Here is a 214,959-nt window from a genome sequence, read left to right as displayed (position 1 = left end):
GAACGTGCCCAGAACTCATCTCACTGTTACGGTGACTCCCTATTAGAGACTGAATGTTTGTGTCTCCCCCACCAAAATCAAATGTTGAAGCCCCAGTGGCCAGTGTGATGGTACTGGGAGGTAAGGCCTTGGGAGGTAATTAGGTTTCACTGAGGTCATGAAGGGACTTCCCAGGTGGTGCTAGTGGTCAAGAACCTGCCAGCCAATGCAGGAGACGTGAATTCTATCCCTGGGTCAGGAAGATCCCCGAAGGAGGGCATGGCAACCCACTCCAGTATTCTTGCCTGGAGAATCCCATGAACAGAGGAGCCTGGTGGGCTACAGTCAATAGTGTCACAAAGAGTCGGACATGACTGAAGCAACTCAGCACAGAGGCCATGAGGGTAGGACCCTCACAAGGCAATCAGTGTCCTTCTAAGAAGACAGGAAAGCGCTCTCACTTCCTCTCTCTCTGTCTCTCTTTGCCATGTGAAAAGGCAACCATCTCCAAGCTAGGAAGAAGGGCTTTGCTAGGATTCTAACATGCCAGCACCTTGATCCTGGACTTCCCAGTCTCCAAATCAGTGAGACATAAATATCTTTCCTTTAAGCCACCCAGTATATGGTATTTTGTTATCACAGTCTGAGCTAAGACCCTTCTCATCCACAAAATGTGGCTTGTGCTATGACAATCAGCAAAGTGACCATCAAATCTGCAGAGTGCAGTTTGGCAAGAAAAATATTTTATGGGTCAAAATTTTTCTCCAAAACATAGAGCTGGCTCACAAAAATCCATCACTCAGCTTGGCAAGCCCTAAACTCCCTGACTCTCTTCATGGAAAAGCCCATTTCAAGCTATCCCAAGAGAGGCAGGTGACATCAAGCTCCTTCTCTGTTACCCAAACCTGGCTGCACCAAAAACTGTGGGCAGAGAAATGGAGCAGAAACACTCTTTCCTGTTCTCCCATCTGCTCTTCCATGGACGGGAGGGACTCCCCAGCAGGCACCAGGGGGTCAGGAAAGGCTGCACTTCTCAGTCACTCGGGCTTGGGCTGGAATCTCTGCTCCACCACCAACTCATCGTATGACCTTGAGCAGATTTTATCAAAGCTCTCTGAGACACAGACTCTTCGTTAATGAGGAGGTGGTAACGATTCCTGCTTCCCGGGAAGTTTCAGATGAATAAGATACCTACGTCAGCACACCTAGAGCCCAGCAGCCAGCCAGCTTCCTTCCCAGGGCTCCTCCCTCCTGGCCTCTCTCAACAGGGATTAGAAGTTCCCAGAATCGCGGCAGCATCTCAGCCTGTATTATCACCCCTCACTCTTTCCCAGGCTACATCTGAATGACTCAGGGTTTGAGGCTTTGTGGCAGAAATCTAGTGGCAGAACTAAGAACCTTGATAGCTAGCCTCCCCGCAAGGAGGAAGAACCTAAAGTTCATGGTGGGGCAATCAAGAAGATTGGAAAAGACCCAGATGCTGGGAAAGATTGAAGGCAGGAGTAGAAGGGGACGACAGAGGATGAGATGGTTGGATGGCATCACCGACTCAATGAACATGAGCTTAGGCTCCAGGAGTTGGTGATGGACAGGGAGTCCTCGAGAACAGTAGTCTATGAGGTTGCAAGCAGTCGGACATGACTGAACTGACCTGAATCAAGAAGATGCGCTGGCCTCCGTCTACCTGAGGTTTCGTTCTGGAGAAAGTAGCATGAACGTATGCTACACTGAGGGGAGCAAGAGTTGACCAAAGCAACTGACAACAACAAAAAAGCCTCAAGCTTTTTTTTTTCTAGCTTCAAAACAGAAAGTTAAATATAGGTGAATCATTTCTGCAAATTAGAGCTTAAAGATAGTACTTTGCTTTCTCCCCACTGAGACTGTTGAGAAGTGTGGGCCCGTGGTATCAGCTTCATGCTGGAAATAAACCTGACCTAATCTATTCATAACCCAGCTCTGAATCTCTTCCCCTCAGAACTTTCAGCAATAAAATAGTAATAATAATAAAACCAGGGAGAGAAGGGTGAAGCAATTCAACTTATTTCATTATCTTGGATTTTACACGTCTTGTTTGCTAGCTTGATAAGGGATGCTATAATCTTTTACGATATCAACATCCTTTTTTATTGCACTAGATGGTAGGGGAATTGCCCCCAAATTAATAAAAACCATATGCTGGATTTTGATTAGAGATCACTTTGGAATAATGGTTGATCTGGCTTGGGAATGAGAATAAGCTTCCCTCCCTCCTTTTCTTTTTTAATCACATGCCTTTCACAGCCCCTCTTGCCTCCTTCCCACCCCCACTTTTGCTTTTATCTGCAAAACCAGGGTAATGAAAAGGTCTTATAAATCTCTGGTGTATATATTTGTTACCAAAAATTTCTCTGGAACCTGAGCTATCGGTCTATCCAATGCTGTCCTATCTCTATCACACTGGGGATAGTAATAGTGGCCCTTCACGGTTATGTCTGATATATGTGATGAGACTGGTCCTCTGAGCATGTGATGTATGCCACTGGCAGGGACCCATTCATTCCTCAAATCTCTAGAGAAAATGGGAAAATTCTGTTGCATTAAGAACAAACATCCCTGGTTAACATAATTTATCCTCCAAGCAATAGGAAGTCTCCCATTTTGCCAGCATTTTAGAGGCTGTTCTCAATCTGACGATGCTTCTTTTCATCAACATGAGTAACTGGAAACTAAAAATAGCCAAGATGGTCCATATTTGAAAATTCATTTCTTTATTCTCTACTTCAGAGTATAGGACAACTATGGAATACATAAAGATAACTGGGAAACCTGTTAAAACTGATGGATCCAAGGTCTGTTTCTAAAAATGTAGTTTCATGAGGTTTGAAGTAGGACCCAGGTATCTGCGTTTTTAACATGTACAGAAGGTAATTCTGACATAGATGGTCTACAGACCACCCATGAAGAAACACTGTCCTTACAGGGACCTTCGAAATATCTTAGTTGTATTGAAGAGCTTTGGAATAAAAATGCACTAGGTATAAACCCTAGCTTTGCCATTTACTAACTCTATTATATTGGTTACATATTTAGCTAACTACTCTTAGACTCAGTTTTCTCTTCAAGAGAATAAAGATAGTAATACTTATATCATAGTGTTGTTGTAAGGATTAAGTGAAATACTATATAAACAATGCTGAGCACTGGGCCTGGTGACTATAAGCATTCTGCACAGAGTTATTCCCAGGAAAAATACTTCAAAGGGAGCCATCAAAGAGTTAGTACTGTCTTATTGATAAGTTGATTTTCTACCACAAAAACTATGGAAATAAATCAAGAGGAATATTGGTCTTGGAAAGACTAGTGGTAGAGATTTGAAAAAAGTTCAGGTTAACAAATTATAAAAGAATAACAGTAAAAATGTGAAAGGTAAATGGAGGTGTATAAACTTCACAACTGTCTTCAGTTGTAAGCTGGATAGTTGTATCATATTAGATAGAAGTGTAGTTTTAATTTGGAGATTACATGTGATTTGAGGAGTCATGTATTCATGCCAAGTTGACAAGAAGTAAACTATGATATTATAATAACTTTTTAATGCATCAACTTGGTTCAGCTACAGTCCCTAATTAGCTCAATCAAATGCTAATCTAAGGGCTGCTGTATAGTGATTTTATAATAATTATTAAAGTCCCTAATCAGTTGAACTTAATTAGGAAGTGTCCTGGTGGGCCTGGATTAATCAGTTGCTGCTAAGTCACTTCAGTCGTGTCCGACTCTGTGGGACCCCATAGATGGCAGCCCCTCAGGCTCCTCTGTCCCTGAGAGTCTCCAGGCAAGAATATTGGAATGGGTTGCCATTTCCTTCTCCAGTGTATGCATGCATGCTAAGTCGCTTCAGTCGTGTCCAACTCTTTGCAACCCCATGGACTGTAGCCTGCCAAGTTCCTCCATCCATGGAATTCTTCAGGCAAGAATACTGTCATGAGTTGCCATTTCCTTCTCCAGGAGATCTTCTCAACCCAGGGGTTGAACCTAGGTCTCCTGCATTGCAGGCAGACTCTTTACCATCTGAGCCACAAGGGAAGCTTGTACTAAATCTCTATCTCTATAGCTACACACATAACACATCAATATACCTACACATATAGTCCATACATCTAAGTCAATCCATATAAATAAAATCTGTCCTTCTATCTATCTCCTTCTACCTATCATCTACTGGCTCTGTTTCTCTGGATGGACCTGCCCAATACAACTCTTTGCCAGGTTCATGTTACAGAAATTGGATCTAAAGTAGAATTAAATTATATGACTTGTAAATAGAAACCCCTCCTCATCACCTTGCCAATGTCTAACAGAAGAGATGAGAAATGTCTCTTTCTCCTTTTAAGTGCTTAATTTTTTTTTTTTTTCCAATGGTTTTACAGAACAACAGCTGGGAATTCTGTGATAAGTACTAAGGAAATAATAAGTGTCTTGATTTTTTTTTTTTTTTTATCTCTCTCTCTCTCAGTAATCCAAAGAGATTTGCAGATTTTATCCTAATACAACTCTGGAAATATCTTCATCAGTGTGTTAAGGGCAGTTGTGATTAGTCTCATCTTAGAGATAAAGAAACTAGAGAGGAGAGAAGGGACCAGCCTTTCTCAAGTTGACTCAGCAAGTCCACAGGTGAGACCCAACAAACCAGGGAAATTAACTGCCAAACTTCCAAACCTTGCTTGCCACCTGATTTGTGAAGGTAAGTTAAAAAAGAAAGAAAGGGAGGGAGGGAGGGAGGGGGGAGAAAGAGGATAAAAAAGTACCTCACTTTGTTTGAGGAAGCAATGTTAGAAGTCACTCATAGACAAAGGATTTTAAAGAGAGAAGTCCAACAAGCTATCATTAAAATGTATTTTGGAGGAATGCAGTTGCTCAAAAGAGAAATTTCCAGTGCATTGTGGAGTTTTCTTTAAAGTGTTAACATCTTATGACAATTATGCTTCCATTTGTTTTTCCTAAACTGGATAGGGAAAGACATCTGAAAGGGCATACACCAAAACGTTGAGAATAAATTATAGGTGAACTTATCTTGATTTTGCTTCTGCCTTTTCTCAGTTTCTCTATTGAATATATATGTGTCACTTGTATTTTTTTTTAAAGAGTTGTTAAACAAATGTTCTATTTTCTTGTGATGCTTATTGCTCTATTGAGATTCAAAGAAAGAGCAATTGGACATTGGGACCGAATCCTTCAGGTGCTCAGTGGGCCCAAGCCTCAGCTGTGAGAGTGACAGATGCCAGTGCCTGGGTTCCCCACACCCCCCCACCCCCAGACCTGCTGATTGAAGAGGGCTGGAAAAAGCCTCAGAATCTACAGCTCTAACAAGCTCTCAAGGTGATTCTTTTATAACCAATCCAGGGACACCTTGAAAAACACTCTGATACGCCTTACTCCTTCTCGAGAAGACATCTCTTCCACAGGTTACAAAATGCTCAGTGTATTGAATATGGATAAATGTGGGAAAACCAAGTGCCACCTGGGTCTGCCTCCACATAACTGAAAGCATTTTTAACAGCTCTGAATAAAACATGCCCTCACAGCTGCGGCCTCGGGCCCCAACTCCTCACTTCTGTACCTCTACGTTTGGGCCAAGCACATTTTGCCATCCAAAGAGTGGTCCACAGCCAGTCTTATGACAGCAGCATTACCTGGGAGCTTGTTAGAAAGGCAGAATATCCAATGGCACCCTAGACCTACAGAGTCAGAACCTACATTTTAACAGAATTTCAGAAGTATTGGAGGAAGACCTAGAGCCGCTGGAAATGAGGGCCACCGTCCCCAGACTCTCCAGACTGCCCCCTACTCAGACCCCGGGGACAGACTCTAAACAAGCACAGCAAATCCTCCTCCACCATAAAAGTGCACTTCTGCAGGAACCTGACCTCGGTCTGGGGTTTGGAGGCCTGGTCAAGGGCATCCTTCCTGTGTTAGATGTGCTTGTTGTCTTTGTCTCAGACCAGCCGGCTTCCTCCGATGGCCTCCCTCACCCAACCAGCCTAGGAACTGAAGGACGCTCTTGGGAGTGAGGTCCTGTGACTAAGCAGCCTCCGTCCATTCATTTCCTTAGCCCCCTCCTTCCCGCCTTTTAGAAAAACTCAGACAGTTTAAGTCATCCTTACCATCATATTAATAAACGTGGCAGTGTGAGGGCAGAAACACAGGAAAAGACCAAGACCAGAAGGAAAAACAAAAGCCACCACCACACACGAATACAGCACACACAGAGACTAGTCTCTGCAAAGCCGGATATTTCTCTTTCTTGCCTAGCAGGATATGGCATCTCCGGCAATTTTTTTTCCTCCTATTTGTGCTCTTTTCTCTTTTCCTTTTTAAATAGACACATTTCAAATGTCAGTGGGTGATAGTAGGGCCAAGTCAAATTGGATTCAGGAGACCAAATAGCAAAAGGGTTTGATCTCTGCAGCTGCGTCTTCAAGGGAGGCTCCAGGAGAGGGACCAGTGGGGGTGAGCGGCCCATAAGCTCAAGTGGACATTCATTGTGCTAACTGGGGCTCCCTCTCAGTTTAACCTTTATTTACAGACTGGAACTTGAAAAGAAAAGTACTCTTTCCCCCTCTTCCCCTCCACCCCTCCCCCTATCCCCAGAGGGGATGGAAAAGAATCAAGGCAGAGGTTAAGTGATGGAGACAATGAAAAAGGAGGGAGCCCTTATCTAAAATCTGAGTGACTGACAGTGAGAGGCAGCTCTCTGGCCAGTTTTCTTTTTTTTTTTTTTACACCTTCCTCCAGAAATCCCATGAGAGAGACTTAGTTATATTGGTCCCCACCTTTCCGAGTCAGCTAAATGGAAAATCAGACTCCAAACATGTCCCTACCCCCAAAGGGGCCAGAGCTAATCAGTATCCTCTCAGAGGGACTGCACGTCCAGGGACATCTCATATTTTAGGCAAGTAATTCAGACTTACTTTCCTAATGCTTTACTGAATCTTGTCATCACAGCAGCCAAGTAAAAATTATATCTGTGTGCCGTGTGGAGCTGTAAATCCTGAGGCCGCATTCTCAGTCATTCCATATTTCAAGACAGGGAAGCTTATTTCTACAAGGCCGTTAATAACTGAAGTGACTGGGTAAGGAAGGGAAAAGTTTGTGTCTACCGTTGGCACCCCCACAGATCCGTCCTGGGGACAGGAGGGGAGCTTGTGGGGCACCCTATTTTCATGGAACTTGCAGCTGGAACTGTTCTATGATCCAGCAGAATGTCCAGGGAAGGAGGCCCCAGTACCCCTGTCTGAATGGAGACAGGAGGTGCTTCTTTGTTTTCTAGGAGAGACTGAATGGCCTTCCAGTTTTAAAATAACCCTAGGAATCACTGAGGTTTGCCCGAGGGCAGTTGGAGCTTGAGGACGGGAAGTGGACCACCAGGCCAGAGCATGTAACGAGGATGGAGTTGAAGACACTAGCATCTGGAGAAAAGGCTAAGACTTCTTGGGTAGGTTATTGAGTAAGGCCAGGTGAGCCCGGCCAGACACCGGACAGAAAGGAACGTCCGATGTGACCCAGGTGAGCCTTTCCCAGATCCCATAGGAAAACTGGAACCGAAGATGAGCTCTCCCATGGTCAGTCCCCCAGGCCCCCCATCCCCATGATTCACAGTGCTGAAGCCTCAGAATGGCCCAATCCTCCCAAACAGGAGAGGATAAGAAAGAAGACAAAAGGAGGGAAATGAAGGAAGGGATGGGGGTGGGGAGGGCGGAGAAGACAGAGAAGCAGCAGGGGAAAATAAAGGGAAAAAAATCTATTTAACTTGGGGCTTTCCAGCTTTATTAAAGTATGAAGTCATTTTCCCCTCATCATTTCTGTTATCATTACATTGAATTATGTGGGGTTCACATGAGTGTCCCTAAGGGACCCTATTTGGGGAATTAATTCTACATCTTATCAACATTTTTTCTTTTATTCTAAAAAGTATAAAAACCATAGTGGAATATATCAATTTATTTGAAGCAGGATCTGCCTGCTTGTGTGTGTATCTTTAGGTCACTTAGCTCATATTCTCACAACGTGTTAGATTTTCCCATATCAACTGCTCAGTTAAATATCAAGTACTGACCAGTTTGGGTTACTCAGGTGGCCCTAGTGGTAAAGAACCCACGTGCCAATGCAGGATACGTGAGAGACTTGGGTTCCATCTCTAGGTCGGGAAGATCCCCTGGAGAAGGGCAACCCACTCCAGTATTCTTGCCTGGAGAATCCCATGGACAGAGGAGCCTGGTGGGCTTAGGGTCGCAAAGAGTTGGACACAGGTGAAGTGCCTTAGCACGCATGCGTGACCAGTTTACGTTAGAGTGTGAAACACATAATTCACATGAAGGCATAATGCATATTAATTAATGTTTCCGCATGCTCCTTTCATTCTGTGTGTGGGTTCTTTTCAGGGTTAAGTATTTAACTAATTAAAGCCTTCTGTACTGACCAGAGGCGTTCGCCTTGAAATGTTTGCTTCGTCAGGGATAGCAGACCTGGCAGCTCCGGCGGAGTGTCTCTCCCTCTCAAGCTGTGTGACCTTTGACAAGTCCATTAGCCTCTCTGGGCCTCAACTCCTTCAGTGGTAGGATGAGAGTATTGAACCAGATAATCTCTGAGGCCTATTCAGTGTCAACATTTATATTTCAAACCCTCCTCATAGCAAACCTCACTAACCATTACTGCCTCTCTATGATCTAAATATTAGACTTGTAAAATGTGAACCGATTTAATTTACTAAAAGCCTTTAATCAAGACCAAAACCTTTTACTTAAACAATTAGAAAACAATTAGCTGGGGAAATAGAAACAATTTTAATTTGCTAAATGGGCTTCCTCCCTCCTAATAGATATGGATAAGACCCTAACTAATTCTCTGACCACATGGAAACCACACGGGCATCGCGGAGGCTGTGGGCAGAGGCGTGGGCTGGCTCGATTTTCTATTAGGGAAGTGAAAGGCGCTCGCATTAACCTCGGTCTTCTTGCTGTGATTCATGTTTAAACATACGCCTAACGTTTGTGGGCCTGAGTGCTCCCTAATCATTGATCTGTCCTGATGCTTAAGTGCAGACGGATCTTGCGCAAGCCCGAGACCACGCGCACCTTTGTCAAGTCTCTCAAACCAACATTAATTGCCGTGCCTCTTCTCAAGACCAAACCCGTCCAACATGCTTCCAAGCACATTGCCATACCCAACGAGAGCTCCTTAATTAATGAAATGCGAGAGCATCTGGCCCCAGATTCCAGTAAATTTCAGCTAGAAAACTGTTTGATTGCATAGTGCTCAAAGGGATCAATCAATAGGCAACCCTTCCATTTTCACCACCACGCAATCGCAGTAATAGAGACCACACTTCATAAACTCCTCTTATTTAACAGAAGGTAATTTCTCCTTCCACTCATAACACAAAATGGAGCAGTCTCCATTTTAGAAGTTAATTCAGGCTAGTTCTTCTCATTTTTTTTGTTCCTTTACCCTCATCCTCTTTGAAATACACTTAATCTTGGGCAAGTCATTCCGTCCCTCTCAGCCTCCGTTTTCCATTTAGAAAGCACAGCAAGGATTGCACCATCTCCATTTTAGAAGCTCTTTTAGTTTTTATTTTGTTTTCCCTTACCCTCTCAAAATACACATCTTTTGTTATTTTGGGCAAGTTTCTCACCACTCTGTGCCTTAGTTTTCTCTGTGGTAGAATGAGGAGATAGATGCTCTGTGGTCCCTCCAGCTCTATAGAGCAGAGGATGATGGAGTGATTTCTCACGCAAACATGGGGAGCTAGGGAACCAGCTTGTTCTTTTGTCTCTCTCTTTTTACATTACTTTTCTGCTCATTTCTAACTTCTATGTTCTCCTCTCCTTTTTTCCTCCTCCCTGGCCTACATCTCAGATTCGGTCCAAGGAGGGCTAAAAGGGTTGACTTGGAGTCAAGAACACTCACATGTGAAAAGCAGCTCTATAATTCACCAGGCATACGGCCTGAAGGAGATCTCTGAGGCCCTTTGAACCAGTTTCCAAGTTCATAAAATGTAACGATCACAGGAGCACCTATCTCACAGAACTGTAGGAAGGATTCAGTGGCTGAGCTCATGTGAAGTAGTTAAAACAGTGTCTGGTTCCATAAATGGTGGCTTCTGTCATTCAGTTTGGACTAGATAGTTGGATTGGCTATTGTGAAGTCAATTTGCATGAGCAGGAAGATAGGAAAACTTCTGGTTGAGAGGAGGTTTGAGGGAGCGTGGGAAGGGGGGGAGGGGGGGGAGGGGGTCCCTGGCGTGGGAAGGCCACCCAAGTGTCTGTGTCAGGAGTTAGCCCCTTAGTCAACCTCACAGAGGCCTGTGGAAAGAGAGGATGCAGCCAGTAATGGAACGTGAGGGCACACATGGCTCCTCTGAGACAAAGCATGACCCAGAGTGAGCAAGAAGCCTTCTTGACACTTCTATCTAGAACACACAATCGCTTGGTGCAGTGAGGCCGAAAGAGAACCCAACAGACCCTGGACATCACCAGGATGGGAACTTGAGGAGCTCCCTGAGACAGAGCATGACCCAAGTGAGAAGTCTTCCTGACACTTCTATACAGACCATGAAATTGCACCTGTGCCATGAGTCCTCAAGAGAAGCCAACAGACCCTGGACATCACCAGGATGGGAACTTGAGGGGCACCTTGAGAGAATTCCATCAGGACAGATATCAGCTTTCCCTTGGGGGACACCAGCCCCCTGGGTGATCCTGAGGAGTTACATAAGCTGGGATATCACGGAAGCAGAAGCTGCATGTACACGAGCCAAGGGTGAGAGGAAGGGAGATACCCCTTGATGTCTCTCTGCTTTTCAGGGAGGGCAATTTTGCATAGGACAGAAGTCCTCACATGCAGATAAGGGAACATGGGTCAGTGAAACTGGGACCCACAGGCGTGTGTGCCTCCATGAGGACAGGAGAATGTCCAGTAGCACTCGTATAAGACGGTGGCTGTTCCTGAGGCAGATGTACTCAGCACATGAGCTGCATACCAACTGTAGCCTCCACTACCAGAACCACCACTCCCACCTTTTCTGAACCAACCTTCAGGATACCTGATGGAAATGACAGCGTGATCACTGATAAAGCCAACTGAAAAACGTGACTTGAAACTGCAGCCAAGGACTTCCCAGGTGGTACAGAAGATAAGAATCCGCCTGCCAAGGCAGGGAATATGGGTTCAATCCCTGCTCCATGAAGACTGCACCCGCCCCAGGCAACTAAAGCGCACGCGCTGCAGTTACTGAAGCCTGCACACCTAGAGCCCGTGTTCCGCAAGGAGAGAAACCACAACAGTGAGAAGCCTCTCCGCAACTAGACAAAGCTGGCACGCCACACCCAAAGCCCAGCACAGCACTCCCCCGTTCCAAAAAAAGAAAGAAACTGCAGCCATTTCCACTAAACTTTCACCCCTGCTGGGTGCAGAAAGTGATGGGCAACCTACCTGACTGGTCTCCTCTAGGGAGAACCCTCATCTCTGGGTGAGAACAGAGACATTAGGGGTCTTCCTGTAGATAAGCACATCTAAAGGTGGAGGGGTTGAGCTGGGCATACCTGGGTCCTTCTCCCAAAGTTACCAAGTCAGGGAATGGAGAGATGCCCAGAGTGTTACTTGAAACTTTCTCCACATAGAAACACAAAAGTGGGGAGATGCAGTTTCCATCTTAACTACCTCACCTGGGGTCACAAACTCAAATACATTCCCATAGTGTGGCTATGTGAACGTAAGAGTGTAAGGAGATCCGGAGCAGCAGGGGGCACATGTAGGGTCTGGGAGAAGAGGGGGCAGGGCCAGAGGTTGTGTTCAGAGAGCAGGAGCACCCACCGTCCCACCCAAGGTAGTATCCCTACTCATCTCTGGCCAGTTATAGGACCAGCAACAGGCTGGACTTCTGAACTAGGATTCTTTTTTAAACAATGAATTTTCCTGATAGTTAAATGATGACACAGAATTCAGCCTCACATGGTCCATCTGAGAGCTGCCAGCTTGTGGCCTACTTTATAGTAATAAGGTAATGACCTGGGAAAGGATGAATTTCAGGAAAAATGGAAAACCAAACCTGAAGGCATTTGCTCTCTCTAGTAAGAGCAGAAGAGAAAGGAGGGCTATTTCCTCAACAATAAACAGGAGGAGCCAGTCACTGGGGCCCCAAAATACGGTCTCACTGGTACTCCCAAGGCTGGAGCATCTGAGAGATTGCTTTGTGGCCCCATTGGGAGGATTGTAGCCCTTGATCCACAAATATGGGAGGATGAAAGGCTCCCATCCAGGAAAAGGGAGATCCTGCCAGAATCCGCCTTGTTCTCCAAGACCACGCCCTCTACTGTTTTCAGTCCTTAGAGAGGCAAACCCGGCCGCCAAGTGAGTCACCCAGTCTGGGAGGACGACTTTCTTTCTTCCGTCCCCGCTTCCCTTTGGCTCCCTTCCCCTCAGTAATTGTTTCCAGGGCCGGCGCTGGGGGCAGACACCATCCAAAAGGCCGGCTCTGTTCCTCCCTCCCCCTCGTGAATGGGCCTCACAGGCTGCCCTGTGTTGCTAGAGCCCATTCATCTGGAACTAGCTGTTCACAGCCCCAGCTAAAAAGGCCTTTCATCCACTCATTATCCCTCCACCAAAACCTCAAACGGGAGGAGACTTCAAAGTATGAGGGCCAAGCTTGATTTCCAGTCTGCGGCAGCTCTCCCGCAAGCAAAGACAGCGGGGAAAGGCAGCCCCACTGGCCACAGGCTCTACCTGGTCCGGCAGAGTTTTCATCTGTCCCTAGTAACAACCGGTCGGCTGGGTCCCTTCCCCTTCTGGACCCTTCCATTGTTGTGTCTCTTAGAGAAACAAAGGCTTCAGAGGAAGGCTCTCCCACAGTTCTGAGCCACCCCCTTGCTCTGGCAGCACAAGCTGACATGTTCCACCTTGGGGTGCCCAGTGAGTTGTGTCTTGAACAAGAGGCCCCTGGCACGGCTCCTGGATTTCTCCTTCTTATCCTGCTCTTCTTCCTCTGATTTCATTCCTGATCAGAACCATATTTCTAAAATGAGGCCCTGAACAGCAAGTGGAATGGCAAAGTGGCCATTTCCTCACCGTGATTTTAAAGGTCATGCCAAAGTCAACTAGTCTTTTTTTTCTAGTTATTATTAAACTGAGGTTGGGATGTACTTTTGTAATTTATGGATCTTTGAGCACTTGTTGTACAGGCCTCAAGTTCCAACAGACCCAAACCTAAACCTAGGCTTCTTCCTTTCTGACCATTGCCACCTCATTTTCTTGAGTGAGAAACACCCAAGCTGGTTGGGCAATATTCCTAAACAGAAACAAACATTCTTAGTCTGCAATCGCCTATACCAAACATTAATGAAAAGTCTTGTGAAGCTTTGAGCAGGGGCCTACAAGATGTCCACTGACTGACCTTAGGCCTGGTGGAATCTTCAGCAACCAATATCTGACCTGTTTGGTAAACTGAGACTTGAAGGTAGCCAGTCACTTAACAGAAATTTACTATGTGCTTCATGAGCCGACTAGAACACAGACTTTCGACTTCTTTGGTATACTTGTCCCTATGCTGAACCCACACCACCCCCCATCCTAAATCTAGCCCTTAGAATTTCTACTTGGGAATACCCACTGACCTTGAATTATATGGCCTCCCTTGCCACAGAACAGTTACTATATACTTCTAGCACAAGCTAAAAATGCCCCAGGTCCTGAGGACATTCAGCACTATTATTCTCTACCCAGGCTTCAACCACCAGTGCTTCTCTATTTAAAGGCAGCGGTTCTGTCCCCAGGAGTCTAGCCAGGCTCACAGTGAAGGGAAGGTCCTCATGTCCCCATCTACTTATATTGCCTTTTCTCTCACACCAGTTTGGATGATTTGACTTGAGGAGACAACTCTAGCAAAAGGGGTGAGAATTCAACCCTCAGCTCTAAGACTTAAATTGACAAGAGTGCCTCGTGCATTTCATGAGCTGGCAGTCAGTCCCCTTCAGCTTTTCAGCGAGTACGTCCAAGCCAGTCTAAACCATTGTTTGATAAGTTTAGAGCTTAGATTTATGAGTAGGAGGGACTAGAGTCTATGTTCTCAAATGGTATGGGAATTGAGTGTTCAGCTCAGAGGTGGGTCTGGGAGGAACACTCAAAATCACCAGATATACACTGCACAATATTGTGATAATTTTATTCAAAGACTTATTCTTGGAAAAGCAGTTCATTAATAGAGATATTGCAGGTTTAGAATGCAAGATGCTTCATGAGTTGTTAAGCTAGAATTTGAGTATTGACCAAAAAAAAAAAAAAAAAAAAAAAAATTACAGGCCAATACCACATCAACAAAAAAGACAAAAAACACATGATCATCTCAATAGATGCAGAAAAAGCACTTGACAAAAATTCAACATCCACTCATGGTAAAAATTCTTACCAAAGTAGATATAGTGTAGTAGTGCTAGTCACTCAGTTGTGTCCAGTGGACTGCAGCCCACCAGGCTCCTCTGTCCATGGAATTCTCCAGGCAAGAATACTGAAGTGGGTTGCCATTTCCTTCTCCAAAAGTAGGTATAGTGGGAACATATCTCAATATAGTAAGGCTATTTATGATGTACAGAAATCAGTTGCATTTCTTTACACTAACAACAAAATATCAAAAAGGGGATATAAAAAAATACCTATTAAAATTGTGCCCCTCAAAATAAAGTACTTAGGGAATAAACTTGACCAAGCAGGTGTAAGTGATATGCTAAGAACTATAAAACATTAATAAAGGAAACTGAAGATAATTCAAAGAAATGGAGAGATATCCCATGCTCTTGGATTGGAAAAATTAATGTAATGTTGTTAAACTGTTCACAATACTCAAAGCAATCTACAGATTTAATGTAACCCCCATAAAATTACCCGTGTCATTTTTCATAGAACTAGAACAAATAATCCTAAAATTTATACAGAATCATAAAAGACCCAGAAGTGCCAAAGCAATCCTGAAGAAAAAGAACGAAGGAGGAATAATCCTGTCGGACTTCAGACAATACTGCAAAGGTACATCTATCAAAATATACTGGTATTGGCACAAAAACAGGCACATGGATCAATGGAACAGAATAGAGAGCCCAGAAATAAACCTGTACACCTATGGTTAGTTATTCTTCAACAAATGAGGCAAGAATACACAATGAGAAAAAACAGTCATTTTGGAAGTGGTGTTGGAAAATTTGGACAGTCATATGTAAGTCAATGAGGTTAGAACACACCTTCTCACCATACATAAAAGTAAATTCAAAATGGTTTAAAGCCTTAAACATAAGACATGACACCATAAAACTCCTAGAAGAGATCTAGGCAAAACATTCTCACATAAATTGTATTGATACCAATGTTTTCTTAGGTCTCCCAAGGCCAAAAGAAAAGAAAAAAAAAACCCAAAACAAATGAGATCTAATTAAATGCACAGCAAAGCAAGCCATAAAGAAAATGGAAAGGTAACCTACAGACTGAGAGAAAATATTTGCAAAGGATGCAATCGACAACGGCTTAATTTCCAAAATAAGTAAACAGCTCAAGCAGCTCAATTATCACAAAAAAAATCAAAAAATGGACAGAAGATCTAAATAAACATTTCTCTAATAAAAACATACAGATGGTTGGAAAGTACATGAAAGCATTGCTAATTATTAGAGAAATGCAAATCTAAACCACAATGAGGTATACCTCACACTGATCAGAATGGCCATCATTAAAAACTCTACAAATAACAAATGCTGGAGAGAAAGTGGAGAAATGGGAAGACTCTTTCACTGTTGGTGGGAATGTAAGCTGGTATAACCCCTATGGAAAACACTATAGAGGCTCCTCAGGAAACTAAAAATAGAATTACTATATGGGCATATGTCCAGACAAAACTATAGTTCAAAAGGATACATGCATCCCTATGCTCATAGCAGTGCTATTCATAATATCCAAGACATGGAAACAATCTTTAGGTAGTTCATATGTCCATCAACAGATGAATAGATAAAATATGGTACCTATATACAATGCAATATTACTCAGCCATAAAAAAGAATCAAATAATGCCATTTACAGCAACATGGATGTAACTAGACATTACCATACTAAGTGAAGTCAGTCAGAAAGAGAGACAAATGCCTCATGATGTCATTTATATGTGGAACTAAAGTACGGCACAGATGAACCTATCTATAAAAAAAAAAAAAAAAAAACAGACTTAGGAACATAGCGAACAGACTCAAGGTTGGCAAGGGGGAAGGGGCTGGGGGAGGGATGGAATGGGAGGTTGAGTTTAGCAAATGTAAGTTTTATATACAGCATGAATAAACAACAAGGTCCTATTGTATAGCTCAGGGAACTATATTCAATACCCTGTGATAAACTATAACAGAAAACTATATTAAAAAATAGAATGTGTATAATGCATAACCGAATCACTTTGCTCTTCAGTGAAAATGAACAAAACCTTGTAAATAAACTATACTTCCATTAAAATAAGTAATTCTCTAATTAAAAAAAATAATAATTTGTGTCTTGAAAGATGTTTCCTGCTTGGGGCAAAAGATTCAAGAAAAGCACTTGGACCCCGAAGGCCCACTCAGCTAGTTCGCTTTGCCCCAGGGTTAGAAGTCTGGGAAAACTTGATAATCGGGTTGATCACAGAAACCTGTTCCAGCTCTCGGATTCTAAAAGTACCTCCTCCTTTTCTTTCCTGGGGCACTTATTCTTTTCAGAGGTGAGACAAAGACATTCCCTTAGGTGAAAACTGCTTCTCCCCACGTTCATGTGGTACCATCCAAACAAAGAACCACCCTGAGAACTGTGCATTCAAGGACAAATGAAGCCCTGGGTGGGGAGTCGCCAAGATCGCTGGAACCAGGGCTTCTGCTCACCATCATCTGACATCACTTTACGAGGAGCGACCGCTTCTAGTTGTGTGCCCCCTTAATCTTGGCTGTATCTCCACTCCCTCATCAGCAGAAAGGGGATAATGATAATAGAAAGCACCTCTTTTGGTTGTTAGAGGATTGCCTGAATTTGTACCAAGTACTGGGAGAAGTGCCTGGCATACATCAAGCTTTATAAAAGTGTTTTGATGACTAAGCAAAAGTTAGTTTGGATCTGCTTCTTTCTCAAGATAGTTTAAAATTTTTAGTTCCAATAAAAAGCCTACCCTTACTTACTGCTCCCACAAGAATTTCTGCAGCAATTATTATATGGATGAATGGTAAGACAGGGTTCTTATTGCCTGTCACCATCAACACTTTTTCCTCTCCTTACAGGGTGGGGAATTTGCATATTATCTTGCGCTAGTTACTCTAAGCAAGGCTGGCCTTATTAGCAAAAGAAAGATGTGTTTGACATATAGATGTTTGTGATAGGCTTGAATAATGACCTCTGAAAGATGTCCACATCCTAATCCCCAGAACCTGTGAATATGTAACGTTATATGGTAAATGTGATGAAGTTAAGGAATTTGAGATGGGGAGATTATCCTGGATTATCCTGGTGGGCCCAGTGTAATCATCAGCATCTTTATACAAAAAAGGCAGGAGGTCAGAGAGGAGAGATGCAGCATTGCTGACCTTGAAGATGAAGGGAGGGACCACAAATCAAAGATTGGTGGCAGGCTTTAGAAGCTGTCAAATGCCAGGAAACAAATTCTCCCCTGAAGTCTTTAGAAGGAACGAAGCCTGATTTTAGACTTCTGACCTCCAGAACTAGAAGATAATAAATTTGTGTTGCTTTAATATACTAACTTTGCATTTATTTGTTATTGTAACAACTGGGAAATAATACAGTGTACCAAACATTTTTTTCCAGAAGGAACCTGGAAAGTTCAGAGGCCTTGACCTTGCAGCAAGGTGTCCAGAGTGAAGTGTAGCAAAAGAGGCAAAAGAACTCAAGACAATTTTTTTTTTTTTTTTTAAAGAATGATTTGGCATCATCCTCTGGACTCTGTTTCATGATCAACTAAGAACAAGCTCATTTACCATCTGGTCACGAATTGTACCTGCAGGTATTTCCAAACATAGCAGGAAAATTTTTCCTTAAAACATACTTGAAAAGTTCTCATTTTTTTTGTTGTGCCATTTTTCCCATTGTCGACTGTTGCCTAAATCTTTTCTTTACATTTTTACTTATTTATATAATAGCACTGACAATCACACATCAGTGCTATCTCGTGCTATCTTGTCCCTCATGACAATGAATTTCCAAAGGGCCAACATCAAGTATTATTCTTGTTCTGACCTCCCCCACCCCCCATCCCATCATGCCTAGACCATTTATTGAGCTCTTATTGCTAGAGCTGTGCAGACACTTCCATTTACATTACTTCCCATAATCTCCACTATAAACTCAAGTGCTTTGTCCAGGGCCCTACAAATACTAAAGTGAGAGAACCCTAGCTCCAAGCTCTTTCCAAACCATCATACTGAATTATAGCAAATGAGAGCACTGGAGTGCTCTCTGATTGGAGCCTTAGCTCTTTCACTTATTGCCAGATGTGCCAATCTCGTCATCATTTGAGTGTCTGTTGTGTGTGTGTGCTAAATCACTTCAGTTGTGTCCAAATCTTTGCAACCCCATGGACCACAGCACACGAGGCTCCTCTGTCTATGGGATTCTGCAGGCAAGAATACTGGAGTGGGTTGTCATGCCCTCCTTCAGGGTTGGGTTGCTGTTACTTCATCTCTAAAACCTACCCTGTAGGCATTTCAAGTTCCTTCTGGAGGCACATCAGAGGTGCTGGAGACACATCAGAGCTGGTTCCCACATTGCCCCAAGGCAGCAACAGGTGTCTGAGGATGGCTGATGGAGCAAAGCTCTGAAGGGTACTCTACCTTTTACACAGTGAAGCCCAGTTCTGGTCCTCCTTCCCTGCCTTCTCCAAAAGGAGCCATTATCCAGCTAGAGATGTTGGAGATTACTTTCTCCCTGGAAGCATCACTACATCACCTACCCCAGTTTCCATGACTTTCATTTGGTGCAAATGCTGTTTCTCCCTCCCTCCACCTCCCAACCAGGATCTCGCTGCCAGAGACACATTCAGCAACAACTTAGAGAGCCTCACTGGAGGCAGGCAGAAAGCTCATGCCGTATCTGACCCTTTCCTTCACCATAGTTCCGGACACTTATCCAGGCACTGAAGGAAATTTGAAAATGAAAGGGCTATGAGACCTTCTTGTCTTAGATGAGGGAGAGGGTCCCTGTGCCAGAGAAACGGACATGCCAGCAGTTTCCACTACTTCTCCAACCCAAGGGTGAGGGAGAAAGAAAGCAGACCAGAGCAACCCCCAACCTCAATTCCAGGAACCAGGAAAGAGTCTCAGCCACCTACCAAATTATCTAAAACATAATTCAGGAAAGACCAGCCAGGATGGCAGAGGAGAAAGACCTGACCTCACCTCCTCTCAGAGGCACATCAAAAATCACAACGCAGAACAGCCATTGGAAAAAAAAAAAAAAAAAAAAAGACCAGAATTACCAGAAGAGATCTTTTACAACTGAAAACCTAAGGAAGAAACCACGAGACACAGAGGGGGATAGACTTGAGAAATAATCAAGTCCCATTGCTGACTGGGGGGTGGCGACCCACAGCTGGAGAGTAATTATGTTGCAGAGATTTTCCCACAGGAGTGAGGGTTCCGAGCCCCACGTCACACTCCCCAGCCCAGGACTCCTGCCCCGAGAAGACGAGCCCCCCAGAGCATCTGACTCTGAAGGCCAGTGTGGCCTGATTCCAGGAACCCCACAGGACTGGGGGAAATGGAGACTTCACTTTTAAGGGTGCGCACAAGCTCTCACACGCACTGGGACCCAGGACAAAATTAGCAATTTGATAGCAGCGCGTCCTACCTGCTGGCCTTGAAGCGTCTCCCGGAGAGGCGAGGGCAGCCGCGGCTCCCGCTGGGGCGCTGGCGGCAGCCACGTTTGGGAGCTCCTTCTTCAACAGGGACGCCGGCAGGTGCCGAGTGCGCTCCTCCTCCTTGCTCATCAGCTCCAAATTAGCACCGAGACCTGGACTCGCTTAACAGCCTGTAGGCGCGGGTGCTGGGATGCCTCAGGCCAAAGAGCTATCTGCGTAGGGACACAGCCCCAGCACCCAGCCGACGGGGTGTCTAAAGACCTCCTGAGTCCGCAGTGTCCTCTAGACCCCTGCCCATCAGAGGGCCCAGGACCAGCTCCATGCCCCCAGGGGGCCAGCACCAGTCCCAGAAGCCCTTGCATTCCCGCTCTGCCCACTGGCGGCCCAACAAGATTCAAGTAACCCTGGACCCCACACCCAGCTGTGTCAGGACCTGCCCCTCTCCACCAACGATCTGACACCAGTCCTGGGATCCCTGGGCCCTGCAGCCAGACTCCAGTACCTAGCTCTGGCTGCCAGCAGTCTGACGCTAACCTCAAGACCTGGCTTCACCCTCCTTGCTCATTAGTGAAAAATTAGCGCCAAGACCTGGCCCTGCTCAACAGCCTGCAGCTGCAGGTCCTGGGATGTCTTAGGCCAGACAACTAACTGGGTGGGGATATAGCCGAGGGTGTTGTGTAGGGCAACAGCCCCAGGGTCTTCAGGACGGACTCCACCCACAGGGAGCCAGCACTAGCTCTGGGCCCCCTAGGGTTCTTCAAGCAGTCACCTCGTGACCAGGCCCCACAAACAGCAGCCAGCAGCATCTTCACAGGCAGGGCCTGGCAACCAACTGAGCTAGGAACCAACTATGCCTACGGAGCACCCACACAGTCAGCCCACACAACAGAAGGCCCACCCAGCCCTCTTAGGCAAATTCCTAGAGCGTACAGTTTGAGTGGTGAGAGGGGAGTACAATGCTGGCATGCACAGGCCATCTCCTACAGAAGACCACTTCTCCAAGGCCAAGAAACACAACTAATCTACCACATACATAGCACCTTAGACAAAATACAGCAGCAGAGGAACATGTTCCAGATGAAGCAATAAGACAAAACCCCAGAAGAAAAAGTGCAGTGGAGATAGGCAATCTACCCAAAGAGTTCAGAGCAATGACTATAAAGATGATTGAAAAACTTGGTTGAGGGGGGTGGGGCAAATGGATGTACAGTTAGACATTTTTAACTAAGAGAAAATATAAAGAACAACCAAACAAAGATGAATACAATAACAGAAATGAAAAATGCACTAGAAGGAATCCACAGTAGATGAAATGATACAGAAGAGGTTCAGTGAGTGGGAAGACAGAATAGTGGAGATCCCTGCCACAAAACAGAAAAAAGAAAAAGAAATTTTTTTAAAGAGGACAGTCTAAGAGACCTCTGAGACAACATGAAGTGCACTAATATTTGCATTATAGGGATACCAGGAGAAGAGAGAGAGAAAGGGCCTGAGAAAATATTTGAAAAGAGTAGCTGAAAGCATCCCTAACCTGGGGATGGAAACTTTCATCCAAGTCCAGGAAGCAGAGTCCCAAACAGGATTAACCCAAGGAGGAACACACCAAGATACATTGTGATTTTAAAATGACAAAAATTAAAGCGGGAATATTAAAAGCGGCAAGCAAAAAAGCAACAGCTCCCATAAAGCTATCAGCTGATTTCTCAGCAGAAAGTCTGCAGGCCAGAAGGAAGTGGGACAATACATTTAAAATGATGAAAAGGAAAACTCGACAACCAAGAATACTCCACCCATCAAGGCTCTCTTTTAGATCTGATGGAAAGATCAAAAGCTTTACAGACATAATTCAGGATTTTAAATTGTTTAGCTCTCTGGACATTGTAATATGAAATTCTTTGGCTTACTTTTTTGGACATTTTACTCTGAAACACATTCTCAGTTCTTATTACATGTGAATTAAAATAGAAGATTGCCTCTACTATATCAGGCAGGTGATCCGTAGCTACTCATGAGTTTTACAAGGGCTGGCTGTAATCCCTTGGTTACAACTGCTGTAGCAGGAACAATGCTGTCTGGCTCAGTGTTTCCCAGTGCTTGCCACATGTAGAATCACTTGGGAAGACTAAATCAATGCCCCGATCCCACCCTGACTAGGCAAATCAGAATCTCTGAGTCCAGACATGGGTGCATTAAAAAAAATTCCTCCACTGGTATTAATGGTCAGCCAGGATTGGAATTTCTGGTGAGGAGCTCAGAAGGTTGCATTTGCAATCAGAAAGGTTCGCATTATTCCTCACTCGTGGTATAAAGAAAGACAGGTCACCTGAGCATTCTTCACCTTAGTTTATTTACTTGGAGGTCAATAAAAAGAGCAGCACTTCCCAATTTTTTTTTCATGTCATGGAACACAAAGAAAATAAAAATATGTCTGAGAGCATCCCAGGAACTCCTGGAAAAGGAAATGGCTATCCACTCTAGTATTCTTGCCTGGAAAATCCCATGGACAGAGGAGCCTGGTGGGCTACAGTCCATGGGGTTGCAAAGAGTCAGACATAACTTAGTCTAAACACTAACAACAGTCCCAGGAACTCCAGGAGCCAATAGACAAATGAAGTGTGTGTGTGTGTGTGTGTGTGTGTGTGTGTGTGTGTGTGTGTGTAAGTCACTCAGCCATGTCTGATTCTTTGCAATCCCATGGACTGTAGCCCACCAGGCTCCTTTGTTCATGGAATCCTCCAGGCAAGGGTACTGGAGTGGGTAGCCATTCCCTTCTTTAGGGGATCTTCCTGACCGAGGGATCAAACCTGTGTCTCCTGCATTGCAGGCAGATTCTTTACAGTCTGAGCCACTAGGGAATGAAGGAAGGTGACTTTCTTGAGTCCTTCGACTCTCTCAAGGGCTGAAGGGATCAATAGACCGAGTACCTACCACACTCTGTCTGCTTCAAGGCAGGCCCTTTGGAAGGCTTTGCAGAGAAGAGGAAGTCTGAGAGATTTTTACCGAGTCATCCTACCATAGACTGTTCGAGCTAAAAGGAAACCTAAAAAAATATTCTGTTCTAACTCCTTTATTTCAAAGAGGGGGAAACTGAGGCTAGAGAGGTGGGATGACTCACTCAAAGGGTGTACCAGGTCTGTATGAAGGATTGCCTTTGGTCAAATCAAGCCCCTGGCCAGGAGTGCTATCCCCTCCCTTTGATCAGAGGCCAGCCACTAAACAATGCTTCCATGTCTTGTCAGGGTATCTGACTTACATCACCCTAGTTGATTCATCACATTGATTCATCGGCCCCACGCTTTCCTTGCAGCCCAGGAGGCCGGCTGAGAGACAACTGTCTTAAAACACAGGTTCCTGTGCAGAATGACAGCAAGCAAGTTTCTACGCTCTTTTCCTTTTCAATCTGAAAAGCTGCAGTCAATGAATGTGTGCAGAATTAAAGGCAGGAGTACAGGGGTATAATCGGAGAGCCACTCAAGACTGACAAGTCCATGGTTCAGCATGTTGAAATCATTTGTCTAGCTGGAGGACTGTCTTCCCCCTTCAGGTTTATTTCAGTTGCAGAAGGGTTGATGCTTGCGAGAGCTGTTTGAGTCCTGACACTTGAGCTGCTTCTGCGCAACTGATTTCTAACAAACCCTTGATTCTGGAAACACTGGTTGCCTGGTTTACATGTGACTCAGAACTCCCTGCCCCCACTCACCCTCTCAATTCCATTTCCCCATGCTGAGTGGAGATGAAAACCCAGAATGCAAAATAGAAAATGTGCTGGTGACAAAGAAAGGCCAAGAAGCCACTGGTTACACGGGCTTGGAAGCGGAAGCCAGGTGCTTCTCTCCAGTATGACTGCAGACTGTCTTTGAAACAGATGTCACCCGCTCCTTCGCCATTCTCTTCGCGAAAGGGAGGCGCCGAGCTCCAGAATGGGAGACAATAGGCATTAATATCCATCGGAATGACAGCTGTTTATGACTCGCTTTGCTCAGGACACGTGTCCCCCAAGCAAAATGATTAGCGCTCCGGCAGAATACAATATTTGTGGGTAATCAAAAGCGAATGGCGAATCGTTTGGGCTAATGGGAAGCAAGGTCCCCATCAGCCTTTCTGGAAGTTCTCACCAAGAATAAATAATAAAGTGAGCTCCTAGCAGGAGCCTCCTTCCTACTCATAACATAGTGGATTTGTTTAATGTGTCCTGGGAAAACTTACCTAGCTCACCAGGGTGTTATGAGGATTAATTAATGTTTATAAAGTGCTTGGAATTCCACTGAAGAAATGTACCTTGTCGATGCAAATTATTATCATTCTATAGTACCTTTCATTCCAGAATCTCAAAGTGCTTCCCCAACAATTAATTAAGCCTCACGACAACCCTGTGAGAGAGGAGAGCATCCTTCTGCCCTTACCAATACAGCAGAGTTTCTGCACCTGAGTCGCAGAGTCTAATGTTCCAGTCGCCCTCCAGGAGGGAGAGAGACCCCATTAGCAAGCATCCCTAAGTGCTTCATAATACATGAGCTGCTAACAATGCGAGGCAAAGCACTATACCCGATTCTAATGGCCATAAGGACTTGTTTAATTTTGTTTGGTCCCTAATTGTCTGGGCTGCTTGTTTGTTTTTTTTTTTCTCCCTCCCTTGTAAAGCAATAAGGTACTTGTCAGATGAGAGCCCAATTAGCAGCTGTAATAAGTTACAGTGTTCTGACTGTACCATCTAATCCTATTCCTTAGCATCTGCAATTCTAGTAACAGGTTGTACCCCTCTCCCACCGTGTATAGCCCAGAAGTTGACTTATCCTTTGCAAAAATTTTAGTGGTATTATTAACAGGATGGAAGGTTAGATGCCACGTTAGCCATCTAGAACCTACAGGCTCGTCTAACACGTGAACATCTAAAGCATGTACTGTAATTCCTTTTTCATTACAAGTGCAGTAATTCATATGCTCAAATCTCTTGTATTGGCTCCTTTTAAAAGGAACCTGGAAATCGAGTGAACATGTGTAGCATTCCAGTGAGTGCTGGAGACAAATCAAGCCTGCAGAGCCCTCACCAAAAGTGTTTTAAAACAGAACTTCTGGCATCAGATCTGGACAGGTTTTAAGTCAGGAATTTCCTCAGGAGGCCAACATTCTAGTCATGAAAACCTGGGAGGAAAATCATGATTTCCACCTCTAATCCAATCTAAGGGGTTGATTTGCTGTGTGATCTCAGAAGCATTCCCAAAGCTTGCATAAAACTCCCTCTTCTCTGATGTTCAGTTCAGAGTTGGAAGACCTGGGTTCTCAGATGAGTTGACCACTTATCAGTTATGTTACCCTGGACAAGCCACTAACCTCCCCAGGCCCCATTTCCTCATCTGTAAAATGCGAATAATTATGTCTGTTTATGTACTCTTCATGTTGTTGTATGGATGAGCTCTTTTTATGTGAAAGTGCTCTGTAAACCATGAAAAGTGCACAAATGTAAGTGGCTGCTAAGAGCAGGGAAGTCTTCATAAGAATATCACAGCTATGTGATGACAAACTTGTTCATAACCATAAATCATACAGACATAGGTATAGCATACTTACTGTTATCCATGCTAAGCAGCCCTGATAAGGGAAATTGAAGAGTTCTAAGACTTGAAATCCTTGGGTATTGTCAGAAGGATTGTAGCAGTTACGGTTCTGTTGATCTAGCTTCTTCCCCACTCCACCACACCAACCACCCTTACCTCCTACTCTCTTAATTCTGTTGAGGATTCCTTCCCTACACTGTGTAGTCATACCAACACTTTCATGAAAGGAGTCTTATCCACACCCTGCTAGGAAAGTGATACAGGCTGGTCAATCAGAATACTCCAGCCTCTGGCCTAAGACATGAACATCAGCTCAGGCATGGCTAATTGGAGCCTTTTCAATGATTGACACTGAGATGTTAGGAGAGAGGAGTCCTATTTCCACTGAGATTGCAAAGCTGGAAGAATGTGGGTTGCCTGCCACTTGAACAAAGCCTGTTTGGGAACGTCACAAAGCAGAAACACATTGATGCAAGAGAGCAACATTCTACATAGTATATGTGTGTACTGTGAGGCAATGACAATGCTTTGACCTCGTCAGCTGGATCCTAGAGCTATCTGTGCCCAAGTGCATAGGGAGACTCCTGGCTTCCTGATTGTATGAACCAACAAATTCCCATGTACCTAGGTTAGTTTAGGTTGCACACCTGTTCCTTGTCAGACTAAGTCTTGATTAATTCAGGCACAAACTTACCAATAAAGAATGGACAAGACTTATCAGTTTACCCTCGGAAGGAAGGTGAACCTCATAACCCCAACCTCCATGATAGGTTGAAGCAGGTGCTTTGTGAATTCACAGCACTTACAGAGTAGACAGAAAGGTAATTTTTAAATGACAGTTTTTAAAGAGAATGTAAAGTTGGGCATCTTCAGAAGTTTGGCGATCTTATAATTTAACCCCGATTGTCAAACAGTAACAATTCTCCTGATAGTAGTTCTGTTTGGACCTCCCTGTCTCTTCTGCTCTTACCCCATCAGAAGTCTCCATTCTCTCTGCACTGCCGTCTGCATCATATTATTCTCAATAGGGTTTGGTGCTGTCTTGTGACTAGATTGAAAGCTCTCTGGGGACAGGGTTGGAGCCCCTAAATACATAGCACACTGCCTAACAGGATTTTGCATATACTAAGTTGATATTATATGATATGCCCCAACCAGTAACACTGAAGAAGCTGAAGTTGAATGGTCCTATGAAGACCTTTTAGAACTAACACCCAAAAAAGATGTCCTTTTTATTATAGGGGACTGGAATGCAAAAGTAGGAAGTCAGGAAACACCTGGAGTAACAGGCAAATTTGGCCTTGGAGTACAGAATGAAGCAGGGCAAAGGCTAACAGAGTTTTGACAAGAGAACACACTGATCATAGCAAACACCCTCTTCCAACAACACAAGAGAAGACTCTACACATGGACATCACCAGATGGCCAACACGGAAATCAGACTGATTATATTCTTTGCAGCCAAAGATGGAGAAGCTCTATACAGTCAGCAAAAACAAGACCGGGAGCTGACTGTGGCTCAGATCGTGAATTCCTTATTGCCAGATTCAGACTGAAATTGAAGAAAGTAGGGAAAACCATTAGACCATTCAGGTAAGATGTAAATCAAATCCCTTATGATTATACAGTGGAATTGAGAAACATGTTTAAGGGACTAGATCTGATAGACAGAGTGCCTGATGAACTGTGGATGGAGGTTCGTGACATTGTACAGGAGACAGGGAGCAAGACCATCCCCAAGAAAAAGAAATGCAAAAAAGCAAAATGGCTGCCTGAGGAGGGCTTACAAACAGCTGTGAAAAGAAAAGAAGCGAAAAGCAAAGGAGAAAAGGAAAGATATACCCGTTTGAATGCAGAGTCAAGAATAGCAAGGAGAGATAAGAAAGCCTTCCTCACTGATCAGTACAAAGAAACAGAGGAAGATAATAGAATGGGAAAGACTAGAGATCTCTTCAAGAAAATTAGAGATATCAAGGGAACATTTCATGCAAAGATGGGCACAATAAAGGACAGAAATGGTATGGACCTAACAGAAGCAGAAGATATTAAGAACAGGTGGCAAGAATACACAGAAGAACTGTATAAAAAAGATCTTCACAACTCAGCTAATCACGATGGTGTGATCACTCACCTAGAGCCAGATATGCTGGAATGTGAAGTCAAGTGGACCTTAGGAAGCACTACTACGAACAAAGCTAGTGGAGGTGATGGAATCCAGTTGAGCTATTTCAAATCCTAAAAGATGATGCTGTGAAAGTGCTGCACTCAATATGCCAGCAACTTTTGAAAATTCAGCAGTGGCTACAGGACTGGAAAAGTCAGTTTTCATTCCAATCCCAAAGAAAGGCAATGCCACAGAATGCTCAAACTACCGCACAGTTGCACTCATCTCACACACTAGTAAAGTAATGCTCAAAATTCTCCAAGCCAGGCTTCAGCTATATGTGAACCGTGAACTTCCAGATGTTCAAGCTGGATTTAGAAAAGGCAGAGGAACCAGAGATCAAATTGCCAACATCCGCGGGATCATTGAAAAAGCAAGAGAGTTCCAAAAAAACATCCATTTCTGTTTTATTGACTATGCCAAAGCCATTGACTGTGTGGATCACAATAAACTGTGGAAAATTCTGAAAGAGATGGGAATACCAGACCACCTGGCCTGCCTCCTGAGAAATCTGTATGCAGTTCAGGAAGCAACAGTTAGAACTGGACATGGAACAACAAACTGATTCCAAATAGGAAAAGGAGTACGTCAAGACTGTATATTGTCATCCTGCTTATTTAACTTTTATGCAGAGTACATCATGAAAAACACTGGGCTGGATGAAGCACAAGCTGGAATCAAGATTGCTGGCAGAACTATCAATAACCTCAGATATGCAGATGACACCACCCTTATGGCAGAAAATGAAGAACTAAAGAGCCTCTTGATGAAAGTGAAAGAGGAGAGTGGAAAAAGTAGGCTTAAAGCCCAAAATTCAGAAAACTATGATCATGGCATCTGGTCCCATCACTTCATGGGAAATAGATAGGGAAACAGTGAAAACAGTGGCTGACTTTATTTTGGGGGGGCTCCAAAACCATTGCAGATGGTGACTGCAGCCATGAAATTAAAAGACGCTTACTCCTTGGAAGGAAAGTTATGACCAATCTAGACAGCATATTAAAAAGCAGAGACATTATTTTGCCAACAAAGGCCCATCTAGTCAAGGCTATGGTTTTTCCAGTGGTCATGTATGGTTGTGAGAGTTGGACTGTAAAGAAAGCTGAACGCCGAAGAATTGATGCTTTTGAACTGTGGTGTTGGAGAAGACTCTTTGAGAGTCCCTTGGACTGCAAGGAGATCCAACCAGTCTATCCTAATGGAGATCAGTCCTGGGTGTTCTTTGGAAGGACTAATGTTAAAGCTGAGACTTCAATACTTTGGCCACCTGATGCGAAGAGCTGACTCATTTGAAAAGACCCTGATGCTGGGAGGGATTGAGGGCAGGAGGAGAAGCGGACGACAGGGGATGAGATGGTTGAATGGCATCACCGACTCAATGGAGATGAGTTTGGGTGAACTTTGGGAGTTGGTGACGGACAGGGAGGCCTGGCATGTTGCAGTCCATGGGGTCCCAAAGAGTCAGACACGACTGAGCAACTGAACTGAACTAAACTGAAGTTGATATTGGCTGTTACCTACTGCTCACTAGGTTTAAGGGCAAGTTAAGGCACAAAAGAATGACTTGTTTATTCTAAGATCAACCTGATTAGTTATACCAGTCAGACTATTAAGATGTAACTGGTGTGTATGTGTCGGTGTGTGTGTGTGTAACTCACAGGCTTTTTAGTGACTGGATTGGAATCTATGTATACAAGGGTACATGGTTATACGCTCTGTCTCTGATTCTAGATGGCCTGAGTTTGAATCCTCACACACACCTTTATTGTTTGGGGCTAATTATCGCCCCTGTATCCCCCTCCTTGGGCTCCCCAGGTGGCTAGTGGCAAAGAACACTCCTGCCAATGCAGGAGACATAAGAGATGCAGGTTTGATCCTTTGGTTGGGAAGATCCCTTGGAGGAAGGCATGGAAACCCCCTCCAGTTATCTTGCCTGGAGAGTCTCATGGACAGAGGTGCTTGGAGGGTCACAGGGTCTCAAAGAGTCAGACATGACTGAAGTTACTTAGCTCACATGCATCCCTCTCCTTATCCATAAAAATAGGCAAAAAATAAATCCACCTCATTATTGTGAGAATTAAATTGATTTGCACCAGTAATCTGGTCAGAACAGTGCCCAGGTCATAGCAAATATTTAGTAACTGTAAGCTAGTATGAAGAGTGCATATCTGGCCTGTAATATTCATTCATTTGTGGGAAGGTATGTGGCTCAGATGGTAAAGCGTCTGCCTACAATGCGGGAAACCCAGGTTCGATTCCTGGGTCGGGAGGATCCCCTGGAGAAGGAAATGGCAACCCACTCCAGTACTCTTGCCTGGAAAATCCCATGAACAGAAGACCCTGGTAGGCTACAGTCCATGGGGTTGCAAAGAGTTGGACACGACTGAGCGACTTCACTTTCATGCGTGGATACAGAATCGATCAGTGCCTCACTACTACATAGGGAGCACTGAACAGTTCTTGTGATGTTTTGCCTGTGAACTCAGGTGCTTGTTCTCCACACTGAATCACTATTCTGTGGGGCTGGGCGGCAGGTGGTATGCTTGACAACCTACAATGGTGCGTCACCACCACTGCGAGTCACAGATGGCGTCTGAGACGCAGTCCTGGGAACCAGCGAGAGGAGACCCATCAGGTTTCAGTTAAGAATCACAGAGCTCTTCTCTCTGTACTCGTCCGTATTTTTCTGGCTTGTTACCTTCACAGACATTTCTTTTTCTTTATCATGTCCCAATGGTAAGTTTTCACTCTATTTTTGGACACACGCTTTTACTTCTTCGCCAATTTCCCTCCCCACTAGCACTGATCTGATCTTCATTTGCATCCCCTTGCCCGCGTGAGAGAAACAATTGTGCATGAGTGAAACAATTGTGCATGAGTGTCAAGCAGATGAAGTGATTCACAGGGAAAGTTTATGTGTCCTTGGAGGCCTCCCACAAGGTAACTGCTGACCCCCATGCATCCCATTCATAGAGCTTCGAAATTTGTTCAGCTTGCTAACAAGTCAGAGGGTGTTTAGAGAGGAGGGATGAGTCAAATGGGGACCATGAACAGATGGAAAAGAGCCAGTTGTTATGCTCCAAGTGCATCTCCCACATTGGAACACGCGCATCAAAGCCTGGCGGTATATACTGCATGCGAGGCACCCACGTAGGATAAAACTGGGTTAATTTACTACCAAGCGCGCTGTTTCTCCATTGCATAATCACAAATGTGCCCCCAAAGAGGCAGTGTTGGAATGTAAGCCAGGGCAAGGAGCCAGCCAGACAGGAGTTCCTGTCCTCATCAGACAGCTTCTTCCACTTTGCTGCCAGTCCTCTGGGGCCATTCCGTCTGTGATGGGGACACACCTGGATGCCACTCATGTCTGTTGACTTGTCTTCGGTGTACCAGGCTGATGATGTGTGTGTGTGTTGCCAGCCAGATCCCAGAGCAAGTTGGTGACCTATAAAGGGTAAGTGACCTGGTGCCTTTGAGTGTGGAAGTGACTCCCAGCTTCCCCCACCCTACTGCTGCCTCTTGTCTTGTGAAAATTGCTGCTCTGAAAACAGAACTCAGTGTCCCTTGAGAAGGGATTGGAAAGGCCAGCCCTCCTCGCATTTTCCTCCAAGGCCTTACCATTAAATCTCCCGCAAGCTTGAGGAACAGATTGTCAGAGGCCCATTTAGCAGGCCCCAAACACCTCAGTTGCCTCTACTGGGTGAGGAAATTGCATTCAGGGAAAGATGCATCTCAAGAAAGTTGGCTACAGAATGGGTTTCTATAAAGAGAATTCCATTTTCTTCCGGCTTCCATTACAAAATTGGAAAATTTGTCACACTGGGGGAAAAAGTCTCTCAGGAGACTAAAATGAACATTTTGGGTGAAAAAAAATGACCATAAACCCACAGCAATGGCACTTCTCTCATTGCAATGAACCAGGAACTGCTGAGAACCACCTAACGGTTCACTTTTCTTTGAATCATTTCCAGCATTTTGTTGGCACTCATGAACCTCACCCACACACACTGTCAATCTTTTTCCCTCCTCGCCCAAATATATGAGAACTGTCCCCATGACTGAAGGTCCCATTTCCGTGTTCTTGCACCTCTCAAAACTTGGACTGTTCATTCAGTTAGTCTGAATTAGCCTGAATCTGGCATTAGGCTGCAGCATAAGATTTTATTCATTCATTCACTTATTTATACCCTGCTTCATTCCTGTAAATAATTTGATATAACTTACAGGGATAAAGATTATGACATGGTATGTTTGCATTTCAGATTTACTTCTACTTGTTTGCCCTCATTAAGTCAATTTTGACATTTTAATGTCACAAGTTACAGCATTATATAATAAATATTAACCTATTTGAGTTGAAAGAGTTTGAGGGGGTATGTAGCCCTACCTCTCTCCCAACATAGCTTCTGCCACATCCTAACCAAGGAAATGGAGAGATATTTCTACTTCCTCTCTGTAAGAGATGACTATCGTCTGTCACTGTAAGGCTTCCACGGAAAGTCCTCACTTAGGACATGAAGCTTGGTGGGCTTCCTCATGAGTGAAGAAAAGCTTGAGTCTATCTGGAAAACTCTGGCACAAATAACCCATTTCCTTTCCCCCTGCCACCACCAGATGAGAGCATTTATTTTTCCCTCAGTGGTGACACCTGAAGCATTTCTGACTTCAGTTTTTCTTTCTTTTTAATAGAGATTCCTGGAAAAGCAAGTCTTTGCTCTCTGAACCCAAGCTCCAACCCCCTCCCACCACCACCTGACAAAAGCTGTTTCTCTCATTGTCATCCACTCTCTGACTCAGTGGAATTTCCTGAACTACGTCCACAGAATCCCCCTTCCCCAAACTTCCCCTTTTCTGGATCAGTTCCCCCAGTTATTTCTGCTTTAAAGGCTTTGTAATGGTGAGTAAGTCACCGGGGTCCTTCTCTTGGCCCCACGAGGAGTAATCACAGGTCGCCTTTGGGGAGGGGACAGGAACATTGATCTGACAGCTGAGCTGCTGGGTTGGTAGCCAGACACATCTCCTGATCTCCCCACCCATGTCGTGGGGTCAGGCCACCTCCTTCTACAAGAACACATTCTCCCTCAGAAGTGGCTTAAAGCCCCTTGCTACACTGTTTCGGGATCACAGGGCACATCCTCACGAGGTCCAGTGGATTTATAGAGTCTGTGCTCACCAGATTCTGCTGTTGAGACCCCAAGATCTCCATGACTTCGAGTGCAAAGGTCTGTGTCCCCCTCAGAGCACGTGTCAGCGCCAGTCATCTGCGGCTCAGCTCTGCTCCTGCGCCCTCTTCATGCTGGGATCCAGGCTTATGGGCAGCCCTCGGCAGGCACATGCCCTTCTTGCTCATGGCAGAGGCAAAGGGCAGTGGCCAAAGCTGACATTGGCTCTCCAAGTGTCTGCTTGCAGGTGACACAGGTCACTTGCCCTCACTTCTCAGCAGCCAAAGCACATTCATGGCTGAGTCTGGGGTGGAGTCATGTCAAAGGGATGGAGGTGTAACCACACTGGTTAGAAGGCGCTGCACACCACAGACCGAAGAGGGATGTACAACACTTTTCCTGCAAATGAGGTGAATAACTGGGACAATCATACAGTCCATCATGGTGCCATTAAAGTTTGGGGCAGGCTCCCACAGAGGAGCTAACTTGTTTATTCCAACTAAAAAGTATCACAGAGTTTTGCTTTACAGCTTTTGGAGGCATCAGCTCATTATGCCTTCAAGCAGTATTGAGTGTCCTTCACAGAATCTCTTGTCCTTTCTTTACCCCACACTCTTCACTCCCTCCCTCCTCACCACACACACACACACACACATGCACACACACACACACACAAACACACATACAAACATACACACACGTCTGGGTCTTCTTGACTCACCCCAGTTCCCTCCCTCCCCTTCACTCCCAGGCTGCAGTCCTTCCCAAAGCTGCCTCCTGTACCTGGAAAATTTTTAGGGGTACAAAGTACAGATGCTTTTGCCTGGTCCCATTTCTCTGTTGGTTGAGGTAAGAGAGCCTCAGGTCCTTCTGCTGAAAGAAGGAAGGAAGGACCTACCATGGCCTAGCCATTAGGAGACAGCTTGCTGTTCTTTGCACCCTCTTTCTGAGTGTCTTTAGTTATGGTCATTTCAATAAATCAGGTATCTCCTCTTTCAATAAATCAGGTATCTCCTGCTGCAAGAGTTCATCTTCTGCCAATGGGTTTCCCTGAGTTTATACATGAGACTCATATTCTTCCCACTCCAGTATTTTTGCCTGGAGAAACCCAGGAATGGAGGAGCCTGGTGGGCTGCCATCTATGGGGTCACACAGAGTCGGACACGACTGATGTGACTTAGCAGCATAATCTTCCTGCTAGTAAAGCTTTTGTACCTTTTTAGACTAAAAGGATATCTGTCCCCTTCACAACTTTGGTTACATATAAATTATGTTAACTTATCCTTGAGAGCTGTGCCCAGTATTGCACTTTTAAGATTTCTCAGCATGTCAGTGCTTATATGTGTGCATGGGCTTTTTTTTTTTTTTTTTTTTGCTTTTTTTTTTGTTGTTGATCATTTGCTTTCAGCAGTAAGTGAAATCCCTTCTGCCTTGATCAACTGGAGCCCAATGCTGGGAACCATCAACCAACAGCCCAATGCTGTTGACCTGCCTCACCCCTACAGCAGCATCACACTTTCTCCTCTCTGCCAAGAGTGCAACTATTTTCTTATACTCTTCTGGACCTCCCTCCTACCCAGAAGTTGCCAGATACAGTTGAACATCTTCAGATTCCTGAGCCCACGGGAGCTTCTCTCAGCATTGCACCATTCCTTGTCATTCACCCAGATCCTCCCATCACTGGTTAAGTCCCCACATATTTTAGGCAAATAGCCCGGGGTTGTAACCACCCTCTCATGCTTCTAAATCATCTCCAAAACAGTGCAGATGTCCACCAGCACTTTCATTTTTCAGTTTGCCAAATTTTCTTTCTAAAGTTATCTAAAGAACTCCAGCCTGAACACTGCTTACATCACCCAGTCTCCCCTGAGGCAGAGTCCCCCAGACTCAGAGTGGAAAGCAACCTTGAGACTGACCCAGATCAAGAACCTAGCTCTACTCAGGTATGCAGTTGGCTTGATTTCCATCCAGAAAGGTCACGACCTTTGACCTTCATGATGTGTGCATCCCTGCCCCTACGCCTATTCCTGCTGCTTTGGGACAAAAAGTGCTAATCTATAAATTGCCAGACTTATAAAGAATGGATGACCATTTGATATCATGTAAAGCTAACTGCTTCGTGAAAGAACGTTTGTGGAGAAAGGGTTGTTGATACAAGTGTTCAGTGAGTGAAGGCTTCATGGACTCAGGGAGAAGGAAGGCGAATCTTTGAGGGAGACCAATCTATTCCAATCCCCCTGTTTTACAGAGGAAGACGAAGATACCCAAAGCACCAAGTAAAATTGCATGCAAGGCTGATGAATGACTGAAAGTAGACTATTTATCCATTAAAGCAGCACTTTCTGTTTTACCATGCCCCCTCCTTGGGCTAATTTTTTTTCAGTGATTTCTTTTCAGCCACAACAAAAAGGTATTTGAGGTATTTCTATTTTTGAGAACGTTACATGGGCTATATGTTGTCACCTTGCTTATTTAACTTGTATGCAGAGTACATCATGCAAAATGCCAGACTGGATGAAGCACAAGCTGGAATCAAGATTGCAGGGAGAAATATCAATAACCTCAGACATGCAGATGATACCACCCTTATGGCAGAAAGCAAAGAGGAACTAAAGAGCCTCTTGATGAAAGTGAAAGGGGAGAGTGAAAAAGTTGGATTAAAACTTAACATTCAAAAAGCTATGATTGTGGTCATTTCGCATGATGTGGTCTCATCATTTCATGGAAACTAGATGGGGAAACAATGGAAACACCAACAGAGTTTATGTTTTGGGGCTCAAAAATCACTGCAGATGGTGACCACAGCCTTGAAATTAAAAGACACTTGCTCCTTGGAAGAAAAGCTGACAAAAGCAGAGAGATCACTTTGCCAACAAAAGTCCATATAGTCAAAGCTATGGTTTTTCCAGTAGTCATGTATGGATGTGAGAGTTGGACCATAAGGAAAGCTGTACACTGAAGACTTAATGCTTTTAAACTGTGGTGTTGGAGAAGACTCTTGAGAGTCCCTTGGACTACAAGGAGATCAAACCAGTCCATACTAAAGGAAACCAGTCCTGAATATTCACTGGAAGGACTAATGCTGAAGCTGAAGCTCCAATACTTTGGCCACCTCATGAGAAGAACTGACTCATTGGAAAAGGCCCTGATGCTGGGAGAGACTGAAGGCAGGAGGAAAAGGGAATGGCAGAGGATGAGATGGGTGGATGGCATCACCAACTTGATGGACATGAGTCTGAGCAAGCTCCAAGAGTTGGTGATGGACAGGGAAGCCTGACATGCTATATTCCATGGGGTCACAAAGAGCTGGACATGATTGAGTGGCTGAACTGAACTGAACATGATGAATAGTGGCTACTTGTTCCCACTTAGACAGGTGTTGGTTTATTTAACATAGTTTCCATCAGAACTAGTAGGAAAAACATCCAGTGGTTCTTTTCACCCAAGCACACCTGTCTGCTTGTTCCTAGAGTGATCTATCATGCCAACAACAGAAGTTGTCACTCGGTGGGCATGTGTGTCTTACTATCCATGGCTACCAGGTCTGGATCTTTCCTTGTCTTGCTCAAATCTTACTCTGTGTCATATATAGACTGAAGGACAAGTTATCTCTTCTCATGACCCCAACTAGGGAGCAATTAGGTGCATTCATTTCAGTTCAGTCGCTCAGTCATGTCCAATTCTTTGTGACCCCATGGACTGCAGCATGCCAGGCTTCTCTGTCCATCATCAACTCCTGGAGCATGATCAAACTCATGTCCATTGAATCGGTAATGCCATCCAACCATCTCATCCCCTTTTGTCCCCTTCTCCTCCTGCCTTCAATCTTTCTCAGTATTAGGGTCTTTTCCAATGAGTCAGTTCTTCTCATGAGATGGTCAAAGTATTGGCGCTTCAGCTTCAGCATCAGTCCTTCCAATGAATATTCAGGACTGATTACCTTTAGGATGAACTGGTTTGATTCCTTGCAATCCAAGGGACTCTCAAGAGTCTTCTCCAACACCACAGTTCAAAAGCATTAATTCTTCAGTGCTCAGCTTTCCTTAAGGTCCAACTCTCACATCCATACATAACTACTGGAAAAACCATAGCTTTGACTATATGGACTTTTGTTGGCAAAGTGATCTCTCTGCTTTTGTCAGCTTTTCTTCCAATGAGCAAGTGTCTTTTAATTTCAAGGCTGCGGTCTCCATCTGCAGTGATTTTGGAGCCCCCCCAAATAAAGTCTCTCACTTTTTCCATTGTCTCTCCATCTATTTGCCATGAAGTGATGGGACTGGATGCCATGATCTTAGATTTCTGAATGCTGAGCTTTAATCCAGCTTTTTCACTCTCCTCTTTTACTTTCATCAAGAGGCTCTTTAGTTCCTCTTCACTTCATCCAGTCAGGCATTTCGCATGATGTACTCTGCATGTAAATTAAATAAACAAGGTGACAATATACAGCCTTGATGTACACCAATTAGATGCATTGGCGCTTAGTAAATGCTATTGCATGGTGACATATTTTTACTACAGTGGTGGTAATTGTTTTGTTTTTTTTTTTTTTAAATCAACATCCTGGTGACAGACCCCAGTTTGGCCAACTGGTGCTGATTTTTGGTATGTTGCAATATTTCTTTTGGAATCTATTCCCAAGTTCTTCTACAGGCATGTGAGTAAACAGACCATGTGGAGAGAGATGCGAAGAGCTGGCACTTGGACTCTGAGTGTTGCCCTGTGGTGAAAGTACAGAGCTTGGTGTCAGAAGTTTAGAGTTTAATTTCCTGCTCAGCCAACAAGTATTTTTGTGATAAATAGACGGGTGTGCTATACCCATAGGCAGAAAGACTGTCTACACAGCTCTGGTGCAGGGGGATCTGTTTATTTTGCAATTAGCAAAAAGGTAAATGGTCTTGTCTGAAACGTTTAGGAAGGATCCCAGACTTGACAGTCCTTCCACGGCCTGTCAGTGTTTTCTTCCTCTTTCAACAACCCTCCTGCTACCACATTTTAAGAGAGTTTGAGAATTATTTTTTCTTATCAAATCTAACAAATATCACAAAAGCATTTGCTCACATTAACTTTTTAAAATTGTTTTCCTTGAATCTGGGATTTCTCTGAATATATTCCCCTTGAACAAAAAGGATCAAGATACAGAAGCAATGGTAACAGCATTTCTGATGAAATCGCCCAGGTGAGTATTTTAAAAATAGCAGTAGAAGAGGGTTTGATTCCTTCCCATCATAATGTTGCAAAAGAGTCTAAATACAGCTTTGCATTTGTTTAACTGAAAGCTGCCATTTCTCCATGTCGGTTGGGTGTTACATCTCAAAATGATGAGCACAGTTAACTTCAGCTACTGTCATTGCTAAAATGATTCTATGAAAGATTCTACAAAGAGAAACTCTGTAAAAACTGGAATTACATAGAGAAATATTTGGGATGGGTTTGCATTTGATATGACTTACATTTGGTAAAAACAAGAAATGTGAACATATTGAATTTTCCCTACCTGGGAAAATTTGTCGTTAATTGCTGTTGTTCAGTTGCTGTCTTATCCAACTCTTTGTGACCCCATGGACTGCAGCATGCCAGGCTTCCCTGTCCTCACTATTTCCTGGAGTTTGCTCAAACTCATGTCCATTGAGTCAGTGATGCCATCCAACCATCTCATCCCCTTCTCCTCCTGCACTCAATCTTTCCCAGCATTAGGGTCTTTTCTAATGAGTAGGCTCTTCCCATCAGGCGGCCAAAATATTGAAGATTCAGCAGCAGTCCCTCCAGTGAATATTCAGGGTTGATTTCTTTTAGGATTGACTGGTCTAAACTCCTTGTTGTCCAAGGGACTCTCAAGAGTCTTCTCCAGCACCAGTTTGAAAGCATCAGTTCTTCTGCACTCGACCTTCTTTATGGTCCAAATCTCACATCCATACATGACTATTGGAAAAACCATAGCTTTGACTATATTGGACCTTTGTTGGCAAAGTGAGGTCTCTGCTTTTTAATATGCTCTGTGGGTTTGTCATAGCTTATCTTCCAAAGAGCAAGTGTCTTTTAATTTTGTGACTGTAGTAACCATCTACAGTGATTTTGGGGCCCAAGAAAATAAAATCTGTCACTGTTTCCACTTTTTTTAATTTGTCATTAATAATGAGAGTAATAGCAACAACAATAACAATACAAATAAAGATTACCATAAGATAATGCAAAGGCTTTCCATGATTTTTACACATTTTGATCTAAGCAGTAGTAGTTTCAGAACCAATTCCAAACAAATAGTTTCAGGTCAATCTACACTTATTGAGTTGGTCAACACTGGGACCCTTACTCACTTAAAAAATATAGACTTCCTTCAATTTAGTGTCTTCTTTTAGATTGTTCATAATATAATTTGATTCACAAAAATGTGATTTCCTATGAGCTAGCTCAAGAGCACATTTTTGCATGAGTCAAGTTGCCCCATGATGGAAACACAGCCCCATGGCCGTTGTGTTGACCTGCACTGGGTAAGCAGCTGCAGTGTGACTGGGATGCCTGGATGCTGGCATTTCTTCTTGGTACATGTGTGTCTGCTCTGCTTCAGGAAGGCAGGAGGGGATGGATACAGAACATTGAGTGTAGAAATCCTAAACTCTGAGTCAATTTGCCTAGCCACAGATTTTCAGGTAATTAGGTAAATGGACTTGAAAATTAACTCATGGGCATGTGTAATGGGCCCTAAGCGGATCTGTTGGTGCTTTCCTTTCTTAAGGATGATTTATTGTTGATTCCTCAATGGGATTGCCTCGGTCTGGTTCTCCCATCCCAAAGGATGTCAACTAGGGTTCTAGGCAAGGAAGGATGGAAGACGTGGGTCATCAATTTCTAATCAAATGCATAATCTTAAAAATTATTCTGAGATAGAAAAGCATACTACTTAAGCCACAACTAAGTGGGGGGGGGAGGGATCTGTGTTAAAGTAAGTTTACTGCTGCATTGAAAAAGGTGACTTAAATGAAGACTCACAAGACTAGTTTTAGGAAGGCAGAATTATCTGAATCCCCAGTGACAAAAAAATAGAAAAACTTCCTCACTAATTCTTTTCTTTCTTTAAACATTCTAAAGGTTTATTGAATTACAGTTGAATTATTGAATTACAGTTATAAGTAAGAAGAAGGCAGTTTGCCCTACTTGGGAGAAGAACTTGTTAAGTTCTTTAAAAAAAAAAATAACAGAGTTTCTGAGAATTCCAAAAAAAGGCAATTCCTAGCACCATAAGCAGAGAAGGCAATGGCAACACACTCCAGTACTCTTGCCTGGAAAATCTCGTGGACGGAGGAGCCTGGTAGGCTGTGGTCAATGGGGTCGCTAAGAGTTGGACATGACTGAGCGACTTCACTTTCACTTTTCACTTTCATGCATTGGAGAAGGAAATGGCCACCCACTCCACTGTTCTTGCCTGGAGAATCCCAGGGACGGGGGAGCCTGGTGGGCTGCCATCTATGGAGTCACACAGAGTCAGACACGACTGAAGTGACTTAGCAGCAGCAGCACCATTAAGAGCTATGTAATTTTGAATTTGGTTCACAAGGTTGGCATTTTGGAAAAATATAATACATTATGTTGATACTTTGTTAAGTTATTTGGTAAATCATGCTGCTGTATTTAAGACCTAGTGCCTAAATGTCACACTTCCATTAATTCAAAAAGCATTTATCTAGCATCATTTATATGCCTGAAACTGGGTTAAACACTGGGATTCTCTGATGAACAATACTACTATTTATTCGACAAGTAAAATCAAGCAAGAACTCTGTTCCATCGGAGCCTTGCTATAAAAATTGAACAGAATCACAGAATTTGAGAGCTTGAAAATATGTTAGAGATCACCTAATCCACTGAAACCCACAGAAAGTAATATATTTTTACATGTGACCCAGAACACATGTGTGTGTTTATGTGTGTAGGAAATATATACATAAATGGAAGCAGCTTTCATGAAACAATATACACTCTTATTTTATTCTGATCTATTGCATTTTTAAAATGTTGATCACAAATTTCTAAGCTGATTTCATAACCCACTAATGGATCTCAACCTGAACTTTGAAAAGCATCAGTGTAGCAAAACTTATCTTAAAGATGAGCAATTAAGCCTAAGTTAGGTTATTAGCCAATGAATAGTCTTGGTTAATGGAAAGACTAACTTAGATTCCCTGTCCAATATTTACTTTTCTCTATCATGTTATCTTACTTTGTTTTTCTCTTAGAACTCCCTATCATCACCTGAAATGACCTTGCTCCTTGTTGACTTGGGTGTTATCTGTCTTCCCTAGTAGGAAGTAAAGACCCTGAGAATAGTCGCCTTCACTAATGGAGGTATATGGTCCATAATGGTCACCATTATTCCAACCATGCAGGGTTCAGCATATAGTACCTGTTCAATAAATATATTTTGACTCCATGAAGGCTCTAAACTGGACCCTGCTTTAGATTCACCTGAATATTTGTTAAAGTCATTATTTTGGAATAATAACATGTTCTAATAAGTGAGGAAATAGAATCACAGAGAAGTGAAATTATTTGACATAAAGCATACACACGGCATCAACAAAAAAGCAAGAACCAGAAACTAGGTCTCCTGACCCACTTCAGAGCCCTCAGTTTCCTCTGACATGTCTGTCAACCTACATTGCTAATCCAATTATTAAGTTTATTAGACTGACTTGCCCTCAAACACTCCTCACCCCCAAAGTGCAACTTTTCCATTTTCTAAGGGCTAAGGGAGCTCAGTGTTGGAGAAGATGAGGTCTGTGAAAATACTGTCAGTCGGGTATAGCAACAGGAAAACATGCTTCCAAATGTGTTGAAAGGTCAAAAATTACATTTCCTTCTTCTAAATTATGATCAAATCAAATGGGAAATCAAATGCAAAGTGTTTTTACATCCTAGATCCTAGCCAAATTCTAACAAAGAGACAAACTTGCTTTGTCATTTTAACTTTGGGGGGGGGGGGGGGCGGGGCTTATGTAAAGGGAAGCAAATTGCTTCTGGTCAGAGAGCTTTTTATTTGGCCAAGTTTCCAGTATGACTTTTCAAACTTGTTAGAAACTAAACTCCAGGACTCCATGTCAAAGAAAAACAGTATGAGAGAGAGAGAGGGCTGAAGAGAGCTTCTGACTTCAGGCTACAGACGAAAGCCCAACAACCACTGCAAAACAACCACTTTTGAAATAATCATTTTGCAACTCACCCCAACACATCATGCTCCACTGGCCGCTTGACAAAGCCCAGCTTCATCTGGCACAGGGTTAAGGGGCTCCCCGTGGCAAGCGCACGCCAGGCTTTCTCAGAATTACCCCAGCAACCCCCAAGTGTCCCCTGTCCGTCCTGGGTCTTCAGTAAAGCCAAGAGTCTAACATCAGAGGTCAGTGATCGAGAACAAGTGTCTTTCATCCTAAAAGGAAAGTTTCCACTGGATTTTAGTGAGTGACATCGGGTGTAGAGTTTGGGACAGCCTGGGAATACCTTGTCCTCTGAATCAGACTCAGCAAGTAATAAATACAGGATGCCAGGCACTCCATTCTTTATCCAGTGACCCTAGACCAGGGTTGTGACAAGTTTTTGTTACCTATCTTAATGTTGGGGAGGGGAAGTTTGGAGATGAAATGAAAAGTGATCAAATTTATTGTGCTCTAGAATCAACTTTCCATTTCATATTATCCTAGCATAAACATTGCCCCTGCATTCCAATCACAATGAAAAACATCGGGGTACAGAACTCCCAAGAGGGCTGGTTTCTGCCTAATGTACCCAGAGGGAAGAGCCTAGAAAACATTAAAGCGGTAGCTAGGAGCTTTAATGAAGTTAACCTGCTGAAACCAGGGCAGGTTTGCCTGAACTACACCTGAAAGCACTCTGATTATGGCATTGGCTTCAAAAGAAACGTGGTCCCTCATTTCTGAGCTCTGCTGCGTTAAGAAAGAGAATGGCACCTTTATACTCACGCTAATTTCGCTGCCTCGCTGAGAGCTGAAAGCATGATGAGGATGGAAGGGAAGCGGGATGGCCCTCCCACCCCATTCCCCACATCACAAGTCCAAATGGGCAAGGGGTGGGGCTCTGTACCCTTAAGTTTCGAACTGGTCGGAAGAATGGAAAGTCCGCCATGAAAGATGCCTTCCGGTTCAGATAAAGATAACCTTCCGCTTTCTGCTCAAGTTGAGCTAAGCTGGTTCTACAGGTTGGCTTAAAAGAACTTTTTTTTTTTTTTTCCAAATAATTCCTAGCCTTTATAAATTTCCCATCTCTCAACACATAAACTCCCTTTAGCTTTTTAATATTGCAACTTCCTTTTATTTTGTGATGTTTTGAATTTGTTAATTTCGGCTTTCTTTTCCCTTTTTCTCTTCTGCTGACCTCTCGCCTAGATTCCTTTCCTTTCACATATCTTCCTCTTGGATTTTAGCGCTGCATTTTCTCCCATTGTTTCCTTTTCTGGTCACAGCTGCCCCCTAATGGTTTTCAAGATCATTACTGCTTAGGGCTAGGAGAGAGAGGGGAGGGAAAAGGGCTGGAAAAAGGAAGCTGAAGAAAAATATAAAATACGTTTTTGCTTTAAACTTGGAACATAGTCTCAGTATCTCTGGAAGGATACCCAAAACCCGTATCAATGGGGAGATGAGTTGGAAAGGTGAACTGCAAAACTGGGAGACATTCAATGAAACTGAAGTTTCCATTGAACACTTTTGCTTGGAATTTTTAAAATGATGTCCATTTATTACTTACTCTCTTTATTAAATTTAGAAAATAAATAGAATTCAAGTCTGGAGATGGAAAAGGAGACAGCCTCTACAATTTATCTTGGTGCCTGCAGAAAGCAAGCGTCAATCCAAGATCCTCCCCATCCAGAAACTCAGTTGATTGGCAGCTCAGTAAACTGCGTAGGAGTAAATACGAAGGAAGAGAGTGGGAACAAATGACTCTGGTGGGTGTGAATTAACCCACTCCGGAGCATCCTCAATAGCCAAAGGTCAGCTCCCTGACTCTTGCCTTTCCATCGGAGCTTTCACAGTCAAATTAGCAATTATTGCCATCACAGTACAACAGTGTGGATGTCTAATCGAGGCACGAGGCACGGTAAGTCGCAGGTTGGGCTTCCTGGGTGACTCAGCAGTAAAGGATCCACCTGCAAGTGAAGGAGCTGTGGGTTCGATCCCTGGGTCAGGAAGGTCCCCAGGAGAAGGAAATGGCTCCCCACTCCAGTCTTCTTGCCTGGAAAATTCCATGGACAGAGGAGCCCGGCAGTCACTAAAAGATCCGGACACGACTTAGCAAGTAAACAACAACAAAGTTATAGGTTACAAATCTGAAAGCAGCAGTAAATAACAACAACAAAACCCCTTACAAATCAGTGGGGGTTTGAGCGGATATATACGCATGTGAAGGAAGGAAAAGGAATACACCTCATGGATGGAAGATACACATTTCCAGGAATTTTAGTCTATGAGTTTAGTGAGAGAATGGGAATCTGCAGCTTAAAATAAAATTTTCCTGAATGGTAAAAATTTCATATCATAATCCCCAAATTTCCCATCACATCATCTATAAATGCCATGAAGTTACAAATAAGTTCTTGGCCTAATCGTCAAATGGAATCTGTTTTGTTTTTTTTTAGGAACTAGGAAAGGTCTTTGTCCAAAAATCCAAGAATATCTCTTCTGAAAGCTCTACCAAGATGCCTAACATGCTTACTATTACTTACGCCTTGGGAAAAGGTACCAAATGAAACAGGCTTCCCAGGTGGCTCAGTGGGAAAGAACTCCCCACCAGCATAGGAGACATAAGAGACACCAGTTCAATTCCTGGGTCTGTCAGGAAGATCCCCTGGAGAAGGGCATTGCAACCCACTTCAGTATTCTTGCCTGGAGAATCCTGTGGACAGAGGAGCCTGGCAGGCTATGGTCCATAGAGTTGCAAAGAGTCGGACTCGACTGAAGCAACTTAGCATGCACGCACCCAATGAAATGTTGGGTAAATATTTTATATAACATCTTGTAGAAAAACCCAAATGAACTTTTTGGCCCAACTCAATACTGTGAAAATGGAATAGCCAGTTAAGCCTCATCCATGCATTTATATTTTCTTGGGGGATAAAGGATTATCAGTTTTAATAGCTGATCATGTCTCTGAAATTAAGACTAAAACCAGCTTTAAATTCACAAATGTGGATGGAGTCCTTGAAGATCCCAAGCCAAAAAAAAAAAAAAAAACTGAAAAAGGGTGAATGTCATGGAAGAATGTTGATTTGAATGACTTTTCCTCCTACATGTGAGGAAATTGGTTCCAAACTGGCTATCAGACTTTTCAAGGACACCAAAGGCCAGTGGAGGACGGAAGTCCATCTGCCCTAACCTCAGGTTTCTGCTGCCCTAACCTGCTTCTTACCACTGAGGGCTTGAGTCGAGGCCAAGAGCCCAGAGCACTGTGAAAGGCCTGGTTCCTGGTCACTGCTCTGGAAAAACTGTCCAAGAGAGCAGAGAAGGGGCACAGGGCGATGGAGAGCAATATAAGCCAGCCCTTTTCTTCCTCCACAGGTAGAAACCAAACATTTTCAAATGTTCCCTCTGCTGCTACTGGGATTCCCTTTTGGGTGAACAAGTGAGGGAGCCTCGGAGACTAACAAAGGGGTGAATTTCTAAGGCTTCTATGGGAAATGTTCAGCTCTGGTCTTTTGATTATCTAAACCTGAGCGGTTGCATTTGTTTAATAGCCTTAACATCAAGCGGAATCTTTTTTTTTTTTTTTTTTTTTTGAGGGACTAGGAAATTAAAATTTTTAAATAAAATACAATTTAAAATTCTATTGTCAGTCACAATAGGCATATTTTAAATGCCTAATGTTGTTTTCAGTCACTCAGTCATGTCTGACTCTTTGTGACGCTGTGAACTGCAGCATGCCAGGCTTCCCTGTCCTTCACCATCTCTTGTAGCTTGCTCAAACACGTCCGTTGAGTCGGTGATGCCATCCAACCATTTCATCCTCTGTCATCCCCTTCTCCTCCTGCCTTCAAACTTTCCTAGTATCACGGTCTTTTCCAATGAGTCAGTTTTTCGCATCAGGTGGGTAAAGTACTGGAGTTTCAGCTTCAGCGTCAGTCCTTCCAATGAATATTCAGGACTGATTTTCCTTAGGATTAACTGGTTTGATCTCCTTGCAGGCAAGGGACTCTCAAGAGTCTTCTCCAACACCACAGTTCAAAAGCATCGATTCTTGGCGCTCAGCCTTCTTTATGGTCCAGCTCTCACATCCATACATGACCACTGGAAAAACCATAGCTTTGACTAGACGGACCTTTGCTGGCAATGTCTCTGCATTTTAATATGCTGTCTAGGTTGGTCATAGCTTTTCTTCCAAGGAGCAAGAGTCTTTTAATTTCAAGGCTGCAGTCACCATCTGCAGTGATTTTGGAGCCCAAGAAAATAAAGTCTGTCACTGTTTGCAGTTTCCCCATCTATGCCATGAAGTGCCTGACAGCCACGTGTAAAGCACTGACACCTCTTTCAGTGCAGAAGGTTGTACTGGAGAACACGGCTTTTATAAAAATATTTGCCTGTGCCAGATCTTAGTTGCAGCATGCTGGATCTTGGATCTTCACTGTGGCATGTGGGACCTTTAGTTGAGGCATGTGGGATCTAGTTCCCAGACCAGGGATTGAACCCATGCCCCCTGCATTGGGAGTGCAGCGTCTTAGTCACTGGACTACCAAGGAAGAGCCTGGAGAATGCTGCTTTAAAGTGAAGGACGGATGGAGTCCTTTTCGAGAATGATGCCTCACATGTATAAAAATTAATGTATCAGAGGGAGAGTAGACCCATGCTTAAACCACAAAGACGAGCGAGAGCGATATGACTTCTTTAGTTTTCTTTGCCAAAGATTCTGGAGATGTTTGAATGAATTTTGCACATTTCACTTGTTTTTTTTTTTCTTTTTTTCATTCATAAGTCTCCCTTCTACATGATCTAGTGTCTGTGTCTGAGAAAGAGATGAGAGACACATACAATAGAGTGAAGATCTCAGTGCTTTATGGAAATCTGTGAGGATTCTGGAAACACACCAAAATAATATCAAATAATAACTACACGGTAGCAATCAAATGTATTGAATAAAGAAGAATGTTGATTGTTTAAAGAGTGAGTAGTGAAAAAAAAAAAAAAAAAAAAAACAACTTATTGACCAGAAACCCAGACTTCAGCTTCAAACAAAAGGGAGACTAAAAAATGAAGACCTATTACATTTCAACTGAAGCTTTGCCTCTGAGACAGATGCAGCTAAACATTAACTAGGGCAGTGTGGTGAATTACAGATTAAGACTCAATTATGTCTCCCATCTCCGCCTTCTGGGGTGAGAGCTTGTCGATGTCAGGGCTCAGATAAGGGGAAGCACCGTGTGACAGGTGGCATCTACTCTGGAAGCTTGAAACTTCTGGAACTCTTAGATCCTGTGTTCCCAGGAGACAGGACCCCAATGTCTTACTTGCCTGCACACCTCCTGCAGAGTCATGCTTCCATGAGCATTTAATAAGCACAATACGATGAACACAGATGGAAAACTATACCTGAAAGTAAACCTCTAGTAACAACCAATAGTTCGGTGGGTGGGTGGTGAAAGGGCTGGATCCAGCTCCATAAACCCCACCAGCTGGCACTTTAAATATGTTTTTACAAATCTCTTGCACCCATGAGGTAAGGTTTGGTGTTTTCAAAAGGCTCTTTGCTATTGCTACTAAATAAATGTCATAAGGCAAAGCTGGAAATACCACCACTCTGGCATTTTTAAGGAATATGTTCTTGGGGACTTTCCCCAGAAACTTGAATCATCTGCTTCCTATCTAAAAAGTGCCTGGAGAGGAAATGTGAAGAAATAAATACCTGCCCAGGTTCTTCGATGGAAGTGCACATAACTAAGATATGTGCAAACACAGTGTCTCAGAACAGAGCTCCTCAATTCCAGTCTGATGAACATTTATGTAGAATCACCCAAAACGTGGGTTAAACAAGCAGATTCCCAGATGCAAGGAATCTGATCAGCAGGAAGATGGTGCCCAGGGACATGAATTTTTTAACACCAACCCTAGGTGATTCGGATGTAAACCTGGGTTGGGACTGTTGAACAGGAAACACCCATCTCTCCTCAGGGGTGTGGCTAGCCTACAGCTTTCTCTTCCAATCTTTTACAAACCTGTTTTTTTTTTTTCCCCACATCCCTTCCTGTCAAAGGAACGGAATGTGGGATGGGATTATCTATTATTATTTCACAATTAAGGATAATGCTGTAAAAGGTCCTGGGTGAGTCAGTGATTCTACCAAGAATCTCGACTTCACTAGTTAGCTGTTTTCTAGTCAGTTTTGTGTTTCTGTTAACCAGTGCATTGTTTCTGTAAATGCCACTAGTCTTTAGTAGGCAAGTTTCTTTAGTAGGCAACCTCCAGGATCTAATGCCTGATGACCTGAGGTGGAGCTGATGTAATAATAGAAATAGTGTACAATAAAGGTAATGCACTTGAATCATCCTGGAACCAACCCCTCCTCTCAGTCCTTGGAAAAACTGTCTTTCATGAAACCAGTCCCTGGTGCCAAAAAAGTTGGAGACTGATGCTCTATGGGACTCACAAGAGTGAAAGATGTGGACTCACAAAATAATGAAAATTATGGTGCCTGGCTCACCCCTGCACCTCTGGCCAAAACCAAACCAACTGCAGCCAAACCCCTGAGATTCCAGTCCAGACAAAAACTGGGGCTGGCAGGACTGAGCCAGTCCTAGTCTGGAGAATTTCCCTAAAGATTGGATTTCAGAGGGCACTGGTAGGATTTGTTTTTTGTTCCTAAGAGTCCTAGGAAGTCCTGAATTAAAGCAATTCTGAGTCCTCCCTGAGTCCATGGGCTCTTGTTCACAGTAGATTGGTGAGATCTGGTCTCATCCTGAATCTCCCCTGGCCTGATAAGGAGCTGTGGGCTCCTGGAAGTCTCATAAAAGCACCACCAGAAGAGCTACTGCAGGTAGTTACAATTATTTATTGAGTGCTGCCCCCTAGAGGATTAAAAATGGTCTGGCTGCGCTGGGAGTCCCCAGGGCTCTGAACCAAACACTCACCCTCTCTACCCAGCTGAAGGAAGTCAGGACTTGACTCAAGTGGACTGATAGAAGTCTTGGAACACTCTTTCTGAGGACTCCCAGAAAGTGAGTTGGCCCCTTCTTAATAATGCCTCTGTAAAATTAAAATCCATGACTGGAAATCAAGTCCAGGAAGAGAACATTGAAACTGACCCTTCTCTCTGCCATACCAGACCCTCAAAGCAGCCTCATGGGGAGCTTCAGCCCTGAGACCCTAAGAGCAGAAGTCCAGAATTTCATTCTTACGGTTTCCCAATGGGCTTCGGTTTACTTTTACTTTCTGTCTCCCCTTCATCTGAGCTCTGGCTATAATGTTCTCAGAAACAGAATTCTTCCCTGTTGAGCACTTGCTAGGTTGGTTGTTAGGGGGACATGATTCTAAAGGACTCTCTTTATTGGCCTCTGTCACTGTAGGTAATGTCCCTGAGTAACTTGTCAATGACAGAAGCTGAGATCTCAAATTGAGGTTCAAACTCCAGACTGCCTCTTTACTCCATTAAACACCGGGGGAGCAGTGGTCTTTCTTTACAACTGACATTTAAACAGGAAAAACAATAGTAAATTTGGAGTTTTCAATAATACGGATGTGCTCTCAAGGCCAGGAAGAAAGGAGGGAAAGAAGGAAGGGGAGAGGAGGAAAAAAAATGAAAGGAATGAGAGGTGGTCTTTGGGCCAGTCTGGGAATATGCACATTGGAAGAACTCACCAGGCCTCGGTTAAATGCCCTTTCAAGCCAGGCGTCTAAGATTAACAGTGTGATATGCAGCCTGTGGATTTACACGGCACCGGCACCGTAAAGTCCTTGCTCGGCTTGGCGCAACTATTTGCAAATGACTTCTGATTCAATTTTGTTTTGGTTATCTCAGTGTAAATAACAGTTAAGTGGGAGTTACAGATTCTTCAGACACTAAAAGTGATAAACAAAGCTAATGGCAAGTCCAGATAAGGAGGAAAACCACCCAGAAGAATCCACCAGCACAGGCAAAGAAATAAATGGAATAGTCAGATGTGTGTGTTTCTTGTCACCAAAACTTTATTTTTCTTAATCTGCGGAGTGGCAGAAAAGGTATACGCAGAGTGTTTAGACTGTTTCTGTTTGAGTCTTTATGATACTGTAGTAATAGGTGCCCAGTGAAGCAAGACAGTTTGGAACCCACAAAGACATCCTTCGAAACAAAAATACAAGTGTTTTCCCAACTGTTAGCTCGAGGCTCCCTCTAAACAGTTTTCACGCCTCCATTTAAAAAATAGTTGGCATAATGCTGTTTTCTTTCTCTCGGTGGTGTGACCACGTTTCCACGGGGAAAATGTGAAGAGAAGTAGTTTCTGTAGCATTTTGAGAAGAAGTCTTCCTACCTGGACATTTTTGTGGAGGGTTGGCGGAATCCAATTTAATTACCTGAAAATTTGCTTTGAAGAACGTCTTTCCTCTTCTGATAGTTACAAGTTAGGAACACAGGGAAAACTAAATCCTCACGCACAGAGGAGTCTGTTTGGGACACAACAAAGGATCTGAGTAGTAAACGCAAGGAGTGTTTGGGGTTTTATTCAGCCAGGGCTGAGCGTGTGTGTCGCCGCCACGCACTGCTGCCTGTGCGAACGCATGGCTGAGCTGCGCCGGGTTCCCTGCTCCCAACACCGTGCGCCAACTCCTCTTGTAACGCCATTGCGCGTGGCATTGTGCTGGGCTCTACGTGTGTGGCACCGGAGTCGGGGAATCGGGGGCGGGGGGACAAGAATTTCCTCCGTTTCCCGCGGAGTCTCCCTCGGACGGGGGCCAAGCGACCAAGGGCAGCGCGCCCGGGAGGTGCCCGGGGGCGCTCCTTCTGCAGGGCATTACGCACGGGCGGCCTGGCGAAACCCGGCCGCGGTGGTGCCAGGGTGGGCGGGAGGTGCTGCGTGGAAGATGGGTGGCTTGAGGGGGGAGCTGCCTTAACTTTGATCCGTCCGCTGCCGGAGGAAAACCGCCGCCGCCCCGCCCGAGCTGGGTGCCGCGGCACTCGCCTCTGCGCCGCGCGTCTCCGCGGCTGCCTCTTTAATCAGGAACACAGAAGGGGCGGGCCCTGAGCCGGCGCGTAATCGGATAGCTCTGCCGCGGCTCTGACATCCACATGCTGCTCGGCCTGAAAAGGCAGCGGGGGGAGCCGGAGGGGAAGCAGAGAACGCGAGCTAGGCACCAGCCCGCAGCCCGCCCCCAGCACATCCTCAGACGCGCAGACACTCTGCCGGGCGCTGGGCGAGGTGGAGGTGAGGGCGGGCGCGGGCGAACTCGGAGAGGGGCTCGCTCACTCCCAGGCGATCCCAGCCGCCGCCGCCGCCGCACCACCAGCAGCCACAGCAGCCGCAGCCGCAGCAGCAGCAGCTTCCTTCCTCAGACTCCCCTCGCGAGGCTGGCCAAGCGGGTGTAGCCGTTAGGGGAGGCTCCTGCTAGGGGAACCCGGCGAGGGCGAGAGCTGGGCGGCCGCCTCGCGCTCGGGCCGTCCGGCGGTCTGTGCCTCCGCCCGCGTGCCGGTCCCCAGTGCGGAGGGATGTATGTCAGTGTACGCCTCTGAGATCACACAGCTGCCTGGGGCCGTGTGATGCCCAAGGCAAGTCCTGGCTTGTATTTTTATTCTTTTTTTATTTTATTTTATTTTTTACGCTTGGCTAACGGGAAATACTCGGGAATGTTGTAGGATAAAGGAAATGATACTTTGAGGAACTGGAGAGGACATAGATGCGTTTTGTTTTTAAGAGAGGAAACCCATCCTCTCTTCCCGGCTTGCTCCCTCTTTGCTGATTTCAAGAGCTACCCTCCTCCTGGTGAGGTGGGGACCCAGCAAGAAGAAAGGTGACGACAGGCCGCCGGGACTCAGGAGCGAAACACTGACCGGTAGGAACCTTTGCAGAGGACACTAAGGAAGAACACAAGCGAGCGAAAAACACAAAGACTTATCATTAAACAAGAAATCTACAAAAACAGCTCTGGAGAAAGCCTTCTCCAAAATGGATATGTTTCCTCTCACCTGGATTTTCCTAGCTCTCTACTTTTCAGGACATGAAGTGAGAGGCCAAGCAGGTAAGCCCCCCGAAAGTTGTTTTTTTTTATTATTGTTATTCATTTCAGCATGCCTTTACCTTTAAAAACAACTGCTAACGCAGGGGGCCACACGCAATGGCAAGAGAAGGAGGATCGCTCAATACTGAATAATTTAGAGAGAGATCCCAGTCGGCCCTCCCTATACCACCACTGCTGCTAAAACCCAACTTTTCTTTCCTGCTAGGAGTATGTGACTGTGTGTGTGTTTTGAAACATAGACAGAATTTGGCGGTGTTCAGATGTCACATATGGACTGAATCAAAGGTTTAAAAATACTACAAAGCCTTTGCATTACAGTTTTGGGGGATTTTTTCCCCCTGTCTTGAAGCAGAACACATCTCCCATGAGTTTCTTCAACCTAGCCAGCGAAATATAAATCATTTGCATTCCCTCCACTTAGCTACATTGAGCAATGTTAACTGAAGGGCTTGGGAAATACAAGAATCTAGTTTGGGTTTTCCAATGCTGTGGCTTCTTTGCAGAGTGTGTGGATGAGCCTCCGAATCATTGGGCTCAGGCTGATGGAGCAAGTTGTCTCCTGGCTGGGCGCTGCTGCCAACCAAGGCGGTTGGTCGCCCAGTTCTCTTTCCTGCCTCCATATATTTTCTGGGGGAAGTATATCATATGTTCTTTTTAAAAACTAGTATTAGATAAAACAAACTGCCTGGCCCTCAAAGGTCTCTCACTCTTGTGAAGTGGTTAGAAACTTTTGGGTAGAATTTGTTCTCAACCACTGCCAAAAAGGGTGTGTGGAGAGACTGCAGAGATAGCACTGCAAGGCCCAGAAGGGTCTGGGGCAAGTATTTGGGGGGGGTGGAGAGGGGAGGGAGTGGAGGCTGGCCAGGGGCACTGCTCTTTCTGAGAAGGGCTCTCTGGTTCCAGAAAATCCAGTGGGGCACGTTCTTGCTTCCCCACACCACTTTCCGGGCTGAGCCTCTCTCCCCTCTGACAAGAGTCTCTGGAATCTGACAAAACTCTTAAAAGCTGCTACAGGTGATGGAGAGTGGGGAAAGCATCCCTGGAGGAAATGGAGAAAAGAGAGAGGAGAAAAACGCTTCCTGGAGTGCCCTTACCCGGAGGCACGTCGAAGGCTCCCACCGCAGCGGTAGCGCGAGCCCCTGGCAGCCTCCCGGGTCCTCCCCATCACAGCGGGTTAGGGGATCCTGCGGGAGCCGGGGACTCAGATTCTCACTCCCCAACACAGGCACGAGCCCCACTTGAAGCGTGGCTGTTTATTTGAGGGAAAGAAAGATACGTGAACGCCCTTACTCTCCAGACCCACACGTTTGCTGTTTTCTTCTCTGCCATTAATGGTCTTCAGAGCAGCCGCAAATCGTATCAGAGAGATGGGTGCAGGTCCCACTTGGGGAAATTTCCTGTGGCTTTCAGTTCTCCGTTCTCTTAATTCTAAATTCCCAGCTTGAGGCGAAATTAAATTACCTCCCACAGACCTGAAAGCGGCATAAATTATGGATGTTTGTGTGATTCGCTGTGTGTGTGTGTGTGTGTGTGTCCGCGTGCGCGCGCGGCGAGGATGCCCACGGTACATTATGTATTCAGGCACGGACTCCGGTAGGCCCGGGTGCGCGAGTGCGCGCACACTGGCGTACACATTGGCACGCACACACACAAACACACAACTTCAGGTGCTGTGTGCTGTGCGGAGCGGGAGGGGTCGTAAAGACCCAGGGGCCACCTCGTACCCCAGATGTTCTCACATCTGTCCCCGAGCACTGCGCGGAGTGTGTACGTGTGTGCGCGACACCCGCTCAAACCCACTCCGGCTCTGCCACCTGCCTCCCGCGCTCTCCGCAGAGCCCCCTCCCACCCCGGCCCCGGGCCGCGCTGCGTCACTTCTAGAGAAGCCCAGAGGCGGGAGCGCGGGCTGGTCACCCTCTCTGAGGCCTCAGGCAGCCTCGGACCCAGGGTGGGATCTCCCTACGGGACGCGGAGCTGGGGCCCGCCCGGCGTGGATATTCTGCAGCCCCCGGAAAAGGCGATCGCGAACCGCCGGCTGCTAGGGCTTCTGGTCGGAACAGCCGACTGGCACCGGGGGAGCTGGCAGCGGGTAGCAAAGGGCGAGGCCGAGCTAGACCTCTGACTCACCCGGTGCGCGCCGGCCGAGAGGGGGCCGGGCCCAGCCTGCAGCGACGGTTGAAACCCACTCTGACGAGTTGGGGCGGGGTGGGGGGAAGGGCGGAAGGAGCAAGCCGGGGAGCAATTGAGCAAATAACCTCGTGGCCACGGCGCGTGGCCTCTCGCACTGGCTGGAGGCTGGGAGCTGAGTGGGCGTCGCGCACTAGGCTGCCCCAGTCCTTGCCACGCCGGCCACCTTGCCGGATCACAGCGCCGCCGCCTTCCTACCCCCGCTCGGGAACTCGGGGGACGCTCCGAAGGCCCTGCGGGGAGCGCCCCCTCCTGCACTCCACTCTGCGCTGCAGTTCCCCCGCCGCCCCTGGAGAGCCGGCTCCGAGGGGCTGGGGGCCGGAGCGCTGGCCGAGCTGGTGGCGGAAAGCCGGGGTGGGATTCGGACCTGAGGTTGGAGGCAGAAGGGAGGCAGCTTGAGCCGCGGGAATGCGCACAACTTTAGTAGCGCTGCGCGCCGGGCGCCCGCCGGTGCGCGCGAACAGGTGAAGAGCACGCGGCGCGCGGGCATTGCACGTGGTGGGGACGTGGTGGCCCCCCAGCCGGGCCTCCCCACCCCCCACCCCGCGCCGTCTCTAACGCCGCATCGATTTGTTTGGGCTACGCAGTAGAAGCAGCCGAGCGATCCATAAACATTCTATTAGGCAAAAATATTCCCAGAGAAAGCAAAACCGGAGCTCCAGCCCGGTTAAGTGGGCCGCCTCCAACTCCTGCAGCTTTGTCCCCTCCTCCTCACACTAAGGACACCCCCAGGGAGCAGGCTGCGGCATTTCCTCAGTACTGCCCACTGCCAGAAAGTTAAGTCTCCGCTGCGGTCTTCGGCCTGGGAGAATCCTCTGCAGTCGCCGGCGAGTTCCGCCTCCCCTCCGCCGCCTCCTCGCTCTTTGCTTTTCCACTGGAGAAAAAGAAATAGTCACGGCCAAGGCTCCATTTTCACTGATTGATTTCTTTTTAATATCAACAGAAGTTAATGGAGACGAGGCGAGCTGTGATTAACCGGCTGCCCGCGCCCTTCGCCTGGGGCTAGCGCACCGCGTTTTTTCCCACCAGGTCCCGCCCAGGCGCCCAGCGACTGGGTGGGGGGCATCCGCGGAGCTAAAGTCCCGGCGGCTGGGTGGGGGGCATCTGCCGAGCTGAGGTCCAGGGCTGCCGGGGTCGGGGCTGGTGGAAGGAACCGCGCGCCCCTCCGGGAACCAGGGGGTTATGGGGATGGTTATCAGCTTTCCCAGTCAAGTTTAGGGGATTCGGCTCTACTGTGTCACCGCTTCTGCGGCTCCGGCTGAATTTCTCTGGAAGGGGAAGGAGATCGGCGCTCGGGTTGATTGGCCGGTGCTCACCGCTCGCCTCCCTCCCACCACCTCCCCTCCTTTCGGTTTCAGACAGCGAGGAGAGCCCCCTGGCGCTGGCCATTCATGGTCAGCGCCTGGCCACGAAACTCCCCTTTGCTAGACGTAATCTCGTGGTCTGCGGGAAACTGGGTTTTGCTAGGAAATCATCAGGCCCTGACAATGGGTTCCTTCAGATGACGGTAACTCCCAGCCCTGACGTTTCCCAGCCTTCGGGTCTCATCGCTTGGGGCCAAAAGAACCCGGACCCTGTAACCTTCAACCCCCACCCCCAAACCCCACCCCTACCCCCGCCTCCTACCCCTACCAGCCCCTTGCCTGGAGAGCTTTGATCTGTGGTTGAGTTTTAACACCATTGCCATGGTCCCTGGCAGAAGCGGTCAATTCAGCCTTCCGTCTGGACAGGATGATCAGATAAGAGGTGTAAATTGGCTCTGGGAGACAGGTCTGGGTTCAGACAAATCCTGAAAGAGGCAGCCGCGGTCCACGGTCTAGGCTCGGGAGGAGTTTGAGGTTTTCGGTTTTGTTTTCTTCTGTCTCCCTAAATTGCCCGATGACTGTGGGCAGGCATAAACATTTGCAAGTAGAACTGTAAACTCCTGGATTTGGCACAGACGGCCTGCTCTAGACTTTTAGGGGCTGGTCTCTTGCCGGCTTTCAATGAGTACCAACTCCATTTTACCCCATAAACAGCCACTGGAGGTAGTGAAGCTAGTGCTAGTTGCCAGCAGAGCACACAGTGCAAAACAGTGGCAAGAGAAACGCTCCCCACGAGGGTCCCAGGGCAAGCCCCTTCTGGTCCAAGTTGTGCCTGGTACTATTGTGTCTGCCCAGGCAGCCCCGCAGGCCTGGACTTTCATATGATGCTGAGGAGACCTCAGTTAAGCCACAGAGCACCCAGTTGGCAAAATGAAATGTTGGAAGGCTGCAGTGACTAGAACCCTGGGCTATCCAGACAGGACTCCTGCTGTGTACCAAATGGCTCGAATCTGGTACTGTATAGTTCATGTTCTGCACCTGAAAGGCCAGTTCCTGCCTTCACAGTGTAGAGGAGACTAGGAGTTCAAATGCCAATCCATAAGCAATTAGGCATGAAAGCGAATAACAGCTGGGGAGAGGGCTGTGGGGGGGTCAGTTGGGAGAGACACCAGGGGCTGGATGGTTCCGAGCATCCTGTCTGGTGTTTGTCGTTTGCCTCAATGCTTATTAAAGCACTCAAGAGAAGGAGCTGACTTTGGGTGACCCAAGTGTGAGACATTTCTGAGCCGACAGAAGTCAGAGCCAGGTGCATTGGTAAAGAATTTTCAGAATCTATTCCCCAAAAGTCCTGTTTGGAGAGACTTTAGGAAATTAGAGACAAGACTTTCCTTTTTTCAGAAACGGAGCAGAAGCATAATACCTTTTTAATTTCTTGCACTGAGGAGAAAAGACTTGAAAGGTGATGTCTGGGCAGTAGTTTCTTGTATCATTAGCATATTTGAGGTGTTTTATCATCTGACCTTCACTTGCCACTGGATAATCTTTGAGACACCCTCCTTGTGTGCCATACTTGTTTGATCCCTAAAAGTTTTTGTATGATTCCTTCCAAGTAAGGCATTAACTTTTTTTTTTTTTTTAATTAACTCATTCCTGGAAGACATTGTGAACGTTTGTCCTGGAGAACCCACAGCCTTTTCCAGAGCTTTAGCTGCCTCTATGAGAAATGGCTGAAGGGCTTAATGGGCTCATTACCTAATAGGAATCAGTAGGGGTGGATTCCAGGACACAGTGGCCTTGTAGTGTGGCTGGCCCTCCAGGAGAAAGCATCTTCTAAAGGTTTAGGAAGCTGTCAAGTTTAGATAAGGCTGAGCTCCGATCCTATGGGACCTTGGTTGTATTAATAAGGAGAAATTAATTTTTAACCACTGGGAACATTGCCAAATTATGTGACCTTTGGCAGACCAGCTGTGCTATAAAAATAAATCCCCCATCTCTGAAACTGCTGCTCCTCTCCAGTAGAACAATAACAACCATGGCATTTAGGATGGAGAAGACTGGGATTGAGGAGACAGGAGAGAAGTGGAAACTGCCAGGGAAAAAAGAAAAAAGAAAAAAAACAACCCTCTGATATTGTGACACATAGTTTCAGACTTGAGTGATCTACTCACACCCCCGCCACACCCTCCCCCCAAACACACACCCTGGTTTCCAGGAAGCAGGAAAGAGGGCCAGGATGACAAGGAACAGAGTGCCTGTGTGTTGGGAGTGAAGAAGGTGTTAAGTGCCTCCAGCCCACTCACACCCCAGCCTCGAACACATCTCTCATTGTTCACACACAGATTCCTGGCACTGGGAGAGAAAAAGGAGTTTTCAAACAGGCAAAACATTTGTCTGTCTCTAAATGCTATTGAGTAAGGTTGTCACTGCAAGGTTCCCGGAGACCTTCATCGGACCTCCTGGCTTCTGCAGCATTAGAGCCAGACCACCCCCTGTCAGTCGCCTGACGGCTCAGTGATCCTGAATTCCTAATTTCTGTCCACCTCAGTGTCTTTACCTGTAAGTGTGTTTGATCCTAATAGCTGACTGATTTCTAGGGTGTTGGGCTATTTCAGATTACATAGAGTACTGTTGAGTACGTATTAAGCCGCTTGTTCGGAAGTCATTTAATCTTCAAAACAGCTTCAGTGGGGTTAATAGTATCTAGTGATCATAGAAAGACAGAAAGCACACCAACACCCTTGCGGTAAGTTTGTGTTACTTTTATGAGTTTGTTCTTTTTTAAAAAAATCAGTAAATAATTACTCATTCTCAGCTCTTACCCCACTAGACCTTTGTCTGGTTTTATAAGCGTCAGGTTAATCTCTCGGCACCCTGTTCTTCAGAGATGCATGTTCTCTGCTGGATTCTCATCTTAGATTTACAGCAGTTCTTTACACTTTTTTTTTCGCCTTGGTTTTCCACTTTCGGAGTTGTCGCCTCTACTGATTTTTTAAATCTCTCTCCTCTCCTTTCCTCCTCTTTCATCCTTCATCCCTGAAAGTGTACTTAGCAGGAAGCGCCGCATGGAAGGGGCTCCCCAAATGCGTAATAACTTCTACTCTGGCAGTAAGACCCCTCAGCAGCTGAACTCAAAAAGTCGTCATAAAGACAAAATAGCTTTTACCCAGCAAGACTCTTAATAATCCCATTTCCCTCTGGGTCTTCATGATCTAATCCAGGAAAAAAAAAAAAAAAGGGAGGGGGCTGGGAATAACAAAAGGAAAGCATGCCTTGGATGGGGCTGCTGGCCAGTCTAATGCACACAGCCAGTGATACCCTGTTCACCGCCTCTCAAGATCCTGTTGATAGCCAGGGCTCTGGGTTCTGGCCAGTCTTTCAGTGAAGAAGATAAAGGGAATTGCAAATGACTGGGCCAAGCGGCAAAAATAATTTATTTTGATAAAGGGGAAAAATAAAACAGATGTGCCTAAAAGGCATCTTGGGGGCCAGGGGAAGGGAGCTGAGGGGGGAGGATGGGTAGAAAGGAGTGAACTGAAATGCAGCAAGAGTTTAGGGATAAAGTAGTACTTTGAAGCTTCTTGGTGCTACTGAAAACAAATATCTAGAACTTGCCCTTGGGAGGATGGGGGGATGGAATGAGGGGGTAAGAAAGCCCTCAGATAAAATTAATTTTACCATTATTAGAATTAAAGTGTAATGTCCTTTGAACTTCGTCATCATTATCTAAGGTTACTGTGTCCTATGAGTTCACACTAGCTCTACCTTGATCTATGACTAGGTATTATTATCCCAGACAAGTCCTCTAAATTCCTGGTTCGCCAGTAAAAAATATTTACATTTAATAGCAGCTGTGAGTTGGGAAGGAAGGGTGGAGGCTGGACACACAGAATACTTTGTGATAAGGCTTTCTTGGAATTTGTGATACCTACTGATACTTTGGGTATTACCCTGCTGAGTCAGCGTGCATAGGTGTTCAGCCGTGTCTGACTCTTTGCAACCCCATGGACTGTAGCCCGCCAGGCTCCTCTGTCCATGGGGTTTTCTAGGCAAGAATACTGGATTGAGTTGTCATTTCCTCCTCCAGGGAATCTTCTGACCCAGGGACTGAACCCACATCTCCTGCATTGGCAGGTGGATTCTTTACGACTGAACCACCTGTTGTTACCCTAGTCAATTATTAACTCATTAATTCATCAAGCCTCATTGAGTGTGATCTTTGGCAAAGACTCTGGGTTTGATGCCGTAACGTTTGCCAAAGATGAACAGGTGGTCCAGCAGCATGGATAAGGTTCTCTCACACTTTAGAAGATGCTAAAGAGCTTCAGCCTCAGAAGCTGGAAGAGGTTACTCCTGGGGGATCAGGGAGGGTGGAGGTGGCATGTGAACCTGGATTGAGAGTTTAGATGGGTTTAGAACTGGGAAAGGCATAGCAGGGGACGGGGAAAAGGGAGCAGAGAAGAAACACTGGGGAACACTCAGAAATGGCCATTTAGACAGTGTGGAAGCAAATAGTTGCAAATAAGTTTGGAAATAATAGCTTGGGCCAAATGCAAAGTCCAAATTGCTAGGCCAGAGGGTTTGGATTTCATTTACTAACCAATGGGGAGCCATGAATGTTTCGACAGAAGCTTTCTGTTAATCAAAATAAATGAAAACAATTATATTACCTTTTGGAGAGACCCTAAAATTATTCTTCTATTTCCTTCCCCAAATGTCTGTTGAAATGGTCAGGAATTGTAATCCCAGATCTCTCATCAATGGCATCAAAATTACATTTGCAATGAGGGCTGGGAAAGAGTGGACATAAATATCAACTAATGATATTATATTGGCTGCCCTATTGGAATTGCATTTGTTTATGATATAAGATGACAAATAACAAGGTTACCACAGGTGGCATGATTCGAGGTCAGGGGAGGTAATCGCATCAAACTTACATTTTAACGATTAAATGAAGGTTCATTTTTAGAATCCAGATTGAGGAGAGACGTTCCAAAGGCCTGTTTCCAGACCCTATTTCCAGTTCTGTTCTTGGTGAATTCACCAGAGGTGTTTTAGCAGAGGAAGTTTGCCTCATTCCTCACTCCTTTTTCCATGCTCAAGTGCTGCCTTCCTTTTCCACTCTCCCGTTCCCTCCTTCCTGCCCTCCCGGACAGTTCTTTTATTCAGATTTTGAACTTTCTCATTGCAATAGTTCACAGGAATTTTCATTTGCTGTGCCTTCAGGAGTGGATCACTCACTGCCACCCAGCCCCATAAATTGAATAGATTGCATCCCTTCCCAGTTGCCTTAGGAAGTGGTCAAACAGCCGCATTCCTGGGCTGATGGATTGGCTCATTTCTTCCCAGCTTAAGCCAAGATACAGATTTTTATGAGACTGTCTTGTGACAGGCTGAAGTCGCTTTGAATAAAACAAAATCCAGCCTTGGCCCACAGAGATCACTTTAAAAGAAGCTTATTCAAGGTTAGTGAGCAAAATTTGGTTCAAACCCTGAGCACAGGACTTAGAAGATCTGCGTGAGAGACTGGAAGAAACTCTTTCTCTGTTTTCTTTTCATGCATCATTGTTGAGAAGCTCACACACAGAACTGTGTATGCCTTATATTTATAAATATACAGCCACAGACTCCGTTAAGAAAAGAAGCTCACGTCAGTAGAGCTAATGTGATTGAAAGAGACATTTAAACTCTCCATAATGCAAGACAGATGCATTCACTGAAGAATCCTAGAGTTTTGTTTCAGGCTTACCAAGCAGATGAAATACAATCAACACCTTGCATAAATATCTTGTTATCTGGGAGGGTAGAGAATCTTTTTAATTAGAGGTTCATCTGTGGGTTATAGGATTTTCCCCTTCTATAGGTATACAGGCTATGAAATTTAGAACTGGAACTGAACTTTAGCACCACTCCCCTCATTATAGATGGGAAAATAAAGGCTCAGAGTGGTTTACTAACTACCCAAGGTCACACACACGGCTTTCCAGTGGCGAGATCATACTTGCATACAAGGCTCCTGACTAGTTAACAAAGTGACAGCCTTCTCTCTTTTGAAGTCATAGAAAGGGCTTCTTCTTTTCTTTCCTACTAATAATTAAATGAAAACAATGCTATGGTAATAGGATGAGACTGTGCTGTGAATGTGTTATTTGGGGATGAAATGAGACTGTTTTTCTCCATCAAGTGCCCTCAGATATATATAGTGTGTGTTCTAATCCTTGTACTTGTTCTCTTTTCTGTGCCATTTGAAAGTAACAAGGGAACTGAGATCTAATGGGTTTCAAATCCAGTTCCAGGAAGCTCCGAAGTCCTTCTAGAGAAGCTCCATCAGAAAGGCGGGGAGCAGCTCCAAGGCAGGCATACTGCACTGATTCTGTCACCATCTGTGCCCACACCCAAGAAGGGCTTCACTTTTAGTGGCTTTCCACTTTGGAGTTCTGGGTCCAGTTTTGATCAAGGGAAAAACCAAACACTTCTAAAAAGAACTTTGAAAACGACACAGTCAATTGTGGCCGCTCCCGGAATTACAGTGGAGGAGGCTGAGACACAGGCAGGCCACAAAGAGTCAGGAATCCAGGTGCCTGCATCCCCTCCTTTGATAACATCAGCCCCGCCCCCTCCTGGGAGCCTGGTCCCCTTCCCAGGCCCGCCTTTGATGCTCCAGTCCCGTATCCAGCCAGCCTAAGTTCCCCGTTTTTGATACGGGCTTTTACCTTCAGTTCAGTTACACCAAGAGATCTGACTGGTCTGTTCGGAACAGCCCGAAGTTTGTATGTAGCTGCTGTCACCTGGCCATTGTGAAGTAAACCGCTGTAATCCGATTACTTTCAAGTCCTGGCCATACAGTGTTCCTTTAAAAACAACTCCAGTTGAATTTCCTTAGGAGGCAGACCAGATTTTTTTTTAAAGATCTGCTACTCCTTTTTAATAAATACTTCCTAAAAATTGTATTACCAAGGAATCAGTGCTTTGTCTTAAATTGGGTCCTATAGGAGGCCGAGTTCCTTCGGAAACTGGCAGAGTGCCTTAGAATTGTAAGTGGATGGGTCCAGAGTCCCTTTACCTGATCCAGGAACTGGTACCCCTAGGCAGTATCAGATGGTACTTAGCTCACCAGCAAACAAGGCTCTTTAGTCATGTCTGACTCTTTGCGACCCTGTGGACTGGAGGAGCCTGCCAGACTCCTCTGTCCATGGAATTCTCCAGACAAGAATACTGGAGTGCGTTGCCATCCTGTCCTCCTGGGGATCTTCCCAACCCAGGGATTGAACCCCTCATCTCTTATGTCTCCTGCATTGACAGGTGGGATTTTTACTACTAGTGCCACCTGCTGCTGCTGCTAAGTTGCTTCAGTCGTGTCCGACTCTGTGCGACCCCATAGACGGCAGCCCACCAGGCTCCTCTGTCCCTGGGATTTTCCAGGCAAGAACACTGGAGTGGGTTGCCATTTCCTTCTCCAATGCATGAAAGTGAAGTCGCTCAGTCATGCCCGACTCTGAGCAACCCCATGGACTGCAGCCTACCAGGCTCCTCCGTCCATGGGATTTTCCAGGCAAGAGGACTGGAGTGGGGTGCCATTGCCTTCTCCTCCAGTGCCACCTGGCAAGCCTCAAACAAAAGCCCATGAGAAAAACAAACAAAGAAACAGAAAGATACGAAGGTCAGAAATAATCTGACCTTTTATATGTCAAATTAAAACACCTAAGTAGTCATTATGGGGGTAAATCAGACCTTTGTGACTTTAGAACTTTGTAGTCCCTTGATTTCAATCATGTCTGGAGGTGTCACTTGAATCCTTTCATCCATGGTCCAAAGACCTCCGAGGTCTTTATCTGACCTGACCTGGCCCATCCCTTAGACTTCCCTCTCAGATATAGGAGAAAACCTGCTCTGAACTGTCCAGGCTGGGGTTTGCCTGATTCTCTTTAGGAATGAATTTGCCCCAGGTGTAAGGTATTCACCAAATACAGAAAGAAGTCACTTGTCAACTTGCCAGACAGGCTCAGTAACTAAAATTCAATGGGGTCAACCTCGCCTCTATATGTGGAGATTGGCCTAAAGGCGTTTGCCCTTGAGTTCAACTCCCTCTTGGCTGGGCTGGACCCCTCTGAAACACATAGAGAACATTTATGCTGTTCCTTTTGGCACGTGACACAGACCTCCTGAGCCCTGGATGGTGCAGGTCTTCAGAAGAAAATCTAGCTCATTTCTTTTGGAGGCATGTTTGTATTTCAGACAGGCGCTTCTGTATTTCAGAAGGGTCCCCAAACCTGGAAATGAAAGATCAGTTATCAAGAGAAGGTGGAGAAGAATTAAGTGTGTTTTCTTTACAATTTTTACTGATGATAGATTTCAAGAATTAGTTCTCTCCAAGAAAAATAGAGACGGAGATTCTAGTATTTATCTTGGTGGATATATGTCTGTGCAAATGATGTGTGATATTTTATGAGAGGGTGTGAATGTGTGTATAGGACTGAAGTGTGAATTTCTAATAATTATGTGTCCCGGATGTGTGTTCAATATCTATGTGCGTGTGTGTGTGTGTTTCTGAGTGTGTGTGCCATCCAAACAAGAATGTGAGTTTATAAATGTTTGGATATTGAAAAGGTTAGCTCCATGCAAGCAAAGCAGATGTTTTAATGAGTTCTTAAATATTTTAATAAGTGCCTTGGTGTTCTTCAGATAAAGAAAGAACAGGAGAAAAGAAATGAGTTACTCTTATTTCCTCTGGTTAAGCAGAAAATGTAGACTGTCCACTATGGGATATATATAGCTTGATTTTTTTTTTTAATGGGAAATTATTACTCCTGATGTGGGTGAGAAACGAAACCTTCTTATGAAGAAGTTTCCTGTCTTTATTGCCGATTATGTGTGCCCTGTCTTAGTACTAAAAGCTTAAACTTGGGAGGCAGGGAGTTGAGGAAGAAAAATTCCTCTTTCAGGAGACATGGGAGGGGAACAGGGAAGGGATGCTGAAAGGAAGGAGGGAGTTTGGATGACCAAACAGGAGCTCAGCTCAGATGCCCTGTGATGAGTTCTGCGTTAAAAGGTGTGGTTTGGGGTGAACCAGGAGCAGAGCTGTAGTTTCAGTACAAAGCTGACGCAGGAGCTGCACCCAGTAGAAAATTTCCTCTCCTGCCAGTTTAGTTCACGCAGCTGGAGATCTAAATCCAGACAGCTCCACTTCCTCAGAGAGCCACTCTCAGCCCGATTTCCCACCCATGAGCAAAGACCAATGGGCCACAGTTTGACCTTCTTGGAAGACGCTGGGTGTCCAGCGTGGCTGAGTGGTGTAGACCCCTGGAAAGCCTGCAGGATTGGCTGCAGGGGGGACGGGTGGCACCCAGCTCCACCACTGGCCTCGTCTCCGTCTGGGCGGGAAGGCTGGGCCCATTGTCCTCCTGGCCTGGGGAGGGCGCGGGGTCATTAGTTAGAGGATGATGTGGTCTCTGCTAACCAGAGGAAATGGCCTGCTTTTGTTTTCCACCCAGTAGGAAATGGAACTTGAATCCATTAGATTCTGGGCAGCTCGACCGCGGCACAGTTTGAGCTCTTGGAGACGCGATGCCTAAAAGGCTACTTGCGTGGATTTGTGTGTCCCAACCACCATTGTGCGCGTGCCCATCTTTTATGCATTTAAAGCCTGTCAGGCTGGTAATCTAAAGCAGAGGTCTGGAAGACAGTAATACCAACCGACACGGGGAAGAGGAGAGTGCACCTGTAGAGTTAAAAAATGCATGACCCTTTCCTCAAAGCAGGAACACAGGAGAGCCCCCATCCTGTCTGGTAGCTGCTGAGCCGGAATGCATAATTGACGGACCCGTGCTGCTCCATGCAGATGGCGATATTAAATCGTGATTGATGCTAAGAGAGGCACACATCTTAGGAAGGTCTCCGAGAGGCTTCTGAATATTTCTAGGTCTCTTGTGCCTTCCCGTCTTCTGTTCTACTCTGGGATTAAGCACTCCCCCCCTCTTTCTCATTTCCCAAGAACCCCTCCTGGGGATGACAGAACTTCACTCCCAAATATAAAATGCATCAAATGTCATCACCCACCTTTTCTGCCTTTGAAGATTGCCCGCTTCCCTCCTGGCCCCCACGAAGCTGTTTACCGCCAGCCGGGCACTGCTAGCGGGTGGGGGTTGGCAGTTCCTCCCCTGCAGCTGCCTTCCCAGTGGCTGGTCACCCCTGGACAAGACAGCAGCACACTCTGCTGGTGGTGACCAGGCAGGAAGGACCGCGGATAAAAGCTCAGAGAAAACACAGGCACAGAGCACCTTTGTCAAAACTCCGAGATCAGAGCCACTGGATTCCCTAATGCAGATTTTTCCACTCAATGTGTAATGAAATAATAAATCAAATTTGTGGTGCCTGTGGAATTAAGTGTTTGGGGGTTTTGCTTTTTCTTTCTTTAAAAAAAAAAAAATGCTGAAATCACCCTCCAGGGCCTGTTCTGGCCCAAAAGTGAATATGCTTCCTCTGTATCACATGTAATTGTTACCAGGCTCACTTGTGGGTCGGCACCACAAAACCACTATTGTCAGCTCCCGGAGTCTTGACTTCTGGCTGCTGGGCTGGGCTAGGAGGCACCTTCGAATGACATGAAGGATTTATGAGATAAAGATAGAGATGCAAGGTTTGAATGAGAAGAAGATGGGCCACGCAGGAGAGACAGGAACAGGAAGGGAAGCATGTTAAGTTTACAGTTTTGTTTTTTTTTTAATATCAGCCCATGTAATTGGAAATATTTATGACTCTGGAATATTTTCATTTTGAAGAGAGAGTGTGTGTGTGTGTGTTGTACATGTGTGTGGCTGGGTGAGTTGTGGGGGAGAATGAGCTGAAATAATCTCTTCCACTGAATGAGTAAGTAGGTTAGTCTTTTGGACTGCCATAAAAGGTCTGTAAAACAGTGTTAATCAGCCACTGGTAGAGAAGAGAAACAAGGAGAGGGAAAAAAACAGACTGTAACATATTTGAAGTTCTTGTCTGCCTTCTCTTCCAGACCAACCCTGTGGAGGTCGTTTGAATTCCAAAGACGCTGGCTACATCACCTCCCCGGGTTACCCCCAGGATTATCCATCCCACCAGAACTGCGAGTGGATTGTTTACGCCCCCGAACCCAACCAGAAGATTGTCCTCAACTTCAACCCTCACTTTGAAATAGAGAAGCATGACTGCAAGTAAGCGCCGCCCTGTGCTCTATACATCCCCGAGACACACCCTCCCACCCCCTCCCCAAGTTCCAGCCACACCTGCCACCTCCTGGCAGCACCCCCGGGCCCCAGGACCCGGGTATATCCTGGCCCCCGAAAGGAACCTCAAGAGGTTCATTTCTTTCCGAGGAAATCAAAGCCTAGTTGACCCTGTAGAATGGAGGTAAGAGACTTATTGAGTGAAGAGTATGAAGAATACACCCTAAACTCAAAGGCTGGTAGAAGAGGAGAATTCCACGTCGGGGCAGGGGGTGGACTACCTCATTCCAGCTCTTGACCTTAGGAGTGACTTTCCGCTCAGCACTTAGCTGTGTATGGCTCTTTGCAAGGCCCACCAGGCTCCTCTGTTCGTGGAATTTTCCAGGCAAGATTACTAGAATGGGTTGCCATTTTCTTCTCCAGGGGATCTTCCTGACCCAGGGATTGAATCCATGTCTCATGCATTCCCCCGGAGATCTCCACGTTTCTACTGCTGTTCCCACATGGAGGAACTGCAGCAGCTTCCTTAGTAAAACAGTAGCCAGATCCCCACGTGGAGACTTCCTCTCCATTAGCCATGGAGAGTCAGGCTGTTGTTTTATGAAGCAGCAGCTGGTCCTTATAGAAAGAGAGTTAAAAATCTAAGTCTATACTGTTAGCCCTGAGATGCACCTTGAGTCTCGAAATTTGTGCTATACAGGTTAGAGTCTCAAAGATGGTGTTCTGGATTTATTTAACACCCTTCTAATTTTTTTATAAATATCAATCCATTCGGTTCTCACAAGGGCCCTGAGAAGTTGGTATCTTTATCATTATGACTTCCATTTTGCAGATTAGAAAACCAAAGCTCAGAGCAATTAAGTAAGTCACCCCCGGTCACTCAGCTGGGCTCATAGCCTTGATTCTACTGTTTTGAAAGTGTGTGATTTTAGGAGACACCAGGCAGACATTGACATCTGTGAGTGCTTTAGAAATCCCGTCTTCCAAGCCGCCTCTAGGGAATCCATCACTTCTCCCAACCAGCCTCGTTCCATGTGAGCATCAAAGGGAATTATTTATTTATTTATTTATTTTAATTGAAGGATAATTGTTTTACAGTATTGTGTTTGTTTCTACCAAACACCCACGTGAATCAGCCGTAGGTTTACCTATGTCCCCTCCCACTTGAGCCTCCCTCCCACCTCCCTCCCCATCCCACTCCCCTCCCTCCCCATCCCGCTCCCCTCCCTCCCCATCCTGCTCCCCTCCCTCCCCTCCCTCCCACCTCCCTCCCCATCCCGCTCCCCTCCCTCCCCTCCCTCCCACCTCCCTCCCCATCCCGCTCCCCTCCCTCCCACCTCCCTCCCCATCCCTCCCACTCCCCTCCCTCCCATCCCGCTCCCTCCCTCCCCATCTCACTCCCATCCCTCCCACCTCCCTCCCCATCCCGCTCCCCTCCCTCCCATCCCTCCCACCTCCTCCCCATCCCGCTCCCCTCCCTCCCCCTCCCTCCCACCTCCCTCCCCCTCCCTCCCACCTCCCTCCCCATCCCACTCCTCCAGGCTGTTACTGAGCCCTGGTTTCAGTTTGCTGAGTCACACAGCAAATTCATCAAAGGGAATTTCTTTTCACAAAGTTTCTAATTTCTGTAATCTCTATCTCTTTATGCTTTGGTTACAGTAAGGAAATGGCAACCCACTCCAGTGTTCTTGCCTGGAGGATCCCATGACAGAGGAGCCTGGCAGGCTACAGTTCATGAGTGCTGAGCACAAGAGTCAGACACAGCTTAGCGCTACCTTTTTTTCTATGGATACATGTAGCTACAGAAGCTTATAGAGTAAGATGTTCTATGTTCCATCAACTATTGAAATATAAAATATTTTACTGCATTGGGAACTTTCTAGTTATACCCACATATAAATTCCTACTGACTGTGAACCAGTCTACATTTTCTATAATTTTACAGCAATAATCCCTCTAGTTTCCTATCAGGTAAAAATATATAAAATCCCATTCAGAGTGGTATTCCCTATTCAGTATATATGCCTATGACAAAAATCACATATAGAATAAAAGTCTTGGATGATTTCAAGAAAAAGAGCAAAAACAAAAAAAGAAATGCTGTGTTAGCATCAGGGTCCCTATTAGTTAAAGTGAGGTAGGGAGCAGCACTGTATTATGTCAAGAGTGTGAATGCCCTTTGTCTTGTCTAGTGGGCTCCACCTTAGAGTCTTTCTTCACTGAAACAAAAATGAGAGTTTTCTCTGTAGGACAGAATATGCCAACAATCATTTGCTGTTGTTAAGTTGCTGAGTCATGTCTAACTCTTTGCAACCCCATGGACTGTGAGCCCACCAGTCTCCTTTGTTCATGGGATTATCCTGGCACAAATACTGGAGGTGGGTTACCATTTCCTTCTCCAGGGGATCTTCCCGACCCAGGGATTGAACCTGCATTGCAAGTGAATTCTTTACCACTGAGCCCCCAGGGAAGCCCGCCAACGATCATGTCTTGCTCTAAATAGAGTGTCTAGAACATGCCATAGCTCTGATACGTTTTCAGTGGCCCCTTATGATTAATAAATAGTCTGAGCATTCCTTGTGACCAAGGCACTGTGAATACTGATGAATTGACAGAGGAGACAGCTAGCAGGAGGTGTACCAAGGACAGGCCTCAGTCTGGGCCCTCACTTCCTTGTGGAGGAGACAAGGCTCCTCTCTAACCAGAGCTAGGTTGGGAGATTCAGTGAATCAGTGTCCTTGTTATCATCCTAGGACGCCTTTGCACCTTCATAACAGTTCCTTCCTAACGAGATAGTCTTTGTTGAAAACCGGAGGGTTTCCCAGATGGACGCCTCATGTGATGAAGAGTCATAAGATGGAGTTCTAATCCTAGATCCACTCTTGACTCAGTGGATGACACGGGGAACTTCTTGGTTCCTCTTTGTCCAAGTTAAATGCACAGCCTGCGTATATTTGCACAGCATCTCAGGGCTGCCAATTCCCTGCCAGTGAACGTTACCAAAAATTTCTGTTAGAAGAGCTTCTTTCTAAGGTATAAAGCTTCCGGTGCCTCTGGCTGGGATATAGAAGGTTGGCACAAACTGAAGCATGCCGTACTCAGGGCTTGGGTCTGAGCTCAGAGAAATTTGACTAAGCACCTCTCTCAGATGAGGGCCAAAATCTGTTATGCTTATGCCAGCAAATCTCCCAGGGAAATTGCAGAGAGGTCATCTCATGTATATTCATAGTGGCGGAGAGAGAAGCCAGGTTTTTGAAGGGAAAACTCAGGAGCTGGTGAGTGTGGCTTAAAACACGTTGGAAGCACGAAAAGCCAGGGAAACATGCTCCTGCCCTGTTTGGGGCTGTGGGGTACCCTTTCCCCTCAGGACTGAGTCCCAGGGATGGGGCGAGCGCAGGGTCTCTGAAGCCACTGGTGGCAGAGGATCCAAGACGATGTCTCTGACTGGAGCTGGAGTGGGGGAACAGGCAAGTTACAGGTTATTCTGAAGCTTCTGGTGCTTATCATCCATACCAAGTAGCTTCCTGTTCTCCTCCCCACTCCTCCACTCCTTGCTTCCAGCTTGAACCGAAAAGTTCAGGGAGGTCAGAAAAAGGTCCTTCTGGAGTCTCTTTGTTCCAGTGCCGAAGTGTCAGCAAGACTCTGCCGGGGTCATGCTGCTTCGTCTGGTGCCTACCTCTCTCCTTTCCCCCTCCCCTTTCTTCTCCACGCCTCATTTTTCTCTCATTCTGATTAATTTTTGTACTTGGAAGGACACATCGAGTCTCTCCATCTTTTACCCTAGAGGTGTTTTAAGTCTTCCCTGCCATTTGTGTTCAGGGTAAACAGGCTCCCCTTGCCCCTACTGCCTGGCTTCACTTTCACATCTCATTAAAGTCTTAGACGTTCTGTTCCTCCTCTCTCCCACTCTCATTTTCCTTCCAAGGGAGCTTCTGGGCTGGGAAAGCACTTACTGTCAAAGGAAGCTAGCATCCCTTCTCCTTTCATTTCGGGTGTGTGTTTCCAACTGGATTTGGTTCTCAAGGTCCTTTTGTTGGCGTTGTTCAGTTGCTCAGTCGTGTCCGACTCTTTGAGACCCTGCGGACTGCAGCATGTCAGGCCTCCCTGCCCTCCACTATCTCCCTGAGTTTGCTCAAACTCATGTCTATTGAATCAGTGATGCCGTTCAACCAACCATCTCATCCTCTGTCATCCTCCTCCTGCCCTCAATCTCTCCCAGCATCAGGGTCTCTTCCAATGAGTTGGCTGTTCGCATCAGGTGGCCAAAGTATTGGAGCTTCAGCTTCAGCATCAGTCCTTCCAATGAATATTCAGGGTCCTTAGGGTGAATACTCACCAAGAGAAAACTTCCCAAAGATTTTTTGAGAAGAGCATGCAGCAGCAATACCCCTGCAAAAACTGGAAGTGAGCAAGAACATCGGGAAACAAACAAAAAAAAAACAGCCTCCCTGTGGAAAAAGGGCAGTGATCACATGCCCGCCCTCTTCTGTTTTCCCTGTCTTTCTTTGTGCAGGATTAACTGCAAAGATGGCCCATGACCTGGGAGTGGGCCCTGCTATGAGAGGATTAGCCTGGTCACTGGCCCCTAAGCTTTTGGCTCTCTATCCCTTGAAATCCACGACCTAAAGGTGGAGGCCGTTGGTGAATAAACCCCAGACAGGCAGACCTTTTCCCCTAACCGTCACTTGCTAATTTTGTTCCATTTAAACTTACCGTCTGCTTGGAAACTTTCACTCACCAGCCCTGGTTTTGCCTGAGTCAGTGCAATCCAAGGCCACCGTCTGCAGCGAGCTCCCCACCTCCTCCCTCTGACCATCGCCAGGAACCCAAGCCCCCAGCACCCGGAGGCCATTCTGAGGCCTGGTTACCAGTGGGCAAGCAGAAACCAGAAAACCCTATGGCCCCGCCAGGTCAGGGTGGCTGACAGATGGGAAGGCAGGACTCAGGGCTGACTGAGCAGACAAAGCGAAGCCACTTCATTCCCTGCGGTGGGGAAGAGCATCCTGCTACTGCCTTTCACTTGAGTCATCGGCCAAGTAGCTGAATGTTAGGGCGTTAGAAACACATGCACGCAAACTTGAGTATTCTTTCCCTTTCTGAGATCTGAAATAGATGTATTCTTGAAAATCCCTACCTGTGTATGATACAGAGCTTATTCACAAGCACTCGCACAGGCCTGGTGGAGGCCCAGATGAAGCCAGAACCAAGAGTCTCGGTCCATTTGTGCTGTGCTCACTCACTCAGTCGTGTCCGACTCTTTGTGACCCTATGGACTGTAGCCTGCCAGGCTCCTCTGTCTTTGGGGATTCTTCAGGCAAGAATGCTAGAGTAGGTTGCCATGCCCCCCCGCAGGGGACCTTCCCAACCCAGGGATCAAACCCAGGTCTCCCCCATTGCAGGCGGATTCTTTACCATCTGAGCCACCAGGGAAGACCCAGGTCCTTTTAAGAACTGGTTATTTCCAGATGGTGTCTTGAAAAACACGCTTCAGAAATTGCAAAAACCACTAGGAAGACTTGAGAGAATACTTAGGCTGAAAAACCCAGACCCAAACCTGTACTAATAATTGTATGTGTGTGCTCAGCAAAAGAGATCTCCTTTACCATGCCACCCTGAAATTTCCAGATTCTAAAACACCCTGCTTTAAAGCTCCAAATGTTCCTCTTTAGAAAGATCTCTGATTAAAAACATTCTATGTCATGTGCCACACTTCCTTGTCTTCTGAAACAGAACAAATAATAAGGTGAGTTAACTTTTTCTCAATGACTCAGGCTTCTAATTCTCAACTTGAGTTTTTGCAACAGAGGCTGGTTAATGTCATATTTAGATCAGATAGGTTTAGGTATGAGTTTTTGTTGACTTTTTACACTTCCCAGGCCTCAGTGTCTTCATCTGCAAAACTGTGTCAGTGATGACTACTTTGCAAGATTTCGGTCTCCTATTTATGTCGATACACAATACATTATCGACCATGTCAGCATCTTTGTACTTCGGGGAAGTGTGTGACATTTTTGCTATCTATACGCTTGCTGTCATAGCGCTTCTGTTATAAGTGCACCCCTCTGACCTGTTTTCACCCTTTTATTTTGGGTAGGATTTTGCCTCGGGAGGTTTTGGTGTCCACTGGGACCTCTTTAGTCCTGGGGTCTAGCTTTTGTCCCAAGCCAGTACAGTCCAGGGCCAGCATTCTGGTTTGCCCTAGTCAGCCTCACTCGTAGTAGAGCAAGGCGGGGGTGCTCTGGGGACAGCGTGCAGGAGCACCAATGCACGGGGTCCTCAGCAGTAGTTGAGCTGCTCACCATCTTTTCTTTTGAAACCATCCCCTGCCCCCATACTGGATATTTGAGGTTTGGGGATATTTGGCCTCTAGCTAAGTGTGCTGGGTAAACAAAGTGTTCTTGTGTTTATCTGTGGCCAGAGGAGCCCTCTAAATCTTAGATATGTCTGTTTTTCCCCAAAGTTGGGGATGCTGTCTTAGAAAGAGAGCATTCTCCTAGGTTGACAAGTTGACTACAGGAAACAGAGGGAACATACCAGACTTCAGACATGTGGCCCCAACCCACCCAGCCAGCGAAGATTACATGCACTCAATTAGCATCCTGCACATACAACCACATACAACCTTACTTCCGCAGGAGGCCCTGTGAGGGCAGAGGCTCAGACTCACCTCCCTCTCCCCTCCAGCACTCCCCACTGTATAATATCCTCCCCTCCCCCTAGGAGTCCTAGATTCCTCCAGCTCTTTTAGGGCATCCTACTCAGAACTCCCTAATCATTGCATGTTGCCTTGATCTGCTTGCGTTTTGTTCATGCGTGGTCATCCTGTGTTCTGAGCATGTAAGTTCTCTAAGGGCATGGACCACATGTATCTTGTCTCTACCCTCTATGGCCACAAAAATCAGTGAAGTCATTGTTACTCTTCCCATTTGACAAATGAAGAGACTTGGGCTCAAAGAAGTAAGCAGCTAACCCAAGGTCGCACTCTTGAAAGTGGCAGAGAAGGGATTTGAAGCCGGAACACCCTGCTTTTTTGCAACCTGAGCTGTTTATTCTCACGCTTTATTGTCTCCACCAACACCATACATTCTGATCGAGGGCGTGATATAAGCCCTGGGATCCAGTTGGCTGAGGAGATCAGGGAAGGCTGCCTGGAGGAGGCGATGGCTATACTGATCCTGAAGAAGTTAACCAGGCAAAGGGGGGCATGGGTATGGCTGGTGGCCCGGGCAGAGAGCATCATGTCCCAGACAAGAAGGGAGCCACAGTAATGAAAGGCCATCTTTGTGTCTTGTTGATATAAACCCCCTTCCTGGTGAAGAGATTCCTAGGCAGTGCTGTTTAACTTTATTTCCTGGCCACACGACTTCCAGCATCTCAGAGAGGGGGTGAGGTCAGGAAAGAGAGATTATGGGAACTCTCTGCTGTCCCACTCTCCCGGGTCAGAGCTTCTGCAGTCTCATACCCTCTATCCAGGGACTCTCCCCACCAATTTAATGCCTGAAAGTGAGATTTGGCCTGGGGAAGTCCAGGTAACACTCTGGATTAAGCTATGTGCATCAGAGTACTCCTACACCAGACTGCCTCTGAACACACTTCTTTTTCCTGTGAATAGAGGGCACAAGGGCCCAATGCCCAGTTATAATGTAGCTTCAGCTGGTTTCCGCCTGAGCCTCTGGAAATCCAAGCAGAGAGTGGGTTCTCTGTGGTCGAACAGGGTGTCTTATACTCAGGAGAGACCCTCAGGTTGATTACTCATGACATTATTACAGATTTACTGCCTGCCCAGGCTCAGAAATATTCTGATTCCCCCACGGAGCCCATGAGCAGCAATACTTCTCTGTATTGCAACAACCCTCCTAATGACAGAAACAGATTCCCCTCCAGGTACGTGGTGCAATAAACGGGAGCGGTCTGCTAACTGCAGCTCAGCTGGCAGCCGACCCCACACTCACCAACCTTGACCAAGAACTCCACCCAGCAACTGAGCTTGCTGAAGAAGTGGGAAAACACACCACAGATTGTTCTCCTCCGCCTACCAAGGTTAAAGAGCAGTTGGGACAGCAGTTATTTTTGGCAGTTTGTTTTTAAATATGCGATGTTGCAATCTCAACTCTCAAAATGCAAGCTTCACTGTGGATGTCCTTCCTAACAATGCGTTTTTATCTTCTGATTGAGAAAATCACTTGAGATTTTCTAGTACACAATCCCACTTGTTCTGCTTCTCAACCCTGGCACATTCTGTGAACCCCAGCGGTCCCAGAGGGCCAGGATCTCATCCCATGTAACTCCGTGTAATTCTCCCATCTAATTACATTGGGTGAGAGTCTGTCTTAAGAAATTCAGTGGGAACTCTGGGTGTGGAGGGGATAAAGAGGAGAAGGAAATAGACCAAGTAGAGAAATTAGATTTTTCTAAAAGGGAATTCATGTGTTCTCTGGTAGTCATGAGTCCTTTAGAAAAAAAAATATATTCTCTTTGTTTTGTCCTTTTTAGTGGCAGGGCGATTGAAACCTTTAGATTAAGAGAAACTCAGCAGATAATGTAATTCCGCTCTTCTACTTCTGCCTGGATAAATCATCCAGGAAAAAATATATATATATATTAGCTGCCCTTGTCTTTCCTTCTCAAAAAGAGCTTCCATAATCGTCCTTCATTATAAGACCTACGCCTCACAACTCATCTCAGTTGATTGCAGAGTAGATGGTTGTATTTCATTTACATAATAAAAAAATTTTTTTTCCTAGAAAGAAAATCCCTGAAAATGTGAGCTGGTTCAAAATAAAATTTGACAAAGAAGAAGAAAGAAAAACTGTGAGCTAGGCTTAGGTTTAGAAGGGCAGCAAAAAACTCCAACACGGTAAAGGAGAATTCACATGATTTTTATATGCTTTTCTCCCCTGGCTTTGTAGTCAAGCGTCTCAGCAATCTCTATAAATTTTTTAGCTCTGCCCCATTAGGGATTCCATTTTGTTTATAGGTGGTATGAAGGGATTGTCAGTTGAACAATAACAGCAAATATATATTGAGCTCTCGACAGGTCCCTGGTGCTACTACCCCAAGAACCTGCCATATTTTACTCTCGTAACAACCCTCTAAGGCTGGGACTGCTGTTATTCCCATTTAACAGATGGCGTTACTGAGGCCCGGCGAGATCACACAGATAGTAAGGGCAGGGCTGGGATTTGAAGCCTGCTTTAGCTGCCTTAGGATACCTGTGTCTTTGTGCCCAGAGCTGTCATCTGCTTTCCCAAGGCTTAGGTATTTGGGGCCTCTCTGATTTCCTAGGATATCCTGGACACGGATTTTTTTTTTCTCTTATACCTTTTCTTTGCCTCTTCCTGCCATCTGCTCACCTCCGGATGCCGACAGGGCAGTCAAGGAGAGTGATCTTTCTGTGTCTTTAAATACAAGCTGAGAGGCCTGACTCTCGGTCAATTGTTTCCTTCTGCCTCCTTGTCATCCACCTCCTCCCCTGTCCCCTCCAGCCCCGCCCCATCCTCTTCAAATTCCCTGCCATTCCCCCACACCTCACTCTTCATCTGGAATCCGAAGATGTGAGGGCTAGTAATAGAGTGTCAGCGGAAGTAATTGATTCCTCACACAGAGAGAATTCTCCTGCCTTTAGTGTCAATGGAGCTGAACCGGGAGTCTTGGAGGGTGAGCAAGACATGTAAACAGTCCATGGCTGAGCTGTCAGGGCGAAGCCAGACACACCAGAGAGTGAGTGAGAGGGAAAACGGTGGAACAAATAATTGTTTTATTGGAAAGGAAAGGAGTAAATAATATTTCAGCCCAGGAATTGGCAGTTTGAAAGAGAGGGTTGAGAACTAGGAGCAGAAGGAATCCGTGTTGTGGTTTTAATGGGGGGAGAGGGGGGGTTCCATTGTCTCAAGGTAGGAGGTTTCGTCCCACCCTACCTCCTCCACCCATTATCATCATTATTATCATTAAAATAATTACCGTAACAATTACAGTTGATGAGACCTCGGGTTTATAGAGCACCTTTCATCTAAAAGTTCAAAGTGATTTATCTGTGCGTCATCCCTTTGAGAGCGGTAGGAGGATAAGAAAGTATTATTATTATTTTTTTTTTTTGGTCTTATCTGCTGGGAAAGTGAGGTCCAAGCAGATACAGGATTTAGTTCTAGCCTCAGGGCGGGCTGCTGTTGGGGACTCTTCTTCTGGGCATGTCCATCGCCCTGCTGCCCATGAAGGCCCTCATGCTTGCGTGGCCCCACAGCTCATCCCTGACACTGAGGCTCCCTCCCAGGGTGTGAGGGTCCCACCGGCCGCTGCAATGTGATGGCCGTCTCACCAGCCAGCCAGCTGATCCACGCACACAGCAAACCGCCTGCTCTGGCTGTGGGATAAAGGTCCTTCGAGGCCTGACTCACACTGTTCCCATCCTGTGAGGAGACTTCCTGCAGTCTGGTTCCCTTTCTTGTAGAAGCTGGTGTCCTTTCTAGCCATATTTCTTTCCTGTCTTACTGAGCCTTCAGCCAAGAGCACCCGTTATTCTGAACTTCACAGCTTCTCCCCCCCCCCCCACAAATGGCAGCTGATTCTTTCAGGATAGAGGGATGCATTTCTGTGATGCGGAAAGGCGAGTCCTGTAATGTGCCCTGAGTGGACAGGCCTCCTTTGCCCCGACAGCCACAGGGCCTTCAGAACACAGTTGTCAAAGAAAGCTGTTACCCCAGTGGTGGTTTGAGAGGCGGAAGCGGTCCCAGCCGACTGGCCACCGAACGCTCTATTCAGAATTTCCACCCCGGCGTGGCAGCCATCCCTTCCTGCCTGGACATTAGTGCAGGCCCCTCATGTCCACACTCCAGTGCTTTTTGCACAGTAGCGACGAGTTTGCCCCTGGAGCCAGGAAGAAGCTCTGAGCTCTGTAACCTGAAGCTCTGAGTAAATGAAATGCAAAGACAGCGCCCGTCACACCTGCTCGGTCACACCTACTCCTCAGATAGTCCCCTCCTTGGATTTCCGCACGGCACGTTTTTCAGGCAAGTTTTGTATTTTCTGACTTTTGTCATGGAGGCTGGAAGCCAGCAAAGGAAGACAAAAAAACCTTTGAGAACTCCCTTGATCCCTGGAAAAAACATAAAGGATTTTTTGATGCTGACAGATTCCCTGGAGCTCAGCACACCTCGTTCCCAGCAGGCTCCCATTTTTCGGACAGATGGAAAGGTTATGATTCACTCTCACAATTAGACCCTTTGGGAGCCAGGGTGCGTGAGCGCCCATCCCGGAGGGAACCATTCACCCAGCCAAGGTCAGGGATGCTGACTGCACACTAGGCCCAGGAATGGTGCCCTCTGATTTCCTCTCGGTGGGTTCCGGTTACCTCTGTCCCTACCTGTCAGCCCTGAGAGGCACAGAGACATGGGCCTTATACCCATTTATGAGATGAGGCAAGCCGAGGCATGTGCAGTTGACCCAGCCAGCTTAGAACAATTCAGCAAGCCTCTGGCCCTTGGCCCTTGGGATTGAAAGGGGTTCACCTTCCCATCCGAGCCCCAGTGAATGGAGGCAAACTGTGGGCAACTCTTACCTACTTTCTACTCTGGTGTTATTACACAATGCCAGCATGGGGTTCTTTAAGCTGATGGCAGAGGATGAGGATTTTATAGACGCAAAGGACAGACAGAAAGAAACACTCAACAGTCATGCTGAAAACAGCCTGCCCAAAAACCTTAAACTTCACACTGGCGCTGGTTGCCTCGAAAACCCTTCCTTACATAAACAAACGCGTCCTCTCCAAGCCAGTCTCCAGGAACAGAGCAGATTTGTGGCCTTGGGGCCTGAGGAATGTGCTTGCTGTGGAGTCGGCCAGTGGAGAGAGGGGTGCTAGGCCAGAGGGTCAGGGGAGAGACGCTGCGGGCTTTGTTGTGCGCCCCTTGAGTCTCTGAAAGTTCATCTGCAGTGAGACTTATCAGACACTGTCTGGAGCGGCCTCCTTCCTCACGTTGCAAGGCGTTCTTGGCAGCCTGCTCTGCCAGAAACAATGAGAGACCGGCGGGCCCTTTCCCTCATCCCGGGGCTTCTGCGGAAAAACAACCAGTAATTATAAATAGATGTTATTTGTAGTTTCCATTTTCTTGCCTTCAAGGTTTTTTTGCAGTAATTCCTCCAGTTTCTTTTGGGTTGTTCTCTTTGCATACTTCCTTTGCTGGGTGGTCAGATTTCCTCCCTTCTGAAGAGCCCTGGTGACCTGGGTTCTGAGCGGATTGTGAAGAAGCTCAAAATATCAGAGATTTGGGGTGGGAAGAGATAAAAGAAGAAAATGAAAGTGCCAACAACCGGTTTTAAAACAGCACTTGGCACCAAGGCAGATACCCAAACCGAGGCAGTGTGTGAGTCTGTGGGGTTAGATAACACATAATAAAGAAGTTAGATAAGACATAAGAGGGATATGAAGTTAGACAACAACAGATAATAATGATAGCAGCAGTAACAACTAATATTTGTTTATTGAGCATTTACTATGTGCCTGGCCCTGTGCTGAGCTGTTGACATGTATTAACTCACAAAATCTGGGGGTTCAGTGCCTAGTTGTTCAAGATCCAGCACATGTGAGGGGCAGCGGGGCTGGTTTTGAACCCAGCCTGGCTGACTGGTTCCAGAGCCTGGGCTGGAACCAGCTCAAGTGATGAAGCACTGTGGATGGGTTTGTATAGGAGGAAGGTGTTTAGAAACTGCCCTCTATAGCATGGAGGTTGGGAGGCATAAACTGTCTCTAAAGTTATGACTTTTCATTTCGTTGTCACCTGTTCCCAAGTCTGCCACACTATTTTGTAGAACCCAAGTAATAATAAAAATAGCCAGTGCCTCTCAGGCAGTTTCTAAGGCATTTGGTGCTATATTGGGCCTGTGTAGGCCTTTACGAACCTTTCAACAATCCCACAAAGTGGGGAAATTATTATTTCCATTTTATAGATGAAAAAACTGAGACTTAGAGAAGATAAATGCCTGAACTCATACCACTAGCATGTGCCAGGAACTAGCTGAATCTGTCCACAAAACCAGAGTATACATACAGAGTATGCATTTCCCAGACTATACACACCCTTGTAGACAGATACGTTTCTATGCAATTGAAATTTTTTTTTTTTTTTTGGTCACAGACCCCATCCCTAGGAAAATGTGCACGTACACAAACTGACAAAATTTCTGCATATGATTGTAGGGGTTCCCCAATCTACTGAAATTCATCTGTGGACCCTACTGGAAATTCACAGGCTTAAAAATGTATGCTCTAGATGGTACTTAAGAGCGTGTAAGTACACAGGATACTGTTTTCTCACTCGGGCCATATGTTCACATATGGGTATATATGTGCTTATAAAAATCCTTCACTTACAAAAATTAATATGTTATCCCATCTGAACACTTAGAAGCTGGATTGTTACTGATGAGACTCAAAACCATGAATTCCAAATCTACTCCCTGCTTCTATGGGTGATTTGTTTGTTAAATTTGGCATTGTTAAACAAAACAGCTAAGTTAAAAGAGTGAGATTCTGTGAAGCCTCTAACTGAGATGGAAAGGGTGCTTGGCACCTGCACCTTCTAATGTAATGCTCTGGCAATCTGGCATGCCTGTCGCTCTCTGATCTTTCCTTAGCCCAGAGGACAAAGGACGGAGGCAATGTCAGTGTGCCCTGGAGTAAGACTGCATGGGCCAAGCCTGCCTCTGACCTTGCCTCATCTTGTGACTTTGGGCAGGTCAGTTAGCCTTCCTTAGCTTCACCTGTACATCTGCGAATGGACAGTTATCATATCAGGGTCTGGTGTGTATTAAGTGAGGGCTAAAGGAAATAGTATCTAAATGGAGCGAGAATCTAGCCCATTAGGAATGCTCAGTAAGTGGGAGCTCTTCCCATTGATATGCCAGCTTCTTCTTAAATGTGTGTGGCACCAGAGGAAAGGAGAAATTCAAGGAAATGAAAAGACTTCTTAAGAAACCTGACCTGACAGCTAGCTAATTTCTACAGAAAAGCTGGGTGTCCCATCCGAGCTGGAGACCAGGCGACCTGGCTTTGGACCTGAATTGACTCGCAACTTTAGCATCATGCAGACCTCCTCCACAGCCGCTTAGGATCTCGGGCAGCTTCTTTGTTGGGAAAGTTGTGCATGACAGTGTTGTTTTTTCCTCCTATTTTCCCCGCAGGTTTTAATGTAAGGATTAATAAGACAGTGTTTGTAGATGTCTTTGAGCTTCCTGGAAGAAAGGCACTCCAGGAGGTGATAAATTCTCTGGCCTGGATAATCTACTCATGAAATATGGAACTTTGAAAGTGTGAGAAAAATCTCAAATCACTTTGACAGCATTTTAATTATAGTTGATTTGTTTGCCGCTAATAGTGAAAATGCTGTCAGCATGATTTGAGATGTTTCTTCCACTCAAAATGTTATATTTCGTGTTTTCAAGTCACGAGGCAACATTTTGGTTTTCAGATACAACCAGAATAGCTCAGTGAGTGCGCTGGCACACAATGGCAGAGTAGAAAACAGACCAACATATCCAACCCCTCAGAAAGCAGAGTTTATCCTTTTTGACATATAACATCAACCTTAGGTTCCCTCATTCATTTATTCACTGAACACGAAGTTAGTGAGCCCTCCTATGTGCCAGGCACCATGCAAATATCGGGTTGGCCCAAAAGTTCATTTGGGTTTTTCCATCGTATGAAAAACCCAAATGAACTTTTGGCCAATCCAACATTATAAATTCATCCGTGAAAAGGTGCATTTCTCACCCTCATGGTTCTGGTTGTCTAGTACAGGCCCCGTATCCTAAACAAATAAAGTATATTGACAAGACCTTTCCAGATTACGGTAACAGCCATAAAGGTGATGAAAGCAGGTGAGGTAGAGAATAAGGCCATGCCAGATGAAATGGAATGATCAGGGCAGACTTCTCTGAGGAGGTGACATTTGCACTCAAAAAAATGAGAAGGTACCAGCCAGAGCGAAAGCTAACAAGGAGTATTGCAGACAGAGGGAAGAGCAAGTGCAAAGGCCCAGGGGCTGGAAAGAACTTTCCATGTACAAAACGTGATGGCTTAGACATTTCATGATGCAAGTAGCATGAGAGGAGGCATCGCCTGGTTGGCAAATGTTATGGCTTCAGGACTTGGGCACATAGGTGCTCAGCCATATAGACAAATCTCATAGAATGGACACAGCATTCTTCCTTGGAGCAGCTAAGGACTCTGCCCACATCATAGAAATCCCCTCACAGGCAGTTCTGTGTGGTATCCACAAAGGTAGACTCTGGACAGAGCCACTTGTCATCCAACCCTGGGAGAAGGGCCTCCACGTGGTGAATTTTCCAGCACAGACTCGGTCGGCTGACCCAGCCTTTGGTGGCCTGCTGGGCAGCATCACGTGTGGAGAGAGTTATGGAAAAAGTCTTTGCATGTTTGCCTAGTGATGAGAAGAAGAGATGAGACTGATACTTTTTCATATCTCTCCTGTGGACTCTTAAAATTAATTCCACCGTCAACATTCTCACGCTCCAAATGTGGGTTTGGGGAGAGGAATGAAGACTTTGAAGTTGAGAGAGAAAGTACAGAAAGCATTCTCTAGACAAATGCTCAACATACAGATGTCGGGATCTGTGAAAAGAAAAGTAAAAAGGTACTTAGGGAACCATTTTAGAGAGGAGGAAGGGAAAAAAAAAAAAAGAACTGGCATAGAGATGGCTACTTCAGCTTAGGAAAGTAAATAAATAAATAAAATTTGAAAAGGTAGTGTTAAAGCTTTGAAAGGAATTTTTTCATTTGAGGGAGATTAGGAATAATGAAATGCAAACACAATAGTTAATATGTCTGTGAGCTTGTGTCTGTTTCCTTCCAGAAAATGGATAAGAGGAATGGCTTTTCAGGTTATCCTACTTGACTACCATTGGGGTGAGCTCTGAGTTTGCAGCCCAGATTCATTTACCCAACAAACGCTGGGTATTAGATGCCAGATGCAAAGTCATATTTATTCCAAGGCCACAACTTCCTAAGTCTCTGCTAGCTCTTCATAAAGGAACCTGACAACACTGAAATTTCTGGAGAGATTTACTCCAGCTGTAGCAAATCCCTAATAATAAAAAATTTCCCCAAATGAGTCAGTCTCACAGGAGGCAAATGAGACATTCTGTGTGGAGTCAGCATGTCATTTGGAGTATGCCCTTTATACAAAAAGCCCAGCCAGAAGACCTGGTGGTGAGCTGGAGTTGGTTCACAGGGCAGAACCCCAGACGCTGAAGGGAAGGGGAATTTTAGCTGCCAGATGGTAACTCTGGGTCGTTTTCCCCGCAAGTAAACCTGATAGAAAATTCCAGTTTTGCTAAGAAGTTCAAGTAAGGGCTGATTATTTGCTTCACAAAAGGATTCACCAGAGGGTCCTTTAAATAACAGGCTCAGAGAGAAGCTGTATGATATGACTGATTTGTGTGACCCTTTTTCAAAAATGCCTCCCTTCACTGATGTGTATGTAGATATGTGAGGATGTATTTACAGCTAGCCATGTTACCCAAAAGGATTTTGGTGATATATCTGTTGAGTCAATTGAGGCAAGTTTGCAGCTGTGATATGTTTTGGGTACTCTTGGTTCATTGCTGATTCTGTTAACCCCCTAAGTGACCCCATGGGTGATTTGGCGACCAGATAAACCCTCCACTTCTAAGAACAAGCCAGGAGGATGTCAGGGCCTCTCTGTGTCCTTATAGAAACTGGCAACACAACAACTGGACGTATGTGATGGTCTTTTAAAAATTGTTTTAGAATTTTAATTAAGTGTGGGCCATGTCCCTGACACTATTCTAGGTGCTCCTACAAGCTATGTCTTATTTAGCCCTTATGGATGATGGTTACCATCATGATAGTGGCACTTTTTATCTGCAAAATTATGAGAGCTGGGTTATTTTTCTCAACTCTTCTACTTGGGGAAAAAAATTCTTAATAGAAAGATCTTTATGTATTTTAAAGAAGTGAAGACTTATTATAAACAACTCAGATAATAGAAAAGAAGAAAACAAAAAATTACAAATTATCCCCCATAAATATATTTCATCACAGTTAATATTTTAATGTATAGTCTTTCAGGCTTTTTCTGTGTGTATATGCAAGGAAATTTATATACTTACATATACTTTAAAGCATACTTTAAAAACAATCTACTGTTTTTCAACTTAATAATATACCATGGACATTTTTCCTTTAAGGTCAAAAAAAAAAAAAAAAACACCTATACCTACAGCATTTTCACTATAGCACTGGAGCTTTCCATTTATAAATGTCCAAAATTGATATACTCACCACTGTTGTCAGACATTTAGACACATGCTTTTTATAAACAAAGCATCTTTTCACTTTTCCCATGCTTTTTAAAATATGTACACACACACAAAGATGCATATACATCTTTGCACAATTGTCTGATTATTTTGCTAGGAAAAATTCCTAGCAGTGGGATTGCTGGATTAAAGAATATGTATATATTAACTTTTGTCACATTTTTGCCAAAATGCCCTCCAAAATGTTTGAGCAGATGCACATTCCCTCCTACACAGTGCCTCACTCACTGGCTCTCTCTCAGGGAAAATCACTTCTGCTCTATGGCTCAGCCTCTTCCCCTCTGAAATGGGTGTGGAAACACAACAAATCCCAGTGCATTTACAAAGTGCACACTCACTGCTAGTCTGTGTCCTAGACACCTTCTATAGATTATGTGGGTCCTTTAAATTTCAGAAAAACTGAAAGGAAGGTTCTAGTATCCCTCTTTTGCTCTTATTTTTTCCATTTCTGAGGCTCAGAGAGGTGGAGTAACTTGCCCGAGAGTAACTCAGCTGATGAGGCTGAACTGGGTTCTGCCTACCTGCGGAGTGAGGTGGGGTGGGGGTGCTCTTGCCCCCCCAGGCAAGCTGGGTCCTTCTGCTCAATGGGTACATCCTTGCTTCAGCCTCGTGCACCCTGTGAAGGAAGCCATCGCCATTACTCAGCTGAGAGTGACTGTCCAGCGGAGCTCATCTCAGTGTGGCAATAACAAGGAGGGATTTTCCAGAAGTTCTGGGGGAATTTCCTTTGAGAAGAAACTGTCTTTTCACTTATGTTTTGGAACTGAGGAAGCACACTTTTAGCGTCAGCACCGTCTCCCACACTGAAAGCACAGACCTAAACAGATTCCCCCACCCCCACTGCCTTTCCCAATCTGTGGCCATCTCTCCGGAGCTCCTGGGGGAAAACCCTGCCATCTCCCTTCTCCAGACTCTAAGCAACTTCTGTGATTCTTTTGACTGTAGAATTCCAGCTCTCTGGGGTCTAAGAATGAACTAACCCTGATCCACTCCATATACTCCCTTCAAAGGCTTATTTGGAAGTGGCTGAGCCATCTGAAGTATGGCTTCCAGGGGCTGTAAGGAGGCCTCAGGCCACTCCGGCTCAGAAGGCCACTTCTGCAGGCCGCCAGCTCCCCCAAACTCCGTGTGTGTGACAGGAGCCAGTGGGTACATCCCAGGGAGGATAACCTTTCTAGTCCCTCTCTTTTCCCCAATGGAAGAGAATGTACATGTCGTCTTAACAGCTTAATGCAAAATACATAAACAGGGTGGGAGAAGGAGATGGATGGCTTTCAGTAAATAATGGTACAGTGACCAGCAATTTGAGAGAGCTGGTAGGGAAGAAATTTTCCACATCAGCAGTTGTGACAGGGTGTTCCCCAGGAGCCCAGATAAAGACCACAGACTTGGGACAGTGAGGCTTGCCAGACCACATGCTGAAGCTGAAGGTGTGCATCTGTACAGATAAGATGGCACAGTACTTGTGCAGTCCTGTGAACTTAGCCAAGGATGTCTTTGAGGTGCCTCCCCCTACCTGGGCCAGTTTGATTCTGTTTGAAATGAGCTCCAGTCTTCAGGGTAAGGAAGGCAGCCTGCTCAGCCTCTTGCTGAGACTAATAGTTATGTGTTCAGAGAAGCTGGGTCCCCTGGGATTCACCCCCTCCTTTTGGAGAAAGGTTTTTATTGCCTTATCTAATACGCTGCTGATTCCTTTTAAAAACGTGGTGTTGACCAGATAGACACTGCTGATGTGAACTTCTCAGTCATCTCAGGGAGGGAGATGGCCCACGATTGGGGAGACTTTATTACTGACAGTTAAAGAAAAGAAGGGTTGACCCCTTCAGTTCAGGAGAGAACTGAAACTTGGGAAAGAGGCAAAAAAAAAAATAAATCTCTCTGAAACAACCCCCGTGTGCCTGACTTGGTGCCCAGCACCTTCCTTGCATTTTTTTCATTCCGTCTCTGTCCCAGTCCCCTGAAGTGGATATCTTTATCTGCATCTTACAGATGAAGTAATTGATGCTCACAGGGGTTAAGTAACATGCAGAGACACAGAGCCAAGAAGAAAAGACTAAGATTCAGATAGATCACGATGGAAATAAAAATGGTGCTACCGAACGAAGAAAAAAAACTGTTTGAGACATTTGATAGAATGATGCTACTGCTCTTATGTGAGCAAGAGATAAGGCCTTAAAATCTAGCCATGCACAGAGGAGCTCATTCTCTGTGGCTTTAGTAAAGCCACTTCCTATATCTGTGTTTGCCAGTCTCTACAAGCAAACCTAAGCGCCCTTTGTTTATCCATTCAGAACACGTGAGTGTCTAGAAGTGGATGGAGAGCCCCTGAGCTGGAGGGACACAGTAGTCCATTTCATCTCCTAGCAGTGATCTTTTCTCACATGTGCCCCTTTATGCTGTCTGCACCCAGGTATGACTTCATTGAGATTCGAGATGGAGACAGCGAATCCGCAGATCTCCTGGGAAAGCACTGTGGAAACATCGCCCCACCCACCATCATCTCCTCCGGCTCGGTCCTGTACATCAAGTTCACCTCTGACTACGCCCGGCAGGGGGCAGGCTTCTCCCTGCGCTATGAGATCTTCAAGACAGGTCAGAGTGGTCGTGGGTGGGGAGAAGCGGGGACTCCGCCATCGGCACCTGTGTCTGGCCACGGGGCACTGTGTGTCGGGTCTGCCTGATAGTTATGTGTTCATAGACGAAGCCCAGTGGGTTGACCTACGTGGTCAAGCTTCCAGTTTATCCAGCCTGAGAGAGTTGATGGAGGGAAGAGTGCTCAAGGTGAGCCTGGAGACTGTGTTGAAAAGCCCATTTAAGCTTCCAGCCAATTTAAGAGGGCGAACTACAGGGTTACTGCTTGGGTGTTTGTGACAGCAAAAGAGTAGGGGCATCTATTATATAGAAAAACACATTTGGAAAAAATCTGATTTGTGTGTGTGTGTGTGTGTTTAATCACAGTAATCTTCGTGGTGAAAGCAAAACTTGGTTGAACTTCCTCCAAATTACTTAATAACTTAAATAGCCTTTCTTTAGAACCACATGGGGAAGAAGGACACAATCTTTTCAGTGTTTGGAGTCTCTAAAAATCTTACTGTGACCCCACCACCAATGGGATCATGCAGTCATTTTAGATCCAAATATGACTCCTAGAAATTCCCCCTGCTGATCCACTGTATCACATCTATCCATTGAATCCCCCCTTCGTAAGTGTTGAAGAAGCTGACTCTCTGAAAAAAGATAGCAGAAGAAGAAGCAGAGAACTTTTAAGTTGACTTTTTGCTTTCCATTAGGTCCCCCTTAGATTACTTTTAGACCATAAGAATATGGGCTAATGCTTGCTCTCCCTATCTGGGTAGAGACAACTTTGATTCACAAGACGCTGGTTCAGCATCTCCACGGAAGCGCTCAGAGCAGCGTATCCTTCCCTCTGATGTGTGAGCTCATTGACTGGAGGCTAAGTGAAGCCTGTCCTCCCGTCCTCCTCAGCCCTGCCCATCCCCGCTCCTCGGGGGCTCCTGCCCCATCTAGGACTGTGTTTCCCTCTCCAGCAGCCCACGTTTTACAACTCATGGGCAGTGTCTGCTGAAAGGGGAAACTGTCAGCCTTGTCATCAAGGAGCCCAAAGCCCGGCGCCTGTTGAGTTCAGTGTGAGGGGAACTATTCATATATATTTTCTTTTTCGCCAAACAATTCTTGAAAGGAAGTGGTAGCTGCTGAAAGCGCTTTTTATATCCAATCTGTCTAAATATTTGCCCGATTTGTCTGCCTGAGAACAAGATCGCAGGATCCAGCAAAGGGGTGGGGCCGAAGGAACTGTGTGGAGCCGGAGTGGGAGCTGGGACTGTCCCAGGGCATGAATCCTGAGAAGGTCCGTCTGCCATGGGGGGTCATGCTCCCGGGTACTTGAGGTCATGGGGACTGACGATCTGAGTGTCGGGTGGCTCGGAACTGGCGTGAGACTTGCAGATAGCCTTACCCACATTCCGTTGGGTCCTGTGCGAGATTCAGATTAGTTAGTGCCCCCAGCAAGGATGGACCGCTCATTATATCATCATCTGCTGGGGAGCAGTGGGGAGAGGGAAGAGAGAAAGGAAGTTTCTGTATGGGTGTTGGTGCTGTTCTGTTGGGGGAGACAGCATGTAACAGGTGCATAGTTGACGTTATTGAATGAATATGTGTAAATAGATACGTAACTTGAAAGGTATAAACTATAATATGAGACAGAGTGAGTAAGTATCAAGGTATGAGTAACATGCTCTGGGTGCTTCCTAGGTGGCGCTAGTGGCCAAGAACCCGCCTGCCAGTGCAGGAGACACGGGTTCAGTGCCTGGTGGGAAAGATCCCCTGGAGGAGGGCATGGCAACCCACTCCAGTCTTCTTGCCTGGAGAATCCCATGGACAGAGGATCCCGGCAGGCTACAGTCCGTGGGGTCATACAGAGTCACACACGACTGAAGTGACTTAGCACGCATGTATGACATGCTATGGATTTGTACTTAATGCATTGTGATGTCCTGGATGGGATGGCAGTCCAAAACGGAGGGGATGTATGTGTATGTATGACTGATTCATTTTGCTGTACAATAGAAACTAACATTATAAAGCAACTATGCTCCAATAAAAATGAATTTCAAAAAAGAACATGCTCTGGATATGAAAATGAGGAAGCCATCGAGTGGCTTGGCCAGAGGGGGATCTGGGAATTCCTTTAGATAGCCAGGTCCCCAATGCTAAAGCCGCCACTCAGCCCTGCTGTGTTGACCGTGAAAAGGGCTCCAAGCAAAGTCTTCCAGAGAGCTAGAATGGGGAGGACCATGACAGCTCAAATCTGTTTCATACTTCCCAGCTTTGTATTTCACAAAGGACGGTACCACATCCTCCAGAAATCAACATAAAAACATGAATGTTAGCTCTGTGCCTGCCTGCCTGCCTGCTAAGTTATTCAGCTGGGTCCAATTCTTTGTGACCTTATGGACTATAGTCCTCCAGGCTCCTCTGTCCATGGGGATTCTCCAGGCAAGGATACTGGAGTGGGTTGCCATGCCCTCCTCCAGGAGATCTTCCTGATCCAGGGATCAAACCCGTTTTCTGTGTAACAGGCAGATTCTTTACCACAGAGCCACCAGGGAAGCCCCCGTTAGCTCTATCCATCATGCAAATGTGAGGGGTCGGTATTAAGAGACAAAACATACAGATATCATCATAACTCAGCATTGCTGTTTTGAGGGTAGGCTGATGTAGGATTTTGAATGAGGCAGCAAGTCTGTGGATTACCTAGAAACAAAGGAGGCAGCCAAGAAGGTGACTTGGGCATGGGGAATTGGGACAGTCTACTTTAAGGATGGGGATTGCCTAGGAAGGAAGAAAGAGATTACTGCAACAACAGGAGAGAACAGCCCTGCCAATAGCAATCGTTCATCTGGGGATTGTAAGAAAGAAGGTGGGAGCCCAGTGGCCCCGGAGCCATTCACATGCGCCATCATGCCCGTTGGAAAGAGCAACTTATCCTCAATAAGGCACACACAGGTGCAGGGATGGGGGCGGCTGTGCCAAATTCAAAACTGAGGAGTTTAGGAAGATGAGCGTTCCTCCAGGTCCCTCACCCAGATCTCCGCTGTTGGAGCCCTGAGAGAAAATACACAAAGTTACGTCATCCACAGAACATGAAAGAAACGCAGAACATGCTGAAGAAATCCAAACAAACACAGTTGTGTTTGCTAGTCAGATTCATAAAGAGAGAGAAGGGGGAAGTGTAAACACATACACCACTGTGCCGAGGACTCAGGAAGCCTTCGACCGCACATCACCCAGGCAGGCCTCTGCTCAGAGTTATTATACCGACAGAAATGAACCCGCGGTTCAGTACAGATGGGACCAAGAGGCTGGAGGGAGAGGTTCACGTCTGCCCTGAATGAAGTGGTTTAGGAAAGAGTCTACGTATGTCCATGTACAAAAGGGTTAAGTAAACAACTTGCTGACTTAAGTGATCCCAAATCACCAAATCATGAGCATAGCAGAGAAAGGAATTTTAAAATAATTTAAAAAGTAACATTGGAAACGGAATCACTGGAAAACGTGGTGTTTTTGTCTCTTTGTTTCCTGATTGTCTTCTGACCAAAGTGCAAGATCAAGTTTTCTTTCCTGGGGCCCAGTGAAATTTTAGAAACTGAAATCTCGCGTTATCCACAAACAGAGAAAACCTGGGGTGCCCCCTACTCCCACTTCTTCAATTGAAGATCTGGATTTACCTTTTGTGGTCAGACCCAGCTCAATTTTGGATAAATGTACCATGTTTTCAACAGCCTTGTGCTTGCAGATTCTTCTTCCGCTTGCAGAGTTATTGTACAATTTACAGTGAAAAACCACAGCATGGGCATTTTTCATACCAGAGTCCTTTGGTATGAAATCATTCACTGAAGCAAAATCCCCTAACTTCTATGGACAATCTTACCATTGCATGAACTTGAGTATCTGTTGAGTGAGCTATTTTCTTAATTTTTAATTCATTTAGCACATTGCAGAAAAGCCTCTTGGTTTAGGTGGGTATCTGCAAGACTCAACTCTTGCCCCAAGGATAGTCACCTTTGCTGAGATCTCTTCTCCACTTTCGATATTCGGCTGCCTGCTTCCTGACAATGACCACAGTCCAAACAGCAAGATGGCGCCGTTATAAATGGATGAATGATTGTAATGGACAGGCTTGATTTTTCTGCATAAAGAGGATAAAACTGTTTTTCTCCTTCATTCAAAATAAGCCACAGGATGTGTTGATGTTGTTCAGTCGCTAAGTCATGTCCAACTGTTTGCAACCCCGTGGACTGCAGCACACCACGCTTCCTTGTGCTTCACAGTCTCCCGAGGTTTGCTCAGATTCATGTCTGTTGAGTCAGTGATGCTATCCAACCATCTCATCCTCTGCCTCTCCCTTCTCCTTTTGCCTTCAATCTTTCCCAGCATCAGGGTCTTTTCTAGTGAAATGGCTCTTCGCATCAGGTAGTCAAAGTATTGGAGCTTCAGCCATAGAATACACCCATGCTTTCCAAGTGGGTCAGTGGTAAAGAATCTGCCTGCCAGTGCAGGAGACATAAGAGACACGGGTTCAACCCCTCAGATCCCCAAGAGTAGAAAATGGCAACCCACTCTAGTATTCTTGTCTAGAAAATTCCATGGACAGAGGAGCCTGATGGACTAGTCCATGGGGTCGCAGAGTCAGACACGACTCAGAACACACACACACACACACACACACACACACACACAGCCATATGTCAGAGATACACATGTGTTTTTTCTTTTTGCTTAAGGACATCAGATTGAAAAATTCTCTCCAGTCCGTTACAGGACCACAGAACCTTGGAAACTGGATACTTTAGGATCCTACGTTCTCCAGGCCTCCTGGGGCTTTCTAAGTGTCTTTTGGGTCCCCTATGGATGACAGGGACCAAAGAGAGATCCCACCCTAAATTCTCACGCCCAGGGGGTGGGGATTCCCCCTGCCTTGGAGAGGCATGACAATAGGGCAAACTCTAGGAGGGAATGTCAGGAGGCCTTTCTTAGTTCTAGAAGCAACTTGTGAATAGAGTTAATTTCCTCTGGCTAAGTGGCCCAGCAGCCATAAACTCTAACCTTTTGAAAATTCCTCTCGGCCCCCTGAAGGCCTGCCAGCTGGCTTGGCTTTGCTAAACTGCCTCATCCTGAACCACTGAGGAGGCCCTCAGAAGCTGGGGTCCTGATGGTAAACAAAACTGGGAATACCGTGGTAAACAAACTGGGGGAGAGGTCATCTCAGCTGCTGCCTCCTGGCCTTGCTGCCCCCTGGACCAGCTTGCCTCTGAATGATGGAGTGCAGAGCTTCTGGGATGCCACATGAGACAGACTCAGAAAAATCCTAAAAAAGATTAACTCTCACCCCAGGTGTCCTGGGTTCCCACCCTGCCAAGGCACAGTGCTGGCTGGAAGGGCAGAGGTGATGGACAGGTGGGTAGGGATGTCAGAATTTCCTGTCTGATGCTAAAGAAAGTTCCCCTCCCCCCTCCCCTAATTATTTGCATGGCACCTTTTCCAAGTCAGACATTTGCCGCTTTCCAGAAAGCCGTCGTCAATAAAAAGACTCACAGAGGGGCTGCAGCAGGAGCCACGGATAAAGACATCGCTGCGGGCTAGGATCAGCGTATTGACATCACACAGTTATATTTCAGTGGGATCCCCAGAGGACACTTCCTGCCAGTAAACACCTGGTTTATCTAGTATTTCTCTGTTTTTTTTTTCTTCATGCTTAGAGTGCCTGTTATTCTCCTCATAAATCCTGCTCCCTTTTTAAATTTTAAAATCAGAACATAGTGAAATCAATTCTAATTGTGCAGCATTTATATTCATCACATTAACGTGCAAAACTTCTGGCTCCGAGCAGCTCCCTGGGCCCCGCTCCTGTCCTGGGACCGTCCCAGGCCCGCCCTGGCAAATGGTTTACTGCACATGAGGGCCCTTTTAATGTGACCCCACCTAGAGGCGTTAGGGGAGAGGGTAGCTGTAATCCTTTTACAAGCTCCCACTGCGGCACCAGGAGGCGAATGTGTGTGGCATTTAATAAGGCGCCCTCCATCAGTCCTGAGAAAGCAGACAGAAGAGCTTAGGGGAGAAACAAGGCCATCCCCGCCACAAAAGAGCCAGAAGCCGTCCAAATGCCAATGCACTGCCACATTTTTTCCAAACTTTCTGCTGGAGCGGCCTTTAACATCCCCAAACCCTGCTGTGATCCACCGGCTGCAACCCTCAATTGTTCATTGTCTGGCCACTACAGAGCGGCTCGTTTTAACACAGTCATGACATGAATGAGACCCGAGCTCCCCTTTGCCCCTCCCCTGAGGCACCTTGGCTCTTGGAGGGAGACAGGGGTACCAAGTTGGCTCTGGTACAATAGGGGCTAGTGTTGAGGTCAGCAGCAAATAAGGGGTCACATTGTTTCCCCTGCTGGCAATCAGCAAGCCTTCCTTAAGGATTGAAATAACTTACATTTCTGGAGCAAGCAGCTGAGTAACTGAGAAAGAAGACTCTGTTCCTCTTTTCAAGGGAATCCATCTTTCTCTCTCCCTCTCTCTCTGTCTCTCACACATCCTTCTCTCTACACCACCCCTCCTCCCAAATCCTCAATTGCCGCTCTTACTCTAATTTATAGAGCGAGCCTGCTCGCCTCCCTAATTTCTCCCCTAAAGATGGTCTGGCTTAAGGGCTTGAAATGTGGATGTGAAAAGTATGTTGCTTCAAGGGCCACTCCAGTGGAAACAAAAACTTCACCAGTAAGGAAATTTGGGCCCAAACATTTAAATAACCCGTATGACAGACAGCAACAGAAAAAGGCACCCTCTCCCACTCTCTTAAGGCTCTGCTTCTCCTTCACCTACAGGCTCCGAAGACTGTTCAAAGAACTTCACGAGCCCCAACGGTACCATCGAGTCCCCCGGGTTCCCCGACAAGTACCCGCACAACTTGGACTGCACTTTCACCATCCTGGCCAAGCCCAAGATGGAGATCATCCTGCAGTTCTTGACCTTTGACCTGGAGCATGACCCTTTGCAGGTGGGAGAGGGAGACTGCAAATACGACTGGCTGGACATCTGGGATGGCATCCCCCATGGTGAGTGATGGCACCTCACCAGGCCTTTTTCAGTAGCTTCATTGCCTGTTAATTGCTTTAGTGGCAATAAAAAACAGAGAACAAAGACGTTAAAGCTCCTCAGAGTTTATCTGTGACCCATGATGACTTTCTCTTATCCTTCACCAAGGATGACTTCAGGAAAAACTGTGGAAAGGCAGTTTTCTCACTTGAGGATACTTCTTTGCAGAAGGATAGGAGATTGGAGGAGGGCGTGGCAACCCACTCCAGTATTCTTGCCTGGAGAATCCCCATGGACAGAGGAGCCTGGCGGGCTACAGTCCATGGGGTCACAAAGAGTCAGATGCAATTGAGTGACTAAGCATAGGAGGAGACTGAGTAGATACTTGGAGGAGGATGAGAAAACCTATATGTCATGTTTTCTTCTCTCCATAGAAAGTGACTCAGTGACCACTCTCTGTGTCCAAATAGCACTCTAGAGCCAGACTAAACTGTGGCTCTGATCTTAGCAGCTCTGCAACCTTGGGCAAGTTACTTAACCTTTCTGTGTCTTATTAATATCTGCATAAATAAGCTGCTATCATCATCATTATAATTACTATAATTTTATTATCATTTATATAGTCACAGGCTTCCCTGGGGGCTCAGACGGTAAAGAATCTGCCTGCAATGTGGGAGCCCCAGGTTTGATCCCTGGGTCAGGAAGATCCCCTGGAGAAGGGAATAGCAACCCATTCCAGTGTTCTTGCCTGGAGAATTCGATGGACAGAGAAGCCTGGCAGGCTACAGTCCATGGGGTCGCAAAGAGTCGGACCCAACTGAGCAACTAACACTAACCAACTAACTCTAGTCATAGATGTTAAAAAAAAAAGTTCGTCCCCCAAGGCCAAGAGGCAACTGTGCTTCTCATGTAGAGACCAGCATGAGCCTTGGGTATATAGTATCGGCGAGGAAACGCTTTCACTTCTATCATCATTCTAAGTATTTTGCACTGTAACGGAGACTTGATGTCTAAGCAATTTCATTTCCTCAGACAAGCATAAGATTTAGTCAGGAAATGTGTTGGAGTCCCCGCTCTGCTATTTCCTGGCTGTATGCACAATGAACAGTCATGTACCCTTTCCAAACCTCAATTTCTTCTTCTGTGGAACAAGCATTATAATGATACCTTTCCAACCCATCTCGCAGGGCTGTGAAAACAGAATGAAGCCAGGTCAGTGAAAATACTTTTTAATGTGCAGTAAAAAAATATTAGGCATTGTTCTGAAACTGTATCTCTGGTGATTTTGTGCCAAGGCATTCCGAGTGATGCTCGGTTGAATGACTTGGAATTATGGGAAGGGAGAATGTATGGAGATTGGGGTCTGACATGTCCATGTCTGTGACCTCTCTTTGTCCTTCCTGTCCAGTTGGACCCCTGATTGGCAAGTACTGTGGGACCAAAACACCTTCTGAACTCCGTTCGGCCACGGGGATCCTCTCTCTGACCTTTCACACGGACATGGCGGTAGCCAAGGACGGCTTCTCTGCGCGTTACTACCTGGTCCATCAAGAGCCGCTGGAGAGTGAGTTGGCTGGCTGGGAAACTCTGACCTGTCCTCCCATGGGGGCTGTGAGGGTGATCTCTGCAAAAGAAGGAGCGGGGGGGAGTCAGACCTCAAGGGAAGGGAGCTATAGCCTCTTGCTGGGCAGAGATGAATGAAAATAGAATAAATGTCAGTCTGGGTGCTCATTTCTTTAAAGAAAAAGTATGTACACCAAGAATGAGTTATTCCCAGGGGAAGTCACAGGACCATCTCAAGTCTCAGAATGAAAGGGAGAATACCTAAGATATCTATATTGAGTCCCCCAAGTGCTATTTTTGGGGGTTTCCCAGGTGGTGCTTGTGGTAAAGAATCCACCTGCAGGAGATGCAAGAGATGTGCATTTGATCCCTGGGTTGGGACGATCCCCTGGAGAAGGGACTAGCAACCCACTCCAGTATTCTTGCCTGGAGAGTCCCATGGACAGAGGAGCCTGGTGGGCTACAGTCCATGGGGTCGCAAAGAGTTGGACACAACTAAAGCAACTTAACACACATGCGTGTGGTTATCTTTCAGTCTGGGGTCATTTTCCTCACTCTCCAACTCTCAGTGACCATTGTCAGAAAAATAGAACAATTTTTTTTTGGTTGCACCGTGCATGTGGGATCCTAGTTCCCCAGCCAAGGATGGAACACATGCCCCCTGCATTGGAATCTCAGAGCCCTAACCACTGGACAGCCAGGGAAGTCTCAGAAATGGAGAAATTTTAAACCTCTCTCTATATACATATGTTTTGACATGAAATCTCTCAGGGCCTGGCTAGAGTTTCTCTCACTAGGCTGGTACACTGCTGGACTTTCACTTTGTTCTGCCAATAGACACAATTTTTTGAGCCTCTACTATGTAACAGGCACTGTGGAAAACACAGAAAATCTAATCCAGCCCCCAGCAGTCATGGACCTTGCCTTCCAGACCATCAGTCTCTTGCCCTGAGCTGTATCTTTAAATCAGAGCCTTGTGGATGCGGACTTCAGATGTGCTGTCATTTTCACTGAGAAACCTCAACCATCACTTGGATGACCAGAGGCACACTTTCAGGATGATTGGAGCTGGGCGAATCCTGCCATGGCCGTTGACAGTTTACCACACGGCAGCCTGGCCAAGGGATGGGTTTCATTCTGGGTTTTGTTTTTTTCTTCAAAGAGCTCGTGAAGGTTGAGAGACAAGGAAACAGTGTTGTGAGTTAACCGAGTTCTGCAGGGGGTCAGTGTGGTCGCCGTGCGACCGAGAGGGTTTGATGCCTGAGAGAGATGGCTGGTCCTTATCTGACACATGCACACGCACATATTGACCAGCGTCTGTGGGACCATGGGAAGGACAGCAATTAAACTGACAGCGCGAGGCCAGAGGAAGTGACTTCTGAGCCCAGCTGTCCAGACAGGTGGTGCAGGCTAATACAGAGTGACACGCGTGTACTCGCAGAGAGGACTCCCAAAGACAGGTATTTATTGCTTTGCAATGTCTGTCTTCAGTGCCAGAACTCATGAGACAGTTGAGTGAAAGAAAGAAAGAAGCAAAAGTGCCTCCTGGGTGTTTATTAATAAAGCAGGCTTCCCACGATGTATCAGCCCACCCAAGTCTATCACACGTTTACCTGTTCTTTCAATACTGGTGCATCTGGAGCTTGTGAGCATCTGTAGCCTGCAGCACTAACAGTTCTTGTGCTTTAGATTGCATTTTTAATTTCTATGATGATTCTTATTTATCCACAGCCCGATTTCTTTTAGGTCAAATTTAGTTCCTCTCAGACCAGGAGGGGCTGTCAAGCTCTGTGACTTGGCATAGTTGTTTGTAAAATGTGAGTGTAGAATTAGGTCTTTAAGATGAAGGAATGCCTGAAAGGACTCATCCCTTGAAGGGAGCAGTGTTTTGGGGGTCTCGGGGGTTTAAGGCTGAGAGACCTAACTTTTGCCCTTGACCATCTCTACCCGCCAGACTTTCAGTGCAATGTCCCTCTGGGAATGGAGTCTGGCCGGATTGCTAATGAACAGATCAGTGCCTCATCTACGTACTCTGATGGGAGGTGGACACCTCAGCAAAGCCGGCTCCATGGTGACGACAATGGCTGGACGCCCAACTTGGACTCCAGCAAGGAGTATCTCCAGGTACTGACTCAGAGGCTGTGCAGAGTGTGTGTGCTTCGGTGGGTGAGGCGACTGGCTCCTTCACTAGAGTCGACAAAGGACACGAAGAAAATAAGTATAACATAACTGAGAACTCCTCTCATCCATCCATCCTAAGAAATCCATATTCTAGGCGCAAACAGACAGTGCCAGGCGCTGTGCTAAGCGCCAGGATAAAATGGGCACTGCCCTGCCCTTGTGAAGGTTACCAGGCCCTGGTGAACTTGCTGGGCTGGGAGGGTGTTTGCCCTTTCACTGTAGATATCCAAGCAACTTCTATAAACAGCTCCAGAACATCCTCTTTCTTGGCAGAGGGAGGCATCAGGACGTAGGGGGCATTTATCTTAAGGGCAGGCTAGCTGAGAAGCATGGCAACCTTTTGTGACCTCTGCTGTTTGGAGGGAGCCCTGCCAGGAAGGTTTTGCCAATAGCCATCAGGAGACCACGTGGGAAATTATCACTACCAGGAATGAAATTCCAATTGCATGGATGCCCTGCAGCATTTTTTCAGACTGTTGTTTGCTTTCCTTCTGAATAAAACTTGCAGCTTTTGTGGAGTAATCCTCCCTTGCTCTACACACTGGTCCAGCACTGGTCCCCAGGGGAGGCAAGCCGCTAGTTCCATGCTAGAGCAAGGACCGCTTTCATGACACATGGCAGGCAGCCTTGTGACCTGCTGACAAGCCTGTCCTAGCTCTGATGCGACACAGCAGCCTCTGCTCTGAGTAGGACGTTACTGAGCAGACAGGACGTTGCTTAGGACAGGAAAGAGAGAAAGACCCCTTAGAAACCTCCAGAGCATCCCACAGAATGAGCTCTAACAGCCCAACCCTAAGGCCATCTGTCACTCTCTTCTCTTCCTCTCCAGTAATCCTTCTCATCTAGCAAAGCTTCCAGAAAGTTCTTACAGCCAGCATTTCATTGACTGTAGTCCTCGTTTTGAGTCCTAATCGTATACTCTCTCCTATTGCTCTCCACTTGTTTACCATACACATATACCGCACTATGTACTTCTTTAGAATGCTTAATCATGCTGAGCACATATTAAGTAGCAAATAAATGCTTACTGAATCAAATTTTACCAGGGCGAACTGGCTCAATTTTGATCACAGGGAGGTTGCTGTTAAGAAACACAGTGGCCTGCAAAGGAATGACACCTAGCAATTTCCAGATGGGTTTGGTGTTGTGGAAGCGACACCAATGTTGGCCATCCTGCTTGTCGGACGAAAGGTCAGGACTTGGTCCATAAGCCTAATTGCTTGGGCAGACTCTACATGCCCTCTGACCCCTTGGTGACCCAAGGACTAAATACACAATGGAGTGAGGGACTGAGGGGAGGAGAAACAGCTCTGAGCTGAGACTTTGGCAACTAGGGCCTCTAAGTGAATTGGATTGAACTGGGCTGGATCAGAGCGGAGTGGATTGGATTTAGCCATTGTTCCTGTAAAAGAGCATCCGCTTTCACTATCCGAGGCAGGTCGTGGGTAAGTAAAAAGGGGTCATAGTTCTAGATGTTCAGTGACTCCTTTAAGATAAACAGTCATCCTGTCTGTTCAGATTTGCAAAAAAAAATAGAAAGAAAGAAAAGGAAATAAAACTCCAGTTACAATTTCAGAGGTATCCATTGCAGTTCGAATATATCACCTCTGTCTAGTGGATGCAGACAGATACTGACCTCCAATACCTGTGAGTGAATCACAGACGCGGGTTGGGAGTCAAGTACTGCAGTGGTGTCCTGTGAAGGAAAGCCCAGATGCTGCCTTGCGTGGGGAGTCAAGACACCCATCCTTCTTCACCTTTCCTCTCCAGGTGGACCTACGCTTTCTAACTGTGCTCACAGCCATTGCAACGCAGGGAGCGATTTCCAGGGAAACTCAGAATGGCTATTATGTCAAATCCTACAAGCTGGAAGTGAGCACCAATGGTGAGGACTGGATGGTGTACCGGCACGGCAAGAATCACAAGGTAAGCCGGTGGCCCCACCACAGGGGCACGCAGGGCCGGAGCAGGAGGGGTGGGTCAAGGGGGGCTGCAAACCCACCCCACACGGACAAGGCAGCCTTGCTCCCCAAGGCTCCAGTAACTGATGGAGGCCCCGGAGACACTGGCCCTGAAAATACTCTTTCTTATGCTAAAGTGATTGGAAGACACCGTTTTCTCCGACAGCCTGGCTGCTGTCGCAGAGAGCGAGCGAGCTTGCAGCGTGCTCTCCGACTACAAATGAAGGAGAGAATGTGTTCCTGGCCCGTGTCTCCCTATGCAGGATTCATTGAGCATTGATGGCCTGAGTCCCTTCCACATGCTGCGTTAACAGTCACAAAACCCCATGAAACTGCAGTTCGGGGAGTTACCGAGGTCTGGAAATAAAAGGGCACAGATCCTAAGAGGGAATCGCAATGTCCCGAAGGAAAAAGAGGACAATAAATAATGAGGAGAAATTCGGTTTGTCGGGGACGAGATCTGAACTGACAGTCATGCTTGGCAGTAAGGCGTTGAATCTGCAAGGCTGGTGCCTTCAGCGTCCGGTGTCCTCGTGGGTGATGTGAGGCTTTTGTTGTATATATGGATGAATGTCTGGTCTCAGCTTTCTTACAACACGTGGCACTCTGGGAGTGAACAGGTCTGCAGCTGGCGCTGACGATGTGCATACTGGTTATAAGGTAGACTCAGTGCATGCTTACTGGAAATGGTCAGTGGTCCCGCCTGGGCAGGGAGGGAGCACTGTTGATTGTGGGCTGACTCTTGGGTCCCAAAGGGGAACGCTCATCCTTCTCTGAATGGAATGGGGGAGTGAGGGAGAGTGTCTCTCTGTGTCAGATTGTGAGTTATCAAAAGGGTACGCAGGTGGCCCAACCTTGAGAGGCTGAAGGTCTTTTCCAAACAAGGTGCCCTCAGCCTGTGTCACTGCCCCAAGGCAGCTTGCTCTTGCTGTTGTAACAGGAAAACTTGGGCCCAGAAAATCCCAAACTATAATGTTGGCACTGCTTCACTCGGGAATTGGGAGTTTTTAAAGGAGTGGATTTTTAAAAATTAAGATCGCCATAGTAACATGGCACCCACCATTCATCTGAAATCATGGCTTCTGGATATTATCAGGTCTCTCTCTCTCTCTGTCTCGCTCGCTCTCTCTCTCTCTCTCTCTCTCTCACACACACACACACACACACACACACACTCCCCATTTCACAGATAAAGAAAGTGAGAGACTTAGCAATTGAAAGACGTCCGCATTTTGATGTGTTGAGCAGGTCTGGTTTCTCATTTGCCTGCTTTTGTTTCAGGGAGAGTTACTAAATGTGACTCGGACACAGCAAGCCAGAGTCAGCATGGGGTGCTGGGAGCTCTGTGGACAAAGTCCTCATCCCAGCCTGTTCCTTCTCATGCCCTCTCTCTCCACCCTCCCTTTTCCATAAGAAGCTGCTAGAACCCAGAAATTCAGCCAGGCAGGTAAGGGCCAGCAGCTGGCTTGGGGTGGGTACTGGGGAGGAGGAAGAGGTTCCCCTAACCACCTCCCTGTCCAGGCTCAATGACTAAGCAGCACTGGCCAGAGGGATACTGTAGCATAAGCCGATTTTAAAAGCACGCAGATGGACTGGGATGCTATTTAAAACACCATTTGTAGGAAATCTGCTTTTGGAAATACCTTAGCACTGCACATTTTGATAGAATGCTGTCCTCCCCGGCTTTATCCCTGGTATTGGTTCTGCAAGGAAGATATTCCTGAGAATTAAATGTAGCTCTCTGGACTCCTTTAGAACCATTCTTCTCCACTTTTTCATACCAGATACATTCTCATCTCTTTTATTTTCTCTCTCTCTCTTCTCTTTGCCTCCTCTTCTCACCCATGACTAAATTTCTTTCCCTAGAAACCACGGGGTAATTTCCTTCTTGGTACCTAGAAGGGGGCAGAAGAATGGAAAGGCTGCCAGTCAAGCACCACCCCTCGCTGTGCGCCCTTGTCCCCCCTCGGGTGTGGCGGCCGAGGGAGGGGACCGCCGGGTCCTCGAGTCCGTGGCTGATCTCCGCGGCTCCTTCATTATCGGATCTGCTCCCAGACGTCTGTATTTAATGTGCAGATTCCGCACCGTTCATGGTGTGTCAGCACAGCTCTCTGGCTGTTCGGGTTGAAATAGTTGAGTGAACCGTGCCAAATAGATTTGTCAAGTCTGCTGCAGTTTGATTTGATGCCATGAAGGGGAAGTGGAGTGAGGAGGGGACCGGGGGCAGTGTGGGGAGAGGTTTCGTTGACCCAGGACACTACCAGTTTCCCTTTGTAGCATTGGAGGGTGGGCACCGTCCCAGGCACGCTGGTGCTAAGTGGACTCAGAAGCAGAATTGAGCCAGCAGGACCTGTGAGCAAACAGGTGGAGGCGGCAGCGGGCTCTGCTGTGTGGGGCAGTGGGCAGGGGCTGCAGGTGGGACCCAGTGCACGGGGTGTGCAAGGAGGGGGTGGGGCTGTTTGGGGCAGAAATGTGGGGACTTGATTTCAATTCCCTGGTCTCTGTCAACACCAGTGCTGTATACCAAAGGCCAGGGAATTGGGGGAGTTGGAGGAAAACAAGATTAATGAGCACTCAGGGTGGTGGCATGGCTGGGCTAGTCCCTTGCGAAACACTGTCTACAGTTTGAACCCAGACTGGGCTGAGGCAAGGGCCTGAGCCTAGCGAGGGAAGACTTCCCTTGAGGCTAGGAAGTGAGGCAGGACTGAATGAAGAGCTCTTTTCCAACCTTCCACGGCCTGGAAGCAGGCTCTTCTTAGGCCCTTTCCATTCAACAGGTAACAGTGAGGCTGTGGATGAGAAAGGCATTACCCTGTCGCTGGGGATGTTGCAAGGATCCTCCAGGCAAAATGCAGCCCGGTTACACAGGCTACGTGTACAGCACATCCCCAAATCCTTATCCAACTCCACATGCCATAAAAAATGGAACCTATGATTTTCCTACAGGGGAAACCTTCTTATGCATATTTACTGTGTAACCACAAAGCAGAGAGCTCTTCCACCTGTTAGAGCCCATAGCCAGCCCATGTGCTCCCTTAGATTATACAAATTGCTTCACATATATTTCTTCAGAAACCACAAGCATAAAACTACTGCCTTTGGTTTCACCAGCTGTATTAATAACACCCCAAACACAGACATAGCATTGTAAGTACAATAGCAGAAAGTTGGTATGTATGTCTATAATTATAGGCCCAATTATGTACACAGACCAAGGGAGAGGCGTGGAGAAAGATGGAAGGAGCTGGAAGGCACGAGGCCTTGGCTGGGATCCTGCTCACCTCTGAGATGCTGGTTCTGCGAGTCGGCACTGGAGGCAGTGAGACAGAGGCTGCTGTCAGGCCAGGAGGACATAGGCCATGCCCTTACAGATCTAAGCAAAAGCCTTCAATTCCAATTGTCCCTTATTGGGTACATGTGAGCATCTTTCTTGCTGATGTGGTTACCTTGTTCTTAGTCACAGTGTTGCTGGGCTGTTCTGATGTGTTTAGAAGAAGTCTGGACTGAAAGAAAAAGTCTGTGGGGTGCTACCTATATCCTGAAGGCCAGATTGAGGATGGAAGGGTGAGGACAGGGATTGGGTAAGGCTTGGGTCCAAGAGTTTTCAAAATTACCCGTAATGAGTGGCAGAAATGCACTAAGCTCAATCTTATTAATGTAATGATGACTTCCAAGGGGCTCGGAGAACCCTCAGGCACCGGCTTATTTGCTTCAGAATTTAACAGTGCTTCCAACTGTGGAACTGACGCTCTCGGGCAAAATAATTTGCTCCAGGGACTTGGAACTGTGGAGTCCCTGTGGAAGGCACCAGTCACCACGCTTTGAGTTCAGACCAGTCGTCTCATAATCTGATGGCTCACCATCTTGCATTCAGAGGGAAATTGGCTTCCTCAATGTTCCATCCAGGGTTCAAGAGAGGCGCACATTCATGGAGCTATGAAGGCAAGTTGCACTTTGAGGGCACTGGGCTCATCATTTTGGATTTTGGGCCCCATCATAGAATCCTGAGCTGTAACGTTGAATGAAGTCACTTTGGCCACATCCCTTCAGAACAAATAACCACTCCTCCATCACTTCAAAAATCCTCAGTTCTATATTTATTTTCCAAATTAAAACAAATCATTGTGAGAGCCATCTGAGAAATTTAAAACCCTTTGTGAAGCTTTCAGAAACTTAAGAGGAAAGACAAACCCCCCAAATTAATTGGCTAAAAGTTAGAACCATGTGGTGTCTCTCTTCAGACCTTCTCAGATGATGCACTACGTGACCTCGGAGATTTCTCTTTGCAGCTCCGTGCCTCAGTGTTTCTGCTGGCCCAAATGGAATGGTGCCTTTTTTGCTGAAGGCAGAGCACCTTGGGATCCATAGATGGAAGGCTCTCTGCAGATATAATTAATGTATTAGACCCACAGAGCTCTTCTTGAGCAGAAGCAAGTTATCAATTTAAAAAGTAACAAGGCCCCATGGGATATTTATCTGCCTCTCTTAAAACCATAGGTCTGGAAGGGACCTGATAAGTCATCCAGACCTCCCCGTGCAGCTGATGGGGCCTGTACGTGAGCTGCCGCAGATAAACCGTACCCCTCAGGCTTCAGTTAGGAATGCAGTTCTTCCTTCTATGAGAATTTGGGTTTTTTAAAAAATATATGTATATCTTTTATTGAAGCCTCCTGGCAGATGACTGGCTTTCCCTTCCCCTTTCATTGTAGTAATTTTACTTATTGTGTATAATATTAAGACAATGACTCAAACCATCAGCTAGTAATGGACATCAAACTTTAGAAGTCATGGATATGATTATATTGTCCAGGGTCATGTATGTTCAGAAGAGGGCTGATGTCCTCTCCAAATTCAAGTCCCCCAGTGTATCTGGCCCCCTCAATTATAACCAAGAAGAATCGAGGGCCCTTGGTAATTAAGTTTGTCCCTTTATCCATTTGCCATGGGATGAGCTCAGACCTTTAGCCTCTGCACTTAGGAAGCTCCAGGGAAAATTTCATTATACATAAGCTTGGAACCTTTTCTCCATCAAGCCCCCATGGCTGGCTTCACCCAACTCCCATGGGTGCTGAATTGTCTCTGGGACTGGAGGCCAGCCTCCCTGGCACTTATAGCCTTGATGCTAAATTCCTCGTGCTTTCCAGACCCACGGCCAGTGGGATGGAGCAGACAGCAGGAAATGTGAAATGGTGCCGTGATTTTGCTTGGGCAAAAGCCCAAGCGTCCCCAGATGAGCAGTGGGGTGAACACTTCGCCAGGTAGATTGTCGGGTTCTTTGCCATCACCGGTTCCCTACTCTGTGGTTTCGTGAGATTTCTTCTGGAAAAGGAGTACAGTTGTCAGGTAGATTTAGCGACCTCATTCCCTGTACCCTTTTTGCTCTCTTTTCCCCATCTGGAGATGAAAAGGTGCCTCCTTAAATAATGTGGCAGTGTCCTTTCAAGGGGCATTCAGTTGGAGGTCCTTCCCACCCAGGTAGGATGTCTTATTTCTGCCCCACCTTCATGGGAGTACCCCCTCATGCTCTGATAGTCCACTCTCCTGCCTCCCATCTCGCCTCCAGCCCCCGATCCCTGAGCTGTCCTCTGCTCCTCTCCTCCTTCATGCTTTCCTGTCTCAAATCCTGAAACCCTAATCCTGTTAGTGTGCTGTGTTCCAGGGCTCGGCATCTCGATGGGGGTAACGTGATCCTGCAGTAAGTCTAATGGGCCCCCCAAGGCACACACAGATGGGGATGTGCACATGCTACCCACCTCCGCCCCCCACCCCCAGAAAAAAATTGGCTTTCCTTGCCCTACACCCCACAACAAGCTCCTGCCCTTCTGTCTCCTCCTTCACCTCAGCAACACTGCCTGATGATAAAAACAGCCCTAAAGTAAACAGGAGGAGATAGGAGGGCATCGTGGTGGCAAATGAGCATTTGGTGGTTAGGGAATTTCTTTGCCCTACCCCCATCCCTTCCCACCCTTAAATTCCCTTTCTCGATGTCTCTCATAGATATATATTTATACAGGAGAGAGACATCCCTTCTGATTCTGTATCTGGCTAAGTTCCCACATTCACTAGAATGAAAGCAGCTTAAAAAAAAAAATTTATAGTCTTTAAGGAAGAGTTTTAAGAGAGAAATGTCAGGACCAAGATTTACAAACAGGAAAAAAAAGTCCATTACCTTAACATCATTTTCCCCAAGTGCAGCAGGCCCCCACCCCCACCCCTACCCTTGCCTGTTTGGTGCAACAAATTAATTAAGCAGGATGGTATTCATTGATTAACCATTTATTTCTCCGTGCAGCCCCGATGGCTGACTTTAGAGAAAATGCAAGGGAGAGTGGGTGGGAGAGGGAGGACCAGCCCTTGGTCCTGAGTGAGGATGGGTCAGTATGGTGGTTCCTGAGAAGAATGTTTCAAAGGTGCTCCTGTTTTCCCCCGTCTCTGCCCTCCATTCCTGCCACCTCTCTTCTCTGCTGGCTTTGCTCCGCTCCTTGAGAGTCTGTGCCAAGTAGATTGCAAAGGAGAACTTTGGATGCAATGAAACATTTATTAGTGAAGAGAAATATTTATTTTTTAAAAAAGCAAGGAAGGAGAAAAAGATGTCCTGCATGGTTTCTACCTCAGGGCTCCAGCATTGTGTTGTCTTTGAAAAATTTTCTGTTCGTTGAGCAGTTCCTGGAGCCAGTTGTGTTCACTTTACAGCAAAATAGAAGTTAATTGTAGGTCACACTGTAGGTAATGAAGGGACGGGCATGCGCAGATGGCATGAATGAAGCCCAGTCAGGTGGGAGGCAGTGCACAGAATGAGGGTCTGCGTCTGTGGACCCAAGGCCTGCCTGCCGGAGGCAGGGGAGGCTGCCAGGAGCACCGGGGGCCTGTGCTGCGGCTCTCCGCCAAGAGGATCAAAGACTGTTGGGTGTCTGCACTGGCCTGGGCACCAGGATGTTGATGGCAGAGATGCCCAGCGTATGGGACAGAGATTCAGGGTTGGCAGAGAATCCACCCTCAGAGAGGACTCCCAGGTAGGCAATGAAACAGTAACTGTTCTCAGTGGTGCCCGAGAACATCACTGCCTGTTCTTCAAAGAGATCTTTGGGAGGGGTCAGCAGGAAGTGGTGGCTATGACTAGAAATGGGGTGAAAGACAAAGAGCAGATGACCTCAAAACCAAACGTGATGCTTTCTGGCTAGATGTTTCTTATTAGAGTATAAATATATATACATATATATATATATACATACATAGATACATATATATATATATATATGCACACACACATACACACACACATATATACTTTTCTTTTTTGTTTTTTACATAGTCCATGCCTTATGAGCTCACAGACATGGTCAAAACAAACATGTTGTTTCCTTTTCCTGGGTGGGAGAAGAGTGATTTGTAGATAATAACCAAACTGGGATATTGGATAGCAGCCAATTTAATTGGCAGATGCCCCCCCTCTCCCAGAGGTGCAAATCAAAAAATCCATGAAGTGCTGCCGGTTTCAGATTCTGTCTTACTGAAAATAAACCAAAGGTCTCCAGAATCAATTGGCAAGTGTTGGATTATGTTCGGAATTCAGCAAGGCACCAAATGGATCATCTAAACCACTTCGTGCCCTGAATTGTTTTTCAAACTTGGTTTACAGAAGTGCACTTGAAGAAATCTTTATATTCAACGTAGCTTTATATATATATATATATACACACACACAAACACACACACACACATATATATATACACACACATGCGCATTAGTAATTACAACATAATCAATGCTATTCCACCTCTTTAGAAAGCTAGGATCACCTTGAACACACTTCTGGTTTTCCTTTGAGTGGGAAAGCAACCATATTCACTTTTTTTTTAGTTAACAAAAACATATACCATCTGTGACATCCAGCTTTTAAAGCAGATGTTAGAATGTGATCATCGCATTTTATATACATCTATCTGGGTGTACCATACGCTGACAAGTCACTGAGTTTTCTCAGCAATGTGGACTCCTCACTGTGAAGTTATGGCCTGAAAATTCTTGTCCTCAAGGCGGGACTTGAGAGTTAGTGGCTTTGAAGGCTTGAACTTTCCCAGTTAAACAGAGACCTATTTGTTACTTGTGCTGTAGCTTCCCGTCTGACATCTGTCCTGGCTGTGGTGCTGGCACTAGAGCCAGCGGGGAGGGCTGGCTGGTAAAGTTCAGTGTCTATTTGCAAGCCTGCTATCTACTTTATTTTCCTGAAGGAGAAATCAAGGTATCTAAGGTTTATTGATTTGCCTATAGTGATTCAGTGAGTCGGCAGGGAATAGGGAGTGAAACCAATTTCCTGGCATCATTTCCCAAGCACGCCAACTCCTTACCTTGCAGTGCCTCGACTGGAAGCCAAGAATCCATCTCAGAGAATTTGATCAGAAAACATATGAAGGGTGATTCTGAAACCACAGAAGCATTGAGAAAGTCATAAAGATGTATAATATATGATAGCATTTACCAGCTATAAATAGGGCCGTGCAGGGAGAAAAATAGAGTCCTTATAAATCCATTGGGTCTGGAGAAATAGAAACTGCTTAATGTTTCATTAAAAATGGATTTTCATAAATTGCACTTTGATATCTTTGGGCACAGAACAATATGTGAGGACTAAGGTGTTGTTATTTATTATTCTTCATTTATTAATAATTTGAACTGTTATTGAACCAAAACATCAACAAGGTAATTCTCCCTCTGAGTGGAGCAGTCACTAGGTGTTCTGAGTCTGAGCACTATTTGAAGGGTATGAAAATCCACAGCATTTGTCCACAAAAGCACTTAGGCTACAAGGGACAGTGGTAACTAAAATGCCCAGTTAGAAAGTGGACACTCCTAGAGCAGTTCTAAATGAGAAACTCTTGTGAAGCAAGCCTTAGAATCTGGGAGCCAGAAGGGACTGTACAGATCAATTCATACAATCTCCTCATTTAACAGAGAAGGAAATTGAGGCCTGGGGGAGGTAGAGATATTTGCCCACAGTTAGGGCTTCGCTGGTGGCTCAGACGGGAAAGAATCTGCCTGCAATGCGGGTGACCTAGGTTTGACCCGGGGTTGGAAAGATCCCCTGGAGGAAGGCATGGCAACCCACTCCAGTGTTCTTGCCTGGAGAATCCCCGTGGACAGAGGAGCCTGGCCGGCTACAGTCCTTAGGGTCGCAAAGAGCTGGACACGACTGAGTGAGGAAGCACAGCAGGAGCTAATTAACAACAGAGTCTGGCTCCTGGTTCAGCAGTGTTTGAACTCTTTTCTACTGCGCCCACCTCAGAGTAAGAGGTATATAAAAAAGTTTATTAAAATAAGATGGTATTGGGGACTTCCCTGGAGGTCCGAGGAGGATGAAATGGCAACCCACTTCAGTATTCTTGCCTGGGTCACCCCCAGGGACAGAGGAGCCTGGGGAGCTACAGTCCGTGGGGTCACAGAGTCAGACCCCACTGAGCGACTGAGCACAACCACACATTGGCGATCCAGGGGTTAAGACTTCTCCTTCCAGTGCAGGGCTGCATGTTCGATCCCCGGCTGGGGAGCTCGGATCCCACCTGCCTCATGGCCAAAATACCACAACATAAAACAGAAGTAGTATTGTAACACATTCAATAAAGACTTTAAAAATGGTCCACATTCCAAAAAGAGATGGTATTCCGTCAGCCAAGGGTCCCAAGAACAGAGAGTAGTTAAAAGCACAAGCTCATGGGCAAACAAGACACTGAGGAGGAACTGGGCTCAGAAACAGGATTGACTACTTGAGGTCACTTTGAAAGAGCCTTCATTTGGTTCAGGGGTGGGAGAAGGGTGAGCAATAGCAGAAGGAAGGTCAATTAGAGAATCAAGGAGGTGTCCTCAGGTAGATACACCGTGTGCCTGCCTCCCTCACTGACTGATGCCACTGTGGGCCGAGATCCAGGAGGCTTACCCCAGCCTGTGGTCACACACATCCGTGGGAAGAGCAGCCCCCTCCTCAGACACGTACCCACACGCGTGTGTTCCCCATGCCCACACACGGCCAGCCTCCCCAAGACAGTCCAAAGACACAGTCATTTCCTTACTGAGAAAGGAAAGAAATGGTTTCCTGGTGTTGTCTGCCCAGGCTGAGAAATGAAGGGGTCAGATAAGATAAAATTGGACATTAAAAACTCATATAAGACAAGCTGTGTTTCTAAACGGTACCAGCGTGGTGTGCACGCTGTGGATTAGCAGCCGTGTTGAGGTTCAAATCCACTCAACACTCCAATTATATATACACGTGGCAAATCAAACCCCCCACCAAGCCCTCCGCCTTGGAACTCCTTAGCATCTCCTGATGGAGGCCACACACAGCCACCACCATCCTCAGGGAGCAGGTCAGTAGTAGGGCCCCCCACTGCTCACAGCACCCGTCTGAAATAAGCAGAGGGCTAGCCTTTGCTTCTGCCCTGCCAAAACAAAACAAAAAAACAAACAAGGAGCCGCTGCCTCATGCTGAATTCTAGGAGAACTGATTCATCTCCTTTCCTTGGATTCGGTTCCTCCATCTCTTTCCCCAGAGCGGTAAGGAAGCCAAGGAGGGGCCATGGCGGGACCTGGACTGTCCGGCCTCCTGGCCCTCCTCCTGGCGGTTCCTCCCCAAGATTAGATCACAGAGGTTCAGGCACCTCCTTCTTCCTGTCTGCCTTCTCCCAAGTGTCTGGCTCCAACTTCTTTCCTTCTGCTTTTGTGGCCCGTTTTCTTCGTCTTCTCGCTCTTCTTTGTCCTCAATCACAATGGGGGAAACAGCCAAACTGAAGCTGGGAGGGATGCGTGCAGCCGTCTGTCCTGCTTTGGTGCTCCCGGCAGTCAGCGAAGCGGCAGAGGAGGAAACTGGCGACCTGGGGCCCAGAGTGGAGGCTCCCCAGGGGAGGAGAGCGAACAGCCAGGCTGGAGGGGGGAGCTCCCCTGGAATAGGTGGGCTCAGGGCCAGGAACAAGGGGTTTCAGCACATACAGTGGTCCTCTGAATGCTGTTTCGTCTTCTGTTTCCCTCCATTTCTCTTCAACAGGCCACATCTCCTCATTTGGTTGCAGATGCTATGATGGCTCTTAGCCTTCACCGCCACCATCGGTGGGAGCTATTAATGGCTCTGACGTTTGACGTTTAGCAAGTGGGAAATACAGAAGGTTCAAGGTTGCCAAATGGCAGAGTTCCTAGTTACAGTTCCTAAGGAAGCAAGGACCACGTTGTTAATTAGCTCTAAGCCTTGGTGCTTCTATTTGCTGTTTCCCAGAGCCTTCTACGTTGGGATTAGAATCAGTGGGAACACACCACTCAATAGCAGCTCTCCCTCCATCCCACCCATGCTTGGGGATCTCAAGGCTCCAAGGCTCCTAACACCGACATAAACACCGCACATGTAAAAGAGATGAGAATCAAGGGAGATAAACCTGCAGTCTAAAAATGTGTCAAGGACTTGGGATCCAGACAGACATCTCTGAGCCTCAGTTTTTCCATCAACAAAGTGGAAATAATAGCACTTACTTCCTGGGATGTTTTTTAGGCCTGATTGTGTTTACACAGCATCTGGCTCAGTGGCATTCCAACATACTAGTTTCCCCATTCCCCTTGTCCAAAGCCTGTCCGTGCCCAGACATCTCATGTGTTATAGGTGTCATGAGCTGAAGGAGCTGGTCCCCCTACCCAAGAGGAATGGCTAGTTGTTGCAGAGTTGGCTGTGAATGGATTTACACTCACTTGGTTGGTAGAGCTGTGACAGGTATGATCTAGGAGTGGTGGTTAGTGGTCTTTCCCTCCACTCTTGTCGAGGGAAACCGGGAGAAACTCACGTCCACTTGTTCCAGCTCCTCTTTTTTTCTTTTTTGTAATGGAGAGCACAAAAAAGCATAAGGTCCATGTGGCAGTTATTGATCTGGGCCATCTGGTAAGCTCGGACTTGCTCCTACCATGTTGGATCAGAAGCTACTCAAACGGCCATTCTTACCATAAGAGATGCATCAGTCAGATGGGGATGGGGTGGATTTCATTACAGGGCGGGGACTGCAGTGAGAGGAAGCCAGAGCAGGACTCCGAGGGTTTGCCTGCAACAAAGACCAGAAAGAACCAAGAAAGTGTTGATTGACATAGGGGCACCGGGGTAGACAGTGCCCCCATTTTCTCACCCATCCATGGAGCAGGGAGACCTCTAAGTAACTAACAAAAACAATCGTGATGCACTTTCAGATGATAAAATGCCCTGCAGATCTTTCCATATGCTGAAACCTGAGCAAGCGGGAAAGTGAAGTTCAAGCTAGGGAGAGAGGTCCACAGGCCCTAAAAGATGACATTGTCGTTCCATTTTTATTCCCCTTCTCTCCTAGGCTTCTGAAAGTGTTTTCCTTTTCACGGTGCCTTCCTCTGCTTGCTCTCAGGCCCAGAGGCAAAATTTTTTCTTGCCTCCAAAAGTATTTGTGAAGACCATGTATTGTTTTCAAGTTAGAGCAGTGTGAGAAATTACCGTTGTTTTTTTTTCCCCCACGGCATTTCTAAAACAGCCCCAGACTACAAACCCACTGATTATTTTTAAGCTTAAGGGAAATAACATTGAACAGAGCTGACCCCACTCCATCAAAGACTGCCTGGCTCAACTACACACAGGGATTTCAATAACATGGGCTGGCGTGTGATGTTACAGGTCTTCCAAGCCAACAACGATGCCACGGAGGTGGTTCTGAACAAGCTGCACTCGCCGCTGCTGACACGCTTCGTCAGGGTCCGCCCGCAGACCTGGCACACGGGCATCGCCCTCCGCCTGGAGCTCTTCGGCTGCCGCGTCACAGGTAAAGTGGGGTTGCTGTGAGGCTGGAGAGCGAACTGAGTCCTGGGCTCTGCTCCCGCTTCCAGCCCTGTGCTAACAGCACGGTTGCTGCACGTGGCCTTCACAGGAGGCTTGGTTTTACCTGTGTGGGTCTTGAATGCACACGAAGTCTGGCCCCTGCCTTGCTGAGTACCATGTCTTCGGGCAACCTCCACTCTCTAAATGGCTGCATGAATACTTATAGAAGGCCCCCTGTGAGCCGGACCCCACGCTGGGAGCTGGAGATGAAAAAGAGACGGGAATGAACAGACAGGGTCCCTGGTATGGCAGAGTGTTCAGGCTGGGGGGCAAGACAGATAATAAACAAATGTAAGTATGGGGATAACTTTGTGAAGGAAGAGGATGAGGTGCTCTGAGAGTGACTGAAGGGGCAACTTGGAGCATTGGTCAAAAGTATGGGGACAGCCTTTCTAAGGATGTGACACTTAAGGTCTGGGCTGAGTAAAGGGTGGTCTGATGGTGGCTGAGGGGAACAGCATTTTGGGTAGAGGGAACAGCAACTGAGAAGGATGCAAGGCAGAAAAGAGCTGTGATGATACATATGGAAGTAAAGACCTAACCCCACGAAGGGTTCCATCTAGATGGGCAAACAATCACCCAGCTTACGATTCAATGCTCAGCACAACTCCCCTATGCTCACCACCCCCGGGAGGGTTAGCGGGGACTGCCACCAACAAGGATGTGAGAGCCCTTGGCTAACAGCGTAAGATGCTCAGCCATGCCAGGCACTGTGCTTTTCATACAATGACTAACGGAATCAGTAACTGACTTTTATATAGTAACTGATGGAATCCTTGCAACAACCCCCAAGAAGTAAGTACTACTGTTAATCCTCCTTTAGGCCTGGGGAAGCTGAAGCACAGAACACTTCAATCATTTTCCCAAAGTCACACAGCTAGTAAGTGACAAAGCAAATGTCAATCCATGCAGTCTGGTGCCCAGCCATGCTCTTAACCACAGTGCTATCCCACCTTGAAACACAGAGAAGTCAGTGCTGACTTAAAGTGTTTGCCAGTCGGGTTCTTTGACAGCTCCCTGCTGATGGGGGTGGTCCCAGTTAATAGGGTACCAGCCTGACCTCTTGTATCTTCCTCCTTCTCTGCAGACGCCCCTTGCTCCAACATGCTGGGGATGCTCTCGGGGCTCATCGCCGACTCCCAGATCTCTGCCTCCTCCACCCGTGAGTACCTCTGGAGCCCCAGTGCGGCCCGCCTGGTCAGCAGCCGCTCAGGCTGGTTCCCTCGGATCCCTCAGGCCCAGCCAGGCGAGGAGTGGCTCCAGGTGGACCTGGGAGCGCCCAAGACCGTGAAAGGCGTCATCATCCAGGGGGCCCGTGGAGGAGATAGCATCACTGCGGTGGAAGCCAGGGCATTTGTGCGCAAGTTCAAAGTCTCCTACAGCCTCAATGGCAAAGACTGGGAGCACATCCAAGACCCCCGGACCCAGCAGCCAAAGGTAGGATATTCCCAGAGAACTCCCTAACCTTGCCCCACAAAGGGAGGTTGATCTGGGGTGGGCTGGGGTGTCGATTTCCCATCTAGATGGTCATCACCAACTCCTATGAGCCAGTCAAACAAATGTTAACTGAAGGATACTTTGTGCCAGGCCCTCTGCTAAACACCTTTTAATCCTTACAACAGGCTTCCCTAGTGGCTCAGACAGTAAAGACCTGGCCTGCCAGTGCAGGAGACATGGGTTCTATCCCTGGGTCGGGAAGACCCTCTGGATAAGGAAAATGGCAACCCATTCCAGTATTCTTTCCTGGAACATCCCATGTACAGAGGAGCCTGAGGGGTTACAGCCCATAGGATCACAAAGAGTCAGACGCGACTGAGCAACTAAACAACGAAAATCTTTATAACATTTCTAGAAGGTAGATCTTATGGTCCCTCCCATTTCAGAGATGACAAAACTGAGGCTTGATGTCATGTCCAGGGTCACACAGTACCTGTGGTAGAGCCATGATCCAGACACAAGTCTCCCTCCAGAGCACAAACACCTAACCACTACTCCACACCACCTTGCTAGTAACTTGGACACTCTTAATACCCTCTTTCAGATAAAGTTTCCTTGGAACTGGCCAGATATTCAAAGGGGATGTGGTTCTTGGAGGCTCAACTGTAGAAACTTAGGGAATGACTTCCAAAAACAACTGTGTGTTTCTGAGTGTTGCTGAATTTTGTATTTTGCTGGGCTTGACTGCTTAGATCTTTCCCACCTCTCACAGGGAGACTGGAAAGAGGCAAATGAGACTAACTCCAGGCCAGAGGTGCAGGCCAGCGTCGCCCACTCTGTCCTGCCATTGCAGGGGTAGAGGTCAGCCCTGAACAGGGGGCTCCAGGAAAGGGAGGGATGTCATGCCCCTGTCCCTCTCCACGGGAATCTCCCAGTCATCCTGGGACACCAGTCCTCATCGCTAAGTTAACTCTTCATTTTTTGCAGAAGATCAAGGCCTCTAGGAAGGAAGGGGTGTCACGTGTCTCTGTTCAGGTCCCCTTTACTAAGCCAACGTTTCCATTCTTAATGCAGAGGCAAGGGCTGGGCTGGAGGTTTTGCAATGCTAATGTAAACTCCCAGCTCCTGATTCCAGTGGCTTGAAAGGGCTCAGGGCTTGATAACTGGAACCTTCAGTGGATGGAACACGAGAGTTGGACCACAGGCTCCCTCCCCCAGGGACAGCTGACCTTGAGTCTTCTTAACCATTCTGAGGGCCTGGGAAAGGAGATGGTCTTAGCCAGGCTCAGGGCCTGCTCTCCCCATGACAGTGCCCGGCTTTTGGAATTGTGGGCCTTCTGCCACATTCCTGGATGCAGACCAGGCACAGCCCCTGGCACACCTGTGCACCGCCTTTCCTAAGTCACTGGTTCGCAGGCATGCTCTGGGTTGGGTTCCCCACGTGACTTGAGCCAGGGCAAGCCCAGCGGTCATCAGCTTCATGTAGTGTGGCTTCAGGTGAGGTTTATTTTGATAGAATGTCTTCTACTAAGCCAAGGTTGGGGGAACACAGTCTCAGACTGTCAACATGTGCCCAGCACAAATAGTCATCAGCCTAGAGAAAGGATGGTCATTTTCCCTTCAGCCTCTCGGTGACCTGGAACTTTCTAAGTCAAAATTGTCAAGCTGGGAGTTTCTAAATCTAGACTCTTAAGCATCAGGGAAAGAACTTCTTTTTCTAGTAAACGGAGAACTTCAGAACAGGCAAGACAGTCTGCATGCCCTTTCCTCCTCCCCAGCCAAGTACAGCTTCAGACTCACTCAGAGCCAAATTCTGCATTTTCAGTTTCACTCCCAGAATAGAGAACAGAACCCAACCACTGCCACTCTCATCTGCTCCCTATTTGCCATGTTTCTGGGACCTCCCAAATGAATAAAAACCTTGGTCTGAGAATGGGGGTCCCTCAGACCGAAATGTGCAGCGACCATGGATTAACTGTGAAGCAGACTTCCAGCCGGACGTAAGGGGTGGGGCGGGATGGGGGAGGAAGGAGCAGAAGGGAGGGGTGAAGAGGCGTCCACCCAGGAAGGGCTGAGCGGCCTTGTCTCCCCTGCAGCTGTTCGAAGGAAACATGCACTATGACACCCCTGACATCCGGAGGTTCGAGCCTGTCCTGGCGCAGTACGTGCGGGTGTACCCGGAGAGGTGGTCGCCCGCAGGCATTGGGATGCGACTGGAGGTGCTGGGCTGTGATTGGACAGGTAAGGCCCCCTTTCCCCTTCAGGTCTCGCTCACACGGTCTCCTGACCCCGGCGTCCTGGGACGGCCCGGGAGGAGGCCAGACTGCGATGGGGACAGGCAGAGAGGCAGCCATCCCTGGTGACGCCCCATCAGTTCACAGCCCCACTCCCCACCGCCTGCCCTGCGCCCCACCTTATTCGACCTCAAACCACGGGCCCTGCCACCTCTGGACTTGGGACAGTTTCTCAAGGGATGTGCTCTGTCGATTTTAGAGGATCGTTTCAGTCCTCCACCCCAAGTCTCTCAAAAACAAATCGTAACCACACACCACCCACCCAAATTCAATTAGACCCTGACTCTTCAGGCCAGAGGGCTGTGGCTGTTGATTTAGGGAAGGGGAAAAAAAACCTTGCTCATGATAATAAAGTAATCGGTTTATGTCTGAATCTGGCCTCCAGATGTCAGTGGCTAAGAGACTTCATTTTCATCTCGAAGCTACATCTGTAAAAGGCATTTATTTGCTCGGGAGGGACCCTGTTGCGGGGAGCTGCTGGGAACCCGCCTTCTTCCCCTTGTGCGGCAGAAGCCTGGCTGGGTGCCGCCTCCACCCAGCAGTGGCCCCGGAGCATCTCCAGAGTCTCCTGAACAGGATGAGGCCCACTGACCACGGCCACCCTCCCTGTTCCCTGGGAAGCACCCCATCCATCCTTCCGAGTAGGGCCTCCCTCCTCTGCGGGCGCCCGCCCTCCTCCCGGGCAGAGCTGGCACGGATCTCAGCTAAGCCAGAGTTGAGCTGGCGCGCCGAGCCAGAGACAGCAGGAGCTGCAGGCAGGACCGGGCCCCAGGTATCTCCATTTTCCTGTCTGTAAGGTACCTGTCAGCAGCTCACCCAGCAGGGGAAGGTGAAGGATTAATAAGGGCATGTCGGAGAAGTGCTTTTGGCTCCCGGGGAGAAAAATACTGCCTGTGTGCTGTTACCGAGGCACCCAGGAGGTGTCCTGTTGAGGCGTGCCGGCTGGGAATCCGGCAGAATTAGCCTTTCTCACCTCCGGATGGAAGGCAGCCCGGGTGAACGCATTTTAGTGGGAAGACACTTTACTCCCCGTCATGAAGGAGTGAGGCCAGGTTCCCTGCAGCCCGCTGGGTGCGCCTCACCTGTCCTCTTGCAGCCGCTGAAAACAGTCCTCCAGCAGTGACCCAAGCTGGCTGCTTCTGGCCAGCATCAGAGCATTAGAGGTACAGAGGACCCGAGGGCTGCAAGGCCAATGACTTTCAAGCATTTCTGACCATCATCTGCAATTTAAAATAAATTTGTATCATGACCCGCTTGACTTATAAGCATGAGTACACACACACAGGCACACGCTACCACGTGTGTGCATATGGAATATAGAATATCATTAACCTAGCCTGGACTCTAGGGACAGGTTGCCAAGTTCTAGTCCAGCCTCTGCCGATCTCGGTTTTCTCAGCTGAAGAACGGCGGTGACCGTAGCATATCTACACCCCTCACGGTTGTCATGAGGGTTCAGTAAAATAATAAAGTACTTAGCCTACTGCCTGGCACCTGATAAACTTGTTATAATGAGTAAATGTGATTGAAACAAAAGTTCCCAAAGCAGTGCTAACACATGAGTACACTCTGAAATATCATAGTCCCTCGGAGTTCCTATTTTAAATTGCTAGTCCTACCCACGAAATTGGTCCATAACCTGTTAACAGGGTGACATACAGCTTGAAAAAGATCACCGATCTAGGAGGGGAAAACTGAGTCCCAGGGAGAAGAGCCACTTGCTAGAGGCCACTCAGCTAGCTGAGAGCTGACTCATACTCCACTCCTGTCCTGGTACCCCCGTGCCGCGCCTCTCCCGAGCTGGCCCGGCTTTATGACCGACTGAACAACCGCTAATGGCCTTACTACCCCTCCCAAGCTGGCCCAGATGACACTGTCTGGATGGTCAGCAACAGGTTTCTCATTTCAAAGTCCTCCTGGCCATTCTTTGGAAGATCAGAGTAGGACCTCGACACCCGCCACCCAGCCTCCTTCTCTTTGAAGTCTCTGACATCTGGTTTCAATTGCCGGGGAGTGTAACGTGATGGGCAGTTACCTCTAAGTGTCCAGTACAAACAGTGGACACGGAGGCCGCTGTCATCCCCTCACTTTCATTCATGTGTCCTGCCCTCTCATGGCCTAGCCCGCCCCCCTTGCCACTGGATTTAACATTTTACATCTCTGCCAAAAGCTCACCCACTCTAACATTTCCTGGATTCGCTCTCCCAGACCTTGTGGCTTTCTGCTTTTCACATTTCCATTCATTTCTGCAATTCACCTTTGTTCCCTTCTTCCTTCCCACCCCAAAAGGTTAACAGGGAATAGAATGGGCTGGGTTGAGTTGCTGCAGCTAAATAATTTGACAGGGCTACTTCACCTGTTCATTTGTTTGTGTTTCCAATGATTACTTCCTGCCTTGCTGCCGCTAGATGCTCTACAATGGTGTTGGAGATTCTGTGACACGGTGACAAATTTGAACTTACAAATTAGGACGCTTTGAGGTTGTTTGCTATTTACTGTGAGTGAGAGGCAGACATGGCAAAAGGAAGTCTGAAAGGTTATGCTCATAGTATTTAATAGCAAAAAGATGGGAAGTGGACCGTGAAAAAGCTATTCAGCGCATTTAGTGATTTCCTTCAGCTCCCGGCTTTATTAAATGGTGTCCTGAAGGGTGCTGACAAAGATGCCTAATTGCATACAGTAACACACACAAAAACATATATAGAAATGGTAGGAGCCATGCACAGGCTTTTTGGGGAGTCTTTTGGGAGGTCAGCCCCAGGATGAAGACCCCACCTCACAACACACAGACTTAAACGTCGGTTTCCAGCATTCCTTGGGGCCCCACCTAGCACCTGACTCATGCTTTCATTCACTTCACGAATAGTTGCTGAATGAATGACTGGCAGCGACAAATAAACAAGTGAATGGATGGTGAATGAATCACCCAGAGCCGAGGGCAGAACTGACTGCCTTCAGCCAGGTTTGCCCAGCCAGGTTTGGTTGCCTGCTCCTCATATTTTGAATCAGTTACCAACATTGACAAGTCTGAAGATTTTCCCTGGGGTTGGTGTAAGGTACAGTTCTGGCGAGGCAGAAAAGGAAAGACGACCTCAACAGGAGTAGGTTACCTTTATTCAGGCAAGGAGGGGCGACAGTCGGCCTGATGACCAGGCTGAACGCCGAGAGGGATCAGGGAGGCTTCATACTTACAGGGAGGTTTGTGGAAGCGATAAGGGACAATCAGGCGGGATATTTTGAGTATTCTTTTGTTGAGATGACACTTGTAGTTGGGCAGGGGGTGATAAGTCTTCTGGGCGGGTGTAGGGGGTGGTAGGTTTCCGGACAGGGGCTGATAAGTCCCAGATAGATGCAACCGGCCTGGAGCATCAGGATGGAACTAAAGTTATGCTTTGTTTTCTCCGAAGTTAGATGATTCAGCAAGGGGCCTTTGAGACTGTTGTTCTCTTTTCTAGGCCCAAAAGACTCCTTCAGTTGGTTTTTTTGTTTGTTTGTTTTTTTGCTTCATGTGTGGGAATAGACATCTTTTTGCAAGATCTGGCCACACTGGCCACCTCCCTACTTGGGGCCATCATGGTGGTGGCTGCCTTTACAACCGGCATGTGGCATTCCTCTACCACCTCCCCTGCATCCCTTCACCCTCCCTGCCCCCCAGCGGGCCATCCCCCCTTACAAAAGTGGTTTGTATCCTAGAAGCGTTTGTACTTGCCACACCCCGACCTAAAGGCACAGCCCTGAATGCTTTCCACTGAATGGAGTCTGAGTCCCTTGGAGCCCTATTTTCCATTCAGCTTTGTGCGAACAAGAACAGTGTGTGGGGTCCCACCTCCCAGTGGCTTTGCTCTGACTTCAGCCCTTGTGCTTCTGATGATCCTGTAACAGATGGGCTCCCAGGCTGGGTTAGCTTTGGTTCACAAAAAGCACCGTCTGACCCAGAGAAGGTAGAGATCAGAAGGCCTGTTCCGTGTGCCAGCTGGGCCAGGCCAGGGTCACTCCAGTGGCCATACGAGGGTCTGTGCACGGACAGGTGTCTTCCGCAGGATGGAGCTCACTGTGTTAAGCCAGACTTTTTTCAAAACCGTTTTTGATAGATGTCGTTCACTACATGTGTCACCCATACTTGTGTCTTTAAGTGATCTTTTCTTTTTTTTTTTTAACATTTTTGGCCATGCCACGTGGCACGTGGGATCTTCCCCAACCAGGAATTGAACCCACATTTCCTGCACTGGAAGCGTGGAGTCTTAACCACAGTCCAGTGTCTTAAACAGAACACCCAGGGCATGGTTGAATCCCGCCTGGGGTCCGTGTCACCCACACTCATTACGGCCTGGGATGGCCTTTTGTGTTGGCCTCAGACCCTCTGCAGTGGAGTGAACAGGTGGGTTTGTGTTCATCCCTCTGTCATGGCTGTGTCTACAGCTAGGGACCATTCTTCTTAACACAGGTTATGGTTTTGACTTCACCACAGCACACAGAAGTGACTTCATGTGTGTGTGTGTCCATCTTGGCTTTCCTTTCTCCTTCCATCTTGAAAGGCCCACCCTTGGAGGAGAGACTTAATATTTGGCATCTTCCTCCTGCCGCGTGTGACACAGGCTGCTGCCTGAAGGATTCACTCCCGTACTTTGCCCCTCTGCAGACTCAAAGCCCACAGTTGAGACACTGGGACCCACCGTGAAGAGCGAAGAGACCACCACCCCGTACCCCATTGACGAGGAGACCACGGACTGTGGGGAGAACTGCAGCTTTGAGGATGGTGAGGATGGGGTGGTGGTTGTGTTTCATCTGGGGTGGCATGGGTGCTGGCCAGTCACAGTGGAGGCTGGTCCATGGCTGGGGCCAGGAACTTGGAGTCCTTGGTCAGAGGTCAGGAAGGTGTGGTACTTAGGGGCTTGGGGCAGTGGCTATTTACAACCTATCTAGAAGGATTCAGATAATGGAAACACCAGTACACTGGTCATCAGCTGAAATAAGAGCCCATCCAAGGAGGGCTCCATTGAGAAGTCTTCTTTCCGAGCCCTCACTTCCTATCTTTGGAATCCACAACCATGATTGCTGTGTCCACAGCACAGTCAAAGGGAGATCTGGCTGTCGGCTGGGTGACTTGGTCAGTGGAATACACTAGTTGGGTAACTCAGCAGTTAACTGTGACTTACCACATTTTCCTGTGTTTTCATCATCACTGGTAGAGAAGGCATGACAGTTATGACTCTAAGAGTGGGCACTGCATTCGCCACAAGGCGAGTGAGGTCAGTGACAAAGGCAGAATTTCGAAAAGTCACTTCAGTTGTCCCTCAACGCTCAGGGCCTCTTCATTTCCCATCGACCTCGTCACATGGGAAATCTATATCATTTTCATTTTCTCTCCTAAGCATATCCAACTCAGATTAAAAAAACAATAATTGGCAGAGTCCAAGAAGGACATCACATTTTAAATCTTCCTGCTAAGGCCACAGAATATGAGGACATTCCTAACAAACCACAAATTTTGGAACACCTGGCATTTTTGACTAGGATTAAATGCTTGACAGCCTCAATTTACAGTAAATTGCTGATCATTATTAACTATTCATTGAACCAAATGAGGGAAGATTGGTGAAGAGGCTGGGGAAGTGATGGAGACATAAAAACCTAGCACCCAGTCAGTGGATAGATGGATGATAAAGTCTACGGAACCCATGCCCTTAATCACTGGACAGTATGAGGAACTGTGCTGATGGGGTAGACAGCTCCCAAAAATGGCTACAAAGAAGAATGGGAGGAGAGCCAAAAATACATGCTGAAGTTGTATGACTGCAAAATGATAATTTAATGCATATGCTTTTAGGAATGTGCGTTTGTATATTGCGTGGGCTGGAGGCGGGGGCGGGGGGGGGGGACACTCTTGGTCAGGGATAGTTGAATTCAGAATTCTGACATTTTAATGAACTTGTTTTTGTTTTATGAAGAGGAGAAAGAGACTTGGAGAATCTTCCAAGACATGTTTGAAAGAGTTTGAGAGCCAAAAGGGGAATGCATTCATTTACTGTGTGGTGTTGGATTAGCAGAGTTAGCTTGGTGAAGGGCAAAAGGAAGGTTTTTATCTAAATGCCAATCCAAAGGAAAATTTAAGAGTTCTGTTGCAAATCAGAAGTCTAATATAATTTTCCTGCTTATAGTGTGGTTTGTCTCATTTGGGGTTTCTTTAGTGGTTCCTCCCTTCTCTCCTTCTCTCTTTTTTCTTTAGCAAAAGATCTCTTTGTGGAATTGGGTTCCTGAGATACAGTATGCATATAAACATTCGAGAGGAATTATGCTATATTGAATTACTCCATACTTTTGAATGGAAAAATAGAAATTTAGAAGTTGTCGGGAGAAGGGGATGGTGAGGGCGAAGGGCTGACTTTTCCAAGCCACAGGTTGATGTTGCAGTAATAGATTCCATGTGTTTGTTCTCATGCTGACTTTGGCCACGGATGGGCAAATATTAAATATTCTTTCTTGGGAAGGGGAAGAGGCGAGCGGGACCCAGTGGCAGTCTGCCGTGTGCCCCCAGGCCAGCAGGGCCCTCCCCTCAGAGGTGAGCCCTCGTCACCCCCAGGGTGGGAACAGCTTGTTGCATCAGTCTGTTGTTCCCTTTTCACTTCCTAACCTGCATTCTAGGTCTTCCCCACGGAAATTCCTCTCTGGGAAGCCTGAGAAGGGAAGTGAAAAGGCCAAAGACCCCACTTCCTCCCTGCTCCCAGCATTGAGCAGCATTTTTCCGCTGTCTCCGCAGCCAAGAGTCCTAATTTGGGTTCCCATTTCCTCTCTCCCCCCCCCACCCCCACTTCATCACATGTTTGGCACCAGCTCAGACTGGATTTTTAGAGCTAAGTGGAACCTCAAAAGAAACTCTTGGGTTCAGTCTATTCACTTGGAGGTGAACAGCCCTGCAGATGGAGACAAGCCATTGTGTGGTCTCTTCTTGGATCTCCATTCTCTGCTGCCCCTGGAATCCTGGCCTTGGGGCACTCCGAGCCATGTGAAAGTATTCTTCCTCCTGATTGGCGCTGCGCTGGGTGGCAGGCTGGTCTGCCCCCCACCCCCCTCGTTTTTGCCCTTAACATGCCAAGTTGCCCTCCTAGCAGCACCTCCCCCTGGGGATTCTGAACTGACTGGTCCTCTGAAACAAGAGACCTGGCTCAGGGAGGCAAACAAGCCCTCCTTGTTTCTGAGGTCACTTTCTCCTCCCCAGCCAGCACCTCCTGCATTTCAGATTCCAGCCTCTGCGGGTGCCAGCGGGCTGCCCATCACTGCTGACAGCCAGGCTGGCAGGATCCCGCCTTCCACCGAGGCGCTGGGGAGACATTCTTCTCTGGCATTTAGCGAACAGCGATTTTCACATTTGTCTGCTCTCCAAGGTGGACAGAAGAGGCTGATTAGAGCCTGCAGCCATTTGGTGGCCTCATTTATAATTGCTGACTATGGGAAGCACTGGCAGACTTGGCTTTCATGCCTGGGAAGGATGAGACCAAAGGCTGACCCGAAAGCCAACCATCGCCAAGATGGGTTCAATGAATAAGCAAAGGGGCCCATTGCTTTCACTGCTCTCCCCTTAGGCCCTGCCAGCGGTTTAAATAGCACCACTGTGGCTGTTCTCCCGGCCCATTTCATTTGCCTTGTTTTGGGTTTTGTTTCCCTTGTAGACAAAGATTTGCAGCTCCCTTCAGGATTCAATTGCAACTTTGATTTCCCAGAGGAGCCCTGTGGTTGGATGTACGATCACGCCAAGTGGCTCAGGAGCACCTGGGCCAGCAGTTCCAGTCCCGACGACCGGACATTTCCAGGTAAGCCAGCCGCGAGTGATGAGTTGATAGAGGACTTCCCTGGTGGCTTAGTGGTAAAGAATCCACCTGCAGCGCAGGAGACACAGATTTGACTCCTGGGTAAGGAAGATTCCCTGGAGGGGAGGGCATGGCAACACTTTCCAAATTCTTGCCTGGAGAACCCCATGGACAGAGGAGCCTGGTGGGCTACAGTCCATGGGGTGGCCAAGAGTGCGACATGACTGAAGTGACTTAACACAGGCTCAAGACCAGCCTGCACCGTGTTTTTCAGCTCTAGATTCCCTGGCGAGCTTGCTAATAACTCCCCACCATGGAGCAGTCCTCTGCTCTTTGCCCACAAACCACCAAGTCTTTGCTGACAACCTCACCCGACAGAACAGCTGGTTGGTGGTTCCCGGCCCTCTCTTGTGATTACCGGGCAGCCTGGAAGCTGGGAGGGAGGGAGAGAGGCTAAGGTAAAGAAGAAGAAAGAAAGAGCAGCTGGGAGTTCCTAGGAGAGGGCTGAGTCACTGTCCCTTTGTTCCCGTAAGTCAGCGCTCACCACCACCAGCGCGGAGCCTTTGGTCAACTCCAAGCTGGGTATTGTTCCTAAAATGGCTCATTGGGAAACTCCTGGCCCAAACTCCTTGACTGCTACTTCTGGGTATCATCACTTCTGTCAAAAACCAAGTCAAGGGCCTGAACCACTTGGCCTCTCAAAGAGCATCGCTGCCAGCCCTTGGAATATGAGGAAGCCACCCCCTTGGTCTCAAAGCCTCTCCTGACGCTGCTGACAGAGCTGTTGTTGTTGTTCAGTTGCTAAGTCATGTCTGACTTTTTGCGACCCCCATGGGCTGCAGCCCGCCAGGCTCCTTATCCTCTACCATCTCCCAGCTGCTGCTGCTGCTAAGTCGCTTCAGTCGTGTCTGACTCTGTGCGACCCCTTAGACGGCAACCCACCAGGCTCCTCTGTCCATGGGATTTTCCAGGCAAGAACACTGGAGTGGGTCGCCATTGCCTTTTCCCCCATCTCCAGGAGTTTGCTCAAGGTTATGCCCATTGCGTCAGTGATGCGCTCTAAACATCTCATCCTCTGTTGTCCCCTTCTCCTTTGGCCTTCAATCTTTCCCAGCATCAGGGTCTTTTCCAGTGAGTCAGCTCTTCAAATCAGGTGGCCAAAGTAGAGGGAGGGGTTGTCTTTAGCCCTTCTAAGCAGGTAGAAAGAAGTGTTATCCACACTCTATACCATGGCAGGCTTTTATAGCAGTGTTCCAGTATGGTGTAACCACCAGGATTTTTTTTTTTTTTAATCTGCTTTGTAATGCTTGCCACTCTGTGGTGTAAATCCTCCCACTGTGGTTGAACGCAAGCTACCAACATGACATCATTAGAGGCGGAGTGGAGAAGTAAGCAACACAGCCTTAGCTTTTTCCATCACGCAGATACAGTAGATATAAATAACTTCGGAACCATGCGTACCGGTAAGATGTATTAAAATAATTAGGAAGTATTGCACTTTGAGAATTTATTTCCTTTTGTTTTCTAATATACTTTATTGCTGGGTAACTTTATATTGTTCCATTGGTAATGCTTGTGTTTTAGCAACTGGCTGACAAAATTCCAGAAAATTCCACAGTCGGCTCTCTCAAGCCAGTATGCAGTAGATGTTGCTCCAGCACATCACGAGTTAGCTTTCAATGCTCCTGGACCTGAGGCCCCCAAAAGAGTTTGAGAGGAAAGAGGTTAATTCTAGAAATTAGTAGATCATACGTTGCCTGCCTAGAGAAGGAAAGGGGGAGAGGCGTCCCCTTGCGCAGAGTCCCACCCGCTGCCCCGCACCCCCAGGCCTGGCCGTGGCCCCCCTCCCCGGGGGTGGCAGTGGGACGGATGCTGGGAGAGCACCATAGGCCGCCTTCTGACTCGGCCTGCACTTGCTTTCCCGGAGGGTCACGGCGTCTGCTCTGGAGAAAAACATTTTCATATTTCAAGTGTTTATCTCTTCAGCATTTGAGTGCTCAGAGAGATTAATATCTGAAGATCACCACCGCCCTGGGCAACGGGGGAGAGCACTCACCCTCGTCCCAGCCTTAATCACCCTCCCCCCTCTCGTTCACTGCAATAATGTTTAATTAATATAATGAGCCTCCTGCACGTTGGAAAAAAAATACTTATTTTTATAACCCAGCCTGGATTTTTCATTTCATTTCCTCTCCTTTGAGACTTGGCCCAATTAATTGGTTGGTTTTCCCAACCCCCACTTTTTATACAAACGTAAAGGAGATTTGCAGGGTGTGTGTGTGTGTGTGTGCACATTTACAGGTGTGTACTTGTGCATTGTGTGTGTATGTTCGTGCATGTGTTTCTTTCTCGAGGTATTTGTGGTTGTGTCTGTGCATATATTATGTTTTTATGTGTCGATTCTGTGTGTTTGTAAATATGGATATGCATGTGTTTGGTTTGTGTGCATGTGTAAAATGCGTGCGTATGTGTGTGTCTGTATGTTTGTGTGTGAGTGTGTTTGTGGTTTATATGTGTGTGTGTGTGTGTGGTGTGTGTATAAGGGTACAGCTTGGCAAAGGCGCTTTGCATGAAGGGGTGTAGATGATACAGCAAGGGGAGATTTACCGAATCTTATTCAGCATCCATCCTCGGGTTCTTTCTAACAATTCCACCTCCTCCCTTGCACTCTTCTGAGCAGATTTTCTCTAGGAAGGCCTGAGGTCAGCCCTGTCCAGGCTCCAAGGCCACCAGTTTGCAAGTGACACTTTGGGAAGAGCGTGAGTTACTCTCTGTTCGGCAAGGTTCCTCTCTGCCCGCTCCTCGCCCTGCCCTGGCCCTCACCTGATGCCCCAGTCGACCCCAGCTACTGGCTGGGGATCCTCATCCTTGCCCCTCATTCCGCTTGACTCATCACAGCCTGCAGTTTGGGAGGGCTTTTCAGAGCAATCTCGAAGAGCGGGCAGCAGTCCAACCTTGGCTGGCTACATAGGGACAGAAAGAAAATTAGGGCCATGAGGATCCGCTAGGTCTAATGTTGTTTCTCCCTTAAGAAACTGAGAAAGAAAATAACAATTTTCCTCTTCCAGAGGAATCCCTGAGGTTTGCAGAAGCAGTCCTTGGACACTGCCTCCAGAAAACCGAATCATAATATTGTCTTCAGAGCCCTCTGTCCACCCTGCGATGCTTTAAAGAATTATTTGCTATATTTCCCACTCCCCTTCTCCTTACAAAACATGACGCTGGATTCTACGCAGGAGAGGATAGAAAGCCCTTTCAGTTCAGGGTGGTCCTTTTTTCTTCTTCTTCTATTTCTTAAAAAAAAAAACCTGGGGCCCCGAGGGGAGCAGTTGGGAGAAAGGAAACAGCTGTGCTTGGTTAGGGGCAGGGCAAATGCTGACGGGTTCAAAATCACGGGACCTTCTAAGTCAAGCCTGAAAGCCACTGTGTCAGCCACACTTCACCCCTCCACAGAGAGGAGACCACACCACTCTCTAAGTGTGCCGTGTGTTTTATCTCCTTGTTAGATAGGTAAACAAAAGTAATTACACTTAAGAAAGGAGGTTTCTCCATCAAGTGCAGAGGGAGAAGACAGGAAAGAAAAAAGGAAATAGCCATGTTGAAATATCATAACTGGCTATTTGATTAGAACTGTCTGTGGAAACGACTTACATTCCTCAGATGTTTTCTGATTTCGTTCTTTTCTCTTGTTTTCTTTTCTTTTCCTTTCCTTTTAAGTAAGCAATTAGCTCGGTTCTTCTGGCTAGTGGAAAGAGTTGCTTAAGGCTGACAAGACACCCTCTGGTTTTATTCCACTGTTTTTGTTTTTCAAGATAGTCTTTCAAGACACTCAGAATTTCTTTTTTTAGCTCTTTGCTTATGACTTAGAAGCCTGGAGCGTGTTCACAGTAGCCCCAGGGGACTCTGTTCCGAATTCCTGGAGTGGGTTGCTGTGCCCTCCTCCAGGGGATCCTCCCGGCCCAGGGATTGAACCCACATCTCTTTTGTCTCCCACTGGCTAGGTGGGTTCTTTACCACTAATGCCTCCTGGGAAGCCCTCTCTGAGAAGGCACTTTGCCTTCGCCCTGTAACTGCAATGACACTGAGAATGTCTCCCCTAGTGGGAGCCACTGTATCTCCTGCAGACCTTCTCAGGTGCACTGATCAGAAACAGAATCTAGGTGCACTGGTTAGAAACAGAATTTTGAGGATGATCAGATTCAGCTCAGCAAGGAACAAGGCAAAGACTCCTCAGCAAGGAACACGGCAGAGAGATGCTGTGGCGAACCTGTGTGTCTAGACCTGCCCTGCTTCATATGGTAGCCACTAGCCACCTGGGGCTAATTTAATTTTAATCAGAATTAAATACAGACAAAACTTCAGTTCCTCCATCATACCAGCCACATTTTAAGGGCTCAGTACCCACTCTGTGTGGGGTAGTGCAGATGGAGAACACACCAGTCCTACTCAAGCTCCTTTTGACATGAACACGAGGGTGACTTCCAGGGCCCTTGCTGCTGCTGCTGCTCCTTGGTTTGGTGCAAATCAAGAGGCAGATCATTAGGGGGATGTGTCTTCTCTTTGATCCCTTTATGGGAGTGTTCAATGCCTGTCACTGTGTCATTCTACCTGAGTAACACAGTTAAGTCAGCAAGTAACATAGACAGTGTCAGAACTATCCCATTCAATCAAAAAGAGTAAATACTAAGTAATAGCAATTATAGTGATTAAAAATTGTTTTATTATTATTATCATCTTCGGGAATGTGACAAGGCTATGCCAGGTCAGCCTCAGCATCTTCAAGTGTGTGGTCACCCTAAATGTGTGTTCTTTGATATGTTTGTTGACCTAATGAAGTATGACTTCAGTATTACTTCATTTCGGTAAGTCGTGGAAGTAACATAAAGAAAACAGGCAAAAGCTACTGGGACTAGTTTGCCTTTCTAAAAGGACAGAGCTCTGGCTACCTAGCATTTGTATGTTTATTAGATTGAGAGACCAGAACCTTTACTCTGGATTCAAAAGCAAGTGAGAGTAAGTCAAGAATACAATGTTCTGAAATACTCAGATTTTACAGATGGTGGCTATTCCATCAGATGTAGGGCTATTGTAATGCACTTTGGGCTGCTGAATGAACTCCAGGAGCATGGAGGACCAGGACTGTGATTCACTGTGGGACATGCACAAAAGAGGATTAAGTATAGCTGGGGATGGTCAGTAGATGTTCACAAAGGAATCAGTGAAAGAGATGAGTCACTTGCTTACAATGGGCTTGATTTGGGGTGGTGAGCTAGCAGTGACTCTTTGAATTAAAAAGCAACTCTCTGAACTCAAAAGACCTTCCTCATAGGTGGGGCCAATGGCAGCAAACAGTCCAGACACGGAATTGCCATTAGCTTGAATTACCTTCAGAAAGCAGTCACTGTGACTTGGCTAGGGCACAGCCACTACAGATATGGAGATGGAACTTCTCAGGCTTAGACCAGGCTAGATTAAAATTAAAGACCAGGAGCAGCTGGGCTAGAAGAAAGCTATATTTAAGGAATAATATCAACTGGAAAAGGAAAGCATAGTGGCCCTTCTGTATGGAAAGTAGGGAGGAAAATACCTCTGACTCTGTAAACAACACAGCAGTAGAGAGGAGAAACTATTTTTCCTTATCTTCTGCAAGTCATGATTGGTTGAGTGTGTAGATTGACAGTGAAGCGGCAGTGTGATAAAGAATGTCTCCACTGCAAACCTTCATAAAAGCTGACATACCAAAAAAATCAGCTCCAGATACACTTCTGCAAAACCCAAGGCTGAAACCTCAAATGTCCACAAACTGGTCAATTGTAAACCTTGAGAACATTCTGTGGAGTTCATCCAAAGTCAATGTTTCCCTTAACCAGTTGTTAATTTGAGGACCTTAGCAGGCATAGGCTGACCTTGGGAGGCCAGCTGAGGGGCTGACTCATGTTTTAAGTATGACCTATATGAAGAGACTCCATCTCCTGCAGCACTAAATAGTCTTTCAGATGGCTGATCTAGCAGGAGGGCAAGATGCTAGCCAGGAGATGTGTGTGTTGGACAGATGGTGTGTTTGGCTTTGCGATAGCCAGGAGGATAGACTGGTGATTTATTTCAGAGTTTGGTAAGGTGTCGGCGCCATTGATTCTGTTGCTGTTGGGCCAGGAACATTCACGTGATCACCCGGCATTTACGCAGCTGAAGCCAGATGTGGTCGTAAATTGCCAGGTGAAATGTCAGGAGACCCTTCCTAGAGACAGCAGCAGGTTAAGATGCCTGAGCGACCTTGTCCTCTGCACTTCCTCTCTGCCCTTTTGAACTCCTGTTATTCATTCCCTTGTGATTGTTTTCCCTGTGTCATGGGCAACAACAGATGTTTTGAGTCAAAGACCTAGCAGAATGCCTCCCAAATATATCAGGTCCAGGAGGAGAGGGATTGTATCTCCGGGACATTTTTGTTTCATTCTCTTTCAGCAGCTAAATGTATTTCCTCTACATTGTTTTCTTGTTGGAAACCATCCATTGGCGACATCACTGCCATCAAACTACAAAAAAAAAAAAAGAAGGAGAGAGAGAAGACAACCTCTAGCAGGCAGACCTGGTTCTTAACCAGTCAGTTGTCATGTTTTGGGACCTCTTAACCATCCAAAGGGCTTCTCCTCTAAAGTCCAAGCAAATCAGTAAAGTAGCCCACCCATGCAAGGCCAACCCTTTGCTCTATCAAGTCATCAACAGTCACTGTCTGCTAAAATTTCCTCTGTGTTTGGCAGTAGTGGGCCATAAGGTAGAACGTTCCAGAAGAGCAAACTTCATGGACACAGCCTGTGCTTCACTCACAACAGAGACAGGGATGCCGGGACTTAAAGGAGCTGAAGTACTGAACTGAGCAAAGTACACCTCTAAAGAGGCCAGGGTTATATTTCCTGAGGAAGCAAAGACCAGGGTCTTAATTCTTCAGGAGTGAACTTGTTTCTTAGAGGACAGAAATTGGCTGTACTTCATGGGGGAATAGAAGGATGACATGTGTCTAAATGGCAGTGGGAAAACTTAAAACTGAATTGAAGGCGTTTCTGACAGTTAGGGCTGCACCACCACCACCCCCCCCCCCACACACACACAAAAACACATTGCCAGCATGGCCTTTGTGAACCCCTGCTTTGGAGAATTCAAAGCTAAGGTGGACAGCTGTGCTGGGGTGTTTTCAGTGTGGTTCCTCCGGACAGCAGGGCTGGCTGGCCCCTTCTAAACAGTCTTTTGGGGCCCCACTCTCCTTCCAGAATCATGTATTCTTTTATTTTGTCTACTGTAGATTGACCCGAAAGACATGTGGTCAACAACGCCTGGTGTATGGCATGGGGCTGGCCCATTTCTGGGGTTAGGACATATCTGGAAACCGTCTTATTCCAGAGAACATCTTTCCTGTCCTTGAGCCAAACCTTACTTCCTTTGAGTCTCCAATTGGTCTTCCCAGGTTATTGGGGCTCTTTGGACCCTTTTACTTTCTAAAAGAAACAAAAAAACCCAGCAAAGCTGAAGTTCCAATACTTCGGTCACCTCATGCAAAAAGTCGACTCATTGGAAAAGATCCTTACGCTGGGAAAGATTGAAGGCAGGAGGACAAGGGGGCGACAGAGGATGAGATGGTAGGATGACATCACTGACTCAATGGACATGAGCTTAAGCAAACTCCAGAAGATGGTGAAGGACAGGGAAGCCTGGCATGCTGCAGTCCATGGGGCTGCAAAGAGTCAGACATGACTTAGCAGCTGAACCATAACAGGAGGCAGAGTGTTCAGAGATGGTAGTTGAAATAAAGATCATAGCTTTTATGGAGCTTCTGCTGTGCCCCTGTTCCTATGTAAAGCACTTTAAAAGGCTCTTTCCATTTCCTCCTCATCCCAGCCCTATGCAGTAGTGCTATTATTGTATCCATTTCACAGATGGGAAGACTGAGCCTTTAAAAGATTAGCAAAGGTTAGGATGCCAGCCCCCATGAGAGGTGAGGCTCTGGCGATTTTACTCGGTCCAATGAGGCTTCAGATCCTACTTCCATGCCTCTCTAGGAGTGGTCTGGGACACACTTTTCAATTCTCTGAGCCTTTGTTTTCTTTTTGGTAAAAATGGAGAACATCATACTTATTTCACAGGAAGGTTACGGCAGGCGATGAAGCCCCCAGCGTGATGTCTGGCACCTCGAGGTGCTCAACTCACATCAGTTCTCTTGCCCCTGTCCTTCCTCTCCCCCTCTCTGGGCTCCTCTTGACTGAAGTCATTCCTTCGTGATGTCCCGCTTCTAATCAGTCCTCTGTCAGTGATAGGCGGGGACGTTTTGCAGCAGCGTCCTTCTGACTGATGTCTCCTGCTAATTCCCTAAATTTACATATCATCTTTCTTCCCTCGAGCTCATAGCACTTAGCAGACAAGTGGGGCACAAGTGATTTCACTAAGTGAAATTCAGAGGCCTGCTTGTCTAGAGATTCTGCAAACCAGTGGATTAGCTCAGATGTCAGCACTGAGTTATGATCCTTCAGCTGCTCGTGCTTAGCACGCCACCAGCATTAACTCCCTGGTCTTCCAGTGGTCCTTTAAATCATGCACAGTGATTATCATCTTATTGTGAGAAAGAGAGAGAAGAGAGGAGAGGAAAAGTGGGAGGGGGTGTGGGCCAGCTCAGGTCCCCGGGAGAGGCAGTCTGTGACACCTTTGGCCTCACGGTGCCTGAAGTTTTAGCAACAGGATGGGTAAATAAAGCAGACCCAGAGAAAATCTAGCCAGCCTGGCTTTTTACACCTCCACACACATTTTACTGACTAAATTCTAACCATTATGCTATGATTCCCCTACTGCTTAAGAATGTAAATTCACACAAGTGACAGTATTTCTGCCAAGCAATTTTCAGACAGCCAGTGGGTCTTATTTGTGAAACTGTGAAGGAAGAAGGCTGAATAATAAGTCTCTGAAATCTGGTTTCCTTTACATACGCGGTGGAAGCAGTTAAGTCTTGGAAATGACTGGGGCATGGGAGCATCTGGGGGGTTGTCACTGGTGGCTCGGTGGACTGGATGCTTCCACAGGTCACCTTGTTTTAAGGTCTGCGTATCAGTCATAGGTATATTTACTTTGCAAAAGCTATTGTGCATTTTTACTTATACTTACTCATATATCAGTATAAACGTTCCTTAATAAAAAGCAGAACGTCTCAAAAAAATCACCTCACCTTTGAAAAGGGCTGTTGGCCCAGTAGGATGGGAGGGAATTGTGATATTATATGAACCTGAGGGATTACAGAGCCCAGCTGATTTCCTGATCTGTCCTTGTTTCCAATAGACAGCCTCATAACTTTCTTTATCCATGTGTTTATCATTCATTCATGGGAATAGAAAATTTTGACATATATATGTATGTGTCACTATCTAGGGACAGGGAGAAGAAGCATTCTTAACCCTCCTGTGTGTGAGGCCGGGACCTTATAGTCTAACCAAGGAAGTAGAAAAGACATATACCAAGCAATTTAATTGCAGTACAAGGCAGGGGGCTGAAATGCATGAAAATGGCCTCCAGTCTTTCTAAAAACCAGGTAAAATCAGTGGTATGGTCAGTAAATGCTTGAGTTGTTGAAAGAAGAGAGGCATTAATGTTGAAATGTACAGAGTGGTGAGGAGAAGAACTGGCGAAAGTGGTGGGGTGGGTGTCAGGGGGAAGCAGAGAATTACAGGTAAAAGGAGAAAGGGGAACAGTACCCAGTAGAGAAGCCAGTTTGCCTTAAATCGTATGTGCGTGATCACGTGGACTTGGGACATGGTTACCGGGGGCACAGATGATGTGAAGGGCCTACTGCCGAAGGCAGAGAAACCTGAAGTCCAGTCCAGCTTTGCTACTCACTAGCCTTTTTGCTTCGGACAAGTCACTTGAACCTTTCCCAGCCTCGGTTTCTGCATCTTGTGTAGAGTAAGATTCATAAGACCCATCTCACAAACATATAGTGATGATTAAATTATAAAGGCAGATCAACATGCTTTGTAACCTGTAAAGCAGTATGCAAATAGGCCTTATAATTATTATCATCAGTAGTAGTAGTAATGAGATCTGATAGGAGAAGCATAGGTTTAGAAGTTCTTTGAGTGTCTGCTTGTGACACCAGTGTCTCCTCAGCAGATCACCATCATTGAAATTCTCTGCTGTAGACAGTTGCCTCTTTATCTGTGCTAACTCTGGCCTTGAAGAGCTCCCATGGTGCGGGGTATTGGGCCCATGTGCCTTTAGATGGTTAAGGTACCCCAAACTGGAATCCTGACTATGCATCTTAAACCGGTCTAATTTGACTTCAGGGGAGGGTAGCTTCCAGAACAATAACCCCGGAGAATCTAACCAGAAGGGACTTAGGAGATACGGGGAGGAGGGAGAGAGGTGGCCAGGAGGAGGGAAGGAGCTGTTTCTGGGCCACTGATGGGAGGACTCCCACAGGCTCTGCTTTCACTAGAAAGATGATGTTGGCAGGTATATAGCAGCACACAGGTGGCCCAGGAGTCCCCTGCTGATACTGGGCTCTGGAGGCCCTGCCTGTCCTTCCCTGACAAAGATGTTCCCAGTCCCTGTTGAGGAAAAAAAGCTCTGTGCCCACATCTCAGATTAACATGATCCCGAGGCGTCTGATGTGCTGGTTATGTAAGGGCCACCGCCGTCTTGCAGAAGTGTTCAACATAAGATGTTTCAGGGCCAAAAGGAGACAGTGAGATTTCCTGCTCAAATTCCATCCTGTTCTCTGTGCAAGTGGTCAAAATGCTCCTGCATGAACTGGATTTGCCGGTGCAGGTCCCCACACCTGTGTCTGCAAGGCATGAGGTCTGCCAACAGGGACACAGAGTACCCTGTTGTATGAGGTCTGCACAGAGTACCTGATGTATTTAAAAGTGCATCAGCCAAAAGACACATTCTTCAGACATTTGGATGGGTGAAACCTTCATCTCCCAATGTGTGTATGAAAAGTGAAAAATGAAAGTGAAGTCGTTCAGTCGTGTCCCACTCTTTGCGACCCCGTGGACCATAACCTACCAGGCTTCTCTGTCCATGGGATTTTCCAGGCAAGAGTACTGGAGTGGGTTGCCATTTCCTTCTCCAGGGGATCTTCCTGACCCAGCAATCGAACCCGGGTCTCCCACACTGCAGGCAAACGCTTTACCATCTGAGCCACCAGGGAAGCTGCTAAACACATAGCTTTTGTTAGTGATGATGACAACACCTATTTTATTGGGGCTGTATTTGCCTGACTGTCTCAGAAAGGTCACATTCAGGCCTCCCCAGGGTGGGGCAGGGAAGGGAGTGGGGTCTCAGGTCCCTTGCATTCACCCCTTTGTTCTTCATTGTTCAGTCGCTCAGAACTTTCTGACTCTTTTCAACCCCATGGACTGCAGCACACCAGGCTTCCCTGTCCTTCACCGTCTCCTGGAGCCTGCTCAAACTCATGTCCATTGAGTTGATGATGCCATCCAACCATCCCCCACTCCTGCTCAGTCACCATTCCCTGCTCTGCTTGAACAAGGATGCCGGGCTTCTGAGCTGCAGTTACCAGAGCCCAGGCTTCATCCAGGAGCACTGCTGGAGACAGAAGGTTGTAAATGTCTTCCAGTTGGACAGGGCCCAGCCAAGATGACAAAGGCTTAAAGCATAAACTACCTGGCCAGAACCATCCTCTGGTCTAGCAGTCACTTCACCCCGTATTATTCAGTTCATTACAGCGCCCTGGCCCTTTGGGTAAGCCGATGATGATTCAAATGTGGGCTTGGCCTCTCAGAATCTAGGGGGGAAGACAATACAGCCAACCAAGACCTAAGGCGGATGGTACTCGGTGCCATATGTAAAAAGTACAAAAGAAGGGATGCAGAGAAAATAGGCAGGAGGGACCTTCTTGACATAAAGACTCAAGAAAGGGCCTTAAGGGGATGCAGCATTTGACTCAGAGCCCTAAGAAAGGAACACAGAGCCTGGAGAACAAGTTCATAAATAAACAAGGGACACCCAAACTCTGCCCCGGCTTACCCCCCGCCCCCCGAGGGGCCATAACTGCCAGCTGGTGTCCTTCCCAAGCATTTACCGGGGACCTCTGTTTGGGTCTGTTTCCCCCTCCAGATGACAGGAACTTCCTGCGGCTGCAGAGTGATGGGCGGAGCGAGGGCCAGTACGCGCGGCTCATCAGCCCACCGGTCCACCTGCCGCGGAGCCCCGTGTGCATGGAGTTCCAGTACCAAGCCACGGGCGGCCGCGGGGTGGCGCTGCAGGTGGTGCGCGAGGCCAGCCAGGAGAGCAAGCTCCTCTGGGTCATCCGCGAGGACCAGGGTGGCGAGTGGAAACACGGGCGCATCATTCTGCCCAGCTACGACATGGAGTACCAGGTGGGGTGGCGTCGGGAGACGGTGCGGAGATCCGAGGGGATCCTTGTGATCTGCGTTTCAATATTTCAAAGGCCGTGCCCATTCATCATTAGGGAACGCGGTTAAGCGCCGCTGTTTTCATTGTGTTTCTCCCGTTGCCATGGCAACTAAATGACACTCTTATTTGTTATTCAGACTGCCTATCTCTACACCCAGACTTGGTTCTTTGTTCCTCCTATTGCCTTTTATACTGCTGAAATCTTCCCCAACAAATGTTTCTTCTCTCCATTTTATTTTAGATTGCTATCAGGTAGGCTGACAAAGGAACACAGAAGCCAGGGAAATGAACACAAACAAACCCTCCAAACAGGAGAAGAGAGGCCCTGGGAACCCCTGAGACTCAGAGGAAGAGAGGGCAACAGCCTCCCCGCCCTGTCCCAAGTGTTCAGGTGGCCGTTGGCGCTTAGCGGTCAGCAGACCAGAGAGATTCCTAAAGGAGTGGGTTCTCACCCTGCAGCTCCAGGAGTTGAGTTCTATTATCTCTGCCCCCTCAGAGCAAGAGACTGAGGCACAGATGGGGATGCGCAGCTGTGGCTGAAACTTGGGTAGAGTAGGCGATGTGCAAGAGGTGACTGAGAACCAGCCAAAGCATTAACCTGCTCCTCCCCAGACAAGAGGCAGCAACAGATGGCTGGTGAGGCAGCCAACTGCTCGCTCAGCTTGCCAGAGGACATGTGCTCGTTTGCAGAGAGAACCTGGGGAGGGCGAAATCGAGGGCTGACTGGAGACCACTGAGCCGAGAGGCTCCCGTGTGCGGCCGGCAGTCACTCTCACGCTTGCAAAATAGCCTGAGTCCCACCCCCACCTGCCTTCCTACTTAGAAACCTCAGTGTGTTGTGGAGCTAGTCCCTGCTGGTATTTTTATCTCACCCACTAGACGGTGAGATTCTCCAGGCAGAGGGTCTTGTCTTCTTAGCTTTTGTAACTGTCAGGGTGCCTGGCACATAGTAGGTGCTCAGCAAACTAGTGGTGAAGAAAAAATCACTTGCCTTCTAGCTGTAATAATGGAGTCATGAGACACTGTTACCCCCAAGGTAATTCAAACCTGTACATTACATTTCTCACATTACCCCTACCTGCTCGTGTCCTCTTGAGTTTCCAGATACCTGGGTTGAGCATTTGAAATATTTGTGAGAAAAAGAAAAAAATCAAACATGGCTAGGGAAATTTCAACTCTCCTTTAAACATGCTCTGATTGTAGTCCTTTTAGTCAATACATTCTAGTTACTGGGCAACAATACCCACCACTTAGTTATATATATGTATTTTTTAATCCCCTTAAATATGCATTTGATTTCAACCAACTCATTTTAAATTGAGATTTCAAGTACCAGAGTCATGTGGTCAACAGATGTGTACCAGGTGCAGTAAGGCGCGTGTGCATGCGTGCACGTGCACACACACACACACACACAGATTTTAAGCCTCAGTTAACAGAAAACTGGAAATCTTTGCACTGTTTGCACCAAGAAGCTCAGTTAACCCTGGCGCTTTTTCTTCCTGCTTCTAGATTGTGTTTGAGGGAGTTATAGGAAAAGGACGTGCGGGGGAAATTGCCATTGATGACATTCGGATAAGCACCGATGTCCCGTTGGAGAACTGCATGGGTACGTGAATATCTGTCTCTTCGTGTCTCCTCGTGTCGAGGGCTGGGATCCACAAGGGGAGGCAGCACCTTGTTTTCAAACACAGCTGTTCCCCCGGTGGGTGGGGCAGCACCAGTCCATGCAGGAGGCAAGATGTGAGTTCAGTGAGAGCTTAGGCTGCAGTCAGGACGGGAGAGGTGCCAGAATGGGTGGAGTCCTCAACCCCTGCTTCCACTCAGAAAGAGACATGCGCTTAGTATGTGAAGATTCAGGGCGCCAAGACCCCATCATCAGACTCCAGCTTTTAGCAAAGAAAATGCTAGAGGACGAGAGCAACTGCCAGTCAGAATTACATGCTGGAAAGGTTTGATGGATTTAATGGAAGCCTCCACTGGTGAGCAGAAATAGTACATATGTTATATTGGAGTGATAACACAATTACAGGCAGTTCTTTTACATGAATGAATTGCAGGGCGAGCTATGGCATGTGAAATAAGACTTCAGATTTTGCTTTGAAGCTAGTATCTCTAATGCCCAACATGCCAGAGTTGTAAGATTAAACACTGCATGCCCAGTGACCAGCACAAGAAGGACACTGTGTCCATGGACGGAAGTGCTGAGCAGCCAGGCCACCTAGTTCACCCCATGGACCACCTCCCATCAGAGCCATGGACATTCCCCAAAGCAAGAGGAGATCCTGAGGAGGAAGGAGACCTACTTTCAGTCTGCAGAGTGACTATAATAACTCACCAAGTGCTTTTCTTGGCACGTGGGTCCCGGGTGTGTGTGCCTGATGATGTCAGAAGCACCTGGGACCGCCCTAGTCCCTTCAGGCAACTCTCGGGGCCCCGGGCATCTAAAACTAATCCAGGCTCTGAGAAAGTAATCAGTGGTAAGTGACTGATTACAATGCTTCAGGGACCCATTACTCTATAAAGGACTTTTTGTTCCAAAGCAACTTTGAGAATCTTTCCCACCTGGCCCCCATGACAACGATGTGTTAGACCCAGAGCCTGTGGCGGGCATGGGAGACTTTTTGTGGGATAGTATGAAAAAGCTTGATGAAACTCATCTTCATCATACACTGTGTTCACCTTATGTATTTCTTTCATCTAACTCAAAGTTTTTTTTGTTTTTTTCAGAACCCATCTCAGCTTTTGCAGGTGAGAATTTTCAAGGTAAAAAAAAAAGTTATTTTTAAATTTCTGCATGCTTTTTCCTTCCTCCCATGTGATGTAAATTTGGCGGAGGCGATAAGCCTCCAGATTTGACAAAGCTCCCGAGAGAGAAATAGATGCCACACCTTCTCACCGCTAGATGGCGCCAGCAACACCTGTAGATATGGGGAAAGGGCGATTGAGAGCTTCACTGTCTCTGGATTAATTAAAGTTTAGAAACCTATAATAGAGACAAATAGGTTACAGATAAACCTTTCAGCTTTGCATTGTCCAATGGAGAGCAATGAGGCTGAAAATGCACGAGTGGTGAGAAAAGAGAGGCTGTGGGGAGACGGAACCAAAAAAAAAGAAAAAACGTCAGTATAAATTAAAAGTGAAATGAGGTGGCAATGATTTATTTTCCACCAAAGATGGTTTCTTTCCAGTCAGAGGGCACCAAGGCAGCGGTCTCAATTAACCCTCCGTGAGGTACACAGTTGTGTGAGGGAAGAAAGTTAGGGGAAAGGCATGTGGAATGACAGTCCTCAGCAGAGAAGGTTGCAGAAACCTGGGGACCGTGTCTGGTTAAGGGAAGAAGGAGGCTCATTTGGTGACTGGAATTAGAGCACTTGAAATACAGGACTGAAAAATAGAAAGTGACATTTTATCCCTAATAAAGTAACTAGAGAACAGAACAAAGAGAGAGGAATGTGGGATGCCTGCCTTATCCCAGGAGGGAAAACTAACCTCCAAACTTGGGGGTGCTAAAATGCAGTGTATTTCACATCTCACCCTCCCTGGAATCCTCTTGGTTGACACTGCTAACGTTTCCACCCCGGTTCCAGTGCTAAGGATTTGGAAGCCACTCTGTAAAGGCTTCCCATGAGTTGGCCCGGGTGTATAAGCACACTCAGAGACACTCACCCACACCTAATAACAGACCCTACTTTATGCAAACAATCCCGAGGGTTTCGATGCCCTGTTTATATTGGCTGCCCTTAACCCCACAGGTGACAGCATTTCAGAGATAAGGGAAGTCGTTTTTATATCTGAAGTCTAGACTCGTTATCTTCGCTCTCATTAATCTGTCCAGCTCCTGGCTGGACAGAGATGAATTCCTGGTTTGCCACCTAGATGTGCTCTCTGACTTCAAATCATCTCGCCCAATTTGCCACTCATCACCCACAGCGCTAAGACAGCAGATGAGGGAGAGGGCCGCAGGATGGGGGGTGGGAAAGCTACCTAGGATGTCTTTTCTTTCTTCCTCACCCTTGCTGGCCTCCCTGAGCCCCATCCCCACTCCCCACTGCACATTTTTCAAGTATTAAGAGTATTCCTGTGCATGTGTTGGCGCTCCGTGGGTGTGAGATTTTCTGTTAACACGAATGTAAAAGTATCGGAAGGAAAAGCTGAAATCAAAACTGAACAACTTGGATTACAGTTGAATTCAAGTTCTAACTTTCGGGACCCAAGGTAACGTAGATCCTGGGGAAGTAAACTTGCTTACGTTGTTTCACGTGACTTTGATTGCTGAGACTCAAAGCTCCCAGGAAAGGCTGGTTAGGGCCTTCAGCCCCCACGGCAGACACTCTGCTGTGTGAACATGGATGTCTGGGTCCATGACTGACAAGTTCAGTGGCCAAGTGGTTTGCTTCTGTGAGTGAATAAACAGTCCAGGGTACATGTGCTGTCGCGGAGGCTGTATTTACCATGAGGCTACACAGGCCAGTCATGTTCTCTTGTAAAATATATATGTAAATAAAATAGCCTCAGAGCTGCAGTGCTCGTTTAGCCAAAATAAACACAGGGCTTAGGGACCCCAAGGTAAGAATTTCCAGTGTGCTTCCGATGGGCTGGTTTGGGGCTCCAGCACAGGCAGCCCTTGAGTGGCATGGATTGGCCTACGGCTGTGGTCTTGGGAAATAACAAGCATCTTTGGAAGGAGGAAACCAAACTCCAGAGACTTGTTTTGGGAGTCAAGAGCAGGATGGGAATTGAGAATGGACAGTGTCGATTGCGTTGGCAAGTTTTACATGGAACTCTGACTTGGTAGGCAGATGAACCCAGGGCCAGGGAGGCTTCTAATGGGCTGAAGGCCCTCTGACTTCAGTAGACATCTCTGGGTTTTGACTTGAGCGAAGCTTTCCATTTGGGAGAGGAAAGAGGACATTCGCTCTACCTTACCAATGACCTCTCCGGGTCAGGGTGGTGGCAGCCTTCTCTTGGTGGGACGGTGAATGCCTTGGGAATTAAACCAGGCTGTTCACTCAAATAGAGAAACAGAGAAATCAGGTTTGGGCAAGCAGGATATGGAAAGGTGATGGTGAAACTCTATTAACAACAGGCATATATTGTTAGTATGGTGGGGGTTTTTTTTTATGTAGATTGTTTTTCTTTTCCATTATAAATTTACCATGAGACAAAAGCAGTCTCATTCTTTATGAGAGACCAATGTGTACTAGGTAAACCTTTAAGGCAATGCAACAAAAGTGGCTTTCTGGACTGAGGCTTATTAGATAGTCTTGATCTTTTATATTTTGAAGTGTCTTTCATTTTCTGCCTCTTACTCATCTCTTGCCATGGAACATTTTCTTTTTATTCGAATCACCTTGTGTTTTCTGCTTGGTATATATGCTTTGATTGTGTATCAGGATATGAGTCAGTAGTGAAGAGAAACAAGCCACACTGAAAAAGAGAGCCATGTAGAGAGGGGACAAGGAGATGGAATGAATAAGCTGTGTTGTCATATGATGTTTAAAAAGACTTTTTTGCTGTTGTTCTAAACAATGTGGCCTGGGTATGCTTTTTTTTTTTCTTTTTTTCTAAGCAGTGGCTATAGATATAGTGCCATCATGTATCTTTTTCCAGAATTTGAGCTTTAACAAATGAAAAACTGTGTGTAAAAGAGTTGGGGGAGGTGGAGAACTGAAAAGTGGTGTAATTAAGGTGATGGATTATTTCTTCTTAACCAATGCTTTCTATTTTCAATACGAGTAAAAAGAATAATAAGCCAGTAAAAATACATAAAACCCGTAATCTGAGTTCTGCAGTTGTTTACCAGGTAGTTATTTTTAGCAGGTTGCAGTGGAAGCAAGAGCTCTTGTTCATGTTCGAGGCTGTGGGCTTTGAACAAAGTGGGAGCAGAGTGACCCATGGGAGTCCCAGGCATGGGTGGGAGTGAGAGTGAAGGATTCAAAAATGCTGCGTCAACCACTGATGGATGCTAGGAGGGACATCAGTAGCTCCTGCTCACAGCTGTGAGCATGGGTTTTGGGTCTCAGACCAGCTCTGAGGGCTGCTGGCCCTATCTCTTGGGCCTCACTCATGCAGTCCTCTGCAATTTTCATCCAGGTAAAAGTAGAAAGAGGACAGCACAGGCTGTCTCCCGGGCATAGAGGGGCCCATTTTGGGGCAGTGACAGCTGCCTAGGGTTTCACCCTGTGTCTCAGGTTTGCAGGTCTGTTTAGTTCGTACCAACTGGCCCATCTCTGCCATGTCTCTTCCCCATCTTTCCATCCCCGCCCTCATCCCCGCTTGATCTGCCAATCGGCTGCCTCCCTGAGACTTTGCTCCCCAGTGTAATGCCCCCCTATGCCAGGGCACAAGACCTGGGGTGAGCCTCAAATTCCCTCTCTCTCTGGCATCCCTTTCTCCCACAGCTCTCTTGACTAGAAGCACTTGCAAGACGCAGTGAGGGTTAAATGGCATTTTCGCCGTGATCCTCTGATGAAAGGCAGAGTATTCCCAGCCCCTGCCACGGCTCCAGATAGGCAGCTGTGGGCTGTGACTCCTTCCCCGTGACCCCCTCCCCCTGAGGTCCCCAGCTGCCGGATCAGAGCTAGGTGTTGCTGAGCCGGGGAGCCTGGAGATGCATGCGTGTGAACCGCTCACTGCCCGCCTGCTGCTGCTGCCCGAGGGGACGCCAAGGCATCCTTTGTGAGGTTCGATCCGCAGAGGCCTGACACATCACCCTGCAAGTTTACCATTCATCGAAACCGCCACCATCAGTTTCTCTAAGGGGAGAAGAAAATTTTTTCACTGACTTTTCCTCTGTCCAGGAACAGAAGGGACAAGCCTTAATTTAAAAGAAGTAATCTAAGTGTCACCAAAGAGAAGACAAGTGTTCAGACTTCAGGCAGCCACGAATCTGGGTTTAGGGGTGTCTTAGACAGGTGTGGGGGGGCAGGCAGCAGCATTCCTACTAATTGAGTGGAAATCTCCCAATGACCACCCCCCCCCCGACACACACACACACACACACACACACACACACACACACTGAGTGCAAGGCAAATGGAGAGTCATTTTTCAGGGAGATTTTATGCTTCTGCATTCTTCTTCCAAACAGATCGGTAGGCGTGACCACGTTCTTCGACCCTCTTCTATAAACTTCTCTAGAGAAGCCAGCTTTCTCTTTTGTTTGTTTAATCTCACAAATTAAATAAATGTTTTAACTGAAATGCCCCTTTCTCCAGCACTTCGTTTTCAACCTACACATGCAAGACTGCAGACAGGCCAGGCCTGAAACAGTTCTGATTTGCAATGAACCTTTTTTTCCCCCCTCCAAGAGAGATGATTTACATTAGGTATCTTTCGAAACATTTCTCTTGGAAACCTGGATGACTCCTCCAGGTCCGGAGGACATTTCATAAACTTAGCTGCAGGAGATGTTTTCGCTTTTTGGTGATTCAGTGAGAATTTGACTGAGACAGTCCGCAGACAGGTTCAGACAGAAGAAAGAAGCAGAAAGGGAGAGGTCTGCTTCCTGGTCCACCCCGTGTGGTTAGGGCAGAGTCTGCACACTTCTTCTGTCAGTAGACAGACAGTGAACATGTTGGGCTCTATGATACTCTGTGTGGCTGGGACTCCCTGGCCTGGAGCACAAAGGCCATATGTGATGAGGGTGGCTGTGTTCCAAAATGTACAGAAATAGGCTGAGAGCCAGATTTCGTCTTCTGACCCCTGGGTTCCAGCACAGGCGGAGGATTTGGTCCACGTGCTTCCAGTCCTGACCCCGCCACTTCCCAGCTGCGTGTGCCTCCTCCAAAAGCTCTGGGCCATCTCTCGGGTTCCACTCTGTGCTGCCCCTGTCCTCCTCCTCAGTTTTCCTCCAGGCAAAATCAGGAGAAAGTCACTTATCCTCTCAGGTTCTCCACTTTCCCATCTGAGAGTCATGAAGAATAAAGATGATTAGTTGTCCAATTCCTGGCACCCAGGAAGTCTCCACTCATTAAAGTGATAGTTAGGCTCACATTTCCCAATTGCTTATTAACTCAGTAACCCTGTTTGCACAACAGGAGTGGAAAGAACCTACCTACTGTGTAATTTTTTTTTTGTTATACTCCCATATTGCTTCTCAGCCTTTTGGCTAAGATCCTGTGCAGGGCTTCTTAGAATCTATTGTTTCTCAGAATTTAAATTCTCCACCTTCACACCACCCCTTTCTCCAGGAGCTCAGAACTTTTACAGGTGGAAGCCTACTCAACCTTGCAAATACACTTGGAGTTATTGACTATTTAAATTTCTGTTTCTCATTATCTTACACATTGGGAAAATCATATACAGAATTAGAAGGTGGAAATTCATGAAAAATAGAACAGGCATTGAAAGCATCCTTCAGTTGGGGGGAAATCAAAGTCTGTGAGTACAGGGGGGGAAGTTTGAACAATCAAAGAGACTCTTCAGGTGAGCACATCACCAGTGTTGGACAAAGTTGAAGTTACCTGCGTTTTTTCTCCCATCCTGGGGGACGTGTCTCCAGCTCCTGAGTTGTGAAGCAATGGCCTGGGCATCTCATGGCTGAGGGGGCAAGTGGAGCTAAAATGCAGCCACTTACCAGCATCTGCCTGAAGGGGGCACCTTTTTGCATTTTAACGTAGAGGCATGGTATGAGCTAACAATCTAACACTTTCCAAGAATAACTATTCTGTGAAGTAGCATTAGGTCATCAAGGTTTTTTCAGGGAAGTCTGAATGTTGGTCCAACATGCATTCCTCCATTCAGCTGTCCACTCATTCCTCTAGCCACCCCCCACCCCCCCACCCCATCTATCCATCCATCTATCCAACATTCCTGGGATTGCTGCCCTTATCTTGGAAGGTGCTCTGGAAGAGGACTTAACCCCTATTGACCTGCCTTTTCTCTGGCTGGCAGACCACAGCCTCATTAGCATATAGCCCTTGAAGACTGCCGCAGAGCCAGATTCTAAAACAGCGGCCTGTGGGAGTTGAGTCTCTTTAGCTGGAGAGGGTCCCAAGAAACTCTGGCCCCCAACTGCAGGTCATCAAAAATTGCCTGAGGGGGATGAGAGGAGGACTGTTAGCTGTATCCTCTCTTTTCTGACTGCCTTAACATTAAAAACACAAATTCACATAGTATATTTTCTCATTTCTCCAAACAAATGTCCAGGGAAAATGCTTAAGGAGCCAATATGATGTCGTCCACCAAATGGCTTCTGTCACTAAAAGTTTCTGCATGGTGATCATTTCTGGGGAGGGAAGTACTAGCAGGAAATGGGAGGAAGGTTTTATGAGAAAGTGGAGTTTGTCTCCCAGAGCAGAGCAGAACTTGAGGCCAGGGATCTAGCTCTGATTCTGAATCTGTAACCCAAATAATGTGACTTCTTCTCCAGCGCTCGGTCGGTACAGTCATGTCTGACTCTATGCAACTCCATGGACTGGTAGTTCACCAGGCTTCCCTGTCCATGGGGTTCTCCAGGCAAGAATACTGGAGTGGGCTGCCATGCCCTCCTCCAGGGGATCTTCCTGACCCAGGGATCGAACCTGAGTCTCTTATGTCTATCTTTGGCAGGTGGATTCTCTACTGTTCCCTAGATCCTCCCCTCTGTGCCCCGGCTTTGTGGATATCATAAGCAATACTTTAGGAGTCACGGGAGGAAGGCCTCAGCCCCAGTGTTTTGAGCCCTGGGGGTGGGAGAGAGGCAGTGTATTTAGTGTTGAGAACCAGCGCTGTGGCTGAAGAAAAGCAGCTTTTTGAACTGAGACTGTGCTGATGGTGGGGACGAGAGCAGTTATGAGTGTTTCATGCTTGACAAAAATGAGCGCTCCTGCTTTGTGGTCTGGTCAGGAGCTTCAGAGGGGGAGTTAATTCCTGCGGACTTACCGCCTTCCTTTCCTCTCATGGCTGAGCAGCGGCCTCATTAGAGGGTGGGCCTCACTGTGGAGCCAAATGGAAATCAGAGGCAGACACGAGGACACCCTTTGGGGAGAGGCAGGTGGCCTGGAGGAACCTGGAGCCCATCTCTGCACACTTTGTTGTTTCTCGTGCGTTCTCCTGAGCCCACATGAGAATCCAACGGCAGGATGGTTGCCAGGCAGCAGATACTCTTGGTGACCTGAATAATGAGTTGACACCACGTCCCTGTGACTCACGAGCTGGCCATTTGGAGGAGCCGTTTGCAGGGCCTTGCTTTCTCTTTGTTTCAGTATGGTCACAAAAAGAGGGAGGGAGGGAGGGGAGGAGGGCTGGAGTGAGGGAGCTTAGCTACAGTAATGAAATTATTAAAAGGTGGAAATGGTCTGGGAGTAAACACCAGTAGAGGAGGAGGTGAGGAAGAAGACAGGATAGAAAGGGGCGTGGTGGTGACCCTGGGATTCTGGGATCCTTTCCACCCCAGGGGTGGCGGCTGCAGCTGCCAGGGTGTATGCTGGGTGACACATCCTCAACATAGCTCCTGCCAACCTTGTGGCACTTCTGATGGGCTCAGAGGCCCCGACGAACCCTGTACCCTAGCACAAGGGGATTCCCTAAAGCTAGAGGAGTCAGTGATTAAGAGCTGGAAGAGCGGACAGGCTCTGAAAGATTTTCCAAGAAAAATGCTCTCATTTTTCTAACACTTCTGAGAAGGCATCAGAAGGTATGATTCACCCCTCAGCTATCCCCCAAATCAAAAAGAGGTGCTCCAGGGTTCGGGTTGCAGGAATCGGCAAACACTGACTCAGAAACAGGAGTCTTCACCTCAGTTCGGTCTTTTAATCACGAGCATTTATGGATAGCCTTCTTGGTGCATACATACCCTGAGGTAGAAACCAGGATGAGAGCTAGTGTTTCTGCTTGAGGAGTCCACGTCTTGTGAGGGAGGCATGAAAATATCAATGAGCCTTGTCTGCGTCTTGAACAGAGATGCACCCAAGGGTAGGACCAGCGGTCCAAGGAGAAGGCAGCAGCATCTCCTCCCCCACCACCGTGGCTCCCACCGGGGGTATTCCACGGATAGAGAGGACACATCTTTCTGGCCACCTCTACTTGATGTAAGCAGCTAGGGAGGAATTTTTCATAGGTTAAGCATACATCATTTTTCAGAAGTAAAGATCATGTCTGGTTTTGGCAAGCTCAAAAGCTCCTAGTCCCATTTGGGCCGGATTCTCATCTGATGTAAATCGTTGGGAGAATCAAGTTGTAGCCCTGTTTTGCATTAAATGGGACTCCAGCCAGTCTTTCCCCAGAGTTACCCTGGGCTTAAATCTACGACATCATCTCCATGGCAACCAGAGGCTGGCCAGTGAATGTGGTTGCCTTGTAAATCCTCTGCTAGCTTCTCTTCCCTCCTGTCTTTCCCGTGATTAGAATGTTCTCCTTTCCTTTGCTCTCACTTACTCACTGTCACTCTCACATACCTACTCTTGTTTTGCACCCACATTTTTTGGTTGCAACATCCTTCCAATCAGCTTTTTAAATCCTCCATTCAATTAAAAAATGAAGATGTGTTAGTCATTGCTTGACAGTGGTAACTGACCTGTTTAGACAAGACCAGGCTGATTTCAGTGGGCATGGAAGCCTTGGCAAACCAAAGTGGAATTCCCCTTCAAGTCTAGCCAGCCTAATTAATACATTGTTTGAGAATGCTGGCCAGCCAGACCAAATATTGTTATTTCCACCCATTCGGAGAATCAGTCCTACGGAATCCCAGAAGTCATTTTAACATCACTTGCATGTATTCCTTTGTGTATGCGTGTGTGTGTGAGAGAGAGAATCATAATGCTTCTACATATTATAGAGTATTGCAGTTTCACAGAGAGAAGAAAAGAGTTTTGGAATCATACAGCTCTTGGTTGAATACAATACTTACCACTTACTTGCTGTATAACCATTCATTATTTCCTCATCTGTAAAATGGGTCTGAGAGCACCTACCTGATAGGGTTGTGAGCAGGAAGTAACATCGATCACTGAAAAGTGCCTGGCCCACCCTGAATACTCAGGACCGTCTTGTTCCCCTGTCCCCTCCCCATCCACTCCGAAGCATGTGTGTGTGTCTTTTTTTGAATTAGTTTTGGATGAGTCTGCATGCTCTCAGCCTAGCAACCCTCTTCTGTGTCTCTCCACCAGGGGGCACCCTCCCACCGGGGACCGAGCCCACGGTGGACACGGTGCCCGTGCCGCCCGTCCCAGCCTACTGGTATTACGTTATGGCCGCCGGGGGCGCCGCGCTGGTGCTGCTCTCCGTCGCGCTGGCCCTGGTGCTGCACTACCACCGGTTCCGCTATGCGGCCAAGAAGACCGATCACTCCATCACCTACAAAACCTCCCACTACACCAACGGGGCCCCTCTGGCGGTGGAACCCACCCTAACCATTAAGCTAGAGCAAGACCGCAGCTCGCACTGCTGAGGGCCGAAGCAAGGACCGCACCCAAATCAAACAAGAAAGACTGCAGACACGTTGCCTCGATTTTGCACTTTTTCCTCCTCGCCTAGTCTCTGTGTGAACGCTCAGACGTCTCTGTCTCTGGGCCCAAACCCTGTGCGCTCGTATCCATCCCGACCGTCCTCCTCGGGTTCTTTTGTTTTCCTTTGGTTGATTCCAAACCGCCCAACCCCAACTCGACAATGCTGCATATTGGAATACGAGAAGACACACGCCCCTAAGCGCCTCACAACTCACGGCTCAGCTGGTTTCCTCCCAGAGACTGGTCCCCTGTTTCTTCCCCTAGCCTTAGCCCACCCCTCCTCTCCGGTGGGCAGTCCGCCAGGAGACGCGGGGGAAACCCGGATCTGTGTGTGTACATAGTATATACATCTGCGCCTGTGAATAGCTCTGTGTGTGCGTGGGTGTGAGAGAGGCTGGCTCCGGGGGAGGGGAGTGTGTGCGTGTGTTCAGAGAGGGCCCCCTTTAACTCACGTGTTACTTCTCCGGGGGTACATGTTCCAGAAAATAATATAACTGTTCTAGTTCTGTTTACTTGGAGAAGAGATTGAAGCTTTTTGTTGCCTTATCTAGCTCCGGCTGGATTTCTGTTGGCTTACCATTGTCATCTCCAGGTACCTAAAACTAGAGGCCACGCGAGAAGGAATGTGGCCCCTCCCATCCCTGTCCCAGGCCCCACCCACCTGACCCAAGAGGAAGGGTCTCCCACTGCACTCAGACCCAGATGTGACTCCCAGCCAGTCCCGTCTGGGGTGCCTGACGTTACACAGTAACAGCCATTGGGTGCCTGTGGAACCATCTCTTCCTTCCAAGCCCTGAAGCAAATTTGTCTCATGTTGCCTTATAAAAGAGAAGCTCATAATGAATGTTTAGCTTTTATCAGTTAAGTCCAATCTTGGAATAAGTCATAGAGAATAACCAATCTGAGACTGGTGTAGGAAAAGCAGTAGCCTGTTGAGAGCAGGAGGAAGTGGAGAAGTAAGGATTGAAATGCTGTCTTTAAAAAAAAAAAAGAAAAACCCTCACCCCAGGGGGTTCATTCGGCCCACCGGGGGATGGGGTGGAGTAACAAGGTTAAAAAAGTCTTCTTTGGTATCATGGATCATGGTTAATAGCATTTGTAAAATATGGGGGGAAGGGGGTCATTTGCTTTCCTTTCATGGTGTTAATGTGTGCCTGAATCTATAGCCACTAAAATATAAGGCTGTTCCCCTGACTTATTTGAATACTATGAGAGAATAAAAAGTTGCCATTTGTTTAAATGTACTAATGTGCTACCCCTTAAAGCATTCATAGCATCTGGTAAATACACCCTCATAGGCTGGCCTGGCGTTTCCAGATGTGACTGCATTGTCAGGAGAAGGTATAAGGAAGATAAATCCGTTGCTGCCCATTTGTCCTTTCTAAGCAACCCAGGGAGAGGGATGTTAGAGATAAACTGCCTAACTATATTGTACGAAGGATAGATTCAATAATGAAGCCAATTTCATTGATAGAAAATGCATATTTTAATGAGATTCTCAGCGTACTGGGGCTTAGGCTGGGGGTGTTTGTTTCTCACCTTCCTGCTAGGAATCCACTGGGGAAGTGTAAGATTCTCTCCAAAGATGGTTGCCTGGGCTGAAAGCCTCCAGATACCTTCTGAGAACAAAATACTAATGATTTTTTGGCTGCTTGTAGGAGAGAGACTTAGCATTCTTTTGGAATATTCACATAGGTCCCTCCAACAAACGCACACTCAACTTTCGCATCTGGTTTGTTTCATCCTCCTGAAAGAATGGTGCTCTCCCACTCTTACTCTGTTTCAAAGAGCTAGTCTGTCTCAACCACAGCAGCCCTGCCAAGAAAGGAAGATGAAAGGCTAGAGCGTGAGTTACCTTGAGATTTCAAGAAGTGTCTTACCCCAACTGAAGATGGAGAAAGAAAGAGGGGGAGAGAGAGGAGGGGTGGCAGGATACCATGGATACCTTATGATGACTTTCATGCCCATCACTGAGGGCTTTTTATCTCAGGTGTCCGTATCCAGTGATGTGTTTGGGGCCAGGCATTCCCTTGAAATGATTGACATCCCTATAGGCACCCCATGGAAGCGTGGTGTCGGGAAATTACACCTGGGAAGTCCGGCCAGTGTAGCAACTGTCTGAGTTACCATACACCCGTGAGGATTTCCCTTCTTTAAAAGAAGATGACAACAACTCTGTGCATTTGCTGTATCTTTATCTGATGCCCCATGGTGGCGTCATCTTTATGTACATGCTGTCGTTGAGAATATGAGACTGCTCAAATCTCTGTGAATCCCATAATGCACTTCAGCTGGGGATGTCGCATCTCTCTCTCTCTCTCTCTCTCTTCCTCTCTCTCCCGCTCTCTGTCTCTCTCCACTCTCTCGGCCCCAGCAACTTTCATAGTATTATCCAGGTACTATGCTAAAAGGGCAGCTCTTCTATAATGTCATGCCTTGCAGCTTTAAAAAGCAAAATTCTGTATTTCGTGGAGGAAGGGAAGGGTCCCTCTCTTCTCAAAAAAAAAAAAAATAGACTGGACAGGTGAATGCATGCATGCATGTTTAGAGTTGCTTCTCAGAAGACAAAGAGGTGATAGCAACTATTAAAAAATAAATGAATGAAAGGAAGGTCTAACTCGGGCTGGTAAAGTTTTTGCCTTAGTAGAGCTTTCATGTTAACAGTTCCAGGAGGGAAACCCTTATCTCTGGGGTGAAAAAATCCCTTTCTTGGTATTATGCTAGCAATTGCTATCCCTTAATTGCCTGTGAAGGCAGAAGAAAGAAAAACAGGATCATAGCATTGCCATTGACAAAACAGAATGCTGAAAGTAAATTTTTCCCTTGTCCCACATTTTTGGGATTAAAGCCAGAATAGGATAGGAAATCCAGTAATATTTCTGAGGTTGATACCCCATCTTTAAGAAGACTGTGTCTTTAAAAATGAAGCTAGCAGGCAAGTAAACACCTAAATAATGGAAAATTACCAAAGAACAACAGCAAAACAGGAAAACTTAAAGATTTTTACTTCCTATTCTTATTCCCCATGCCCTATAACTGTGACATCGCTTGCATTGCTCAGTTGCCTGTGTGTCAAAATACCTTGTGGACGTTGAAAACTATTTGAAAATGTATTGTGTGGAATGTAATAAAATGATGATATTTTTATACAAACATCTGTTTTTTTTCCCCCCCACCTTGGCTTATGAGAACAAAGTTCAGATGTAGGCTTTGAACAAACTGATGTTTGCAAAGTTTATACATCACCTTCTGAGCTAGAGGGCATTTCTGTGGGAAGTAGGTGGGTTTTCTCCTTGAGGCTGAATGCCAACTTCTCCTTCTTTAATTTTTATTACTACTGCTTGTTAGGAGTTTTATCCAATTTGTGCAGCTGAGCCAACTTTTATGATTGGTGTGGGATTTTGCAAAAGTTGCTAAGTGCTAAATTACTCCATGTGATTCCACAAAATTTCTCTTGATGGCAAATCCCTGGAGATGGGACTCTACTTTCAAAAGGCCCCCGGGGCTGGGACCAGTGAAGCTGAATCATGTTCTCAGCTCTGCAGAGACAGATAGTTTCCTTTGGAGAAGAAGTGGCAACATCTTACCCCTTGCCTACCAAATTATTACTTCCACGGGGACGTCGATCTCCAATTTATGAGCACTTTCCCAGACCAAACGGGAACTTACAGTATGTTCAAAGCTCAAAAATATTCCAGACTTTGGAGCAAGTAATGAAGATAATTATATGATTACTGGGAACCTAGAAATATCATGGTGGAATATTTTATAAAAGGAATATTCTATAAAAACTTTGAGGAGAGGAACTTGGGGAAACTTACTGAAAAGCCAGATCTTTTGATAAGTATTTGATGAGTATTTAGTAACATGAATTATAAGTTTATGTGCTCAGTCGTGTCCGACTCTTTGCCACCCCATCCCGTGGACTGTAGCCCACCGAGCTTCTCTGTCTATGGGATTTTCCAGGCCAGAATGCTGGAGTGGATTGCCATTCCCATCTCCAGGGGATCTTCCTGACCCAGGGATCGAACCTGTGTCTTCTACACTGCAGGCAGATTCTTTACCCACTGAGCCATTGTGGAAGGCCGTATTTAGTGACATAGTTATATAAAATATTTTATCAGAGAGTTATTAGGGGCAAAAAAAAAAAAAAAAAAGATCTAGGAAAGACAGCCTCACAGCAATTCAGTGTTTCTAGATGGTGGTCAAAAGTGATGATGGAAGAATTTTCCACCCCCCCTAAATTTGTGGGTTGTATTAAAAGTATCAACCCCAAACCCTTCCTCAGAGTCTGAGAACATTCCTAATGGCCTCCAAGGAAAGGAGCAGGTCCAAAAAAGCCTATTTCTGCCAGGATCCTGCTTTTCGTCCTTTCTAAATCTAGAGCCAGGAAGAATTGCTTTTTTACAGCTATCAACCTGCCCAAGTGGTGCTAAAGAAAACAGGCTTCTGGGTTTTCAGATCTGCAGTCGCTACAGCTGGCTCACCAGAGATGTCACTGTCTGTCCTCTGCAGGACAATAGAGTTGAAGGTCTATGAGCAGAGCCTTGTTTTTTCCTCCAACGACGAGCATCATGACCCATTTTGTCCACATAACAGGTGGCTATCCTTAAAGCCATTTGTTCCTATTAGCAAAGGATGAAAATGAAAGCCTCTCAGAAGCATTTATTTCCAACAAAGAGCCAGGCTCAGTCAACATTTTCATAAGCTGGCCTGGGACCAGGTTTGCCAGTGAATTAAATCGGCCATCGTGTATGCTCTATTAGCATTACTGTTTTTGCAGCCACCTTTGAGAATTTCATCATTGCTTTTCCTGCCTTGGTTCTGATCCCAAGGCTTATTCTATACACATTCTCTCTCTTCCCCAAAACAGCAGAGACTGTTAACGATTCTGATCTTAGGCATCCAACACTGCACTGTTATCAGTATGGTATTTCAGACCTAACCCAAGCATAAATGGTACAGAAATTGTATTTCCATGGATCATAAACACCAGATGTCAAGGCCTAGTAGGGTCTGTCTTGGCTCCTACCTGGCCCTTTATGATGGTTTAAATGTGCATTCCTGGGGTCGAAGTAAGATCCTGCCCTCCTAGCCCAGATACGCTCAGCCCAGCTGGTCGACTGTGGTCCTCGGTTTGTTTTTGTCACCTCTCTTCACAGACTGTGCAATTGTTTGGCACAGACGTTGTTGGCCTTTCTATCATCTCTGATGAAAAGAGCTTCATTTTCAGGTTTTAATTTGTGCGCTTTGTGGTCTCCACATCTGAGCCAAACTGCAGACCTGTAGGTGTGGCTGGTGTTCCCGCTGTGTGTGCATCACCGGGGCTCTTGCAGCCGTGATAGGCCTTTCATCCACTTCAGTGACGGCCCAAAGAAAACACAAAACAAAGCCAACCAGAGGAGAAGGAGGGGAGGGGAAGCACCAGCTGATGGCCTTATGATCGGCCGGGGAAAGATCGCCTTACACAAATAAACTAAAAGCTAGGAGCCGTGTAGGATTTGATGAAGCCTGACACAGATCAAGTGCATGGAGTGGCTCTTCAGGTTAGATATCATCAGACACCTGGACCCTCAGAAGGCATCGGGCCACAGGCCACAGCCGGGCTACGTTTGCACTGTGTGGAGGAAGGAGTTCCTTTTGGCCCCAAACTTAAGCCTGGAATGGATACAAGATTTGGGCACTTGCCGAAGAGCAGACCCCCTCTTAGTATGGTTTCTGCTTGGCACAGTACACAATCTTGGTGCTTCAGGGCAAACAGCAGAAACCATTCTTGACCTAAGGCCAGTGGGCAAGAGACCCAGAATCCTTCTACTCACCAATAAAATAGTTGTTCCTGGGCTTTGCTGTCACTGACCTCCAAGCTCCCAATAAAACTAAAGTCCCATGGGCATCAAGCCAAGACATAGTAAAGGCCATTTGAAGAGTCAGCAACAGACATGCTGGAGGCAGGACTGGTCATTGAATAGAGAAAACACCTATTCTTGGAGGCTCATGGCCAGAGTGGTTATTGATACTGAAGAAGGTCATTGGGGGAAACTTTAGGATGGTATCTGACTAGGCTTCTTTTCATTTCTTTTCAACTTGCGAGTTATTCGTGGCTATAACCTCAAAAACTGCAAATTGTTTTTTTAAAAAAGAAGTTCATTTCTTTGTTAACTAGTCGCACTCCCCTCCCAGAGGGAACCATGAGAAATTGTTCAAGGTATATAATTTCAGGGCTTGTTTTATACCTTTACCAATGTATATGTTCATGTCTAATTATGCAGTTTGCTTTGGTTTTGTGTAAATAGTATCAGCGTTGGGTCACTTGGCTGGATAATGTGCCTCTTTTTCTTTGAGAAAGTCTTGGGGCTACTTTGTTGCATGCCTGACAGGCTTACACAATTCTTTTTAAATATCCTCTAGCATTTTGTTTCATGTGGCTGTACCATAGTTTATTAACTGCTTCCCTGCTGGTGGGAATTCAGGTTGTGTCTAGTTTTTCTTACTATGATAAACAATACTGTAATGAACATCCTTATAGTTGCCTCTTTGTTCACGTTTCTCTGGAATAGAATATGTGGGTCAAGCGGTGTGCCTGCTTACACTTTAATAGATGCTTTGGAAGCCTGGAGTATCCTTTTTAGAGTGAACCTGCCTCCATCTGAGAGGCTAAGAAGCTAGTGGACAGCCTGCCTTATATCCCCTATCATGCGCAGAAGCCATATCATCTCTGGCTCTGTCTCTCTAAATTAGGGGGAATGCTTGCAGGGGAAAACTTTAGGACACTTTTAGCTAAAGGAAATCTTAATTGCAGGGATTTTTTTCAATGCCGATTTGCGGAGAATGTGGGCCTGGCTATGAGTCGCAGCTCACTAGAACAGGGGCCACTGTGCCCCAGGAGTTAATTCTGTCCCTGAGTTCAGCAGGCAGAGCCCTGTTCTCCATGATTAATGAGTTCCACTTGGTTTCTTCAAAGAGTGACTGTGCTGTGCCTTGCTGTTATTTATTTATGTTTTCTACTAAAAAATTCATGTAAAAAACATTCTTTAAGGTCAGTGCACGGTATTGTGCTACAGACAAAAATATTCCAACAGCCACAAGCCAGCCCACATGCCAGTGGAAAGTCACCAGTCCTCGGGACCTTGTACCTGAGGCCCCCAACCATGACCACAGCCCTGAGGGGAGCCGGCTTACCCAGCTGAGAGGATGCACCCAGCTCCTTTCTGAGGAGCTTCAGGGCTAGTGTGACCTGAGGAAAGGTAGTAGATGAGGTGGTTTTCCAGTGGGAGGTTTCAATGTGCAGGTGAAGCTACTCGTCCCAAGTGGCTCCAGAAAGGAATGGCAAGTAGAAGAGAAGCCAAGAGACCCATTAGTCCAAAACACCATTTCTTTTAAGAGTTGTTACCCTGATTTCTACTGTGTGCTTAGACCAAGCGGTCCTAGTAGTGTGACTCTGAGCATAATGGATAGTGTGACGGCCGTACAGGAGATCTTTGCGCTTTCTCCAACCTGCCAAAAATCCAGGACTGCTGCCTCTTGGGCATGAGGCTAGGGTATAATTATTTTTGGGGGGGGGGGGTGGGTTGGTTATAACTCTTGATGGCTCAGTGCGGGGGAGCAACACAAGAATGAGATGTGAATGAGCTAGAGCTATGTCACCACACACACACACACACACACACACACACACACACACACACACACATACCACAAGCTTGTTTTGTCTTCTGTGCGTAACTGTGCAAAACTGAACCTCTGTGATGTCATTAACTGATGTACCCAAAGGCAAGGGCTGTCATCCGGAAGAGGAGTGATAGGGCTCCAGGTCTGACTTTCAACAGCGGCAATTTCTTTCTCAGGTGGCAGGACTCATTAACTGGAAGCCGAACTGGAGTCCTCTGGAACTCGCTAGAGAGCGACCAACTCCAGTAATGACAGGAACGCAGAGAAAGCTTTGAACCTGAGGTGGCCTTGACCAAAGCCCTGTTCTCAGTCAGCCCTGCTGGTTACCGAGGCTCACTTCCGCACAGTCTGTTAAGAAACTTCTCCTCTCTTTGCGTCTCCCTACTGCCACCACGGGGCTGGGAGAAGGGACATAAGAACCTTGGGGGATGCGTCGTCTTCCTCCTTGCTTTCTGGGGCACTTGTGACAGTGGTGTGTGTGCCGTGTGCTACGTCGCTTCCGTCATGTCCAACCCTTTGTGACCCCACTGGGCTCCTCTGTCCATGGGATTTTCCAAGCAAGAATGCTGTAGTGGGTAGCTATTCCCTTCTGCAGGAATCTTCCCCACCTCGGGATCAAACTCCCATCTCTTATGTCCCCTGCATTGGCAGGCAGGTTCTTTACCACTAGCGCCACCTGGGAAGCTGGTGCTCAGGTGGAAAGATAGTCACTAGGACCTAGACAGGGGCTGATGGGGGCCCAAGGAGCCCCATGGTGCTTCATCCGCCTCGGCCAGCTGAAGACCAGGAGCCCGAGCTCAGTAATACTGTCTGTGGGAAGCCTTGGGCCCTCACCACTGTCTTGGCCTCCTGGCTCTGAACACCCAACAGGGCCACTGTCCCATCCTCTTTCCTCAAGGAGGACCTGTCCCCACTGATCTTCGTGCCATTGAATCGGGTGTGGTTCATCTTTATTCCCCGCTGTTCCCCTTCTGCACCTCTCCTGTCTCTACTCTTTAATGTATTTTATTTATTTATTTTTTTGTTTTTGCTGCACTGAGTCTTCTTTGCTGTGAGGGCTTTTCTCTCATTGCGGCAAGCAAGGGCTACTCTTCATTGCAATGCATGGGCTACTCATTGCAGTGGCTTCTTTTGTTGCAGAGCACAGGCTCCAGGTACTGAGGCTTCGGTAGTTGGGGTGCACGGGGTTAGTTGCTTCCCATCTGGTAGAATCTTCCTGGATCAGGGACTGAATTCATGTACCCTGCATTGGCAGATGGATTCTTAACCACTGGACCACCAGGGAAGCCCATTTTCCCCTCCTCTTGGTGGCCCCTTTCCTTATCCTCGGGTATTCTTATACTTTCTTCACCTCCCTCCACCAAGGCCTCCCACCAGAAGAGCACATCAGATCTCTCATGTGCATGTGAGCGTGCAAAGTCGCTTCAGTCCTCCGATTTTGTGCAACCCTAGGGACTGTATCCCACCAGGCTCCTCTGTCCATGGGATTCTCTAAGCAAGAATATGGGAGTGTGTCGCCATGCTCTCCTTCAAGGTATCTTCCTGACCCCAGGGTTGGACCCGCCTCTCTTATGTCTCCTGCATTGACAGGCAGGTTCTTGACCACTAGTGCCACCTGGGAAGCCCAGTTGCATTTATACAGGAGACCAAACTTAAAGTCGGGGCTTCCACTTACAGTAATGAAGAACATCTCTGATTCTTCAGAGATCTAGAGCAAAGAAAGCGAAGAGTAGCTAAAGAGCCTCTTGATGAGAGTGAAAGAGGAGAGTGAAAAAGCTGGCTTAAAACCTAACATTCAAAAAAACAAAGATCATGGCATCTGGTCCCATCATGGTAAATAGATGGGGAAAAAGTGGAAACAGTGACAAATTTTCTTTTCTTGGGCCCCCAAATCACTGCAGATGGTGACTGCAGCCACAAAATTAAAAGACATTTGATGATTAGAAGAAAAGCTATGACAAACCCACAGAGCATATTAAAAAGCAGAGACATCACTTTGCCAACAAAGGTCCATCTAGTCAAACCTATGGTTTTTCCAATAGTCATGTAAGGATGTGAGAGTTGGACTATAAAGAAGGCTGAGTGCTGAAGAATTGATGCTTTTGAACTGTGGTGCTGAAGAAGACTTGAGAGTCTGTTGGACAACAGGGAGATCAAACCAATCAGTCCTAAAGGAAATCAACCCTGAATATTCATTGAAAGGACTGATGCTGAAGCTGAAGCTCCAATACTTTGGCCACCTGATGGGAAGAACCAGCTCATTGGAAAAGACCCTAATGCTGGGAAAGATTGAAGGTAGGAGGAAAAGGGGGTGACAGAGGATGAGATGGTTGGATGGCATCATCGACTCAATGGACGTGAGTCTGAGCAAGCTCAGAGAGACAGTGAAGGTCAGGGAAGCCTGGCACACTGCAGGTCTAAGAGTCTGACACAACTGAATAGCAACAATAAGAGCAAAGGAGAGATTCCAGAATTTTCCTCCATCAGCGTTACTGGGTTTTTCCAGCCTACATAATCATGAAGCCTCTGTCTATAATTAAACATTTTACTGGCTGCCTCCTTTTTCTTATTTTCATGCAAATTGTTGGGGCTCAGTGGAGCCATTCTGGCCTCAGCTACTCATCCACCTCCACACTTGAAAGTATTATTAGGTCATTTCACAACCTTCTCATTTGTAGTCTATATTTTCAATCCTTTTTAGGGTTTCCTTCTGATAATTCAACTAAAAATAATTGAAAATCATGTTCAAAGTCTTCTTAAATATCACAGATCAAGCCCCCTTTTCTTTTCCAGCTTGAAATCATTTGAAAACTGCAAAAAAAAATTTTTTTCCATGACTCTGCATACATTTGGCTATAGTTCAAGAGATAAAAACCCATGATAAAGGATCTTCTGGTGGTGTTTCTAAACTCAAGCCAAACCCAGCACGGGATGAAGGGCTTTCAAGTTGCCTGACTCTAATGGAGGAGTTTTGGCAAAATTTTGATCTACATTTGAACTTTTGGCTCCTTATGGCAACTGGGGATGAACAAACTGAATTAGGGAAATTAAGTGTGGTAGGGAGTAGGAACCTTCAGCCAACACTAAATATTAAATCAAACTAAACACATTGAAGAGCCAAGAAATGTCTGTTAGTCCTTCATGATTTCTCATTTGTTTAGATCACAGTGTTGCTTCTCCTGCTGGGATCAAAACAAAGTGGCTGAGAGAATTTTCTGAAGGCTACTCCCATTTGGATGGTCCAGTGATTTAACTGACCTGAGGGGTTCAGGAACGTGGAATCAAACTCAAGAAGGACTCTCAGTGGCCAAGAGCTAATCCCGAATAAATCACAGCCCCAAACAAGGTGTCGAAAATGTGGCTGAATCTCAGGTCTGCTGCCGAGCTCTTCAGTGACTTATTGCATTTTTCTACTCTCCTTCCTCAATTTCTTCCTCTTTGAATAGAAGTGATGACACTTGATACCTGTGAAAATGAATGATTTCAATGATTTCCTGTGTAGGCATGTCTTTGATCCTTGCTTTAAAAGCTGATTGCAGTTTGATGGGTTGAGTGGACATGTGGTTTAAGTGGCTTCTCACCAGTCTTTATCAGCCCCACCTTAGCTAAGTTGGAGTCTTTAAATTTGGGATACCATTTACCCAATCTGTCAGTTCTTCAGTTGCCAGTTAGCAGGATTGATTTCTAAGCCAAATGAGCAAGTATTGAAAACATGGGACCTCATGGCTTCCCCCCCGCCCCGCCTGTCCTTTGCATGGTCTTCTCCTTCCCCACAGAACTTAAGATGGATGACTTCAGGTGGGAGGCACCCAGAAGAGGACAGACCTGGGGTAAAGACTGAGGCGGTGAGCTCTTTTCTGCAGAAGCTGCCTTATCTAATACCGGCCTTTTCCGGCAGCCCTCAACAGAAGGACCGTTGTAGCTTTCTCATTGTCTTTCTGTAAAGACGATAGGGTTTTTGGGCAGGAGAGAATGTCAGTGCTTACTGTATAGGGGAACAAGCTGAGACTCAGGGTGCTTAGAAGCTCATCCTAGCGCCCACACCCAAGTGGAGTGGTGGAACTCTGATGAGCAGGCAGTCCGCTCCCAGGGCAGTGCTCCCAGCCCAGTGCTCCTCCGTATCCCGAAGTGCTCCCCTCCAGGTGCAGTCCTAAGTGGGTCCACTGCATGTTCTGGGTGGCCGGTCTGTCATCAGCTTCCACCAGGCCTCTCAAACCTTTGCTTGGAGCTGGCCTGGAAGAGACTCTACAGAGAAAAGCCAGTACATGTTGGTGTCCTGATCGGTGTGCAGGTGACCCAGGGATGGATGGTCTTCAATCATTTATCCAAAAGCAGCCAGTGGTTTGGGGCAGGCTCCTCACTCTGTTAGTGATCTTGTGAAGCTCTATTTTTTTTTTTAATGTAAAAACTGAACAGAACAATGTCAATGAAAATACACTTGCAGTGACCACAGCATATAAGAGATGTAGTGAAAGGGAAGGTCAGATTTTTCTGTAACTGCAGAAAAGCATTCTAACCCCAAAGGATCCTAATTTAGGAAGGGAAAGAAAAAGATGAGGAAGAGAGCAAAGTGTGTGTGTGTGTGTGTGTGTGTGTGTGTGTGTGTGTGTGTGTGTGTGTGTGTGTGTCTGGGTGTGTGTGTCTGGGTATGTGTAAGGAGAGAGGAAGGGTGGGAAGGAAAATCTAAATGAGAGAGAGTATTCTTGTTTGAGACCTACACGACACTCAGGGGGAATTTTCCACTTGCAGGCTGGAGTGTCTGGGTATTTCCCCTGCCTGGCATGTGTGGTCTTACACTGCCAGGCAGTGTTCCAAACCCCTCTGGGAGATACACATCTCCCTAGAGGAGGCTCGGTTCGTGACCCGTATGGCTGTTCCTCTTTTGTGCCATACCTTTGTGATTTACTGACAAGGATGCTGGAAAATATTCAACTCTTCCTTGGGGAGGGGGGGTTCCTGAACAGTCCAGAGGATGTCTTGGTAACTAGCCACTATGGGGTCTTTTGCGCTGGAAAATCAGGATAATAGGAGACAGGTAAGACCTTGGATCACTCTTCACTGGGTACCTAACCCACCTCTCAGCGATGCTAAGGGAAACAAGGGGATCATTTGGCCTGAGATGGAGTGTCAATATGAAAACGACCAGGTTTTCCTGAATTGGGTTTTTTGTTTGTTTTCTAAGTAGTGGCTACTCTGATCACTTAGTTTCTCAAAATTCTGTGAAACTACCTTCCAGGCACTCATTCTTCCTCTTGCTCTGCTGGTCTGCAGCAGCTGGTGCCGGGAGGTGGGCAGAGACATGACTCTGATGTAGGGAAGTATAAGGAAGAGATCTGTGACCAGGCAAGGCAATCTCTTAGAATTCCTCAGTGGATCTAAAAAAAATGAATTCATGCCCCAAACCAAGAGATCAGTGTACAAACGTAGAGGCTCAGGTGCCATGTTTGAGACCGTCCCTACCCATCAAACAGGAAAAGGAGCTGGACTCCCTGTCCCCTCCCTCCTCTGGCAGCAGCCTCCGTCCCAAAGCCGCTACCTCGTCCTCCCACATTTTTCCCAGCAGGGGCCCACCCTCACTTGCCCAGTCCCTGCCCCCAACTCCGTCAGCACTTTGAGGTCCCCTGACAACAAGCACCCTTTCTTCTGTGCTATTTTGGCACGAGTGAGTCCTCGCTTCCCAGTCACACTGAAGGGCCTTGGTTGTAGACACCAGGTCCCATACATCTTCATTTCCCAAACTCCTCTGCATGATTCCCTGGCACATAGTCGACCCTCTTAATGAGAACTGGCTGACTGGCTGTTAGTCGTTAAGTGAACACTGCTCTGTGAAGAACAATGAAAGCCAGCCTCCCTCTCTGGATAATGTCTATCATGGAAAACGTGAAGCCCCAAATTTCAGATCACCGCATCCTCACATTCATGAGACGTCTTGGTGAGTTCCTATCAAAGTGGTGAGCCAGCAATGCAGGCAAACAGCCAGACACTGTGTATCCAGCCCGCTGGGGTGAAGACAAGGCAGACTGTCTTCTCTATTGGAATGGTCTTCCCAGGTGGTGCAGTGATAAAGAAGACGTCTGCCAATGCAAGAGACGTGGGTTTGATCCCTGGGCAGGGAAGATCCCCTAGAGGAGGAAATGGCAACCCACTCCAGTATTCTTGCCTGGAGAATTCCATGGACAGAGGAGCCTGGAGAGTACAAAGAGTCGAATGTGACCGAGCACCCACCCACACACACAGGGAGGATATAGGTGAAATGCATTGTTCTGCCCATAGCCAGAGAACTTGCGTACACACGTGGAGGAGTTGAGGGAGGAGGGTCTTCTTTGGCCCCAGTACAGAACTGAGAGTCTGAATTCAGATTTGGGAGTCAGACTGACCTGAGCTTGAATCCACACAGGGGCCCGGAAGGAAGCAGGGTCACGTAAGCACAAAGGTTGAAAGTGGAAGTTGTGTGGGTGGTAAGATGCATTCCTGATCTGTGTTCTCTTAAAGGTGGGGCTCACTGCGCTCTGCGTCAACCCGCTCACAAACACACACGCCTCCTGAAAGAGTCCTGGAGTGTCCTCTCCAAGTTTTTCCTCATTTAAGAAGTTTAGTTCCAGGTCCCTGCCCTGCCTCTCTTCCCCAGCCAGGCCTCCATGCGCTGGCCGTCCTGTCCCCTTCCTGGGAAGGTGCTGCTTCCAGCCTCTGCCTTGAGCTCCTGGCTCACCCCTTCTCCCTCCAACCCATCCTTGCCTTTTCTTTACTAGAACTACAGGGACCCAGTGGACATCCACACACCCTGCCAGCATTCTGAGGAAACAGGCTGAAGTTTCTCTCTTGGCCTCAACAGAAAAGGAAAGTGGCCCATGAAGAGCAAAGAGGCTTCTGAAAAAGAAAGCTCTTAACCAAACACAGATATCAAGAATATTAGCAAGGGGACTAGAGAAAATTGCTATCAAAGTAAATGGCTTTTTGTACAAATGTTCCCTTTATTGGGATTTTCCCCAGTGTGTCATTCTTTCTTTAAGCCTTCATGAACAGATGCGCTTTTGAAAATGTTGATTAACTTATCCTTTTTTTGACCCCTTCCCACTCACCCAAACTCCTGGGAGCAGTGATTATGCAAAAAGCCAAGTCAAGCCTCTAAAGTGTTCTTCACCTGAAGTAGCCTTTGATCCTCCAGGTGCAGAAATCTCAGCCACATCTGGGTAATCAATTTCATAGAACCTTAAAAATGGACCTATTCTTGGGGGGGGAGGGTCATCTCATCCAGTCCTCTGCCCACAGAGACAAGTGGCTGTGATCTCCTGGGACAAAATGTTCTCATAGTCATTACCATCCTCTTACCCTTTTTCCTCCAAGATCAATGCCACATCCACTCCTTTCCAGCTGGTGATCAATAGTGTGTTAAGAATTCTTCCCTGAGGGTGTGAGATGGAGCAAGATGGCACTCTAGCCTCCAAAACTTTGTCACATCCTTGGCAGAGATGGAATCCCTAAAAGCAAGAACAGGATTTGGCCCAAAAGTCACTGGCAGGAGCCCTGCAGTTTTCATCCTGGGTTGATCCACATATTCTTTCTTATCGAGTGTTCTGCTTCTTTTAACCATGAAGGTGTTAAGACGTATAAGCATCCCATAGAAATGATTAATTGTTAGAAATGTGATGGTTTTCTTCCATGTTTGTTTTTCTCGTACGGTTTAAAAAAAAAAAACCCTGGGTTGATTTCCACGAGCCTGATTTGATCCCTATGACAGACACCACCTGCCTCTTGTTGATTCATGTTTACATCTTCATTCCAAGGGCACAGCCTGCATTGTAGAGGCCTGGAGAATAATGTAGGGACGGGCACTGAGGTGGGAAGTTGGCAGGGCCTGCAGGTACTAGTTGCTGTGCTATAAACATGCCAGGAACAGACTGGATTTCTGGAGGATCGGTGCCACATGGCATTCATCCTTTCCAGTGGGGTCTTGGCATTTTGTTTTCCGCATCCCTCACTAGTGACGAAGAGCATGAGACTGTGCTTTAGCACTTTGTCCAGGAATGAGGAAGACGTCTAACAGGATGAAAACCACTGCCTCCAGGGAAAGACTGAATGTCAAGCATGGCAGTGATGGATCGATCCTCAGTTCAGGTCATGATCAAGTAGATCTTCCCCGAGATTCTGTGCAGATGAGGGAGAAGTTCAGGCTGGTCTGAAGTCCTTTTGTTCCTCTTGTTTGATAGTTTAGCTCTTTGGAAGCTTGAGTTTGTGTTCAGTCTTGACTTTTTTGGATGTAAATTCATAGTGATGACATCAAGGTAGCTCACCTGACTTTGAGTTGAATGAAATTTCTGAAGGGCCACATACATTCACTGGTGCCACTTTGACCTGACAGCCGGGACAGGCATAATTAACTCATAAGACAGGAAGAAATGACAAGACCCTGTTCTTCACCACATATTTGATTCCCTTTTTTTAATATTTTAACATCTTAGACAGGTAATTTCCATTGGCTCTGATTTCTATAAGATGGACAGCAAAGTGAATAGAGACCTGTATTAGCCACCCCCCTTCCCCCAAAAAATTATCATAAAAAAAGAAAAAGATAGACAGTGATAATACTGGAGAAAATTCGGAGTAAATTAACTTAGCTCTATTCAAGCCTGGGCGAGTCAGGTTGGGTGCCTGTGTTTGATCTATTCTAAACTGTGAAGAAAGCCAATGGGAAAAATAGACTGGAAAGGAAAGAGAAAAGTATTAGCACGGATATGTGGGGGTGGACAGGCGTTATAACATTCTTTCCAGTTCTAGTTCTATAAATACACTAAAACATATAATGATGAAATGTGACTTACTTAAATTCCATTTATTGCAATCCAGAGGAGAAAGACTCTGGTACTTTGTGTCCACTTAGATGCATCCATATGAGGAGGGGCGGTGTGTTACACCAGATGAACATCACGGTCATGCAACTGATGATGGACATCAGAGACCACTGAAGCTGCCTTAGATAAAACTCAGACCTACATTGGTTGTAAACAACAGCTGTTATAAAGATACAAGCTAGCATCTACTGGGCACGTAAAGCCTTTCTCATTGTTTCTGTTCTTCTGGTTGTTGTTGGAAGTAAAGTCAAATCATTTGAAGGGGGATGGATCCAATAATGTACATACTAAATGATCTAGAAGCAGATGCAATTCTTTAGCTTCCCACAGTCCTGGGGAGTCATTGTTAGCAAAGTGGCATCTCTGCCTTTTAGCCACTCGAACCTGTTAGGACTGATTTTTTTTAATTTTCTTTCTTGTTATAGTGGACATCCCAGAAATACATGGGAGAGAGGGCTACGAGGATGAAATTGATGGTAAGTGTTGCTATGGTTTAGAATATAATCATGAAAGTCAAGTTTGGCTATAAAGCCATCAACAAAAATAATGCCCAGGGTATGGGAGGGCCAGAATTCAGAACTATCAGCCAGAAATATGTGACAAGAATCCAGAGAGAAATGAAGAAGCCATCAATTTCTCTGTCAAAGTCAAATTTAGAGAGTTAGAAAGTTTATTGAGTTTCCTCTGCCTAATCTGAAATAGGTCCCCTATATTGGGCAACTTTTGACACTGATGAAATTTAAATCTGAATAAAGTGAAGTGAAGCCAGGCTCCTCTATACATGTCACTGCTTGAACCCGTTGACCTACTTCCAAAAAGGGCTTAGTGGATAACTGTCAGTGTGAACATTCAGGCATGCTAAGATTTCTGATTCCATGGCTTTCAGGAACCAAGGTGGGGCTTGTTGTAGGATTTAGGTCTCATCCACATTACCTATCTCATTTTTCATACTTATTCCGAGCTCTGTTTTCCTACTTTAAATACACATATTCCATGAAGCTGAAGCAGGAGTCCTGACTGAAGGGCCGCTGAGCAAACACCCAGATGTAATATCTTTCCTCCACTCAGAGGAGCCCAGGTCTCTCTAGGCGTCTCTGAGAGCCAGAGTTGATCTCCAAGAGAGATCACTAAGGTTCGCCTCAAAGAGCAGCTTTAGACCAAGATTGATGCCTTTAAGAAGAGCAGTTTATAGAGCTGCTTTTTTTAACCTGACCTTAATCAAACACTTCAAGTGTAGTTATAGAAACGGAGTGACTAACCCAAACAGCACCTTGTTAACTGAATGCAGACTCCCCCTGCAAAGCCTGGTCTACCGTTCCTTTTATGGGCAAAGCTGCACAACTGGCCTTCAGAGAAAGGCTGCGATGGATCAAGCAGCAGAAGCCCTAGATGGGGTAGAAAGAGTAAAATATGAGGATGCAGAAAGCCTGACTTCTAGTCCTAGTTTAACTCTTTGCTAACTCTGGGCACTTGAGTGAGTTACCTAATCACTTAATTTTTCAAAGCCTCAGTTCCTCATCTATTTTTTTCAAATTATAGTTATCACCCTGGCTTCTTCGTGGGATTATTAGGAAATCCCACAAAATTTGCCAGAGATGTGGTCACGCCTTGATCACACTATAGAAATGTATTAGTTTGCTTGAGTGGCCATGACAAAATACTGCAAACTGGGTGGATTAAACAACAGAAATTTATTTTCTCACTGTTCTAGAAGTCCACAATCCACGGTACCGACAGGGCTGTCTTCTTCTGTGGCCCGTGAGGGAAGGATGTGGACCGAACCTTTTTCCTTGGCTTGTAACTGGCCATCTCCATGTTTCCATGGCATTCTCCCACCTGTATCTGCCTCCAGATTTCCCCTTTTTACAAGGACACTGGTCATCCTAGATTAGGGCCCACCCTAAGGACTTCATATTAACTTGATTACCTCAGTAAAGACCTATCTTCAAAGTAAGGTCACATTGTGAGGTACTAGGGGTCAGAATTCAACATCTGAATCTGGGATAACACATAGCAGTAAGGTAAAGTTTAGGTCATGAGGTCTGGTGGATCCAAAAAAAAAAAAAAAAAATCTGCTGCTTGGATGACCAGGAATGCCAAATTGGGAAACTCGTCATGTTAAAATAGTCTCAGCCTGTTCTTTGATTTAACATGAAGCAGCTGGAAGTAAGGGATAAGGACACAAAGGAAGAAGGGGGTACGGAACAGAGGGCCATTCCAAGAGCTCTAAAGGCACCCTGTGAAAATCTAAGCTCACTTAATGTGACTCAAACGGTTTAAGTATCAGATACTTAGACCATACTTACTTTGTGCTGGACACCAAGCCCTGTGCAAATGTTAATTCATTCAAACCTCCTAACAACCCAGTGAGGTTAGAAGTAGTAGCATTTCACAGATGAATGAACTGAGGCAAAGAGCAACTAAATAACTTGCCCAAGGTTACGAAGCTAGGACAAGATGGGGCTGGGTTTTGAAGCCAAGCAGGGCTTCCCTTTTGTCTCAGCTGGTAAAGGATCCACTTGCAATGCAAGAGACCTGAGTTGGGAAGATCCCCTGGAGAAGGGAAAGGCTACCCACTCCAGTATTCTGGCCTGGAGAATTCCGTGGACTGTATAGTCCATGGGGTCACAAAGAGTCGGACACGACTGAGCGACTTTCACTTTCAGTGTAGTTCCAGAGTCGAACAGCTTAGCCTCAGGTTCTGAAGAACCTCTGAATTGGGCTTGGGGGGAGTCTCAGTTATTTCTAAAAGAAGCAGTGTCTGCAGTCTCTCGTGTCCTTTACGTCCTAGATGACTACGAGGTGGACTGGAGCAACTCTTCTTCCCCGACCTCCGGGTCTGGGGCCCCGCTGGCTGACAAAGAGAAGAGCTGGCTTTACACCCTGGACCCCATTCTCATCACCATCATCGCCATGAGCTCGCTGGGCGTCCTCCTCGGGGCCACGTGTGCAGGGCTCCTGCTCTACTGCACCTGCTCCTACTCCGGCCTGAGTTCCCGCAGCTGCACCACGCTGGAGAACTACAACTTTGAACTCTACGACGGCCTCAAGCACAAGGTCAAGATGAATCACCAGAAGTGCTGCTCAGAGGCCTGACAGATTGCACCCAGACCGCACCCGACGTTTCATTCCAGCAAGAGGGGCTAGTGAAAATTACCATTTTTTTTTTTCCCTTTGGAAACTGAATGCCATAATCTTGATCCAACCGATCCAGAATACTGAAGGTGTGGACAGAACAGACAGGCGAGTCGAGGGAGGCGGGGAAATGCAGTCTTTCAGGGGGTTGGGACCCACCTGAGACCACGTGGCTGAATCATTTGCTGGGACAAGGATGGGCGCTCATCTCTTTGGTGGTCACAGTTCTATTTTGTTTGTGAGTTTGTTACTAATTCTGTTTTATTTCTTTGGTCTGTGAGCAACTCAAAGAGGCAGAAGAGGATGACTTTTCCAGAATAGAGCAGAGTGGTGATCAGTAGTCTCTGCTTTTTCTTCCTAATCAACACTTGGAAAGCAAAGGGTCTTTTCAGACTTTCCATCTTTAGAAAATAAACTCCCCAAAAAAGCCATCCAGTTTATCCCACCCTCAGATGGGCTCACGACTTCCGGGATTTCTGTGGTATAGCTTCTGCCAGCCAACTTGACAAGCTGCCGTTTCCAGTCCTAGCATTTCAGTAGGATGTTGTTGCCTTTAACTTTTTTTATCCAGGGTAAAATTGCCATGTTAGGGTCAGCATGAACAGCTCTTTCTTCTATGCGATTTAAAACAAACCAGAAAGGAAACTTCACACGTCAAAATCCGTAGAAGCGCCTCCATGTTAGAAGCAGACAAGCCTTAACATGCTTTGTGATTAGGAGCCATTCATTCAGTCCAGACCCAGGACTTGTGGCTGTGAGGCTACTTTGTGGGGCCTCTGGTGGTGGTTTTGCTTTTTCTTCTCCTTCGTCCTTGTTCTTCTAAAGCATACGCACATGCACACACACATACAAGCATGCACACACACATATATACCCATGCATACATGCTCATTATCAGGTCTCTGAGCCCCAGGAAACAGCATTGCTTGACAGTCTCTGAGATGGCGCGGGGGAAATATAAGCTATTAAGTATGTTCGTCCATCAGTGAGACATCACTAGTGACAACTGATGGGAAAGGAAGAGAACAGAGGAGAGAGAAAAAGAAGTTCATCGTCTGTGATCACGTGATAGCAAAGACTGAGAGGACTGGAAAAGACATTCTGATGTATCTGTCTCTGTTGGGCTAGTCAACACAGACTTCTCCTTGGGGTGACAGCTGCCACCTCCACCTTTCAGAAGCATCAGTAGCTCTACAGTGCCTGAGAGCTGGTTCTAACCAAAAGTTTGCACACCCTGTGGACCAAAATGCTAATGCTGCTTCAACCTCAGAGAGACCTGTGTTCTTACATACACCCGCGCGCGCGCACACACACACACACACACACCAATTTATGTATTTTTTTATTAAGTGCCTTGAAAAAATGAAGAAAAAAACGTATTTTTCCTTCTATGTAGAAATCAGTGAATACCATACAAGTTAAGGCATTCCTCTATTCCTCTTCCTTCACCCAGTGGCTCCACGCCCAGCTTCCCCCACACCACTGATCCTATGGATGGAGTAAGGCCTGCCACCCGAGTGGTAATCGTAGCCCTAGATGACTCTCAACTGCTCTAGAAGGGGAGGCATCTGGAATCACATGAAACTGTGTGAAGGAGAAGATTGTCCGCGTCAGGATCCAAATCTTGATTTTGTAGTAACGCCTACAGCTTGCCTGTGTGCTGGAAATACATTTGAAACCCAAACAGTATGCCCAGTCTATTGCTAATCAGTGGTGAACTGTCAGACCATTTTTTGCTGCTATGGTCACCCACGATGTCATTTGTCTCATACCCAGGTGAAAGGGGAAGGGTGAATGGGACTGGCTGGTTCCTTTCAATGTTAACTTATGGAAATGCTAGTTCAAGTGGTAATGTCACAGTGTTCCGTGTGAAGAGAGGGAGCGTTCATACCGACAGCTATTTATTCCTGTCTCTGTGTGTCTTTGCCAGTCTTTGAGTTCTGTGTGTGTATGTGAATGGTCACGTGGGACTCAGTGGTGTTGTTGTGACTTTGACCTAGGCCCGAGTGTCACTGCTGATCTTGGCACTCGTTGGCACAGTGGTAGTTTAGAGGTGAAAAGTGAAGCTGTCAAGCCCAAGGCCTCAGCTTCAGGCCCTCCTGAGCTGAGCGTGTGGCAGAAGCAAGTTCTTAATTAGCCCACTTCCTCTTCGCCTTCCTGTGTAACTCAGTGTTCCGGAAGGTAGCACGTCCAAGGGTTTCCAGAGTTAACCTGCAGAAGAAGAGAGTTGAAAAGTTGACACCGAGGGCCCTGGCCCTCTCAAGTCCCATGGGCCGTTCTACAACTCCCCAAAGACCAGCCTTGTCTCCAACCCGCAGTTCACCTCTCAGTTATGTACAAGTCAGCCTACATCCCTCTAATGTCCTATATCCATATTCACCGTTGGCTGGTTTGAGGCCTTGAGTGGGCCCCGGATGCTAAACAAAAAGCAGGCCAGCCAGAGCTACATGTAGATACCTCACCAGCCCTGGAGGCTGGTCTGTTGTAAGACAGAAAGGCAGCAGGACCCCGATTATAACCTGGCCCGGGGACACCCTGGTGCATTTGTCGTTGCCATCTGCAGGTAGGCTGGCCGACCCGTCTCCTTGACTCCTCCCCCTTGGGAAACCCAGCTCACAGTATTGATCTCCTTTTATGCCTTGTACTGAATAACACATTACCTCCACGCTCTCCCGGACTAGGCGGTCTACAGGACCACAGGGCTGCTTCCTCTCTTAGGTGGGCATGGGGAGTTGACAGGAATGAGGGTCCGAGGAATGAGCATGAATGGCAAGAAAACAAGGGGAAAAGTTAAACTGTCACACAGGAGGTTAACTTTTCCAAGGTTAGCTGTTAAAGGTATTTGACCATCCACTGGCTGAGCCAGATCAAGGGAACTTGAGAGCTTTTACTGTGATTCTTCAATGTAAAAAATAAACAACAATGTCAAGCTGTGTTTATATGATTTGTATAAAACCTTTTTAAGATTACTATTTAAATAAACATTATTCCAGAGATATTTTTCTGCATTTTTTTATTGGAGGCAAAGAGACTTGGGTTCACCTTGGGTGACCAAAAACATCCCAGTTTGCCTGAGACGTTCCTGGGTTTTAGCTCTGAAAATCCTATGGTCCTGGGAAATCCCTCAATCCCAGCCAAATCGGGATGGTTGGTCACTCTCTCGGGACAATGCTTCTGAGCACCTTTACGTGCCGTTAGTAAGTAGATTGGCTAGCTGGCTTTTTATAAAGTGAAAATATGATATGGGAAGGTAATGAGCTATGTGGCCAAGTAGACCATTTCAGCTCATGGACTTGCCTGGTAGATTTCTGAGACTGTGAGCCCTACTAACATTCCTCCTCCCTGGCCATCACCAGTCCCCTGTGACTTTTGACTCTGCTGTCTCTTGTCTATTGAAACATTTGCTTGTCAATATCTCTGGTGATTTCAAGGTCTATAACAGTGCTTCTCAAAGTGTGGTCCCTGGACTGGAACTATTAGCCTCACTTGCGAAGTTGTCAGATGTGTACATTTTCAGACTCCACCCTACATCTACTGAATCAAAAATTCTGGGAGGACGACCTAGAGATTTACATTTTAACATGCCCTCCAGGGGGTTCATGGGCTTCCCCGGTGGTCCGGTGGTTCAGTGGTAAAGAATCTGCCTACAATGCAGGAGACTAGAGTTCCATCCCTAGGTCAGGAATATCCCATGGAGGAGGAAATGGTAACCCACTCCAGTATTCTTGCCTGGAGAATCCCGGGGACAGAGATGCCTGGCAGGCTGTAGTCCACGGGGTCCTAAAGAGTCAGACACAACTAAGCAACTGAGCACATCCATACCCACCAGGGGTTCAGATGCACCTTCGAGTTTAAGAACCTCTGGTCTAGGAGAAAGGAAAAGTAGCCTGGCTTCACAAAATGATCAGAGATCTTTTCACCTGTGGACTTTGGCCAGGGAAAGCTAAAGGAGACCCAGTACTCTCCTAGGCGATGTCCGCTTCCAGGGGAGGAGGAGTGAAAAGCTTTATTATGAACTTCTCAGCCTACCCCCTCCACCCCCACATATATGGGAGACTTGAAGGTGTGTACCCAAACTGAATTTGCCCCCATCCTGAGTTCAGTCCACATTTGGTTCAATCGTTTATTCGAGAAATGTTTTTGAGCATGTCCTGATTTTGTAAGCTCTTGGAGCTGACACAGTGAACTGGATGGAAAGCAAGCAGCCAAACACATAAAATAAGGATTGCTTTTGGTAAATTCAGTGAAGGCCATAAACACATAACAGCTCTGATAGATAATTGCCAGATACTGAAGGTAGAATATTTGTGTCACTTGAGTTCATATTTGTAAAGCACAGCTATTTATCACAGATGTTACTGTGAAATGTGAAACCCAAATGACTCCATTTTAACATAGCACCACCATTTTGAGTAAAACCCCCTCCCCAGGAGAGAAAACAAAACTTTAAGACAAAGAAACTCAACGAGCCAATCAGGGGAGGACAGGAAATCCCTCACCCCCTCACTCTAACCCACCAATCAGTAGCTAACAAGACATCCTTAGTTAAAGAATTAACCAATCCCCTTAAGCTTCCCGTTTTCCCCGCTATAAGGTATAAAAATAGATCACCGCCATCACTCGGGGCTCTGTCCTCATGGCCATTAGGTTGTGTGGAGGGAGTCCCTGCTCCAGCTTGTAATAAAGTTCCTCCCTGCTTTTGTATCGATCCGCAGCTCCTGTGGTGTTTGGTGGGATTCCGCGATCCGGGTACAACAGTTACAGCATGGACATGCTCAGCTGTGTCTGGCTCTTTGTGACCCCATGGTCTATAGGCCACCAGGCTCCTCTGTCTATGAAATTCTCCAGGCAAGAATACTGGAGGGATCAAACAACCCAGGGATCAAACCCACATCTCCTGTGTCTCCTGCATTTCAGGCAGATTTTTTAACCGCTGAGCCATTGGGGGAAGTCCCAATGTTATAGAATTTTGGTGAACTATATTAAATACAACTTACCTCTTTTATAGTCAATAAATTATCATAATGAACCTAATGAATCTGATATACATATCTCTTAGAAGCTATTTTTAAAAAGAATTACCAGGGCCTCTCCCTCTAAAAGGTTGATCAGGGAAGCTTCCCTGAGAAGGTGATATTTCAGATATTTTAGGTGATAACCTGAAAAGATGAGGACGACTCAGCTAAGCAAAGTAGTGGGGAAAGGTTTCCCAATTGAAGGAACAGCATATAGAGATCTTGCTATTAGAAAGAGCTTCCTGTGTTCCTAGGCCCACAAGGTAAGGCTGTGAAAGCATGATCAGCAGTGGGGATGGCAGGGAGACTGGAAAGCCAGATAAGATTCTTTAGGCAGTGAGGAGTTGCTGTCTTGCATCATTCTTTGGCCTTCCTTAATTTATAGATTGGTTGGATGGCATCACTGACTCAATGGACGTGAGTTTGATTGAACAAACTCCAGGAGATGGTGAAGGGCAGGGAAGCCTGCTGCAGTCCATGGGGTGGCAAAGAGTCAGACATGACTGAGTGACTAAAAAACAACGATTTATAGAGAAGGCAGCCCTCAGATGCACCCATCCCCATTCCTCCCCGGCCAGTAAGGTTACCCCAGCCATAGCTCTGCAGCTTCGCTTTCAGCCTTTCTTGTGATCGTCATCATATCATGTGTCTCTTGAGATGCCTGCTTCTACCATTTTACTGACCCTAGCAGCAATAACAGAGGTTAAAATGAAAGCAAACTTCTACTTTTCCTTTAGTCTAGCTTGTGGGTATTTTTAAAGCCCCAGCCATCTAATACCTCCTGGTCCCTAGCCATCTAGTGTTTACATAAGATCTTTTCTTTTTTTTTTTCCTTATCTGCATCCTTCTGGAAATGTTTATAGAATCCTCAGGGGAGGCAGTGAAATGAAGTTGGAACAGGCCCATCCTTAAGGGGAACAGGATCCATCTGGATGCCCAAGGCTCCTTTGCCCCTGCAACGTTGGTGGTGGTGATGGGGGTGGGGGAGGGGGCGCTCAAAGAAGACATGGAAAGATGAGTCTATTCCAGTTCTCACAGGCTTCAGCATCCGGTTGCAGACCGAGCTAAACAGAACTCTTAGGGAAGTGCTTCCCCTGGGTTGGGGTGTGAGATGAGAGGGCTGCTGATCAGAACAGGAAATGTTACCTGTGCTGGTCCTCTTCGCTTCCTTCCCTCCTCCCATGAGCTTCCCAGTAACCTTAACTGCTGGTTCCCATCAACAAAAGGGAAGGGTCCGATGAAGCCCAAGGACTGTGGCAGAGGTTTGGCTGACTGGTCCCTGGATTCCCACCTCCCAGAAGCCTGTTGCTCACCCCCGAGGCCAGTCCTCTTGTCCCTGGCTCTCCTGGGTGACCCTGTGAGGAGTTCCTGGTGGAAGGACACAACTTCCCTATTCTCCCTGAAGGTGGGTCGGGGACCTCCGAGGGAGCCTTGGGTCAAGTTGTTTCTGCAGCTTCTCCAGAAGAGGACACCTGGGTCCTCTCTCTTCCCAACCAGAAAACCCCATAGGACAATTGTGTGTGCTAGAAGTGGGTGTCACAGCCAGCTTCCAAGGGCTGCAGGAGAAAGAGACCCTTGGCCGTAGGTGAGTGGTCCCTCATCCCTCCTCCTGTCTGATGCCACCAGGTAGCCCCTCTCTTTGCAGAGAACCCACCTGAGCCAGCCTGGCCCACATACACACAGAAGCACCCAGAACAGCCCTCCACCAGCAGAGAGGTAAAACTCGGGAGTGGGGCAGGTGGTTTAGGGGCACTCTGTTCTGGGCCCCTCAGCAGGCCGGGGCAACTGTGGTCAGGAGTGGGCCCCCACTCTACCAATTCAAACAAACCTCCCTTGGAAAGCCAGGAGGCTCTGTTTGCGAAGAGCAGGCTGCAGCCTCCACAGCTGCCCGGCCTCTCAGAGCCATCCAGGGCCAGGTTACTGCGGAGCACAAGTCTGCTAATAAATCTCCATCCTGAAGCCTTTGACTGCCTCCGCTGGGAATTGAGGCACAGCCTCTCGGAGCACCTGCTGGCAGCCCTGCCGCATCGCCAAGCCTTGACTCCAGGACCCTGGCAGGCGGCCTTTCTGGATCGACCTTTTTTCTTCACCTTTTTTCCCTCCTCCACCCCCTCATCTCACCTCTCCTTGAGCATTCACGTTTCTATTTCCAGCCAACTGTTTTTAATTCCTGTGACTGTTCAAAGAAAACTTTAGCGGGTTTTGCAGTCTCCCAGTGCCCCTCACCCCTTGAACTTGAACATGATAAGGAGGTAAGGAGCACTGGTCCCAGAGTTCAGCGCCTCGGGTCCTCAGTTCTGCCTCTAGCTCTGTGACCTTGGGAAAGTCAGGCATATCTCATGTTTTCCAGGTATAAGCTGGACATTTGGGTTAAATGAGTTTTGAGCCCCGAACTCTTACCTCTTGGCTGATGGAGTAGCTCTGTTCGGTTGTCTGACTCTGTGATGTTCAAAGCAGTGAGCACATAGCTTTGCAGATGCCCCCCTCCCTGCCCCCTGCAGAGAGGCCAGGAGCACATCTTCGGGCTTGATTCTGTTGTGGAGCTGGCCCAAATCCAAATTCCCTTGCAGCAGAATTGCTCTTCTTCCCAGAGCCCTTCACTAATAGCTATTTACATAGACATTGACATGGTTACTTATCTATGTCCCACTAACTCTTATGGGAAGCATGCATGCATACATACATTCATGTAATCAACATGTATTATTAATAGATTAAATGCTCACTATGTGTCTTGCTAGCGCTTTGTGGGTGGCACTAGTGGTAAAGAATTTGCCTGCCACTGGAGGAGACTCAATTTGATCCCTGGGTTGGGAATATTCCCTGGCGGAGGAGATGGCAACCCACTCCAGTATTCTTGCCTGGAGAATCCCATGGACAGAGGAGACTGATGGGCTACAGTCCATGGGGTCACAAAGAATCAGACACAACTGAACATCTAAGTATATGTGCCTTGCTAGGTGCCAGGAGACAAAGTCATTCATGATGGACATGGTCCTTGTCTCCAGGGAGCTTACAATCAAGAGAGAGCCATAGGTAAATCAAATAACCAGACGAATCTGTCATGACAATTAAGGTGGGAGCTGTAAAGTTTAAAGAACTGTGAGTATGTGAGAGGCTTTGGGAAGCTTTCCCTGAGTATCATGACCGATGGGAGCTGAAATCAGATAAGTGAGAAAGGCAGAAGGGAAAGCATGTCAGACAGAAGGGCCTGCAGGTGCAAAGACTCAGAAGCAGAAGGGAATCTGGCTTGGAGCAAAAGCGAGGAATAAGGAGAAGCATCTCATTCACTTTTGCATCAGGACTCCCAACTCATACCTGATTCTTACTGTATAAGATCAAAAAATGCTTGTCAAATGAATGAATGAGTGAATGACTTGTATAAACTCCCTTTTCTAACAGGCATCAGGCTGCCTGTTTGTACAGACTAAAAGATAGATGTTTTAGTTCTTCCTTATTGCTACTGTGCCTCACTATAGTGGAAAATGTGCAAGCAAGTTTCCTAGAGTCTAAACTGAGAGATCATGCCCACAAGTTCCAGTATGGAGATGGGCACGACTTGTTTACATGTGACAGTTTAGGTTAAATACATACCAATTAAAAGTACTCTTAGGAAAGTTGGAGGATCACCAGATTTAACAAATAAAAATATCCATGAGCCACTGTGGAAAACAGTACAGCAGTTCCTCAAAACGTTAAATATAGAATTTCCATGTGATCCAGCAATTTCACATCCAGGTACATAGATAGACTCAAAAGAATTGAAAGCAGGGAATCAGACAGATACTTGCCCACCAACGTTCATAGCAGCATTGTTCACAGTAGCATAAAGGTGAAAACCGTTCAAATGTCCATCAACAGATGAACAGAAAGTGTAGTGTGTGCATACAATGGAATATTATTTAGCCTTAAAACGGAATGACATTCTGATGCATGCTACAACATAGATGAACTTTGAAAATATGCTAAGATGAACTAAACCAGACACAAGGAACACTAACATGAGAAGCCAAGAACAGTGGCTTCCTCCCACTGCTCAAGAGTAGCAGCCTCCCTCCATGACACCAGCCCTATAGATTTCAGACTTGTCCCAGAAGCTCCCATGATTGCATAAACCAATTACTTGCATAATAAATCACCTATTAAGTTGGTGCAAAGGTAATTGCAGTTTTGGACTGTGGATTTTAAATTATTATAACTAGGCTCAAACACATCTTTATTAATCAAAAGAAGAAACATTACAATCAATACATTTTTTGCCAATGAGAAATAAGTTTGTTTATTCCTGTAGCATAAAAATCCGTACTTCAGGATTCGACGCACTCTTAGAAAGCATTTTCTGCACTCTCCTGGTTGTGGAAACGTTTTCTCTGCCAAAAGCTGTGGCAAAAAATGCTTGAAGAAGTGGTCGTCAAAAAAAAAAAAAAAGTGGTCGTCACTTGGCAAGAGGTCAGGTGAATGTGGCAGATGAGGCAAAACCTTGCAGCCCAATTCGTTCAACTTTTGAAGCATTGGTCGTGCGACACATGGTCAGGTGTTGTGGTGGGGAAGAATTGGGCCCTTTCTGTTGACCAATCCTGACTGTTGGCATTGCAGTTTTTGGTGCATCTCATTGATTTCCTGAGCATGCTTCTCAGATGTAATGGTATTGCAGGGATTCAGAAAGCTGTGGTGGATCAGATGGGCAGCAGACCACCAGTGACCACGCCCTTTTTGGTGCAAGTTTGGCTTTGGGAAGTGCTTTGGAGTGTCTTCTCAGTCCAGCCACTGAGCTGGTCGTTGTCAGTTGTCATAAAATCCACGTTTAGTTGCATGTCACAATCTGATCGAGAAATGGTTTGTTGTTGAAGCATAGAATAAGAGAAGATGATGCTTCAAAATGATAATTTTTTTAAAATTTTCAGTCTGCTCACAAGGCACCCACTTATCAAACTATTTCACCTTTCCAATTTTCTTCAAATGCTAAGCCACCATAGAATGGTTGACACTGAGTTCTTCGGAAACCTCTCACGTGGTTGTAAGAAGATCAGCTTCAATGATGCTCTCAGTTGGTCATTATCAACTTTCAAAGGCTCCACAATGCTGCTCATCGTCAAGGCTCTCATCTCCTTTGCAAAACCTCTTGAACCACCAATGCACTGTCCATTCATTAGCAGCTCCTGGGGCAAATGCCTTGTTGATGTTACAAGTTGTCTCTGCTGCTTTACAACCCATTTTGAACTCAAACAAGAAAATCGCTCAAATTTGCTTTTTGTCTAACATCATTTCCATAGTCTAAAATAAATGTAAAATAAATAGTAAGTAATGTCATTAGCAAAAAAATAAATAAAGTGAGAAATGTGCATTAAAATGATGTATAACATAATCACTTACTTAATACTTAAGAATGTATTCTTAATACTTCATAATACTTAAGAATGTATTCCAGTATCAAACTGAAATTTCAACAATGCAAAAGTTGCAATTACTTTTGCACCAACCTAATACATTAAAAAGTGAGATACTAAAAAAAAAAAAGTGAAATACTAAGAATTGGCAAATTCAAAGAGAAAGTACCTTAGAGGTTACCAATGGCTGCTGGGGGGAGTGTTACAGTTTAATGGGTACAGAATTTGGCACATTGAATAAGATCTGGAAATGGATAGTGCTCATGGTTGCATAGCATTGTAAATGTACCTCATTTCACTGAATTATACTTAGGGTTAAAATAGTAAATTTTACATTATATAAATTTCCCACAATATTTTAAAAGCCTTTTTCTCTCAAAGGAAAAACCCTATGTAATACTTGGGATACACCTAAACTGAAGAGGTATTTATTGTTTATCTGAAATTTGAATTTAACTGGGTATCCTGCATTTTATCTGGCAACCCTCACTGACAAGCTTCCTGTACACCATGGGCTCCCTAGAACATTTCCAGGATTCTGGGACCATCCTCTCAAAAGCAAACATCAACGCCTGTGGTCTGATAAGAATGAGTGTACAAGCCAGACACAGAAAGTCAGGGGGGGTGCCTACCCTAATTATAGACTCAGCCCTAGACACAGGCCATGAAGTGACTCCCTCAGCCTTCACTCGCTCCATCAGTGAAGAGGTGGAGATTAGAAATCTTGGTTGGGTTTCCCATCTGTTGTTTAATCATCGTGATCTGCAAATGCAGTAAAAGCTGGTTATAAACCCCTTCTTACAATTGACCACGTGGCTAGAATTACAGTCACAGATGGTGACACGCATGCATATGACTCAGACGATAGCCTTGTCCCCTGCCATCAATGCATCTTCACACCAGAGTTGGTAAGAACCCATGGAGTGCCCAGATGCCTAATTGTACCGCCATTTGCACCCATGTCTTCTCAATGAAAGAAGCTGCCTGCGCAGTTCATTGTGCAGCAAGAAACAACAGGTGCAAAAGGCAAAGGCCACTTTGGAACCATTTGGACCAAAGAACGTGGCTCAGTCTAACAGGAGCGCCCACAGACTTGGCATGCCTGCGCGGATCTGCCGGCGAGATGGGCCTGAAAGCAGACCACCGCCGCGGACGCTACGGCTGCTGTTCGAGGTGGTCCCACCTACTCCTTCCCTCAAGCGAGACGAAAGGCAGCTGGGGAGGGCATCGCACAAAGAGATGGGTCATGTCCAAGTCATTTTTAGTAGGTGCTGACAAGTCCCTGTGAACGTCTGGAAATGTGGAGCACAGCAAAAACACACGGGTCACAACGCACTGGTGAATGATTACCGGAGGAGAAATTCATTACAGGCTGCTCTCAGCTCCCATCACATAAGAAAGTGTTACATTAACGAGATGGACGGTCGCTGTGGTCCCCCCCCAACACAGCCCCCACTACCACCACCTGCCACCCCACTATTTCAATTTGTGTGGCCTGGCGGGAGGGGAGCCCAAAGGCGACGAGAGGGGAGTTAATTCAGCCATGCTCATCAAAAAGGGGGTCACAGTGGCAGCCAAGGCCAAGTGAAGCAGATTCGACCTGGGTGTCACGTGAAATTCTTCACTTGCAGTCTGCACCAGCTATGACCTCTGAGGCCTGAGAGCCATCGATGACGTGAAAGCAAAGTGGGGCCTTTTTTCTTAGCTGTTCACATCATCTATTTTCCAGCCCGGGTGTGTGCGATTCCCCATAGATGTGCCTGGCCTCGTCTCTGTTGGCCCCCAGGTTTTCTGGTGTTTCTAACGTCTCCTGACATAAGCATGGACAGATGGAGAACCAGGCAGGTGCCAGCCTGGAACCCGTGATGGAGACTGTGGGAGACACACTGGCCTTGGAGCCGCTCTGGACCAGCACAGTCTGGGGTGATGGGAACAGGAAGTCTCCCTTTTGTGGTGGCCAAGAGGACGCGATAGACTGAGTGGCCTTCCAAGCTCTTGCTCGTCAGTGTCACAGGCTGTCCTCGTCTCATTCCTCTTCCTCATCTCTTCTCCAGTCTCCACATTAAACAATCACAGGTCACAAATGGAAGGTTAGTAGAGAGCCAGAAGCACGCAGACAGATGGGTCAAGAGTTCTTCTTTAGTGAGATTTCTGTTCCTTCGGATGCCATTCACATGCAGAGGGGCCAATGCCCCAATCTGCTTTTAAAGTCAAATGCAAAGCCAGGCCCGGGGTCAGATGGACTGTGCCTGAGAGGGGGATCTGCACTGGTGCCTTCTCCAGGAGGCCAGAAAACTCAGTTCCTTGGCCTCGCCCCTGCGCCAAGCCCCTCACCACTCAGAGCCCCGGTCTAGTTCCTGTTGCAAATGTGAGTCTAAAGCGGTGAGGAGCCCCAGCACTCTCACTAGCCAATACGATGTTAAATATCACAGCTCCCTGCTTGGGCCTGGGTTGGAAGCTGCTTCTTCATTACATGGCTTTCTCTGCATTTAAGGAAAGAGAGTACATCTCTCCCAGACATGCCCCACAGAGACCTGCCCTCAGCCTCCCCAGTGCTGGGGAAACCTTCAAAACTGTTCAGTTTGTCTAAACCCCATCTATCTTTAATGTCAGAGTCTACATTTTCTCCTCTCCTCCTTTTTTTCAAAGCTGCCAAAAAAGAAAATGTCACTGCATTGGGGGCCAATTCAAAAGCCAGGCTTAGACGGATGTTCGGTTTCATTCCCCCGGCCCCCATGTCTTTATCTCCCATGGAGTCTTCAGAGGCTGGGTCTCCACCCCCACTCCATTCCTGGGTTCATTTGGCGTCTTGATGTCTCCCCTGTCTCATGCACTCTTCTCTTGCCTTCTTCTAAAGCACCGGCCTTAGAACTCACAAAGCTGTCTTTGTGACTGCGGCCCCTGCTAAGAGGACAGCTTGTTGATTTCTTAGGGGATGGGAAGCGAGCTTGCCAGGTGAGGCTGTCGCCACCCGTATCAACACCCTGCCAGGGATTCGGAGGTTGAACAGCTGATGCAGGTAAGTATCCCCGATGGCGCCTTTTAGAAGCCAGATTCTCCAAATTTGTGCAAAACACATAGACTCATCCCAAGCTGTGATGATTTGGTTGGGAATGGTGTGTGTACCTCTGTTCCCACTGCATGCCTTAGAAAGACTCTTCAAGCCGTGAAGGGCAGGTGGCGATCCTGATGAAGATGCCAGCCGGAATGCGTCCCCGACAGCCCCTGGCTCACCCAGGAGCGGGGAGCTGAGGCCCTGATTGATACCTGGGGGTGAGGCTGTCATCTGGGAGCACACAGGAGGGAGATAAAGGACTCAATCAGTGTCAGACCCATCTTGACACACATCGCTGTAAATCACTTTGGGGAAAGGTGCTCGGCTGCCAAGAGCAGAGAAGAGCGAGCAAGTGATAGAGAAACAGGCAGAGGAGCAGCTGTGTGGGCTGCCGGCTCTGGGGTGGTCCCTGGCCTTGGCTCTACAGGGAAATGTACAAAACACACAGAACCCCGGCCGGCCGGCCTCAGCCCAAGCGGAGGTACAGCACTGAGTTCACTGCAGTGGATTAAAGCATAATCCAGGGTGAATGTTTGTGGATGGGAATTATGTCTCAAGAACACTTCTATGGAGGCTTCCCAGGTGGCGCTAGTCGTAAAGAATCTGCCTGCCAATGCAGGGGACATAGGTTTGATCCCTGGGTTGGGGAAGATCCCCGGGAAGAGGGCTTGGCAACCCAGGCCAGTATTCATGCCTGGAGAATCCCATGGACAGAGGAGCCTGGTGGGCTACAGTTCATAGGGTCGCAAAGAGTCAGACATGAAGTGACTTATCACGCACCACACTGCTATAGACAGCCATTCGACCCAGCAGCCCGGGATGAGTGCTGGCAAACCCTCCTCCCCTTCCACCCGCTGCAGGAAGGCAGAAGAGGCTACTGTGGACGCTCTCATCCTGCCATGCCACTGACACCCGGGGTGAGAAGCTGCCCGTGGTAAGTTATGAAGAAAACAGGCCTTAAAGGCACAGCGTTTTTTGGAGAAAACATTCCCCCAAGTCCAGAAAGACCCTAGACTGTATCTCAGCGTCCCCCCAACCTTATTACAGATGTGATTAGCCCTGGCCAAACCCATTTTAGAGATTGCCTTTCAACATGTTTTAATTAGAGATTTAAAAATAATAACCTTATTTGTTTTTTCAAGGAACAGAGTTGGAAATAACGAACAGATTAGTGATTAATTAATTGCTGGCAGGTGTAGGGAGAAACCAGCCATGGCTGCTTAGTATTTTTCCCCTTTCTCTCTTAAGATCATTCTTTCTTATTTTAATTACTTCTTGCCACCCCAGCACTTCTCTTATCAAACATTCAAATAAACTAAACAAACAGAGTGTACTGAGACTGAAGTACTCAATACGGTGTTTAACTGGAATTGCAGCCTTGTTTTCTCCCGGTGGAATCTCAGGGCACCTGGTAGCTTCCCAGTAGCGGAACTGGATTCCAAAAGTGCATTGTTAGCAGGTAGTTCATCTTCCTTTCAGGTGTCGAGGGCATGGCTTGATTGAAGCAAGGAGCAGTAAGCCGTTGAATGTTTACGGTTCACTGGGGAGGAGCTGAGGCAGGAACATAACAAGGCTGTGGACCTTCTCCCACCCATCTGCCTCACCGTTCACGTCTGTGTGTCTGCATCGCACGAGTACACACCAGTAGGAGCGCCATGCAGCTGCGGAAAGGGCGAAGGCTCAATGCTAGCCAAGTGCTTCTGTTTGCCAGCATCTCTCTGGGCTCGGTAGGGGGGCCACAATCCCTTACCTCTCACATCAGAACAGCTATATCTAAGGCAATGATGTGCATCTATGACCTTAAACCCAAGCCACGGGCAGAGGAGGGTGACAGACAGGACCTGTGCTTGTGTACCGGGCTCCCGAAGTAGCCTCTCGGGGAATGTGGGCTACACATGAAGCTCTGTTCTTTCCAATGAGACAGCTGCTCAGAAAGGTTATGGAGATGTTCCTACTCTGCAGGGCTGTTTCCTGAACAAGTGAGCAGGCATCTCTAACTCCCAGAGGGGGTTTTGGGGATGTAGCAATTCTATAATGGAGACAGATGTCCTGCTACTGCTGCTGCTAAGTCACTTCAGTTGTGTCCGACTCTGTGCGACCCCATCCCTGGGATTCTCCAGGCAAGAACACTGGAGTGGGTTGCCATTTCCTTCTCCAGTGCATAAAAGTGAAAAGTGAAAGTGAAGTCGCTCAGCCATGTCTGACTCTAAGCGACCCCATGGACTGCAGCCTACCAGGCTCCTCCGTCCATGGGATTTTCCAGGCAAGAGTATTGGAGTGGGGTGCCATTGCCTTCTCTGGACAGATGTCCTAGTTGCTTCAAAATAAGTTAGGAGCCTCAGGACACTACTCTGGTGCCTTCTCGGTGTGGGGACATTGCATAGGACCACGGGTCTACATTGTCTTCTCAAAAGCTGCCAATTTGTTGAGCCATGACCATGGATTTACCCATGAATGATGACTGGTAGGAATACAAAAGGGATGGAACGGGAATTGTTAAAGTGGGTCCCTGGTGGCCGCTATGTCCTTCAACCCAAAGTATTTGTCTTCAGGTAGAGACAAAGAGGGCCTTCCCTGGTGGCTCAGATGATGGAGTCTGCCTGCCAAAGCAGAAGATTCAGGTTCGATCCCTGGGTCAGGAAGATCCCCTGGTGAAGGAAATAGCAGCCCACTCCAGTATTCTTGCCTGGAAAATCCCGTGGACAGAGAAGCCTGATGGTACTACAGTCCACGGGGTCACAAAAGAGTCGGACATGACTTAGCAACCAAACAACAACAACAAGAGACAAAGACAGAAGTAGTTTGCAATGACTGATGGAGCCCAGATGAAGCCTTGTCAAAAATTTCAGTAACCAGGGGGAAAAAGGGTAAAATGGAGTGGAGGTGGAAGGGAAAAATCTACGGGAGTGGGGACACTGGTGGTCAGAAAGCTGATGAAGAAATGAGAGCCACCTCTGAGGGTTTTGGCTCAGATGGTAAGAAATCTGCCTGCAATGCAGGAGACCCAGGTTCAATCCCTGGGTCAGGACGATCCCCTGGAGAAGGGAATGGCTACCCTCTCCAGTACTCTTGCCTGGTGAATCCCATGAACAGAGGAGCCTGGCAGGCTATAGTCCATGGGGTTGCAAAGAGTCGGACATGACTGAGTGACTAATACTTTAACCTTCACTTTTTTAAAAGCGTGCAAGCGAGTGAGAGGCCTTGCCAGAGTGAAGATTTTCTGGTCTCTCTCTCAACCAATCTTTTTCTCTCTCCCAAGTTTGGAAGCATCAAAGGACTGGAAAAGTGGGACAGGAATCCCCTTAGGGATTTCTAAAGTAGCCATGTATATACTTTTCAAAATCCTCACGGATAGACCACTGGGTGACCCTAAGAAGAAGAAGGAGAAGGAGGAGGAGGAAGAAAGCTCTTTATGTATAAATATAAAAAGATCTTGGGGATTCCCTGGCAGTCCAGTGGTTAAGACTCTGCGCTTTCACTATTGAGGGCCTGGGTTCAGCCCCTAGTCAGAGATACAAGCTCCCACATGCTGTGCCACAGCCAGAAAAAGCAAGGGGAAGAAAAAAAGATGTATAGTTAAACAAAAAAGGCAAAGTAAGGAACCATGCCTAGCACATGGGACAGGGTCTATAAGTTGCAGGGCCCACTGCAAAATGAAACTGAAGTGGTTCAGAAATTAGGAACCTCAAGAGAAAAACATCGTACGCATGAATCTATTTGCAGGGCAGGAATAGAGACACAGGCACAGAGAACAGATGTGTGAACACAGTGGGAAAAGAGGAGGGTGGGACAAGTGAGAGAGGAGCATATTGACATACACGCTCCCATGTGTAAAACAGCTGCTTGGAAGCTGCTGCGTCACACAGGGAGCTCCGCTGGGTCTCTGGCGACCTGGAGCGGTGGGATGAGGGGGTGTGCTGGAGGCAGGCTCAAGAGGGAGGGGACGTATGTGTACGTGTGGCTGATTCACTTCGTCGTACAGCGGAAACTAGCACATTGTGAAGCAATTATGCTCCAATTTAAAAAAGAGAGAGAGAGAAAAAGAATTTCAAGAGAGCAGGAACAGAGTATTAAACGAAGCGCAGGGCCCTCCTGACCCTGGGGCCCCGCGTGACGCCGGCACGTTCACACTCCACGCCCACGAAGCCAGTGGTGCTGGGATGCTACCATGCAGGACGCCTGATATGTTAAATAAGAAACAAATAACGAGGGACTTCCTTGGTGGTCCAGGGGCTCAGACTCTGAGCTCCCAATGCACAGGACGCGGGTTTGATTCCTGGTCAGGGAAATTGTGCCCACATGCTGCAACTAATAGATCCCATGCTAAGTCTGCAACTAAATTAAGGATCCTGCATGCCCGCAATGAAGACCTGGGGCAACAGAGAGATAAACGTTTTGAAAAATAAGTAAATAATGAGGTTTCCGTATGGGGGTGGTGAGAACTAGCAGGAAGGGAGAGTGTCCATGTTATGCCTGTTTATACTTTTTAATGTGTGAGGTGTGTGAATAAGTTACCTAGTCAAAAAATGAAATTAGAAAAGTCCCCAGGCTATAGAGAGCACCATGCTGACTCTAAGCAATACATGGGCTCCCACTCACATTTCTCAGTGATTCCATGTTGCCACATGGAGGTGCTGGGGATGGAAAGAAGCTCAGAGGACAAAGCCATCTGACTGTGATGACAGAAGCCACAGCTGTCCTCTTCCTCACCACTCATGTGCTTGGCACTGGACTTAGATTTCTAGGAAGCCAAACAAAATAGAAAGTGTTGTGTCTCTGTGATCTGTGAGTTCTCTCCTGAACTTTGCTAGGCTTTGGGCACGTGGGCCAGTCCTACTTTTACAGCTCCCTGTAGGGTAATGAGTGCTACTCAGCTGAGTAGAGGGACTCCAAATCTCCTTAAATCGCAGGTTGGGTGAATGTATCAGTAATAACATTAATGATCAGTAATAGCAATATGTTTCAAGTTTAAAAAGACACCTTCATGTGTCTCTAGATTGATGCAACCTGGAAAAAATGGAAGCAGAACGTGAACTGTTCCTGAACTACAAATAATTATAGCAGCTTGCACACATTGGGTATCTACAACATACTAAAAGAATTATTCATTTAATCCTCATGATTCCCTTCGAGGCAGGTTCTACTATTTTTCTTGTTCTATAGGTAAGGAAACTTAAGTTCAAAGAGGAAAAGTAATTTGCCTGATATTACCCTGAGAGTAAAGATGGAGCCAGATTGGAACAAGGACATCCTGGCCCCAAAACCCTCAGTGTTAACCATTAACAGCACAGAAGGGCAGCTCCAACTTTCATGGAAATGATCTATGTAATATTGAACTAAAATGTAATAATTCTTCTCAACTCTTTCACCAAAAAAATCTTCCTCAATCCAGAACACACGAGGGCTAATCTGGAAGTAAGAGCTCCTACTTTCATTTGTATAGATGTGGCTATGAATTCTTCTGTGCCATTGGATCAAATGAATGCTAGGCTCACCATTATTTAAAGCCCACAGTAATGTTTGTTAATGTTTAGTATGACCTGTACCCCCTTTTCTTGGAAATGTTTCTTAAAATTTGACAACTTATCAGCTCTTGGGAGACTTCCCACAAACTCTCCAATTGATGTAAAAGGTTGAGGTAGTTAACAGGAGTGATGAGGAATTACTTCCAAGAGTACCAATAAATTAATAAACTAATCCAGGGTCACAGAAGGTCAAAATCAGAGGCAGATGTTGGCATTCCTTAGCTGAGAAAAGAAGTCTCCAGGACTCAATTCAAATTGGCTGTAGAAATAGGATGAAATTCAGATCAAACTCCAATATTCCCTTGGGAATTTTTGCCTTCCTGAATTGCCTAGGACACAAGGAACCAAGTATCTATGTGAGAGAAGTATATAGACATACATACAGTCTATTTTGTTTTGCGTTTATCCTCCCCTAAATTGTAGTGATTACTTTTATGGAAAAGCCAATTTCAGATCTATCTTTCTTTCCCAGCACCTAAAATGCTACAAAGCAAAATAGATCCTTGATATATGTTTATTGAAACGATGAATGAATGAATGAATGAATGACTCATCAGTAAATTGATGTATTACCATAATCCTTAATGGTCAGGTTATACAAATAATATCTCATCATGACAATCCAACCCCTCTCAGAAGCCAACCAATGAAATATTCAAGTGATTTTTATTCTATTGACACTTGGTGATCATTGCTAGAAATTCTTTTCCCAAGAGGCAGAAGCTAGAGATGAAATAAAACCAACACTAAATTTCTTCATCAAGAGTTGCAAAGTGAAAACAAAATGTCTTGAATATAGTAAAAGAGAAACATTTTGCAGATCAACTTAATATATTGCCCTGGAAGGCTTAAAAGTATTTGTGTGATATTGTCGAGTAACTACTCACTAAATGCTTTAAAGCTTGTTTGGATTGTTCAAATTTAAAATACTGAGAGAGAGAAAAGAGGATAGGCTGATTTTTACAAATTCAATATCCAAAGTAGTACAGAAGGACATAAAACAGCTGGGATTTGTGTAGTTGCTAATTTAGCTGAAGAATAATCATCCAGCTAAGCAAAAATAATTCCTCTGTCACATCTGGAAGAAATAGTGGTAGGAGGAAAGGTGTGATTTGGTTGCCAAAAGAACATTTTCCCTACTGGAAAAAATTAATTTTATGCAAATTACACTTGGTCTTATCCTTATTTATTTATGTATTTCTTTTTCTGTTTCAAAGTGATGAAGCACCAGAAGCGGGAAGATAGTCCAGGGACTCTTATGAGATTAATAAAGCCAGGCTTTCTTGGGAAAGAGACCGGCTGAATCTTGGCCAGGTGATGAGATAATATTAGGAGGAGGTCAGTGCCCTAAGTTTCCAGTAAAAGCTGTAGGATGAGATGCCAGTAGCTTGTGAGGAGAGGCCAAGGGATTAGTCTACACTCTACGAGTAATTGAAAGTCGGGAAGTTTTGCTTAAAGGGGAAAAAGGAAAAGTCAGGTTACAAGTTAACAGTAATTAATGATAGTCAAAAGTCTAGTGGGACAAAGAACTTAACCTGAACATAGATTTTTGTTTAATAGTTCATTGGACGTTGTTCTAAGTTCTCTACAACATACCACTTTCTGTATTGCCTTTACTATTTTAAGAGTTATGTTTAGATTTTCTTATTTGCATTTCAGTTTTTCTCAAAATGAGTGATTCTTAAAATTTATCTGCATTGGAATCACCAAGAAATGGCTTCCCTGGTGGTTCAGTAGTAAAGAATCCACCTGCAATGCAGGAGACCCAGGTTCAATTCTTGGGTCTGAATGATCCCCTGGCGGGGGACATAGCAACTTCCTCCAGTAGTCTTGCCTAGAGCATCCCATGGGCAGAGGAGCCTGGCAGTTTACAGCTCACAGAGTTGCAGAGAGTCGGACATAGCTGAAGCAACTGAGCATGCACAAATGAGGGAAACTTTAAAATTGGAGATTCCTGAACCTAAGGCCCCCAAAAGTCTGACTAGGTGAATATAGGGTTGGGGCACAGGACTCTGTGCTTTAACAGGCAAATACGTCTTAGGTGATTTGACGCAAGGAATTCACATCTTACTTTTGAGAAAATACTCCTATAATTTATGTACTACATAATGTTCTGGATCTATGCATCTGGAGCAAGGAATTACCACCTAATGGACATTTATCAATATTTCAGGCGTAAAGGGAAGGAGAACTCTGGGAGGTCAGAGGGTAGCGATTTTATCATTTAAATATGATCTTGAATAACTACTCAATAAATATTTCATAACTTAATTTACTCAAATTTAAAATATTAAGAGAATAAAAAGAAACTTGGATGAACTTTACAAGTTCAAAACCAAAGTTATGTGGAAGAAAAATAAGCAGTGGACTGGTATAATGGCTAATAAATTATTAGAGTTTTGAAGTCCAGAATACATGGAAACAAAACCCAGAGGAGTGGTTGGAAAGCTACAGAAACTCACTTTACCAACTTTTCAATTCTGCCTGCCTCTCTCTAGAAGTAGTGACCTGATAATTAACTTCAAACTAATTTGTTAATACCTATGATTAAGAAATCACTGTTTTGTTACCAATTTTTCCCTATTCACCTGCCTCTCCAGGTGAGGCATGTCCAAATCTGCCTTAGCAGTTCAAAACATATTCTTCTGACTTTACTGCAACCCTTCCCTCAGTTGAGAAGACATGGGAAGAAAAGTGAATGGAGCGGAAAGGAACCCTGCTCTGAACAGCGTCTGGCCCCCTTCCAAATATGCACATGCCTTCTCTCCCTCCCTCTATCGTATGAGAGTTCCCTGTAACAGGACAGGCCTAATACTGGGAATCTTTGTAATTTCCCTTCCTAGAGTGCCTGGGCTACTATAGGTCAACAGGAAAGTAGGAGTGGCTTCTTACCTAGATTCTGCAGAGAAAGATCTGTTTTTCACTGCCCTACCACGGTACCCTGGTAGCTCAGGCGGTAAAGCGTTCTACCTACAGTGCGGGAGACCTGGGTTCGATCCCTGGAGAAGGGAGTGGTATTCTTGCCCACCCTCACCCCCCAAAACAAGGGGCTCAACGGCACATTTGGCTTTCCTGGTAGCTCAGAAGGTAAAGCGTCTGCTTTACCCTGCAATGCGGGAGACCCGGGTTCAATCCCTGGGTCGGGAAGATCCCCTGGAGAAAGGAAATGGCAACCCACTCCAGTATTCTTGCCTGGAAAACTCTATGAACAGAGGAGCCTGATAGGCTACAGTCCATGGGGTCGCAAAGAGTCGGACACGACTGAGCAACTTCACTTCGCTTCCCCAGGGTACCCATTCACCCAGAGAAGTAACACGAGCTGAGACATACAGAGACATATCCCTTCTTAAAGAAGCTCAGCCTGCACTGGCTCAGTAGAATCAAAGATTTCTCAGAGGACCCATTTCCTAAAGCTTTCATCATTCCTGAGGCTTTTCTGGCCCCTCTCTCCAAGGTCCCCACCTTAGTTATGCAGCTATTAGCACCATGACAACCATCAAAGAGTACAAGCTTTGGGCAATGCAGCTTCCTCCAGTGAGGGAGTGTTTGAGTCAGAAAGTCCCAGTCTTCCATACTCATCTCTCATCTTCCCGTTCGTCAGTGACAGCAGACAGTACAAGGCGTCAAACCTTTGCAGGAAGCCGCTGCCCTACAGCATGGTATGAAAAAGCACAGAGCTCTGGGCTTCACATACTCATCTGCACGACCAAGGGCAGGTCCCTTAGCCTCTTCAAGCATCATTTTCCTTCTCTATTAAAAGGGTATTCCTACCTTCTGGGTTTGTGAGAATTTGAGATAATGTATTAAAATGCCTGGGATATAATAGGTGATCAATAAGTGGCAGTTATTATTTTATGCATGAGCCTGAGGCTAATGTATGTGTGAACATTTAGTTATCAATTAGGAGGTAAATGAAAGCTGGCTGGAGGGAATTGCATTTGACCTTTAGTAAATTATTTCATTTAGATGCGCTGATGCAAAACTATCACATCTTATAAAGAAAGATGAAAATAAATCTGACTGACAAAAGATTTTTTAATAAATGCTCAGTCTCCCACTAACATCCTCACAGTCGATGGCCACCCCACTGTAATTTGTATGCCATTTGGGGAGGCTTTTGTGTCTTTCCCTCTCTTGTTAATCACTGGTGGTTCAGGGGTCAAATTCAGCTCAAAAAACCTGTTTTGAGCCCATGCATCTAGGGACTGATCCAAAAAACGGTCCTCTAGGTGATTTTTCCCCTTCATAAGCTTGCCACCAAATGAACTGGGCATATTGGGGTTGTTTGCTGCAGCAGCTCAGAAAATGAAAGAGGCTCAATCGTGTTCTACTCTTCGCAATCCCATGGACTGTAGCCCACCAGGCTCCTCTGTCCATGGGATTCTCCAGGCCAGAATACTGGAGTGGGTAGTCACTCCTTCTCCAGGGGATCTTCCTGACCCAGAGATCGAACTCAGGTCTCCTGCATTGCAGGCAGATTCTTTACCATCCGAGCCGCCAGGGAAGCTCTGCTGCTCAGAGTCTCTCTAGATTATTCCCAGGCTGAGCTCAACTCAGCTGGTATACTGCAATGAAGGAGTCCAATATACCTGTCCTTACGTGCCCCATTTTATTGACAGGCAAAGAGAACCTGCCAGAGTCCATAAAAAGCACTTCATTACATGAGAGCCTGTTACGAGATTCACTGTGCTTGCAGAAATGTGGTCTATTACCAGAACAGCATAGCTATCTCAGCTGATGAAAGGGAGAAAGGAAAAATGACCAGGGCTTGCTACAGATAGGAAACAGAAGAGACACAGACATGTCATGACCTTATCTTGGAAATCTAGAGACTAGATAGATGAATGGGAAGAGATGGAGTGGCCCAGGGAAGGATGAAATCTGTGAAGGCGTTTCTGGGGAGAGCGATGCAGGAAAGAAGAGGGAGGCTGCAAGAGGTTAAGAGGGATTAAGAGGCTGGGGCTGCCATTCTTTGAAGAAGAGTCAGTGACAAAGAACTGATTGGTAGCCCTGGGGAAGAATGGAGTTATGGGTACCAAGCTTTAAAAAATAGAACTGGAAAAGAAAAGAAAGGGGAGGTATAAGAGGAAATCAATTGCTGACACTATCCTGTTGGAAAAGATTTCAGATCCCATGACTCAAAGAAGAGAGATTTGTGTTTTTCACGTGTGATTCTCTCATGCTAAATCACACATAGGTGAATGGTGCAATCAGTGGGCCTCCTTTGAAGTTTCTCTGCCTCTTGCCCTACCTACCTGGCATGAGGATGTGGTAGAAAGTCCAACCCAGTGAATTCTGCAAAAGGGCTGTGATTAGTCTTAGAAGGCTCCGACCGTGCAAGCAGCCAAAGTAATAAGCTTGTATATTGTGACTGATTATGCCCATTACCATTCCTGCATATTTCTGCCTTCTAAAGCCCACAGGAGAGCAGGCAGAAGAGTTAGGCAAACATCTTCTGGACTGGTTTTATTAAGCTAATATACCAGGCATTGCCCATTTTGCATCCTAAGAAGCCATCAAGCCCTTTAAACTTAGCATATTCATTAGATATCATCTATTTTAAATAATGATACACTAAATCTTTGAAGTGCTTTTTATCCCAGGATCTCAAAATACATTACTATTACTGCTGATTCTCAGCATTTGGTAGATAGCATTACATTAATTTTCTAGATGGTTAAACTAAAGCATCTAATGGTGAAATATAAAATCAGCTATACAAGCAGGAAAAGAGTTTGGAGATCTCTGGGCCAAGCATTTACTAGTCACCTATATAACTATGCTTACTGATACACCCCTATGTTCAGATGCCCAATCACCATCCAGGGGCAAGTGAAGACTTTATGACTGTCCATTTGGAGAGGACAACGGTCATGCTGGTGGATGCCTGACATCTTTTAGATATGTGTCTTATGTTTGGAGAGCAGCCCACTCTCCTTTCTCCCTTGCAGAGCAGGGCAGACACGTGACCTGGGCTAGCCAATCAGACGCACTGGTCAAGTAGCAAGTCTAGTTCCTGGCGTAGACTTTGCAGCAGAACAGATTACAGTGGCAAGTGCATGGTGGTGGCAGCACGTCCCCATCAGACTAGTCTGACGGCATAGTCATAGGATATTTCTGGAAGTTTAGCCTCTAGCCTGGTTCTTTTGCCCTGTCAACAATTATGTGAATTCCCCAATACATTTTTTAAAAACTCCTTCCCTGCACAACCAGCCAGACTCAGCTTCTGTCACCTGCAGCTAAAAACCCTGACAAGAATTCCTTTACCTCCCACGGAAAACAGAGGTTTGTAGATTCCTTTGTGCTTTTAGATAGGTTGATAACTGACTGTTGATCCATTTTCAAAAATTGATGTCAGCTTACTCCATTGATATTTGCTATTTATAAATACCTAATACTAGGGAGGGGACATATGTATACCTACGGCTGACTCATGTTGATGTATGGCAGAAACCAACACTATATTGCAAGGCAATCATCTTCCAATTAAAAATAAATTTTAAAAAATACCTAATATTTATTGAGCATGGACTAAGAACAAAGCTCTGTGCTAAGTATTACAAGAAATATTTGTTGGAGGCTCACTATGCGCTACATGTCACACTAAGGGCTAAAAATGGGAGAAAAATAAGCAAAAGCAGATATAGCTACAACTCCCCAAGAGTTGACAGTCTACAGGGAAAGACAGACAATAATTGAGGAATCACACTCAAAACTGTAAAATTGCTACAGTGATAAGTGATGTGAAGGGCTGAGAAAGCATCCCTGAGGGAAAAATATGTTAGCACGAGATATGCCTTTGAAAAGAGCACACTAGAGTTAGTCAGAAAATGAATGGAAGGGAAGTAAAAACAGATGCAGACAGACCAGTTAGGAGGCAATACTACTTTCTCAGGAGGGAGATGGCAGCAGCTTAGACGACAGTGGTAGGGGTAAGGTTAGAGAGAAAAGGACAGACTCCAGAAATATTATGGAGGTAAAATCAAGAGGACTTAATAATGGATTGGATATGGGGAATGAGGTAAAGTCATAGATGATGCCCAGGTTTCTGACTTGAGCCCCTGGGTAGATGGTGGTGTCTGTCCCTGGGAGAACACTGGGAAAAAATCAGGTTTTATAGCTACATTCCCTGGTAGCTCAGTTGGTAAAGAATCCACCTGCAGTGCGGGAGAACTGGGTTCGATCCCTGGGTCGGGAAGATCCCCTGGAGAAGGGAAAAGCTATCCACTCCAGTATTCTGGCCTGGAAAATTCCATGGACTATATAGCCCATGGGGTCGCAAAGAGTTGGACACAATTGAGCGACTTTCACTTCACAAGCTCAGTCTAACGTGTGTTTTTAATCAGTTGCCTTTAAAGCATCTTTGAGCTCTACAGCTCAGAATAGAAGACAAGGCTGAAAGCATGAAAGAATCCATGTATAACTGAAGTCATTATATGAATGAAATTTTTTAGGGAAGAATATAGTCTGAAAAGAAGAGGTGGCCTTGGTCGTCATCTTAAGGAGTGTCCCATAGAGGTCTAAAATCCAGGGAGCCACTCAGCAGTGGTTACCAGAAAGTAATGATAGTGTGCCTAGAAAACATCAACAGGCTGAAATGCTTTAATCCAAGAGACATATCTAGATCCTCTAGCCACAAACTCCTCCACAGCAGTGTCTGCACACTCAAGGGCCTGGCCAGTCTCCTAGAGCTCAGCCAATGCGCCAAGCAGGGGCTTATGTTAGAGCGTATGTCCCGCCTAAATTAGGCAACTGATTTTAACCTAAGGCAGGCTATTCCAAGGTGGGATACCTGTATCCATGAACCTCTGTTGAATCTCCCACTTTTTGAAATATCTATTGTGCTTTATATTAACTTGAATGGACCTTGACTGAAACAGTATTTAACCAGATTTCTGGAGTCAGAACTCAATGCTGTGCTTCTGAGTTGGAAAAATCTTCAACTACTGTAAGTTATTTTCCCAGCTAAAATCAGCTGTATTTCTATTCCAAAATAGCATCCATAACTCCAGAAGACTATTCTCCTACCATAAACACTTTCCCTGGCTATTAATACTGTCCCTAAAACTTTCCACTGTCTAACACTCACCCATGATTGACCCATCCTAAAACCCCTTCCATTATTCAACTCCATCCTGAAGATGAGGATATTGCTGATATTACAGCCCTGTCGTGTGGGTTGTGCAGATGAACAAAGACTGAAGTCATTTTCCATCACAACAGAACCTCTGGGGATCAGGAAGGGAGGCTAGCCCAGGTGACAGGACACTCTTTGGAAGCCAGTGACAGGAGTGAAGACAAGAGAGTTCTGGAGTAATCTTGAAGATAACTTATGTATGTTAGTCACTCAGTCGTGTCTGACTCTTTGCAACCCATGGACTGTAGCCTCCTCTGTTCATGGAATTCCCCAGGCAAGAATTCCAGAGTGGGTTGCCATTCCCTTCTCCAGGGGATCTTCCTGACTCGGGGATCAAATCTGGGTCTACCACACTGCAGGCAGATTTTTTACCACTGAGCCACCAGGGAAGCCCAAGATGACCTACAGCAGAGGGAAAAAGGGGAGAAAAGATAGAAAATAATGGGAGACACTTGCTCTCAATGTTAATTAGTTCTTGATTCTGAATTTCTTTTTTTTTTTTTTTTTTGCCATCCAGCTCCAGTATATTTGCCTGCAGGTCTGGAAGATAAATTCTGTATATATGCATTCCAATTTTTTTGCCTTCTCAATATTTCTTTGCAGTGAGACATTGCATGTGCTCATTATAACTGCCAGCTATTGATGAAATCTGATATGTAGTTGAACTGGATTTATTTCTCAGTTTAGTATTGCCACATACACACATGCTCACACAAAATCAAAATCTTCCTTTCCCAGTCCCACATCTTTAGCCTCAAACCATAATTATTAAACAAAGAAACAGGAAACAAACAAATCATCAGTACATGTGTACTGTAAAGCAGCTATTAGGATTTCATCATACACCAGGTGAGCCAACCACACACCGTGCCTTGTGTCCCAACTCCCAAGGCAAACCTTCTTGAAGACATCATACAGCACCTGAAGCAGAATCAGTGTCGGTATTTACTAAAGAATCTTCTTGTAAGTAAGAACTTCTCCCCAAATTCCCTTTCCGTTGACATTTGGCAGGACTTCTATCAACAAAAATTACCTCAACCAACACCTAACGGAGTGTCTGGCACACAGTCAGTACTCAGTACTTTTTTTAAATCAGAAGCCAATCAAATGGAAATGAGCCATGTCTAATCTAATAATCAGTGAATACAGTAGTGCCAAACACCTAAGTGCTATATAAGTATTAGCTATCAGTGTTATTATTGCTATCTAGTCACTGTGGCTTCTTGTTCACATTATGGGGAATCCAGAAGGGCCCCTCTCATTTCCTTTTCTCACTTGGTGCCTCTTATTTAAATACTGTCACAACTTTCAAATTAAAACCACATCGCTCCCTCTCCCTCTTTCTCTCTCTCTTGCACACACATACATACACACACACGGTGAGAGAATATGGTCTCTCATGCATCGCCGATGGGGGTGTAAGAGCACAAACTCCCACAGAGGGAAATTCAGACACATACTATCAAAATGACAAATATAAATACTTTTCAACCCAGAAAGTCACACTGGAGAATTTATCCTACGGATTAACTCACATCCATGTGATATACATATGTACAAGGTTATTCACTGCAGACTTGTTGAAATGGCAAAATGGGGATCAAACCAAGCATCTTATCAACAGGGAGAGCTCATTAGATAAACTTTGGTACAAGCATAGCATGTGAATATTATACAGCCATGAACAAATTTTGAATAAGGAATATTTCTATGTACTTTTTTGAGAAGACCTCCAAGATATATTACTAAGTCAAGTCATTAGGGACAAAAGAAGACTGTATAAGTCATTCCAAATTTGGCATAAAACGGAGGGAAAAGAGGATAAGACCATATATGAGCACTTGTTTTACATTAAGAACTCTGGATAGGTATGTATAAAGAAAACCAAAGGAATGATTCCCATGGCAAGGAATGGAGAATTAGGCAGATGGGAGAGGGAGGAAGCAAGGAATGAAGGGAAACCATCTTACTGTAAAAATTTCATTGTCTTTCAAAATAAATATAGGTATAAGATAGACAGATAACCTACTTTTCTTTTAAATGAAAAGAACATCTGGTTTTATGACCATCTAAAGAGTGGATTCATCTGCCAGTGCTGTTTAGTTGAAGTTGATGCCCAGAAATTTCAGCATCTAAAACTGTCTATCCCCTCCCCTCCCGGCTTTTTTTCCCCTTATTCGCTGTGGGATGAAGGAGCCTTGGAGATGGATAACTGTGCCTAGAAGGTCAGAAACCTGCTAACTTAATACAGTCTTCTGGGCTCTGTCCCTGTTCTTACATCTATATATTCCTTCTGGGACACGAGTATAAATTAAGAAAAATCTCTAGGGTCACAGACTCAATATTATAACTCTTCATGTCTTTGCTTTCACCAGTTTGAATTCAGACTTCTAATGTGATTTGCAAATAGCCTTGCATGATATGATATTGGAGGTCAGAGGACTTCTCAATCCATCTGAACACTCATAAACACATCGAAACAAAAATCCATTAAAAGTGGAACTAGCTAATCCTTTACATGGGAAGAATAAATAATTCACCTCCAGGCTCTCCCGCCATAAATCAGTTGTGCCGTTATCAGATGACAGCACCGGAATAGGAAAGCAAAGCTTTCCTGTATTAAACTTCAACAATAAAAATAAAGGAATGGAAAAAATCGAGGTGAACCATTTGTTTTCTTTCCAGGGAGTTCTCTAAACAGACTATGTAATGAACAAGCTGGGAAGAAACCGGTGACTTAATGCCCCTCTGATGAAAACCTTTCTTGAAGTTTCACATTAGGTAAATGATAGATCTGATTCATGCTATAATAGCGGTATATGCCAAACCTCTGTGTGGGCTCCTCACTGATCCAGGGAAAGATCCCCTGGTAACTTGGCTCCCTCAAGCTCAGCTGGGGGAGGAAGGGAAGGCTCTGTGACAGAATAATGCAGGATTCACCTTACACCCCAAAAGGTTCTAAGGAAGCGAGCTGCTCCCACATCTCCCAGAGTCAGGAAGAGTAAAGAAGGAAGGTTATGAAAGACATTTAGGATGAAGAGGATCCAGATATGAACTGAGGCTCCAGACAAGCCAGCCACTTCCATGCAGATGACCCTTTACAGCCAGACTTCTTAATATTCAGTTAGCAAATGTTTACACAGAGCTTGCTGTGTGCCAGGGACAATTCTAATTGCTTCAGATGTCAACCCTGGAAATCCTCACCACATCCCTCTGAGGCAGGTTCTACTGTTATCTCCATTTTAGTGGGGAGGAGACTGAGGGGCAAAATAATTAAGAAACCTGCCTGGTTTTATTCAGCTGTGGATGAAGGGCCCAGAGGATGCTTCAGGCGGTTACCACCCTCAGAGGGGAACCATCACTACCATCTTTAGTTCTGTTCTGGGAGCCAGGCAGGCTGCAGATGGGGAATGAAAACAAATGACTAGAGATATGAGCCTGAAGGTTAACAGAGCTGCTTTTGTCTTCCTGATAATTATCATTATACAAGGAATTATTGAAGTAAGAGGCTTACTCATCTTAGCACATTATGGTCAAAGCTATGGTTTTTCCAATAGTCATGTATGGATGTGAGAGTTGAACCATAAAAAGGCTGACAGCTGAAGAACTGATGCTTTCAAATTGTGGTACTGGAGAAGACTCTTGAGAGTCCCTTGGACTGCAAGGAGATCAAACTGGTCAATCCTAAAGGAAATCAACCCTGAATATTCATTGGAAGGACTGATGCTGAAGCTTCAAAACTTTGGCCACCTGATAAAAAAGAGTCGATTTATTGGAAAAGACCCTGATGCTGGGAAACATTGAGGGCAAGAGAAGGGAGTGGTAGAGGATGAGATGGTTGGATGGCATCATTGACTCAATAGACATGAATCTGAGCAAGTGAGATAGTGAATGACAGGGAAGCCTGGCATGCTGCAGTCCATGGAGTCACAAAGAGTCAGACAAAACTTAGCAACTGAACAACAACAAGAAATCTTAGCATTCCCAAACCTCATTGGTATGTAATTGAGAATCACAGTGAATAATAATTGGGAGTTAGTTCATCTGCAATGGCAGTTAATAACATGTACTGGGAGGGCTATAGGGGAATTCTCAAAACAACCATACTCCATTCTCTTATTTGAAAGGAGTCCCCCAAATGCAGACTCAGCACAGCACCTTGAAATGTGGTATCCACCAGTAGCAAGAATGCATGAAAAATGAAGCAGAAATGGTAAACTTTGTATCAGTTAGCTTTTACCACAACAAAGCTGCGTGACAACCCCAAAACTCAATGACTTGATCTGGGGCAACAGGATCACTACATGCAAAAAAAAAGATTTCAACCCTTACCTGATGCCATATACAAAAATTAACTCAGGATGGTTCAAAGATCTACATATAAGAGCTAAACTATGCAACTTTTAGAGAAATCATCATTTCAGTTCAGCTCAGTTGCTCAGTCGTGTCCAGCTCTTTGTGACCCCTGGACTGCAGTATGCCAGGCTTCCATGTCATTCACCATCTCCCGAAGTTTGCTCAAACTCATGTCCATCAAGTTGATGATGCCATCCAACCATCTCACCCTCTGTCATCATTCCCTTCTCCTCCTGCCTTCAATCTTTCCCAGCATCAGGGTCTTTTCTGATGAATCAGTTCTTCACATCAGTTTTTCAGGACCTTGGATTTCTCAAAGGATTCTTAGATATGATGCAAAAAGTATAAGAAATTGAAGAATAAAATAAATTAGACTTTATTAAAATTAAAAACTTTTCTTCTTCAAAAAACTTTTGTTCCTCAAGAAAGTAAAAAAGCAACCCATAGAATGAAAGAAAATATTTCCAAGTTATATATCTAATAAGGGTCTAGAATTCAGATTAGATAAAGAACTATTACAGCTCAACACTTAAAAAACACAATTTTAAATGGTCAAAGAATCTGAACAGACATTTCTCCCAAAAAAAGATGTATAGTCAACAAGCACATGAATGTGTGCTCCACATTACTGGCCATTTTGCGTGCTCAGTCACTCAGTTGTGTCCGACTCCTTGAGACCACATGGACTGTAGTCCTCCAGGCTCCGCTGTCTATGGGATTCTCCAGGCTAGAATACTGGAGTGGGTAGCCGTTCCCTTTGCCAGGGGAATCTTCCCAACCCAGGGATCGAACCCAGTTCTCTTACATCGCAGGCAGATTCTTTACTGTCTGCACCCCAGGGAAGCCCAGCTGGTCATTAGGAAAATGCAAATCAAAACCACAATGAGATAAGGCTTCATACCCTCTAGGATGTCTATAATTAAAGGGAGGAGAGGGGAAGAGGGGGAGGGAACAAAGGCAAAAGGAAAGAAGAAAGGAAATAGATAAGTGTTTGTGGGCACATAGAGAAATTGGAACCCTCCTATATTACTCATAAAATATAAAAAGTGCAGATGCTGTGGAAAACAGTTTGGTAGTTCCTCAAAATGAAACATAAATTTAACATATAATCCAGCAATTCCACTCCAAGGTATATATCCAAAATAATTGAAAACAACTGTCCAAACAAAACCTGTACAAAAATGTGAAGAGCATCACTATTCACAATAGCTAAAAGGTAGGAACAATCCAAATATCTATCAACTGGATAATAAAATATGATCTATCCATATAACAGAATATTATTCAGCCGTAAAGAAGAATGAGGTACTACACATCACAGCATAGATGAACCTCAAAACGGTTATGCTAAGGATACATAGTCTGTAATCTTATTCATATGAAACATCCAGAAAAGAAAAATTCCTGGAAACAGCAGATTCGTGTTTGGCAGGACCTAGGGAAGGGGGGGAAATGGGAAGTGAAGGCTTAGTGGGTTTTAGGTGTCCTTCAGGAGTGATGAAAATGCTAGAACTAGGTAGTGGTGACACTTACATAACACTATGAATGTACTAAATACTGCTGAATTGGATACTTCAAAATGGTTAACATGCTGAATTTTAGGTGAATTTTAACTAAAAAAAAGAAAAAAACCTTAGTGGTTTTATAAAAGAATTATTTCTTCTCAGTTACGTACCTGTGGGTTGTCTGGGGGTAAGCTGATCTAGCATGAGCTCAGCAGGGCTTGGTTCTGGACTCCAGGTAGGATCCAGGTCAGCCTCATACATCTCTCCTGGTCTCAGCAGTAGACTCGACAGGGCATTTTCTCCTCAGTGATGGCAAAAGCACCAGGGAGCATACCCAATACTCAGACACATGTAAAGCCTTGCCTTGCATCCCCTTGGCCAAAGCAAACCACACAGCTGAGTTCAAAAAGTAAGGGCAAATGTTTTCTCCCATTCTGAGAGCTGTCTTTTCATCTTGTGTATGGTTTCCTTTGCCATGAAGAAGCTTTTAAGTTTAATTAGGTCCTGTTTGTTTATTTTTGTTTTTCTTTTCACTACTCTAGGAAGTGAGCCAAAAGGATCTTGCTGTGATTTATGTCAAAGAGTGTTTTCCTCTAAGAGTTTTATAGTGTCTGGTCTTAGATTTAGGTCTTTAATCCATTTTGAGTTTATTTTTATGTATGGTGTTAGGTAGTGTTCTAATGTCATTCTTTTACATGTAGCTGTCCAGTTTTCCCAGCACTACTTGTTAAAGAGACTTTCTTTTATCCATTGTATATTTTTGCCTCCCTTGTTATAGATTAGGTGACCATACGTCCATCAATAGATGAATGGATAAAGAAAATGTGGTATATACATACAATGGAATATTATTCAGCCATAAAAAGGAACAAAATTGGGCCATCTGTAGAGATTTGGATGGACCCAGCGTCAGTCATACAGAGTGAAGTAAGTCAGAAAGAGAAAAACAAATATCATATATTAATGCATATGCATGCATGCTAATTTGCTTCAGTCATGTCCAACTCTTTGCAGCCCTATGGACTGTAGCCCGCCAGGCTCCTCTGTCCATGAAATTCTCCAGGCAAGAATACTGGAGTCGGTTGCCATGCCCTCCTCCAGGGGATATTCCAGACCCAGCGATTGAACCTGCATCTCTTACATCTCCTGCACTGGCAGGCAGTTTCTTTACCACTAGCACCACCTGGGAAGCCCATTAACACATCTATGTGGAATCTAAAAAGAAGACACAGATGAACCTATTTGCAGGGCAGGAATAGAGACACAGACATAGAGAATGAGCATGTGGACGCAGAGGGGGAAGTAGAGTGTGGAATGAATCAGGAGATGAGGATTGACTAATATACACTGCCATGTGTGAGACAGCTAGTGGGAACCTGCCGTATAGCCCAGGGAGCTCAGCCAGGTGGTCCGTAAGGGTCTAGAGGGGTGGGATGGGGGATGGCGGTGGGAGGAAAGTCTGAGAGGGAGGGGATATATGTATACACATAGACTGACACAGCATTGTAAAGCAGTTATACTCCAATTAAATATACATTCATACATATGTATTAGGGCAGAGAAGCACCCTCCACTACTGGAACAAGGAACTGCAAAGTTGAATGAAGACATATGGATGAACCTGGAGGACATTATGCTAAGTGAAATAAGTCAGACACAGAGGACAAACACTATACAATGTCACTTAGAGGTAGAATCTCAAAGAGTCAGACTCACAGCATTGGAGAATAGAATGAAGGTTGCCAGGGCTGAGGGATGAAGGAAATGGAGAGATGCTGGTCAAAGTGTACAAGCCTTCAGGTACTGAAAGCATAAGTTCTGGGAGTCTAACGTACAGCATGGTGATTACATGTAAATAATGCTGTCTTGTATACTTGAAGGCAGTGAATGTGTTAACTAACTTGATTGTGGAAATCATTTCAAAATAAATGCATATGTTAAAACATCACATTGTACACCTTTAAAAAGTCCCATTGTACACCCTAAATATATGCAATTTTCATCTGTTAATTATACCTCAATAAAGCTGGAAATAAATTAGAACGATTTTTTAAAAGTCAAATGGTAAAGCACAAAGATAAAGGGAGGAGTAAGGAATTGTGAACTTGAATGCAACCTACCTCAGCTTTTTCCTCACACAATGGACCTCTGCATACTGTGCTCCTAAATGGCAAGAATCCCTCCATATCTTTTCCACCACCTTTTATGGTTTTTTAGAGCAAAGGACCTTCTTCTAAGGAATGTGACCCAATTCACCCAAGGTACTCTTATTAAATTGTAGAAAACACAGATCAAAGTAAGTGTTTATAATTTCTCTGGGCTTTTCTAATATTTAGCAGATGGAATGGATGGGTTCCAAAGCAGTTATAGGAGCCTTGGTATCAAATAGCACATTTTCAGGTGTGTAGATCTCCCCACCATACATAGTGGCAGATTTTAAATCCCACCATTAGTCAAGGGAAGAGCAAGGACGTGGAGGGTTGTGTAGGAATTTCATGGCCCAGTCCTAGAAGCATCAGACATCGCTTCTACCTACATTCTATTGTCCAGAATTCAATCATATGGTTACAAATTTCACAGGTGCAAAGGAGACTGGGCGATGCAATCCTGATGTGTGTCTAAGGGGACGAGGAAACTGGTAAAGTGACTAGTTAGCCAGTCTCTGCCACATTCTATATTAAGCTCTCTTTATTGGAATGTCAAGCTATCTAAAGTTGGCTCCAAAAAAGTGCTAATCTCTTGTTTGTGGGAGTTTAGAGGACCACTTCTTCAAGGCTGGGGAAACAGAGGAAAGCCTGGCACCACGTCTGAAGATGATGAGCAGCAAGAGAAGGCAGAGCCCACAGTGTTGCTATTGTTCAATTGCCCACTTGTGTCCAACCATTTGTGACCCCATGGACAGGCCTCCCTGCCCCTCATCATCTTCTGGAGTTTGCCCAAGTTCATGTCCATTGCATCAGTGATGCCATCCAGCCATCTCATCCTCTGAGGCCATCTTCTCCTTCTGCCCTCAATCTTTCCCAGCCGCAGGGAAACTTTTCCAATGAGTCAGCTACTCACATCAGGTGACCAAAATACTGGAGCTTCAGCTTCAGCATCAGTCCTTCCAATGAATATTCAGGGTTGATTTTCTTTACGACTGATTGGTTTGATCTCCTTGCTGTCTAAGGGACTTTCAGGAGTCTTCTCCAGCACCATAGTTTGAAAACATTAATTCTTCGGCTTTCTCCCTTCTCTACAGTCCAGCTCTCACATCCGTATGTGACCACTTGGAAGACCATAGCCTTGACTGTACAGACCTTTGTAGGCAGAGTAATGTCTCTGCTTTTCAACACACTATCTATGTTTGTCCACAAACCTAGGAGGGACCACAATAGCTGTGAACAAAATCAGTTCAAAGGAATGAAAAATTGCACCAGAACTTGAAGGAAAAGCATGTGCGACACCAATGACCCTCAAGATCCCAACGCCTGGAATTCAAACCAGAAAACTGACTGAGTTCTCAGAGGCAAATACCATCCAATGACAAAAGCCTTGACTTCACTCAAGTCAGCCCTGGGGAAGCAAGACTTCTGTACATGTTATAGATTTCACTATTCCATTAGTGGCTTGCTCCCTAGACTTTTACTGTCACCCCAAATAAACTAAAGCTTGAATGAGCAATGTAATCAAAGTGATTTGGACACAAAAGTCTTTCTTCTCTTTATCTCCCACTTGTTTCCCCTACCTTCCTGTTCCTAACAGCTGACCTGAAGGAAGTAAAGAAAAAGTTAGGCTGAGGATGCTGTTAACACGTCCAAGGCTGATGAAAAACAGAACGAATTCAAAAATCATACTCCAAAGTACTCATCATGCCTCCCCGAGCCGGCAAGTTCCTTCTTTTTTTATCATGACCCAGTCGTCCCCCCTGAAATTTCAAGCCAGTTGCCATTTCCACCTCTCTCAACTAGGGGCTTTATTATCGTAAGGTGAGAAAAGTTTCTTTGGCACAAGACTGCCTAGGAGAGAAATCAGAGTGATTTAAGCAATGCCCATGTGTGTTAGAGATGGAAGAGCATCCCTGGCTGCCACATAGGATAGAAAAAAAAAAATGTAAGCTCAGATGCATTTATTAAGGTAGGTTGGATATCTGTTCAGCCAAGCCCTTTTTTTTTAACTCTCAGATACTGTTTTAATGAAAAGCCACTGCAAGTCCTCAGCAAATCACAGCTTTGAAGGAAAATGTCAACCCCTATCAAACCACGAAGAATTGTTGGAGCTGATGGAAATCTAAATTCATCAGTTACTTTCCCCATATCCCCCTCCATCCGCTCCAACCAACCCCTCCTCCTCCAGTTCACCCTAGAGCGCGGGAACAGAGCTGCAAATCAACGCCTGCGGGACATCCCATCAGACAATGGGAAGGTCTAAAGAAAGGTTAAAGCAGAAAGGAAACGAAATTTATAGACTTAGCATTAAAATCTTAAAGGACCTTAGGAACAGCAATGAATCTGATGTTAGGAAAGGCAGGGGCTGTCAGAGGCCACGGCAGGACGGCCTGACAAGGGCCATAAATCTAAGTTTAGGAGCAAAAAAAAAAATAGGCATCTTTTCAGACTGAGGCAGCATGATGAAAAGATTCCAACCTGGGCTTAAAAGAAAGGCGAGGCCGCAGAGGCATGGTGGGGAAGAAGCAGACTCAGGACTGGAAATAAGGAAGGAAAAGAACAGCAGATTGTAGGGGTGGGAGAGGAGGCGGACTTGGACCTGCAGAGGCTGCAACAAAGACACCAGCAGCACACCTTCGGCTGTGGGGGGAAGCTTTGAAAGAGCCCCAAAGAAAGACAGAAAAGAGACAGAATGCAAAGTAACTTTGTAAGCAACCAGAATCAGCAGGAAAGGCCAGGCAGCTGGGGGCAAAAGAAGGTAGAGGAGGAAGTCAGAAGATTGTGGGGAAGGGGAGGCTTCCCTGGTGGGGGAGTGGGTAAGAATCTGCTTGCCAGTGCAAGGGACATAGGTTTGATACCTGGTCCCGGAAGATTCCATGTGCCTCGGAACAGCTGAGCCCATGTGCCACAACTACAGAAGCCCACACGTTCTAGAGACGGTACTCTGCAAGAAGAGAAGCCACGGCAGAGAGAAACCTGCTCACCATTAACCAGAGAGTAGTCTCGGCTCTCTGCAACTAGAGAAAGCCTGCACGCAGCAACGAAGACCCGGCACAATCAAAAATAAAGAAATAAATAACTTTTTATTTATTAAAAAAAAAAAGATCGCTGAGGGGTCAAAAGATTGTTGGGGAGTCAGAAGATTGTGGAGGGGTCAGAAGATTGTTGGGGGGGTTCAGAAGATCGTGGAGGGGGAGCTTGGGAAAGGCAGCAGTGTCCAGTGGTTAGCACAAGCTGGGAAGCCAAGAACTCCCAGGGTTGTCGTTAATTTTCATCCACTCATTCTGTGTATTTTGGGGTTCTGTATTTTGTTTCTTTCAATTATGCCCTCTGGGGTTCAAATATACTATGTTAAGACACTAATTAAAATACATAAAACCATTGCAACTGAAAATAACATGCCATGAATTTTTATGAAAATGCCAAACTCAAGCAGCCTTCCCTCTGGGGCAGGACTGATCGGAAAAGGCATACTTTTCTCTGCCTCACTTTCCCTCAGAGGAAAAGACGTTGGCAGATCTGTTTCACAGTGGCAGGAAAGGATTGACTGAATTAATACCTTCACAGTACATTTCAAACTTTTGAGATCAAGTTTTTGCTAAATGTTAAATAAGGGCTTCACTGGTGACTAAGTGGTAAAGACCACGCCTGACAATGCAGGAGATGTAAGAATCGAGTTTGATCCCTGGGTCGGGAAGATCGCTGGAGGAGGGCATAGAAACCCACTCCAGTATCCTTGCCTGGAGAATTCCATGAACAGAGGAGGCTGGCAGGTTGTGGTTCATAGGGTAGAAAAGAGTCAGACACCACTGAAGCAACTTAGCACGCATGCAATGTTAAATAAATAACACCCACTCCCTTATGAAATGTAACTCTTTCAGTGTTTCACAATATGAAAATCAATATACCTTTTCCATGTCCTACATTCCTCTCTGCTCCATATACTTTCTACAGTCTGCAATTCCTCACTCTTTCCTAGTTGCATTCCCCTTCTTATCACACTTCTGTCCACTTTTCTTTCCTTGTGTCCATCATCTCTCTCCTTTCTGCTGTCTGACTCTCCTCAATTTCTCACTTTTCCTATTTGCCTTGGAAACTAGAGTGCATCTCCTATGCAATGTCATTTCATAGGTGAGTACATATGGTCATTAATATTCATTAGTTTTCTTAATCTCTAGTAAAAATAGAAAAAAAAATGCTACCTTTCTATGTGTCAGACTGGTTGATTAGCAGACGGTACTTTTAAGGTATAAAACTCTCCTTCTAGACATAGCCTAGAGGTCGAAAACTCTGGGAGGTGGATGCTTTCCCTGGGTCAACCAAGGAAAAGGGAAATGGGCAAAGTTGAAAGATGATTTGGGGGGAGAAATGGAAGCCTTTCAGCAGTGAATCAACCTAAATGTTTTCCCCAAAGATGGTGATCATATTTTCACCTCCTAGACTCACTAGCAGTTCAAACGGATTGCTGCAAAAAGTTAAGAATCTGAGACTCTAGGACCTAATAAAGCCCTGAATTTTTGGTTTTGTGTTGCCTATAAAAGTCAGTGTGGATCAGGAAAAAAACTGGCTGTTATGACTCACACCCCACATGTACTATCTTAAAACCCAGAAAGAAGCCAAAAATATCTATGTAAAAGGTGAAGGCTGTGTAAAGAGTGAAAAATAAAATAAAAAGACGGAAAAGTAAACACCACCTCAGATGTAAGGAAATTCGGATATTTAGGACCTCCCATAAGAAATAACTTCTTTTTTTCTTAAGTCAATAGATCCATAAATAAATGAACTTAATCTGACTTCTAACTAGCTCATTCAGTGAAAAGCTAGTGAACTAGAAGTTTATTTGAAGAACTGGGGTCTTTCAACAGCTCAATGGCAGGCTTCCTGTTTGACTTTGGCCAAGTTATTCATCTACTTAATATCTAAAGTTACTCATCTGTAACATGAGTAAAACAATGTGATAGCCATGTTATTTTTGGCTCTTGGGTTGCTCCCAACCTTAAACGTGTAACTGAATCTCACAGAGGAGTTTCATGGAATTAATGAATATCTACAAATGCTGAAGGGCCTCAGGTCAATGTTGACTTCATAGAGTTATCATTATGGAGTAGCTGTTAATAGCCCTGGTACCACCTCCTCCTCTCCTACACATTACTCTTTCTGTCTGGTATGTCCCCTCTGTTTAAGAATCCATCTGTCCCTCCCGTCTAGAAGACTTTCTCTCCATTCCACCATCCATTAGAGCCTCTACCACAACTTTTCCCTAGAATGCATAAGAAATCTTGTTGACCTTGACTTGCCTCATCTTCCTTCCTCTTTTAACACCTCATAAGCTGGTTTCTGTCCATACTCTATGTTTTTTCTTTGTGTTAAACTTAGTAGATCCCCGAGGTACAAATTTTTCTACAAAGCTGTGTTCTTCTCACCACTTTTTCTGGTGCTGTGAGAGTTGATGTCTAGACTTCAGATGTGCTTCCATGGAATAAATCACCTCCAACCTTTCTGATGACTCCTTGACAAATTCTTATTTCTCTTCCTGTCCAGTGATCATCCCTTCTAATTCTTTCCAATAAGTGGCTCATCTAATCAGTAGATTTTCTATCAAGTGTCTATACAATCTCCAGCCCCTGTTCTTTATCTCTTTCAGATCTGTATGAGTTCTGTTGAAGATACACGTGTTGCTTATCTCTGGTCACAATAATAATGCCTAACAAACCATCATAAAAGGTAGTGGTCTAGGACTTACTGGTGGCACGGTGGGTGAGGATCCACCTGCCGATGCAGGGAACACACGTTCGATCCCTGGTCCTGGAAGATTCCACGTGCCTTGGAGCAACTAAGCTTGTGTACACCACAACCACCGAGCCAGAGCTCCGCAGCCCACCAGTGGCAACTACCAAGCCTGTGTGCTGCAACTACTGATATTCACGCACCCAGAGCCTGCGCTCCACAACAGGAGCAAGAAGACACCACAGGGAGAAGTCCGTGCAAAAGGAAGAGTAGCCCCCGCTCACAGCAAGTAGAGAAAGCCTATGCAAAGCAACAAAGACCCGGTACAGAAAAAAATAAATACAATTGTTTTTTAAAAAAAAACTTAGCCGCCTAAAATACTAGCCAATGTTTATTACTTGTGAGTGCATGAGTTCTCTGGGTGGTTTTGTGATGTGGGTCTGGCTTGATCTTGGGTGCGTTCATGCATCTGCCAACTTCCCAATCACTCTATCACTGCAGCCTAGCATAAATATTCTGCTCTCAGACAAAGCCAAGCAGAGAAAAAGGTCATCTTTTCTCCTGGTCTCTTTGGCAGTACTATCATAATTCCAAGACCCTAGGCTCCTTACACTTTAGACATTTAAAATCATTCTTCAGCCTCTCTCAAAATTTCAGCGCTATCTGAATTTTTATTTTCTCCTTATCACATCTTGTCTAGGCTCTTGAAATCATTTAAAAGATTTATTACAAACCTCCACATTTCCAGGGATCCATCATCCACTTCAAATCATTTTAGATTGGAGACCTACATTCCCCTCCTGTGAGAGTCACGTGATGCTCTCTGCCTCTTATAAAAATCTCTGCTCTTGAGCCTCTCTGGTGGCTCAGGGGTAAAGAATCCATCTGCCAGTATAGGAGACATGGGTTCAATCCCTGGTCTGGGAAGATCCCACATGCCACGGATCAACTAAGCCTGCGTGCCATAGCTACTGAAACCTGCATGTCTAGAGCCCATGCTCGGCAATAAGAGAAGCAACCACAGTAAGAAGCCCATGCGTGGAAACTAGAGAGTAGCCCTGGCTCACTACAGCTAGAAACAAGCCCATCCACAGCTACAAAGACCCAGCACAGTCAAAAAGAAAATAAATTAAAAAAAATTTTTAATCTCTGCTGTTGCTCCTGTCCTTCCACAGGTTGGTACACAGCATCTTAAAAATTAGTAGCAAAGGGAACCAATAGCAGAATGTTCAAAAAATAAACATACAAACAAAAAGCAACAAAATTAAATGACAGAGTAGTTGAAATCCATTTTATCTATTTCTTCTCATTGAGCCAAATCCTGGAAAACTCTGAAAATGATATATTTAACATCTTCAATCCATTCACTCATCTGTATGTCCATCTCTGGCTACTTATAATAAACATGCATGATTGTTGGAAAACTCATTAATCCAGATCTTGTTGATATGGCTACTGTCAAAATTAATCATCTCTTCTCAAGCAAGATAGTTTTCTCGTTGTTAAACTCATTAGAACCCCTAAGTTAAAAAAAAAAAAAAATGTGCCTGGATTTTCAAAAGTGTGCTATTATAATAAGACCCAAACTCAGTCCATAATTTCTGGATTTAAAGCCTATAGTTGAGATATCATGTTCTATTTGGCCTTTAATAAAAAGGAATCATTTTTCATGAATTTGCTAATTTTTATTTTCAACCCTCTCTTATGGTTCTGCCAAAAATCACTGTGCTTCAACCTTATCTCTTCATAAGCCCATTTCTAGAAGGGAAGAGCTTAGTCTTTCCCACTCTCCTCCTAGCTTCCCCACAATGCTTGGTGTGTAGTTGGAGATTAATAAGTATTTTTTTAAATAACAACAGTGTGGGGCTTATTTCAAATGGACCACCCCTTTGTCAGTGGGCTTCACAAAAGCAGAAGCATACAATAGAGGAATGTAGTCTTTTTGAACATCTGGAACAAATGCCAAGACCCCACTCTAAACACTCTTCCCTAGAGATTCAAATTCATCTTTCTTTTAAGTTTGTGTGTGTGTGGTTATAGCTATTGTTCTTGAAAAACCAAAGGCTGGTGCTTTTCCTTTGGATTCGTTTACACTAGTTGCTGTTGTTCAGGCACTAAGTCGTGTCTGACTCTGTGACCCCACGGACTGTAGCACCCCAATCTTCCTTGTCTTTTCACTATCCCCTGGAGTTTGCACAAACTCATGTCCATTGAGTCAGTGATGCCATCCAACCATCTCATTCTCTGCTGCCCCCTTCTCTTCCAGCCTTAAATCTCTCCCAGCATCAGGGTCCTTTCCAATGAGTTGGCTCTTCACATCAAGTGGCCAAAGTATTGAAGCTTCAGCCCTATGCATACACTAAGCTTAAGGCTTACATTTGTAGCCTTAAACTAAATTTAAGACCTTAACAGTTGCCCCCATTCTTGTTTTGAAACTTTGATTCCCTTTGCCGTTTATACTTCCTCACGCTATATCTTTTGGAGTCTCAGTTTCCAGATTTCAGGACCAACACTGAAGACCCTTAGAGGGAGGACCCCTTATCCCACTGATCTTCTTTAGCATGAGTCTAGCTCTTTGCCCTCTTTGTATTCCACAGCTCAGTCATTATGACCCATCACATGTCACCACAAACGCAGCTTTCCTCTATATACTTTCAAGGACTCTTGTGCCCCCTCTTGGGGAACCACTCAATCCTCTCTTTGGTTTTCTTCTGTTACTAAATCAGGCCATTGATTTCTAGTTTTCCCTCCTGTCATCAGTATGGAGCCAATCAGACCAGAGTATCCTATTAACCAAGCAAGAGGGTACCACTGGGGTTAGAGACGGCTAATGTTCTCAGGTTGGTTCCTTTAATATCTCTGCATTTGTAAAGTATTGTTCCTAGTAAGTTGACTCCAAGCCCTATATTTTACAAGGCTCCCTCTGACACAGTTCACCTCAGCCCTCTCCTCTTTCCCACAAACTTCTGAGGCCCTAGAAAGTCTTCCTTCAATCTATACAGACAAACAGTTCCACTTATTAGCTTGATTCAATGCCAAGTTACTTTTCTGAAACACTTCCAGTCTGCATTATAAGCCAACACTCCCACGAGAGCTGGCCTGCTTCCTCCCCACACTGATGGTGCGAGAGGGGAAAAGAAAACACGCCACACATCAAAGAGCCATCCCACTCAGGTCTGGGGTTGGTGGAGAGACAATGCAGGCTGTGGCTCTGAGTCAGCTGTTCATCTCGTCTACCCATCCTTTTTACCCCATAAAATGGAATAAGTGATGAACAGGAAAATTAAGCAAATCAAACAAAATGAATGAAATGAGCTTGTCTGTCCACATGCTAATCCACATGGTGAGGGGGAGCCATTTCAAATCACATGTGAGCAGTAGCCAAAACTATTTAGTAGGTTGGGAAATGGAGTGCATCAAGGGTCAGATTTATAAAACAGTGCTCTTTTCGCCAAACCTCTGAAATTCTAAACAAAAACAACACTCAAGATACGTCAAAAAGACCAACCCTAAGCATCTGGTTTCCTTAGCTGGTACACATAGCAGGAGAAATGTTGGCAGAACATTTGATTACCATAAAAGAGAGAGCTATGCAGAAACCACATTAGAGTAAACTCAACCAAAACAAAGTCAAATGTTTGAACGGTTGTGAATAAATTATGATGGAGACTTGAAAAAGGGTCTAGCCTGGATTAATGAGAAATGCAAATGAACTGGCTCAGAAGCAAACTGGCTTCCCCTGTGATGTGACCCTTTGCCCCTCAGATTTGGGGGTGAAGTAAATACCTGTCATCTACAGAACTGCTCAGAGGCACATCACATCCACATGACGGGTGGCTTGAGCCAAGCATGTTAACTGTTTCCAGAGAAGTGATAAGTCAGCCTGATGCTGGAGTGTGTCTGCTGAGCCCCCTTCACTGCCAGCTCCACCCCCGATTCCTTTCAATGAAGAACTACATGGACCAGCTGGTTTTGATGATTTCATCCATGGCAAGGACTGTGAGAAACACACATATTTTGGTAACACACAGCAGCATGTATACATTTACACATATATACTTGCACATGCGTTTTCTCTGGGTTGTATATAGGTCTATTTATTATCTAGGGTTGGCAACAGCATTCAATCAGTCTTTCAGAGTGTCCTCTTATGAGCTGTCAACAAAACCTCCCTAATTTGGGTTCTTGGCAGCTGAATCCAACCACCATTGGAAACCAAACTGCTGGGCTTTGGAAAGTCCAACCCATCCATCTGGCAGCCTCTTTTCTTAGGGACTCTGATGATCCCTGGAGACCCTCCCCTTTAAGCCCCTCTTAGCATTACTGTGCAAAAAGAGATGATTGAGAAACGAATACTATTTTAAGAATATGTGAGTGGTTCTCATCATACTCTCCAGATCCTGTCTAGAGTAGGAACAAAGACTCACCCACAATGATTTGTGGGTTTGGAGGTTCAACGAATCAGGAAAATATTCCCTAAACTAATGTTAATGAAATGCACAGAAGGAAAGTATGAAATGAGGTTGACAAGATGACTGCGAGCCTCATTATGGTTCTGCCTCGCTGTTGGGAGAACAAACTCTGAGTAACAACTGTGATGATAGGGAGTTGTTTTCATGAGGGCACTTTAAGTGAACAACTCCCTCTCCCCGAATAGCCAGACTGCCTCGTGCCAGGGAGCCAGCCCCACCCCCGCTACTTCTGCTGCCCAGTGCCTGAGGTTGAAAAATGTGAGGCAGCTGGGGCAGATGAGAGCCAGGCATCCTTCTACTTATTTGTTTAACCACTCTGCTGGCCTGGGTGCAGTCGCACAGTTTTTCATTTACATGATCTGCTAATTGGAAATCTGTACCTACCCAGCCTTGGTCCATGCTTAGAAGCTCTTGTTGCTGGCCTTGGATATTTCATTCCAAATATACCCTGGGTGCCAAGAAAGATTAAAAAAAAAAAAAACTCTTGAGAACAGTGCTGTCAGACCTTAGCATGCAAAAGAAGCACCTGGTATACTTGATGAAACACATACTCTCAGGCCAGCCCCAAAAGATTCTGATTTAATAAGTCTGAGGTAAGCTCTGAAAATCTGCATGTTTGTTTTTGGGGGGAAAAGAAATTGCATTTCTGACAATAAACTAATGTTAATGTTGTTGGTCTGCCCTTGAGAGAGTTGCTCTAAGAACAGGTCACCATTACTTTCCGTTCAATCAAGTCAATAATAGATGTTAATTGGAAACTAACTTCCCCAGGTAAGAAAGGAATCTGTGGTCATTCAGGTTGAGATTTTTTTCTTTCCCTCTCACTGCTTATCCTTCAAGGCCTGGCTTGAGTCCCTCTGGACCCTCAACCAGATGCTCCAACCTATACTAACATTTCCCGTGTCTGAACTTCTACTGCACTTCAGCATAGTATTGCCTACTTTTTTTCTTAATTTTTCACTAATTGTTCCTTACATGTGAATTTTGTCATAGATCTAAACTCTAATGCAATTGGAAAAAGGACCTCTCAACACTCACGGAGCAAGGAGAAGACATAATGATCTCCAGAATGAATTTCAAAGATCAAAGCAGAACTAAGTGGGCCTGTGAATGTAAGAACAGGTAACACTGGAGAGCTGTGATCATAAAGAAGTCATCAGATCAATTGATCACCAAGTCATTTTGGCTGTGGTTCTAAATGGTTTTTTTTGTTGTTTGTTTGAAGTATCTGGCACAAGATAAAAAGAGATTCTGCTGTAAGGAACAGTAAATGACTTACCTTTTCTGCTATTTGTTTTCTAGACAGAAATTAGTTTAAACTGCACCCAAGATGTTCCCAGATTGAATGTTGCTGTGTGAAATAGATTAAAAGTAATACAGTAGATTTTATGGAATGGGCATGTGAGGAGTCCCAAATACCCTTTCCCCAAGTTAATACT

General features: G+C 46.0%; 1 protein-coding gene across 4 annotated transcripts; it reads left to right on the top strand.

Moving 5' to 3' along the window:
• The first annotated feature begins 50,991 nt into the window (after positions 1 to 50,991).
• On the top strand, positions 50,992 to 171,192 carry NRP2 (neuropilin 2). Of its 4 annotated transcripts, none has more exons than XM_065930747.1 (17): positions 50,992 to 51,944; positions 66,441 to 66,618; positions 86,393 to 86,574; positions 93,386 to 93,616; positions 95,005 to 95,160; positions 97,114 to 97,283; positions 99,111 to 99,266; positions 111,961 to 112,105; positions 113,249 to 113,598; positions 115,695 to 115,839; positions 120,532 to 120,648; positions 123,560 to 123,700; positions 135,812 to 136,074; positions 137,624 to 137,720; positions 138,842 to 138,877; positions 165,485 to 165,535; positions 167,851 to 171,192. In XM_065930747.1, exons 1-17 carry the CDS (start codon positions 51,872 to 51,874, stop codon positions 168,153 to 168,155), a joined length of 2,796 nt encoding a protein of 931 aa, XP_065786819.1. In that variant the 5' UTR covers positions 50,992 to 51,871; the 3' UTR covers positions 168,156 to 171,192. The 4 variants fall into 4 exon arrangements, with proteins under 4 accessions (XP_065786819.1, XP_065786821.1, XP_065786820.1 ...); XM_065930748.1 differs by having other exon boundaries at positions 50,993 to 51,944; positions 138,842 to 138,862; XM_065930749.1 differs by lacking the exons at positions 165,485 to 165,535; positions 167,851 to 171,192 and adding an exon at positions 148,204 to 151,695.
• The last annotated feature ends 43,767 nt before the right edge of the window (positions 171,193 to 214,959 follow it).

The sequence above is a fragment of the Muntiacus reevesi genome, chromosome 3, assembly GCF_963930625.1.
Source record: "Muntiacus reevesi chromosome 3, mMunRee1.1, whole genome shotgun sequence".
Taxonomy (NCBI): domain Eukaryota; kingdom Metazoa; phylum Chordata; class Mammalia; order Artiodactyla; family Cervidae; genus Muntiacus; species Muntiacus reevesi.
Note: the sequence above shows the minus strand (reverse complement) of the source record. Positions and strands in the feature narration are given on the sequence as shown.

Bases quoted from the DNA above. Each gene is read 5' to 3' on its own strand.
- NRP2 (XM_065930747.1), top strand. From the start codon at position 51,872: ATGGATATGTTTCCTCTCACCTGGATTTTCCTAGCTCTCTACTTTTCA. The intron at 86,575-93,385 runs GTCAGAGTGGTC...CTTCACCTACAG, and splicing joins CTATGAGATCTTCAAGACAG to GCTCCGAAGACTGTTCAAAG. The intron at 165,536-167,850 runs GTAAGTGTTGCT...TTTACGTCCTAG, and splicing joins CTACGAGGATGAAATTGATG to ATGACTACGAGGTGGACTGG.